Source organism: Anguilla anguilla, chromosome 8 (genome assembly GCF_013347855.1).
Source record: "Anguilla anguilla isolate fAngAng1 chromosome 8, fAngAng1.pri, whole genome shotgun sequence".
NCBI classification, from domain to species: Eukaryota; Metazoa; Chordata; class Actinopteri; order Anguilliformes; family Anguillidae; genus Anguilla; species Anguilla anguilla.
In genome coordinates, this window is record NC_049208.1 from 51,911,063 (window position 1) to 52,199,420 (window position 288,358).

Genomic DNA, 288,358 nt, shown 5'->3' on the forward strand with positions numbered 1-288,358 from the left:
CAGAAGTCTTTTACTGTATGGACAGGGGATAAAGATGCATCATGTGTGGTACTGGTGATAGGTGGTTGATGGGTAGGAGTTCTGGGATTGTTGTGACCAATGGGCATTGTGTGAAATCCCCAAAAATTGTTTTCAGTATGGACAGGGGCCAAAGATGCATCATGTGTGGTACTGGTGATAGCGGCTGTTTTGGTGGTAGGTGGTCGTTTGGTAGGAGTTCTGGGATTGTCGGGACCAATGGGCATTGTGTGAAATCCCCAGAAAAGATCCCCTGTTGAAGGTTTTTCAAAATCCGTAGTGATTGGAGTAGAAAAAGACATTAAGCTAGAGGTTACAAAATTCGTAGAAGCCATCGTCATTGTGGCATCGAGAGTGGTTATTTTAACAGGTTTTGTAACATCACTTCTAGACAGATCAGTAGTGGAGGTTCTGGATATGGCAGCAGCTTTGGTACTGGAGGCAATAGTATGGGTGATCCTGGAGTCTGATGTTGTTGCATCTATTATGGTCGTCAGGAGAGAAATTGTTGCAGTTGTTGATGATCTTGTTTTAGTGGGAACAACAGTTGTTGTTGCAGTTGTTGTCATTGTGGCAGCAGCTGTTGTAATGGGTCCAGAAGTAGTTTCTGCCAACGCAGTATTGGGTACAGCAGTTGTTGTTGCAGATGTTGTAGAAATGGGGACAGCAGTTGTTGTTGGAGATGTTGTAGAAGTGGCGACAGCAGTTGTTGTTGCAGATGTTGTAGAAGTGGGGACAGCAGTTGTTGTTGCAGATGTTGTAGAAGTGGGAACAGCAGTTGTTGTTGCAGATGTTGTAGAAGTGGGGACAGCAGTTGTTGTTGCAGATTAATGTTTCTAAGGAGGAACTGGTGACATCAGCAGTTTTGGCTGTATTTGGCCTAATGGTAGGCGTGCTGGGACTGTAGTGGCCAGTTGGCATGGTTTAAAAACCCCAGAAGATGTCTTCTGTTTTGTCACTGATTAATGTTTCTAAGGAGGAACTGGTGACATCAGCAGATTTGGCTGTATTTGGCCTAATGGTAGGCATGCTGGGACTGTAGTGGCCAGTTGGCATGGTTTTAAAACCCCAGAAGATGTCCTCTGTTTTGTCACTGATGATTGTTTCTAAGGAGGAACTGGTGACATCAGCAGTTTTGGCTGTATTTGGCCTAATGGTAGGCGTGCTGGGACTGTAGTGGCCAGTTGGCATGGTTTTAAAACCCCAGAAGATGTCCTCTGTTTTGTCACTGATTAATGTTTCTACGGAGGAACTGGTGACATCAGCAGTTTTGGCTGTATTTGGCCTAATGGTAGGCGTGCTGGGACTGTAGTGGCCAGTTGGCATGGTTTTAAAACCCCAGAAGATGTCCTCTGTTTTGTCACTAATTAATGTTTCTACGGAGGAACTGGTGACATCAGCAGTTTTGGCTGTATTTGGCCTAATGGTAGGTGTGCTGGGACTGTAGTGGCCAGTTGGCATGGTTTTAAAACCCCAGAAGATGTCCTCTGTTTTGTCATTGATTAATGTTTCTAAGGAGGAACTGGTGACATCAGCAGTTTTGGCTGTATTTGGCCTAATGGTAGGCGTGCTGGGACTGTAGTGGCCAGTTGGCATGGTGTTAAAACCCCAGAAGATGTCCTCTGTTTTGTCACTGTTTAATGTTTCTAAGGAGGAACTGGTGACATCAGCAGTTTTGGCTGTATTTGGCCTAATGGTAGGCGTGCTGGGACTGTAGTGGCCAGTTGGCATGGTTTTAAAACCCCAGAAGATGTCCTCTGTTTTGTCACTGATTAATGTTTCTACGGAGGAACTGGTGACATCAGCAGTTTTGGCTGTATTTGGCCTAATGGTAGGTGTGCTGGGACTGTAGTGGCCAGTTGGCATGGTTTTAAAACCCCAGAAGATGTCCTCTGTTTTGTCATTGATTAATGTTTCTAAGGAGGAACTGGTGACATCAGCAGTTTTGGCTGTATTTGGCCTAATGGTAGGCGTGCTGGGACTGTAGTGGCCAGTTGGCATGGTGTTAAAACCCCAGAAGATGTCCTCTGTTTTGTCACTGATTAATGTTTCTAAGGAGGAACTGGTGACATCAGGAGATGTTGCAGATGTTGTAGAAGTGGGGACAGCAGTTGTTGTTACAGATGTTGTAGAAGTGGGGGAAGAATTTGTTGTTGCAGAAGTGGGGACAGCGGTTGTTGTTGCAGATGTTGTAGAAGGGGTGACGGAAGTTGTTGTTGCAGATGTGGTAGAAGTGGGGACAGCAGTTCTTGTTACAGATGTTGTAGAGGTGGGGACAACAATTGTTGTTGCACGTGTTGTAGAAGTGGGGACAGCAGTTGTTGTTGCACGTGTTGTAGAAGTGGGGACAGCAGTTGTTGTTGCAGATGTTGTAGAAGTGGGGATAGCAGTTGTTGTTGCACGTGTTGTAGAAGTGGGGACAGCAGTTGTTGTTGCAGATGTTGTAGAAGCGGGGACGAAAGTTGTTGTTGCAGATGTTGTAGAAGTGGGGACAGCAGTTGTTGTTGCAGATGTTGTAGAAATGGGGACAACAGTTGTTGTTGCACGTGTTGTAGAAGTGGGGACAACAGTTGTTGTTGCAGATGTTGTAGAAGTGGGGACAACAGTTGTTGTTGCACGTGTTGTAGAGGTGGGGACAACAGTTGTTGTTGCAGATGTTGTAGAAGTGGGGACAGCAGTTGTTGTTGCAGATGTGGTAGAGGTGGGGACAGAAATTGTTACAGATGTTGTAGAGGTGGGGACAGCAGTTGTTGTTGCAGATGTTGTAGAAGTGGGGACAGCAGTTGTTGTTGCAGATGTGGTAGAGGTGGGGACAGAAATTGTTACAGATGTTGTAGAGGTGGGGACAGCAGTTGTTGTTGCAGATGTTGTAGAAGTGGGGACAGCAGTTGTTGTTGCACGTGTTGTAGAAGTGGGGATGGAAGTTGTTGTTGCAGATGTTGTAGAAGTGGGGACAACAGTTGTTGTTGCACGTGTTGTAGAAGTGGGGACGGAAGTTGGTGTTGCAGATGTTGTAGAAGTGGGGACAACAGTTGTTGCAGATGTTGTAGAAGTGGGAACAGCAGTTGTTGTTGCAGATGTTGTAGAAGTGGGAACAACAGTTGTTGCAGATGTTGTAGAAGTGGGGACAACAGTTGTTGTTGCACATGTTGTAGACCTGGGGACAGAAGTTGTTGTTGCAGATGTTGTGGAAGTGGGGACAGCGGTTGTTGTTGCAGATGTTGTAGAAGTGGGGACAGAAGTTGTTGGTGCAGATGTGGTAGAAGTGGGGACAACAGTTGTTGTTGCAATTGTTGTAGAAGTGGGGACAGCAGTTGTTGTTGCAGATGTTGTAGAAGTGGGGACAACAGTTGTTGCAGATGTTGTAGAAGTGGGGACAACAGTTGTTGTTGGTGATGTTGTAGAAGTGGGGACAGAAGTTGTTGTTGCAGATGTTGTAGAAGTGGGGACAACAGTTGTTGCAGATGTTGTAGAAGTGGGAACAGCAGTTGTTGCAGATGTTGTAGAAGTGGGGACAACAGTTGTTGTTGGTGATGTTGTAGAAGTGGGGACAATAGTTGTTGTGGCAGATGTTGTAGAAGTGGGGACAACAGTTTTTGTTGCACGTGTTGTAGAAGTGGGGACAGAAGTTGTTGTTGCAGATGTTGTAGAAGTGGGGACAACAGTTGTTGTTGCAGATATTGTAGAAGTGGGGACAACAGTTGTTGTTGCAGATGTTGTAGAAGTGGGGACAACAGTTGTTGTTGCAGATGTTGTAGAAGTGGGGACGGCAGTTGTTGTTGCAGATGTTGTAGAAGTGAGGACAACAGTTGTTGTTGCACGTGTTGTAGAAGTTGGGACAGCAGTTGTTGCTGCAGATGTTGAAGAAGTGGGGACAGAAGATGTTACAGATGTTGTAGAAGTGGGGACAGCAGTTGTTGTTGCACGTGTTGTAGAAGTGGGGACAGCAGTTGTTGTTAAAGATGTTGTAGAAGTGGGGACAGCAGTTGTTGTTGCAGATGTTGTAGAAGTGGGGACAACAGTTGTTGTTGCAGGTGTTGTAGAAGTGGGGACAAAAGTTGTTGTTGCAGATGTTGTAGAAGTGGGAACAACAGTTGTTGCAGATGTTGTAGAAGTGGGAACAGCAGTTGTTGTTGCAGATGTTGTAGAAGTGGGAACAACAGTTGTTGCAGATGTTGTAGAAGTGGGAACAGCAGTTGTTGTTGCAGATGTTGTAGAAGTGGGAACAACAGTTTTTGCAGATGTTGTAGAAGTGGGGACAGCCGTTGTTGTTGCAGATGTTGTAGAAGTGGGGACGGAAGTTGTTGTTGCAGATGTTGTAGAAGTGAGGACGGAAGTTGTTGTTGCAGATGTTGTAGAAGTGGGGACAACAGTTGTTGCAGATGTTGTAGAAGTGGGGACGGAAGTTGTTGTTGCAGATGTTGTAGAAGTAGGGACAACAGTTGTGGTTGCACGTGTTGTAGAAGTGGGAACAGCAGTTGTTGTTGCAGATGTTGTAGAAGTGGGGACAACAGTTGTTGCAGATGTTGTAGAAGTGGGAACAGCAGTTGTTGTTGCAGATGTTGTAGAAGTGGGAACAACAGTTGTTGCAGATGTTGTAGAAGTGGGGAGAGCAGTTGTTGTTGCAGATGTTGTAGAAGTGGGGACGGAAGTTGTTGTTGCAGATGTTGTAGAAGTGGGGACAGCAGTTGTTGTTGCAGATGTTGTAGAAGTGGGGACAACAGTTGTTGTTGCACGTGTTGTAGAAGTGGGGACAACAGTTGTTGTTGCAGATGTTGTAGAAGTGGGGACAACAGTTGTTGTTGCACGTGTTGTAGAAGCGGGGACGAAAGTTGTTGTTGCAGATGTTGTAGAAGTGGGGACAGCAGTTGTTGTTGCGGATGTTGTAGAAGTGGGGACAACAGTTGTTGCAGATGTTGTAGAAGTGGGAACAGCAGATGTTATTGCAGATGTTGTAGAAGTGGGGACGGAAGTAGTTGTTGCAGATGTTGTAGAAGTGGGGACGGAAGTTGTTGTTGCAGATGTTGTAGAAGTGGGGACAACAGTTCTTGTTGCAGATGTTGTAGAAGTGGGGACGGAAGTTGTTGTTGCAGATGTTGTAGAAGTGGGGATGGAAGTTGTTGTTGCAGATGTTGTAGAAGTGGGGACAACAGTTGTTGTTGCAGATGTTGTAGAAGTGGGGACAACAGTTGTTGTTGCAGATGTTGTAGAAGTGGGGACAACAGTTGTTGTTGCAGATGTTGTAGAAGTGGGGACGAAAGTTGTTGTTGCAGATGTTGTAGAAGTGGGGACAGCAGTTGTTGTTGCGGATGTTGTAGAAGTGGGGACAACAGTTGTTGCAGATGTTGTAGAAGTGGGAACAGCAGTTGTTGTTGCAGATGTTGTAGAAGTGGGGACGGAAGTTGTTGTTGCAGATGTTGTAGAAGTGGGGATGGAAGTTGTTGTTGCGGATGTTGTAGAAGTGGGGACAACAGTTGTTGCAGATGTTGTAGAAGTGGGAACAGCAGTTGTTGTTGCAGATGTTGTAGAAGTGGGGACGGAAGTTGTTGTTGCAGATGTTGTAGAAGTGGGGATGGAAGTTGTTGTTGCAGATGTTGTAGAAGTGGGGACAACAGTTGTTGTTGCAGATGTTGTAGAAGTGGGGACAACAGTTGTTGTTGCAGATGTTGTAGAAGTGGGGACAACAGTTGTTGTTGCAGATGTTGTAGAAGTGGGGACGGCAGTTGTTGTTGCAGATGTTGTAGAAGTGAGGACAACAGTTGTTGTTGCACGTGTTGTAGAAGTTGGGACAGCTGTTGTTGCTGCAGATGTTGAAGAAGTGGGGACAGAAGATGTTACAGATGTTGTAGAAGTGGGGACAGCAGTTGTTGTTGCACGTGTTGTAGAAGTGGGGACAGCAGTTGTTGTTAAAGATGTTGTAGAAGTGGGGACAGCAGTTGTTGTTGCAGATGTTGTAGAAGTGGGGACAACAGTTGTTGTTGCAGGTGTTGTAGAAGTGGGGACGAAAGTTGTTGTTGCAGATGTTGTAGAAGTGGGAACAACAGTTGTTGCAGATGTTGTAGAAGTGGGAACAGCAGTTGTTGTTGCAGATGTTGTAGAAGTGGGAACAACAGTTTTTGCAGATGTTGTAGAAGTGGGGACAGCCGTTGTTGTTGCAGATGTTGTAGAAGTGGGGACGGAAGTTGTTGTTGCAGATGTTGTAGAAGTGAGGACGGAAGTTGTTGTTGCAGATGTTGTAGAAGTGGGGACAACAGTTGTTGCAGATGTTGTAGAAGTGGGGACGGAAGTTGTTGTTACAGATGTTGTAGAGGTGGGGAGAGCAGTTGTTGTTGCAGATGTTGTAGAAGTGGGGACGGAAGTTGTTGTTGCAGATGTTGTAGAAGTGGGGACAGCAGTTGTTGTTGCACGTGTTGTAGAAGTGGTAACAGCAGTTGTTGTTGCAGATGTTGTAGAAGTGGGGACAACAGTTGTTGTTGCACGTGTTGTAGAAGTGGGGACAGCAGTTGTTGTTGCAGATGTTGTAGAGGTGGGGACAACAGTTGTTGTTGCACGTGTTGTAGAAGTGGGGACAACAGTTGTTGTTGCACGTGTTGTAGAAGTGGGGACAGCAGTTGTTGTTGCAGATGTTGTAGAAGTGGGGACGGAAGTTGTTGTTGCAGATGTTGTAGAAGTGGGGACAGCAGTTGTTGCAGATGTTGTAGAAGTGGGGACAGCAGTTGTTGTTGCAGATGTGGTAGAAGTGGGGACAGAAATTGTTACAGATGTTGTAGAGGTGGGGAGAGCAGTTGTTGTTGCAGATGATGTAGAAGTGGGGACGGAAGTTGTTGTTGCAGATGTTGTAGAAGTGGGGACAGCAGTTGTTGTTGCACGTGTTGTAGAAGTGGTAACAGCAGTTGTTGTTGCAGATGTTGTAGAAGTGGGGACAACAGTTGTTGTTGCACGTGTTGTAGAAGTGGGGACAGCAGTTGTTGTTGCAGATGTTGTAGAGGTGGGGACAACAGTTGTTGTTGCACGTGTTGTAGAAGTGGGGACAACAGTTGTTGTTGCACGTGTTGTAGAAGTGGGTACAGCAGTTGTTGTTGCAGATGTTGTAGAAGTGGGGACAGAAGATGTTGTTGCAGATGTTGTAGAAGTGGGGACAGAAGATGTTGTTGCAGATGTTGTAGAAGTGGGGACAGCAGTTGTTGTTGCAGATGTGGTAGAAGTGGGGACAACAGTTGTTGTTGCACGTGTTGTAGAAGTGGGGACAGGCGTGCTGGGACTGTAGTGGCCAGTTGGCATGGTGTTAAAACCCCAGAAGATGTCCTCTGTTTTGTCACTGATTAATGTTTCTAAGGAGGAACTGGTGACATCAGCAGTTTTGGCTGTATTTGGCCTAATGGTAGGCGTGCTGGGACTGTAGTGGCCAGTTGGCATGGTGTTAAAACCCCAGTTGGCAGTCACTATGTTTGTAAGACCATTATTTTCTCTTCTCCTTCTGACAGAATGGTGCAAATTATGGTTTCCAGGCACACAGGATACTTTATAAACACATATTTCCCCAGAAGAATTATGATACATCAGCTTTGGGATACGGCAGCCATACTGCAAGGAGAAAAAAAATCAATAAAGCTGCAAGCAGGCATTATAAAGTCAAGCAATTTTGAAATATATAAGGTTTGACTATAGCCACACCAGATGCACTGAATACTAAGCAAGAAAACTACTGTTAAACTTTCTTTCCAGCATTTAGGGAAAAGCATCTATTGCTTGGCCAGGATGTATGCATTACACATAAAATGCCCCCATTCTCTGATGTTTAACAATTGACTATATATAAGGGCTTGTGCATAAAGGTTTTCTTTTTGTTGGTTTTTTTTTTTTTTTTTGTAGGGCTAGTTATCCGCAAAGTTTGGAGGAGGGGGGGGGGGGCAGAGGAAAAATGTCAAGTGACTTTTGAAAACCACTTGTCACAGTGACTGATGAGCCAAATGTTGATGGCAAGCCCTGGTTATGATGGATAATTGTTACCTCATTGATTAGTTTTTTTGTGTGTGCTTTTCTGCACTTTAGCCTTTGTGCGATTGCTTCAGCAAACTTGTTTGTTGTTTTGCAGGAGCGCAATTTAATTATTTGGCTGCAAAATTTTACATTTCTTTCTGCATTTTTCAGGATTTAAAATCCAGAATCCAGCATCATGCAGCCTTTGCATAAACACAATGCACTTAACCTTAATGGGCACTAAGATAGTTATTGTGGTGGTCATACACAGAAGGATCTCTCAGATGGCATTTCCCTTGAAGGCCACTGAAAGTTCCCTTTTTAAAGACAGCCTCTACACATACTGATTTACAGTCTACACAAGTCCAAACAAGGACGTTTCAACACTTGGTTTTGTCCTATCTTGAATTACTCTGGGTGTAAGTGCCCAAAGACTTTGCAATGTACACAACCAAGCACATTTTGTTTTGTTAGTTGATAATTGTTCACGGGTAGGTGCCTTACCTCCTTGTGACTGCCAGTACATTTGGCTAGCAGGACGATAAGTGCCTTGTGTTCAGTAGACAAATATCTGCAAGACTTGGGGGCACCTTTCACTGGTATGAAGCCATCTGATCCAGAAGTGGAAGATATAAAATATAATTAATACATTTCAAGAAATGTAGCAGTTAAGGCAATGTAGTAGAAAAAAGAATCTCATTCTCAATGCCATATTACATTATGAAAATTGTTTTTTATTTTACACTATACAATACAAATTACATAAAATAAACTACTGGCCAGCATTGAGTGCTGTTGCATAAGTGGCATAACATTAAAATGCATCCATAATTAAATGACATATGATACTCACAGCTCCTACACAGTGATCATAAAGATGTACAATTTTAGAAAAATGACTTTATTTAAAATGCATATACTAGCAACTGCAATCACATTGCCATGCTATGAAAACCCATACTGAAAACAGGAGCTCAAAAAGTGCAGGAAGATACTTTGAATAAATCATAAAGACATACAAACTTGCAACCTTTACTTGCAAAGCTTCTAATAAGCCATTAGAAGCTTTGAAAGTGAGAGAGACGATCTATATCTGAAGCAGATACAGTGGTCTATTGTTCAGATTCGGAATTCTCTATCAGTGTTGATCAATGGAAAAAGTTTTGACATACAATCGTGAATATCTCAAAAACATATTTGAGCCATTGACACAAAAAGCAGAAGCAATTCGGCGAACCTGCTAGCCACACTTTTTGTGTCTTGCTAAAAAACTGTAGGAGGAGAAGCATACATAACATAACATAATGACAAGAATAGGCCATTCAGCCCGACAATGCTTGCCATTTTACTACCACTGAAGTGTAGTTACACCATTACACCATTCAAGGTGATGCACCCTACAATTGAGTATAGGTTTCAAATCAATAGGCCAAATTTGGAATTAGTCACAATGATTTGCATTACTGCGCGAAGGGGTTAAAGTAGTCCACGGTTAGCGGAAGGTCCACTTTCAGGCTACTGTCCATGGAAAATAAATCGCAAATTCACAACACTTGACTAGTACGGGCATGTGTTGGGTAGCAATGCGAGCACTACGAAGTGACACATTAGGGCACCTAACAAAGCGAGTGACCCACAAAGTGAGCACTTACAAGCAAGGCAAAACCGTACCAAGCAAAACAACACTGTCACTAAATCACAAAGCTAGTGCCATAGACTCGGCGTAAAGTAAGCAGCAAAGTAACCTTGTCGTGAATCACAAGGCTGGTGCTATGCAGCCCCCATCATAGCAAAGTAGCAACAAAACAAAAAAATAGCTGTTCTATCCTGGATGAGCCCCAAATCTGTTATGACACAAATATCCGCCAGTGTTGGAATAACAAAGGGGTTGATACCAGCCAGACTGGCAAACGGGAGTTACGGTACCTATCCTAAAGATGCAAGGCACTGTTTCGTCATGTACCCAGGCACAGCTTGCAGCCAGTGCGTGGGTCCAGAAACAACGCCACAGTGGAAACGGCCCCCTCTTCAAAAGTCCAACAATGAGTACTTAGACAAATGTTTCAAAAGAGGAGTCGGGCCAATCACTGACTACCTGCTGCAACCTGCTCTCTTTCTCTGAAATTTGCTAGAGCTAAACAATGCGTTGATGATTGGCGACCTAGCAAGTATGTTGTGGGAAATGACGTACAAAGCAGACTCATCAGAATCATCAGAATAACAGAATGACAGACATCGATGAAGATTCGCTATTTATAATGCCGCGATCTTTGAATTCCGCTGGTTCGTGACGGGCATCGGTGTCCCCAGTTACAGGCATCTTCCAGCCCACTTGGTCGGCGATGGTCAACGGCGTCGGTAAAGGCTAAACGGAAGACTCTGCATTTGGAGGCCTTGGAATGATTTTATTGTCTGAGTGAGTACTTCTGAGGAGGACAGTGAAAACAGCTTTGAATGAAAGACTTGATCCCATTTTATATCAGCAAGCATCTCAATGCATTCCAAAAATATTATTGTTATTACTCAGTACTCTCGTAAATAAGGTGTAGGCATTCTGAATAATAAAAATATTTTGAGAACATTGAAAATATTTTGACTGATGTTGATTGGGGTGAGGTATTTGACAAAAAACGTCAATCAACTGACCTCAATGGATTAGTAAACTAGATATTTACATTCTACAGTCTTCTAGACCTTTCAGGTCGCAAGGAGAGGAAGGTGAAGAGAAGGAAAAGGAGATGGAGAGGGAGCGAAAGGGTGACAGGCAGTGGAAAAGCCAGCTACTTTTAAGCATATTTATTTCACAAGCATATAGTATACACTATATATAATTTTACACCTCTAAAGACCCATATCATTTGGTTACAAAGTGTCTCCAAATGACACAGCTCAGAGAATGTAGAATGCTTAGTTTTGATGGTATTGTCATGTCATCAGATTTGAACCAGTATTAGTCCAGTGTTATAGTTGTGGCGGCATTGTGTTTCTATGCCCACCAAACCACGAGCATCTGTATGCACTCAAATAAAAATAAAAAAAGTGAGAAAAACCTCCACTGTGTTTAAACATATGTTACTTTGTTTCAGTAATATCTGTAGAAATTCTGTAATTAGAGTTAATCTCATTCTGAAAACCAACTCCCAAGGGTTACCTTTCAGAAAAGACCAAGATTATGCCTGTAGTCAAAAGGTTACAGGAATAGTAACCATTTTATTTTGGGTACATTTTGGGCTGCTTAAGGGGTTAATACATAATAATACATTAGACCCTTTCTTACCTCCAATGTGTTTCCTTGTCCGAAAATCCCAAGCAGATCTGTGTATTACTCCATGCAGAGAAGCCTTTCCAGCTGCTAAGATGTTGGTATCAGAAGAGAGGGGGGTACTCTCAGCTCCCCTCCATTTAGGGAGACCCACCCAATGTTCACTCACACCTTCAGGGGTTACAAGCCCCGAATTACCTGTCAGGTGTCCCACATGCACAGCACTTTCATGACTGGTATCAAACCCACCATGCTTCTCCTCAGAATATCCCGTAGGGCAAGCTGCTACGTGAAGAAGCCAGACATTTTCTGACAATTCATCGATGTGGAAGTTGCCATGTTTGCAAATGGCGCGGGCTTGTGTCAGTTCCATCCAAATACACGCAAGCAATCCGAGTAATTTTAAAGACTCTTCTTTTTGTCTCCGCACCATATTTACAGAGGCAGAAAAAGATCAATCATCCACCCGGTTCAGAGTCAAGAGCAACTGTTCCACTTGCATGCATATATATAGGGATAAAAGAATGTGAAATTCCCAATCATCATTATCCTGGACATAAACAAACTGATAACTTGGCGCTGTGCGGTCCGCTGCCATACGGCATGAAACAGTGCGTTTCTGGGATCAGGAAGCAAACTGTGGTCATGGCAATCCCTCAAGTTATCAGAATTCTGATTAAGACAGTTCAGTTATCAGCTGTTTAATATTTCCCCACATGACACAAGGTCCACGTGTTAGATGAGTCCGCTTTCAACAATGAGAGAGAACTTCTTCACTAGACAGACGTTACACATGTGATGTGATTTTAGAAGTGTAACACAAAAGCAAAAATCAGGAAATACACAAATTGTATTTTATCATTTCAAAAGGCAAAACAGAATATTTAAAGCTGATTATTAACATTATTATTAGTAGTAGTAGTAGTTGCACCATGGGTGTGTAGGACCCCTATTGTTTTTCCAAGGATTCTTCTTCTTCTTCTTCTTCATGCATGACACCCATGCAATTGACAGTCCAGATAGTGCTACAGTGCCACCTGAAAACTTGCAACATTGAAAAACTCAAAGTCCACCATATTTGATTTTCTGCCATTTTACATTTTTAGAAAAACAAACTTTTTGGTACTCTTGCTACAATGTTCATCTGAGTCTTCCCAGATTCTGCCCACATGACCTGCAGCACATCCCTGCATTATGATTTTTCCAAAGATGGTCGCGGAACAACAATTTAAATTTTATCGAAACCTGGCTCGTCACAGTTAAATTATGTGCGCAGCCCCAAAGTTATGTTGATGATACTACTGGGGATGATATAAATCCATATTTGTTGACATATACAGGCATGCAGTGTATACCTTACTCCAATGCTCCTGTTACCCAATACGCGCGCATAGGCCTATATTATCTTACAAGAGCATGTAATAGGGCATAGAGTCTTTTCTGAACATCCTGCTCTGCTCAAAAGGACACAGAAGAAGCATGTTATTCATAGGGCAAATTCAACATCTGCACAACGGAGTCACCCCTGAACAGCTATCTTCTTTTTCCAGACCAACCCTGCAACCTCTGCCAGTCCCATTTGCAGCCATTGTATATTCTGGAGGTTTTCTACATAGTTTTCACTTTTTTCTTAATTAAAATGTAAGAATAATAAACATACAAACAAAAACATTTTAAAAATTATAAAAAATATTGCTATAAAGAGTAATATTTTGTTCAACTTGATCTGTCTTTTCACACAGAAAAAAGATGTTGCTATTTGTATACTAACATTGTATATGTCTGTCTACTGATAAAGCCTACATCATTTGCAGCTCTGGTTGAAGGTCTATGGTTTTGTAATCAAAACATCGTCGCTTTCTAAACTTGATACTAAAATCCCACTCTTGGCCTTTACCTTGACATGGTGAGTGGGCTTATACAAATAAAAATATATATTAATAAAAATATATATGAGAGAAGAAAGGGTGTCTAGTTTGAGAATTGGACAATATTAATGGTAAGTGCATTAACATGTTTGTATGCACAAGTGTTAATTCCACAGAAAATAAAATGTTGCACTTTCAGAGTGAATCAGAATCAGAGTTTGTAATTAACACATGGTCCAGAGCATCAGCACTTGCCAAAAATAGAAGAAAAGTGATGTCACACTGTGATAAACCCATTCTCGATCGCTTTTCCCTTAAGTAGCCTAAACAACTGAGAAAATGTTGCTAGCCACGCTTGTCCAGCCAATAAGTTAATTTTTTTCAGCTAATGTTTTGCTTTTTCCAGTGTAACTATTCACCTAATACAGAAACATAATGTTGCTTTATTGCCTTCAAGGTTAATGTGGTTACAGAACTTTATGTGCCGTCAGATCCTCTTGGTCAAAGCTGTGGCGACTGTGGACACCCCTGATTGCCATTGACTTGTGCACATGACCTGCTTCCCCACAAGTACTGACTGCAAGCAGCTGCTGGTGAAGAAATGCAGAGCAATCAAAATATGTTGAACTGGCTGTGCATTGTACTCAAAATTCGTGAACTCAGCCATACTGAGAAGCATTTCATCCTCTGCTGATGACTACAATAGCTTGGTTTAAGGGACCTAGAAGGAACTCTTGCCTTTTTAAATTTAAATTTCCTTAAAGTGTTTTTTTTTTTTTGAAACTGCCAAATTATTCAAGGGAACACTTAAGAGGAAATGAATACTTAAGAGAGATACTTATGCAACTCGTTTAAAGTTAAGGGAATGTTAAGGGACAAGCTAAGGGGAGATTTCCCTTGCTAAGCTGATTTATGCAATCCCCCATAGGCCCTTGCATAAGATTATACCAGATTATACCTTAGCATGATCTAAATATTTTTTGTTTGTTTGTTTTGTGTTAAAACAATATGTCAATGTGCATCAACATCATATTGAACAATGTTGCCCGTATTCACAGTAAAAAAAAAAGAATGCCTGGATTGATCTCTGCGAAATGTAACTTTTGTAACACCTGAGTGTAAAGAGGCTGAAAATAGTTCAAATAACCATAAATGATCACAGAGGGGTGTAGCCAATACACATCCTCTTAATATCTGACGTCAATAACTAAATCACACATCAGGTCAGACATAAATCTGTATTGAAAAAAAAACAAAACGTCAGGATTGTATGGGTGTGGTCGGGGCGTGCCAGTGTAGCTGTTACCGGTCTAGGGAGATGGGGATTGGGGGTGACTGGAAATGACAAAAAAACAGGACACAGTTTGTGTGTGAATTATTCTTAAATTTTCTTTTTCTTAAATGCATTTTCTTTTCACAGGTACAAACGGTATTTCAATATCCTGTTCAACCAACATGTTCTGTTCACAGGTACAAAAGGTATATAAAAGTATGTCGATATTCTGTATAACTAATATTTTCTTTTCCAAATCACATTCCAATGCAAATACATGTTTCCCATGTAAGTAACTGTAGACTTAAGTAAATAAATTTAATACATACAGTCCTGTGTTTCTATGTCATTTTGCATATGCACTCGTATACAAAATTTCAGTTCAATACTAGTTAGCCATTGTAGCTATAAGCTTCCATAACTGAATACATGACACCTTTTTGAAACAGGAGTCGCTATTTTGACATAACTAATGCATAACTAATGCATAACACCATTGCAGTTAAATGCTGGTTAGCCTTTGCAGCTACCGTTCTCCATAACTAAATACATGGCACCTTTTTAACATGAGTCGCCATTTTAACAACTAAACGCATACCACGTTCTAAACATGGGGCAGCTATGTTAATGCGAGAAGAGGGTCACTTTCAAGATACATCTCTACAGACTATACATGGACTAACTGACTGCCACCACTATGTGGATCATTTCACTTAAAATCCCCTATTTCATGCCACTCATGTTACAGGTAGCTCCATTCCAGCACTTCTTGTACTTTGTATTATCGTCCTGATGTTGTAGCTTGTATTGCCCCCTAGTTTGACTTAGCATAGGTTAGGTCAGATTAATGTTCACTGTGTGAACTGGAATTTGTGTTCTTGGCTATGAATAACTGTACATAATGAGTATTGTACCCTATCAAACCTGTGTTTTGTAGTTGTTCCAATGACCTTTGGTATGCACTTATTGTACATTGCTTTGGATAAAAGTGTCTGCTAAATAAAAGTAATGTTGTGGATTGGCTGGTTTGCCCACAAATGTGCCCAAAGAGTAGTATTTTGATTAACCTTCGATTAACCTTTCTTGAATCCAAATAACTGCAAAGCGTTGATACAATATGTTCCATGGAAAACTCATTTGAGTGTGATCCAAGTGAACTGTTTTCAAAAGAACTGCACACACACACACTGGGAGAAGAACGTTTTTTACCTAATATCACGAGAGTCAACCCTGACACTGTAAGCGTATCAATGCATAACCACAAGGCGGAACTCACTGTCTCAGTAGAATAAGTAACAACAATGATAAGATTTACGGCATAGGATTCACTGACTGCCCTACAAATACCACTGTTACTGGCAACTCAGGAAGAGATTGTGATTGGTACAATGATGCCCCACTAGCTCTGGACAGTACAGTACATACTTTGTCTGTGGAGGAACGGCTCGCCCTCTCCTTCCTATAGGTTGGACAGGGACATGGTGCCCGGCTTATGCGGTTACTAACACATAGTTTGCCTTTAAATCAACTCGCTGACAAAAGGTCAGCCTCGGAAACAAGCAGTTTGTGAAACCTTAATGCCAACTTGTGGCAGGATGGAGTGTAGCACAGTGGGTAGGGAACTGGGCTTGTAACCGAAAGGTCGCCGGTTCGATTCCTGGGTAGGGCACTGCCGTTGTACCCTTGAGCAAGGTACTTAACCGGAATTGCTTCAGTATATATCCAGCTGTATAAATGGATACAATGTAAAATGCTATGTAAAAGTTGTGTAAGTCGCTCTGGATAAGAGCGTCTGCTAAATGCCTGTAATGTAATGTAATGTGGTGTTAATTATAGGCCACAAATGAAATATACATAATATTGTCTCGATCTTTCGAAACAATGGATGATCAGACACTCGAATCAATACAAGCGTGGTCGGTTGCAATGAGAAAAGTCGTGATGCTGAACAGAATGTCCTTAGATTATCTGTCGGCAGCCGAGGGACAGACATTCATGTTGCTTGGAGCTCAGTGTTGTATTTTACATTACATTACATTACATTATAGGCATTTAGCAGACGCTCTTATCCAGAGCGACTTACACAACTTTTACTTAGCACTTTACATTGTATCCATTTATACAGCTGGATATATACTGAAGCAATGCAGGTTAAGTACCTTGCTCAAGGGTACAACGGCAGTGTCCTTACCCGGGAATCGAACCGGCGACCTTTCGGTTACAAGCGCAGTTCCTTACACACTGCGCCACACTCCGTATTTTTATACCCGATGGCGCTGAAAGAGTCACCCAAAATTTGTCTGACACCATTCACGACCAAAATAAGAAATTGCACGGGATATTTGTCTCTGGCTTAGACGCAACATTTTCAGAATTGTTTTGAAGTCTTTGAAACATGAATAAATCAATCATTCAGATATTGATGGTATTTTTCATGATAATTGTCATATCTATAATACCTGATAAATTGTTATGTGCTTGCTCCAAGAAATCGCTTGTGACTATGACCACCAAAAGATATATACATACTGTATGCTGTTTAGAAGGATTTTGTCTTCAGAGACCCCCCCAGTTTCAAGAGTGTCTGCACGGCACTGTCCTTAAAAGGCACAAAGGGGCTGGTGAAGAAAATTATATAAGAAATCAGAAATAATTTTAATTAATGACCTTAATTATCATTTTATTAGATCCAATGAATTATGAATAAAATACAGTACATGATTAGTTGATTAATTCATTAATGATTAAGCTGAAATATGTGCATTATGCATGTTTTCATTGCACTGTTTAGTTATTATTTATATATAAATGTATTTACTGTAGTCTACTGTAGTAGGCCTGTGATTAGTTTTAGAAGTGTCTCAGTAATCTGTGACCCTGAACCATCTCTGCACTCTCTCTATGTGATAAACCTTTTATAATGAATTTTAACAATCTGTGATTTTATGACGATTTACGTCTTCCTGTATAGCTGTAAGCAGCCCTGTAATTTGCATATCCAAATAGTGGTTGTGTGAAATCAGGCAGAGCCTCAGGTATAACCCAAAATGTGACAGGGATTTTTACATACAGGTGCCCATTCTTGAAGCACAATATTTACTAAATGTACCACAACAACAACTGATAATAATAATAATAATAATAATAACAATAACAATAACAATAACAACAACAATAATAATAATAATAATAATAATAATAATTATAATTATAATAATAATAATAATTAGCCAACCATTTATCAAAGCTTACAAAGAGATTTCACAACAAAGTGTGAAGTGATGCAGCTCATGCCTTTCACTAACTGCAAGTTGTCTTTTGCCTTCACATGCAGGACCGCACACACACACACACACACACACACAAACACACACACCACACACACACACACACACACACACACACACACACACACACACACACACACACATACACACATACACACGCACACACACGCACACACACACACACACACACACACACACACACACACATGCGAGCAGGCAGTGCTCTCTACAATAACTCATTTGACTGGGCTGTGCTTAGTCTGACCTCAAACCTGGGACCTGTCCAGTATGGTAATAACCCGCCAGGAGTTAATCCCACTGGCACAACTCACGGGGTCCATAAAGGCACACAAGTCTCCTTTTTTTCCGTATCAGGATGGCTTTCCTCTCCACTGGCTTGCTTTATCCACTCTCTGGCGGACAGTCACAACTAGTAGATGGAGTTTCACAATCCCAATCCGGCACCAATGCAGTTCATTCTGTGATGCACACTCAGAAACAATTATTCACTAGTTTTGGCACTGTGCCCACTGTGCCCTAAGCAATGCTTGGAAAATGTATTGTTTGGTTTCAGTAAATATAATAGAAAACATTTTTTATGGTCTTAACTTTATAATTCTTTTGTCAAAATTTCACATTCACAAATACAAATTGAATCATTCTAAACCACTACATTCGAAATTCACTATATTTGAAATTAAAGCCAAAAAATACATCAAACAATGTATTCCTCCAAAAGCTAAAAGACTATTAAGACGATGAATTTGTGCATTGAAAATGCATTGAATCTTTTTTAATACATTTGTCTATATTCTCTCCTGGCTGTTTTTCTTCTGTATAATATTGGTTATTGTAACTTCGAACGCCTCTGTACTTGATATTTGCTGAATAAGGAAAACCCATTGACCGGAAAGCCAAAAAGAAAGAAAAGACATGTGATTAGGCATGTGACCAAGGACGCAACTGAGCATGCTTGTTGAGCCCAACATTTACACTTCCTGGTTCGACGTGCTCCCCGTAGGTTTTTATTGGCGTACCTGTCTACAAATTCCATACTCCTGAAATCCGCTATGCAGTTTCGTATACAGCCATAATTGGCGCAATTATAGGGCGAATTTTTTTATGTTCACGTTCTTTCTCACCCGTTAGCGCCCTCTCGATAGTGTAATAATGCGAAATAGCGAAATGGCTTCAAAGATGTTTTCGGGCTTCTGAGTAACTTATGGAAATATTCCTACAGTTCAAGTGAAACATTAATTGCATCACGTTATTACAATTTGAGGGTAATTAATTTGTCTGCACTTTGTCTTTTATGGGGTTGTAGTTAATTATTAAATCTTGGTATTTCGTAATCTGCTTGTAGACTGTAAAGTTTGCCATTTATCTCCGTCAATGGACTTTACAGACTTGCTGACTTCATCATGGGCGGAGACGAGTTCCAAGCTCACTTGAAGGAAAGATTACTTTCTGTTGGTCTTTAACTGGCACGTTAACTTTGCTTTGTGACAGAGGTAACCTGGCGAAGTGATCGAGATGTCGTACCTTCCAGCTTTGTTTAAGTATTTGGACGAACACCAGGAGACCTACGTTGAGGTAATGAATTGAAATGCAAAGTGAAGGAACGAGGCTTGTTTTAATTGTTTCAGGTTTCCCATTAATATATATTGCACAGTCATTCCTTTTTTATTAAGTCTGCGACTTTATGCACTTTGAGCGTAATTAGCCTAACTATTTAGGAAGGTGTCATCAATGAACTACTGAAATGTAGAACATGTTATACGTGGGTAATTCCATAGTAATGTAAATCTGAGCATGAAAATATTGAGTTACTTATTAATCAAACTTCTTTCCCATTTACCTTTGAGTAGTACAGTAACTAATTTTGTGCAGATTTGACCATCGTACCTACATTACATAGTATGACGCAAAGTCATAATTAAGGCTTTTTCGTTGGCCACCTATAGTGAGTTTTGGAAGTAGACTTGATTTTCTATTCACACCAACCCACCGGTGTTGTTTTTTTTATTTATTATTATTTATGAGAAGTGGATACAGAAATATGATTTCAATTTAAATGTGGTTTTTAGTTTTAAATTATTCAATCTTTGAAAGCATGGAACTTATTTAGTGCCGCAGTTCACATAACAGAACGCTGCAACAGTGAAAAGTCAACACATAAATTAACACACAACCACAACAATTAATAAATGACAACATGTGATCGTGAAAGATCACAAATTTAACTAAATACCTCACCAAATTACCGTGTTTTTCCTTAGGCGGCTACCTTAGCACTTATCTACCTTCTATTGCAATTTTATTGTTTGGCAAAGACCAACATAACACTGTCCTAGGTTATGCATTCTTTAGCTTTTTAAATTCCATTTAATTAATTTTTCCAAGGCCATGAATAACTACAAAATGAGTATTGTACCTTATCGAACCTGTGTGTTGTAGTTGTTCCAATGAACTTAATTTTCCTCACTTTGGATAAGAGTGTCTGCCAAATGACTGGAATGTAATTTTGTGGATAGGCCGGTTTGCCCGCAAACGTGCCCAAAATTATTTTTAAGTTGTTCAAGCCCAAAGGGCGGAATCCATTTAGCCTTCCGCCGGGCTTATTACTTTTTCCTCTGATCTTTATTACTTTCATCTGCTGATTCAACTACTTGGTAGCCGAAGGGAACTGTAACCGTTTACAGAAATGAGGAACATGGTTGCAACATTTTAGTAATTTATTTGTAATGATAGCCTAATTTAAACCAAAGAAACTAGAACAGTAGTCTTCAAGCTCTGTCCTGAAATATCAGCTTAATTTAATGAAAATCCTCTAGACTAAAATTAATTGGCCTTTGGGGGGTACTGTTATGTGATGCTTACCCTTTAAACAAATACACTTAATTTTGTGCCCGCAGGAAGCCAATGAATTTGCATGTGGGTGTTGCTTTTTACAGGTCCCAAATGGTTTGACATGAAGTGATGAAAATTGATGTGCCTGTTGATAACTCCATCTTGAGGACAATCATTAATTGGCCCGATTTACACATTGAGTGGCACTATAGAGCTCAATTGAATTGAATTTTTAAAATTTAATGTGGACATTTGCGATTTGTATATGGGCTGCTTTTACTTCAACTTGAGTGAATTTTCTTAAATGTACATTACATTACATTTATTTGGCAGAAGCTTTTATCCAAAGCGACGTACAAAAGTGCATACCAAAGGTCATTGGAACAACTACAAAACACAGGTACGATAAGGTACAATACTCAATTTTTTACAGTTATTTATAGCCAAGAACACAAAGTCCAGTTCACACAGTGAACATTTCTCTGACCTAACCTGTGCTATTTTAAATTAAAATACTAGAGCAAAGAATAATCTGCCATCATCTGCATATACTGCTCCTAAATCTTGGTGTCAGGACAAGTGATGGACTCTTCAGTTGGAGAAAATGGCTGAGAAATTGGACCATAATTAACTTAATCAAACACAGGCTTACATTTGCTGAAATTCAGCTATTAAGTGTCGCATGTAGGCTATTTATGTTTCTTTGCAGTTTTTCCAATTCTACGATAAGTTTAGTACAACTGATGTTAGCTTCGACGTTAATACTGTAGTATAGTTCAGTATGCGAAAGTGAAAAGTGAAGAGTAAAGTGTTTGTAGTTTGTGTCCTAAATATTTTTGATAATGTGGGAGCATGTAGCTCATGTCTTGTACGGAAGGCTAGCTCAGGTTTTGTGCTTGGCTTCTGGGTGATTATTCCACTTTTACAACTAGTTTCCAGCCCAGAACACTGCAGTTAGCCATTTAATTTGTAATTTTAACTTTAATATTTATTCAGGAAGTTGGTTAATTATTCTTTCAAGCATGTTCGTGAAATGCGCAGCAGCTATTTGCTAAAACAGTACCACCGGAGGAATGTTTCTATCTTATCCAGAGCGACTTACATTGTATCCAGTTATACAGATGGATATATACTGAAGCAATGCAGGTTAAGTACCTCGCTCAAAGGTACAATGGCGGTGTCCTCCCGGGGATTCGAACCGATGACCTTTAGGTTACAAGACCAACTCCTTAGCCATTATACTACACTGCCACCCGTTCACAGGAACGTTGTGTTTATGCCTCTGGCGGCCTGGTCTTCCCACAGCGTTTGGCGCAATGGGTCGCTGTGCAGAGTGTCTCGGCTTGGCCGGAGAAGAGAGGGGAGATCAAGAAGATGATGGAAATGGCCGCCAAGGACATCGAGAAACTGGGAGGGACGGTGGAGCTAGTGGACATCGGCAAACAAAAGGTGAGATTGCAGGTGGCACCATTTAGGAGTGTTTTATTTCACTCTTCCCTTCAACCAGGGGACGGTAATGGTGTCCCAGATTCAAAATGGTTCCTATGTTTATATGACCGCAATTCAACACCAATAACTGAGATTTCATTACATTATTCTGACTATACACCATAAAAAATTTTTGTTGGTAGAAATTACTACCCATCATATGCAATATACTATAGTTGGTAAAGCGTAATTCAGCATATTAACGTTGATGATCCCTATTATTTATTGAAAAGGCTAGCGTACTGATGGTAGCCTTTGACCGGAGATGTCCCAAAAAAAAAGTAAATTTCAGCTTCCTTTTTTCAGCAACTGCCCCTCCCCAGCCACGTCACCCACCCTAACCCCCCCCCCCCCCCCCCCCTTAACTCTTACCCTAAAACATTTTTTGGGGAAGTTCTGATCAAGTGACTGGCTTAAGAAGTCTTGAGTTCATCGTTCCCACTGCTTCCTGTTTTATTGGCTGTGTCCTATTTTCTCCTTTTTTTTTCACTTTTTGGTTTTAGCTTCCAAGTGGAGAAGAAATCCCACTGCCGCCGATTGTCCTGGGACAACTCGGTTCGGACCCGAGAAAAAAAACCGTGTGCATCTACGGGCACCTGGATGTACAGCCAGCCGCCGTCGAGGATGGTTGGGATTCCGAGCCCTTCACCCTGGTGGAGAAGGACGGTAATTACAATTTGCGTACAAATATCGGTGTCGCTGTGGTCATCGAACTTGGATAAAGTGGATTGAAGGATTGTTTTAGATTGTTTTGATTTTTTTTTTCCACATAATTCTTTTTTGGACATTGACCATAACGCTTGAAATTGAACAACACACAGTGGCTTTTGTAGTCAAAGAAAGAAAAAGAAAATAAAATAATGACTGCAATAAGAAAGAAAAAACAAAAAGAAAATGACACACAAAGCACCACCTGTGACAAAATATATTTTATGTAACCTACGACTGTCTTCTAGATTAGACAAAAAATTTTAGATCCCGTGATCTCACCACTACATCCTCTTATACCCACATACACCTATAATATTATAGGGGTAGATGTAAAACAAATTTGTACTATGATTTGTATATCAAATCCCCTCTTGTATATACCGTTATGCATGCATGTGGACTTAAAAAAAAATAAAGCAAGGAATCAAGGGTACAGCCATTTATACAATTCATTTAATAAAATGAATCAGAAAAAGAAAAGGAAAAAGTAAATTAATATGTAACAAATATATATATATATATATATATATATATATATATATATAAATATATATAATATAGCTGCTGGCAGCAATTTGGGTGGTTCAAGCCTTGTCATTTTAAATGAAATTTATATTTACATGTCAGTGAATGAGGTCCTTCGGTTTGCATGTATTTTTTGACTAACGACTTGAGCCCTTCAGTGCCGTTCACGCTCGCCATTTTGAAAGTTGTCTGCTTTTCGTTTCGGCTGGTCTGTCGCAGGGAAGATGTACGGACGAGGCTCCACTGATGACAAGGGTCCGGTGCTCGCCTGGTTCAACTGCATCGAGGCTTTTCAGAAGATAAACCAGGTACCAGGCATAAAACTAATAAGGTTGTAACGGGGACTCACACAAGAAATGATAATCTTTGTATTTCTGTTTTGTTACTTGGAATGTTATGATCGACCCCCCAAGTAGCCTTGGGCCTTTTTTTTTTTTTTTTTTTTTTTTACTGATTTGACTCCACAAAAATTGTGTCCAAATATTTAAGGACTGCACTATATATATAATATATATAGATATGCTATTTTATGTTGGCTTTTCCTTTAAGGTTGACATAGAAGGAAATTTGACGGTCTACAGTAAGCATTGTACAGTGTCATTTTCTGCAAGGGCAATGTAACCTATCAGAAACAAACCAAGGCATTTGCTCACCAATTCCCAGCGGACTGACCTAAAAGGAAGAACTTCTCTTTCATCACAGTTTCAAATTTCATTACAAATGTGGTCTGAGCAGTGATGGTTACATACCGAATGAACACCAGATTAAGTAAACCTGGAATAAAATGACAACATCCAATAAATATACTGATGAATGTAATACAAATTATTTTTGATCAACTCTAGTATTTATAAAGTTGTGTTTGAACCAGGGAACAAATCAGATGAACAGACTCCCAAGTTGTTGCGTTTCTCCGAAAGGATGGTCGCTAGTGCAGTGACGAGCCCCACAAACAGGAACCGAATGCTGACCGTGTGGTCTGACCACGCTAGCGCAACAGGAGCTGGATGAGGCGGTGCATAATTAGCCTAATGTCGCCCAAGTAAAGATGCTTTCAGGTTCCAGGTTATTCCCTAACTCACTGTGGAAAAACTCTGCCTGCACCAACTGCACTAGAAGTGTACTCCCCCTGGCACAATGACAGCGCAACTCGGTTAGAGAACAGCATTGTGGGGAAAAAATAATGTGTTTCAGCTTAGCAGTTATTCATAATGTCTTCATAATATATAATACTTAAGAGTGCGTCTTTAAAAAGAGGATTCATATTGAGGGTCGTTCTTTGGAAGGTTGACACCTTGTTTTGTCCTGTCTACATTTTGAAACAGGAACTGCCAATCAACATTAAGTTCTGCTTCGAGGGAATGGAAGAGTCTGGCTCGGAGGGGCTGGATGACCTGGTGTTTGCCAGGAAAGACTCCTTCTTCAAGGGCGTGGATTATGTCTGCATTTCGGACAACTATTGGCTGGGAAAGACCAAACCCTGCATCACATACGGCCTCAGAGGCATCTGCTACTTCTTCATTGAGGCAAGGTCCCCTTTTTAGCTGCAACCGCAGCTCTATAGCTCTGTCTGTCGGTCGGTCGGTCGGTTGGTCGGTTGGTTGGTCGGTTGGTCCACAAAACTGTCCCACCCCGTTGCGGCCGCAGTTTTCACCCCAGGAAATTTGGCATGGAGGTTGGTCATGACCGAAGGTAGAGCTGAGTAACTTTCAGGCCGATTGACCAAGAGGGGGCGTGGCGATGGGCGTGGCCTATCACAAAAAGGCGCAAAAGACTCCCGAATGGATTCACAGATTTGCACAAGAATTAGTGGAAAGGTTGGTCATGAGCCAAAGAAGAGGTCACGTGTTTGTGTGAGTGTGTGTGCGTGGATGCATGCACACACGGATGCATGCGCGTGTGCGGTCGCAGCTATTGCGGATTCACGCTTGTTACTCACTCCTTTTGAGCGAACGTTTAAATGCCCTCCATTCTTCATCAAGTACGCAAATGTTTTTTTTTTTTTTTGTGATCCTGCCTATGACTTTTATTCGTTTTTGACGTGGACCGTGTCACATTGTCCGCAGATGGAGTGCTCCGAGAAAGACCTCCACTCTGGCGTGTTCGGGGGCTCGGTGCATGAAGCAATGACTGACCTCATTGCACTGATGGGTAAGTCGCAGAGCTGCGGAGGGCAGACCTGTTGCACGTCCTCCGAGAGATGTTGCTTCAGGTGAACTTGTGTTGAATTTATATTTTACGTTTATACTTACGGAGTGTGTCCTGTTTTTGGAGTACAACGCAAACGTCAGGAGTAATTTTCTCATTCTTGTGAGTGCTGTCAAGCGTGGATGTGTGTCCAGATAGACAAGATGGCACTCTTAAATTGTAGACATGTTACTCTCGAAAATGTTTGTAATGTAATCTTGTGTTGTGTGTGTTGTACTCCGGGGTTTCTGTATGGGGAAAAGCTCAAAAAAATATACGCCCATGGGCATTCATTCTCTCGGTCAGACATTGCCAAAAACCATTGTCAGAACCAATTATCTATACGTATGCAGGGTTTTTTTTAAAAATCAATCCTTGTGTCAAAAAGAAGGTCTTGTCTTTTAAAAGCGAAACGTGGATGTATGCTGTGATTTAGGTGTTTCCCCTTGCCTCAAGCTCCCATAATTCATTGCAAAGCCCATTACCGCTGAATTCCGTGAGATCAGATGGTGGTGAAGCGTGTGTGAATTTGGGCGGTTGTTTTGAACTTTTCTGCGCAGGGTCGCTGGTGGATAAAAAAGGCAGAATCCAGGTCCCGGGGATGTACGATGCCGTGGCCCCCGTGACTGAGGAGGAGCTGAAGCTCTATGAGAAGATCGACTTCGACATGGAGGAGTACTGCCGGGACGTGGGGGCCAGCAAACTGCTCCACCCCAGCAAGGTGCGGCTTGAATGACATTCGCATTGCATTTATTCAGCTGACGCTTTTATCCAAAGTGACGTACGAAAAAACTGTATCATGGTCATTGGAACGACTACAAAACACAGGTTTGGCAAGGTGCGGTACTCATTTCCGTACGGCTATTCATAGCCAAGAACACAGTTCAGTTCACGCAGTGAACATTATTCTGACCTAACGTACGCCAGGTCAAACTAGGGGGAAGAAGAAGCTACAGTACTAGGGCCAAAATACAAATTACTATAAGTGCTGGAATGGAGGTACAAGTAACATGAGTGGCATGAAAGGGGGGATTTTAAGTGAAATGATTCGCAGAGTGGTGGCAGTTAGTCCAGGTGTAGCCTGAAGAGATGAGTCTTCAGACCACGGCGGAAGATGGGCAGTGAGGTTTGCCTTTTCGTCCGTCCTTCTTTCTTCTCTGATGGTCCGTCCGTTGAGTTCACTTCAGGATGGAGATATTGGGAAGTATTTCGTGTAATTGAGCACTTCTGATGGAGACCCGCACAGTGTCTAGAGAAAGTTTTCTGCCCTCATTGATTATTTTTTGTGTTGTTGTTAATTTATTACAAAGTGCTGAAACCCTACTGTATTTATGTTAGGATTATTGTTATATTAATAATTGTAATTGTTATATTATTATTATTTTTTATTTATTTTTTTTTAAATTATTATTATAATAAAGATTGTCAAAGTCTTTGCTGTGTGATGACAACCAGCAGATTGTGCAAATAAAATCCAGTAATAAAGTTATACAATGAATAAGGTAAAGAAAAAGTGATGAGCTTGTACACATACATGTAATGGGCACAGCAAGCACCTGTGCCAAGTTGTGAGGCTACAGCCCTTGTCTTGCGACAATATAATTCCGTCCCTCAAAATAAACATTTACCCCTCTTCCTATAGGAACAAATCCTGATGCACCGCTGGAGGTACCCGTCTCTTTCTCTCCATGGCATCGAGGGGGCCTTCTCAGAAGGGGGGGCCAAAACAGTCATCCCCCGCAAAGTTATCGGCAAGTTCTCCATCCGCCTGGTGCCGGACATGGACCCCAAGGTCGTGGAGAAGTTGGTATGGCTTACCAGTAGACTGTGTAATTTGAGATGGTCCATGTAGATGGTCCAGCCTTATAAGCAAGAATATTTATTTAAGTTCAAAGTTTTCTCGTCTGCTGTACCCATAGTATTGCAACTGCTTCTCTGCCAAAATGATACTACATGATTCTTCCACTGAGTGGGTATCGCTGGTCCTTCTAAATTTCTTTATAAGGGAGATTTGATTGAGCTCTTGGTTATGGCTTATCTTTTGATTTAATATATAAATAATTAATTGCGGATAATTGCGGATAGGCCTATTTGTGTGAAAAGAAAAAGGGTCAGGTAGAGGGATTTCTCAGCTTCTGTTCATCAGTAAACGTCAAGGATACTAATGATGTCAGATCATTTCGATAAATGATAGGATTCATTTTAGGGCTGAGGACAATTACATTAAACAGTAATTTTACTAATGGAGCTGGTTACACAAATATTAGTTCACTAATTTTATTTGCAGCATAGCAGCTGGTACCATATTGTTTCAGTACTACGGTTTTCTTAATTTCTTTATTTTATTTTATAGTTCCTATAGTGGAAGGATGGCATGGTCCATCTATTTATATAGCTATCTATCTATCTATCTATCTATCTATCTATCCACTTTGGAGTTTTCTCACCTATACTTAATAGAAATTTGTCATCTTAATGTAAAGCTTGAATGAAGACATTCAGTCCTTTTGTGAGATTGAATGGGTTGGGGGAAATGTATAAAAATACAAGTTCAACACCTATGTGATATATTCATTGTATATGTTCTAATCAGGATTTCTTTGAGGTGTATTTAAGTGATAACTTATCATGGGGGACATGTACTGGAGATTAAATGAGTTACAATTAAATTATCGCCCAATGCATGCTGGGATAGGCTCCAGCACCCCCCGCGACCCTGCTCAGGATAAACGGGTATAGATAATGGATGGATGGATGGATGGATGGACTCTTAAATTATAATTTGAGTAAGTACAATATGTGGGAGAGTGCAATTCAGTGTTTTACATACCATCGGAGTACAGCAGGCAGGAGAACCTATTTGATAAAACCAAATGGTCAAGTTTTATGTGTACATTTTTTTCTGCATTTTGTCATTTCTGTTTTCTTTTCTCGTCTCTTCCCCCCCCTCTGTAAGGTGATAAGCCACCTGCAGGGTAAATTTTCTGAGCGGGAGAGCCCCAATAAGCTGAAGGTCTACATGGGCCATGGGGCGAAGGCTTGGGTGTCCGACTTCAACCACCCCCATTACATGGCTGGGAGAAAGGCCATGAAGACAGGTAGGGCTGTTTGTATGCACCGATCTGCCGACAGTCACGCACAGGCTGCCCTCCGTTTAAATCCGTGGGAGGGACCTTGCGCCGCATCCCGAACTTGAAGTACTTGAAGCGCTTTTCACCACGCCCGGATACTGAGATGCGTGTGAGATAAGGCACATTCCTCGCTTGCCCAGTCGCTAACTGACGTTAACTGAAATGGGCGGTCCGTGCCGAGATGAAGTGCGTGTAATCGCTCGTCCCAACCCGTGCGCGTAGATGGGAAATGTGAGTTAGCCTGGAGTTCCCATTCCATTGCCGTTTCTTTTATCAAAACTTTATTTAAAAACTTTTTTTTTTTTTTAAACATAATTCTGTTTTACAAGGCATGGGCAATTACTGTAACGATTTAAAGGGATACATTTTCCCGAATCTTGAATGGAAAAACAATGCCACTTTTGACATTTAATTCAGCAAAAGCACTGCAAAATGCTGATCATATGCTAAAGCTAACTGCAGTGCTAAATGTAAGTTAACTTATGCTAACCCAGAACCATAACAGAAGTTGTGAGGTTCCTGCAGCTAACGTCCATATGAGAACAAAATCATGCTATAACTATTGTTAAGTGATTGCATGTGAAAGGAATGCTGGGGTGGTAACAGTAGGGAGGAAGTGGAGATGCGGTCATGCCAAGCTGTTGCTCATGCTAACCCACGCGCATTCCAAGAGACCAACGTATGCATTGAACTCATTTTATAAGCACCCATGTTCCATCGTGATTGCACAGCCTGGGCTATAAGTAGAATTGTAGGCTGGGCTATAAGTCAAGCTATTAAACAGTATATTTAGAGCTGAGATTGCATATTTTTCTGTATTTTTTCTGTATTGTTCTCCGCTTTTCTCATTTTCATTAGCTGCTGAGATTACATGGCAGCACAAAGTTTTGAATGGTTATGCTACTTGCACATTGCCCCCCCCCCCCCCCCCCCCCGCGCCCCCCCGGTCAACCACCGGCTTTGGGCTACCATTGTCCACGTTTCATGTCTGTAAGTCTAAGTCATGGAAATTGTCCTTGAAAAGTCCTGGAAAATGATTTCCTAAAATGAGTGGGAACCCCTGTTTTTGTTTACCCTGACTGTGGCCAGTGTTCGGAGTGGAGCCGGACCTGACCCGGGAGGGAGGGAGCATCCCAGTCACCCTGACCTTCCAGGAGGCCACTGGCCGCAACGTCATGCTGCTGCCCTTGGGTTCCTGTGACGACGGCGCGCACTCGCAGAACGAGAAGCTGAACAGGTGCACACCACACTTTTCACCGTTATTGCGTGTCCTCTTGGACCAGCAGCACAGGCTCCCGCTCAATAGCTACGCCAAATCCCCACGATGCTGAAAGTGTAATGGACTGCATTTATATAGCGCCTTTATCCAAAGCGCTTTACAATTGATGCCTCTCATTCACCCATTCGCACACACACTCACACACCGACGGTGAAAGGCTGCCATGCAAGGTGGCAATCAGCTCGTTGGGAGCAACTAGGGGTTAGGTGTCTTGCTCAGGGACACTTTGACACGCCCAGGGCGGGGACCGAACCGGCAACCCTCCGACAGCCAGACAAACGCTCCTACCTCCTGAACTATGTGTGGCTGAAAACTTCAACGGTTTCTACTTCAACAGAAAAAAAAAACTCTGGTCTCTTAAATATTAGAAACAGGCTGAGCTGTAACATACCTTCTTAACTCAGTTGTGTTCCGGTCAAATTCAGCTGATTTACACCTCCATGTGGCCATATATGGGTTGATGAATTTTTTTCCATACCAGGAATCTGAACAATGGTCTCGCACTTGACCGTTGTGAAGTTGAGGCACGGAACGTTGCAAAGTCAGAGACAGACAAAGTATGATCTCCATCTGTTCGACCATACCAGTTTGCCCCCACCTGACAATCGAGGGTGTTTCAGGCCTGGCTGAAAGGATTATGACTGGTTAGCACTTAAGTAAGACAAAGGAGGGAGGAATGAGTTTGTTCCTCCTCCATGTGCTCGAGAGGCTAATTTCAACCCTGCAGCAGTAGCCTATACTGGCCTACGCACAGAGCATTAGGTGTATTTCCGCCTCAGACCGAATCCTGACCATACCGAGTTCTGAACACGTTTCGGCAATGGACATCTGCTGAGAAGACAAATGCGGCCACCTCCCTTTTCTCAGCCATAGTCCCCTCTCCAGAAATTATTTAGCTGAAGTGTAAAAAGAAATGCATTACAATTTTTTTTTGGAGTTATATTGAAAATGAGTAAGTCTCACATTTTGGAAAATATGTCTGATCTTTTTTTCAGGTCTAACTACATCCAGGGAACAAAGATGCTGGGGGCTTACTTCCATGAAGTTTCTCAGCTAGAGTAAAGCCATCGTGCATGGATGGACTCCTATGCACACCTGAGGAGATGGCGTCAAAGTGTAGCTGACTGCTTTTTGATGCATATTAAATTCAACAGACCTCTGTTCTCATTCCTCTGAGTTTTTAGACCAAGTTCTGTGAAATCATCTAGTCATGTCTGAAAAATTGTGTGTCCTGTCTTTGATGTAGGAATACTGCCATATACAGAGCAGGTACAAACTGATCAGGAGTTTCCCAGTCTTCTTCCAGGCAGTCCATGTTGAATGTCCATTCTCATTCTTTTTCAATGTTGAGCCAGATGCAAAGGGATTCAAACTACCAATATTGATTAAAAAGGAAATTGTAACACCATTGCAGTGTATTTTTTTCAATGCGCTTCTTTCTGTTAGTTGTCAGATAGTTGTGATTCACCTTAAATGGGAATGACCCCTGTGCAGACCTGGGTTAAATTACGTATTTGTTTTGGATTCAAATACTTTTCAACACTTTGCCGATCTTGTCTGGTGTATTGTAACCAATGAAATACTCTCAAAAAAATTGCAAACCCCGCCTTCTGGTCATAATTGGCAGGCTGAATTACACCAGGCAAGATCAATAGACACAGAAAAGCATTTAAATCCAAAACAAAAATACGGATATGACCCAGATCTGCCCCTGTGCATACATACTGATAACTGCTTGAAGTAGTGTGTTTGTTGAATTGATGAATTGTTCTTTTTTTACCAATACGCTACGCTATGTGAAACACACAAAATGGAAGGCATTACTTCCATGTGAAAGAATTGGTTGAACTGGCTGAATCACTCTCAAACCAAAGGCAGTGTGTTTGCTCAGCTGCTTGTTGTAGTAGCAGAACTTTTAAGTAGTATAATGTGCGCACATTCTTGTTTCTTTTCAGATGTGGTACACAAGTTTTACCGCACTCCTGTTCACTTTTGCGAAGCTATTGAATTTTTTCTTAAGATAAATTCACCAAAATTAAGTCAAATTTTCCATATCTGATAGTTGTTTTTTGGCCAGTAGGGGGCCTCTAATGTGAGGTGTCGGTGTTATTGACCATTTTGGAGCATAGAACAGTTTCACACGCATGGTGGTGACCGAAAACAAGTACACTGATTAGAACAGCCACATCCCTGAAACGGAGAAAAAATATCTTGTCCCGATGGCAATCGAAGGAGAAATGGGGAAAACAGGGCCTTCCTTTTTATCGAATATCATCGTCAAGTACCCCCCTTTGAAGCTAAGTGCAGATATATTTTGTGGCTCCTAGCCATTAAAAGAACAGACTGGCCTGATGGTATTTTTTATTACGAATTTAAGCATTCGTAGGTAGCATTAATAAGCAGTACCTTTTGTCTCCAGGCTGGGGGCAGTTCAGCCAGCCTGTGATAAATAAAAAATGTCAGCGGTCCTTCTCTCCAGCACAGATTTATTCTGTCTGTGGCTTTTACGCACAATGCAAAATCTTGTTCTCATGATTGTTGGGACGTCTTAAATCTATGATACATACAGCTAATTAATTGGTTGGCCTATTCTGAGTCATTTTTTGTTTGCTTCTCAGTTAATCTGTTAAATGGGGCAGCAGTGTTGTATAATGGGTAAGGCACTGGTCTTGTAACCTAAAGGTTGTAGGTTAAATTCCCAGGTAGGACACTGCTACCATTCCCTTGAGTAAGGTACTTGACCTGCATTGCTTAAGTATATATCCAGCTGTATAAATGGATGTAATGTAAATGTTATGTAAAAACTTGTGTAAGTCGCTCTGGATAAGACCATCTGCTAAAAATGCCTGTAATGTAGTGTTAATAGATGAATGGGTGTCAACGATCAATTGAAATAATTGCACAAAATTTGCATCCACAGTTGAGAAGCTATTGAATAGTTTTTATTTTTTTAAATTCATTAAATAGATGTGGAATTTCCAAACCTAAAAGCTGTAGTATGGTCTCAGTAGGATCCTTGGACTGTGGAGTAAGTTTAAGAGTTTTTATTCACGCTTATCGGAAGTTTTGACATTTTGAATCTTAGAAATTTCTTGTCGCTGTATTTTTTAGACGGTCCCTAAACACTAAACGCGCTGAAGGATTCTCATAGATATCTTTCTCATTTACAGAAAGTAGTATAGTGGCGAAAAAAGGTTGTTGACTGCCTGTCTTAAGATGTTAGTGCCATTATTATACGTTTCGTTCGTCAGCTAATGAAACCGGAAAACCTAATATCCCAACAGGCCACTTCATTTACTTATGTGAGCTTATTAGTCTGTCATGGCTGACATTTAATCGACCACGTCCAAACACATGCTAATTTGTGAATGCCACATTAAGCAAATGTATGTTTTATAGCAGTGGTTCTCAACTCGGGCCAGAAAGGGCCGGTGTGGGTGCAGGCTTTTGTTCCAACCAAGCAGTTACACACCTAATTCTAGTAATCAACCTTTGGAGTCTTTACTAAGGTCCTTGATTAGTAGAATCAGGTGTGTAACTGCTTGGTTGGAACAGAAGCCTGCACCCACACCGGCCCTTTCTGGCCCGAGTTCAGAACCACTATTTTATAGTCTTTGCGCGAAGATCAGGTCGGAGCAGTCTCTCTTCAGTTGACCTGTGCTGCATAATTAGTCGTGTCTATTGTAGTTCACCCAAAGTCGCATACATAAAGTCGAGCAGGTCTGGAAAACACCTGCCGTCATATGAACTGACTCCCGTGGTCGGGTTTGATGAGCACAGGGGCGGAAGACGCCAATTTTACACGTGGGAATTAATTAGTGCAACCCCTGCAATAACATGATTGGGCGATTTTAGGCTATATATATTTTACTGCCACAGTTGCGCATGCTGTTTCTCCTGAAAGAAACGTATATATAAGTTTGTTTGTTTTTTTTTTTTGTTTTTTTGGTGAGGGAGGAGAAGAAAAGTATACTGCCTTCATGTCGTTGCACGCAAAACTTCTGTTGGTCTTATTAGCCTGGTTAAACAGTAATGTTGCTCCAATGCGGTTAAGTAGAAACTCTCGGCATAATGGAACCGCAAGTAATAAATTGCGGCATTTGTCAGACCATTCTATGCACGATTCCCGTTCAACTTTTAATGGTGATCTTGATCAACTTCGAAGTGATGCGACCCTAGAGCGGGGAGAGCAGTACACTGGTCGGCATGTTAACAAGCTGAAGGAGAGTGCGAAATCTACAAGCCTAGGGATGGTGCACAGGGATGGTGAACTAGGACAAATTGACTCGTTGGATCTCTCCCTTGCCTGCAATGATGCGCAAACAAAGCTGTCTCTGTCTGACGGACCACAGAGTAAAGGCAAGTACCTTTCTGATCTGTTAATTGCACAGGTGAGTTCCGACTAAGTTAATGGAAACTCGCTTGCTATGAAGGACAACTGGCAAGAATTCATTGTTTAAATGGGCTGTTTGTCTTGATGTACAACTTCTAGGGTCTCGAGGCTTTCTATCGCTGGATGTTCTGGAGTCCTGTGGTTATGCTGCATCTAAAGGACTGAAGAACGCCACTGTAGTTGTCAAAGACTGTGACGTTACACTTGCGGTAAGCCATCTTTCAGGAGGTTAAGGTAACATGTATTTATTTTTTTTTATAAACCGATTTGGAAGTTGGAACTCAGCTGGGTAAGAAGTTCAAGACTGCCGGCTGCATTGTTTATTGTAGAATCCATGTGTGTGCTGCAACCTGTTGTGTTTTGCCATGTGCCCCTACCCCCCCTTATAAATTCCAGAATGGGTATTGCTCTACAAGGATGAAATATGAGACCATCGATGGACAGCTTGCTGATGTCACTTTACCCTGCACTGCACGTTCTCATCGCTCGCTCCCTAATCATCATCATCATCATCATCCCTCCGATGACCTATTCAGCTCTGACCAAGTACAGTCGGATAGTCCGAGCCCTACCCAAGAGTTCAAGTGTAACGTTCCTAGTCAAACCGGTAGGTGGACGTGCTGGGTGGCTGCAGCAGTTGAAACTAAGCTTGTAACTTGGGTTGCTGGTGATTCCAAGTGGGGTCCTACCCTGTAGCAAAGCTTAACCTGTTGCTGCTGAATGGATTGCATCAAAAATCTGCTTTCAAGTGTCAATTTCAACATTAAATCTTCACTGCATCCCTGAAACAATTTCCCCTCCTTCAATAGGACTCGTCACTCCACGATGCAGGATTGACCAAAATCAAAGGATACAATGTGGTGCCAGTGGGATATCTTCATCGGAGTGCTATGATAAAGGCTGCTGTTTTGATTATGACGATAATTTGTGCCTATACCCTCTGAATGGTAAGTGCCTGCCCTTCTCTCACACCCCCCCCCCCTTTCCAGTGTGCATCTCCCTGTTGATTGTTGATTCTTGGACCAATCTGTCTCTTCTCCAGAGTGCACCGCCGATAGACACTTTGTCTTTGTGGTTCTTGGCAATCTCAGTGACTTTTCCCTGGACCTCACAAAGCTCAAGACTTCTGGGGCTTCTGATTGCCTGCCGAGAATCATCACTGCAGATTTTGCAGTGTTTTTCTTCCCCACCACTGATTGTGGAGCTCGCACATATGTACGTATCTGCTGGCGTTTCAGGACTTCAAGTTGGCCACTGGTGCTGGCCTCTGAGTAGCCTGTCACTGTCCTTACAGTTTGCTAGTGTTCTCTGTCCACTAGCAAGGGATTTTGCATGAATTGGATTAACAAGTCATGACTGAAATTACATCGCATTGATTTGGGTGAAACCATGACTAAACCAAATTTTTTTAAACTGGCATGTATTAAGTACAGATTTGTATGACACTTCCATTTTTCTTAATTAGAAATTCTGTCTTCTAGTCTATTCTTGCATCTAGTACTGAAACTAAAATTAAGTGCAGGTGTTATCATTTTTGATGGTACTAGAAACTGACAAATGGCTATTTTGGTTGGTTTGTTGGCTTTTTTTGGTTTCTCTAGGATTCCAAAGTAATTTTGCCTGGTCACCAAGTTCAGATATTGGACTCTTGGCCAGTTTTGATATGAAACACTTGCCTGAACTTCAGATGGGTTAATGTGAGGTTCTGTGCCATTGGGGCACCTTTGACACTGGCTGATTACAGTAAATGCTGCATTTGTGCTTTGAATGCAATGGAAATGACTGAATTCACTGATTTGGTGTAATCAAAGCTAAGCTGATGTGGCTCATTTCCACAGGATATAGGGGAGTCTACCATCTCTTCTGTGGAAGTATTGACTTCCCTTTCTCACATACCTGCGATTTCTGGTAACATCTCAAGAGACCTGCAATTCAGGTAGCTCTTCACAAACGCTGGGGATTCTTTCCCTGCTACCACCCCAGATCCTGAATGTAATGGACCAAACCAACTTATTACGTTTGTATTCAAGTAGAGTCTTCCTTTCTTTCAACAGGCTGATGGTGGAATGCCGCTATGCCAAAAGCCAACTGCTTGACTTGTCCAGCAGTGTCACCGCTGGCTTCATGGTGAAGAGTCCCACTCTGTTTCCAATGGTCCAGTCTGAGGGGATATTCAGTGTGGAACTTAGAATTTCAAAAGGTATGCCCATTTTATTTATTTTAATTTCAGACAATTATCTACAACTAATTGTATTGCACTTTCTTCCCCCCCCCCCCCCCCCCCCCCCCCCCCCAATTCAATGTTTCCAGATGCTGCCTATAGCCACTTCTATCCTTCGTATCATCCACCCCTGCGTGTTTTACTGGGAAAGTCTGTGTACCTGGAAATTCGTTTGAAGTCCCCCAAACCTGTAGTAACACTGCTGGTGCATTACTGCATAGCCTATCCCAAGTCGGCTACAAAGGCATTGGTTCTGTTGCACGATGGGTAAGGACAGATTGGTGTGGTAAATGTATGTCTGGAGGGGAGAGAAATGGGCTTTACAAGCAAATATCTTTCCAGATGTCCCAACCCCGTAGACAACGGTGGTGTCCTCATTATTGGCCTGCCAGGAAACAAACATGAGCGTCGATTTGAGGTCAAGGCATTCCAATTCATGGTTGCCCCAGATGAATACCTTGATGAACAGGTGAGTGAACTTGATGCATGACTTCCTTGGTGGGAAGGCACATGTGTTAAAGGGTGCTGACATTCTAAATAAGTCTACCTTTTGAGATTGACATTCTATTGTGTTGGACTAGGGTTTGAATTCAATGAATGAACCTCAACAGACATCTTGTATAGGTGTCCAGTTTGAATAACTGGCTAATGAAAGTACTGAACTCGATTGGCCTCTAGATCTACTTCCTGTGCTCCACGGAGTTGTGTTTCCACACGGGAAGTACTTGTGAAGAAGGCTGTTTCGTATTTGGTGAGTACCATTTTAAGGCTCCGTCCAACTGGGTTTTTAAAAAAATAAAAAAAATAATTTTTTAAATCCTTTAATTTTATTTTGCCCCCTCCCAGCACCCTGAAGGCTTAATGGGTGCACATGTCAAGATTCCTTGTTTCTGCTGGATTCCTCTTGTAGCAAGAATGCTAATAAACAATTTAATAAACCTTCTCTTGTCTACTTAGTATCCACTGAATTAAGTGTGCATTTTCAGCGTTACTGTGTTGCCATTAACTTGTTCTGATAGCAAGAAATTGGAGGTTAAGATGACCTAGCAGGCAACATGGAGGCTAATTTGTGGGTAAGTGGCAGCATGGCATGCTATACATTAACACTGAATATATTGGAACTACTGAAGTTAGTGTCTTGGCTAAAATACTTTAGCTCTGGTTTTTAATCTCAGGCCTGGGTGATTACTGTATTGGTTTTCATTCCAGCTATTGTTGCCATTCCATAATTTTTGCGCCTGCTTTGTTGCCTGGATTATTTAGTCTTAAATGCCGTTGTCCAATTGCTACACATGCCATGAATAAGTCCCATTCTGCCTGTCAGTGTTTAATCGCACTAGTTCATAGGGTGCTTCGGCTTCCATAGCTGCAGTCTGTTCTGTCCCTACACTGTACACGCAAATAAATGTTATGGCTCCTAACTAAGACATGTGTGCAGTACATTACACTGCCTATTGCCTTGCATGGCAATTACATAAGGGATAAAACTAACCAGTCCAAATTTTAAACATTGCGTCGAATCAATATAGACTGAACACCACTGCACATTTCTTCCCCCCCCCGCCCCCAAAACTTTAAACAATACAGGTTTGGCTAATTCTCTTCCTTGCAGTACAGCACAGTGGGACTGATTCTTCAAAGCATGTGCAGATATTTTGATTATATAACTGATAATTTGACTGCCTTATTAGTAGGGGTGTAGTTGTTGGTTTAACAGTCTACTGACTTTTAGCTTCTGGGAAATGTCTGTATGCCATTGTCCAATGTCAAGTATCTATTGGTCACAACTATTAGCAATAGTTTTGCTGATCAATTTGTAAGGTCAGCTAGCTAAAGAAGAGAACAAAGGGGTCCTAGCTGCATTAAACTTAGCAGGATGCTGTGTAAACCTTAAACACAAAGTGGATCTCAGGAGAACTGATGGACCAGAACAGAAGGGGAGACTAGTTGCAGCGCGGGAGCTGAAATTGATAACTGACATACTGGTCACCAATCAACACCCTGAGCCGACCAGAGGAGGATGGGTTTCCCCCTTGAGCCTGGTTCCTTCCGAGGTTTCTTCCCATCTGCCACAGAGTTTTTCCTTGCCACTGTTGCCTTGGGCTTGTTCCTGTGGGGGTTTAGGCCAGGGTTGTCTGTAAAACATATTGTGACAACTGCTGTAAAATGTGCTATACAAATAAAATTTGATTTGATTGAAGGAGATTGAATTTTGTAACTGAGGGGCTCATTGGAGGCCTGTCATGAGTACAAAGTGCTTTTCAAGGAGATTTGTTGCCTTTCTGATGGTGCCAGCCTGTCAGTTTAAATTGGGTCACTGTGCTTTTTGTCACAGGAATCGTTTTTAAAAATATATAGCCGTGCTAAAAGGCAAACCTCACTGTCTGCAATTGGCTTTTTATCAAAATAATATTGATATTGAACGACTGTGTAAATATCAATAACACATGTCAGACCAATATCTGCATTGTGTATTTTCCCCTCTGCTCTTGTGTTTAAAAAAAAAAAAAAAAAAAAAAAATGCAGAATGCTGTTAACACGACTTCTGCATCTGATATTAACCTATGGACCGCAAACACGTGATCATGTGAATAAAATTAAACGGAAAATACTGAATCAATCTTTCGTTTAAAAAAAATCACTAAGCAATGCACGCCTGTAAACTCTGGCAATTCAATCACAGCAGTCTAGATCCAGGACTGGCTACAATGTATGTCTATGCATGCCTCTCATTACCTACATTTATATGCATTAGTTATCAGTTATTCATATCACTTTTCTGATACTTTGTAACACAAAAGTCTGATCACAAGGTGTTCAGATGGTAAGATGAGAAAACACAGGGCCAATTTACTTGAAATAATTTGGGAAACGTTGGTTGGCAGCATTGCTATGGAATAAAGCATGTTTAATTTGTGAGCTTAGAGCCAATATTGTTTCTTGTAACTTTGCTTAATTTTGATATCGGTACTTCTAGTGGCAGGCAGATTTGCAAGTCTTAATTTGCTTTGTTCGTGTTTTTGTTCAGATTTTGTTTACTCGACCAGCGGAGGGCAGTAAAACGAATCGTAGCTTCTAAAAATACGGAAATCGCACAAGAAGAAGAAGCAGACCCGGAAGCAGAGCCCAAGCCATTGGTACACGCTCTTTGGCACAAACCCGATTGGTTGTTAGCCAGTTAACGCAAAGAAACTTCGGGTATGTCCAGCGTTGCTCATAGTATACCTCCCTGCTGAGGGAATGCATATTATACATGTCTTTCATTCATACCCCGCTGGGTGACGTCACCCCAGAGCACAGGATTGCGAACTGCTCTGTGCCGCTGGCAACAAAATGCTGGAAGGCTGAAGAACTTTTACCCAGGACGGTAAGTTAGAGGGTCAGTGAGCAGCTGGGGTGCAAGAGACATTGCTCACTAGGAAGGGATAATTGACAAGGAGGATCAGGGAAACAGTATTTATCATGGAATTGTTCAGTAATTGTGCTTACAGCGAACGTTGCGCTTACGAAAATAACACACGAGTATTTACTTGGTGCAGTGAAGGTTTGTTGGGGAAAAAAAAATATTTTCTGATGGCATGCCTAATATAGCATAGGGCAGGCTACTAATGTATTCGTTTACTTAACTTCCGTATGTGGCTATTGTAAATCTGCACTTGCGAGTCTGCAATCAAAACCGTATAACTGTAATAGCTATAGACTGCAAGCAACAATTTCTATTAAAACAAAACAATAAAATTACGAGTTGTTTAAGCTTTCATGTATATAAAAAATAAAAACACGACCACGAAACATATTGAAACTTGCCTTTGGTAAAGCAGGTTTGTAATGCAATTACTCATGCCCTGTTATACATACATAATCATTTTGTTGTTTCCTGAAAAAAAATGAAATTATTACATTTAATATAGACCTTAAAAACGTTTCTGTTTTTTCTACAGGTTTGAAGATCTTGCTTGCACGGGATGGCCTGTATATCAGCAATGCTCCGCTTTACCAGAGGATCATTTCTAATGAATCAGCAGGGCCCTCTTCAGTTGGTCGCTCGTTTTCCCACATTGCACAGCTCAGCCCGCAACAATAGGCCATTCGTTTCGGGAACAGCTTCCAACGATGAGAGTGGCAATTCGGGAACGGAGAACACGTCCCTGGTGGAGAATCTCGCCACGATGGGGGTGGATGTAAAAATGGTGCGACAACGGCAGCCGGGCGTTTTGAGGAAGGCCATTACCAACGAGCGGGGCCTCGCCCACTTCCTGCAGAGCAAGGGGGCGAGCCGCGAGATCGTGGCCGGGATCATTTCCCGGTACCCGCGTTCCATCACGCGCTCCGGGCCGCACCTCGAGGAGAGGTGGGAGCTGTGGAAGAGCATCTTCAAGAGCAACGGCGAGATCGTGAACATCCTGGAGCGCTCCCCCGAGTCCTTCTTCCGCTCCAGCGACAACAACAATCTGGAGAAGAACATCGTCTTCCTGGGCTCCCTGGGCCTCAAGTCCAAGGACTTGCACCGGCTGCTGACCACCGCGCCGCGCACGTTCTCCAACAGCGTGGAGCTGAACCGGCAGATGGTCGAGCTCCTGCGCGACGTGTGCACCAGCTTGGGTGGAGATCAGCCGGAGCAGTTCGTGAAGACCGTGATCTCTCGAAACCTGTACATCCTGATACGCAGTACCAAACGCATCAAGGCTAACGTTGTTTTCTTGCAGGAAACCCTGGGGCTAAGCGACGCAAAGCTTCTGGACCTGTTGCAGGGGCACGGTGCTGAGATATTGGACCTCTCAAATGAGTACCTCAAGAGGAACTTCAAAAATGCGGAGGAAAAACTAGCTTTGCTCGGCTGCGACAAAAGCGACGTTAAAAAACTGATCATCAGCTACGCTCCAGTTCTTTTTATCTCTCCTGACAACCTGAAGAATAAACTAGACTGCCTGGTTGAAGGAGGGGTGCACATCGCACAGATACTAGAGAGGCCGAAGGTCTTGGACTTCAGTGTTGAGAACATGAAGAGACGTTTGGCTGACCTTCAGCGGATTGACTATGACTTCAGGAAGAATGGGATTGGCATTCTGGACACCAGTCGAAAACGATTTGATGCAAAGTTAGAGCGCCTGTCTGTTTTTCAAGAGTAAATTATGTGAACATTGTGCCTTTATGAAATAAAAACATTTCTGCACTATAATCAGGCCGTTTTGATATTTGATGTGTCATTGTGTGACACCGATTTGCTTTCATGGTGTAACATCAACTTGAAGACACAATTTAGATCCAAGCTTCTTTCTCAAAACATAATGTCATTTAAACTATGTCGAAGGGGAATTCCACCGCAAAACAACATTAACCTCATTTAACACACCAAGGCATAACTGAGAGAGATTTGTGGTATCTGCGATTCCGACTGTAAATGGTGTTCACTTGCTAGCCAGCGCAGTGGACTTGCTTGCTCCTCTTTGCTCTCTGTTACCCTTTCTTGAGGAGGCTCTACTGTCCTTGCATTGAAGTGGGGATCATGGACTGAAGCCTGTCCATAGAATGGATATCAGGAGGAACACACTGGCAGGGTAACATTGGTGGTCAGCAGCATCGATCACCGAAAATGTCAGTCAAGCTCATCGCTGGACGCATCAAAGCTAGCAAAATAAAATAAAAATAAGCATGTGTACTATTGTTAATTATATCAATAACTAGCAGTTTTTGTTCCACATTTCAATCAAACATCCTCAAGTTGGCTACCGGTGATATGTGTTGGCAATATGCTATGATGTCACAGCACCAGATTACTTCCACTATGCCATACATTCAGACATTATATCGTCACATCTAGGTTGCCGTTGACATATTTCTGCCAGTAACAAGTTATATATTTATTACTGGCAGTAATAAACATTAATTACATTGAGTGCATTTTGTGCCTTCGGCAGTAGGTTAACTGCACAATAAATTGATAAATACTTCAGAATTTCACCCAGTGACTAAGTGTATTGTATATTGCCATCATTAAATGCACTGTACAATAAACTGCATTGACCTTAACCCGGCATTCCTTTTTGACTTACAACTGCTGAAAACATTTAAATCCATGCTTGTGGTAGAATAACAGTGCAAATTTAGGCAATTGTCCCAAACATTGTAGTGTAACTACACCTCAAGTGGCTAAAAACCCAACATCGAAAATATTTCATTAACACTGGCAACTGAGAACTGGTAATACTACAAATTGATTTCTCCTGACCCGCCCACCTTCTAACTTTATTCCACTAAATTTAATGGAAAGTCTTTGGATGTCTTTGGAAATTGAAATTGTTCAGCAACATTATTCCCACGATAGATGATTGCCATTTGACACTTTGATGTGACACACATGCTTTTAATGACAACCTTCTCTTCAGATGGTACGATGACAAAACACTGGGCCAAGTTACTTGAAATAATGTAGGAAACATTGGATAGCAGCATTGGTTTGGAATACAGAATGTTTCATTTGTAGGTTTATTTATTGTAACTTTGTGTAATTTTGATACCAACACTTTTAATGGCAGGACTAGATTTTGCAATTGTTAATGGCTTCTGGTGCTTTGTATGTGCGAGTAACTTGGCTTTTTTTTACGTTGAAAACGTGTTTTTCTTCAGATTCCATTATATTGAAAGTAAGACTGGTTTTATCGGTGGGACTTTTATTTTGAAATTTTCAGACCGTCGCAAAAGTGTCGCCTGCTTCACACTGCGTGGACCGCAGATACAAGACGATTTTACAGTTAACGCTGAACACGTGCAGGCCGTGAACACGGGAGATCAAACAGGTAGTACAGTTTAAGGTACTTTTTTCAGCCGAAATTGGAGTGCGAATGCAACGCTACTTACATTTGCAGTTGCTTTACTGCGGGTCATTTGCAGGATTAGGTTGTACAATTATCTGCAGAATTAGCTATATGTCTGTAAATCATTTTGTAGTTCCGTATTTTCAGCTGGCTGACATGTTATCTTGATTTCAGTCAGACGACTGGAGAATATCCTTTTTGTTAATCAATATGTACGTGACAGCTGCTTTACGCAGCCTTTACACCTTGGCCTGTACTAGGCTACTACTATACCAGAAATTAGGCAACGTAATGTTAGCTTTTGAGCTTTCTAGCTAACTAGCAAGCTAAATTTCCCGGGATTACGGCAAATTGAAGCTTTCTTTACACAGTTAATTTTCTTATTTGACGTTAGTGGCCAACTGTTTTAGGTTAAACCCAATATTTAGGAATATTTCTCTTCGTTAAATTGATGAAATGAGCCGAAATTTTTGACGTAAAAATGGCTGCCGCCGTAATAGTTAATCTTTCTGTTTGGATGGTTCCGTTAGCGGACCAATTTAATGCCTTCATTTCGAAAGAAGAATGTTAAAACAATTGCTAAATGCGTGGTCATTCATATTTAGCCAACTAGTCAGAAAAGCTCGCCCTCAGCCAACTTAAGCCGTGAAGCACCAGGAAGCCGGCTTGTGCTGCGCATGTGTGCGTTGCGAGCAAAACGTTGGAGCTCTACTGAAAAGTAGACTGTAAAAATGTTCGTTTTTTGGGGGGCAAATCTTCAATAAATAAATAATTAGGATATATTTTTGCTCCATGTAAAGGATCTGATGCACCAAGGCGTAGAAATAGCACTTGTTCAAACTGCTTTGCAACAAACATCCCATTGGCCCAAATCGATTATGTGCATACTTGTTTGTGTCTATCAATTAACTCCGTGGATACGTTCTAAAGCTCCATTTTTCCCTCCCTAACTGAAGTATGTAGCCTACGGTGGTCAGTGGGTAACTGGCTTTAGTGTTTGTTTAAATAAAGTTCTATAAATAAATTTTCTATTGTACAATTAGGCTATTAATGATAAGCAATTTTCATCCTAAGTGTATCAGTGAGATTTTCCTGCTTTATTGCAGACATATATATGGGATACATAAAAAGATACTGAAAAGATTGAGTGCAATTCCTTCATGGTGGAGGAGTCCAAGTCTAAACCTTTGAGTAGTGTAAAGCGCATGTGACTTCTCTTTGTGAAAGTAAAAGAAAAAAAAACAATTGTTTGTTTTGCATTTCAGAAGCCATGACCGAGGAAAATGGCACCAGTGGGGCTGTTAAAAACACAGAAACAACTGACTATGAGAAAGGAACAGCCGCGGTCAAGCCACAGTATGTTCATATATTCACACTGGGAGGACAGCTTCTTGTTTTCGTGTTGTCTTCATTTTGCTTCTTGAAATGACGCTTTGTGTTTCGTAGATATCTCGCAACTAAGGAGAAATTCCACGAGATGCTGGACTCCGGACAGCAAGGCTCGGATGACGTTGGTCAGTCCGAAGGAAGCATGGAGCCCGTCCAAAAGAAGATGAAACTGGAGGATGTGGCAGAGCGGGAGGAGAGACCCACCAGAAAGAAAGAAAGAGGGCAGTTCAAGAGCAGGCCTCATATGAAGCCGCACGCTTACTGTGAAAGTAAACTCTGTCCCTCGATAGTGCAGGTACTACCGTGTTAAGGATTTGTTATGACTGTTTGGAAAAAAGCAAAAAAACCTTTTATAAAAGATAGTTTAGTTTCTGTTACCAAGCATCATGCTGCTGTGCTATATCAGTTATAAAATATCATGTGAATCATAATGGCCTGACCGTTTCTGTGTCTACCAGTCAAGATGGAGGCCAAAATTTGGCTTGAGTGAAAAGTCAACACTATGTCTCTGTGTGAAAATGACAGGTTGTGCTGACGCAGATGCTGTAGATGGTGCTGTTTTAGCCTGTCAGTGTCCGTATTATCTTTATCTTTCATGATGCAGTCTGTTCCACTGTAAATCGGACAATAATTGTCATGTTCTGTCTACATACAGTAGCTTAAAAACAAATATGTACCACTGATTACAAATATTTGCTCAAATATGTACTTATTTTCTGGCTAATTATGATGGTACCTGTTTGATGCAGCAACTATAAAGAGGTGTGTTTTTACACTGGGGAATGTAAACTTCTGGTATTATCGCTGCTATGTTTGGAATGAAAGGGAATTCATGTCTGGATAAAGAAATCTGCTAGCCGAATAGAGAGGTGCATGTTTATAGTGTTTAGTTTTAATGTAATTAAAATGAATTTCAGAACATAAATTAGTTTGTAGATGTCATTTAAACTGTTGTTTAAAACCTGTTTCCCTTTCTTGCACCAAGGAGCGTGAGACCAAGTGTTTTTATGGAGAGAAATGCAGATTTCTCCACGACGTTTCTCAGTATATGGAATTAAAGCCTGCGGATATTGGGGAACACTGTTACCTGTTTGACAGATTCGGAAAATGCCGTTATGGTGTGGCGTGCAGATACGCCAAAGCACATACCAGCGACGATTTTAAGAACTTGGTAAACGACGATTTGTGGAATGCCAATAAGGAGAAAGTGACGGTGAAGAACAACCTGGACAAAGATCTCCAGAGGAAGCTACGCAAGAGGCAGGTTTGTTTCAAAGCCTCTGAGGAGTACCTGAGGACGATCGCCAAAGCGACCGGTCAGGTCGGCGCCTCAAAAGCAGCCACCGAGAAAAAACTACAAGACCCATGCTGCACCGCAGAGAACGCCCCGGCTGAGCCCATCGCTGTGGCAGAGAAGACGGGAGGGGAGGAGCCAATGGGCACCGCTGGAGATGAAACCTCGTCTGTGACGCCCTCGCTTCCGAATTGCCTTGGAAAGCCAGAGCAGTGTTCGGAGAAGGCCACGCCCGTTAAGACCAGCGGTGCTTTGACCGATGTCGACGTCGTAAAACTTCGCCCCTGTGAAAAGAAGCGAGTGAGTGTTTCTGTGTGGCTTCGCACAAGTAAGGGAGGGAAGTGAGCTCCAGCCGAACAATGTTGCTTCCATTCATTTTGCACAAGCACAAGGCTGGGATGCTCAGATAGATCAGCCCGGGGGGGGGGGGGGGGGGGGGGGGGGGGCACTTGGAAACGGTTAGGCGGCCTGAGACCAGTCGATACAATTACGCCATCGTGCTAATCACACTGGGTTTTCTTTTTTTTTTTAATTTGTGGTCGCCGACAATCAAACAACCAGCCACTGACAACAGCGAAATGTTTTTTGTGGTCTCTTATTAAAGTAGTCGAAGAAGCTTCTGACAGCTTGAGCATAAATTATATTGATTATAATACAGTATTATCTTTAATTGTAATTGTAAAAAAAAAAAAAAAAATTGAACGTGTTTAAACTTGAAATGTTTGTTTTTCAGGTGAATTTCAAAGATAAGTTGTACCTTGCACCCTTAACAACGGTAAGTACTTTTTAAAGCTTTTTCCTCTGAATTTGATTTTGGTCTTCGTTTAAATTTTATGCTTTCCTGCAGACCTGGGTCAAATACGTATTTGTTTTTAGATTCAAATACTTTTCTGTGCTCCATTGATCTTGCCTGGTGTAATTGAGCCTGCCAATATGACCAGAAGGCAGGGTTTGCACTTTTTTGAGAGAGGATTTAATTGTTTTCAATACACCAGACAATATCAGTAGAGTGTTAGAAAAGTATTTGAATCCAAAACAAATGCTATTTGTTTTTAGATTCAAATACTTTTCTGTGCTCCATTGATCTTGCCTGGTGTAATTGAGCCTGCCAATATGACCAGAAGGCGGGGTTTGCACTTTTTTGAGAGAGTATTTCATTGGTTCCAATACGCCAGACAAGATCAACAGAGCACAGAAAAGTAGTGGAATCCAAAACGAACAGGTATTTGACCCAGGCCTGGGTTTTTCCCCGTCCCGTCTGCCTGCAGTGTGGAAACCTGCCGTTCCGTCGCATATGCAAGCGCTTCGGGGCGGACGTCACCTGCGGGGAAATGGCCATGTGCACCAACCTGCTGCAGGGCCAGACCTCCGAGTGGGCCCTGCTGAAACGGCACGAGAGCGAGGACCTCTTCGGCGTGCAGGTCAGGAAGAAGAAAAATAAATAAAATAAAAATAAAAAACGAAAACACCGCGCCGGTTTCGGTTTAGGAGGCTTTTTAAAGCCTGTGACCGTGGTTTACTTGTACGGCCGCTGGCTCCATAGGAGATGGACTACGCTACACAGCGGCAGCGTAGTGTAATGGCTAAGGAGTTGGTCTTGTAACCTAAAGGTCGCAGGTTTGATTCCCCGGTAGGACATTGTACCCTTGAGCGAAGTACTTAACCTGCATTGCTCCAGTATATATCCAGCTGTATAATTGGATACAATGTAAGTTGCTCTGGATATGGGTGTCTGCTAAATACCTGTAAACTAAACCTGTAAACTAAGATAGTTGCTTCTGGGTATTAAGCAGTTAAATGCGACTAATGGGTTTTAGTGTCCAACAGAGAACTGCTAAGTCATTATTTGATTGGAAACTACTTCCAGATAAAAATAACATGATTTGGGAGGCATGTAATAGCATGTGATGTGGTGATGAACGTTTTTTTGAAGGAAATGAATCTGATTTGTGTTTCAGCTTGAAGGTTGTTTCCCAGACACCATGACTAAGTGTGCAGAACTGCTCAACAGAAACATTGAAGTTGACTTTGTGGATATCAACTCTGGCTGTCCCATTGACCTTGTCTACAAGAAGGTATGAACCTCACGTGCATTAGTCTCAAATCCCCTTACGCAGTAAATGCTGTACTGTTTTGGTTTTGGCAGTTCAAAATCATATTGACTTCGGGTCTAAATATCTTTTTAACAAGGGCGGTGGTTGTGGGCTGATGTCTCGCACAAAGAAGTTTGAACAGATCATCAGAGGAATGAACTCGGTGAGTGAAACTAGACGTCTGCTCGTTTTCACTAGCAGTCCTCAGTAACTAGTAGGTTTTGCTAAGGATAACAAGACCAGGTCAAAACCTAGGATATGGCTGGACCTCTCCGGACGACCAATGGTGTAACTTCATAACTCGGCCGACCAATGGTGTAACTTCATCACTCACTCAGTCACTCAGTCACAGACATTCGCGTTTGTAGGGCTGGCCCTGCTATTTCGGTCCAGCCAAAAATCAGCATAGGGTAGCAATTTATTATGTTTTTTCCCCTCCCCAAATAACCTTTAATCCATGACTTAATTTCTCTCCCAATTTAGAATCCCCAATCACATTCACAAACCTGCACTCTCCTCGAAAAAGCACCAGCTGTCACTTTTTTTCCGGCTGCAGTCAACCGGCTGCACTCTTTGAAAACCTACATATTAGCTGTAGCGCCCCCTAATGGCAAGAGGATCTTTTTCAAAACTCTTCTCTGATTTGATTCATTTTTGGGTGTTCACATTTTTTTAATTCACGTTTAAAAATTTTACCGGATTATCTGACCTTGAATGTCTCCATTTCCCCTCTGCTTCCATTACACAGGAGAATGAGCTATTTTCCTAAAAGACAACCCAGAATTTAAAAGGTTGAATAGACTCCAGCGTAGAATTAATATTACAAGTAGAATCATTTGTTCAGAGTGACGAGTCATTTGTTCAAAGTTTTTCTTTTTACTCTTCTCACAGGTGCTGGATGTCCCTTTAACTGTCAAAATTCGAACCGGCGTTCAAGACAAAGTGAATATTGCACACAAACTCATCCCGGAGATGAAGAATTGGGGCGTGTCCCTGATCACAGTAAGTCCGTGTCCCGTTTTTCTGTGTTGCTGCCCGCGGTGTGTTTTATTTTTTGGGTGAAAAGAATCGTCTTCCTGCAGCTTCATGGGAGATCTCGAGAGCAGCGCTACACGAAGTTAGCGGACTGGGACTACATCAACACCTGTTCCAAACTGGCCAGTCCCGTCCCACTTTTTGGTAAATACAGAAACCTTTTGCTTTCCCTTTGTGTGCTTTAAAAAAAAAAAAAAAGCTTTATTCGTATTTATGCGATGTAGAATCTCAAACAGACATGCTCAGTGGCTTGAGTCCCTTCTCAACAGGAAATGGGGATATTCTTTCTTACGAGGATGCAATGCAAGCCAGAGAGACGGGGGTATCTGGAATCATGTTAGCAAGGTAATGTTAACTGGTCTGCTTTTGCAAAAGCACAAACTATTGTTCCTCTGTAGCATATTCTCACGTTTATTTCACCTTTCCTTACTTGAATGCACAAACTGCAATTTTTCTACAGTAGGGTTTTGCAACTGGGATACCGTCTATGAAGTCTGACATATTATCAGTAGTAGTAAAGTTTCTTCTTTCTGCGATTCTCAATCTGATGTGTGATTTTGCATCGTCACTGTCCCTTAACATCCCGCACGTGGTTTCTTCCTTCCCACCCAGAGGTGCTCTGATAAAGCCGTGGATTTTCACTGAGATTAAAGAAAACAGGCACTGGGACATTTCCTCTGGTGAACGCCTGGACGTCCTCAAAGATTTCACACACTTCGGCTTGGAACACTGGGGGTCCGATACCCAGGGCATAGAGAAGATCAGAGTGTTCCTGCTGGAATGGTTGTCCTTCATGTGCAGGTAAGGGTATGAAGGGAGCTATAACCTGCAATGCAGTACAAGCCAAAAGACCAAAAGAGCATGCCGTGTTCGTTTTCAGCAATACATAGGAATAAATATTTGTGATAAAATGTACAGAATTTCTCACAGGTTTCTTAGTTTGCATAACAACGTATAACAGTACATGTGACAGAAACAAATCTAAAATAACATTTTGGGCAAAGATTGAAGGATTGAATGATAAATTGGCTGCTGGGTGGCTCATTCGGATAAGGCACCACGCTGCGGTGCACGGATGAGCCCCACTTTCTTTGAATTGACTAACCGACCGTGCCGGTGCTGACTGGCCTATAGCTCTAGCGGGCGACGTTCTGCTGGCGATTGTGTCCGCCAGGGTGACACGGGAGGGTTCTGTCAGCAAGAGGTCCGCAATTCATCCCTATCTGGCAACCTCCGCTGGTCGATTGGGCGCCCGTGAACCGCGTCTTAAAGCTGCATGTGCAAAGTCTTCCTCTGACTCCGCTCTGTGCGAGCTTGGCTGCAGTCTGCGGCGTAAAAAGAAGCAGACGTGTGCGATACCATGTGTTTTGGAGGAGAACGTGCGGGGCCGCAGTCGAGGGACACTGGCCATTCCAAATTAGGGTGGGAATTGGGCATGCTCAATCCTACGCTGGGTTCAAAATATATATTTAAAAAATAAAAAAACAAGTACGAAACCGTCCAGACCCACGGCACACCTGTACTAACTATATAGCTAGCTAGCTATGGCATGTCCTCACCTCTGTAACGTTATTGGTTGTCCTTCGTGTGTCCATACATCTGTATCGGTGGTTGTAGCTGTGTGTCCTTAGCTCCTACTCATGCGTGCAGGATAGCATCCGTATGTGCCAACTAGGCTAACTAAAGTTGGCGGTCCGTACGTGCTAACTAGGTTAACTAAAGTAGGTGAAACGCGAACATGTTAGGGTTAGCTAAAGTAACGTTAGGCGATAAAGCTGTGCTTAAAAATGTGGTGCCGTATGAGTCCTACTAAACGAAGCACCACCTGCGCATGTGTCCCACAAAACCCGCCCCTCAAAAGTCGTCCATGAGTGAGTGAGTGAGTGAGTGACCACAATTTTCCATGCGTGGCCCATGGCGCCAGTTCCTGCCTGTGCGCTGTGGGACAAAACCAGTACTTAAAAGTCCTGAGCACTAATGGCGACCTCTTCTCCCTTATTCAGGTATGTCCCCGTTGGACTGCTGGAGCGTGTTCCGCAGAAGATTAACGAGCGCCCCCCTTATTACATGGGGAGGGACTACCTGGAGTCTCTGATGGCGAGCCAGCATGTGGGCGACTGGATCAGAATTAGGTGAGACGTCCTGGGAACTTGGGGGGGGAGCAAAGAACATTCCTAAAGAATTGAATGTCCCTTTCAGGATGCACGAATCGTCCATTTCATTGCAGTGTTTGTGGTTGGGCTGCCGGGTGGGTCATTCGGTTAAGGCGCTGGGCTGTGGGGCATGGACGAGCCCCGTGGCCTCAGATCGAACCCGAACCGTACCGGTGCTGACTTTGGCACGGTAGCTCCTCAGGGCGACACGCAATTGGCAGTTGCGTTGCCCGGGTTGTGGAAGGTTTTGGTCTTTATGAGGTCTCCGTTTTAATCACTGATAGATTGGGGCACCTGTGGACTGAATGTTGAAAGTACCTAAAAAAAAAAAAGGGTCTTCCTCTGATTTCTCTGACTCAGTGGGAGATTAGCTGTAGTCTAGGCTTCATGAATGTGTCTGCAGTTATTTTTTTTTAATTTGACATTTTTTTAAAGATTGTTTTGTTAAAAAATTGGAAGCGTATTGGATAATAGCTTGAAGATGAAGTATGATGACGTATTTTATATACCAACCTGTAATTGTCAGTAATTTCTCTTTTTTTCCCCCCCTCATACAGTGAAATGCTGCTTGGACCGGTTCCTCAAAATTTTAGTTTTCTGCCAAAACACAAAGCTAATGCCTACAAATGAATAGTTACGTATGCCAAGGAAAAGCAATGCTGCTGAAGTGTATTTACTTCAAATTCCTTATTGTATTTTTGGGTTAATTTTCATTGAAATTTCTGGAAAATAAAGTATTTTGAAGTACTTGTGGAACTAGCCAAACCGGTTAATTGTTACTCAAAATGATTTTAATGATTGATGATTAAAATGATTTGAAGTGTTTCACAATTATTAAATTAAGTGAGTTTACAAAAGCTGCTGTTTGTTTAATTATAGATTTGCTGCAATTAAGTCACAAACATTTTTTTGTCTTTTCCTTTGTAGTGATTATGTAATTATACAGCAGATTACCTAATCCATATTTAGATGGGCCACCTAAATAAAAAAAACACTCAAACTTTGACAATTTGCTGAATGCCTGAGAAATGTATTTACGTTTATTAATATGGCTGTGAGAAATTCTCCCTGTGGGCTTCAAAACAAGATTAATCACCAAAGAAAGCAAAATAGAGCGGCAGCTTTTCAGTTCCCCGCTTTTAGCTGGCCAGATTTTGACCTGACCAGCTCCTCCCACTTTACAGTGGCGGATTACTTTTTCTTGTGTTGTGAGCTTGAACAAAGATAAAAAAAATAAAGTGAAACAAAAATCATAGCAGCACTCTCGTGGTGAGCTCCCGGTCTCGGCCCCCGAGCCGTGGAGAGCAGCACACCTTTAAGCGCACCTGGGCTGATTAGCTAACCTAACCCAGGTGCGTGCGCTCTCTCCACCGGCCGGCACAGCCGAGGCCAATCCGCTTCTTCAGCGGACTGAATGCTACAGGGGGTTTTAAAGCACTTTGCGACTTTAAATGCAAACTCTTTGCATGTAAAATTAGGGTTTCTGTTTATTTTTCTTAATATTACTTTTTTATTATCCTTTTTCTGGTTGTAGAGTATGCCTGATTTTATCACAAACTGTCATTGCATTTTTAACACAGATATTAAATTTGATTGATTGATTGATTGATTTATTTATTTTTTAACCAATGAGTCTTTGAGCAGAAAGTGTTCTATGACTTTCCTCTTAGCTTGAGAGCCATCAAGGTTTTCAAGGTTTCCTGCAGAAATAACCACAACAAACACAGCCCTTGAAAACATTAATTTCTCTACCTCCTGACCTCATGTCAACCGACAGAATTCCAATTAATGCTGCAGGCCCACCAAGAATACATCTCCCCATCCACGATTTCCTAATTGGGTATGGCATGAAACTCATTGCACTGAGCTCAATTCTTGACTGAGGTATCGGTGTGTTCCTGGATGACTTCTTTTCTCATACATTTTTAACAAGCGCAGGAGTATCTTAATTATTTAAATGGGAGGCGCTTGCACTAATGAATGTGGAAAAAGTGCATTTCTTTCATATGCTGCTACTAATTTGACTCAAAATAAGGGAGAGTACTTTTCGAAGGGGTAACAGAAATCGTATTTGGTAGACTCGGACAAAACTAAATACCCATGCAGAGCTGTAGATTCACTGCCTTTTGTAGACTAAAGGCATTTATTTTCAATTACAGTGAGATGGTGAACAGGAGTGATATCTAGCATTTCGCATCTGTAAAAAATTGAAGTACATTTTGAAAGGAAATACATTTGCCTATTGAAACGTCTTGTGACAACAAATGGCATCTACATTTTAAATAAAATATGAAGGATCGTGTTTGAATGGGTAACACTACTCCGATTACCTGACATCCTGTTGCTTGTCTTTAGCAATCATTTTGCTAAAGACAAGACAAGAAGACCAAAGCTCTATCAGTTATGGCCTGAAGGATTTGAATTGTGGTGAATGGATAAGAATTGTGTCAAAACTTAACCCTGGAATCTGTAAATTAATATTATATTTTTAGGCATTTGTTTTGCATTAATGAGGACCAAAAAAACACACACTTAAAGATGTTTCCTATGAAACGATTGGTGTCATGAATAAACAAATCTATCCTAACAAATGTTTACAAACTCCTTGGGCGCTTTAAAGATGTTCACTCTTACCCGTAGACCGCAGTTCTTTGGTTACTGTGGCTGGACATAATACCCCTTTAAGATAAATTATTCACAGTCAACATTTTCAGGTGGCCTGGAAGTCTGATGCGGGTTCCACGCAGAAGAGAGAAGGACAGGCAGATAGATTCTGTCCTGGTTTTGATATAAATAAGCATGTCGAAAAGGCAATGGGTAGAATTCAAGATATGCCAGACTATAAGCTGCTCGACTCCCGTAACCCGAAGTCACAGGCCTCCTTCTCCGGCTGGTATGTAAAACATCCCTGGCTCTCAGACTTCATCCGGTTATTTTAGCACTGCTTCCTGAACAAATTAAGTTCATATTTCTTTTTTTTTTTTTTGACACTTTCTAAAAATGTATTAGCGGTATATGGTTGCTACATTATAAAATACAAAGGCATTTCCACAAATAACATTTTCATATTTATTTCAGTTTGTGCAATTGTGTTAAAAACCACTTTTTGTTCCAGTGGTTCAGAACTTCATTCCTTTTTTTAATTAGTTATTTCTTATATTAATTTATGTATGACACTGGGGTTTCAAACTGAGGTTAGAATTTAAATAAATGTGAGACAATTAAGCTGAAGTATAGTTACTTTCAAATTGTGCCAATATAATGATTATGTTATTTAAATGAATGGTCCTAATTATGAAAAATAGCATTACATTTCCTTATTCATTATAATTACGGTTTGATTGATTCAATATTTTGCATAATTTAAACATGTATAATCAATTTGTACAGACGCAGAACAAATCATTGTGGAAATGTATAATTATATTTAATGTTATAAATAATGAAACAACAAATAATAACCCTCAACGTTTGGGACAAAGATATTTTTTCTAGTTGACTGAAGCGCAACTTTTGCCTGGGCTGTGTGTGTGTCTGAGTCCATGTTTGGTACTCATTTTTCAGCTGTTCCGTCCTATTGTACATTTCACGTATTTGGATCTCTCTACTCTCAATCCAGCAGATCATTTCGATAAAACTTTATCCATGTTCTTTAATCAACTGTGCCCCTAACTCAACGCAGCAGTATTCGCTGCTATGTCCATTCCCATGTGCTCAAATCGGGAGCAGGCTACAGATAAGTACTGAGAACGGTACAGTATAGAGGAATGCCAACCTCCCCATATCGTTTTGCATGGTTCAGGCGGATTTATTTATTTATATATTTTTTTACAATAAAGTATGATCCTTGACCTGTCATGCTCCGTAAGTGCACTCCAGCGCAAATTCGTTCCACGAATTTTTCTCCTTTAGGAAAATTGCTAGCCACTGGCGAGTGCCACATCATGAATAATGCATGTTATATGAACTGCGTTTGGCATCAAGCCTTTTCAGGGATTCACTTACGCCTTCAACATGTAACTGGCATTATCTGAAACAAATGGCGTTACATTTAAAAAATAAAAAATAAAATCTGCCTCAATGTGTAGGCTACAGCAACAGCTGCACCTTTCGATGCTATTTGCGACCGAGCTGTAATTTACGGCATCCAGGAACACGGATCAGCAAAAAAAATTACTTCAAGTTCGGATGTAATTGGTTTTTCTTGCAGGACAAATAAAATGGGCAATGTTTATTGTATGTGGAATCAGTTGTCTCGGAGAGACAAATTCGGCAAGTTACGACGTGAAGCAGGTTTATTTATTTGCTTACATTTAGCTACATGAATGTTGCTTAAACAAACATCTAAAGACTCTAAACAGAAATAACCATTTCATCTTACATTATTTCAGTATGTGAATATGCATGACTGAATGTATTCAACCAAAACAATAACTCCGATAATATGAAGTAACATATTATCTGAAGCAACATATCCATTTCACCGATCTACAGATATGTTTCTGAATGCTCTCATGTGAGATGCAAAGAAGTGGAAATAGAATGTAGCCTGTTACAGTATACTTACAGTGGGCCTATGTGAGGTGAATTAGTGCTCTGTCTAAACATAGATATTGCACACATTTGTATTCAGGAATCAAACATCTGGAAAAAAAAACGTTTTCGACTTAAAAAATGGCAAGTTATACACACAAAGCACTGTCAATAAGTCATCAATTCAAACTTGAAAAAACTAGGCGGGCTATGAAAAGTATTTATATCAAAATTAGGCCAAGTTACAAGGAACAATGTTGGCAATATAATATGAAGATATTATAAAATTATTTAGGAAACATTAGGTAGCATTGGTTTGGTGTACAGTTCATTTCATTTGTGTTAGTTAAGAGTCATTTTTTTTATTGTAACTTGGCATAATTTTGATATCAATACTTTTCATGGGAGGCCTAGATTTTGCAAGTTTTATTTAATGACTTATAGACAGTGCTTTGCATGTCTGAGTAACTTGGCATTCTTATATGTTGAAAATGTGTTTTTCTTCAGATATAATTTCTTTTTGTATTGTGTTTATTGTGAGTAAGTGATACTAGTAATGCATATACATAAATATGTGCATGCAAACACACATACATTCCAACATATAATGAAAATTGAGACCACCTTTTTCATAAGTGTTCATAATCACCGATTCTTTATAAAATATGCCTTTTTTCCTCAAATGAAATTAAAAAGCAAATAATCAACTTTCTTACACACATTTTTTTTTTTTTTTTTTTTTTACTGCTAGGGATAGTGCTGTACAAGTCTTGAGATTACTTCTGCTTTTGTAAGAAGTACTCTAACCTCCAAAGATAAATTTATCTGTAGCTACTTTATCCGTTTTTTATTTTTTATTTATGTTTTTTTTAATCGTCTTTATTTTTTTTAAACAAAAAACATTTCCCAAATAAGTTACTTCCATGAAAAAAGACGGTATACCACAGACTTCTAGAGCACCCAAATCGCTCTTGCTGACGTTCGGACAGAGCCCGGAGACTTTATAGAATTTTTTTGATCATTAGGAGCCATAGGAATTTGCTACAGGGTTTGCTGACGCCTTCCTGACGTCATCACTACCAGTCCTGTTTACGTGGATAATATGGCGCCCGAGAGGTGGCTTTTTAAGGATTAACATGTCCACGTACGTGGACAGCAATCTGGGTAGAATGGGAGAACAAATTTTATACATGTCATACAGAGGTATTACAGAAGTGTATTAAGCATACACTGAACCTTCGCGTGACGCCTTTCTTGTTCTTCCTTTGGGCGTAGGAACAACGACAATGGAAGACCAAGAGAGACAGAAGAAACTGGAGGCCGGTAAAGCAAAGGTAGCTTTCATTAGAGTTTTTAATTTTCCATATTCTCAGGGCTGTAAAAAAAATATGTCATTGAGTTGTTTTGTAGAAGTTGTTTTGTACGTCACTTCCACCCACGAATGACAGCTGAACAGATCAGCTGCTCCGTAGCACGAGCGGCTGTGTCCCTGATGTTGGAAGAGTTGTTATTGAAACACGCGTTGCGTTTTAGCCCTTGGTTTTGTCCAGTAGCTAGCCAGCCAGGCAGCTAGCTATGTATTGACAGCCGTTTGTTTGAACATCTCTTTCTTTATCAAAGTAAAAAAAAAAGAGCATTTTTTTATCTCAATTTGAAAAAAAAATGTTGGAATGCTGTGGGACGGGATTACCAGGACCCGCCCTGAGCAGCTTGGTTACTAGTGCTTTTTACTGTCATTGCTCTTATATCTGCTCAGTATTTGCATTTTTGTTAATTACCTACAAAAATACAAATTTGGTCAAACTGCCCAAGGACGCCCAGCAAAGTTTAGATGCTTTGAAAATGTAGCCTATATCTACATAGCCAACAGAGCTGTTGGTCTCTTTAAATCTAAACTACATACATGAGAATAATAATTAGATTTACAGAATGTAAACTGCCTTTATTTCTGTAATCAGCCTGAATTTGCGATGAATTTGTTTACGGCTAAGTTTGACTTCACATTTGAAAGGGGCACTCTTAAATGCACTAGTGTGACTGCATCAGTATGACTGCAGCCTGCTTGACTCTAACACGGTGGAAGACGGTCATCTGAGAGCTATGGTGTAAAAATAGTACGGATGTGCTGACTTCACCAAAGAGCAGGACATTCATATGCCTGAGGAGGATGGGAAGCAGATCAGGCTCATTGTGTATGTTATTCAAATTAAAACGGGACAGTCATTCATTTAATAGAACTCCACGTATACTGGTGCATTTCCCTCAGTGCTTTGCCAAGCTTATGCCCTGGAATAATGAACAATACCAGGATTTGACGTCACCATATTTACCATAGTTAAATGAGTGTAGTATGGCTCTGTTTGTTCTATAAATACTTTTTTTTTTGCTTGTTTTTTGAGTCATAGCAGTGTAGTGGGCAGCGCTGTCGTCTCACAGCAAGAAGGTCCTGGGTTCGAATTCGGCCTGGGCCTTTCTGTGTGGAGTATGACATTAAAACACTATTTGGAGAAATTCAGATAGTGTTTTTCAATATCAAACCATTGTTTGACAGCCGTAATGAACAGCAGCTAGGCCCCAGTTCACAGATATCAGGTGTATCATAAAGTTTTTTTTACACTTTCCCAAACCCCCCATCCCTCAGTTTTGGAAACAAACTTAGCAGGGCTGCCATGTTAAAACTGCCAAGTGTACATTAAAATAAAGTTCAGTGGTGTGTCGGGTTGGCAGTGTAATATAATGGTGTGACTGGTCGGCAGTGTTGTATAACGGGTAAGGAACTGGTCTTGTGACCTAAAGGTCACAGTCTTGATTCCTGGGCGGGAATCAAACTGCCTCTGTACCCTTGAACTCCAGCTGTATGAATGGATGAATGGTAAATGCTATGTAAAAAGTTGCATAAGTCGCTCTGGATAGGAGCGTCTGCTAAATACCTATAGTGTAATGCAATGTGTCAGGTAAATGGGCTGCATTTATATAGCGCTTTTATATATATTCATATATCCAAAGCGCCAGTCAGCTTGTTGGGAGCAATTAGGGGTTAGGTGTCTTGCTCAGGGACACTTCAACACTCCCAGGGCGGGGGTTCGAGCCGGCTACCCTCCGACTGCCAGACAAGCGCTCTTACCTCCTGAGCTATGACGCCCGCCTCGGTGTGCAGTAGCAGGGTCCTGCAGTGGTCAGGTGTGCAGTACTGTGGTGCTCAGTGTCCAGTGCATTTGGGGGAGATGCAGCTGAAGTGAATCTACAAATGGAGATTCTAATTCCGAGCGGTTGTGAAGTTTCGGTGGGGGGCACGTGGATGTCACGTGGCCCATCGGAGCAGAATTTTCTGATCGTTTCAGAAAGCTATTCATGCAGGGCTGTGGCCTGTGTTGGTGAGGCTAGCGTTAGCTAACTGTACTGACAGCATATATATGTAATTATTATAATCACTTTGAGATGTTACAATACAATATAAGGATAATTACAATTATGTACATTATTACAAATATCGCTTTTTCTTGATTTGTATTTCCTTCTGGGGGTGGGGGAGCGGGGGGATTGGAAAAACCCAATAAAGTTATTAAAAGAAAGACAGGAACATGTCAAATTTTATTGCAGATCTAACTTTGATTTTATTTTATTTTTTAAACTACTGAGTACCAATAAATCTGTGTTTTTTTTTAAAAAAAGTAGAATTATATATATATATATAATATATATATATAGATTTTTTAAAAGAATAATTGTATTAGTATAAAGGTATAGTTTTCCCAAATGTTTGATCATAAAATATAGCTTATCTGTGCTTACTTTTAGGAGCACTCGCACCCACACGTTTAAAAATTAAGGGACACACAATTTTATGGGCACTCAGTCAAGTGCAATTTTTTGGGCACTTTAATATTAACACATCATTGTGATAACTTTATGCAGATATATACACAATGAATTACTGATAAATACGTATGTATTGTTTGTATTATTTCTCCTCTCTGTCATAGACACATATTTTTAAAACCTATTTCTACTTGAAACCTGTTTCCAGTTCAATATTTCAGTGATCTTGACTGGTGATACCAAAAAAGCAACAACACACAATAAACACAGATGTTATAAACTAAATATCTTTATTGGTGAAGCCGTTCAGTGCAGTGATGGGGACACTGCTGTCGGAGGCACATCCTTCAATTGAGACACTTAACTGCGGTCCTGTCTCACTGTGGACATTAAAGATCCCCCAACACTTTTTGCAAAAGGTTCCCTGGTGTCCTGGCTAAATTCCCAACCTGGCTGTCTCAACCTGCCAACTAATCATTCCCCAGTTTCATTGGCTAAAATCATCCTATTCCTTGCCACCTCAGCTGGTGTGTGGTGAGTGTTCTAATGCAAAGTAGCATCACCCAGATGGGTGTTACACATTATTTATTTATGTATTTATTTATTTTTGAAGTGTGAATTATCCAGGCTACGATAAAGACCGGGTGAAACGTGTTTTTCCAGCTTGCTGAATACCGACAGAGGAAAGCAGATGGACAGAAGAAAAGCAAGAAGAAGAGGAGAACGGCGGAGGCCCAGGGCACAGGCACAGGCACGCGGGACGAGGAGGAGCGCGACCAACCGTCGGGCCAGGAGAGGACACGGAGCGGAGCCGACTCCCCTGCCACTGAGTTCACCATCAGCAGGAAGCTGCGCAGTGGAGAAACGGTCAAGCATGACCAGACCTTCACCATAGAGGTACGGAAGGCTGGTCAAACATGACCAGACCTTCACCATAGAGGTACGGAAGGCTGGTCAAACATGACCAGACCTTCACCATAGAGGTACGGAAGGCCGGTCAAACATGACCAGACCTTTACCATAGAGGTACGGTAGGCCATCAAACATGACCAGACCTTCACCATAGAGGTAAGGTAGGCCAGTCAAAAATGACCAGACCTTCACCATAGAGGTACAGAAGGCCAGTCAAACCTGACCAGACCTAAATATAGAGGTACAGGATACGGTCAACCGTGATCAGTATTGCACTATAGGTGTATGAAAAACCTGTCCCTTAGTAAGGCAGGAATATTCTGTGTTTAGTATTTTATCAGTAGTGTAGACTGCTGACCTTGGAATCTTCCCCTAACAGTGTGTGCTTTGACTGCTTGCATGGCTAGACCTGCGTGTTTGATAGATTTACCATGTGACCGCTTGCACGCTTGCACCAATAATTGCACACTTTCACCAATTCGTTCCAAAATTACATCCAAAAATTATATGTTGCTCACAATTAATCCATCTGACGGGCAGACAGATTGCCAGTTACTCCTGCTTGACAACTTATGACTCTGAAATATTTGATTAGATAATTATACAATTATCTTATATGTACAATCTTGAAGAAATGGTGGGAGTCCCATAACTTGCGCATTAGGTTTTGTGGTGATAGCACAAACTGTTATACAGAATTGTGACAAATATTGTCATAGGTCACACTAGTGATGCAAATTCCATGCAATTCTTTTAACTGATCTTTGGCGCCATTTATCGATTTATAATGATTAACTGATAAGCTTAACATCTACTATATGGCCTAGAATCATTCAAAATATGCCTACCAGTTAATGAGTTGTATATATCAGAGACGTTTTATTAAGACATGCTCAAACAATCATGAAAACATGATTTGAATTGTGTATTAAAGGGGAACTGCGCCCCAAAAATATGTCTTTTTTTCAAGTTCATTGGTCAGTGGTGACTGATGTTTATCCTGTCGGGGCAGTTTATATATCATGTTTATTATCTTGGTCGAATAAAGCTATGTAGCAAATTTAGTGCATATTGGTTAAAAGTGCCAGAGGGGGGAAAACTTTTTTCCAAAAATTCAAAATAGTGGAAAATCTATCTGGGGTACTTTAATGGTTTATTTAGCAAATTTTGGAAATTCAGGAAATAGGCGCCCCCCTCTCTCTCTCACATATTTGTAATGCAGCTGTGTTCTGCATGGATTACTGTTTCTTGTTCTCCAGAATAATAGCAGCTTCCTTCTACATGCTTATTAATCAAGAAGAGAGTACTGTATAACTAGTTTTCTGTTACGTTTCACTGATTGAAACATTAAATAAAAAATTTAAACGTATGGCTTCGATCATGCATGTATGTCTGTGACTATTCATTTCTTAGAAACACGGGATCAGCAGGTAAGCAATGCACTTTTGTTTTCTAAAAGCGTGTGCAAACTAATTAAACAGGACAAAGCAAGTGTTAGAAATAGAAAGTAATAAATTATTGAGAATTATGCAGTTGCCATTGGCTACATTAATGAATTTCAAAAAAAGAAGATGAAAGCTCTTATTAATCCACCCCGACTGCCAGGACATTGTGTGGACAATGTGTGGATGGACACAATAACGGCTTGATTTTCAGTAAAAATATGAACAAATCACCTAAATGGCATTGCAGAATGAATTGAATGTCGGCAATGTGTTACTTTTACTATTAACATTACCAAAAGTACGTCTCCCCTTTTTATCCACTGCTGGGGAGTGTCTGATGTGCCTGTTGCACTCCCTGTGTTCTGTGCTTGGTGTTGCGTCCGGTTGCCAGCACCCCGTCTCCAAATGAGCTGCGAATTCAGATTGGCTCGTCTGATTATTCACATCGAGGTGCCAACATATTCCAGTAAGGCAGACTGGGAAGCCTTCCATGACCAGTTTGAACTGTTAGCTAGTGCGGTGGGCCGGGTTGGATAAAAATCAAGCTTTGTTGTTAGCATCACGCCAGAAAGACAATGCGTTAGCTTGCAGGCTACTTCCTAGCTCTGATGAAAGAAGTGACTATGGGGCATCGGTCGGGGTTCTTCGTAGGCGGTTTTGACAGTGTGCAAAGTCCGGTCTCCTGTGATTCAAACTGCCCAGCAGGCCCGGACAGCCGCGTGAGCCCCACGACTGTTGTAATGTAATGCAATGGCGCCCCCTGCTGGTATCTACAATTTTCACTCAAACAGCAAGTTTTCCCCCACTGGGCTCCATTCATGTTTGACAGCAAAAATAAAATACTTCCACTCAGATTACTGATGTTAACGCCATGCATTATATTAGGAAGAAAAATCACTTATTATTTTTTCAGAGGTAAAATATTTTTTCCCTACCACAGAGGCAAATATATGCATTTTTAAAATGTATTATTTATTTTAGCCAACGTCTGCACTATTTCCTCGTTGTACCTGTGATTTAGGGACACAACTGAGCATGTCAAAGTTAAGGACAATTGCTGATTGTAGACAGGCTAGTCCATTCCTTGGCTTGGCTTATTCTTTCACCTTGGTCACTGTCTAGCGTTGAAAGTCTTTGACATCTTTGTGAAATGACACCCGATTTATGCATAAATAAATGACTCTCGTTAATTCCTGCAAAATGAAACCGTCAAAGTATTTGACTTAAAGTTTGAATTCAGTACTATCACTGTAAGTTTGTTCCTAGAAGACACACAATAGAAGCACATTTTCAACCCTAATAGAAAAAAATGGCTCTAAAAATAATTATGCATGTGAATAATTAACAAATTAACATTTTCTGTTTTAGCCTGAAAGTGAGGTGTCCACTACAGCAGAAGACTGTACATCTGAGGTATGGCTTCTGGCCAGTGTGAATCGTGCTATTTTTTTCTACAGTTTATGGTACTGTGTCGTGACTTCATTTGTAAGACCCTGGCTAAAAAAATCCAGTTAAAATTTTGCATAACAGTGACATTGATATGTCGATTGATAACAAAATGTAATCAATATTGGGGTATTTTTAAGGAGAATTCGGGGGGAAAAAACTGGTTTATTTTCTTCCTAGGGTTTAAAGCAGTGGTCTTCAACCCTGGTCCTGGAGAGCTACAGGGTCTGCTGGTTTTCATAGTGACTCTGCACTTCATGAATCAATTAGAGCAGGTGATTACACAGTTAACTCAACTCACCCGGTGTCTTGGGTCTCAATCGGGTGCTGATTTTAAGGTGAAAACAAAAACCAGCAGACCCTGTAGCTCTCCAGGACCAGGGTTGGAGACCACTGGCTTAAAGGGATCCAAAGGGGTTTTCTTCATGTGGAATGCCAATTCTGTGTCTGGCTCTGGCCTTCTGGCGAAATGTTCGAACTGTTTCCTGGGACTACTGATGAGAGTACCATGTGACTTAGCATGCTTTTTGTCGGACACTGCTGTTAAAATGCTACATCTATCTATATGTATGTCTATCTTCCTGTCTGCCTGGAACAGGCAACCCATTCACAGTAAACTTGAACTTGAACTCTGCTACTGGGATAAACCTGTTAATTGCACACAGTTTTCTCAGGGAGTTGTGGAATTTATTTTCTATGAAGAATTGACTTGGGTGCCAACGTGCTGTGTGAAAACTTGACTTAATAAAACGCAACAAGTGGCGTGAAGTGAAGCGGTCAGCAAGGCCATCCCAGGCGTGATTTACGACGATAACAGCATTTCGTATTGAAAGTAAATGAAATAGCCGCGAGCACACACACAGAATTCCGAGACTGCAGGGGAGTATTATAAGGATTGTATCTGGGTGAGGGTCTTTGTTATTGTTCCCGCACAGTGTATGCACTCCTGGCCTGTTTAATGTCTGCCGTTGTGGGCTCCAGGCCTGAGGAATTTCTCATTTGAAGACGAATGTCTGCACCCCCGCTATTTTAATGGTAACCGCAGTGCTCCCTGTTGGGAAAAGAGCTACTTGACATTTTCAGAGTTGTAAATTATGCTAAATTGTTCTGGCTTGGAGTTAGATGAGGGTGGCGGGGGGTGGGGGGGTATGGGGGCGGGGGAGTGGGGGGGGGGGAGTGGGCCGAGTTGAGGTCCGTGACATCGTACAGCGAAACCGTCACGGGCAATGCCTTCTGGGATGCGGCGAGCTTTACGTGTGCTCGTACGCGTTCTGCCGTTAGCTGCAACGTAAGGGGCGTCTAATTGTGTCCGACTCGCGCAGGAGGAGGACCTGGGTGTCCCCGGGCCTGGCTCCAATGGGGACGAAGCCGCGGGCTGGCGAGCCCGGCTGCGGACGATGGAGGACGAGCTGGCGGCGAGGCAGCGGGCGACGGAGGAGGTGACCAAGGAGCTGGAGGAGCTCAGGGCCGCCTTCGGCGCAGAGGTACCCTCCGTGCTGCGTCGCTTCGGTTCGTGAGAAATCGCGCGTCCCCGGACGTCTCCGTATAGTTAGTTAAGAATTGCCGTCATTGATGCCATTTCGAAAACTAGAATACGACACTGAGTGTTTTTAATATTCAAGTATGTTAATTCTGTTCTGACGGAACGTTTATGCAATACAGATCTTAAATTGTTGAGCTGTTGATGATTTAAGAAAAGTAAATGCATCTGACGGTAAATGTTGATAAAGGCGGTAAATGCAGCGTATAGACATTATTTGCTGGACGATGTGGGACAAGTAAGGATGAATTAAAAATGTGTTTCTTTTCTGAATCCAGTGGTTCCAACAATCAATGCCCTTAATGGCAGCACAGTCTGAATACTGAACACCAGCGGTATTGCGTGCTAGAACCCCTCAACTAACCTACGTATAAAATACATTTTATTTGATTTAATTTAATAATCATTATTGAAAATGAGAATTATCGATTAAATCACAGAATTATTCGATAGGTCAGTCAACAGTAAACCGGTGACGTCATACCTACCCCGGCGGCCATGTTGTTCACACCGATAGCCACGGCAGTTGGGAGCCGGGGGGGAAAAGAGACCTCAGTGCCTCCCCCCCCCGCCCCCGTCCCCGAAAGCACTGAAAGTTGAAGTTTGGGGGGGTTTCACTAAAAGGATAATGAATTAATCCAAAATAATAATACATGACTTTGGGTTTGGTTTTTTTTCCCCCAAAGTCGACAGTCACTTTCTGTCGTAAACTTAAAAATCGCTTAAGTTTACGACAGGCGTCTGAGATATTAAGTGACTTTGAGGCGATGCTACATGATACTACAATTCCCATGAGCACTGGGTGCGCACTGTATTCATCCCACTGACCCATTCGGTGTGCTCTCTCCTGTCTTGCCTCCTCAGTTGAGGTGGGAGTGTAATTGATGAGAACTCAGCCCAATTAAAACCATTGCCAAAACATGGTGCAGCGTACTTACTGTGTCTACTCTTTGCGGCTTTAAATTTCTGTTTAGTGACACTTTGTGCTTGTGGAGAGCGCAGATTCTGATAATTCAGCTGTGATCCTCAGCTGCAGAACTTTGAGGCGGCCATAAACCAGCGCGACGGCATCATCACACAGCTCACCACCAACCTGCAGCAGGCTCGCAAGGAGAAGGACGACATCATGAGGGAGTTCCAGGAAATGACGGATCGAAGTCAGAAACTGCAGATCCAGTTCCAGCAGGTATTCAACGGATATTGCATCTTCAAATATGACGCGTAATTCCATTTCAGATGTTTTAAGTAAAAGTAGGAGGTTAACAGGTTGAAAAAGCAGGGAAATCAGAGAATGTCATAGCACTCTTTCGATATTTTGTATGGATTTGGACACAAAATTCCCTCGTTATCCTAGAATTTCTTGAGATTTTCCATCAAGAAACTTCCTACGGAAGAAGGCTATTTGAAGCATGTTTGAGACTTTTGGTTGCAAAGTCATCTTTGGGGAACGTGCATTTTGGAGTGTTTACTTCCTACAAGTGCTGCCGTTAAAGGTATAGCTCTCTGTCTGGAGTGTATTAGTTTTGGGATATGCTTTGTGTGTAATGATTTTTATTTTTTAGACTCCCGGCTAGTTACAGCCAACCAGGGGTTTGTCTTATAAAGAAATTACCTCCCGCTTGTATAGTGATATTATGTTTCCAAAGGCTGTACATATGCGGCCTAAAACTTTGTATCAGTAACAGACTCTTAAAATACTACAAATATGGCTGCTTGTGACCTTTCATGTAATCAGTAGCATACATGAAATGCTTCCAGGGAAAAACATCACCACTGTTGTCTATTGGACCTTGCAGCTTCCGTGTGATTGGTAAAAACAGGATCACATGGAAGCTGTATGACCTCTCAGCTGTTGAACCAACAGGTAACAGTGGTGATGTTTTTCCCCCCGGAAGCGTTTCGCGTATGCTAAAAGTGGTAAGAAATCTATGTGTACAGTTCACGTCTATAAATAATGTCTCAACTTTGGTTGGGTCTGATGATGTCCAGATCTCATATGAAATATTTTCCAACCTGATTTCAGTCGCTGTACTGTATGTCGTACAGCTGCAGCGAAAAGCGAAGTTTGGTTTGGTTGATCTCCTCCGTGTTTTTTTGTCGTTTCGCAGCTGCAAGCGGGTGAGAACCTGCGGAACAGCAGCCACAGCAGTACCGCGGCGGACCTCCTCCAGGCCCGGGTGCAGATCACCAGCATCCAGCAGCAGGTCGAGCAGAGGGAGACCCAGGTGAAGGTCTGCTCGGAGAAGATGGAGGAGCTGCAGCTGCAAATCGGTCAGCTTCAGGATAGACTCGGCCAATCTGAAACGGTAAAATAAACTGTGTATATATATATATGCTGGTTTTGCTGTGTTTTTTATTCTGTGGGTAGAGGGAGGTTTTCAATGTTTTTTTTTACATTTTGTCGCATTGTGACATTGTGAGATCATGAGAACATTACGCTCTTAAATATTTATGATTTCTAATAGTGTTACCTAGTTTTTTCTGAATCTGATATTCACAGCCTACTTCAAAGCAAATTGTATGTTTAAAAAAAAAATGCATTTCCACTTTTACACCCTGCCTGCATGCGTGTGTGTGCATGTTTTCAAATATTCAGTGCATAAACACTCATTAGTGCAGTAGCCTATCTCCCTGTGTGCAATAATGGTCAAATATTCAAATATTCATTAAATGAATATCATTTGGCCTTCAAAACAAGTTGGTGAGGGATCAGGACAGATCAGGATTTGGTAAACCAAAACATTAAATGTCCAAAATCAAGTCACTTTGAAGAGCTATTGGGTTCAATGAAGGAGATGGGGAAAAAAACTAGTTACTCCACCCACTGCACCTAACCGAATCTGTTTTAATTAAACATACATTTGCTTTTGTTGTTTTTTTACAGTTGGGAAGAACGCAAGAAGAACATTTTTTGCAAACGTTAAACGAAAAGGATACACTGATCGCAGAACAGAAGAGGATTATAGCTGACCGCGAAAGCTTGCTGACAACGGTGAAGAACGATCTGGAGGAGTCGCAGAAGTCCCTGAACGACCTCAGAGTGCAGGCAGCCGAGAGAAGCCGAGAGCTGGAGAGCTGTCAGGGTGAGTTGTCCAGCTCGAAGCAGAGGGAGCGCATGTCGTCCAGCGAAATACGGCAGCTGATGGCCACCGTGGAGGACCTGCAGAAACGCAGCCACAAAGACGGCCGGTCGGAAAGCGACGTGGCACAGAAGTTCGAGGCGGACGCGGAGAGGAAGATGGATCAGCTGAGAGCCGAGCTGGACGAGATGTACGGGCAGCAGATCGTCCAGATGAAGCAGGAGATGCAGACGCAGCACTCGACGGAGGTGCGCAGGCTGAGGGAGCGGGACAGGCTGGAGCTGGAGGCGCTGCGGGCTCAGTGCTCGGCGAACGCGGAGCAGATGGACGCGCTGAGCCTGAGGATCGCCGAGCTCCAGCGGGACGCGGAAGCGGCGGAGGCGCTGCAGGAGAAGGCGCGGCGCGAGCTGTCGTGCGCGTCCGAGGAGAAGCTGAAGCTGCTGGGCCGGATCGAGGACCTGAGGCATGAGCTCCGCTCTGTCAGGAAGGCGGAACGGGTCTCCCAGACCGGGACCGGCCAGGAGGGGAAGAACGGGGAGGTCCAGAGGCTACAGGCCACCATCGGTCACCTGGAGGCCCAGCTGGCGGCCGTTCAGGAGGCCAACAGGGACCTGGAGTCCAAGCACGAGTCGGAAGTCACCAACTACAAGATCAAGCTGGAGATGCTGGAGCGGGAAAAGGACGCGGTGCTGGGCAGGATGGCGGAGTCCCAGGAGGCCGAGCTGGAGCGGCTGAGGACGCAGATGCTCTTCAGCCACGAGGAGGAGCTCGCCAAACTGAGGGAGGACCTGCGGAAGGAGGGCGCGCTGCACCTGGAGAACCTCCGGGACGAGATGGCCCTCAAGCAGGAGCGCGCCGTCCGTGACCTTCAGAAGGGTCTCCAGGAGCAGCTCCGGGCGACGAGGTGCGAGAAGGAGAGTTTGGCCGCCGAGAAGGTGGCGCTGTTGAATAAAATCAACGTGCTGGAGGAACGTCTGAATCGGTCTTCGGAGAGCGCTAGCGCCAAGGAGCTAGCCGCGCGGCTGGAGGAACATCAGGCAGAGATGGAGGGGATTAGACAAGAAGAAAAGGACAAGGGTGCGGATTTATTGAGAAAGACTGAAGTGGTCATGAGGATGGACGAGGAGAGACAGAAAGCTTGGAAGCCTCAGTCAGGAAACATCAGTCTTAAAGAAAGCAGTGAAGCCGTCAAAGAAGAAAGAGAGAGAACGCTTGAACAAAACCAACGTTCAAGGACACAGGGGAAGGCCCTGGCTGTAGAAAATGAGCAATTGTACGAGCGACAGATAGAGAAAGGTGAAATTCAAAAACGGCACAGCACGTTCTCTTTCACTGAGAAAAACTTCGAGGCGGATTATGAGGAGCTGAAGGAAGAATATGCCTGCCTCCTTAAGGTGAAGGGAGAACTGGAAGCAGAGATTCTCAGGGTGACAGCGGACTACGAGGTGAAACTGAGCGACCTGCAGTCGCAAATTCGGAAGCTGCAGGAGTGCGAAGCTCAGCCCCGCGGTCTGCAGAGAGACAATGGCGAGGCGGACAAAATGGAGGATTTCACCGACGGCAGTAAATCAATGGAAGAAAACGCAGGCGGGCTCACCGAGGCACTGCAGCGGGGCGAGAGCGGGCCGTCTCCGCGGCGATCCGAGCCGCCGGCGCTGAGAGGCGACGAGGCAGAGCAGGCGACGGGGGACGCGCGGCGGGCCAGCGCGGAGAGAGACGGGCGGCGGGATGTCGCCATGGGAACGCCGAGCGCGGGGCTGCCTGCGGTCCTGGCCCGCGGCGGCGGCTCCTGCTCTAGCCGGGATCGTCACCGGCGGCGGAGCGAGCCGTCAGGGGCGGGGGCGGGGGAGGGGGCGCCCTCCCCCTCCCCCTCCCCCTCCCCGCCGATCGTCGCCGGGGGAGACGGCGTCGCCCGGGCGCTCGAAGAGCGGCCGCCGCGCGATCTGTCTGGCGAGGCTCGCGGGGGGAGGCGGTCCGCGGGGCCGTCCGTCTCGGGTCCGCGCGCGGGGGGGGGGCGCCCCGGCGGGAGAGGCTCCTCGCGGGGACCCCGGGCGGAGCGAAGCGGATTCGGCCGCGGCGCAGCGGGAAGCCCAGGCTCAGAGGGAGGAGAGGCTGAGGATGCTGCGTACGCCGCAGCGCGGGGAGAGGAGCGCGACGCCGCGGCAGGCTGCCGCTCTCGGACAGGTAGGCAGCCTTTCCGTCTCTACAGCCCTTTGTGCCGACAGCTGCTGCGGTCCCTTATAAAACAAAATCACTGCTGCGGAATAAATTAACTTGCCTTTTCTTCTCCCTGGAGACTCAAACCCGCTTTGTATTCTGTGAGCCCGGGCTATACAGTCTGTTTGACAAACTGAAAATTCTCAGAGATGTTCAGAGAGGTAATTGTACGATAATCGTTTTTTTAATTTTATTTTTTACCTCTCTAAGTGAGGCATTTGAGCATGTTATGATTTCAGCTGCTGGTAGGCTACAGTGTTATTAACCCCGTCCTGTAGCGGGTTGATGTCTCCTGGCCGATGGGAAATGGATTTTAGATGCCGAACTTATGCTTGTGATCGCGAGGACAATTTGTCTTGTGTCTGCGAGTCTATTGAAGGCACTTAATATGAGAAAAGAGGGGAAAAAAAAAAACATTGCAGCGATTGAGAGCATCTATTCAGCATGCACCTTAAGTACCAGGCTTTGGTTATTAGAAGCCGTTTGAACATTTATTTTTTACCGGGTACTTCAGCTGGTAATATGAACGGTTGCTCTTTTTTGAATCCCCGGACTTACTGAGCTTCTGGAAAAAAAATTATAAGAAAAATAAGGCATTTAAGGGGAGAAGCCATTTTGTCATAACCACTTGTGTGGTGTGGTTCGCACTTGAATACGGCCTTGTATCGTCAGACGAGACATCTACTCAGTTGAGTTGTGATTCTAATGATGCCTACCGTCTTTGATTTTACAGTATAATACAATCCGCCTTTGAGACGTCATTATTTGACCTAAGTGGTTTAATCAGGGGTGTCTGGTGGTGTTCGAAAAGGGGGCTGGTGTCGATATAGGTTTTTGTTCCATGTCCAGCACAAAGACAATTGATTCTACCTGTCAAGAAGTTGATTGAAGACCGTGATTGGTTCATTAGAATCACATGATGTAGTGCTGGGCCGAAACAAAGATCTGCACCCACATCAGCCCCATTTTGGAAAAGATTGGCCTCTCCTGGTCTTAATGTAGTTTAACACTGCCTCTACCTTAGGCTAGGCAAATATGCTAGATCTTGGGGATGGCTGATCCAGTAACACAACACAAGCATAGAGAAGAACATGTAAATACCATTTTTACAGTAAGGAAAGTTTGCAATTCTTCTGTTGAAAGCTCTACGTACAAAAAAGACAACTCATTTTGTTCCATGTTTTATAAAATGCAAATGTTTCAATCACGGTTGATCTCTTAGCAAAAGGATACTGAGGAGTATTGGTTTTCGTATCGCATGAAAGGGTTTAACAAAGTTCTCTATGAAAGGTTTTTTCTGATTGGATTGTGTCAGTAGGATAAGGGGGCGTGAGGTGGAAGTAGTTGAAAGTAGACCTTGGTGACACTGTGTCTGTAGTCTGGACAGTGGCTGACTTGCAGCTCACATATAAGATAAGATAGACTTCATTGCCCCGAAGGAAATTTGTTTTAGACACATTTGGTGCTTGCTGTACGAAGACGGTATACATAATAACACACAATAAGTACAGCACGATTGCACATTGCCCATTATAAATGCATTTAAGACAGGTACCTACAATACATACAACGCATACATACATTATATGAATTCCCTGTGCAGTCGCTGGTTGGATTCTTTGCAAAAAGGCTCTTTCTCTTTCATGATCCCATCTCTATCTGTACCTGTCTGTGCAGCTTGCTCCCTGTCCGACTGATTAAAAGTGGAAAAATACATGCATGAGGAGACAAAATGTGTGCACCAGTATCAGGATATATTTCAAACTGTTTGGCTGGACCGCAACAGCGGGGCCAGCCCTAACAAAATGTCTGTGACCGAATGACTGAGTGACTGACTGAGTGAGCGATACAGCTACACCATTGGTTGGCCGAGTTATGAAGTTACACCATTGGTCGGCCGGATCACGTGTGTTAGGTCCTGCCGTATACTAGGTTTTAACCTGGTCTTGTTAAAAAAAAACAAACAAAAAAAAGGTTGATTTTGGTTGGCGCAGGAGGAGTTTCAGCTGCAGTTCGAGGCCCTGCGCATCAGCCTCTCGCAGATCTGCGCCGCACAGCTGGAGCTGCAGAAGGAGGGCCTCCAGGTGGAGCGGGAGGCCTGCCTGCGCAGGCAGGAGCAGCAGCTGCGCGAGGAGCACCTCCGGGAGCTGCAGGACCTGAGGGGGCCGCATTCAGGTGAGAGAGATGAAACGGGGGACAGAGAGAGAGAGAGAGAGCTGCGTCACGGCTGTTTTTTGATCCATAGTTCATGCTGGCGTCGCCTGGCCTGCACTGGTCTGAACTGGTCTGAACTGGTCTGAACTGGTCTGAACTGGTCTGAACTGGTCTGAACTGATCTGCACTGATCTGCACTGGTCTGAACTGATCTGCACTGGTCTAAACTGATATGCACTGATATGCACTGATATGCACTGATCTGCACTGATCTGCACTAGTCTGCACTGGTCTGCACTGGTCTGAACTGATCTGCACTGATCTGCACTGATCTGCACTGGTCTGCACTGGTCTGTACTGATCTGCATTGGTCTGAACTGGTCTGTACTGGTCTGTACCCTGTGTTCCCGTTTGAAGGTCACACACGAATGGACGGCTCTGCATTCATTATTTATTTATTTATTATTTTTTTATTTTATTTTGCGCGCTGTCTCCTGCCTTGCTACTCTGTAAAGTGTCTTTGTGACAGTTCTCTGTAAAAAGCGCTATACAAATAAAATTGAATTAAATTTTCCAGTAGCACATTCAGCTGATGATCACAGTAGTACTGATGACTGATGAATTAATTTTTTCCTGTTAATACTCACTGATTGCGTTTGTTTTACACATTTTGCGTCGTCTGTGGTCTGTACACTTTTTAAAAAATTTATCGCCCCATACCTTCCTACCGCTAAAATGTAGGATCCATGTTTTTCCAGGTGAAAATAAAGGCGATTTATTTATTATATCATGCAGTCAAGAGCTGGGTTAAGTTAACACTGGGTTAACATTTCTGCGTAAGTAATAAAGCAGTCAGTATTATTGTAGAAGCATTTGGCTAGTCTACACTTGACTGTAACATTAAAGCTAGCTGGTACGCTAACTAGCAAGACTTATCTAGTAAGAAGTTGTGGTTAGCTAGCTAACTAAATAATTATTATATTTGACAAGCTAGCCGTCTAACTGGCTAGCTACAACTAGCCAGCTCACTGAACAGTATCAGTTGTACTGAAGCCAGCTAACTATGTTTTCCAGAAAGTATGAACATTCGGTGACTCTCAACTGTAACATAATAAGTAATCATAGTAGCGATGAAATGAGTACTCCTATCTGACTGAATCTTCCTGAACCTTAGAAATATATCTTAATGTGACCTTTTGGTCAGTAGTTTTCAGTTTAGATTTTGGTAGAAGTGGTAGTCATTGACTTGGATTATTGGTTATTAAAGTATAAAGTATAGAAGTATAAATTTACTGTTACTTTATAAGTTATCTGTGTGAAAAGTGCAATCATATGCTATGCGTTTTTTGACAGTGACTTGATGTGCGTTTATATATCTTTTATTTGATGATTTATGAGATTTATGAATTTTTGGCGTTTTTTTATACTTAACACACCAAAATTCAGTTATAATTTTATTATGCAAATATGTTAGACTTTCTGACAATATAATTAAACATTGGAAAAATATATTTCAGTCATGTTTCACTGTGGCGGTAAACCTTGGATTTTTTAAACATCTTTTTAAAACACGTTTTCTCCCCAATTTAGTCGTTACACCACTTCCCCGTGTGTATGGTCCTGGTCGATGCACTATCCTCTGTTGGTCTGGGGAGGGTGTAGACTACCACATGCCTCCTCCGATACATGTGGAGTCGCCAGCCGCTTCTTTTCACCTGACAGCGAGGAGTTTCACTGGGAGAGCGTAACGCTTGCGGAGGTTCACGCTACCTCCCCCAGATCCTCTCCCCGCTGAACAGGCGCCCCGACCAACCAGTAGGAGTTGCTAATGCAACGACCAGGACTCATACCCTCACCGGCTTCCCACCCGCAAACACTGCAAACTGTGTTCGTAGGAACGTCTGACCAAGCCGGCAGTACCGCTGCCGGGGATCGAACCCGGTGGTAGGCGAGTGCTTTTACCTCTACACTACCCAGACGGCGCTGACCTTTCCTCATTAACCCTATTCCTTTGTGTGCCGGCCTGTCCTGGCGGGTCCTCCAGGTCCGGGGGAAGGTGCTCGGCCCCCAGAGGAGACGGCCAGCCTGGAGGCTCACTTCCAGGAGCAGCGGACCCGTCTGGAGGAGCGGCACAGCCGGGAGATCGAGCGGCTGCGGGCTTCCCTCCAGCAGGAGGCCCGGCATACCGAGGAGCGGCACGCGGCTGAGCTGGTCCTGCTGAAGCAGAGGCTGCTCGACCTCACCGCCTCTCCAGCCCTGCCCAGGTATGGGAGTCTCCCCAGCGGCGGGCCCCAGAGGCCGACCGTACAGACAGACCACGCCCGGAGCGGCCTGCGCACGGTAGAGAACTAACACAAATCATACCCCGAGTTTCAGTTCGCAGCGACATCCCCCGGTACAAACTGCGGTCAAAATGTTCCCATGAATGTTTGGTCACACTTTACTCAAAATAATGAACTTGAGTGATCATTATAAATATGGTAGTGCGAAGTTAAGAGAGTGAGGTTTTACTACCTCTTGATTCACTGAAATATTAATTTTTTATGCCTCCGCGACGGCACAGCCGTGGCCGGAGGCATTATGTTTTTGGATTGTCCGTCCTTCTGTCCGTTCCAATATCTCAGGAACGCCATGAGGGAATTTCTTCAAGTTTGGCACGAACATCCACTTGGACTCAAGGATGAACTGATTAGATTTTGGTGGTCAAAGGGCAAGGTCACTGTGACCTCACAAAACACGTTTTTGGCCATAACTCAAGAGTTCATACACTAATTATGACAAAGTTTCACACAAATGTCTAATAGCAAAATAGAGTATGGACGTATAGTAGATGCGAAAAATCAGTGCTCTTTCTTTAGATCAAATTTGTGGTTTTAAGAAGCAGTGCTAACGCCACACCCCTTGGAAGACTTGCTTTGCAAACGTTGCAAGCGGCTGTAAGGCTGCTCTTGGATTTCGCTTTGTAGGAGTTCCACACAGCGGACATCGTAGCGGATAGCAACTCGTTTCATGAACAGAAAGCCTCATTCGCTTGTTCACGGCAGTGAATCAGAGGTTTTTCCTGGCTCAAAATAGGGCCTAGATGGTTACTTTGTGTGACAGGGACTCCAGAGGCTTTACTGCCTCCATCAACTTGACACGTCATCTCCCTGTGTATCTTCAAGGGACCAGCACAGTGCATTGAGATGTAGGCGATAAAAAAATTTGGACAATTTCAATATTAATTGAAAAGTTACATATTGTAAGTGTATTATTATCATTATGTCTCAGGAACTGTTTAAGCCATCTGATCTGCCCTAGGCTTTTGAAACTTCCTAGACCTCCTCAAAGAAGAACAGGCCAAATGCTGGCTCCTGAACAGGATCACCAAGTGGATAGAGATGTCCTTGTAACTGTCTATTCTGTCTAAATATTTTTGCTGTTCACTGATTTGTTACGTACATAGAGTGGGTTATTAATGTGTTTTAAAAAGTTTGATTTGTTTTCACATCATCAAATTGGCACTAAATGTTTATTCCAGGTGTTGATTCACAAATGCAAATATGGGACACGGGGGAGATTTAAAGTTGCTAAATGTTTCTCTGCATGATGCGGAAACTAGGAAAAACATTGTATTTTATATCCTTTTCATTTTTTGTTTTTCAGCTTTTCAAGAGAATCACAGTTCACTGTACCCAACGAGGAGGAAAGTGAGGAATATAAGGTTTGCTTTTATTTTATGCATTTTATAAATAGAAAACAGTCTTTTCACAGCAGTGCATGTTGTTTATTCTTTTTTCTTTTTTTTTTAAAAAACGTCTCGCTTATTTAAATGAAGTGACTCAATGAGCTCTCTCGGTGCGGTTGAATCCAGGTCATGGCTAGAACTTTGCCCCCCGGGTCCGTGCGTTGACGCGGAGACGAAGAGACCGCGTTAGAATGGATTTAATGATGGAGGGGAAAGGAGGCTAGATTACGTAATACGAGTGCGGTCGTGGCGTTAAACTGCATGAAAGGCCGATTCTCTCCGCGTGAGTGAACTGGTAGCTTTTAGCATGCTCGTGGCACAAGCCTCCATCTTGGAGCGTGGGATGACTGTGTTTTGCGTCCGGTCGCCCTTGGCGCTGGGGGAGAGGAAAGCGAAGAGTAGATCCCACAAATTTGTGCCTTTTTCATCGCGTGGAAAATAATAAGGTGGATTTACCTGTGGGTCGGTCCTAGGAAGAGGCAGAGAGAGTGGGATTCGTTTTCTTGTTGAGAGCCAGTTGCTGATAGGCGGTGAAAAAACGCCGAACTGTTTTCCCCCAGCACCGTGCGGAGCTGGAGAGACTCGCGGACGAGCACGGTGGGGGGGCGCAAGCAGTAGAGCCGGAGGCCTCCCCCGCTACCGGGCACCACCCCGGGGGCATCAACGGAGGAGTGTGGTCCATGGAAGGCCACGAGGCAGCACAGCTGATCCAGACCCTGGAGAGACAGCACCAGGAGAGGGTGGAAGAGGAAATCGCAAAGGTATGCTTCTCTGAAATTTCCGATAGCTTGTGGTACGTGCCTTGAAGTGTTTCTGTGAACCCTTCTTCCTGATCACCCGTTAAACCCTAAAATGTTTTTTTTTTTTCCATCTGTTAACATTCTAACATTTATTATTTATTAACATTTTAATATTGTATATATAAAAAAACTTTATAAATATGAACAAAGTGCTTTATGTCCATTATTGTGTTTTTAATATAGTGTAATATTTGTAGTCTTTTGCAGAAGTATTTAGGATACAGTGACATAAACAAGAATATGCACTTAGCGCCTAGATAGTATACTTAGGCGATTGTTTTGTGAATGAACAACCTAGAAGTATGTTGTAATATGTTTCCTTTGAAGAACTTTCACCGGTCTTATTAACATGCACTTTTCAGGTGATAGTGCAGATGTCCATTGAGTTTGCACAACAGACCGAACAGGCGAGGATCGCCAAGGAAGCGAGGGAGACCGCGACCACGACGCAGACCCGCCGTGATGAGTTCGGGGGAGCGGACGAGCCGACGCCCGGGGTCGGGGGGCCCGGGGGGCCCGGGGGAGGGGCGGCGCAGACTGGGCGGGGCTTTGCGGCAGAACGAGACGGGCGGGAGGGCGAACTTGAGCGGCCTGCGGAGGTCCTTTCCCCGCGTCCGAACAAAGCCCCCCCGGGCGGCCAGGGCCTGTCCTGCGAAGGGAACGAGGGTGCCGGGCTCGTGCTTTCACCCAAGCCGCCGAGGGTAACCAGGCAACACGCTGAGGTGAGCACTGAGCGGCGTGCCGTGTGCAGAGCTCTTCAAAAAAACTGCCCACGTTGCACAACGACTGAGAATTGGGCCGTTCTTACCCAATGCATCATTGCAGAGACGTTTTTTTTTCAGGATGTTGTTTTGCCACAAAGGTAACCTTTAATGGAGCAGTAAAAAGTCCATAATTAATTGCAGTACTCAAAGTGCAACGCGACAAAATTCAGTGCATATAGATACATTTTTTATTAAATACTTGAAACAATAATAAAAAAAATGAAAAAAGTGTTTACTCAAGTTCCCTTTCTCTAATATTACATTCTGCAATTCAAGCAATGCAGCAGGTCAGAGCCCGAACAAGTACACTGACACAGATTAACTGTAGCTGAACAAGGAGTTCTGTCCACAGATTAAGCATCAATGGATGCTTATGATTGGGATTTCCAGGCTGCTCTCTACTAGATTAGAGGATTAATAGCTTATGTCTTTACCGTACCTTCCAAAAAGTGCGTCTTATTTCCCCTGTTGTCATTTACCGGTATTTCTGTTGCCGTGGCACCGTTAAGAAAAATAGCAATGTTTCCGTTTGCCCAATGTGCCTTTCTTGTCTTATTCAAATGTATTTGTTTTCCAGTGAGGTTGAGCTGTTATTCGCTAAACTTTTTGTTGCGTTGAGGCCATGGTGTTCAGTGAGTTTCGAACAGAATGTCAGGACTTCCGTCTCTTTTTTTCTCTCTGTTGTCTTAGTTACAGAATGAAGAAGCGGACAAGAGGCCACGAGGGGGAGGAGTCAGCTCCCGAAGCCTGCCTCCAGACATAAGCCAGTCAGACGTTTCTCCTGATGTTATTACGAATGAAAGGTTTGTGTGGTGATGAGGGTCTTTCAGTCTTTTTTTTTCACCAGAGATGAATATAAGTTAACTGAGTATCGCACACTGTAGCATGTGCATGTTGCATCTTGTCTTCAAAAAGGTATTCAGCTTACTTTATTGTCTCTCATATCGTATATATATGCGCACAAGTCATGCTTTTAATAGCCAGTGAATTTTGTAGTGCGTAGTTGTTATATGTAGACTTAATCAATTACTACCCAAATATACTGTGTCTCAGTTTGTGACTCAGAAGTTTCAGGTTCAAACCCCTGGTGGGGCAGGTTCTGTAGTACGCCTGAGCATGGGCTGGAACCTGTGTCTCATAATAGACATCCAGATGTGCAAGCGTGTACTGGAGTCTAATTGTAGTTTTACTCCGATTTTTATTCCAATTGAATATGACATATGAATGACATTACTATACACATCACATTGTGTATAATTGCACTGCATTACAGGCATTTAGCAGAATTTAGCTCTTATTCAGAGCAACGTAATTACCTTACATCAGCGACAGATTGAGTACCTTGCTCTAAGGTTCAACGACAGTGAACCTCCCCTACCTGGGAATTCGACCTGTGACCTTTAAGTTAGAAGACCAGGTCCCTACCCATTATACTGCACTGCCGCCTACAGTATAATGAAAGGAACCTCCACTGGGTAAAAACATAAATCAGAATGGTAGACTAAGTACTTATCTCATTTGTATTCTGGATGTGTTTAAAACATTTTTGTTATATGCATTTTTAAAAAATAGCGTGCTTGGAATTTTGACTCACGCTGCAAGATCTCTCTCTCTTTGTTCTCTGATTCTTGGGCTGTGGCATTAATAGAGGCTGATTTACATTAATGCTTCACTTTGGCCTTTGTATAAAGCACAGGGTGTGTCCTAGGTAGTGTCATACACTACAAAACATCATGCTGAAGAAAGGAATGGCTCTTGAATGCTCTGAATACAATCACATGTTCTGTTCTCTGCAGCTTTTTGAAAGGCTTTCCTCCCACAACTGGCTGGTCTTGGTATTATGGGGCTTTTTTTTTTTGTTTTACACAGTCGCTGGAATGATTTGAAACAAGCATTCACCTGAAAAGCAAATCAATGACAGCGCAAACCGCTCTCCTCGATACAAAGAACAGTCAACAGCCCTTCAAAAAGGGAGACTTTGGAGCCAGAGAACCAGGCGTCCAGTGGTGCGATTTTCAGTTATATTCATAAACAAAGGCTTTTAAAGTGCCTTCAACAGGATGCGCCACCTTGCAGCCCTTTGCTTGAATAATTTAAATTATTAGATAATGGATGGGCCCTGCTCCAGGATAAGCGGGTATAGATAATGGATGGACCCTGCTCAGGATAAGCGGGTATAGATAATGGATGGACCCTGCTCAGGATAAGCGGGTATAGATAATGGATGGGCCCTGCTCCAGGATAAGCGGGTATAGATAATGGATGGGCCCTGCTCAGGATAAGCAGGTATAGATAATGGATGGACCCTGCTCCAGGATAAGCGGGTATAGATAATGGATGGACCCTGCTCAGGATAAGCGGGTATAGATGATGGATGGACCCTGCTCAGGATAAGCGGGTATAGATAATGGATGGACCCTGCTGCAGGATAAGCGGGTATAGATAATGGATGGGCCCTGCTCCAGGATAAGCGGGTATAGATAATGGATGGACCCTGCTCAGGATAAGCGGGTATAGATGATGGATGGACCCTGCTCAGGATAAGCGGGTATAGATAATGGATGGACCCTGCTCAGGATAAGCGGGTATAGATGATGGATGGACCCTGCTCAGGATAAGCGGGTATAGATAATGGATGGACCCTGCTGCAGGATAAGCGGGTATAGATAATGGATGGGCCCTGCTCCAGGATAAGCGGGTATAGATAATGGATGGACCCTGCTCAGGATAAGCGGGTATAGATAATGGATGGGCCCTGCTCCAGGATAAGCGGGTATAGATAATGGATGGACCCTGCTCAGGATAAGCGGGTATAGATAATGGATGGACCCTGCTCAGGATAAGCGGGTATAGATAATGGATGGGCCCTGCTCAGGATAAGCGGGTATAGATAATGGATGGACCCTGCTCAGGATAAGCGGGTATAGATAATGGATGGGCCCTGCTCCAGGATAAGCGGGTATAGATAATGGATGGACCCTGCTCCAGGATAAGCGGGTATAGATAATGGATGGACCCTGCTCAGGATAAGCGGGTATAGATAATGGATGGGCCCTGCTCCAGGATAAGCGGGTATAGATAATGGATGGACCCTGCTCCAGGATAAGCGGGTATAGATAATGGGTTATCGTCTGCTCTGACCCCGCAGGAACCTGCTCCGCCGGGCCAACCGAAACCTGCGCCAGGTGTTGAGCGACGTTCTGAAGACCACGGCCGCCACCGAGGAAACCATCGGCCACTACATGGAGGGCCTCCTGGACGCCTCCGCAGGGAAGCAGCCTGCGCCGCGAGCTGGCGGGCAGAGGGCCTCAGCTGGTGCCTTTCAGGACTACAGCTCCCATAATGCCGGGGCTGGTGGAGGTGGAGGTGGGTGTGGTCTAATGTTTACTGCAATCCTCATGCCTCGCTTCGTATCGTAGAAAGTGTGGAAACGAGGCAAGGTTTTTTTTTTTCCTCAAGCCAGGTTAAGACTGCTCTCAGATGTATAGTTCCTCAATAGAAGGATTGTAGCATTAATGGTAACCAAAATATCAGTATCCTGTCCATAGTGCCAAATTTTTTTTTGTGGTAAATGTCACAAGTAATACAGCTTCTGTGAGGAAACCGGTCATACAAGGCTTATGAGTCCTCCCACACAAAGGTTTGTCTTTGAAGAATGTATGTTACAGTAAAGATAACCACGTGCTGTATTTTCTATTACAGTGTATTTCTTGACAGTGTATTGTGCTCTCCCCTATCTAGGCACACATTACTGTCTTTTAAATAACCATGAAACAATTACAACATGACTTGTTGTTCAAAAGGCCAGGTTTTTGTTGATCTTGGCACACACTTACAGCTATCAAAATGGCAATATGCCAACAATTCACCTGACCACACCTCTTAAGATCTTAGGACCAAACCACCCACATGAAAATTCATTTGCTATTCTAACAGCATGGATGCTGGACGTGAAAATGACAACTGCATCGGTCTAAAACCAGCAAGAATGCTTGCGTTTGGGTTATCGCCGCTTTGTGCCTAGTGTAAGATGGTTATGTATCATATCCAAGTTGTTCTTGGAAAATACTGCATACGCTAGATAAAAAATGTAAGTATCATGTCATTGTCCTATAAGCATGCAGTTAAATTTTTTTTTGGGGGGGGGGGGGGGGGGGGGGATTATTAAGAAATTGTTTTTTTTTCTGTTTGCCAGTGATCCAGACAGAAAGAAGTAGCTCCATATGAGCAATATGTTTTTTTTATATTCTCACAGTCTTTTCTTTAATTCAAAATTATTATCATCACCACTGCAGTCTCTGACGTGACCTTGTGATAGAATGCTTAACTGCTGTAAACAGCAAACTGTGTGCGTGTTACTGATGGTTGCTCTGTCCTTTGTTGTTGTTTGCAGATGCGCTGCCTGGTGGTTGCCATGGCAGCCAGGCCGAGGTGGGAGACGATGACGCGAGCGCGTGGTCGGGGGGGACGGAGAGCGACGAGGGGCTGTCGAGCCTGCCGACGGGGGCGGAGCCTCGGCTCGAGAACGAGGAGTACCTCATGAACATCAGCTCCCGCCTCCAGGCCGCCGTGGAGAAACTCCTGGTGGCCATCACTGAAACCACCAATCAGGTGAAGCACCTTCGTTTTCGTGCTGCAGTGCGGTCTTGTTTGGACAAAAGTCGGCATGTGCATGTACGGGTGTTTTTTTCCCCCCTCTCTGCTCACTACAGCTGTGTCATCTGACATTCAGCTTCGTGTCGGAGATGAACTGCAAAAATGCCTCCAGCCGAATACCAGACTGGAGTAACTCGCATTGGGCAAGCTCATTCATATCGGGTCTTTTAGCAGCCGTGGATTTAAATTAGAGCATCGTCGCTTTCCCGCGGCGTTTCAGTCATTCCAGGGCCAGCCGCTTCAGATCCGGCCGGAATTAAACATGGCTGCCAACAAAATGGCGGGTCATTGTCACGGGCGCTGGCGCACACCTGCCAGCCCTCGCTGTGAGCTGATTGCTAATGAACCTCGATGGGTCAGCGGTTAAATAAACGGTTGAAGTGCGCGCGGTGTGACGTGTGGCGGGGGTACAGGCGGCGCTGGCGGTTCAGCTGTGTTGGGGCTCGAGGTCGGGGGGGGGGGGGGCGCTCGTGACCCTCTCACGGATCCCTTCATAAAAGTATCCCATTCATCCAAGGGCTCTTGAAATTGAGACGCTCAGTAAACATCAGAAAGAACATATGTTGATCTGCTCAGCGCCATCTGTTTCGTGTGTTGTTCCGTTAAATAATTCGCGGTCATTTCTTTGGTAGGTTGCTAGTGTTATTTTCTTATATGCAGAGAAAATTGTGTCATGTGATAGCCTGATACAGAATGAATGTTAGCTAGCTTTGGAGGTGAAATTTATTTATTTATTTTTTATTTTTTAGGCTTTTTCAGCTTTATTTGGATAGAACAGTGTAGAGAGACAGGAAGAATTAGGAGGAAAGAGATGGGGAGACTAGGGTCGGTGGTCGGACTCGAACCGCCGACGTCGCGGCTCGCAGTGAGCATGTGGAAAGCGCTCTATGGGCTACGCCACTGGAGGCCCCCGGAGGTGAAATTTTGGTTGCGTTAGGCCTAGGTCCAACTAAGGGTATCTAAGTGCCTTATAAACACAAAAAGTGAAGAGAAAATGGGCCAGCAAAGAAAGGTAGCTAAGTTGCCAGAGTTGGATGGATTTTTACAAAAGCATTTGCCAAACCCACGACACGACCATGTCCAAACGTCTGTCTGGTCGCTACGGTGGGGATATACACTACACGGCTAAATGTATGCGGACACCTGACATCCGATGTCTAATCCAAAATCATGGGCATTAAAATGGAGTTGGTCCACCCTTTGCTGCTATAACAACTTCCAATCTTCTGGGAAGGCTTTATACTAGTTGGTGCATTGCATTGCTTCCATTGAGCCAGTAGAGCATTAGTGAGGTCAGGCACTGATTGGGCGATTAGGCCAGGCTCGCAGTCGCCTTTCCAGCTGTTCCTCTAAGGTGTTGGATGGGGTTGAGGTCAGGGCTCTGTGCAGGCCACTCAAGTTCTTCCACACTGTTCTTGAATAACCATTTCTATTATGGTCCTCGCTGTGTGCCCGGGGGCATTGTCATGCTCTAACAGGAAAGGACCTTCCCCAAACCGTTGTGGAAGCACAAAATCATCTAGAATGTTCTTTTGGTCACATTTGTGTGTCGTCAACCTTCCCTGCTCAACTTCTGTCATACAGGATGTGTTTTAAAACTGAGATCGGTCAAGTCTGCTTGTGGCATTAAAGGTTAAAATTTATTTGCACACACTTTATATATTTATTGAGACGTTCATTCATTCATTTATATAATGCTATTCAGGCTATATTTGTATATACATGTTTTTTTTTTTTGAAGAAAATCAGTGTGGTGTGGTGTTTGAACATCAAAAAAAAATATATCTTCCAAAACGGCTAGCTGTGAAGGTGATTAGAAGTACGCTGGGACACGTTCTGTAGGCACAGCACAGAATAACCCTGTCTCGTATAGTTCAGCTCAGGCTGAACAGGAGAGAGCCCGTCTGTGATTATATGAGATGGGCAAAAACCTGTCTGTACACCCTCCCAACTCATTTAATCTCCAATGACGTGGAATAGAAATCCAGTCAGACCAGCTCCTGTGAGAAGTGTGTGTGTCTGTGTGTGTGTGTGTGTGTGTGCGTGTGCGCGCATGCGTGCACTAGCAGCCCTACCTGCCGCCTCTAGCTCTAGGCTACAGGCCACGCCTTCTCCTGTTCCTGCAGGTCCACATCCTGTACGGAGTCTGTTCAGGAAGTGCTGTTTAGCCCTGCCTGCCTGTGCTGCTGTTTTTCAAAAACGCGGCTCTGCTGAAGGAAGGAGGACCCCCCCCTCCCCGATCCTCCCTGTGGTATATCCGATGCTGACGCGTGTTGTGTGAAGTAATTAATGGGGCTGTGAGTTCTCCCGGAGACCTGTTGCCGTGGAGTCATGGAATTGTTTGTCAGGTTGCTGGAGCAGTGGAGAGTGCTGACTGGCGGCCAGAGGCATACTGCTCCGTCTTTATCACAGGACTTTGGAATGCGCGTTTACCGCAGGTGCATGATGTGAGGGAGAGCACCTGTCTAGTTAGCCGAACTCACGCGTTTATGGCAGCGGTTTTCACTTGGAATGGGCATTCTTCCTGATTTGGACCAGCTGCGGTTCCTGTGTCACATGAGTTGGCGTTGTGTACTCAAGGATTTTCCCGGCAGTTCCGTGGAGACTGTTGCTTAGCTCCTACTACGTTGGCCTTTTTTTTGCACTGTGCTAGACCGTGGGCACTTTCACATAAGGTATCCGCAATGCCACCGTCCTCAGCCAAGGGTTCAACCCCGTAGCCCCGGAGACGAGGACCGCCCGCGATGGATTCCTACCGAACTCACTGTAAATCTGATATCCTGGAGAAGATGTGGCTGGCAGGAGAAGATCAGGACGTCTACGAAGTGGAGACTCGCGTGCCCTTGCCGAGGCCCTTTCCTTTGCCCTCGCCCTCCAATTTAAATGAGAAAAATGCGGTCGTGATACAGACTCATATCTCCCACATTAATCACAAGAAGAATGGCCACTTGCTCAAGGTTGTCTCGAAAATCTCCTTGCCTACACCGCCATACACAGTAAGTGCTTTCTGAGCTCTGTTTATCGTGACCGTGATGACGATAGGATGAGTGGTGATTTGATATATGGCTAGATTGAATGGTTGACGGTTGAAATAGTGTTACTGCCATTCCTGCTGTAGGTGTGATAGGGAAATATTGCTCCGTAAATGTCTAATTCTGTTTGAGAGTTTTGTTTTATTGTGGCGTGTTCTGGCCATACCAACCGAAGCTGAAAAAAAAAAAAGAAGCATTCTGGTCAAATGATCAGAAGCTTCTAAGATTTGTTCTGAAAATTTTTACTATGAGATTATATTTAATCTTAGTGTGGCTTTGGTCCGACTGTTTATCGTTTTAGGCAATGCAGTGTAGAATGTTTTTCCGGCAATGCAAATGTGATGACCACTTTACCGTATTTTATTTTGAGTGAGGTAGGTTACAGAAAAAATGTTTGTTGGCAACTTCAAGATTGAGTCATTTCACGAGTAAAGGATTAGGCTGCTGGGCCTGTTCTCCAGAATCTCTTAATTTTTAATGTACACATTCCTTACCTATCTGTAAAGACTAAAACCGAAGCTAGAGTTTCAAATATGAAATAGCCATTGAGAAATGAATGAGCATTCATCGCCCAAAATTGGTGCCTTTTACTGAGGCATCATTTTCAGGTGTCTGTATCTCAGGGACAAATAGGGGTGATAATTGTATTTCTTTTGCAGGCTCACCAGGGCAACCAAAATAAGTTATTCATATTTAGTTGTTTTGTTCGTGTGTGTATGTCATGCACATAAAAATAAATCATCTATGCAAAATAATGGTTATTTATGTATACTGGTGATGCATCTTCAACTGAAGGCAATCACATGTAGGCCTATTTTTTTCAGCCTCATTCCTTCATAGTTTCATGGTAATATGTACACGGCTAATTTGTGGAAATGGATATAAAATGCTGCAGTATAGTAAAAGGACAAGATGGGGCTGGACATTCAGGGAGTTTGCAGAAGAGAAGTCATCTTCGGCAGCGTTTGTCTGCATGTCTGTGGTGTGTTGACTGAAAGTTGGTTGACGTTTCACAAACATATAAGCCATAGGAAATATAATCTTGAACACTGAGGTTCTGTTCCATCCCAAAATCATTTATATATTAAAACATTTTATTTAAAAATGTTACTTTAAAAAGGACAGTAGTTTTGCAACAGTGTGGTTTTTCTGTGAGAACGCTGAACCAGAAGAGGGAGAACTGGTGGCCAAAGACTATGTTACATTCGAGTAGACATTACAACAGTATAAAAACTAAACTTATCACTTTAACATGAAGGAGTTGTAAGGGTTATCCCATACTGCTCTGTAGACCCCTAAATTTCCTCTCACTGCTCACCACCCAAAATGAAAACGTTTTTTTTTTTAAATCCCCCACACAGATGATAAGTCGTCCCACTCTGAACATACACGGCCTTTATAAGGCAGAAGCTAAAAGGGAAGCCACCAGTGCCACCCGTGACGTGTCAGTCCACCTCACTGAGCTATCGCCATTTGGTTGTAAATTTGGTTTCTGTTGACATTCCAGGATAAGAGAAGCTTTGTTCCCAGTCCCCATCAGCACCCTCAAATGCCACCCTGGGTTTATAACTACCCTGGACAGCTGTTGTGTCTGTTAATGACATGTTGTTTTGTCCGTGTGTGTGTGTGTGTGTGTGTACGTGTGTGTGTATGTTGTGCACAAATGTACCTGTGTTTCTACCTGCGTTTCTGGGAAAAGCTAGGAAAATGTGTCTCCTCTTGAGGACGAATACAGCTCTGATCCTGGGCTACTCAGCTCCAGGCCCTGCGGGCTGCAATGTCTGCTGGTGTTTGGTTGCCCACACCACCTAATTTCAATAATGAGCGTATTTCCTGAACAAAGGAGGGTGAATCGTGAGTAAAATCAGATGGCGTAGCGCTCAGTTGGAGAAAATACCTGCAAGGACCGTTGCCCACTGGACCTGGAGCTAGGTCGCACTGCTGTGATGTAACTGCTAACCTAACGTAATCTAATCTAAACAGTTGTTTGATTTAAGGGAAAGGGAACGTGTGGAAAATGAAGTGCACGATCTGAGATAAAGGAGCAAGCGGTGCGACAGTGTTTGCCTGCTTCACTCCACAGAGGCAGATTTGAGGTCGGAGGTCAACTCTCGGGGGGGTTTAAACAGCGAGGCTGTTTAGCGTCCACGTATCCGATGTTCATGTCCCTGAGGTGGGGATGTCAGAAACAGACACAAGGGAGGCTGCTGGGAGATGCCCACCACACCCTGGTCCTGAGAGAGAGAGGGGGGGGGGAGGGAGGGGGGAGGGGGGGAGAGAGAGAGAGGGGGGGGGGGGAGAGAGAGAGAGAGGGGGAGGAGAGAGAGAGAGAGAGAGAGAGAGAGAGAGAGGGGAGGAGAGAGAGAGAGAGAGGGGGGAGAGAGAGAGGGGGGGGGAGAGACAGAGAGAGAGAGAGAGAGATGGAGGGGGATGGGGAGAGGGAGTGGCAGTGTGTGGGAAAAAAAGAAATTTCTCAGATTGTGAAACTGAAATTGAAGACGTTTGGAGAAAAGAAATCCCATTACAGGGCCTGAGTGGTGTTGTGTCAAACATGTGGCAGGGCACAAAGTTACTCTGGCAGTGAATGCCGAGGTGCTCACATCACTGTTCGGCACAGTGATTGTGCACCTTGATATATAGGTTCCAATTTAGTATTCGATCACACATTAGGATAATTATGGATGCTGGCATAATTATCTGTCCTTAAAGTTGCCTGGCATGATTATCTATGTATTTGTGGAGAAACTCATCTGTAGCAATTTCATAACTGCACCATGCAGTGAGGAAAAATTGAATTAAGCGTGAACAATTAAAACAGGCGAACGGTAATTTCACTGTGCTTTGTTGGAGTCAAACATTAGGCCATCACACAGAGTGAGAACAGCAAAATTATTGTATTTCTTATTCTTTTCCTTATGCCTTATTTTTTCAAATAAGCCGAACAGGCTAAAAAATTAGTTCAGCCTTCCTGAACTCTTTATTGGTATGTTTGGGATCATTGTCTTGCTGTAGGATGTAGTACGCTCTAATGAGTTTGGAGGCATTTACTGGAACTTGTGTTAATTTGCTTCCTTAGTGCCGGTATAACATAGCTTTCATTATCTAGTTTTGATTGCCTTTGGAGTCTTTCTTGGGCATTAGTCAACAGGAGGACCAGAGTTGTGCCAATGTCAAGGAAGCCATTTTGAGGCTGAGAAATAATTTTAAAAGATTGTCACAGACATAGGCCAAACCTTAGGCTAACCTAAACGAACTATACCACAGTATAAACAAATTTAAAAACGGTAAATATAGCTGCAACTGGTAAACATTTACATTCTGAACAGACAAAAAGTCTATCCATCTCTTGTCAGTAGAGGACTGAAGTACCTGCAAGAAAACATGGCAAGACAAACTAGCTTGAATATTGTGCATGTACAAAAGTATGTGCACACGCCTTCCAATTAGTGGTTTTGGCTATTTTAGCCACACCCATTGCTAACGGGTGCGTAAAATCAAGCATACAGCCAGGAGCAGTAGGCCGCACAAACTCACAGAACGGGATTGCTGAGTGCTGAGGCATGTAGCGCGTAAAAAAATCGTCTGCCCACGATTGCTAAACTCCACTACAGAGCTCCAAAATGCCTGGGAAAAAGGGGTCACGTGCACTCTTCATCAAGAGCTTCATGAAATGGGTTTCCGTCCATCCACAAGCCCAAGACCACCGTGCGCAATGCCAAGCGTGGGCTGGAGTGGTGTGAAGCACACCGCCATTGGACTCCGGAGCAGTGGCTACGCGTTCTCCGGAGTGATTCATTTCTGGCAATCTCACAGACGAGTTTGGCGGAAGGCAAATACCCAACCGCACCGACCCGAATAGTGCCGAACGTGAAGTTTGTTGGAGAAGGAATAATAGTGCGGTTGTTTTTGATGGTTTGGGTTAGGCCCCTTAATTCCAGTGAATGGAAATCTTAGTGAAGCGGTGTACAATGACATTCTAGAGAACTGTGCGCTTCAAACTTTGTGGCAGCAGCTTGAGGAAGGCCCTTTCCTGGTTCAGCATGCCTGTGCCCCTGTGCACAAAGCAAGGTCCATAAAGAAATGGTTTGCCGAGTTCGGTGGGGAAGTACTTGACTGGCCAGCACAGAGCCCTGGACTTTACCCCATCAAACACCTTTGGGATGAATTGGAATGCCGACTGGACTTACGCCCAACATCAATGCCCGACCTCACTATTGATCTTGTGGCTGAATAGAAGTGAATCTCTGCACCCATGTACCAAAATCTACTGGAAAGCCTCCCCGGAAGAGTGGAGGCTGTTACTGCAGCAAATGGGTGGGCCAACTCCATATGTTGATGCGTTTGCAATGAGATGTTCAACAAGAACATAAGGGGGTGATGCTCAGGTGTCTACATACTTTTGGAAATGTAGTGTATGTCTCACTTCTTGGGGGACTGAGTTTATTGACTATTTTATTTTGTGTTATTTCCTGTATTTGTTTCTTACTGTGCTACATCAATGAAGTAACGTCTTATTAAATATTGTCGTTTTGAGATTTAATCACAAATCGGACGTTCTGGATATACAGGGCAGGCAGAGTGAGTAAATTTCTCCTCCGTCTCTCCTTAAGCTGGAGCATGCGCAGGTCACTCAGACGGAGCTGATGCGGGAGTCGTTCAGGCACAACGAGGAGATGGTCGAGCTCCTGAGGAGGCAGGAGGAGCTGCAGGAGAGCCTGAACGAGGAGGCCCAGGCTCGCCAGCGGCTCGCTCTGGAGCTCCACAGGGCAGAAGGTGCGTGGAACGGCGACCGCTCTTTCGGGAGGGGCAGGCCGTAGCTTGTGCTCTGCCCTTTGGCCTACTTGGAATATGTGATACGGCAGCCAGCCTCCTCTAATGCCAATGCTGCGTTTCACCTAGCTAGTTCTTTCCAAGCTCTAGGGTGTAGCCATGCTTCATACCAACCAAAACAATGAGATGTTAGAGGTTTAAGTATAATCTCTCGAGCTAACTCTAATGCCAATGCTGTGTTTCAGCTAGCTAGTTCTTTCCACGCTCTAGGGTGTAGCCATGCTTCATACTAACCCAAACAATGAGATGTTAGAGGTTTAATTATAATCTCTTGAGCTAACTCTAATGCCAATGCTGTGTTTCAGCTAGCTAGTTCTTTCCATGCTGTAGGGTGTAGCCATGCTTCATACCAACCCTAACAATGAGATGTTAGAGGTTTCCCTATAATCTCTTGAGCTAACTCTAATGCTAATGCTGTGCTTCAGCTAGCTAGTTCTTTCCATGCTGTAGGGTGTAGCCATGCTGCATACCAACCAAAACAATGAGATGTTAGAGGTTTTCCTATAGTCTCTCGAGCTAACTCTAATGCTAATGCTGTGCTTCAGCTAGCTAGTTCTTTCCATGCTGTAGGATGTAGCCATGCTTCATACCAACCTAAGAAATTAGATGTTTGTGGGTTTCCATATATTCTCATTGTTTGCGTTGGTAAGAGGCATAGCTACATCCTAGAACTTGGTAAGGACTGTAAGTAGTGATTTGATTGGTCAGATCAGATGGCCAGTTACATTTGAGCAAATGCATTCCTGACTGAAGGCTAGTTCTGGGTTTTCGGCAGTAATGTTGTGGCTGAAAAAAAAATCTCCAGTGCTGACAGGTGCAGTAGCCAAGAATTAATTTTGGGAGTGGTTCGAAATTCTATGCTGAATTGATGAACTTCAGGAGGAACATATAAGAGGATGGGAGAATGACTGTCTAACGATAATTTCATAATAATACAAACAGTAGACTGTGACTTGATTGTACAGTAGCTTAGTTGGTAATGTCAATGAGAATGGTGAATTATTCACTGTCTCCATCTTTGATAATTCATGCTCTGTGGGCACATAAATATTTTAAGATAGAGATAATTCGCATAATTCGCTTCCCAAGCAACTTCAAAGTTGATGTGGCAATAAAGCATTGAATTGAGTGTAACTTCAACTGCTTTTTGATCTGTTGCAAAAGAAGGACTTGATTGTCTTGTTCTGTTTACCCTTCACTATACACATTGCCTCCTTTTTGTTTGATATGATTACTAATGATGGTGTTTGCTTACTGTTATGGTGTTTGAGTGTCCTACATCGGATGAATTTAGCCAGCGCCTAAGTATCTGTGAGGTGAATGGCCCTTCTGAATGTTTTGCAATCTAAAAATATAGTTCCTAATTTTGTAATTGTTTTTTATCCAAGAGGTATGTGAAGCAGTTGCATGCAAATGTGGAAATAGATATTGCCTGGCACCTTGTGTTTTGTGTGTACGTGTCACTGTGTGTGTTGTATTGCACACACGTGCAAATATGGATATACTGTAGATATTGCCTGGCACATTGTGTTTCGTGTGTATGTGTCACCGTGTATGTTGTATTACACACACATCCAAATATGGATACAGATATTGTGTTTCGTGTGTATGTGTCACCGTGTATGTTGTATTACACACACATCCAAATATGGATACAGATATTGCCTGGCACCTTGTGCTTTGTGTGTATGTGTCACCGTGTATGTTGTATTACACACACATCCAAATATGGATACAGATATTGCGTGGCACCTTGTGTTTCTTGTGTATGTGTCACCGTGTATGTTGTATTACACACACATCCAAATATGGATACAGATGGTGCATGGCACCTTGAGTTTTGCGTGTATGTGTCACTGTGTGTGTTGTATTGCACACACATCCAAATATGGATACAGATATTGCGTGGCACCTTGTGTTTCGTGTGTATGCGTCACCGTGCATGTTGTATTTGTGCACCCGTCTTGGTGCCCCGCAGGTGTGATCGATGGGTACTCGGGGGAGAGGGCGGTGTTGGAGCGGAAGCTTGGCGAGAAGCAGGAGCTGCTGCTGCACCTGGAGCAGCAGCTGCAGGTGACCGGCAGCCGCCTGCAGGAGCTGGAGCAGGAGCGGCGGCAGGTGCACCGGGAGAAGGAGCTGCTGGCGCGGCAGCAGAGCGCCATGAGAGACGGCACCGGGTCCCGCGAGCTGCGTAGGTATCCCAGCATTCCCCCCTGTGTTCCGCGACCGACGCCGTGGAAACGCTGCGGTTTCACTTCCAGGTGTCACAGGAAGCCGATTACTTTCGTTAAGTTAATTCAGTTGAACGTTCATTTTGCACTCCATTTTTTTTAAAAACTGTTCACATCACTGAAGTACTCCTCTCTGGATTGTCAGTGAAAATCTATCTGCAAATATCAGTATTTTGCTCCATGGAGATCCCATTCTTGGGTACATGGCCTAATTCTTCTGTGCATTGAATTTAACGTGTTAGGAAAAATTCTTACACAGCAAAGCCCACTATATATCCCAGCTACTGAGATGGTGAGTACGTGTATGAATGGGGTTGAATCGAGGGATTTGTTTTTTTGGGAATGTTTAGCAGGAACTCTCCAAACTTTAAAAAAAAAAAAACATCATCCTTTGTCATGTAACACGTAACACGAGTCGTGTAACAAGATATTTCCCAGTGTGCATCTCTCTCTGCTTCCTTCCGTCTCCGAGACTCTGTGTAACGAGAGCATGTTCCATTTCTCTGCTTTCTCACTCTTCCAGGGCTAGTTGAAGCTGCAGTCGTTGCAGCACCTGAAGCAGGTGTGTTCACTTTGAGCATGGCCGCGTTATTTCACGTGAATATTGTTTCTGATCAGGTGGCATACACGCGCAGCGGGTTCGAAGTCCAGCATTGTTCAAAGCTTGCTTGCCATGGGTTTACTCACTCAACTAACCACTGCATACGCCTTCTAATTTGTTTGTTTACGTGTTCCAGTAATATATTTTTTTTTGGTTGTGCATTCATTTATTTTGTAGCATGGTAAAATGCATATTAAACATAGTACATAAAGCTTTCCTAATAGGCAATCATCTCTACTTGTAGTTTATTCCAGAATAACATTTGCTGTCATCAGTTTTGATTTCTCTCCTATGCAGATTTCTAATTTTCATCTTTTTGATTTCCTATTTCCATGGCAGTTAAGATGATTGCTCAGTTAGAGTATTTCTGTTGCCTGCTTTCTGACACGGAGACTGTGTTGGTTCATCTGTTTGTTGCCAAAGTCATCTTTGCCCCTTTTTTTCCATTAATATTTAAGTGGGTCTGAATCTCCTTCCTGGTTTGCACTGTGAGCCTGTGGTTCGGTGACTATAAGGCAGGGGTGCCCAGTATGGCGATCGCAGAGGCCAAGCATTCCATTACTTCAAATCCTGGAAATAGTTAAACTGCACACACACAGTAGGCTACTGGAAAATGTAGTTAAGCTAGTAGTTAAGCAATACAATATAATGTTGGATAGTGGTAACACACAATATTATTAAGTAGGCTCAAAAAAGAAAACATTGGATTTATTTGGTTAAAAATTGTTTTAAAATAATAAAATTATGGACTGTGGTTGCATGCAATTATGCAACTTGATCAGCCTACTTAATAATATTGCATGCAACCACTGTCCAACGATGTATTTTTTTTTTTAGTTTAGATACGAGATGGAGAAAAGCCATGTCCAGTTAGCTATTTATCTATGCTAGTTTAGTTGGCAAGCTACGGCCTTGTTCGCGTGTCACTGAGTAATGACTCCCTGGTCCGACATTAGTTCCAAGGGGATACCCCCCCTCCCCCCCCCCCATTGGAGAAGTAGATGGCAAGCCAAATAAGTATGGGCACCCCTGCTATAACCCTGATGAAAATTCCAGCTGAGACCATCTGGGACTCTTAAGCTGGTTTAAGATGGTTTAAGCTGTGTATTTGACACCTCTAGCTGGTCATAGCTTGTCTGTGGCTGGTCGAAGCCGGTCTCTAGCTGGTAGAGTACGCTGGTGATCGAGTTGACTGTATAGGTTGGTCAACTGGTGAGCAGCTGGTGACCAGCTAGAAGTTTTGAAAACACAGCTTAAACCAGCTTAAACCAGTTTAGGCCGGTTTAAGGTGGAATTTTCAGCAGTTAAGGTATGCGGCACAGGCAGTGGGAGTGGGTTCATTTCAGTTATCTTTTAGGATGGAGAAATGAAGTGTTGTTGTGGCTGCCTTTTAGTAAAACTCACAAATGCAAAACTTTTTAGAAAAAACTATTTTTTACAACATTGTTCAGCAGTTTGAAGGTGCAGTATGTAAGTTTTGAGAAACAAGCTAGATTCCATCCAAAGCCCCGCCCTCCAAACACTTCAAATAGAAGATGCCTGAAATCTGACTACTGGAGAGGGGACAGGAGTAAAGTAGGGACAATGCAACACATCATGCCTCATTCGCAGGTAGAAAATAAAACGCTTAACGTCATCGTAATGAACGTAAACAACGAACATGGAATGTAGTTTTGATTTACAACAGTCAATAAATGCAGACACTAGTGTTTTTGATTGTATGAGACCCAGATGAAGTTACGGCTGAAAGGTCGGTCAAATAAATATTGCTAAACGCATCTGGAACTGGAGTGTACAATTAGTTTTTTCTTTTTTTTTCTTCCCCCCCACTTGAACAGCATAGGTAGTTATAAACGTAGCTAGCTAACTACAGATTAGCTGTAAGATAACATCTAACGTACAGCATAGCTATAATGTAAACAGTGTGCTTAAATGCATCAGCTAACTTACTGACATTTTGTAGCTACGTAGGCTACACTGTTCTGGGCGATGAAACATTCCCGTAGAAATAGAACAAGCAAGGTAATTACCTGTCCGGCAGAAATACTACAAGCTCAGCATCACTTTTGAAGCCCTTCAGGTGGGCGAGCTCTCGCCATTCCTGGAAAGCCCAACCGACCTTTACTCAAGCCTTATCTCTCGCTCGGTCCCCAGTTTCACAATGACTGTCTTTCTTTTTAAAAAAATTTAAAAAATCAAAGATTAAAAAAACTACAGTGATTGCAGTGAAAGGCAGAACTGGTAATTTTGGCAGATTTTTCTAGCTAGCTATAACACCATCTCTGCTCTGCTCTGCTCTGCTCTTAGCTGCGTAGCCTGCTCTGACAGCGCTACATGATTGGCAGGCAGATAGCTGTCCTGATTGGTTGTTGAGATTCAGGCGCTGTGATATTTAGAGTGGCTGATTTCAGAACCTGGGGCAGTCAGAGAGACCGGATTTTTTTTTTCTTAGCGGTTATAATATATTTATATCTTTTGGAATGTGAAGGCAATTTAGCCAAAAATGAACAAAAGTGTTCTAAAGAAAACTTCTATACTGCACCTTTAATGTCCAATGTTACTTTTGCTTACTAATTTTTGCAGTTACTGTCTATTATTTTAATAATAGCTAATGTATGTGAAAGGCCTTTTGAATGGCTTATCACAGCTGTGCCTTCACTGCGCACATGATGCATCTACTGTATTGGCACAGTAAATGTAGGTTAAAATTGAACTGTTTTAAAGTTCAGGTGGCTTTTGGCCTTTCGTGTCTCTGCAGCCAACAACCGCTTCTTTCAGCATCCCTTTTTAATCAGTCGAATACACTTTAACGTGTGTGAGACTGACGCTGGTGGAGGGTGAGAGAGACCCTGCTGTGACCCGGAGGTGGAGTAATGACGGTTTTTCAAAAACCGCCTTGCAGACCTCCTGGAGGAGACCGAAAAGCTGATGAAGGAGAAGGTCGAGGTGCAGCTGCAGGCCGAGAAGGACAGCGGCGACCTCCTCAAGCGGCTGAAGTGTCTGGAGGCCGAGGTGGAGGAGCGCGCGAGCAGGGAGGTGGAGCTGGAGGAGGCGCACAGAGTCGAGCGCAGCGACCTGAGGCAGCAGATCCAGGCCCTGGAGAAGCAGGTGGAGAAGAACCGCAGGTTCCTGGACGTAAGGGCTCCCCTTCCCTCAGTCTGTGCTCAGTACGCACAGCGGGTGAAGCTCGTGCAGCCAGGCCTATACTGGTTTCATTGAGGAGTCAAAAATGGTGTGGCAGCTGTTACTATTTAAACATAATAACTTTGTCATTTGTTACGTAATAACAGTTAACGTAATAACTTTTGTCAGGTAATGCAGATAACGTAAGCAAACATTTCCTTCTTGCAAGAACTGGCCGCCAAATGAAGTAACATTATCAATAACAGATACCAAGTTATTTTGGGACAGCAGTGTAGACGCATAGCTCTACTGAATTTGTGCCTTTTGCTGCCCGTATTTCTGTGTAGTGATCGTTTTACCGAGACACTGAGAGGGACCTAAGCAGTCATGCCTTGTTCCGTTGAACGCGGTTGAATGTTTTTTTTTTGCGGTGGAATTACCCCTTTAAGGTTTACGGTCGCTGACTACTGCCACTGCGATTCCTTGGAGTAAAATGTCGTCTAACTGTCACTGATTAACAGGAGCAAGCTGTCGATCGGGAGCACGAAAGAGACGTCTTTCAGCAGGAGATCACGAAGCTAGAACAACAACTGAAGAATGCACAAAAGCAGCAGCCTAGCACTGACCAATATAACAAAGAGGTACTGTGCTTCTCTCCAAGCTATCCTATTGTTGGGCTGGGCCCATCTGACATGTTTTTTTTTTTTTCTTCCCATTATTGTTTTCTCACAAAGGAAGTACCAATCATATTACGAGCTGGTCACAGTGAAGACTCTGTGACTTTTTTTTTTTTCAAGGCGGGAGTTCTGGTGTGGTCTGAACAATGCCAAGGTAGCTGTGCAAACAGAATACGATCCTAAACCAGTCGGACTGGAACTGAAGCATCCTGCTCATTAAAAGAAACATCCTCCTTAATTTGCAGTCGCAACAAGTGAAATATAAAATGCGCAGTCGAAATCCAGAACGGTGTAGCTGAGAGGTAAAGAACAAGACCAGGTCAAAACCTAGTATATGGCTGGACGTAACACACGTGATCCCGCCGACCAATGGTGTAACTTCATAACTCGGCCGACCAATGGTGTAACTTCATCACTCGGCCAACCAATGGTGTTACTTCATCACTCACTCAGTCAGTCAGTCACAGACATTCACGTTGTGTACGTTCCGAGTTCTGGACAGCACGCGTTGTGATTCAGAGCATCCCAGAGGGGGTCTGTTCGCTCCTTGTCATGTGACAAGAACAACGTATCAAACGGCCCGCCTCTCGGATGTTTCGAATCGGTGTGTGTCGTCCGCCTTCCTGAGGAGATTTGAATTCCCTGTGCAGTCAAATCATTTTTCATAGTTAGTAGGATCCACTTAATTGCATAACGGATCAGCGCATAATTAGGGTAATTTGGGTATTTGCATTGAATTGCCAAATCCAGAACCATTTCCCATTCATTCCCATTCAGATTTTGGATATTTGCATGGAATTATGTGCAGTTACATCGTATAATAATTGGAGTGGCAGGTAAGCCGTCTGCCAAGTTACCCCTTCTCTGGGCATGCCCCATACCTTTAGAGCACTGGGAGTTTGGCATTTTTACAGGGTTTCCCACAGAAATAACCACCATGATCGCAGACTCTCAGCCATGAAGAACATTACCTTCTGTAGCTTTTGACTCCTTGTAAACACACAGAATTTAGATACAATTCCACACGTCTGCACATGAAAGCCCCAAACTTGGGTGTTTTTTTGCGTTTTTCCTGCTGATTTTGTCGTCACCAATGCTCCAGTCCCACAATCAGCAATTCTCCCCATTGGGCATTTCGCTACATCTGCCAATGACAACATCTGATGAAAGTAGCCAATTGAGCAAACTATGATTCACATTGCAGTCCACCAATCCCCTCGTAGATGACAGATGTGTGCTGCCATTAGTTATGTAGTATGGTAAATGGACTTCATTTATATAGCGCTTTTATCCAAAGCGCTTTACAAATGATGCCTCTCATTCACCCATTCACACAAACACTCGCACAAGGCTGCCATGCAAGATACCAATCAGCTCATTGGGAGCAATTAGGGGTCAGGTGTCTTGCTCAGGGACACTTCGACACACCCAGGGCGGGGGATCGAACCAGCAACCCTCCGACTGCCGGACAAACGCTCCTACCTCCTGAGCTATGTCATATGCGGCATGCTGTGTGGGTGATGGCTGCAGTTTAAGTCGACCCTTTGGTGCGCGTGTGCTAGGTGGACCGGCTGACCGCCCAGCTGCAGGAGAAGTCCGACAGGTGCAGCGAGCTCCTGCTGCGCTCTGAGCAGCTGCAGAGGGAGGTCCAGGACGGCGGCGAGGAAGTCGAGAGGCTGGAGACGCGCGTGCGGGAGCTGGAGCAGGCCCTGCTCGTCGGCACGGAGACGCCGCAGGTGAGCCAATCGCAGCTTTTCTGCTGAGCAATCAGGCAGGCAGTGGGGTGTGAGTTTAAGTGTAGTCTCAGGGGGGATTATGGGAAATGCCCCATGCAGTGGGGTGTGAGATTAACTGTAGTCTCAGGGGGATTATGGGAAATGACCCAGGCAGTGGGGTGTGAGTTTAACTGTAGTATTGGGGATTATGGGAAATGACCCAGGCAGTGGGTGTGAGTTTAACTGTAGTATTGGGGATTATGGGAAATGACCCAGGCAGTGGGTGTGAGTTTAACTGTAGTCTCAGGGGGATTATGGGAAATGACCCAGGCAGTGGGGTGTGAGTTTAACTGTAGTCTCAGGGGGGATTATGGGAAATGACCCAGGCAGTGGGTTATCATTATGACAGTGGAGGACTCTGCGATGTGCGACATTTCAGGTGGAGCAGAAGAGTCCGAATCCACCTGAAAAGGGAACACTGGACACTACCCTGGAGGTGGAGCTGCAAACTGAAAGAGAGGCTCTGGACAGAAAGGAGAAGGAGGTACTTTTATTTTTAATTTATAACATTTGAAGAAGAAGAAGGAGAAGAAAGCTTTATTTGTCACGTGCAAATACACTACATGTACATACAGTGAAATTCGTCCTCTGCATTTGACATCCATCCTAGTTACTTAGGAGCAGTGGGCAGCCACAGTGCAGCGCCCGGGGACCAACTCCAGTTCCGAGGCCAGTGCCTTGGCCAGTTTGCTAACTGTTAGCTGTGGAGAGACGTAGTATAACAAAGTCCTGTGGAGCGGGGAGTAATAATCAACAAAATAAGGCTGCGAATGAATAAATTATGTGTATTATGCCGAATGGATTTGTTTTCACGGTCATTGCTGGCCCTGATAAAATTATGGGTAGTTTTCCTTCCATCTAGCATTTTGTGCACTGAGAAAATTTACTGCTTATCACATGTTGATTTGTGAATCATTCAGCATGTGTAAATTAGGACAGGATTTTTTGCCTTATTATATTAAGAATGCTCGTAAGTGAAGTAGGTTACAGTATACCAGTGTGTCCTGGTCTCTGTGGTGAGTCATCAAAATGGCTCTCAAGGTACAATGTACTGTTGTGTCTGGCTCTCAGATCAGTAACCTGGAGGAGCAGCTGGAGCAGTTCCGGGAGGAGCTGGAGAATAAGAGCGAGGAGGCGCAGCAGCTCCACATGCAGCTGGAGATACAGAAGAAGGAGCTGAGCTCCCAGCAGGAGGACCTGCAGCACAGGGGCGACCTGCTGAAGGTACAGTACGCCTCTCCTTGCTCTTCGCCCCAATCCCCAGCTGCACCCGTCACCCCCCCCAATATTAAAACCTAGGATTTTTTGGGGTAACTGAAATGTCACTGTATTCGTCTTGGTGTGTATTTCAGGTACTGGAGGATAAGAGCGAGCTGGTGAGAGAGCTGGAGTCCCAGGTGGAGTGCATGAGGGCCGAGCAGGAGCGCCTGAAGAAGAACCGCGAGGTGGAGACCGACCAGCTGAACGCCGTCATCGAGAAGCTGCAGCAGGAGCTGTCCACGATCGAGCGCCAGACGCCCGACGAGGGCCCGCGGGACGCGGACCGCGCGAGCGCCCGGGCGAGAGAGGAAGTCCGCCTCGCCGGGGGCGACGACGGCGGCGACGAGCCGAAGAAGCGCGAGGCGGAGCGGGCGGCTCGGGAGTTGGCCGCGCTGCGGGCCAGCCACGGCTCCTTGCTGGAGCAGTACGAGCGCCTGCGGGAGGAGACGTCCGGCGACAACAGGCTGCCGGAGCTGGAGGAGGCCCTGCGGGCGAAGACGGCCGCCTGCCTGGTCATGCAGGCTCAGGTCCAGGCCTTGGAGGAGAGCGCCGGCTGCAGGGTGGGCAGCCTGGGCGCGCGGATCGCGGAGCTGGAGGCCTGCGTGGGGGAGAGGGACGCGGAGCTGGAGCGGTGCGGGCTGCGGGTGCAGCAGAGCCAGGCGGAGGCGGCCGCCCTCCGCCGCCGGGTCTCCGAGCTGGAGGACAAGCTGAGGGAGAAGGTGGCCGCCGCGCTGGTCAGCCGAGCCGAGCTGGGGGCCGTACGGGAGCACGCGAAGGCGCGGGGGGCCGGAGGGCCGCGGGGCGAGGCGTCGGAGGAGCGGGAGGAGCGGGCGCGGGGCGGCCGGCGGAGGGACGGGGGCGCGCCCCCCGCCCCGGGCGCCCAAACGGGCGAAAACCCGCTGCCCGCGAAAGTGGCGCTTTGGACGGAGAAGCTGCGGGAGCTGGAGGAAGGTCTGCGCGGCATGCAGGAGGACCAGGAGCTCCAGAAGCATCTGCTGTCCAGCTCCGGGGAGGAGGTGGCGGAGTACGAGGAGAGGCTGGCCGTGCTCATGGATCTCCTCAGCCGGATCACTGCGAGGCCAGGGAGCCAGAGGCCACCGCCGCCAATTAGCGTACGTGCATCGACTCTTACCGGCAGCCAGCAAGGAGCGGCTACTTTCATGCCTGTCCTTTCACCTCTCGCACTGCAAGTGTCGTGGCTGTATTAATCTGTTTTGTTGTGAATTTTATTATTTTTGTTACTGGTGAATTGTTTTTCGCCGCTCTGAATTTGACCCTGCATCATCCTCGATCAGACCTGGGTCAAATACGTATTTGTTTTGACTTTTTCTGTGCTCTGTTGATCTTGCCTGGTGTAATTGAGTCAGGCAATATGACCGGAAGGCGGGGGCTGCGCTTTTTGAGAGTATTTAATTGGTTCCAATACACAAGACAAGATCAGCAAAGCGTAGAAAAGTATTCGAATCCAAAACAAATACGTATTTGACCCAGGTCTGTCCTCGATTAATTATGACTGCGGATGTATAAGAAATTCTGTTTTGCAGTCCTCCAGCTAAACCGCATAGTCATTGCACTGGAAGACTTTGCTGTTTAAAAAGCTACCACTGGCACCGTGTACAGCAGAGTAGTGTTTCAGTAGCCTTCTTTAAACCGCCAAGGTTATACACTGAGCTGGCAAGTAGCGTTATTATTCTTGCACAAAATGTTTTTTCCTCCTTTTTACCCAGACATCAGAGACAGCTATTGGAGAGGACCCTGCTGCTGCGTCAGACCTGCTACAGGAAGTCACACAGGAAGCTGCTGCCACTAAAGAGGAGCTCAACAGCTACAGGGAAAGAAGCGACAAGCTACAGGAGGAGCTACAGGTACTTTTAAGAAGTCCTTCCAAGACTTCATTGATGGGGAAGTAATCCCTTCCACACAACGCAAACACACATAACAATGTGCACACCAATATTTTGCACACCGTCCCATAATGACCAAAATTCAGGCCTTTGAAAACATTTTTTTTTTTAAATCTAATTCCAGTCACTGAATTTATCCATAATGTGTAACTTATCTTCAAATTTCATTAATTCGGACAACAAAAACTTTCCACCTACCTTAAATACTTTCAGCATTATACCTCCTGCCAAAATTGGATTTGAGGGAATGGTATTCTTCCAATAATATTAAATAATCATCTTTGTGATTTACGGAAAGCCAGTTGCCGGTTACATCCCTGCAAAACATTTTAATGAAATGAACTCTCTCATTTCTGTTAACATCGATCAGATGTAAATGATGAACTCTCGTCTGATGATTCACTGATGCAGAATGTGTATCCCTTGTTTAGGAGAGAGAAATGACTATAGCACAGCTTAAAGAAGAGCTCCATACGGTAAGTGCTACAGAGATTTATAAAATGAGTGCTGACAATCTGATTTGCATGCCACACGTTTCAGAACCAAATCGTCTTTTTTTACGTTAAGGAGTGCTGATTACGCAGAGACACCCTTTTCTAAGTCGATTGGTCGTGGGACGGAGCTTTTATACGTTTCGGTCCGATAGCCTGAACGTAACTAGCCCCGGACCAGGTTAGCCTTGCGGCGTGAGTTACCATGGCGACACACCCCGATTCAAAGTGGGTCATCTTCGTCATGCGGCAAACCCAGGTTCAGCAAGCTAGCTGATATTGAAGTTAGCTCGCTAACCCTGTGGTCTACGCCCCTCTCGTTGAAGTAAACCTGGGGAGTGCACTGCATAAAGAACTATAAAAATTCTGATGGTGCAAGGTCTCTGGAGTTCAACTGGCTGTTTGGCTGTCGGCACGCCTGTGTCTACCGGAAAACGGTCTTCGAAATGTTTCGGAAACTATTGCTGCTTTCGCTCCCAGGCATCGATGAGAGCACCCAGCGGTGAAGAAGATCCTGCCGTCTTGTCCAAACTGCTACAGGAAGTCAAACGGGAAGCTGCTGCCACTAAAGAGGAGCTCAACAGCAACAGGGAAAGAAGTGACAAGCTACAGGAGGAGCTACAGGTACTTTTAAGAAGTCCTTCCAAGACTTCATTGATGGGGAAGTAATCCCTTCCACACAACGCAAACACACATAACAATGTGCACAACAATATTTTGCACACCGTCCCATAATGACCAAAATTCAGGCCTTTGAAAAAAATTAATGAATAATCTAATTCCAGTCACTGAATTTACTCATGGTTATGTCAATGGTGTAAGAGCGAATGTGTAGTTCATTGAAATTATTGAACTGAATTATTAATAAATAAGTAAATAAACAAGTAAATAAGAAACTAAATTCTAAATATTTGTTGCAATTTTATCCTGCATTCCCTTGCCTGTTTTTCGAAACAGTGAATGTGTGCGAAGCTTTCCGTGATTGGTTGGATTGGAAATGTTTGTTGAAATAAGCCACTGCAACTATAGTGCAGAATTCTGTGCAAGATGTTTTAGTCGATCATCTCACCAGTACTTTTGCAGACTTATGTAATTCACCAGTAGATCTTTCTTTGTTGATTAACTTTATCCATCATGTGTAACTTATCTTCAGATTTCATTAATTTAGACAACAGAATCTTTCCACCTACCTGACATACTTCCAGCATCATACCTCCTGCCAAAACTAGATTTGAGGGAATAGTATTCTGCCAATAAACGTTAAATAATAATCTTTAAATGATTTACGGAAAGCCAGTTGCCGGTTACATCCCTGCAAACCATTTTAATGAAATGAAATCTCACATTTCTGTTAACATCGATCGGATGTAAATGTTGAACTCTCGTTTGATGATTCACTGATGCAGAATGTGTATCCCTTGTTTAGGAGAGAGAAGTGACTATAGTACAGCTTAAAGAAGAACTCCATACGGTAAGTGCTACAGAGATTTATAAAATGAGTGCTGACAACCTGATTTGCATGCCACACGTTTCAGAACCAAATCGTCTTTTTTTTACGTGCACGAGCGCTGATTACGCAGAGACACCCTTTTCCAAGTCGATTGGTCGTGGGACGGCGCTTTTATACGTTTCGGTCCGATAGCCTAAACGTAACTAGCCCCGGACCAGGTTAGCCTTGTGGCGTGAGTTACCATGGCAACACGCCCCGATTCAAAGTGGGTCATCTTCGTCATGCGGGAAACCCAGGGTGAGCAAGCTAGCTGATATTGAAGTTAGCTTGCTAACCCTGTGATCTACGCCCCTCTCGTTGAAGTAAACCTGGGGAGTGCACTGCATAAAGAACTATAAATTCTGATTGTGCAAGCTCTCTGGAGTTCAACTGGCTATTTGGCTGTCGGCACGCCTGTGTCTACCGGAAAACGATCTTCGAAATGTTTCGGAAACTATTGCTGTTTTCGCTCCCAGGCATCGATGAGAGGACCCAGCGGTGAAGAAGATCCTGCCGTCTTGTCCAAACTGCTACAGGAGGTCCAACGGGAAGCTGCTGCCACTAAAGAGGAGCTCAACAGCAACAGGGAAAGAAGTGACAAGCTACAGGAGGAGCTACAGGTACTTTTAAGAAGTCCTTCCAAGACTTCATTGATGGGGAAGTAATCCCTTCCACACAACGCAAACACACATAACAATGTGCACACCAATATTTTGCACACCGTCCCATAATGACCAAAATTCAGGCCTTTGAAAAAAAAAAAAATAATAATAATAATCTAATTCCAGTCACTGAATTTACTCATGGTTATGTCAATGGTGTAAGAGCGAATGTGTAGTTCATTGAAATTATTGAACTGAATTATTAATAAATAAGTAAATAAACAAGTAAATAAGAAACTAAATTCTAAATTTTTGTTGCAATTTTATCCTGCATTCCCTTGCCTGTTTTTCGAAACAGTGAATGTGTGCGAAGCTTTCCGTGATTGGTTGGATTGGAAATGTTTGTTGAAATAAGCCACTGCAACTATAGTGCAGAATTCTGTGCAAGATGTTTTAGTCGATCATCTCACCAGTACTTTTGCAGACTTATATAATTCACCAGTAGATCCTTCTTTGTTGTTTAACTTTATCCATCATGTGTAACTTATCTTCAGATTTCATTAATTTAGACAACAGAATCTTTCCACCTACCTGAAATACTTCCAGCATCATACCTCCTGCCAAAACTAGATTTGAGGGAATGGTATTCTGCCAATAAACATTAAATAATAATCTTTAAATGATTTACGGAAAGCCAGTTGCCGGTTACATCCCTGAAAACCATTTTAATGAAATGAAATCTCACATTTCTGTTAACATCGATCGGATGTGAATAATGAACTCTCGTCTGATGATTCACTGATGCAGAATGTGTATCCCTTGTTTAGGAGAGGGAAATGACTATAGCACAGCTTAAAGAAGAGCTCCATACGGTAAGTGCTACAGAGATTTATAAAATGAGTGCTGACAATCTGATTTGCATGCCACACGTTTCAGAACCAAATCGTCTTTTTTACGTTAAGCAGTGCTGATTACGCAGAGACACCCTTTTCCAAGTCGATTGGTCGTGGGACGGCGCTTTTATACGTTTCGGTCCGATAGCCTAAACGTAACTAGCCCCGGACCAGGTTAGCCTTGCGGCGTGAGTTACCATGGCGATACGCCCCGATTTAAAGTGGGTCATCTTCGTCATGCGGCAAACCCAGTGTGAGCAAGCTAGCTGATATTGAAGTTAGCTTGCTAACCCTGTGATCTACGCCCCTCTCGTTGAAGTAAACCTGGGGAGTGCACTGCATAAAGAACTATAAAAATTCTGATTGTGCAAGCTCTCTGGAGTTCAACTGGCTATTTGGCTGTCGGCACGCCTGTGTCTACCGGAAAACGGTCTTTGAAATGTTTCGGAAACTATTGCTGCTTTCGCTCCCAGGCATCGATGAGAGGACCCAGCGCCGAAGAAGATCCTGCCGCCTTGTCCAAACTGCTACAGGAGGTCCAACGGGAAGCTGCTGCCACTAAAGAGGAGCTCAACAGCCACAGGGAAAGAAGCGACAAGCTACAGGACGAGCTGCAGGTCAGGGACATATCCATAGCCCAGCTACAAGACGAGCTCAGGCAGATTAAGGAGGCTTTCGCGAAATCGGAGGAGGAGCTCAAAAAGAAAAGCGGAAAGCATTCCGCGAGTAAACAGGATCGTTCAGAGAAGGCGAGAGGGTCGTCGGCCAAAGAGAGGAACGACCTCACCCGAAAAAATTCAGCCCCGATGGACCGGGCTGCCGGTGGGAGCGGGACCCCCAAGACCCCCCGTGCTCCCCGCGCTGACGCGGCGGTGCAGACCGGTCCGGTCCGTCTCGGCTCCGCCGCGGTCGCCGGGGAGGTGTCGGACGCGATCGGCGAGTACGCGGAGAAGATCGAGCAGATGCGCGAGCTGCACGCGGCCGAGATCATGGACATGGAGGCCCGGCACATCGCCGAGAGCGAGGGCCTGAGGGGAGAGGCGGGGGCGCTGCGGGAGGAGTGCCGAACCCTCAAGGCCGCCATCGAGGACCTCCGCCATTCAGAGGTCAGTCTGCTGTGCATTTTTTTCTTTCTTTATTTTTGTTCTTCTTCTCTTAAAAAAAAAAAAAAAAACTTAATAAAACAAAATAATCTGATTCACATTCACAGGTGAGGGCGTCTTTGTGACGGTGTCTTTATAAAAATAAAAAAAAGTGCTATACAAATGGAAAATAAATTATTTGAATTGAATGGGAGCAAACTTTGCTCTCCTTTATCAGGTTCCAGGTGTCACGGCGAAATATTCCAAAAAATAAATGTAAAAAAAAAATAATAAAAAACTTACAGCCGCTAAAATTTGATTATTATTCTACTTTTACAGGCTGCTTCACCTCAACTGGAGCACCTTCCAGCCTCACAGTTCAGAGATGGATCCATGAGTGGTAAATTGTTATTGATTTAAACGCAAGGTAGTACGAGTCCTTCAGTGCATGTGGATGAACTGCGATCGATCAAAGGCAGCTCTCTCAGCTTGAGGTTGCGTGGCTCGTTGCCATGGTGACATGCTCTCGATATCCCCCCCCCCCCCCCCACAGACAGCGGCTCAGACTGGAGCCAGCACACAGGTCATGACCCCCCCGTTCTGCAGCAGGAGTTCCGAACCACGCCGGAAGGAGCCAGAAGGGACAATGAGACTGATGTACTTCCTGACAGAATTAAGGTTAGCCAAACGTATTTTATTGAATAATAATCCCACGGATTTTTTTTTTTTTTTTTTTTAATCCCACAGATTGCCTTTTAAAACGTATTTTTATATGAATACTGGTTACTGTATTTTCATAACTAAGGCAGCAGTGTAGCGTAATGGCTAAGGAACTGGTCTTGTAACCTAAAGGTCGCAGGTTCGATTCCTGGGTAGGACACTGCTGCCGTACCCTTGAGCAAGGGACTTAACCTGCATTGCTTCAGCATATATCCAGTTGTATAAATGGATGCAGTGTAAATGCTGTGCCTGTAATGTAATGTAATATCACACTGTGTGACGAGGATTTTAAACGCCGCGTGCACAGATAACATCATCAGATGGCGCTTTCATGTTTTTTAAAGCGACAGTCACTGTTCGTGTAAGGACTGTATAAATGGATGCAATGTAAATGCTACTGTTTGTAAAAGTTGTGTGAGTCGCTCTGGATAAGAGAGCGTCTGCTAAATGCCTGTAATGTCATAGCGAACGCAAATGTTTACGTGTGTGTGTACGTGTGTGTACGTGTGTGTACGTGTGCGTGTGTGCGCGTGTGTGTGTGTGTGTGCGTGTGTGCGTGTGTGCGTGTGTGTGTGTGTGTGCGTGCAGAGTTTGCTGAGAGAGGTGCACCAGGAGGGCATGCAGGTGCTTTCTCTCTCGGAGCTCCCAGGGCCAGAGGCAGAGGCAGAGGCAGAGGGCGGGCGAGGGGAGGCAGCTGCAGCCCAGCTGAAGCAGCAAGGCTGGCTGAGGGAGAGGGCGTCGCTGCTAGCCTCGGTGGAGAGCCTGAAGGCCCTCATATCCACAATGCAGATCCACGGAGAGAGCCAGGTATTGTCTCCCCCCACCCCCCACCCCCCCCCATAGGGCTGGGCGATATGGGGCTTCATTTCATCTTTTTTTTCTTTAATCGTGCCTGCTGTGGTAGCAGATATCCGAACATCAGAGGCCACAATAAAAGGCTTCCAGGAAAATAAATATCGTATGCTGTACATCTGCTGTTGATGTGACATCCACTCAGCAGCTAGGCCTTGCAGCTTTCATGTGACTGACAAAATCACGTGATCGTCAAAAGGAGATAAAGATTATAATTACACTTAAAGAAAACATTTGATAATCATCGATTGTGGATTTTTGCACAGACCTACTTACCCGGTAATCCTTAATTAATTTTTAAGTGCAGCCAAATGCCGAAGAGGCCAAGACATTTCATCACATCAAAATATTCAACTCGCCTTAACTTTGCACCACCAATTCCTAATCGTATTGCTGCAATGTGCAATTTTTGATATTTATTTGATGAAAAAGAGTACGGTACCGTTGACATTGCTAATCCACATACCGTTGCATGAATTCTGACCCGTATGCCGAAAAATGAGGTATACTGCCCAGTCCAACCCCAGTCCCCAAAATATTTCTCTAAAACAGCTGCCAACCCTGCTCCTGGAGATCTCCCGTCCTGTAGATTTTCACTCCAACCCTAACAAAGCGCAATTCGTTCAACAGCCAGAGATCTTGTTGAGCTCTACTAATTAGTAGAGGCGGGTGTGCCAAATCAGGGTTGAAATGAAAAGCAACAGGAACGGTAGATCTCCTGGAACAGGGTTGGCTGCCACTGCTCCAAAGCTTTGTGTGAGTCTCTTAATTGCGTGAGTGCCGTAGCCCAGTCTGAGTTTCAGTCTGTAATCAAGCACGTCCGTTTTTTCCACACCCCTCCCTTCCTTACCCCGCCGCTTGAACTTTTGACGGACGTGGGGCAGGCTCGAGACCCCTCGGGCGGGGCCGGCGAAGACTGGCGGGCGGAGCTCCTGGAGGCCGTGCGGCGGGCGTTCGCGGCGGAGCGCGGCGCGCTGACGAGCTCCGCCCACTCCCGCCTGGAGCGGCTGGACACCAGCGACGCCGTCGTCTGCCTCAACCAGCTGGAGCGTGAGCTTGCTGAACAGGTACCGGCGTCCACTGCCGTCACATGTCCAGTAATGTTGAATGCCAGTATATACATATAATTGCAATTCTTATATATATATGTGAGCATGTAAGATACAGTGGGTCTGTGTGTTAATACAATAATATGGTGGGTTTGTACACTGACAGGAGGCTCTGCAGAGGGAAGCTATGGGGATCCTTCAGAGTGCAGACAGAACCAGTCTGCTAATGGAGGTCAGGCAGCTCAAGGCCCAACTGCAGCACCTCCAGCAGGACCCCAGGGTCACAGGTACTGTCCCATCCATCTGCATTACATTACATTACAGGCATTTAGCAGACGTTCTTATCCAGAGCAACGTACACAACTTTTACACAGCATTTACATCGCATCCATTTATACAGCTTGATACATACTGAAGCAATGCAGGTATTACATTACATTACAGGCATTTAGCAGATGTTCTTATCCAGAGCAACGTACAACAAGGTGTATAACCAAAACCAGGAACAAGTGTGTTGGAAACCCTAGAGGGAAGTACAGTTCCAAGTGCAGGGAGCGACCGCGTAGTTTATCTTGGACCCTGTAGGTTAATCTGATTAACACAACAAAAACAGCAACAAAGCAGTCTATGCAATTAAAACAAGCAATAGTTGAGTAGGCACAAGTACAATAACTAAGTCAACTAAGATAAACAGCTTACCTAGCTACAGCCCTATGATTACATGATTACAGGTAATGCAAGTACCTTACTTAAGGGTCGTACTCAAGTGTACCTTACTCAAGTGTCCTAGTGGGGAATTGAACCTGAGACCTTCAGGTTACAAGACCAACTCCTCATTATCCTTACCCCGAATGCCTGGAAGCTGGTGTGTGACTGATTACGAAGCAAACGTAGTTGGTTTACGCATCTCCACTTAGGTGTGGCTGATCAGCGGCCCGTTTTGGAGAAGCTGGCCGGGGACCATGATGCCCTGCACCCCGAGAGGATGTTGCTGGATGAGCTGAAGGCGGAGCTGGCCCAAACCAGACTGGAGCTGGAGAGCACGCTGAAGGCTCAGCACAAGCACCTGACGGCGCTCGACACCCTGAGGCAAGGAGTCGTTCTCTCGCGCTCGCGCTCGCGCGTGCTGTCGGCAAGGGGGGGGGGGGGGCGCCCCGGGGGGGAGGCGCTTCGCATACGGTATGACTCGTCCGGGCCGTAGGGATCGTAGTAATCTCCACCTTCTGGATTGCAGGACCGAAGTTACCGAGAAGGCTGCCGAAGTGGACCACCTTAACAAAAAACTGATAAATGAACAACGGAAGTCCAGGGAGCTTCAGTGGGCTTTTGAAAAAGAAAAATGTAAATCGGAGAAAAAGGACCAGAACGAAAGAGAAGATCTGGAGGTAAGAGTACCTTACGGTCATTACGTTACAATCACTTGGCGGGCGGTCTCATCAAGAGCAACAAACGGCAGTGGGCATTACAGATGGAGGCATTAGGAGTTTTCAGTGTTTGTCAAAGTGTAGCCAGCGGTAGACTGTTTGTATGAAAACCCTCTTATAGTTTAGCAATGGAGAAAGTGTTTAAAATGCAGTGGCTATTAATTTTGTCTTAACTGGGCAGATTATTTTTAATGTGTCAACGTCTGTGGTGCCATAGTGTTGGTATATATGGACTGTTGTCAGTGTCAGTGAAGTGCAGAAAGTTCAAAGAAGAGCAACCAAATTGATTCCTGGTACGAAAGATAAAAGCTATGAGGAAAGACTTAAGATGCTTAACCTCTTCAAGCTTAGGAAAAGGAGACTCATGGGAGATTCTATTGAGGCTTTTAAATTCATAAAGGGGATCAACAAAGTGAACTACATGAGATTCTTCAGGTTGAGTTCTGTTAGTAGAATGAGGGGACATAAATGGAAATTAACAAAAGGTAAATTCCATACAGACATTGGGAACAAAATGCAGAGAATAGTCAATGTGTGGAATAGCCTGCCAGGTCACGTAGTAGATACGTACTTGATACGGTGTTAGATACGATGGAGTCTGAAGGTAATCAGAGCACTCATTTAGTCAGGAAATTGTTGAGCATTGTTGGGCTGAATGGCCTGTTCTTGTATTGTTATTTTTAGTGATGTTAAGTTATGTCATGTCATGTTATGTTTAGCTATGTTGTGTTATGTCATGTTATGTTTAGTTGTGTTATGTTATGTCATGTTATGTTTAGTTGTGTTATGTCATGTTATGTTATGTTTATTTATGTCATGTCATGTCATGTTGTTTTGTTATGTTTTGTTATGTTATGTTATATCATGTTATGTTTAGTTATGTTATGTTATGCTATGTTATGCTATGTTATGTTATGTTGTGTCATGTTATGTTATGTTTAGTTATGTTATATCATGTTATGTTTAGTTATGTTATGCTATGTTATGTTATGTTATGTCAGTGTTGACTGATGTCGATCATTGGCTCATCATACCTGCAGGACGTTAGGCTGCTGCTGAAGGAGCAGCAGACGAAGGTGGCCCAGCTGACTGAGGCCGTAGAGAAGGAGAGGAGGACGTCGGACCAGCTCAAGCAGCAGGCGGACCGCGGCCACGCCCAGCAGCAGTCCCTGCTGTCCCGCGAGCAGAGCCGCGTGTCGGAGCTCCAGGTGCAGCTGGAGTCGGCGCAGGCCAGGGCCCAGGAGCTGGGGAGCGCCCTGGAGCGGGAGAGGGAGCTTCGCGGCCAGCCGAAACAGCAACAGCAGCAGCCGGGGAGTCCGCAGCACGCAGTCCAGGCAGAGGAAGTGCAGGGCGAGGCGGCGGAGGAGGCGGTCGTGGAGTCTCTGCGGTCGCAGCTGGACGACAAGCACGCGCAGGTGGTGCGGCTGCTGGGCGAGGCGGAAGGCCTCAGGCTGGAGGCCATACAGGCCAGGCTGGAGCGCGACGAGGAGGGCCGGCTCGCGCGGCTCGCCCAGGAGGCCCTGCGGGAGGCGCAGGAGCAGCTGCGGCAGCTGCGGGCGCAGGCGCAGGAGCTGCGGGCGCAGGCGGACGGGACCGAGCAGCAGGCGCTGCGGCTGCGGCGGGAGAGAGACGAACTGCAGGACCTGGTGTCCCGGCTTCAGGGCTTCGCCGAAACGCGGCAGCCCGACACTCAGGCGGTGCGTCGCATTTCCTCCCGTTCCATCACCTTTTACCCCCCCCCCCCAACCACAGGCGCGTAGATTTCAGGGGGGACGCAGGGGATACGTCCCCCTCAATATTTAGAACACGTGCATTTGTCCCCGTGAATTTAGTGTTTTCCTTTACATAAATAAAGACATGTCCACCATGAATTGATGCAGAAAAAGGCACAAATTGGTGCACAAAAATTCACCGGAAATGAGGTGTTTGACGCTCAAAATTTCCTGGGGGAGGACCCCCAGAACCCCTTATGCTTAATGTGTCGCCCCCAATTTTCAAACGAAACCTACGCCACTGCTCCCAACGGTCATTTCTATTATTGGGGGGTCATTGTTGGGTTAATTTTTAGAGAAATAGCTACCTAATATTTCGATGTACTGTCTGAAGCAGTGAATGAAACGCTCTGTGTTTTGCCACCTCAGGACCTGTGTCGAGCAGAGGACGAGTCCGGCAGCCGCACACAAGACTGGGTATCGCTGGAGAAGGTGCCGGAAGCGGACTCCAGCTTCATTTCTCTACATGAAATAACCGCAGCGACTGCAAACCCGAAACTTATGGACAAGATCATCAACCAGCTGCAGCACATTGCTGCTAAGATAAACGCCATGACAAGTAATACTACAGGAAGGTAAACCCACACAATATGATTCATTCTCTCACTGTCCACTGCTATGCGGGTACATTTCAGGAAGCATATTTATCGAAGTAAAAAACTGCTTTCAGTACTAAATTAAACTGCTATATTGGATTTTTCTTTTCACTTTTAAAATTTCTTCCTCTGTGGTGTGTACATTTTTAAGGTTTTCTTGCATGTGAGCTAAATTTTTATGTTTTGTCATCATTTGAAAACTAGATCGATGCGATATCTACCCAATTAACCAATTAATGTCGCAGGGTGCAGAAATTGGTAGCAACTACACAAAAATTCATCTCAGACTGTGGACAAAGAGTGAATACATTTTTAGAGTAGTCATTCATGGACACATGATTACAAGAAATATTATGAAAAATAATAACCAGCAGTTAGTGTGATTCAATGATGAGGAAGTTGGTGATTGGGTCTTTCCTTATTGTCCTGGTCTCTGTCCTCTAGTCTCCTGCTTAGTATTATATATAGTATCATATAGCGACTTTGTCCTTGCTCAGCATTCCCAGTTCCCCCAATAAGGGCACCATTTGCTCCAGGTATTTGTAATTATGTGGTTTCCCTGACAAAGGTTTTCCTGCTGGTGCGCACGTTCACACAACTACCCCAGTGCCAAGAAAGAAGCCATGCGTAGTGTGCCTCCAGTGTCCCGGTGTGTGTTTGCAGGGTGACCCTTGAGGAGGCGGACGGTGAGGGCCTGCGGAACAGTGTGCGGGGCGTGGTATCCCTGCTGCAGCAGGTGCAAGCGCTGTCTCCTGCCCAACAGGTAAGCGCAGCTCGCATCAGACGGGGCTGGCAAATCTCTATTACAGTAGCGAGCGTTAGCCTCTTTAATTTTTATGGCAGTAGCTCAGGGAATGGTAAAATGGACTGCATTTATATAGCGCTTTTATCCAAAGCGCTTTACAATTGATAAAAGTGACAGTCACTGTTTGTGTAAGGACTGTATAAATGGATGCAATGTAAAAGCTGCGTATAAGACACCTCTGTAGAAGAGCATCTGCTAAATGCCTGTAATGTAATATAATGTAATCTGTGAATGATGTGGATTAGGAGGCTGGGAATTAATCGTTGTCTGATCCCGAGCGTAAGTGAAGTTGTTTTCGCTGTTGCGTGTGTGTGTGTGTGCGTGTGTGTATGTGTGTGTGTGTGTGTGTGTGTGTGTGCGTGTGTGCGTGTGTGTTTGTGTGTGTGTGTGTGTGTGCGTGTGCGTGTGTGTGTGTGTGTGTGCGTGCGCCCAGAGCACGGCCCCGCCCGCCGGCGGCTCCTCGAATTCGCTGACGGAGCGGCTCCTGAGGCAGAACGCCGAGCTGACGGGCTTCGTCAGCCGCCTGACGGAGGAGAAGAACGACCTGCGCAACTCGCTGGTCAGACTGGAGAAGGAGCTGAGGCTCGGCCGCCCGTGGGGCCCGCCGCCGGCCAACGTGAGCGCAGCGCCGCCCGCGCCGCCCTTTTCTCGTCCTTTCCGGTCCTTTCCGGTCCTTTACCGGTCCTTTCCGTCGCACGCTCTGCGGAATGTTTTAAGTTCCGTTTATTCCGCCGTACTTTTAGAAAAATAGATGCGGGCACGTCTTCGGTTTTAAAGTAGGTTGTTTAATGTAGTAAAGGAACACAGTTCTGCACTAACACTGTCTAAAGCCCTGAACACAGTTCCACACTAACACTGTCCAAAACCCTGACACCGTCCTACACTAACACTGTCCAAAGCCCTGAACACAGTTCTACACTAACACTGTCTAAAGCCCTGAACACAGTTCCACACTAACACTGCCCAAAGCCCTCAACACAGTTCTACCATAACACTGTCCAAAGCCTTGAACACAGCTCCACACTAACAGTGTCCAAAGCCCTGAACACAGCTCCACACTAACACTTTCCAAAGCCCTGAACACAGTTCCACACTAACTGTCCAAAGCCCTCAACACAGTTCTGCCCTAACACTGCCCAAAGCCCTCAACACAGTTCAACACCAACACTGTCCTAAGCCCTGAGCACAGTTCAACACCAGCACTGTCCTAAGGAACTGGTGGGTCTGTTAATAAAACTAAATTCTTATGTCCAGTAAAACGAGCATTTCTGGACACTTTGACGTGTGCGTTTATTCATCAGTAGAGCGAAAAGCAGTTGAGCTTGGGGATGCTGTACTTTCACTTACACCTTGTCTTTTGTGGCATTGCAAGTACTGTCCCTGGCTTGCGAGTAAGCTGCAGATTGTCTTTCGTGTCCTTCCAGAACATTCCTCGGTCGCTAACGTCAAACCGTAGTCGCCGCGTCCTCAAACTACGTTCTCCACGGCGTGACTTCGGACGTAGCCGAAACGTGGGCTCAGGCCGTTTTTTTCGTATTCCGGGGCGATAATCGGGACGATTGTTCGGGCCGTCCGTTCCTCTGCAGGCTCGCCACGGAGGGGCCGGTCGCGCGGACGGCGTGGAGTCGCTGCTGGCGTCGGCGCGCGAGGGCTGGGAGAGCGAGCGGACGCAGCTGGAGAAGCGTCTGCGCCTGGCGGAGGCGGAGGCGACGCGCCTGAGGGGAAAGATCCGCAGCGATGCACTCTGGGACTTCGCCGACTCCGACGCCGATGGTGCGGCACTCAAGGTAGGAGCCTGTCCCAGCGTGCATTGGGGCGAGAGGCAGGAACACACCCTGGACAGGCCGGCAATCTATCGCAGGGCACACACACCATTCACTCACACACACACTCACACCTATGGGCAATTTAGAGTCTCCAGTCGGCCTACCTGCATGTCTTTGGACTGCGGGAGGAAACCGGAGTACCCGGAGGAAACCTACGCGGACACAGGGAGAACATGCAACACACAGAAAGGCCCCAAGCCAAGATTCGAACCCACAGACTTCTTGCTGTGAGGCGACAGTGCTACCCACTGCACCACCGTGCCGCCCAGTGTTTTTTTAATATATATATAATTGAATAATACTCACAGCATTTGAACAGCTCAATGTAAAATTACCCTGATTGAAAATTGAAAAGCATGACTTTGGCAGTGGCCATTTTTAAAGCACTAAACTGACCAGCCTGGTAGAAGACAGTCTGGCCTGAGAAAGTAAAAGACAATGGGTGTGAATTAATAGAAAAAACACTTGGACTTGGTCCAAAAGGCAAATTAATTAAGAGTGATAGATTCTGTTGTGATTGATAGCTCACCTGTATAATAAAGCTTAATTAGAATACACATAGCAGCCTACATATAATCGGTTGAAAATGAATGTTCCTTTGTGCTACCTAGGCCTATAAAAATTGTTCTAAATCATGTAAATTGTTTGCTATCTTTTATTAAAAGTCTTTTGGAATGTTTTTTTTCCTCGAAAATGGTATTGAATGTAGATATTTTTCAAGGTAAACATTATTGCATCGTGACAACCACTAGTGCCATCTGCGCTAGTTTTTCAGTCTGGTGTGCCTGTGTTGTACAATAAAGCAGATGGAATTTTTTTTAAATGCTAAGGGGTGGATCAGTCTCATAACTGATTCACCGATTGGTTTCTTAGTTGTCACAAACGTTTATTCGCGCCTCTGATTGGATGCCGCCCCGCTGTTTTCGCTCTGTCAGAGGATCTATGTGAAGTACCTGCGGGCGGAGAGCTTTCGGAAGGCACTCGTTTACCAGAAGAAGTACCTGCTGCTGTTGCTGGGCAGTTTCCAGGACTGCGAGGCGGCGACGCTCTCCTTGATCGCCCGGATGGGCGGCCGGTCGTCCCAGAGCCTGGACGCGGCCAATCAGCGGCCGAGAGGGTTCACCCGCTTCAGGTCCGCGGCGCGAGTCGTCATCGCCCTCTTCAGGTAAAGCGGGGAACGGCGAGCGAGTCTGCCGGAATTCAGGCGGCACGAGCCAGACAGGAAGTGCACCGGGGTTAGCATCAAAAAACATATTAGCAGCCCGCCGGGCCAGCCAGACGCGATTGAGTTGCTGTCCGTATGACATCGTCTTCAGTCCTGTATTCCATGGTGCCAACACAGTCTCAAGAACTTTGCTTCAAGTGTCGAACAGAAGTGTATCCGGGCACTGTTAAATTAATGATCCCGTGTGGACTAAAAAACTGTTGCAGAGTTGGTTTGAGTAATTCATAGCCGAGGCTAAATATTCTAAACTCTGAGAGGGTTGTCGTATCTGGGTTAATGCTGGGTGCCCTGATGTACCAAATAGAGAGATATATGCAGGGGGCGACATAGCTCAGGAGGTAAGAGCGGTTGTCTGGCAGTCGGAGGGTTGCCAGTTCGATCCCCCACCCTGGGCATGTCGAAGTGTCCTAACCCCTAATTGCTCGGGTGAATGAGAGGCATCAATTGTAAAGCGCTTTGGATAAAAGCGCTATATAAATGCAGCCTATTTACCATTTACCAGTGGAACCTTAGAAGTTGATCCTGAGTTATGAATTAATGTAATACACTACACTACATATTTGATCATCGATGCAGTTGTCAAGCTTTTTATCACTGACGTAGAAAAAAGGAAAGCATTGAACAGAATGAATTACACTTTCCATAATTTTAATAAAAAATTGGAAATACTATCAAATTATTATTATTATTATTATTATTATACTATTAGACGCAAGGCATGATTAGCACTTTTGCTAATGAATATAATTTAGAGAAATCAGGCCAGTGGAAGAAAATTGTGTTGCTGGTAGCCCGAGAGCAATCACAGAACTGTGCACGCAAGTGTGTAGTGAACTGTTACATTTGCCATACTATCATAGATGACCGTTATATTTTTCAGAACACAAAGTGTACTTATCATTGGTATTAATGTGAGCGTGATGACTGCTGTTTCACAGAATGAGGTACCTTGTGAAACGATGGTACAAGACCACGGAGGCCGGCTCCATCTCCTCGACTGTCCACAGAAACGGCCAGGGCCAGATAACAGGTGAGAACGGTAATGCGTTTCTGTCTGGGCAGGTTGTTCCAGCTGAAGGCATCTAATGGCATGAAAGGGAGCCTCCTCGCTATTGGTTAATCATCTAATATGTATTATTCTGCTACGTGCAACTGAGCTCTAATTTAAGACATGAAGGCACAATTGTGGATTGGCCACAATAAATCTTTAATCAGATGTAATTGGTTTTCTGTGGAGAGCAAATAAAATGTTCAAAAAAATCGAAAGCAAACCAGAGTAGAAAGCAAACCACTGCACAATGTGCACCTCTTACCTTGAGATCTGGAGAGAATACAGGACTGTCCGTTCACTGTAACTTGGCCACACAAACTGCTGAATGCTTGTTTCGTATATTTTGTCCTCATAAAGAAGACGGTATCGCAAAATGTCGAATAAGGTCTACTACCGTATATGACTGTAGTACAGTCAAGGTTTCGAGTCGATCTGAGTTTTGCTCTGTAGGTTTTAGTCAAAGCTGCAGCAACCCCTGAAAACCTTTGTGATTTTCAACAAGATCATCTTTCACTTGGAACTGCTGTCATGAACTTCATATCAACGTTTATGTCTCTCACTGCAGATCAGATTTGCCTCAATAAACCACAAAACCTACTATATTGAATTTCTGCTATTTTTATATTGGTTGCAGAAATTTGTAACATCATTATTTCCAAATTACAGCCTTTTGCCTGGACTCTTGTATCGCTGCTTGCAGCTACTATTAGGGGGTCCAAGCAGTGAAGCTACTGGGGCCCTATTGTTTTTGTTCTGTTTTTTTATAACTCTTATTATAAACTATTTGACCAATCAGACTGAAATTTTGAGTCCTACGTCTCTGTTAAAGACCCCACCAGTGTTTCCAACGACCAAAAGATATCTTTAAATAATCATCCAAAAAAAATGTTGAACTATATGGCTGCCATTTGCAGATTAACAGATCATGGGCAATGGCCATTTTTACTAAAACAGATGCAACTCAGAAACGCTTTGTCCAGTCATCACGAAACATGATTGACGTGTGATTGACTGAGAGGCAGCATTCTATTGGTGCATCCAACTCCTCTATTGCTTTGACCAATAATGTTGAATCTTTGCATTATTTACATTGGATGTACAATGGTAAAGTCATATCTAAAAAATATATGGCTGCCATCAGCCAGTCAGTTGTCTGTGGGCTGGTGACAGGCTTACAGTAGCAATGGGTGATCATCATTGGGCTGGTGACAGGCTTAGCAATGGGTCAACATCATGAAACTTGTATGTATGTTGACTCTAAGCCGGGGAATACCACGTCATGTTTTGGGACAGAGATCGAAAATTTTTTGCACCATTCATCCAATATGTGTCCTTATAGCTTAAAAACTTGTAATTGCTGTATTGTGCTTGGACCCCTTTAATTAACAATTTGTAGTTATTATTATTATTATTATTATTCCTTTCTGTCTGATGTCATTTTTGGCCGTTCTCTCTCAATATCAGCAAACGAAGGGCGAAGAGAGTCGCCGTATCTGCGTCCGGGGAGCGTGGACGGGTACGGAGAGCTCCGGGGATCCAGCCGCGGGCAGACGGGCAGAGACTCCGCCAGGTAAGCTGTCCCAGCACAGCGCCGGTAATTACACCTCGTCCCGCTCTCACAGGCGGGGTGCTTTCAAACACCCGCTCGATCCTGTGATGAGTCCCCTAACCCTGCTCTAGGGGCAACATAGGTCAGGAGGTAGGAGCGGTTGTCTGGCAGTCGGGGGGTTGCCGGTTCGATCCCCCGCCCTGGGCGTGTCTAAGTGTCCCTGAGCGAGACACCTAACCCCTAATTGCTCCCAATGAGTTGGTTGGTACATTGCATGGCAGCCTTTCGCCGTTGGTGCCATGCGATGTAGCGCTTGGATAAAAAAGCACTTTGGATAAAAGTGCTATATGAATGCAGTCCATTTACCATTTGCTCTCACCTGCTCACTCAGGATCAGGCACCTTAACACCTGCTCACTCAGGATCAGGAACCCTAACACCTGCTCACTCAGGATCAGTAACCCTAACACCTGCTCACTCAGGATCAGTAACCCAAACACCTGCTCACTCATAATCAGGAACCCTAACACCTGCTCACTCAGGATCAGTAACCCTAACACCTGCTCACTCAGGATCAGTAACCTTAACACCAGCTCACTCAGGATCAGGAACCCTAACACCGGCTCACTCAGGATCAGGAACCTTCCCTCAGGAAAGCGCTTGGCTCACTGCGGTTGTCTTTTATTTCCGCATGCGTAGGTTTAACACGGTTCCCACAGAAACGGGCAGCCTGGTCTGCTCTCATCTCCAGAACTACGACCCTGACAGGGCCCTGAGCGACTACATCTCCAGGCTTGAGGCACTGCAGAGGAGGCTGGGAAGCGTGCAGTCAGGTAACATTGCGTACGCCTGTCCAATATAATCCTAGTAAGAACAGTGTTGACTAGTGTGATACCCTCTTTTTTAAGAAGTAACCAATATTTAATAACCAATCATATGAACTCTGTGAAGGAGTTTCTTGTAGGTATATTAAGGTTTCTGAAGATGTGACTTTGTTTCGAGACTAGCTGTCAATCAACCAAAAAGATCACATTGTATTATGTATTACTGTATCGCTAGAATCAGGTAACAGCAGGGCCACACATTACATGCAAACCAAATTGCTGTACCGGCCATTTATTTAAAGCACGGCGCAGTTAATGAAATATGCAGTTATATTAATTATATATTATATTAATTAATCTCATATATTAATTCATAACCTCTTCTCACAGGGTCTTGTTCCTATGCTCAGCTGCACTTTGGAATACGAAGATAAGACTTGCTTATGTGTAAAGAGGCTTGAAGCCTCAGATACTTTTTCATTTTGCAGAGCTGCGGTGTTTGTATGACTATCATGTGTATATTTCTGGGACCAAAATAATTGTGTAATAATTGGCTTTCTTGCCAGCATATGAAACGGCTTCTGTGTAAATGAGTCTGCTTATCGGTTGTTCATAATTATAATCACAATCTAAATGTATATTTGTGGAATGCTAATTTAAAGTGATTAATTTATACTGTGTGTTGTGTAAGTGGAAGAAAGAATAGAATGTTTTTGTTTTTTGTTTTTTTTTGGTGTGAAGGCTGCTGCAGGGTATACTACACTGTGTTTTATTTGACTGCTACTACAGACAGACCACAGAAGACATTTGTAGACATATTTTTGTAAAGGTACGAGCTTTGGATTTTATGGGCATTTTTTCAAATTTAAAATAAAGATTAATATAACATTTCAATGCTTTTGTGTCTCGGGAGTTATGTTTGGTTTCGTTCTTGGGATGAGTGTCAACGCACTTTGAATGAAAATGTTGCTTTATGTTAAGGGAATAATTCGATTAGACAGAGTAAGGTAAGATTGTAATCTTATTAAAAGATGATCGCATCTCTTTAAGTGACCAATCGTACGTTTCAATATAACATACCTGCCCCAGGATACTGTTTGTGTGAGTTATTCTCCCAGGCATGTCCCTCTGGTACCCCATCTTGACCCTCCACAGCATATCTATTTTAATTGGGATGAAAGCCACCGTTTCATGGATGGCAGGTGCCTCGAGATGGACACAGGACAGTAGTGGAGCTTTCCACTGCGATCGGGGGCAGATTTTGGGAACCACGGGCCCCCTGGGGTACGCTCATCGTAAAGGCTCCCCGCACCACCCAACTCGCACATATGCCACCGCCATAGTCTGTGCTGAACACATTACAGGCATTTAGCAGACGCGCGTATCCAGAGCGACTTACACAACTTTTTGCATACGGTAGCATTCACATCGCATCCATTTATGCAGCTGGATATATACTGACGCAATGCAGGTTAGGTGCCTTGCTCAAGGGTGCAACGGCACCTAGTGTCCTTCCTGGGAATCGAACCCGCGACGTTTAGGTTACAAGACCAGCTCCTTACCCATTATACTACACTGCTGCCCTACACAACACCCGTCATCACAGACTGAGCCACTTGTAAGCTGCAGAATTAAAGGGAACAAAAAAATAATAACAAGCTACCATTTTAAATATTGCGACATTAATAGATCCATTGGCCTACACAAACGGTAAGAGCAAAGTTATAGAAAACGGAAACGTTTAATGAGCGAACGGTGATGAATGGATGAACGATGCCTTCACCTGCGGCTTGAAAAAACATTAGGAATCCTCATGTAGTGGTAAGCATCAGGGTGTGATGATTTTAATGGATTCCACCAGTCACCCAGTACAGTACAGCACTGTGCTTCACACAAATTTTAATTCAATTCAATTTTATTTGTATAGCGCTTTTTAAAAATTTTTACAGAGAACTGTCGCAATGACACATTACAGAGCAAAAAAAGCAAATACATAGGGTAAAAAAAAACTCACAGTGGGATAAAATCCTCAAACGGTAGAGAGAAAAAACTCTCAAATGGGAAGAAATTTCAAGAGGAACCTGGCTATAGAGGGGGAGCCCATCCTCCACTGGCCAGCCTGGTGTAAAGTAACAGAGCTGACCATGCCCCCGCCAATTTTTAATGCAAAATCAAACCAATCAAACAAAATTCATTAACTCTTTATGTACCGGTTTACCAGAAAGGTAGATAGTCATCTTGAAGTAGCAAAACTAAGACATCAAACCAAGGGAAATAATGTCCTACGGAGAACTCCAAACTGGATTTAGCATGTTTGAAAACACCTAACCCCAACTGAACTGTGCAGCAATAAAGTAGAATAAGGCAAGTAAAGCAGAAGTTACAGAGAATTGAGATACGTCACGAGATAGATAAAATGTTAAATACACATATACATGGAATTCTTAAAAAGAAATAAAAATACTGAAATACACAACTGATATACACAACTGAGATAGAAACCTCAAAATAAAATAAGTAAAACAGGGTCATTATGAAATTGTTCAATGAGTTACAGTAGAAGGGTGTGTAGAAAGATCTTCATGTACAGTGTAATCGTTTTTTTTTTCGGTCTTCAGTTTCATTAAGTTAAAAATAATTTTCAAATTTGCAAGCTCTATTCAGCCTTCCAACTCTCGAACAGATCCAATTCAATTCAACCCTCCAAAAGCTTTTAAATGTCCAAGGTAACGATAACGACATTAGTCTAACTTACATAGTAGACAGACAGTAGTCTGACTAGCAGTTAAAATATAAATACAGTAGCTTTGATGACTTTTACATTTGCTAAGGTGTGAAAATAATAATAATAGTAATAATAATAATAATAATAATAATAATAAAGTACGCAGTCAGCATGACAGAATTTCCAAGTTCCACAGATTGTTGCTGTTCTGAGCAGAAGCCTCCTGCCCTCAGGAATAGCCAATCAGAAGCAAGTGACAGCAGATATCTGTGAACATATTTTTCCTAAATGCCTGGATTTTCACAAACTGAAAGCTTTGGAGATTCAAAAGCTTCTGGAGATTTGAAAATTTTTTGTGAGTCGGATTTGAAATTGTGTAATTTTTCAGAGTTGAAAGGTTGAATAGAGCTTTGCAAGTTTCAAATTTAACATTTAACTGAACTGAAACTGAAAACTGAAAAACGTATTAGAATGGGTTCCATTCAAGTTCAGGTTTTTGAAATTCAGATTCAAATCACAGCATTCATTTTTAAAACTTACAAATTCAAATTATGAAATGCAAATTCTATGTAAACAACCATTTCAAAACGATATGTACAATTTCAAATTATGAAATACGATTTCAGATTTACCAAAATTCAAATTCGGTTGTTTTACATCATATTCCTGTTTAATCGTGTCACTGTGGATTACCATTTTCCATCCCAAAAAAAACTGATACAGAATATCAGAAGGTTTCAATTATCCAAAAAGAAAAATGGTCTAGCAACAAAATAAAAAAACATAATAGAACAAGGCAATATATTTGACTTACAATTACATTATACATATGCATACTTGTCCAAGTGTCGGTCATTCGGTGTTATTTGTCCGCCCAACTTCATTAGGAGCTTCACAACCAGACCAGCCTGCAGACAAACACAATGACAAAAGGCCATTTCGTTTTTTTTTTATCCGTTTTTAAAAAAAAATGTAATCCTCCGATACACCTGAAACACGCACAAAATCCAAGGTCTGCTTCATGTTTCATGTTATCAGGGGGGGACAAAATACATTTTGTATACTGGATAGGCATGTTTGTAACCACTTCACTAGTAAACCTCCTCCACAGTGTTTTTCTCTTCACAACTGAAATGCAATTAAGGAACACGGTCTGATCTTTGCTCTTTAGAAGTCGGTGGATGCAACGCTTCGCATTCGGGCCTTCCCCATTGGCTTAGACACCACACATTTTAACGGGTGGTTAACGGCTTTGCCACATTACTGAAAACGATTGAACGTTCACCTGCTTGGTGTGCACGATGAAGTTGATTTTGTTTTCTGGGCTGTGGGTGTGGAAGTACTGGTCCGCCTGACCCAGCTGCCACATGAAGGTCCCGTACTTCAGGCTTATGAGTAGCATCTGATGAGAGACACAAAAACAGCTTGTACGATTCAGGGGGCACCGTGCACATAAAATAACTTCCGGGGCACACGATAATAAATGAGATTAACATTAATACGACACTGATTGCCTTACATTCGATGTCTCATTAATGCTAATGTTCCACACTTTTTTGATACATCAGCTACAAGTCGTTAAAGGAGGTAAAACAAAGGTTTGGCTCGGGTTCATTGATTAAATGCAAAACAGACTTCACTGAGGCCAGCGATGGTTTGCGTGACTTGAAACTGACGTGGTCCCAAGACTCAGTGAGACTTAGGGCTGGGGTTCCTTTGACTCAGCGAGGCTGATTTTGTGGATTGCGTGATTCGGGTGAAGCTAATGCCAGTTTGTTTACTTGACTCGGAAAGGCTATCGCCTCATCGGTGAGGGACGGCGCGGTCGGCGCACACCTTGGTCTCCATGTTCATCAGGTGCAGGCCCTTGGCGTTGACCGCGACGTAGACGTGGATGACCTTGTGGTTGCTGGAGCTGGCCTTGGTGAAGACCTGGCCGGTGAAGAAGGCGGCGCCGTAGGTGGGGATGTCCCAGCAGTTCAGGAGGAACAGGCGCTGGAGGTGGTGCATCTCCTTGCTCACCCCCTCACTCGTGCTGAGGTTCTGGGGGGGGGACGGGGAGCAGAGGCGGGTCTTAGGGCTGGCGAAAAAAATGCTATTCTCCGGGGGGCCTCTAGTGGCGCAGTCCGCAGAGCGTTAACCACGTGCTCAATTCGAGCCACGACGTCGGCGGTTCGAGTCCGACCGCCACCGACCTTTGTCGCACGTCTCTCCCTCTCTCTCTCTCTCTCTCTCCTCCTAATTAATGTCTCTCTACACTGTCCTATCCAAATAAAGCTGAAAAAGCCCCCCCCCCACCCCCCAAAAAAAAATATATATATATTTTTAAATGCCATTCTCACCGTGCAAAGCATGCTTTATTTATCAGTACGCCATACTGAACAGTGAAAGTCAAGCTTGTCTATGACTGATTTGATCGACAGCACAGATTCAGAGTTAAAAAGCCTGGCAGCACGTAAAAAAGAATAATAAAAAAATAACCTTGTATTCATGAAGAATCCTGTTCGTCCAATGGTGTGCTTTGCTCTTTACCTTGGATATTGGAACGATGGATTTCAGATTTTCCTCACTGGAAAACAGAAAAAAGAAACATCTGAAGTTGTAGAGCAAACAAGGAGATAGTTCACGTTACCCACGTTATACAATCGTTGACCACGTTTAAGGCTTTCGTCTTGTGCCACGGACGTAGACAAGCAGCGATATTCCCGCGAGTGACGTCGCTCTCACTGACTTGAGAAACCCCTGCTTGTGTTTCTTGCTCTCGTAGTTTCCGTAGATGATCTGCAGCAGCAGGCCGGCCAGCGTGATGAGCTTGCTGTCGGGCGAGGGGTAAAACCCCTTCAGCAGGCAGTGCCGAGCCTCGTCGAACAGGATGAGGATGGACAGCGGGTCTTCAACCTGCCGCGGAAACGTTCAGTCGTGACGTAGTCCCCATTCCAGGGATCCACAAACACCAACCCCACAAAATAATTTTCTCAGGGGAATGCTGAAAGTTATCCGGGAACAAGTACAAAAATACTAAATTAGGCGGTGCTGCTGTGCTGCATTTCAGTGAGCGTGTAGCGTTTAGGATCAGACCTTCTTCTCCACGTCCAGAGGGAGGCAGACGTCCCTGCGCAGGAAGAGCTGGGGCGTCTCGCGCTGGGGGTCCAGCACGGTGAGGTCCGAGACGATCTCCGTCCAAATGCGCAGGTGCTGCAGGGGCTTGTGGTACGGCTTCAGCTGCAGGTCTGAAGAAAACGCAGGGCACATTAGCCACGGAGAGCACAGAGACCGCACAGAGACCGCACACAGCCGAGATGATCACAGAGTCCGCACACAGCTGAGGGGAACACAGAGACCACAAAGAGACCGCAAACACGGGTTTACACACAGAGGTCACGGGTTTACACACAGAGGTCACAGGTTTACACACAGAGGTCACAGGTTTACACACAGAGGTCGTGGGTTTACACACAGAGGTCGTGGGTTTACACACAGAGGTCACGGGTTTACACACAGAGGTCACGGGTTTACACACAGAGGTCACGGGTTTACACACAGAGGTCATGGGTTTACAAACAGAGGTCGCGGGTTTACACACAGAGGTCACGGGTTTACACACAGAGGTCGCGGGTTTACACACAGAAGTCGCGGGTTCACACACAGAGGTCACGGGTTTACACACAGAGGTCACGGGTTCACACACAGAGGTCACGGGTTTACACACAGAGGTCGTGGGTTTACACACAGAGGTCGCGGGTTTACAGCAGAAGGAGAGCTGCGGGGGAAACCACCCTTACTTAGGTTCTCGGAGCAGATCCAGATGGTGAAGTACTGCTGGGTCTCCTGAGACAGCCGCATGCCCTCCATGATCTGCCGGACCGACGTGTTGTTCCCGTGCTTCAGCTCCACCGAGCGGTACGACCCGTCCATGCGATAGATCCGCACCTTCTCATACTGCCCAACAGAGATCAACGAAATAAGGATTCAAACAAAACCTGCTCGGAACCCACGGATTACGTGAAACTAAACTTAAGCGCCGACAAGCTGCCAGCTACCAGTGTGTCCAGCATCGATTCCAAATGCTATCTGCAAAGCCAGCAACGATCATTAGGGTACTGTGATAAAGAAGGACGCCTGTTTCCGGCTGGACTACAAATCCATCCATCGGGACACAAGTTTGTTATTTTGCTTTGTATTTTTCCTTTATTATTTTTGACAGTACTCTGGGTGGAGATGTGACCATTATTCTGACTTTTGGTTTCAGACTATTGGCTAACTGTCCGAAGTTCAAAGCCTCCCCAAGCCCAGTACCCTTCGAAGACCGGCCAGCTTTCAGTTAGATTTGGGTAAGCAGAGAGGAACCGGAGTTACTGGTCAGGTTGCAGTACGCTTCCCTTGCCCATTTCATTCATCATTTACTCTGTAACAATCTGACCCTAGATCGGGTTGTAACATCAATCATCGTCAATCATCAAAAACTAACACAAAGGTTTTACTTGGTTGATATTTCCACAGCAAGATTACATAATTGTTTTATGAACACAAAACATTTTGTTAATAGTAACAAAAAGTCAAAATTTCTCAATAATTGGTGTGACCACCATTTGCTTAATGACAACTTGTATACTGTTCGGCAGTGATGCAGAGCTAATGCGTTAACGGACTCTGATCGTGTTGGAAGCTGGACTAGGAAGAGGATGATGAAGGATGCGCTCACGGGCTTGTTATTGGCTTGCTGGAGCAGTTTCGCTGCCTCCTCCCATTCGTTCTGCTTGTTCTCCTCGCAGACTTGCAACGGGGATCTTTTCTGCTGATCTTCAATGTGCTGCAAGTTAGAGGCATACACAAAGAATGATTCCTGTGCACGCCGTTCTGTGCAGTGGCTGTAATATAAAGCACTAGACTAGACAAATGTAATTAGTTTACAGACCTACAATGGAAAAAAAAACACTAATCCTGAATTACAATCTAACTAAAAAAAGAAAACTTTTTTTACAGTGTATTATCAAACAGAAAAAAGAAATTATAAAAAAGAAAATGTCTATTAATGAGAATCAGTGTCCTAACAACAGGCTACCAAGCTATTCATTCCAACAATGGGGGGAAAAAAACACTGACCCTGAATTAAAATTTAACTAATTAAAACTTTTTACAGTGTATTATCAAACAGAAAAAAGAACAAACAAAAAAAGGAAAGTATATTAATGACAATCAGTGTCCTAAAAACAGGCTACCAAGCTACCATGTTTTCATTAACACTAGAGAAGCCAGGTATGCAGCCAGAACCTTACCCTGTCTATTTCGGGGTATGCAGCCAGAATCTTACCCTGTCTATTTTGGGGTATGCAGCCAGAACCTTACCCTGTCTATTTTGGGGTATGCAGCCAGAACCTTACCCTGTCTATTTCGGGGTATGCAGCCAGAATCTTACCCTGTCTATTTTGGGGTATGCAGCCAGAACCTTACCCTGTCTATTTTGGGGTATGCAGCCAGAACCTTACCCTGTCTATTTCGGGGTATGCAGCCAGAACCTTACCCTGTCTATTTTGGGGTATGCAGCCAGAACCTTACCCTGTCTATTTTGGGGTATGCAGCCAGAACCTTACCCCGTCTATTTCGGGGTATGCAGCCAGAATCTTACCCTGTCTATTTTGGGGTATGCAGCCAGAACCTTACCCTGTCTATTTCGGGGTATGCAGCCAGAACCTTACCCTGTCTATTTTGGGGTATGCAGCCAGAATCTTACCCTGTATATTTCGGGGTATGCAGCCAGAACCTTACCCTGTCTATTTTGGGGTATGCAGGCAGAACCTTACCCTGTCTATTTCGGGGTATGCAGCCAGAATCTTACCCTGTCTATTTTGGGGTATGCAGCCAGAACCTTACCCTGTCTATTTTGGGGTATGCAGGCAGAACCTTACCCCGTCTATTTCGGGGTATGCAGCCAGAACCTTACCCTGTCTATTTTGGGGTATGCAGGCAGAACCTTACCCTGTCTATTTCGGGGTATGCAGCCAGAACCTTACCCTGTCTATTTCGGGGTATGCAGCCAGAACCTTACCCTGTCTATTTCGGGGTGCTGCAGAAGGAGCTGGACAATCTCAGAGTGGCCCCCACCAGCCGCAAAGTGCAGGGGCGAGCTCAGCTGCCCGTTCAGCAGGTTGGGGTTGCAGTTCCCCTTCTCCAGCAACATCTTGGTGGCCTCCACCTTACCGTACCTAAAAGGTGTATGCAGCACGTGGACGAAAAAAAAAAAAAAAACACCAATGTTGTCATACAGACTTTTCATATTTTCGTATCTTCGTGCAATACAGAACATGAGGAAATGCAATACCAGTCCTGACAGGTAGATTTATGTTCCATGTTTGTCCCCCCCCCCAAAACTGCACACTGCACACTGACAGGATACACATCTGAACAGAGACCTGTAGTCAACCCTACCAAGTATGATTTATGAAACTAATGAGCTTGACCTTGATATTGAAGTTGTGAGGAAAAAGTCGGCCACGCCCCAGCAAATGGCCCCAATGAAATAGAACCCATGTACCAACCAGCACGCATAGTGAATGGGGGCCCAGTGGTCACTGTCCAGCTGTTTGACGGAGAAGCCGCTGTCCAGCAGTTTGGAAAGCAGGTCCGTGTCGCCTTCACACGCACTCCGGTGCAGCGGGAAATCGTCCACCCACTGCCGTTCCCTAAAGAGGAGACAGACCAGCACACAAAAACGCACATTCACAGCACGGAAATAACGTCACAACCTAACACTGTACACAATGTCCTAACGTTTTAACAGGAATGGCGGCAGTGTAGTATAATGGCTAAGGAGTTGGTCTTGTAACCTAAAGGTCGCAGGTTCGATTCCCCGGTAGGACACTGCCGTTGTACCCTTGAGCAAAGGTACTTAACCTGCACTGCTTCAGTATGTATCCAGCTGTATAACTGGATACAACGTAAGTCGCTCTGGATAAGAACGTCTGCTAAATGCCTGTAATGCAATGTCATGGAATGGGCAAGGAAATACAAAATAAGATGCACTCTGTAACACTCTCTCACTCTGTAACATTGTATTGGGAAGCCTCTCTCGCACTTTAACACTGCACTCCCAAGAAGTCTAAAGAGGACTCTCGCTGTGTTTAAAAACTCATTGTGTCACTCGTAGCCACACCTGTGCTGTGTTACTGCTCAGAACAGCTTCCCTCACTCCCAGTTTAAAATTCCGGGAAGTTCTGCCTGTCGTGTGACGCTTTTCAGGGGAGACTCTGCCGCTTGGTAAACGCGCTGTGCAGGAGGTCATTAGCCTACTCGACAACGCTCGCGTGCGGGACAGGCTCTTCCATCGCGCGACCCTCGGCCTTACTTGTCGTCTGCCACGTTGCTCACGCTGTGCTGCCACTTCTCCCTCTTTGGAATCTGTATTTTGGAGTAGTCCGGAGCGCCCAGGCCGAAGTAGGGGTTAATGATGACCTTATCCACCTAGAAGGGGAAGGAGAGGCGCGTTTGGTTTCGTTCACGGAGGCCGGTGGAAAAAGTGAACCGCACGAAAACGATAAATGTTGTGGTAGCTCACATATTTTGAAAGCCCCCAGGGGCAACGGGAATTCTGCATAATAAAATGAGGCGTGTCCTGCACACTCTCCGGCCACTGATTTTATCCACTTTCAAATCTACTGCGGCACATCTGGGCCACTAGGGTAAGCTTAAAGGCAAAGTTCGCTTTCCGGAGCTCGGCGATATCGGTGACGTGATTTGTGTGTGCAACGAGGGATGTTTACAGAAGATTCTCAGGGCTCCCGGGGCTGGTCACAATGGCTGGTGTAGATGCACTGGATTGTTTGTTGGGTGGGCCAGCAGGGGGCAATCTTCCCTCTGGTACAAATAAACCCCAATGCCCCAGTGCAGTGACGGGGACACTGTGCTGTAGGAGATGCCGTCTTTCGGATGAGACGTTAAACCGAGGTCCTGACTCTCTGTGGTCATTAAAGATCCCATGACACTATTCGCAAAGAGTAGGGGGTTCCCCGGTGTCCTGGCCAAATCCCAGATCTGGCTCTCGCAAGAACTTGCCACTAAAAAAAAAAAATCATCCCCAGACTTAATTGGCTAAATAAATGTTCTCTCCCTCTCCACCTTCGCTAATGTGTGGTGAGCGTTCTGGCGCAGATTGGCTGCCGTGCATCACCCAGGTGGGTGCTACACATTGGTGGTGGGTGAGGTGAGTTCCCCTTCACTGTAAAGCACTTTGAGCATATGGAAAAGTGCTATATAAATGTAATTAATAATAATAATAATAATGAAGCAAGAAAGCACTTCAAGTAACTCCTAAGGAGGTTATACAGATATACATTATGCCTTCATATGTTTTACATGTGTATATATCCCACATATCCAACAACATGTGAATTTTATTCTTCAATAAATTAGATTTAATCTTATTTTTGGTTGAAACCATTTCCTATGGTGCCAGGATTTTGCTGCACTCAAAGAAATATTGCTTTCTAATATCAGCATAATTTCATGTGGAGAGAAGCAGATTACTGCACAAGAGGACCACAAAACAATTTTGGCAAATTTCAGCTGTATTTAAAATGACCTGACATATAAATATTTATATTTATTTGTAGCAAATGGGGAGTGAATGTATGTGAAGACATGCAGCAAACCCTCACAATCACAGTCCCCACTGGCCATAACTCCTTAAGACTGGCAGCAGGGAATTTCACCAGATGTGCGTTCAAGACAGCAAGCGTTAGCTAATGTTCGCAAACACATTCAAACTTTCCTCTGTTCGCCACGAACGTTAGCTAACAGTCTGAAAAAGTAGTGTGCCGCGAACAAAACTGCCTGCTGACAGGAAAGACACAAAACACAAAGGCTGCCCATTTCATCATGAAACGTGAGAGAAAAGTATTTAAAATGTCCCTCACTGCAGATAAACTCTCCACGCCAATTGAAAACATACCCTAATACGGTGTTTCTCAACTCTGGTCTCAACCCCAGATGTCTCCCTGCTCCAACGCACCTGATTCAAATGAATGGGTCGTTATCAGGCTTCTGCAGAGCTTGATGGCGACCCATTCATTTGAACCAGGTGTGTTGGGGCAGGGAGACATCTGAAGCATGCAGGGCAGTGGGTCCCCAGGACCAGGGTTGAGAAACACCGCCCTAAAACCGAATCGACACCAGAAGTCCCAAAAAGTAAACTCTCCCCTGAACAAAACAGGCACTAACAGGGCAGTTAGTGACCTGCGGCGAAAAAAGGGCCCCTCACTCGGTTTGTGTACTGCAGATCGGAGCCATAGAGAGGGTTCTGGATGCACATGTCCGCCTTCTCCAGGGACATCATCTTGCTCTTGATCTCGAGGGCCGTGTAGCCCACGTGGAGCGTCACGTCGTGCTGCTTGCTTTCCGTGCCGTAAGCCGGGTTGCCGACGTCCATCTTCACCCTGTCTGCTGGGGGGGGGTCTGAACAGGGCGGGGATGGCGTGAGGAACCATGTGCTGCTCTGCCAGCCACCTGAGAAGGACGAAAAAGCACAACACCACTTCTCAATAGTCGCACATGGAAGCCATTTTAAATCAAAGGCCAGGGTCTGAAGCTTACTTACATCGTGATGGCTTCGTTCACAAGACGCTGGTTATGTGAAAATTCCACGTGTATCTAAAATTACAATGGGCGGTAGAGCCTCCTCTCATAGAGCACCTGTCTTATGGAACAATCTCCCTTTGTATGTGCAGGCTTCCGACACTCTCTCTGTCTTTAAGTGTATGCTTAAAACGTACCTCTTAAGTCAGTCCTATAGTTGGCAGTAGTTAGCCATTCCTGTAGTCCCATAATTTTGTTAAATGGTCAAGTACTGTACAATCACGGAGCCTATGAAATTAAACACGGACGCCTGGGCTCGGTAGGGAGCTTAGCGTTAAGTGCCAAGCTCGCATCAATGGAGTGGACACGGTAGTTAGCTCAGCCTCAAGTGTCAAGCTGGCCCTATGGAGTTGACACACTAGGTAACTTAGCATCAAGTGTCAAGCTGGCCCTACAGAGTTGACACACTTGTTAGCTTAGCATCAAGTGTCAAGCTGGCCCTACGGAGTTGACACACTAGGTAACTTAGCATCAAGTGTCAAGCTGGCCCTACAGAGTTGACACACTTGTTAGCTTAGCATCAAGTGTCAAGCTGGCCCTGCGGAGTTGACACACTAGGTAACTTAGCATCAAGTGTCAAGCTGGCCCTACAGAGTTGACACACTTGTTAGCTTAGCATCAAGTGTCAAGCTGGCCTTAAACTTATCTTCTCTGTTTCTCTTTCCATGGGGCTCTCGCCCCTTATCTTGCCCTGAGTTCAAAGACAGCTCCAGCCTGTTTCCTCGGCCTGAATTCACGGGATCACTTCCAGTCCTGTCCTTCGCTCCATGGTCATGGACTGCTTCAGCCCTGTTCCTCCCCTGCCCATGCCTTGATGCGGTCTGGAGCTCCAAATCCATCATCCGGCTCCTCTAAACTGCACTATTCTGAACTATACCACTTGATCTTCTATTATTCCTGTTAGCTTTCACCTCAGCTGTAACCTGCTTAACCCATTTTATTTTCCGTCTGCTACTTAACACCAGGCTGGCCAGTGGAGGATGGGCTCCCCCTCTATAGCCGGGTTACTCTCAATATTATCCCCATTGGGGAGTTTTTTCTTGCTGCCGTTTGAGGGTTTTCTCCCCACTGGGAGTTTTTTTTTTTTTTACCTTATGTACTTGCAATTTGGGGGTTCAGGCCTGGTGTTTGCACTTTTTGCTCTGTCTCCTGCCTTGCTACTCTGTAAAGTGTCTTTGTGACAGTTCTCTGTAAAAAGCGCTATACAAATAAAACTGAATTGAATTGAATTGAATTGAATTGAATTGAAGCATACTTGTCCAAGGCTAGAAGCATCTTGGATGTCATGGACGAGAAGTGGGTGCTGGTCTCATTGCACACACGCATGATATCTTGAAGACAATAGAAACTTGGAGCCCCAGGACTGCATATGGGCTTACTGTTGTCTGCGATTAGAGAAGAAACACAATGTAAGCGTATGACGGGCCAGAGCATTCTGATTTTAAACAACGGTGCATTACAAACAGTGATAATTGTAGTTGACAGCTGTTAACAAATCAATCATCCCTTCATCAATTCTTAAAAATAAAAACATTACAAAACGTAAGTTTAAATATAATAACACTGTTGACAGGACAAGGAAAAAGTGAGGAACTTTACCTCAATATTTCTCTTATAATTTGAGTGCAAAATCAAGTTGATGAACAATAATGGTATTTTTTCAGACATGTGGTGTTTTTGGCTGGACCGCAACAGCGGGGCCAGCCCTACAAACGTGAATGTCTGTGACTGAGTGAGTGATGAAGTTACACCATTGGTCGGTCGGATCACGTGTGTTAGGTTCACCCATATACTAGGTTTTGACCTGGTCTTGTTTATACACACACACATAAATTATATTATATATATATATATATATATATATAGAAAGAGAGAGAGAGAGAGAGAGCCTACTCAGTGATTTCACATTACACCATACCATCAATGAATAAAAAGATGTGAGGCATGGTCCCACCTTTGACATTGATTGGCACAATAAATAAAGAGGCTTCTTTTCCCGCACTTTCCCCATCGAGAGGGAATTTCTTCATGTGCACCACACGCTTTCCTGAAAAGAAATAACTGCCATCATACGCAGTTTGTAGAACACACAGCATTTCCAGTTTTGAAATAAAAATGCCCTGGATCACTCGGACTTTCCAGAAAAAAATTCCCAAAAAAACGTTTCAATGCAGCGTTGGGTTTAAAATGGATGACTGAAATCACATAGGCTACACAGACAGGCGACAAATTAAAAGAACAGCTCAAATAAAAGAGTGGAGAAACGTACAGATGCTTCCACACCGGTGTACTGCATGACACAATTAAGCAGTTAAAGCAGTTTAAAATTTGACTTGTGCCGGTAAACCATACAGTTGGTTTACTGGCACAAGTCAACACAGCAATACAATATTTGTAGTAGCACGTAAATAAATGTTTCAAAACACATAAAACACAGAATACTCTAGCATAATGTTTTGAATGTAGTAACATATCCACTCCAGTGCATGGACCAGTGTATTTAGCCTACCTATGAAACCCTGGTTGTTGGATATAGGTTTGGTTGTTTCATCAACATATTCCAGAATAGACCTGGAAATGTCACTGTCTGCTTGGATTTTGGTCCCCAACAGAACCTTCTTCCTTCTCTTCTCCTTTCCTTCTAGAGGGACTTCTATCAAAAGTATCTGTAGAGACAAAAATCATACAGAGTTCCTGTGAAGTTAATGCTGTGTGAATACTCAACACAGCCCAATGGCCTTTTTCATTCTACGAATGTACACTATGTGACCAAAAGTATCTGGACATCCCTTGGTCTGGGGCTGTTTCTCATGGTTTGTGCTAAGACCTTTAGTTCCAGTGAAGGCAACTCTAATGCTACAGCATATAACCACATTCTAGGCCCTTTCCTGTTTCAGCATGACAATGTCCCCGGGCACACAGCGAGGTCCATATAGAAATGTTTTTGTCGAGAGCGGTGTCAGAGAACTGGCCTGCACAGAGCCCTGACCTCAACCCCATCCAACACCTTGGGGATCAATTGAAAAGCCAACTGCGAGCCAGGCCTAATCGCCCAATCATGTGCCCAATCTCACTAATGTTCTTCTGGCTGAATGGAAAGAAAAATCCCTGCAGCAATGCCCCAACATCTAGTCTAAAGCCTTTCCAGAAGAGTGGAGGTTATCATAGAAGCAAAGGGTGGACCACCGCCATAGTAATGCCCATAATATTTAATGAGATGTTGGCCTAAGATATCACCACCAATTAATCAGGAAACTCTTGAAAGATATTAGATAATTAGTTAAAATAGGAATGAAATTTGAGTAATTTGGTACACTTTCTTGATTTGTTTTTCAAACAACAGAACTAAACTGAAAATGGAACCGGGCTGGAAAGAAATACAATAAATAATGTGGAATGCGGAATAAATAGGAATCCACAGGCCTAAAACCATGATTCTACAGAGAAATAAATTATTTTTAATACAGAACATAAAGGTGCTTACTTCATAAGCTTTAGCTTTGTATTCTTTGCAGTTCAGGCTGACTATATTCTTCGGGCGAATGACAACGATAAACACATCCTCAGCGTTATGCTTGTCACCCATCGTTTGCTTCAGCTCGCATCAAGCATCCCAAAGAAGCATGTCTTTTTCTTTTTCAGTGTCATCAGACCTGGAACATTAGAAAGAAAATATCAGGATGTTAAAAGCAACACCATAACAAGAGCAAAAACAATAATAACGACAACAACAACAACAACAACAACAATAATAATAATAATAATAATAATAATAATAATTATAATAATTATAATAATAATAATAATAATAATAATAATAATAATAAATATTTTAGCAGCATCAGTAACAGTTGGCAAACTCAATTAATCTATGATGATGATGGAGGACACCTGCCATTTTGCTAGCTTGCTAATGCAGTAGCAAGATTGTTGGTTAGCTCTATTGTGCAATGCAGCCATAATAATACAGACCTTTAGCAGATGCTCTTATCCAGAGCTACTTACACAACTTTTATATAGCATCCATCTATACAGCTGGTTATATGCAATGCAGGTTAAGTACGTTGCTCAACAGCAGTGTCCTACTTGGGAATCGAACCAATGACCTTTAGATTGCGAGGCCAGTTCTTTACCCATTAAACCACACTTCCGCCTTAATATCTAATAATACCTAATGCAAGAAGCATGCTTGTTGTTAGCTACTTTATTAGCCTGGCCAAATTAGCTACTTCAAACAATTTATGAGTTTTCGTGACTGAAATGCAACCCATCATTCAGTATTGTAAAAAATCTACTTCATTGGGCCTGTTGCATCAGTGGAAATGGTAATAGTCACTGGATCGTTTTTTTCCAATGAAATTCCGTGCACTGTGTCGAGGAAGATTGGTTATAGACAACAAATTGTAGACAAAATGTGTACCTTCCCAAAACTTCTGGACATTATTTTTCACATAATTTAACATAATACAGAAATTAACGGGCATGTAAACGTGTGCAACTGATGCATTTAAGTTAGAATAAAATGTATTGGTTTCAAATATTTAAGGACGAAAATGTTTAACTTTCGCTAGCTAGCTATCGATACGAAGTCTACAGCCAACTCAGCTGAAAAGTAACGGTAACGATCGATAACTCGGAGCGGTCACGCCCAGGAAACGAATTTTACACAAATGATTATGTCCTGTTACCGGCTAGCTATAATCTCAAAAGAAAAACGATTTACACGACTAAAAAATCCAAAACGATTTACAATCCGATGTTCAGAGCAATGTTATAAATAATAAGTTATAGAATGTTATGGAATAAGTTACTGCTTTCGTGCTGCGACCTAAACTCTTAGCCAACTTTCACTAAGTTAGCCATTGTTGACTAGATAACGTTAAAAGAACACTTGCCTGAATATATTTTTCCAAAATGAAAATTAAACCAGTCAATCCACTACGCGTGTATTGCAAGAGTGAGAAGAACCACCAAACCAAAACATCAGTTTGTGTTTCCTGATTAACATGTCCCCGTCGTTACAGGGAAGTCTACAGTAGGACCGTAACTTCCGGTAACCACCAGAGTGAGGAATTTCACAATAAAAGTAAAAACTTTGGCTTTCATAGTTTTCATCTTGTAGTACTGACACAAAAATGCATCTTCACATGTAATCCTGCAGTCATAACATTATTTGGTTATTGAACATATTTACAAGTCTTCATGAATAAATATAATCAACCAAAGAATTTCTACTTTTATAACTCAAAATCAGTTTTTTGGTGAAAAACACCCAGTTTTTCAGTCATTGAAAAAGGTTTCAACCCTGAACTTGTTATTTTAGGCCTATTATTCCATTTTTTCCAAGAAAGTTAGTCTACAGAAGACTTTGATTTTGGTTTATCTTTTATTTCGGGCAAAAGAGGTCACAGCTTTAAATTAAAATGCTGGACTTTTTCTTATGCTTCTAGGCGTATTTTGACATGTATGGTCTAACCTGGAAAATTAATCTTTTTTTTGGTCTTCCCATTGTATTTTTGTAAATTAATATGTTGAGTAAACTTTTGGCATTTCTGATTTTTGCCTGGTGGCCAAAACACACTAGTAGCAAACTTATCACGCAGTTACACACCAGCAGCACACTTACCACACAGTTACATACCAGCAGCACAGTTCACTACCACAGAGTTCTTTCACCCCCACCCCCTCCCCTCAGGACAGACCCCACAATGTTCTCTTACCCCCCCCTCAGTACTGACCCCACAGTCCCCCCCTTCCCCCTCAGTTCCGACCCCACAAACTCCCCCCCATCTCAGTACCGACCCCTCCCCCTTTGTGAGCTCTGGAGAAGGTGGCACTGAAGCCTCAGCCTCCACTTCAGATCTCAATAACCTCTCCCCCTGAGCGCCCTCCGCTGGCTGCAATTTTAATAAATAGAATTATTTTATATTCAGATATGTAAATTGCATATTCAAATTTATACCGGTGATCTTTTACATAGATAGTGTACGTGTATTCATATTTGATATAAAAGGTTTATGATAGTGCATTCATTAATATGCTATAACAGGTTTAAGGTTGTGCATTCATTAATATGCTATAACATGTTTATGACAGTATATGCATTAATATGCTATAACGGCTTCATGACTGTGCATTTATTAATATGCTATAACACATTTCTGACTGTACATTCATTAATGTGCTATAACATGTTTATGACAGTACATTCATTAATATGCTATAACAGCTTCATGACTGTGCATTTATTAATATGCTATAACACATTTCTGACTGTACATTCATTAATATGCTATAACAGGTTTATGACTGTGCATTTATTAATATGCTATAACACATTTCTGACTGTACATTCATTAATATGCTATAACATGTTTATGACAGTACATTCATTAATATGCTATAACAGCTTCATGACTGTGCATTTATTAATATGCTATAACACATTTCTGACTGTACATTCAATAATGTGCTATAACAGGTTTATGACTGTGCATTTATTAATATGCTATAACGTTTAAGACTGTGCATTCATTAATATGCTATAACATGTTTATGACAGTACATTCATTAATATGCTATAACAGGTTTATGACTGCATTTATTAATATGCTATAACACATTTCTGACTGTACATTCATATATGACAGTGTATTCATACACATGCCATAACACACTGTATTATTGGGTTAATTGTTTATATTTTGGCGCAGGTGTGCAGAACCAAAGCGAGGTCGAATACTGCTTGGCTCAGAAGCCTCAGAGCTCTGGTGGCACTGACGCCTCAGCCTTCGCTTTCGGTCTCAACGGCTAACTTCCCTCCCCCCCCCCCCCCCAGATACGTAAGATACGTAAATTGCATTTTCATATTTATACAGGTGATCTTTTATATAGAGAGATTTTCAAAGGTAATACAATATTATACTTTTACAATAATAACAATAATTGTTGTTGCTGTTATGGAATATTGTCTGCAAAAACAACAAAATGCTTGCATTACTTGAAAATGTCTTATTAAACAGTATCACTTCTCCTTTTCTTTGAACTTTTTCTTCTCATTTTAGTCTGTTGTTTTTAGCCATTTTAGCCATAGTCACATGTTTGTGATCTCACACCTTAAAGGGTTAAATATGCCATCCTTAGTCAAACCAAATCCTTTCACTGCGTGCACTTAGATTCTCTCACTCTTTGTTCTGTGTTCAGTTGCGTGAAGACCATAGCCTGTGTGCAATAAATATTTGTCCTTAACTGACTTGCAAGTAAGCACAAGTTTAATCATTTTTGTTTATTCAGTTTTGCATCATTAAAACTAACTCCCCAAATGGAGTTTATGAAAAAAATTACTACTTTTATTTGGTAGGACAAGAAGCTAAGGATTAATGTTGATTGATTCACAGCTACGGAGCAATTTGCACGTTTGCGTTTATGATGTCACAATAGCGCTTGAAACGTTCCATGAGACACCTGGTAATGGTTCATTCTGGGGGGTGAAATGCTGGCTCGGCTGCATATCTCACTCACTGAATCGTTCATGTCATGTGAGATTGCGGTTTTCCCCGTTTGCTTGACCTGACTCATCTCACTGTGATTTCTGCACTGACGAATCGCATCTGACTTTTATAAACCTTGCGGGTAACGGCTTAGCTTAGGGGGTGCTGGTGAGTGGTCAGAGGCCTTTTTTCCCTGCTGTCCGAATCCCTTCCTTCCCTGGGCGACGCCCCGGCCCACCGTGGCAACGCCCTGCTGAGCGGTCGCCCGCGACAGGCAGGGGCACAGCCCGGATTCGAACCCGGGCCGCATGCATGCTCCTGCACGGCACAGCGACAAAAAAAAAGACACAGAACGTTTGCTAATCTCATTCAGCCTGCAGAGCTGACGACACTTCCCTTCTGTCAAACTTCTCTCTAAGAACCACACGAGCACGTCAACCCCCCCCCGCCCCCGCCCCCGCCCCCCCATTAGGAAACAGGCGCCACATGCGGCCCCTCAGAGATCGCCGGAGGAGAAGTTTCTGCGCCGCAGAGATAGACGGCCACCGTCGCCAAGCGCTCTAAAAAATGAGGGCCGCCAACTCCGCTAGAGCTTTCTTATTTTTACAAATTATTCTCTCCTCGTTTGCGAAGACCCCGACGGGTGAGTGCCTGTTTTTCGTTTCACGCGTCTGAAATTGCACAACCAGAGGATTCGTTACGAGCATTGTTATTCAGATAATAGAACAGTTATTTTTATCTCTATTTCGCGTTGACTTTTTTTTCAACATGAACAGACTGGAAAACCGTTTTTAGCACATATACAGTTCTTGTTTTTATATATATATATTTTGTTTAGCCTTATTTAACCAAGATAGACTCACGGAGGTGGAAAATATGTTTTTCATGAGTTGCCTGTGCAAGACAGGCAGAAAAAAATACACCACACAAAATTACAGACACACAACATACATCAAAATACAGCATACAGCACGCTGAATTAAATTCATAATCATGGACATGGCACCAAATTGAGTGCTATGTGGCTATGTGACTGCCTCTAGATCCTTACTCATAGATTTAAAGATGCCCAAAGAGACCAGATCAGAAAGTTTCAAATTGTATTGTAAATATATTCCAGGTGAAGCAAGCAGAATACGTGAATGACCTTTAACCCTACTCTGTACGGACGTTGGGGACAGACAACAATAATAAACCGTGAGAACGAAGACAGTGACCTCCAGCACACCTAGAAAGGATCATACAAGCGGCCTTATGTCATACTGAATGTACACATAGAGCCTGCTGAAGGTGCCCTTTGCCTCAAGGTTATTGTGGTTTCCCTCCAGTCAACAGTCAGTTGTGGCCTGGAAACAAGGTGTGGGGAACTGTTGAGCCAGTCAGTGACTTGAAAGCAAAGTGCTGAAGCATTTTTCAAAAAAAAAAAAAAGAAAGAAACAGCAGACTCAGTACCAGAGTTTAAAGTGGGAAATCTCCAAGATTAGGATTATAGCATAGCTGAACCTCAAAGTTTGTGTGGGTGGGTTAGAGTGTGGATTAACCCCAGTGTGGGTGATGGTGGGTCACAGTGTGGATTAACCCCAGTGTGAGTGAGGGAGGGTTAGAGTGTGGATTAACTCCAGTGTGGGTGAGGGAGGGTTAGTGTGGATTAACTCCAGTGTGGGTGAGGGAGGGTAAGAGTGTGGATTAACCCCAGTGTGGGTGAGGGATAGTTAGAGTGTGGATCAACCCCAGTGTGGGTGAGGGATAGTTAGAGTGTGGATCAACCCCAGTGTGGGTGAGGGAGGGTTAGAGTGTGGATTAACCCCAGTGTGGGTGAGGGATAGTTAGAGTGTGGATCAACCCCAGTGTGGGTGAGGGATAGTTAGAGTGTGGATCAACCCCAGTGTGGGTGAGGGAGGGTTAGAGTGTGGATTAACCCCAGTGTGGGAGTGAGAGGGTTAGAGCGTGGATTAACCCCAGTGTGGGTGATGGTGGGTCACAATGTGGATTAACCCCAGTGTGAGAGTGAGAGGGTTAGAGTGTGGATTAACCCCAGTGTGGGAGTGGGAGGGTTAGAATGTGGATTAACCCCAGTGTGGGTGAGGGAGGGTAAGAGTGTGGATTAACCCCAGTGTGGGTGCATCCTAGTTGGGAAATGTCATGTCTTTTTCAGATAAAGAGGAAGTTTCAGTCATACAGGAAGTGGGTTGGCATATGGGATAACTCAGACTAAAAGGTCATGGGGGATGGAAGGGAAGGGGGGGGGGGGCATTTCCTCTCATGCCCTTCATAAGTGCGATGGCAGAATGAACCATCATGAAAATAAAAACTGGCACAGCTAGTAAGAGCTGTCAGTCCCACACTGGCATGAACCAATCATTGAGCTGATTGTAGCCCCACCACCCAGTACAGGGTTAGTGATACACCAGGGCTTAACTCCGTATGGTATAACACCACAAGTTAGTGATCAGAATGTTCTCAGCTGAACATTCTAATGCTGATGTAACAATCACTGCTGGCGATTGAAAGCAGTGGAGCTCTAGAACACCGACTTGGAATTTTGAAAAATAAAAAAAACATTCTAAAAAAGCACTAAGAAAGGTGAAGGAAGTCAGCTCAGGAGGGATGAATATTTGGAAGGTGTTTGTGGGAAAGCCTTCAGTAGCAAGGGAGAGGAGCAGAGAAACAATAGTTTGACCTTTTATTTATCATAATTTCATAGTTAAAATAACCCCATGCGTTCAACCTTTCATACATTTGTTTTGTAAATGGAATATTCACATTTTCAGTTCATACTGTTCATCATTCATGGTTAATGTGGCATTAAGTCTAAGTCAGTCCTGCTCCTGTAATGGCCTGTTGTGCACTGATGCTCAGAATCTGCCACCACATCTTTCAATCTCTCAATTGATATTGATACCTGATATTGGAAATCCAATGATAAGATATTGTGCCATCCTGCTGGGGTGAAACAGTCAAACCTGCCCTTCATTTCACCCTTCAAATTAAATATTATCCTTTATGTAGAAAAATAATGGACGAAGAAATATATGTTCAAGCTGATTATAAAATCTGCAGTTATAAAATACATTAGAACTGCTTAATTATGCAGTTATAAACTACTTATAGGATGGTATAATGATAGCCTGTTTAGTACAAATACTACAAATTATTTCTTCATTTTTGTTTTATATTGATTTTACATATTACATTTTATGCCAAAAAGAGAGATTGTTGCGAGATGTTGCCTTTATCAATTCAGCGTTTCCATAGTTTGTGCAAGTACCTTATCTGACCCAGATCTGCATGTTATCCTCCTCCCCCTTGCTACTGCGAATAAAAATTTAAAAATAAACCTTATCTCTAGATCCTGTAAAATTTTAAATCACCCCTGTTTATCACTGAGAATTTTCAGGGAGCCATTTTACTCATGTGACCACGTAGTCGTGCAAAAAGAAGAATTTTATTCTGAATTTTGGTCAAAATGGATGTTCTGCGCTTCAGCTGTCAGTGATAGGTGGGACTTGAACGCATCGAAAAGTATTTCCCGTAAAACACCTGACTGAGCCCTGCATGTTCTCGTCCTCCCTTGCTCCCCGACACCCGCACTCCCCCCACACTCCTCCCCACTCTCATTTTCTCCCCCCCCCCCCCCCCCCCCCCCCCCCCCCCCAGTGAGGCTTTCCATTCCCGAGGGTCATTACATGATCCTGATCTGCCCTGGCCACGAGCCCACAGACTCCGCCCCCCCGGAGTGGAGAGACGGGGACGGACGGGTCCTGGCCACCAAGCAGGGGCACACGGCAGCCAGCGCTAAAGCGGGCAGGTACAGCCTCCTGACGGACGGCTCCCTCTTCGTCAGAGACCTCCAGCCGGGGGATTCCGGAGAGTTCCGCTGCGGCGACCAGGTGGCGGCCGATGTGGAGGTCCTGACAGGTGAGAGGGCCAGGTGTGTGCAAGCTGCAGCCGGGGCGTTAGGAACCACCAGTCATCGTACATCCTCACATCGGTACCGCACCACACACACCCGGGATCTCAAAACCCAGTCCAGAAGGGTCCGCAGCAGCCGGGATTACGTGCTTCCCGTCGATCAGTGGCCAATTAAGGCCTTGGGGGGGAAAAAAAACAAAAACAAAAACGAGGAGTGGTCAGGCTCTTGAAGCCAGTCGATAGCTTTAGTTAAGCGATGGAGTGTTAGTTACTCCGACTGACACGTCAGTGGAGTCTCACTTAAATGTGAGTGATGGTCCGTCATTTTAAATCACAGGCGAGTCTTGGTCATCCACTTGAATTGTTATTAGTGCAATCTGAGTTACGCACGACAGTTTTGCTGCAGTGACTGCCAGTCGCCTCAGTCACATTTCATTCACCTGTCAGTCGCCTCAGTCACATTTCACTCTCCTGTCAGTCACCTGTCGGTCGTGTGTCTCGATCCTCAGGTGAAGAGTACGCGGTCAGCGCCGGCAGAACCGTGCTGCTCCCCTGCAAAGTCACCGACAAACAGAAACAGAAGTGGACGTTCCGGAAGAGCAAGCGTTCGGAACGCCGGACCGTCTTTGTCAGGTTTCGGAACGGAACGCTGAGGAAGGAGGCCGAAGACCCGCGGAACCGCCTCTCGCACACGAAGGATAACTCGCTCCACATATCCGACCTCCGGCCCAGCGACGCGGGGGAATACTGGTGCAACGGCAAAAAGGCGGCCGTTTTAACCGTGAGGACAGGTGAGCCCTTCTTGCCGAAGTTTGGGGGTCACTGTTCCACATCATACCCCCTTTCGGCCAGCAGCCCTCCTTTTTTTTTTAACCGTTTAAGGTGTGAGATCACAAACCTGTGGTTAGAATGCTCTCAACCGAACATTCTGATTGATGCCACAATCGCTACTGGTGATTGCAAGCACTGGAGTTCTGGAACACTGACGTGGAATTTTGAAAAAAAAAAACATTCCGAATGGCCTTCTCTCCGAAGGGTTAATCTAGTCACAGCACGAATCTGCACATTCTTCCATACCACAGCGACAATAGACTCACCAGATACGCCATTGCATTCGTCCTAGAAAATGAACTAAGGCGCTTCACAAAGTGAACTAATGCAGCGATAGATGTTCCCTACTGTGATACAGCACTAGACACTGTTGTTACCAGTCGCGTCTTCCTGGGTCTGAAGAATCTGTCTGAACCTGAATCTTTCTACGCTCGTGTTCACAAGCAAGCTGTGTAACTGTTCCTGGCTCGCTGCTGTCTTTCCTGTTCCTCAGAGAATCCAGATTACACAAATCGAACTGCATTTACAACTGAGGAGACTGACACAGGTATTTATGTAAGCCATGATGTACAACACATCTCTCTCTCTTTCTCTCTCTCTCTCTCTCCCTCCCTCACAATACAATAAATCGAAAGTAACAATGGATAATTCTATCAGCGGAACCCATGCATACGTATCAATTTGCTAAAATTTGTTTTTTCAGAGACAGACGTGCCTGAAAATGACGATTCGGACCATGACAGCGGTGAGACTTCTTTGCCCGTTGGCATCTACCACTGAATCCCAGGTTGCCTTCTTACTAAAGGTCATTTAACCGAGTACTCTCCAAGCAGAATTTTGGTTTGGTTCATTCCAGAACAGTGGGAAGTTTCTAGGGACATGCAATGGTCCTACAAAAACTGATAACAGAACTAGAATTCCCAGGAGTTCCGGAATTTTCAAAGAGGACTTGCAAGCCTTGTAAGCTGTAAAAGCACTGTACATTTTTATTGTGCATTAGAATCTTACTGGCCATTTTTGTTTGCCCCCCCCCCCCCCCCACCAGTATCGACGGCTGTCCTCATTGGCTTGGGCGTCCTCATTCTTCTGGCCGGCTTGTTGATCTTTCTGGTGATGAACAGGAAGAGGAACAGGAAAGGTACGGTATGATGACACACTTGAGGACGTAAACATTCCACACAACATTTCCACAGCGTCAGTCCAGCTTCAGTCGGGGTCCTGGGGTAGGGAAACTCAGGGTGCCTCAACCGACCCCAATAGATTAGCCACACCTTACCCTCATAGTCACAGTCTTAAGTGTCTGAATCTCATTCTCGCTGATGATGCTGGGGGAAAAATATGAATATATAGATATAATTCAGTGCTCTTCAGGGCCTCTTCACTGCCACTGAAAGCTGTTATCAAAAAGAATGAATGTTGTATTATATTTCATTGTTTTCTTATTCCTTAGTGCAGGAATAAGAAGTGCAGGTTTGGTATCGTTTGGAAACACAGAAGCAGTTTCAAATTTTATCTCATCTGAAGCCTTCAACGCTCAGGTCCTCACTTTGTTTAGTGGACTAAGGATTTGTAATTTCTGGAATGTCGTATTTAATCCGGCTCAGGAGACAGACGGGGAATCGACCAGCTTGACTCCATGGGACCGGCTGATGGGGGTAAATTCTCACACACACACCATAATTCCACTGATAGGAAGGAATATGTTGTATACACTGTGGAGTATTGCAATGGCTAAAATTCTGAGAACGGTCTGTTGAAATAGTCCTGTCCTTGCGTCAGTAGTGAAGGGGTTGGGCTTTTCGCATAGAGCACATTGTAACACAATTATTATCTAATTATTATTAATTATTGTTAATGTAACACAGGCCTAGCTAAACTAATGTAACACAGGCCTGAACATGCTAATGTAACACAGACTTGGCTATGCCAATGTTACACAGACCTGAATATGCTAATGTAACACAGGCTTGGCAATGCTAATGTAACACAGGCATAGCTAAACTAATGTAACACAGGTCTGGCTATGCTAATGTCACACAGGTCTGGCTATGTTAATGTCACAGGTCTGGCTATGCTAATATAACACATGTTTGGCTATGCTAATATAACACATGTTTGGCTAAGCTAATGTAACAGAGGCCTGGCTATGCTAATGTAACACTAGCTTGGCTATGCTAATGCAACACAGGCCTGGCTATGCTAATGTAACACTGGCTTGGCTATGCTAATGCAACTCAGGCCTGGCTATGCTAATGTAATACTGGCTTGGCTATGCTAATGTAACACGGGCCTGGCTATGCTAATATGACGTAGGTTTGGCTCACACGCTGCCCCTGTCGTGGAGATTTATATTAAAGTTCAGAGTAGTACAAAAGAATACAGAATCTTGTGAATTACATGGCAGGCACTGAGATTATACCCAAACACGTACGAGCCTGTTAAAGCCAAATTGCTTCTATTAAATAAATATGTTAAAATGTTTGAATGTATATTTGATTAACTGGTTATGCAGCAACTAGGTTTCATCTGAGATATTTACAAAATGCATGATAAAATAAATTATGTACAAAGATTTAAAAAGTTTAAAAGTCAGTGTTCTTCCCTCATGTAGCCAGACATCCTGTTACCATGGCTACTGAAGAACCACAGAACAAAACACAGGTGAGTACAGGTCACCTGCTGGGTATTTTACGCTGCGAAGAACTTACTTTGTGAAGAAAACCCTCTTGAAATGTGAATAGAATTTAAAAAATCCACCTGTTGCCTAATAATGTATTTGTTACCACATACACTTTAAATGCACCTCTTACAGATATACATTTGTGAAGAGTAATTATTGGCCATCATTAGTAGTGTTGAATTATCTGTATCGACAATACACGCAGTCTTGATTCATTTTCATGAAACTGCAAATTGAGTCATTATGAATATGAAATTGTGATGGCGGAGCAATTGTTCAGTGTTCCTCTGTGTTTCCAGGGAGACCCCACGATCGAAGCAGGCGACATTCATTACGCCTCTCTGGGCCGTCAGAACTGGAGAGAGAGGCCGCACACTCAGGGCGAGAGACACCATGTGATCTACTCCACTGTGGCTGGAGGGCCAGTTTAGTCAGAGGAGGACAGCACTACGTCCTCACAAAACAAAAACAACATCCTAACAAAACGATAACAACGTCCTCAATGCACTGGAGTAAACTATTCCTCTGACTGCACTGGTCATGTAATGGAGTATTTCAAAGTAATGTAACATTTTAGATGATGGTAGAATTGTATAACTCTTATTCAGAATTTTCAGTGAAGCATGTTACTTAAGTGTTTCAAAATAAGCATTTGACCTAAGACTATTTCATTTTCATACAATCTTAAGTAAGCGCCACCTGTAAGATGTACGAATTGTGGAGGTGAAGTTCGGCTCATTATACTATTTATAAAATCAAAGGTCTTAAATGTCATATAGAATGAAAAGCAGTACTGGATCTACATAGCTGTAATGACATTAAATACATGACCTTAATTGAAATATTCCTGTTTTGTTTCTGCATTTTACATGGATATTAATGTATTAGCTGTCCATCAATTTATTGAAATGTTTTCAAGTCAATGCTATTTGATCACCCAAACATTTCAGCTTAATCCAATTGTTTGCACCTTTTACACATTGTAAATACATTTGTAATTAAGGACAATAATATTGCCATTATAAATAACACATTCATGAGATAGTTCAGTTTGATTTCTCCTGGAGGAACAGTTTCATTATGTTTCCTTCTGTGAAAAAATGCATGCATTATTACAGGCACATTATTAATCTTATTGTCATTATGCCCTCAAGCGACCACTAGAGGGCGCCCACTACCGTTTCCGAGTTTTCCTGTCTCATTGTGTTCTCTGATTGGTTCTCGTTATTGCAGTGTATTATGTATGGGCTTTTGGTTGTTGCACGTGTATAGCGTAGTTCTGTTCAGGTGTAAGACATAGCATTTCATTCAAGATGCACTAGTCATGGAGGTGAAGCTGTGCTCATTATGCAGTTCAAAGGTTAGAAATATAATACAGAATAAAAAGCAATATTCGATCTACAGTGTAATTACATTGGTTTGTAGCCAGAGGAACACACTTTAATTGAAATATTCCTGTTTTGTTCGTGTATAATCATGAATATTAATGTATTAGCTGTCCATCAATTATACAATCTTTCAGTACAATCCAATGTTGAATCTTTCACGTATTGGTAACACTTTTCATTCAGACAACTCACAATTTTAATTTAGAAATATATGTTGAGATTTTATGTTGGTGCAACTCCAGGCTCTGCCTCTTATCACTCTGTTTACAGAAGCCAGACAAAATGATAACAGGGAGTGACCCCGGGGATCATATGAGAGGCAGAGCCCACAGGTGGATGCTGGGGTGGTGGTGGGAGCGCTAAAACCTTTCTGAAAAAAACAAATACAGAGGTAAGCAGAGCGAGCCAAGCATGGACAGCAGCAGCAGCAGCAGCAGGGATAGCACATTAGCAGCAGCAGCAGGGATAGCACATTAGCAGCAGCAGCAGGGATAGCACATTAGCAGCAGCAGCAGAGATAGCACATTAGCAGCAGCAGCATGGCTGAATGAGCAAAGGCATATACAGGTACGGTTGGCGATTTAAATAGCCCTCCCATCAAGGTGTAAGCATCATTGTGGTACAGCTCGGATTAAAGTATACTTTAAATCCAAAGGTGGCTTATTTCCAGCAGCCTTCCACATGTTCTTACATTCTACTGAAGATGCGAGGAAAGGAGGCGAGGAAAGGATGCAAGGATAGATTAAATAATAAGTTATTACAAAGAGCCCCAGGTTGTGTTCTTACATTCTACCACACTACCTCCCTCTTCTTCACACACTCTTACTCCCCACACCACAACGTACAGCTCCCCCTGCTGTTTAGAAGCTGTAATGCGGACAAAACAGTCATGTGACCTGTCAGTGATTTGGCACTTACCGAGTTCTGTCCCAACTAGCTCCACAAGATTTGCATTATTTGCATTATGCAATAATATTGCCATTATTAATAACAAGATATCCAATACAAAAAAAAAAAAATGTGCCATGTTTCTGTTTGATTTCTGGTGGAGCAACAGTTTTTGCCTGAAAAAATGTATGCAAAATTACAAGCATATCATTAATCTTAATTTATCTTGTGTTAGACATTTATGTTAAACCTTCTGCATTGACCTGATACACATGACCATAACTTTATGAAAGAAAAACAGCAAAGGAGAGGAAAGACCAGGTGATGGATCAGTTGAAAGGGAGGAGTCAGTAGCTGCGTTCATACTTGACTTCTTCACCTGAATGCTTCAGTGCTGTTTGTGTACTCAACATGCTTTTGTAAACAGCAAAGGGAATGTGGTTTATCTGGAATTTACACAGTCATATACTGACTTTGCATTAGCCTGAATTCTTTTAGGCTGCAGGTGCTGAGTTCCTCCACAGCGCCAAATCACAGCACTGAATGCAAACATACTTTTCACAGGAACCACAAAACTGTTTGGCCTTTTGAAAAACCAGTTATAGTGCGTCATCACACATTTAACATTGCTATCTGTTATTAACTTGGTACCTCCCCATTGAAAAATCCAACTGACATAAGTGAGACAAAACACCCATCAACTGATCTTTGAGAGGAATGTGTTTACTGCATTTTTTCCACAGGAACAAATAATGAAATGATGAGATATAGATGAGTCCTAACCACCCCCACCCCTTTTCTTTAGAAAGGCAAAAATAGCGAAAGCAAAACTTACATGACAGGATTAAACACAAATAGAATTACACATGATTTACAGAAACCTGGTCTGCCATAAAGGATAACTTAGAATATTCTGACAAGAACCACATTATTTCACAGAGGCACGTAGTGAACTGATGAGAGCTAGACAAGGAGTCCTAACCTCCCCAACCGTCCCTCTCCCTTTCCCCACCATGGCCCCTTAATATATATTTTTTAGCACCTGTATCCTCCTAGTGGACAGGCAACACTAGGGGGATGTATTTGTCAAAACATTTGTTAGGGAAAGGGTTCAAATCAAGTACAATTACAAATATGGTATATCTTTTATTTACATCTCTAAGCACAATAATATTGCCAATATTAATCACAAAATAACCAATGCCAAAAGAAATTTGTGCCATATTTCTGTTTGATTTCTCCTGGAGTAAGTTTTTGTCATGTGAAAAAAAATGTATTCATAATTACAGGTATATTAGTCTTATTTTATCTTAAACAATATTAAACATTTGTGTTAAAACCCTCTCTGTTGACCTGCAACACATGGCCATTACTTAATGAAAGGAAACAGCAAAGGAGAAGAAAAACAGGTGATGGATCAGCTGAAAGCGTCACTGCGGTTTGTGCAGTTTTGTGGTTCACAGGAACCACAAAACTGTTTGGCCTTTTGAAAAACCAGATACAATGCGTCATCACACATTTAACATAGCGATCTCTTATTAACTTGGTACCTTCCCTTTGAAAAATCCAACTGACATAAGTGAGAAGAAACACGCCCATCAACTGGCCTTTAGAGGAAAACTCCCCTTTCCACGCCCCGTAAACCCATGGATAACTTGAGACCCATAGTTTGCGCCGCTCGCTTACAGGCAAGACAATGCAAATATTTGACTAACGTTAGGTTCACTTAAATTAGAGTGCATTTTAAGGACTATTAGATTATTTCTGGTTATATTCATTTAGCTAGCTAGCTAATGTTAGCTAGCTAGGTAGTTTGCTTTCATAAGGCAATGTTATCGATAACGTTAGCTAGCTAGTTTGCTTTTATGAGGACGTTACAGTTGTGCTTTTATCTTAACTTGGCTAGCTAGATAGCAAAAATTATAATTGGATATAAGTCAACGTCCTTACCTTAGCTATCTATCGATACTTGATATACTACTAAGCTAGCTAGCTTGTGAAAATGCAATCTCCCAACAAGAGCGCATATCATGGGGGTAGCTATGGTAACGGGGCACGGCCTGTCAATCATAGCTAACTGACAGTTCTCATTACCACGCCCAGACGGTTCGGGTGAACTTTTGTAGTGGGAAATTTAGGCTTAGATAAATACGTTTTAAAGTACATTGAAATGACTGATTAATAAAAAAAATGATGCACATTTGTTTTGCTGTTGCCTAAAGACAACTGGGAAGTGTCACGTTCAACCACCATGTTACTCCTTTAAAATCATTTAACTTCTTAGACAGCACAACACTCTCACAAAACAAGACAAACTTACTTGAGTATGCTATTCCTCAGACTGCACTGGACATGTGACTGAGTGTTCAAAATGATTTAGCTTTAGATGATGGTAGAATTGTGTAACACTCCTGTAGGTTCTTGATATTTCTCAGTGAAGCACGCTCCTCCCTGGCAGCATCAGGGATCCGCGGCACAGTCCTTGACTGGATTGAGTCCTACCTCTCTGACCGCTCCTTCCAGGTTGCCTGGGCGGGTAAGGTATCACCACCCCGTCCCCTCACTACCGGAGTTCCCCAGGGCTCAGTCCTTGGTCCCCTTCTCTTCTCCATGTACACCAGATCCCTTGGCCCTGTAATCTCTGCCCATGGCCTGTCCTATCATTCCTATGCCGACGACACGCAACTCTTTCTCTCCTTCTCCCCATCGGACACACAGGTCCCTGCCCGCATCTCCGCCCACCTGAGGGACATACAGAGCTGGATGGACAATCACCACCTGAAGCTCAACCCGGGAAAGACGGAGCTAATCTTTATTCCTGCTCTATCCTCTCCCCTCCTCGACTTTTCCATTTCCTTAGGGGACACCGTAGTGACATCATCACCCTGCGCCAAGAATCTCGGAGTGATAATGGACAACAGGCTGTCCCTCTCCAACAACATTGCAGCAGTAACCCGGGCATGCAGATTTTTCCTATATAACATCCGCAGAATCCGCCCCTTTCTCACCACCTACTCAACCCAGCTCCTGGTCCAAGCAATGGTTCTATCCCGCCTGGACTACTGCAACTCTCTTCTGGCTGGACTACCAGCATCTGCCACCAGACCCCTGCAGCTCATCCAGAATGCTGCGGCTCGTCTGGTCTTCAACCTCCCCAGACACTCCCACGTAACTCCCCTGCTCACTACCCTCCACTGGCTGCCTGTTATAGCTCGCATCAAATTCAAAACATTGGTTCTAGCATACCAGGCAGTCAAGGGATCAGCCCCAGCATACCTTCACAAGATTTTCAAACCCTACATGCCAGCCAGATCCCTCCGTTCTGCTACCTCAGGACGCCTAGCACCTCCCCCTCTTCGCACCTGCACTTCCAGAACACGTCTCCTGTCTGTTCTGGCCCCACGATGGTGGAATGACCTCCCTGTGGAGGTCAGAACAGCTGAGACTGTGAACAATTTCAAACGACGACTGAAGACCCACCTCTTCAGGCTGCACCTCTCCCCATCCCTCCCTTCCCCCCCGTAAATGACTAAACTTAGGGGTGTAACTAGGCAGCTGTTTAATAGGTGACTTAGTTGATGCGCCAGTCTTAACGACTACTTGTATTTTTATTTATTTTTATTTTTCCATAGATTGCGTTGTTGCCGTTCTCGTTGTTAGTGTTAATCAGTTTAACCACCAGGGTCCAAGTTGAACTATGCGGTTGTTCCCTGTACTTGGACCGGTACTTCTCTCTAGGGGTTTCGTCATACTTGTTCCTGGTTATGGTTATACACTTTGTTGTACGTCGCTCTGGATAAGTCATGTAATGACTTTTTAGAAGCTTCTGGTTGACCAATTGTCATAATTAGGAGTTAATTAGAAGTTAATTGGCACCTGTGGCTGTATTTAAGGACCTACCTTTAGAGCCACTGCCTTTTTGCCCTTGATACCATGAGAAAATCCAAGCAACTCAGCCAAGACCTCAGGGAAAAAAATAGTGGACCTTCACATGTCCAGTTCCTCCTTATAAGCAATTTCCAAACTGCTGAAGGTAACGCGAGCATCTGCACAAATTAACTCCCAGGGCTGAACGAACTTTCGTCCGAAAGGTTCAACAATTTTTTCACAGAAACAAATAGAGAAATGATGACAGTTACACGAGTCCCCCCCCCCCCCCCCCCCCATTAAATAAAGCCCAAAATAGTAAAGCAAAACTGAAACAGAAGAAAACTGGAAATCCAACTCACATGATAGGATTCAATACAAGTAGAATTGCACATGAATTACAGAAACCTGGTCTGCCATGAACTATAGCTTAGAACTAACACCTATATCCTCCTAGCAGACAAGGGGTACTAGGGGATGATTATATCTGTCAAAACATTTGCTAGGGGACATACCTGGACATGACTGGACAGTTACAACAAATAAAAGCAAAGCTGAAACAAAAAATTCTAGGAACCCAAAAGGGCTCAAATCAAGTACAATTACAAATGGATTACAGGAACATTGTGTATCATACAGTAAACAATTACTTTTAAAATACTGAAAACTGTAATGGTATATCTTTTATTTACATCTCTAAGTACAATAATATTGCCAATATTAATCACAAAATAACCAATGCCAAAACAAATGTCATATTTCTGTTTGATTTCTCCTGGAGTAAGTTTTTGTCATGTGAAAAAAAAATGTATTCATAATTACAGGTATATTAGTCTTATTTTATCTTAAACAATATTAAACATTTGTGTTAAAACTCTCTCTGTTGACCTGCAACACATGGCCATTACTTAATGAAAGGAAACAGCAAAGGAGAAGAAAAACAGGTGATGGATCAGCTGAAAGCGTCACTGCGGTTTGTGCAGTTTTGTGGTTCACAGGAACCACAAAACTGTTTGGCCTGAAAAACCAGATACAATGCGTCATCACACATTTAACATAGCGATCTCTTATTAACTTGGTACCTCCCCATTGAAAAATCCAACTGACATAAGTGAGAAGAAACACACCCATCAACTGACCTTTTAGAGGAAAGCTGAAACAGAAAAATACTAGGAACCCAAAAGGTTTCAAATCAAGTACAATTACAAATGGATTACAGGAACATTGTGTATCATACAGTAAACAATTACTTTTAAAATACTGAAAACTGTAATGGTATATCTTTTATTTACATCTCTAGTATTACGAAGTACAATAATATTGCCAATATTAATCACAAAATAACCAATGCCAAAACAAATTCATGCCATGTTTCTGTTTGATTTCTCCTGGAGTAAGAGTTTTTGTCTCATGTGAAAAAGCGCATCTAAAATTACAAGCATATCATTAATCTTATTTTCGCTTGTGTTAAACATTAGTGTGAAAACCCTCTGCATTGACCTGTGACACATGGCCATTACTTTATGAAAGGGCAACAGCAAAGGAGAGGAAAGAACAGGTGATGGATCAGTCGGCTCCAACTGCGGTTTGTGTACATGACATGCCATTGTAAACACAAAAGGGAATATGATTTATCTGTAATTTACACGGTCATATGAAGAACGGCTGCAGTTACCGACGCTTCTCTCCTCCGGAATTCACCAAAAAAGTGTTTCCTCCTCCCTTATGCTATTGGCCAGAGCTGTATATCATGATCAACGTGTTTTCATCGGTGGGAAGAATGGCTGTTTCATGTACAAAGCAGTACTTCAGAGAATTGAGATTTGGGGTTTATGTCTATTTGGCCATTTTGCACAGGAAAACTAGAAAGTCAAAGTCAAGTAACGCTAAAATAATTTTCTAAAAGTCAGCAAACCAACTTGCATGAGTGCACAAAATAACTAAAAAGCACTCCTATTAAAATAAACTAATGTTTACAATGGTATGTCTTGACATTACTAGAGATGTAAATAAAAATATGTGACAGTGGTTTCTGGGGCGTGGGGATGACAGTGACTCTCAATGAAACTGAGAGCAACACAGACACAGATCTTCACATTGAGATTAAAAGCCAGTTTGTCAGCGACCGGTTGGTACCAGTTCCTGAGGTCACGTCTGCCAATAAAAACACACAGATTTCAGAAAATTCCATTCACTCTCATGGCCTTTTACAAAGAAACACAACTCATCTGATTTAAAATTGCGGCCAAAATAGAAAAACAACAGCAGGCTGATACAGTATCATTCAGGACTCACATGGGTATCTCTGTTTGGAATATATGGTCTGCATCAGGGGTGTCCAATCTTATCAGAAAAGTGCCAGTCTCGGTGTAGGTTTCTGTTTTAGCCCAACCCTACAACACTTGATTCAACTGATTTATTTATCATGCTCTTCAATCTAGACCTTGATGAGTAGAACCACGCTGTCTAATGCTCAGGTGAAACAAAAAACTGAAGTGAGAGGCCTCGCACGCAAGGGGAGAGACATCATGTGATCTACTCCACTGTGGCCTGAGGACCAGGTTAGGCTCCAGGTACAGGAGGACAACAAAACACCCTCAACACACTGGAGTAAACTATTCCTGAGACTGCACTGGTCATGTAGCTGAATGTTTAAAATCATTTAACTTCTTAGACAGCACAACGCCCTCACAAAATAAGACAAACTTAATGGAGTATGCTATTCCTCAGACTGCACTGGACATGTGACTGAGTGTTCAAAATGATTTAGCTTTAGATGATGGTAGAATTGTGTAACACTCCTGTAGCTTCTTGATATTTCTCAGTGAAGCACGCTCCTACCAGTGTTTCATAATAAGCATCTGACTGGAATGAAGAAGAAAGAACAGGTGATGGATCAATTGAATACATAGTTGAGGCCAAAGGTTTGCATTCACCTAGACTAAAGATATTCAAACTCAGTTTTTCACAACTCCGCACATTTCATGTTACCATACATATATTTTGGACAGTCCATCACGGCATTTACTTTGTTCACAACAGAGGTCATTTTAAAACAATCAATTAGAGACAGATTTATTTCAGCTTTAATTCACTATATCAGAATTCCAGTGGATCAAAAGTTTACATACACCAAGTTGTCTGTCTCGTTAAACAGTCTGGAAGATTCCAGAAATTGATGTAATGACTTTTTAGAAGCTTCTGGTTGACCAATTGTCATAATTAGGAGTTAATTAGAAGTTAATTGGCACCTGTGGCTGTATTTAAGGACCTACCTTTAGAGCCACTGCCTTTTTGCCCTTGATACCATGAGAAAATCCAAGCAACTCAGCCAAGACCTCAGGGAAAAAAATAGTGGACCTTCACATGTCCAGTTCCTCCTTATAAGCAATTTCCAAACTGCTGAAGGTAACGCGAGCATCTGCACAAATTAACTCCCAGGGCTGAACGAACTTTCGTCCGAAAGGTTCAACAATTTTTTCACAGAAACAAATAGAGAAATGATGACAGTTACACGAGTCCCCCCCCCCCCCCCCCCCCCCCATTAAATAAAGCCCAAAATAGTAAAGCAAAACTGAAACAGAAGAAAACTGGAAATCCAACTCACATGATAGGATTCAATACAAGTAGAATTGCACATGAATTACAGAAACCTGGTCTGCCATGAACTATAGCTTAGAACTAACACCTATATCCTCCTAGCAGACAAGGGGTACTAGGGGATGATTATATCTGTCAAAACATTTGCTAGGGGACATACCTGGACATGACTGGACAGTTACAACAAATAAAAGCAAAGCTGAAACAAAAAATTCTAGGAACCCAAAAGGGCTCAAATCAAGTACAATTACAAATGGATTACAGGAACATTGTGTATCATACAGTAAACAATTACTTTTAAAATACTGAAAACTGTAATGGTATATCTTTTATTTACATCTCTAAGTACAATAATATTGCCAATATTAATCACAAAATAACCAATGCCAAAACAAATGTCATATTTCTGTTTGATTTCTCCTGGAGTAAGTTTTTGTCATGTGAAAAAAAAATGTATTCATAATTACAGGTATATTAGTCTTATTTTATCTTAAACAATATTAAACATTTGTGTTAAAACTCTCTCTGTTGACCTGCAACACATGGCCATTACTTAATGAAAGGAAACAGCAAAGGAGAAGAAAAACAGGTGATGGATCAGCTGAAAGCGTCACTGCGGTTTGTGCAGTTTTGTGGTTCACAGGAACCACAAAACTGTTTGGCCTGAAAAACCAGATACAATGCGTCATCACACATTTAACATAGCGATCTCTTATTAACTTGGTACCTCCCCATTGAAAAATCCAACTGACATAAGTGAGAAGAAACACACCCATCAACTGACCTTTTAGAGGAAAGCTGAAACAGAAAAATACTAGGAACCCAAAAGGTTTCAAATCAAGTACAATTACAAATGGATTACAGGAACATTGTGTATCATACAGTAAACAATTACTTTTAAAATACTGAAAACTGTAATGGTATATCTTTTATTTACATCTCTAGTATTACGAAGTACAATAATATTGCCAATATTAATCACAAAATAACCAATGCCAAAACAAATTCATGCCATGTTTCTGTTTGATTTCTCCTGGAGTAAGAGTTTTTGTCTCATGTGAAAAAGCGCATCTAAAATTACAAGCATATCATTAATCTTATTTTCGCTTGTGTTAAACATTAGTGTGAAAACCCTCTGCATTGACCTGTGACACATGGCCATTACTTTATGAAAGGGCAACAGCAAAGGAGAGGAAAGAACAGGTGATGGATCAGTCGGCTCCAACTGCGGTTTGTGTACATGACATGCCATTGTAAACACAAAAGGGAATATGATTTATCTGTAATTTACACGGTCATATGAAGAACGGCTGCAGTTACCGACGCTTCTCTCCTCCGGAATTCACCAAAAAAGTGTTTCCTCCTCCCTTATGCTATTGGCCAGAGCTGTATATCATGATCAACGTGTTTTCATCGGTGGGAAGAATGGCTGTTTCATGTACAAAGCAGTACTTCAGAGAATTGAGATTTGGGGTTTATGTCTATTTGGCCATTTTGCATAGGAAAACTAGAAAGTCAAAGTCAAGTAACGCTAAAATAATTTTCTAAAAGTCAGCAAACCAACTTGCATGAGTGCACAAAATAACTAAAAAGCACTCCTATTAAAATAAACTAATGTTTACAATGGTATGTCTTGACATTACTAGAGATGTAAATAAAAATATGTGACAGTGGTTTCTGGGGCGTGGGGATGACAGTGACTCTCAATGAAACTGAGAGCAACACAGACACAGATCTTCACATTGAGATTAAAAGCCAGTTTGTCAGCGACCGGTTGGTACCAGTTCCTGAGGTCACGTCTGCCAATAAAAACACACAGATTTCAGAAAATTCCATTCACTCTCATGGCCTTTTACAAAGAAACACAACTCATCTGATTTAAAATTGCGGCCAAAATAGAAAAACAACAGCAGGCTGATACAGTATCATTCAGGACTCACATGGGTATCTCTGTTTGGAATATATGGTCTGCATCAGGGGTGTCCAATCTTATCAGAAAAGTGCCAGTCTCGGTGTAGGTTTCTGTTTTAGCCCAACCCTACAACACTTGATTCAACTGATTTATTTATCATGCTCTTCAATCTAGACCTTGATGAGTAGAACCACGCTGTCTAATGCTCAGGTGAAACAAAAAAACTGAAGTGAGAGGCCTCGCACGCAAGGGGAGAGACATCATGTCATCTACTCCACTGTGGCCTGAGGACCAGGTTAGGCTCCAGGTACAGGAGGACAACAAAACACCCTCCACACACTGGAGTAAACTATTCCTGAGACTGCACTGGTCATGTAGCTGAATGTTTAAAATCATTTAACTTCTTAGACAGCACAACGCCCTCACAAAATAAGACAAACTTAATGGAGTATGCTATTCCTCAGACTGCACTGGACATGTGACTGAGTGTTCAAAATGATTTAGCTTTAGATGATGGTAGAATTGTGTAACACTCCTGTAGCTTCTTGATATTTCTCAGTGAAGCACGCTCCTACCAGTGTTTCATAATAAGCATCTGACTGGAATGAAGAAGAAAGAACAGGTGATGGATCAATTGAATACATAGTTGAGGCCAAAGGTTTGCATTCACCTAGACTAAAGATATTCAAACTCAGTTTTTCACAACTCTGCACATTTCATGTTACCATACATATATTTTGGACAGTCCATCACGGCATTTACTTTGTTCACAACAGAGGTCATTTTAAAACAATCAATTAGAGACAGATTTATTTCAGCTTTAATTCACTATATCAGAATTCCAGTGGATCAAAAGTTTACATACACCAAGTTGTCTGTCTCGTTAAACAGTCTGGAAGATTCCAGAAATTGATGTAATGACTTTTTAGAAGCTTCTGGTTGACCAATTGTCATAATTAGGAGTTAATTAGAAGTTAATTGGCACCTGTGGCTGTATTTAAGGACCTACCTTTAGAGCCACTGCCTTTTTGCCCTTGATACCATGAGAAAATCCAAGCAACTCAGCCAAGACCTCAGGGGAAAAAATAGTGGACCTTCACATGTCCAGTTCCTCCTTATAAGCAATTTCCAAACTGCTGAAGGTAACGCGAGCATCTGCACAAATTAACTCCCAGGGCTGAACGAACTTTCGTCCGAAAGGTTCAACAATTTTTTCACAGAAACAAATAGAGAAATGATGACAGTTACACGAGTCCCCCCCCCCCCCCCCATTAAATAAAGCCCAAAATAGTAAAGCAAAACTGAAACAGAAGAAAACTGGAAATCCAACTCACATGATAGGATTCAATACAAGTAGAATTGCACATGAATTACAGAAACCTGGTCTGCCATGAACTATAGCTTAGAACTAACACCTATATCCTCCTAGCAGACAAGGGGTACTAGGGGATGATTATATCTGTCAAAACATTTGCTAGGGGACATACCTGGACATGACTGGACAGTTACAACAAATAAAAGCAAAGCTGAAACAAAAAATTCTAGGAACCCAAAAGGGCTCAAATCAAGTACAATTACAAATGGATTACAGGAACATTGTGTATCATACAGTAAACAATTACTTTTAAAATACTGAAAACTGTAATGGTATATCTTTTATTTACATCTCTAAGTACAATAATATTGCCAATATTAATCACAAAATAACCAATGCCAAAACAAATGTCATATTTCTGTTTGATTTCTCCTGGAGTAAGTTTTTGTCATGTGAAAAAAAAATGTATTCATAATTACAGGTATATTAGTCTTATTTTATCTTAAACAATATTAAACATTTGTGTTAAAACTCTCTCTGTTGACCTGCAACACATGGCCATTACTTAATGAAAGGAAACAGCAAAGGAGAAGAAAACAGGTGATGGATCAGCTGAAAGCGTCACTGCGGTTTGTGCAGTTTTGTGGTTCACAGGAACCACAAAACTGTTTGGCCTGAAAAACCAGATACAATGCGTCATCACACATTTAACATAGCGATCTCTTATTAACTTGGTACCTCCCCATTGAAAAATCCAACTGACATAAGTGAGAAGAAACACACCCATCAACTGACCTTTTAGAGGAAAGCTGAAACAGAAAAATACTAGGAACCCAAAAGGTTTCAAATCAAGTACAATTACAAATGGATTACAGGAACATTGTGTATCATACAGTAAACAATTACTTTTAAAATACTGAAAACTGTAATGGTATATCTTTTATTTACATCTCTAGTATTACGAAGTACAATAATATTGCCAATATTAATCACAAAATAACCAATGCCAAAACAAATTCATGCCATGTTTCTGTTTGATTTCTCCTGGAGTAAGAGTTTTTGTCTCATGTGAAAAAGCGCATCTAAAATTACAAGCATATCATTAATCTTATTTTCGCTTGTGTTAAACATTAGTGTGAAAACCCTCTGCATTGACCTGTGACACATGGCCATTACTTTATGAAAGGGCAACAGCAAAGGAGAAGAAAGAACAGGTGATGGATCAGTCGGCTCCAACTGCGGTTTGTGTACATGACATGCCATTGTAAACACAAAAGGGAATATGATTTATCTGTAATTTACACGGTCATATGAAGAACGGCTGCAGTTACCGACGCTTCTCTCCTCCGGAATTCACCAAAAAAGTGTTTCCTCCTCCCTTATGCTATTGGCCAGAGCTGTATATCATGATCAACGTGTTTTCATCGGTGGGAAGAATGGCTGTTTCATGTACAAAGCAGTACTTCAGAGAATTGAGATTTGGGGTTTATGTCTATTTGGCCATTTTGCACAGGAAAACTAGAAAGTCAAAGTCAAGTAACGCTAAAATAATTTTCTAAAAGTCAGCAAACCAACTTGCATGAGTGCACAAAATAACTAAAAAGCACTCCTATTAAAATAAACTAATGTTTACAATGGTATGTCTTGACATTACTAGAGATGTAAATAAAAATATGTGACAGTGGTTTCTGGGACGTGGATGCGTGAATGTTTAAAGGAGTACCATGGTGATTTTCACACTTTCTCGGTTTTATGTGCTATTTGCACCAGAGGCATTGAAAAAACACAATGAGTAAAGTATTACATATGTCCGTTCTGTATTTTTGGAGAAATATGTGTTTTAAATTTATCGTTCTATTTTCAACCGGTTGAGAAAGTTGTCAACTTGGTGCGTCGCGAACACAGTAACCACTCCCCTTTCCACGCCCCGTAAACCCACGGATAACTTGAGACACATAGTTTGCGCCGCTCGCTTACAGGCAAGACAATGCAAATATTTGACTAACGTTTAGAGTGCATTTTAAGGACTATTAGATTATTTCTGGTTATATTCATTTAGCTAGCTAGCTAACGTTAGCTAGCTAGGTAGTTTGCTTTCATAAGGCAATGTTATCGATAACGTTAGCTAGCTAGTTTGCTTTTATGAGGACGTTACAGTTGTGCTTTTATCTTAACTTGGCTAGCTAGATAGCAAAAATTAAAATTGGATATAAGTCAACGTCCTTACCTTAACTATCTATCGATACTTGATATACTACTAAGCTAGCTAGCTTGTGAAAATGCAATCTCCCAACAAGAGCGCGTATCATGGGGGTAGCTATGGTAACGGGGCACGGTCTGTCAATCATCGCTAACTGACAGTTCTCATTACCACGCCCAGACGGTTCGGGTGAACTTTTCTAGTGGGAAATTTAGGCTTAGAAAAATACGTTTTAAAGTACATTGAAATGACTGATTAATAAAAAAATTATGCACATTTGTTTTGTTGTTGCCTAAAGACAACTGGGAAGTGTCACGTTCAACCACCATGTTACTCCTTTAAAATCATTTAACTTCTTAGACAGCACAACACTCTCACAAAACAAGACAAACTTACTTGAGTATGCTATTCCTCAGACTGCACTGGACATGTGACTGAGTGTTCAAAATGATTTAGCTTTAGATGATGGTAGAATTGTGTAACAGTCCTGTAGGTTCTTGATATTTCTCAGTGAAGCACTCTCCTACCGGTGTTTCATAATAAGCATCTGACTGGAATGGAGAAGAAAGAACAGGTGATGGATCAATTGAATACATAGTTGAGGCCAAAGGTTTACATTCACCTAGACTAAAGATATTCAAACTCAGTTTTTCACAACTCTGCACATTTCATGTTACCATACATATATTTTGGACAGTCCATTGCGGCATTTACTTTGTTCACAACAGAGGTCATTTTAAAACAATCGATTAGAGACAAATTTATTTCAGCTTTAATTCACTATATCAGAATTCCAGTGGATCAAAAGTTTACATACACCAAGTTGTCTGTCTCTTTAAACAGTCTGGAAGATTTCAGAAATTGATGTAATGACTTTTTAGAAGCTTCTGGTTGACTAATTGTCATAATAAGGAATTAATTAGAAGTTAATTGGCACCTGTGGCTGTATTTAAGGACCTACCTTTAGAGCCACTGCCTTTTTGCCCTTGATACCATGGGAAAATCCAAGCAACTCAGCCAAGACCTCAGGGAAAAATATAGTGGACCTTCACATGTCCAGTTCCTCCTTTGAAGCAATTTCCAAACTGCTGAAGGTAACGCGAGCATCTGTACAAATTAACTCCCAGGGCTGAACGAACTTTGGTCTGAAAGGTTCAACTGAACCACAAGACAACAACAAAGGAATTGGTGAAGGAGTTAAAGGCATCAGGAACATCCACCATGAAAGGCTGTCATGCAAGGAAGAAGCCCCTACTCCAAGACCGACATAAAAAAGCCAGGATAAATTTTGCAGGTGATCACCAGGACGAAGATCTAGCCTTTTAGAGGAGTGTTCTCTGGTCAGATGAAACAAGACCAGGTTAAAATCTAGTATGATCCGTGATCCAGCCGACCAATGGTTTAACTTCACTCACTCAGTCACTCACAGACATTCGCGTTTGTAGGGCTGGCCCCGCTGGTGCGGTCCAGCCAACAAAAACTGATAGAGGGTTCTGGGGTGTGGGGATGGCTGGTCAGAGGAGGACAACACAACATCCTCAACACACTAGAGTAAACTATTCCACAGACTGCACTGGTCAACTTTTTTACATTATAAAATCAAATTACATTACATTACATTACATTCATTTGGCAGACGCTTTTATCCAAAGCGACGTACAAAAGTGCATTTTCATGATCGTAGACAACTGCTGAACACGGGTTCAGTAAGGTACAATTACTTATTTTGTACAGCTATTTCTAGCCGAGAACAATGAACACTATCCTGGTCTAACATCTGCAAAGCCAACTAGGCAGAAGAATAAGCTACAGTAGTAGGACAAATACAAATTACCAAGAAGTGCAGGGATGGGGCAACATGTAACAAGTGACAGGAAAAAGGGTATTTTTTATTTATTTATTTATTTTTTATTTATACAGCGTGGTGGTGGTTAGTCTAGGTATAGTCTGAAGAGATGAGTCTTCAGGCCACGGCGGAAGATGGATAGTGAGGGGGAGGTTCGGAGAGGGACGGGGAGTTCGTTCCACCACTGGGGAGCTAGGGTGGAGAAGCTCTGTGATCCCTTTGGGCGGGTGGGAGGGGTTACAAGACGCCCTGCTGCCACAGAGCAGAGTGGTCGAGCAGGCACATAGAATTGAGTCATGTCCTGCAAGTAGATGGGGGCTGTCCTGTTGGCGGCAGTGTAGGCAAGGGTCAGGGCTTTGAACCGGATCCTGGCAGCGACTGGTAGCCAGTGAAGTGATCGCAGCAGAGGAGTGACATGGGAGAATTTGGGGAGGTTGTAGATGAGTCTGGCAGTGGCATTCTGAATCATCTGTAGTGGCTGTATGGCACAAGCTGGCAGGTTTGCAAGGAGAGAGTTGCAGTAATCAAGGTGAGAGGTCACCGTAGCCTGGACGAGCAGCTGGGTGGAGTGCGTCGTCAGGTATGGTCGAATCCTCCAAATGGACCCCCCCTCCTTCCCCCATCCCTCCGCTGTGCTATCTCTGCTGCTGGTCCTATAAGAGTCCACTCAAAGTAATCTAAGGATGTGTCAAGCCCAAAATTAAAAAACCAAAAGACAGCAGAATATTTCAAAAGACCAGAGATTAAATATAGAAAACCACACTTGGATGCAAAACTCAGATGCTGACATCTGACAAACTGACTTCTTGCCAAATTTCCCAAACAAAAATGAACAGACTTCTAACAAAAGCCACATTTTATCTAGTGAAAGAGAGGAAGGGGGAGAAGATGGACACCCCCTCTGACATATACATGCACACGCAGACCCACACTCACACACGGACACACATTCACACCTCCAATGGCCACCCCCCAGTTCCTGCTCTGTGTCCTATCTCCACGTATGCTGGCTGAGAGCTTTGAAGCTTCCTATGGCTGAGAACAGCCAAATGGTGAAATAGATGTCTGACACTGTTATTGCCATAGGTACTGAAACATGAAGAAAGTGGTTACTTAATTCAGTTTCATTGTGCTGATTGCCAGGACAATTACAAGGCTGTTCACAGCCCACTCTATTTAATGAATCCAAACCCCAACTGAAAGGTAAAGTGACAAGGTTTCAGAAGGGTTGCACAAAAACATGTAGGTTAGGCTGATTGGGAGAGTCTAAGGATAATTGGCCATGGAAATAATTTCATGAGTGAATTGTGTGTGCCCTGCAATTGACTGACATCCTGTACAAGGTGTATTCCTGCCTCTCAACCATATGCACGCTGGGATTGGCTCTGGCCCTCCTATGATCCTGGCCAGGAATCAGCATCTTAGATAATGGATGGACGCAAACAAAAAAATTTTGTCTTTTGTTCCGAGGTCTAATACTTCTTTTTATTATACATTTATATTGTTTCAAAACTGTGTTTTTATCAGTTATATAATGAGCTAAATTCTAAAATACACCATGGTCTCAACTCATATATGAATTTTTTTTTTTAACTTCAGCTCTCAAATAATAAAGGAAACCAGTTCCATTTTGCTTTTTGCTTAACTGAAATCTCTTTTTGGTGTGTGTGTTATGTTTCTGTTCCACTTCACTTTTTAGTTGATTATCTGTTTTTCTCCTGCACAATCTTTGTTTCGGTTTGTAGTATGGGCGTGGTTTCCTCTAACTCTCTCTCCCCTCAGCTGATCAATCACCTCTTTCTGGCCGCATTCTCATGCACTGGCTAATCACTCATTTCATTCGCCTGTTCCCTGCATTTTCACGCTCTGTTCAGTTATCTCTCATTTCACTCACCTGGTTCACACGGTTTATATTCTGTTTCCCTGCTCTTCCGTGCTGGATTATGCCTCTGTTTTCAGTGCATTTCCAGTGGTTTTCTCTTGCTAGTTTGTCTCGTGTTTGATCTTGCCTGTTTCCCCGACCACTGATTTTTGCCTGCAATCTTGCTTTGCTGATTTCCTGTTTTGACCTTCGCCTGTTTCTCGACTTAGATTTTGCCGTCTGTTTTTGTACTTTTGCCCCGGTGGATTTTCTGGTTTTGATCTTATGCACAAACTGACTACGAGACCTTTGCATTAAACATCTCCTCCGGGAGTTTCGCCACTTCGCTGTCCGAGTCTGCACTTGGGTCCACGCAACTTCGACCCGTGACAGTGTGTTTGTTACGTGAACATCTTTTCTTCCTTCATTTTGTTTTAAATCTTTAATTTTACATGTTTTCACTGTTATACACTCTTATGTATGTTTCCTGATTACTGGTTAGAGTGTAACATGAGCCTGTAACAAAGCTTCCACATGCAAGGTCACTTAGCCAGGCAACAGGCAAACAGGAAGCCACAGACATTAAAACCTGACTGATCACCACAACTCCAGCCAATCAGCTTCTACCTGCAAGAAAGTCTGAGGCAGGTGGGAGGAGGCTCTAAGAAAAGGCTGATTTACAGAATGTCAAAAAAGGATTGTCCAGTGTAGACAGCAACATTTGTTCACATGTTTTATTTACAAATTGCAATAGATTGTTTTTTCAGGTACCAAAATGGTGAAAAGATACCAAATTTTTACAAGCATTGTGTGTCTTGCATTCGAGTGAAGCCATAATCTGCATAAATCCAATGTTGAAGATAAACAATTTTTTAAAAAGAATCTTGACAAATATATATTTATTCTTACTTGGATGTCAACATTGACTGAACTTTAAAGGTTAATAGATACGATAAAAAGAATTTCACTGGAAAAAATATTCAGATTCTATAATACAAATGATTGATTGTAGATCTGTTGAATTTGTCATTGTCACTTGCCAGCATGACACCCCTGAGGGGGAGAAGCGGCAGTTCCAGGAAACACCGTTGGTTGCCGCATGAAGAGAGAGGCACACACAGAACACGCAATAAAATTTACGAACATCTTCACCCTTCCCCCTCACAGGTTCCGGGCAAAAACAATAAACTAAAACAAGCTAAAATAACAAAAGACAAAAGAAAGTAAAACAGAGCGACTGCTTTCCAGCGGACCCACTCTTCTTACTTTTCAGTGGTGGTTTGCTTTCATTTTGTGCTCTGCCAAACACATATACAAAACTAAGCGAAGAAACAAAATAAAGAAATGCACTCTTAGTATGTGCTCCCAGTCTCGGCCCCGAACTGTGGAGAGCAGCACACCTTTAAGCTCCTGGGCTGATTAGTTAGTGCAACCCAGGTGCGTGCGCTCTCCACAGTGGCGTAGCCGAGACCAATCTGCTTCTTCAGTGGACTGAATGCCACAGTCATCTTCATCCACAACATCAACATATCACCATAACATCTTTTCAACATGCTAGATGAACAACAGATATATGCAGCAGTAAGCCAACAGTTTAAAGATTTGACTTTTGACTAAAGTTATCAGTATTTTCATTTTCAGGTTTTTAACAACAAAAAATTGCACTGAAATTATTGTTTTAAAATTACTTTTTCATTTAGAATTTAATGCAGTATCAGCTTTTGTGTCTTTTTTATAAAGACAGCTCAGATTAGCTGTGTTTTTCCACCTCTCTTAGTAAAAGGCCATAAGGGCGAATGGAATTTTTGGAAATCTTTTCCTCTTCATCGGTAGATGTGCCCTCAGGAATTGGTACCAACCAATAATCCTGAGGTTTTTTTTCTCTGTTTTTTGGATTGATTCTGTTCTGTAGAATCACATGGTAAGTCTTCTTTGTGGTTTCTGAAAAAAATTTCTTTGAATATCCCAAAGCAACATCCACCTTTGGTGTTGAATAAATTCCCCTTCCAAAAAGCGCTCTTGGTCCTGCTGTGTAGTGGCTCGTAATGATGCCCTCGGCTCCCCCAAATGAGGTGCCGTGGTAGGACACTGGCCAGGCACTGTCTTCCTTTTCCAACCAGCCGTCTCCATCTTCATATTTACCCAGGACCCTCAGAGCATAGCGCTTCCACCCATAGGGCCTGCTGTACTGCTCACCGCCTCGTTCATACGCTGCTGTATCCTTGATGTGGGTGAAGTCGTAGTCGTATGGCGGGTCAAAAAAGTCTTCATCAATCAAAAACTCTGTGTGTATAGCTCCACCCTTAATGTGAGCCCTAACAAGGCGTAATGGCAGGTTGCTTGTTTCCTTTGAAAGGAAAGCCACCAGAGAGGTTTTGGAGATAATATCCTGAGGCTGCAGCAGTGTCTGCTCTGCTCCTGCTAGCTTATTTTCCTGAGAGTCTTTGTGAAATTTCACTGGACATCCCAGAATGGCTGAGAGTGCCTCGAGTCTCAGCTCTCTATCTGACATGATGCTGAGGTTCTGGTGCGAACAGGGTGAAAAGACGCTTGTTTCTCAAAGGGCTGTTGGTGCAGTTGTAGTCCCTGACAATCTCACATCCGACAATCAGAGCTTAGAGTATTTATACTGTTTCTGTTCCTTTCAGTTTCATTGTGAGTCACTGTCATCCCCACGTGCTATAAGACATATTTTTTAAATCTGTATTCCTGACAGGTTTACTGAGTTTGAGAAGTTGCATTTTATATTACTCAGAATCCTCCGTTTTTATTTTCATCTAATATAAAGACATAACAATTTAAACACTTACACCATATACAGTTTTCAGTATTTTGTAGCTAATTTTATACTGTATGATAAAGTTCCTGTGATCCATGTGTCATTATACTTGTTTTGAATCCTGTTGGGTTGGGTTTCCAGTATTGTCCTGTTGCTTTTATATGTTGGAACGGTCTAGTCATGCATCAAATCAAATCAATTTTATTTGAATAGAGCTTTTATTAGAGAACTGTCACAAAGAGTATCTGAAAAACAGCAAAAAAAACCTGAACCCCCAAATAGCAAGCATGTGAGGGGAGAAAAACCCTCTAATTTTATTTCCCCCAAGAAATGTTTAGAAAAATATAGTCATCCCCCTAGTGCCTCTTTTATACAGGTGTTATTCTTTTTTTTTTTTAAAGGGAGGCGGTTAGGACTCTCATTGGCTCACTGTCTATATGGCTTTTTCACCATTTTCTAAGTTATACTTTATGGCATTCCAAGTTCCTGTAATTCAGGTGTTAATTCTACTTGTTTTGAATCCTGTCATGTGAGTTTCCAGCATTCTTCTGTTTCAATTTTGCTTTTCTGTTTTTGTCTTTTTAAAAGGGGGGTGGGTTTGGACTCCTCCTAAAAGTAAAAAAAAAAAAAAAACTTCAGGAAGTCAATTCACACAGACAGGGCACAAAGTAATTAAAAGAACTCCCCTAGGAAAGGAAACTGACCTGTCATACAGCATGACTTGGTTATGAAATGCTGCAAATTGTGTATTTTGTTACACAAGTGTGTGATATCAGGCGCCATCAACTAACCATGAAGAAGAATGCGTTTGCTGTATATTTTCCCACAGAGACAGACAGTGAACTGGTGAGAGATAAATTAGGAGTCCGAACCACCCCATTTTTAAAAAAAGGCAAAAACAGAAAAGCAGAACAAGAATGCTGGGAGCCCAACTCACATGACAGAAAAACACTTTTTTAAACTTTTTATTTTATTTTACTTTTAGCTTTGTTTACTTTATTATAATCTCTTAACTTTGCTTGACTTCAGTTTTATAGTTTTCAAGTACAGTTTTATGTCACAGACAGACACCCCAAATCCCAGCACTTGAACAGATGTTCTGCTCTGCACATTAAAAGCCGTTCTTCCTGCCAAAGAAAGCCCCTTTACTGTAATATGAAGCTCTAGTCAATACCAATAGAAGAGGAGGAAACACTTGGTTTTTCAGGTGAATTCCCAGCTACTGACTCCTCCCTTTCGACTGATCCATCACCTGTTCTTACTTAGCTTTGCTGTTGCCCTTTCATGAAGTAATACCATTTGTCACAGGTCAATGCAGAGGGTTTTAGGACAAATGTTTAACATGAGATAAAATAAGATTAATGATATGGTTGTAATTTTGCATATGTTTTTTCACGTAAGACAAAAACTCTTACTCCAGGAGAAATCAAACTGAATCAATCTCAGGGTCAATCCCTGTTATCATCTTGGCTGGTTTATGCAAACAGGAAGTGATAAGAGGCAGAGCCTTGATGCCAAATTTGCATCAACATAAAATCTCACTACATATTTCTAAATTCTAATTGGGAGTTGTCTGACTGAAATGTATTAACAATGTGTGAAAGATGCGACATTGGATTGTACTGAACGGTTGTAAAATGAATTTACATTGACTTTGTTTATTTCAAAAAATGATGGACAGCTTAAACATTAATATTCAAGATTAATACACAAACAAATACAGGAATATTTCAATTAAAGTCACAATTGAAATATTACACACATGTAATTGCAGCAGTGTAGGTCTAATACTGCTTTTTATTCTATTTCAGACATTTATATAATGTGGATAATGTGGATAGCTTCACCTCCGTGATTAGTGGATCTTCTATTAAATACTGAGCAGCTGAGCAGAACTACGCTAACAGGACATACAATTGCGGCAACCAAAAACCACTCATGCAGTAATGAGAACTAATCAGGTCGAGTGAAATGAGACAGGAACACGAGGAAAGGGTAATGTGCGCCCTCTAGTGGCCGCTTGATGGCATCATGACAATAAGATTAATAATGTCCCTGTAACAATGCATGCATTTTTTCAGAAAAGCAAAAAAAAAATCAAACTGGAACATGGTATGAATGCGTTATTTAAAATGGCATTATTTGTTCCCTTAATTACAAATGTATTTATGTGTAAAAGGTGCAAAAAATGTGATTAACGCTGAAATGTTTGGGTGATCATATAGCATTGACCTGAATACATTTTAATAATTTGATGGACAGCTAATATATTCATATTCATGTCAAATACAGAAACAAAAACAAGAATATTTCAATTAAGGCCGGCATTCCTCTGGCTACAAAGCAATGTCATTACAGATTTGACATTTCTTTTTTTATGAAGGATTTCTGTTGTTTCCAGTTCCAGTTGTAGATAAACCGCGCTCTGTGTCTGTGGGCTGTGCCAATCAAGTTTTTACTTCAATTTGTTACACCTATAATTTTAAGGTTTGAATGTGCATGTAAGGATGTGTTCAATAATCTGTGGAAGGTTCATTTGCCATCCAGCACTAATGCACAGCATCTATCTGGGTGATGCATGGCAATAAACTGCATGCGAGACTAGCACAATCATAATCATATTTCATAATCAACATTATCAATGAACTCCTGAAAGTGTTGTGGGATCCTCTCTAGCTATCATTAAAAAAGGATTCCACTTGTATCTCTGAAGCAACTATTATACTATTTATCAGACTCTGGGCAGAACACCTGTCCACCAGAGGGCACACACTCCATTCACTCTCACACACACACCTAGGGGCAATATAGACTCTCCAGTTGACCTAACCTGCATGTTTTTGTACTGTGGGAGGAAACTGGAGGAAACCCACTTGGATACAGGGAGAAGATACACATTTTAATTACATATGTTCTGCACTAGCTGAGTTGTGTGATATGCAACATTAGTTATCTGTTTTTTTTTTTTTGTTTCAGGAACTGAATTTGCACTACAGCAGTCTTCACCTTCCCAGCAAACCCCAGCCATCTTGGCAAAGAGACCCTTTCAGGTGACATCATCTATGCAGCTTTACAGCCTCCGACCAATCAGAACTCCTGAGGCATCTAGATGATGTCACAAGGCTGCCTCAGGTGCTGTCCTTCACTGATAAAAAGTTCCTGTTGAATCTGTCTGTTCTGAATATGTGTGTGTGTGCGTGCACATCTGTGCACACCATAGTATTTTACACTTTACAATGCATCACACACATGTGACTGTAGTTACGCAGCTGCAGTATATTTTTTGCAAATAATTGTCTTGAATTTTTCACTCAAACCTAAGGAGACATTTCTTTCTGACAAACCATTTTTTAGTTTGTCGATATCCAATACACTGACTACAATAGCTTGAAGCTTTTTGGGATCGTAAAATATATTTGAAACCTGTCTCTTTAATGTTATGTGATATCAAATTATATGACATTTAACATTTTTCTTATTCATTAAAAGTGTCCTTGTATGCTGCTGGATTGACAGGTCTGGCTTGGAACTCATAAGAAATTGCAATGTCCTTTGTTATATATTTAGTGTTTTCTCATCATTTTATAAGGACTGTTCAGGAGGAGTGTGCTTTCAGGATGTGTGGGTTTTGTTGATGAATAGTTCTTCTCTTCCAAATATAAACAGAACAGAACACAGATCAGTGCTGTGCTGATTAGTACAAATAACAATTTATTATATTTGAGGCACTTGTTCAGTACAGCATGACCGTCAATGTGGGAGACAATGAAACAATGAGTTCAGTGCTTTGTGTAGGAGCACTGAAATAACGTGTCAGAATGAGAGGAGAGTTACATCTGAAATGAAGATGGGAAGAGCTTCAGAAAGGATGGAATCAGTGAGATTTTACAAAAGGAACATGATCAAGATGGAACCCAACACAGGGTTAGGGTTTAGTGGAATTCAGTGGGTGTGGAAAAGTATTCACATGTCAAGCAAGTTCTGCAGTGCATATCACTCAGACAGTCCTGTAAAAGCAAACTGAACAGGAAGTAGTTGGAAATTAAGTAAATGATTGATTATATTCACTATATTAATTGAACAAATAATGGTCTTTGTCACTAGTTAAAGCAGAGCATATATGTATTCTTCCCCCTCCCACCAAAGCAGTTTAAGTTTAAAGGCTTTTTTTACCGAAACAGATACGCTGAGGGATCTGGGCCTGTGCACATCTTCATTTCTGATCAGGATTATAGGACCTGGGGAAATACTAATCTACAAAGCACCCCATAGTACATTAAAAGGATCAGTATGTCAGATTTTCAGTTTCAGTTTAAAGATGAGATGGATTCAGTCAACCAACCAATTGGTTGTTATGGGAACAGTAATTAAATTTAATTCCACACTCTTTCTATGATTTTAAATTTAAAAAGAATTTCTGATTAGCCCTCATAGTCTTGTAAATGGAGGAAAACTGGATTGTAAATGGAGGAGAACCTTATTTCAAACAAAGTAAAGTTATATTTACATTCAATAAAGGTTGACAGGATAAGACACTGGAAACAGGAAAGTAGTTATTCATCCCAAGTACAGTTCCTGCAGGATTGTTTCTCAAAATGATTTGTCCTGCTTTATTTAAGTGGAGTACAGGGCTTTATGTATTATGCAAATCTAAAACTACACCACATATAAAATACAAATGTCTATTCAAGGATATATGTTTAAATGATAAAACATACCAGTTAGGAAATAAAGTTAGTAAATAAAGAAAACCAGTCAAGAATTTCACCAGTCAAGCACACAGTTATGTTTTTCCCCTGTCATAGTTGCTTTCTGGCTTTAATTAGTGGGCTTGCTTCCGGCAAGCCCACTCTTGCTAGCTTTCATTTATTTATTTATTATTATTATCTGCACTAGTCCTACAATTTTTGCACTACATTCAAAGTTTTTACACCAAAATGACTGGCTAGTTCCAGACATTGTTGCTTGTATTCAGATTTTTGAAATATTCTAAACTTTTTGAAATATTCAACTTTTTTTTGGTTACGCCATAGAGGGTCACTCATGGATGTTTAGTGAAACGCTTTAGTAGGACGCATGCACAGGTGGTCACTCACGGCACAAGATTTTTAAGCACAGCTTTATCACCTAACATTACTTTAGCTAACCCTAACACTAACATGTTAGCATTTCGCCTACTTTAGTTAACCTAGTTAGCGTGTACAGATGCTATCCTGCACGCATGAGTAGGAGCTAATGACACACAGCTACAACCACCGATACAGATGTATGGACACACGGACGCTACAACCACCGATACAGATGTATGGACACACAACGGACAACAAATAACATTACAGATGTGAGGACATGCCATAGCTAGCTAGCTATGTAGTTAGCCAAGTTTTACTCATGACACTTTTAGGATATGACTAATCCCTGGAACATAATCTTTACTTGCTGATCCCCGGCTGTGTATGTAACACTACAGTGCGCCGTGGGTCTGGACGGTTTCTTGCTTCTTCTGAGCTTTGGGCCCTCATTGAAATGCAATGAGGCTTGAATGCAGTGCCAGTTGGAATTTGAAGCAAGCCCACACAATTCCTTCAGGAATTGTAACCTTTCTAGTTATCATTACTTCTCTGAACACCTCAACTTTTGTTCTGTTGAGCCTGGGAGTGTCTCTTCAGTAGTTTCTATGGAGATGACAGGTTCCACCACAAGAGGTAGAGATAATTAAAGTGTGAATCCTGACTGAATACACCTTAGATGGTTTATTTTGGTAGCTGTTGTCTGTAGTAGCATCAGAGGATTTCCTTGGTAAATACACTCGTGTTCAGGTTTGTGCATAACATAATTTTAACCATACTACATGTACAAGAAAAGCATTCAAGCACACAGCTACACATGTCTTCCCCACATCTGTTTGTCTCTTCATGCAGTGTTTCCCAGAATCTTCTGCAGCGTTTCCACTTTCTCTGTGTCATTGTACTCCTTCAGCATTTCAATCAGCCTGGGAATTTTTTGACGAGTAGAAGTTGAATCGAACTTCAGAGCAAGGTCTCTGAGCTGGAGAATGCACTGAAAACAACTTTCCATGAGATTTGTTTTCCGAGCCTCTGCATGCTTCAACTCCTTTTCACACTTGGACATCTCTTTCTCCGCTGCAGATATTTTGCCTTCAGCTTCTTTATTCAGGTCCTCACTAATTCCAGTTCTTTCTTCATTTTGTTCCACAAATATTTCTTCATTGATGTTGTGGACCTCATAGCTGCATTTTTTGGGACAGGCTGAACAGTTGCTGCTGTTGGACTGCAGAACCGAAGGATGGGGGCATAATGCCACACACACAGGGCAGAAAAGTATGCTTTTGCCAATTCTGATCTTCTTTCTGACATTTTTTTTATCCTCAAAGTTGTTATTTTTCTCCAAGTCTTGCCTGTGCTCTTCCAGAGTTTTCTGAACATCCTCAAATGCCTTGTGCTTCTCCTCCACAACCCTGATCTGACTCTCCAATCTCAAGAAAAAATCTTCCAAGCACTGATGTTGCTTCAAGACATTTTTAATCTCCCCCAAGCTTTGCGGTTCCATTTTATCCAAAGTTTCGAAAAACTCTCTGAAGCTCTCTGTTCCATTATCCCAGGCTGTTTTATATGTCTCTTCGTATTTCTTAGCAAACTTCTGAGGAGGAAGGTTGTTGAACAGGAAGTGAACAGGTTCATTATTTTCATCTTTGAGGAAAGGTGCACCAGACTCAGAAACTAGCTTAAGAGCTGGAGGTGGCATCCAGTCTGAGAAGGTGATGAGAATCATGAAGTTTTTCTCCATGTTCTTCCCGAAGACAGACAGAATGGCATCAAAGATGTATTTCTGGCTAGGACTTAGGCGATATTGAGATGCCTTCACCACGAGGCAAACTGCATCTATTTGTTGAACATCACTTAAAGATTCCAAAAATGTGTACAGATTCTGAGCTATTTGTTTATCTTTATCCAGACTTCTTGTGTCTCCATATCCTGGCATATCAATGACTGTGAGGGAAAAAGGAACAGACAGTTCCTCCAGCCCAAAAATTTCATAGGCAGTAATCACAGTGGCTTGAGATTCAGTTTGAGGTCTTTTGCTTTCATCTGGAATGATTTCAAACCTGATCTTGTCTTCCCACTTTACACCCAGCATGTAGTTGACCATCATATTGATGAGCGAAGACTTCCCTGTTCCTGTTTCTCCCACCATCATGATTGTCCTGTTCCTTTTGAGGTCCTTTCTTATAAACGTGTATGTCCTGGCTGTTCCATCTTTATTCAGTGCTATCTTGGCTGTGTTCAGCAGGTATGTTTGCTTCGGTTCTGTTGCAATCTGTACACTGTTCTTAATTACATCTGGCCACTTAGATGTAACTTCTCCTCTCGTTGTAGAGTAACTAAAAGATTAAGAGAAATAAAACAACTTGTGTTTTTATTTTGTTCTTTATAACAATTACCACACACACACACACACACACACTCGTCCAGCACATTGAGACAGATACAGTATAATATTATAGTTGAAGAGAAGATTATTTAAAAAATTTGTCAGCCTTACTCAATAGTCCTCATGATTCATGAATAGATGGGCAGGTAGTTATTCAGTTTGCACAGAGTACAATTAGTATATCATTTGATGCACATAATTAAAACACTCCTTTGCCATAGATTTGCGCCAACATTCCCACAAACAAATAATTCAGACCAGAGACAAAAATGCAATCTGTGCAACAAATCTGCAATACTCCAAAATATCAACTGTACAAAAATGTCCAGTGGGCTTTATGTTGAGTACATATCTAGGCACCTATGAAAGGATACGGGTGAATTCAGAACCTTGTAAAGACCCCAAAACACACCTTAGGCTGTGTTCGAAACCGCATACTATCCTTACTTATCATCCTAACTGTGACATAAAATTAGAATTTAGTGCACTGCATACTGACTGACTCACACGGCATAGTACGTTTTGTGTACATAAAAAGTTCCTGGATGTGTACTACGGCTGCGTTACAAACTCCAAGCTACCTGTACTTAGCATACTTACTGGTTAGTAAAATAAGTATATAGCGTGTTCTCACTGCATAGCATGTTCCATTTGAGTAGGCGAAAGGTGCCAGATGTATACTGGATTAGCAAGCATTTTGGAGTATGCAATCCCTCTTACTCAATGTTCAAGAGACCCATAATACATTGTGGCTGAAAGTCCATCATATGGGCAACCAATCATATGCTGTGATTTAAGGAAGTCTTTCTGAAGAAACAACTATTGCAGCAGCTGCCCCATAATTATTATTATTATTTTTTTGTATTATGTAAAAAAAAATTGCCTATTTTTTCGTTCGAGGCTGTGATCGGGCGGATTTACCTTTCTCACATCTGCAAAGTTGATTAAATGGTAAATGGACCGCATTTATATAGCGCTTTTATCCAAAGCGCTTTACAATTGATGCCTTGCATTCACCAGAGCAATTAGGGGTTAGGTGTCATGCTCAGGGACACTTCGACATACCCAGGGTGGGGGATTGAACGGGCAACCCTCCGACTGCCACTCTTACCCCCTGAGCTATGTCGCCCCTATTATGATTATGTTGTAGATCGATACCATGGGACCAGGAATTACCAGCCTCAGTGAAGTTCATAAACTTCAGGGGTTACTTGAGGTATTGCAGTTTATTAATGGTAATTACTTCAGGCACTTGATTAATTTAGCTCCCTCATTTTAGCCTGACTACATATTTAATAGAAATATATTTTCGTGTTTTTTTTTCCCGTTTTGAAGAACCAGTCACACAAACACACACACACACAAACACACACACCAACAAACTCAGAAATACAATGTAGGCTTAAGCTCTAGAGAAGACTGAATTAAAGAATAAAACTCCGTTCGAATGGTGCATATAATTGATGTTGGTGTGAATATCATAATAAAAATCCTGTTCGGAGGTTTTGTGTTATTCTATTGTGTATACTCTGTTCTCATTGGACAAATCTGTACAGTTTGTTACCAGTCATAATAAAAATCCTGTTCGGAGGTTTTGTGTTATTCTATTGTGTATACTCTGTTCTCATTGGACAAATCTGTACAGTTTGCTACCAGTCAATAAACATCATCTAAAAGGAACCTATCAACTTTTGAATATCTAAAAGCTACTGTACAACAATATTACCTTTACCACCTCTACAGTATGTGTACTGTAGAAACTGCAGTCACATATTACCTTGTGTGAGATTGTGCCATCCCAGAGTTTGCAGTTACCAGTCCTCTTTGAATCACAGAAAGAAAACAATGACAGAATTTTTGAAAAGTCGTGAAAACTCAGTCAGGAAACTGGCATGCATGTGCATGAGGGGAACTGTCCCTGCACCTGAAAAAGAGACCAAAAAAAAAAAAAGCAGTCATTTAGTTTGACAAGCTAAACCCCACTGATCCAGAATTGAAATCAGAAGTTAGCTTCCATTGCTCATGTTGCAGGTCCCTCACACACACACCCTCTGCCTCTCCTGCGTAAGGAAGCAAGGTGAGGAAACAAGGAACACTGAAGTGTTCTGATGTACAAATGTAGTCTCTCAGAAACCTGTGTACTAAACGTGGATTCAGTCCTAGGGAGATAAACTTCTACAAAAACCACCCAGCTACAAATGTATGCAGATTACAAACTGAAGGTAAATTTGCTTGTTTTGATGTTATCTTCCCTGACATTGTGAAGCAGACAATCTGGTAAAGAAGAATTGCAAATAAATGAAGAGAAATCGGACAAAGCCATGTTCTCACCTTTATCTCTCAGATCATCTACAGCCCCAAAAAGTGCATCTTCCTGAGCCTCTTAACCTTTATAGACTAAGCACGATTGGATGTATTTTTATACTGGTCTTAAGAAATGTGTTCTAATTGGCCATAATCTCCTATGTTTTTTAACCAATTGACTATCGTTTTAAAGAATAAATTAATAACACTCACATCCTCACATGTTCTTTGGATAAGAGGCTTTAGGGGCATGATCATGTTTTGTCAAAAACACTTTTATTTCGAGTCACAGCAAGGAGAAAAACAACATGGACACAAACAGGAGAGCAAAATAAAGGCAGGATCCAGAGGAGGATCTGGAAAATCCCCAGCAGTGCAAATGCAGCCTAGAGACAGTGCGACAGGACCAGGGAAGGGAGGCAGACATTGTCTCATGATGGTAAAATAAAACACAAACAACAACGCCAGCTTGAGGTGAATTTAAAGAAACTGCAACTGGGTTACAAAACTTGCACTTTTTATCTTCGTGTAAGTAATGAGTCCAGGGTACTTGTGGTTCTATTTTAACTTTGTCTTAAGCTTAATTTCAATGGATTTCAATAACATGATGGACATGGACAGATAACACATTTGTTATGTTTAATCCACAAACAAAACATGTAAAGCCCTCATTTACGTATACAAACCAATATCATTACAGCTATCTAGGTACAATGCTGCTTTTTATTTTCCTTCACATTTCAAAACAATGATTTTATCAGTTACAGACTGAGCAGAGCCACACAGGCAATCATTAAAATGGAGGGGGGGGGGGGGGATTCTAAAAGATACCAGGACATGCACTCAAATAGGCATGAGAAGAAAACAGACAAACAAAAAACCTCAACTCTCATATTGTTCATATTGCAGGTCCCCCACACACACCCTCTGCCTCTCCTGCGTAAGGAAGCAAGGAGAGGAAACAAAGAACACTGAAGTGTTCTGATGTACAAATGTAGTCTCTCTGAAACCCGTGTACTAAACGCAAGTTCAGTCCTCAGGAGATAAACTCCTTCAAAATACCATCCAGCTACGAATGTATGCAAATGACAAACTCCCAAGTGAGTATAAATAAGCTTGTTTTGAAGTTAACCACTGACATCTTGAAGCAAACGATCGGTAAAACAGCCTAAAACTCCAGAATGCATCAAGAATGAAGAGAAACCACACAAAGCCGCTCTCTCACCTGAGTTTGCCGGATCGTCTGCAGACCCAGGAGGTGTGTCTTGCTGTGACTCTTAACTCATATAGCCTGAGCAGGGCGGGATGTCCTTCTGCCCCCGGGTAAAGAAATGTGTTCTAATTGGCCATAATCGGATATGCTGATGCTTTTTGGTAACCAATTGCCTACCATTTTAAAGAGAGAAAAAAAATGACAAAACCCCTGCATCCCCTCTTTCCCATTGGAGAAGAGGCAGAAGGGGAATGATCATATTTATTCTGTCAGAAACACTTTCACTTTCATTTTGAGTCATAGCTAGCCAGAGCAAAAACCATGAACCCACAAAAAGAGAGCAAAAGAAAATCAGGAGCCATCAAAAGCATTGCATCGTGGCAGAGTGCACTGCACAGTGAATAAGTATTATGCCAGCTGTGCCTGATGTTTAAAAAACTCAGTTTTCTGCTTTTTGTAACTGATTTACATGGTACAACAGGACAGTTTCCTTTAGTTCATGGTTCTTGTAGTTCTATTTTAGCTTTGCCTTCAGATTAAATTTAAGGGGATTCAGTAAGTTAATGGAAATAGACAGATAATACTTAAATATTTATGTTTACTGCACAAACAAAAAACCTCATGCCCTATGGTCCTCTTGATACAAACCAATATCATTACAGCAGGTGTAGGTTCGTAGGTTCAATATTTTGTAATATACATCACTTTTCAAAACTATGATTTTATCTGTTATAAAATGAGCAGAGCCAATTAAGAATTCACTGGGTGGTTGGGGGTGGCTGTTGATTTTAAAGGACATGTTGTCCAGTTATACAGGGAGATTAGGAGAAAACTAAACACATCCACTCTCAAATTAAATAATGAAGAGAGAGCACCCCCTTTTCATTTCTGTTTAACTGAAATCTCTTTTCGGTGTTTGTTTGCTGTGAACTCCCCTTTGGGCACGTCGCTGGTGACGAGCATTAGGCCGAGAGATCGGAGGCAGGTGTTTCCCCAGTGACACGTTTCCCCAGCTTCAGCTCCTTGGGGAGGGCTCCACCTGCTGGATGACGGTGGTACGGCACCCAGGAGAGGCCCTCGCGTGCAGCGCTACGGAAAATTTCACCCGCGCCCAAATACGGCCGCACTGCAGCCTGCAGTAGGAACCTTCCCGAAATGTTTGTTTTGTACTATTTACACCAGCACTGTAAACCAGGTCCTCGGTGTGAAACTATTGATTCCAAAGCCAATACTTTGACTACTGCGCTTCTAGATTTTCAAATATTATACTGAACTTGCTTGCTGTCTTCACAAGGATAACATTGACATTATCAAATCACACTATTACTTTTCCTCTACACGTTAATTTAGTGTTCTTGGGTACTAGAATGTAGCACAGATGTTCTCACTGCTGAACTAATGAAGAGATTAATTCAAATGCTCATGCTCTAATTTAATGCTAACCCATCAAAGTATCCTGTGTTCCCATGTTCTATTTTAGACCACCTGTCACAATAAACACAGCCTTTATAAAATGAAAGACAGGTCAGCATAGTTTCATGGCAGTAGAAAACCGGTGTCTATTGAGACTCTATGAACCTAAGTGGCTTCTTGCAGTGTATTATCATAGTGTTTGTATTTAAGATTCACAATATTTATAAATGCTTAGCCTTATTTCTAATAGAATTTTTTTTTAATGTTGACCTGTTGAAATGTTACACTGAGTCAGGAAATTGAACATGGAGTGAACTTCAGATGATGCAAAAAGATTTTACAAGATTTTTCTTTTAATGCATACAGCTTTAAATGGTTGGCTGCAGAATGTCTTAACGAGTTACTTATTCTTTACTCTCCTCCAAGATTAATTTGTTCACAGGGTGATGGCTATATGAAAATTCCAAGTATATCTAAAATTTTAATGGGCAGCAGAACCTTACAGATTTCCTGTCTCAAAACATACCTTGTGGGTGTGGCTTCTCACTAAAAAGTACTAAATTATTATTTGAATTCAAAATCAGATCGTCACGAAACTGGATGTATATCTTCGGCCTGATTTGGTTCCACTCGGTCAACAGGTAGCCCTGTACTAGCATGCAAAAGATGGTGCAAATCGACCGATAGGGAGCGCTACATTAATTCATAAGGCAATTGAATCCAAATGTATTTGCCCTTTTCACATATGCGCCTTGTGTCCCCTATCTTTTCTGGAAACGTGAGAAAATGGTACATGTCAGACTGAACTTCTCTGGCACTCAGGAATATGTGAATATCAGAAGAAAAACATGTTTGCCCTTTTAAGACATTTCAGGGCGTTCGTACACTGCCTCCGTCATGTTTCACGATACTATAACTGCATCATTGTGACCATCATTGACCCCCTTGCCGCGTCGCGGTAACCAATCTGATTTGATATAATGATCCGTCAAGTAAACTGACCCTATTTTTTTCTAATTTTAGTTCCACATTCTATCGTTCCACAATGGAGGACCTAACTCGTAATTTCCGCATCGGGTTTCCCAACTTAATAAAATCTCCTACAGAGACATTGATAAGAGGATCGCAGCGTGGAGAAAAGTCTCTGAAATAGTCGGTGGCTCTGCAATGTAGTTATCGCCGTTAGCTACTATCACTGTCCAGTCTGAATAAAAATAATTTTTGCAGTAATCTAGAGCTGAAAAATGTTAATAAGCTGCCTAGCTAGGCTAACTAATGTGCTATAGTGAGTAACAACAAACAATAACAAACAAAAAAATCTTCCTAATGTATTAGTTGCAAGTTGTTCGTTTCTACCAGCCACCTAGCTAGCTGACCAGATGTAACTCTGAAGGCATTATCTGGCTAATTAGCCAGACAATGTTTTTGTTGTTGGTTGTTACTCACTAGCTAGATATTAAACAGCCTAGCTAGGCAGTTGACTAAAAATTCAGATCTACGTTACTGCAAAAATGATTTTTATTCAGACAGGACAATGAATATGAAACACGATATTAAACCCGGTCAACATTTAACGAACACAACTGTCTGTCAAAAATAGGTGACGCCCACAAACAGCCGACTGTGGGGACGCGGCGCGGCCACAGGCGGCCGTCGCCGCGTATAGTGTAGCTTCAGCATCAGGCCTGGCTATGCTAATGTAACACAGGTCTGGCAGTTTTCTGTGGTGTATTTTCAAATTTACCCCACCCCCTCCGCAAAATAAGACAGCGAAACAAGTTTGCCTTTTCCCCAGGTTCCAGTTATTTATTTATTTATTTATTTATTTATTTTTACAAAACGAAAAGGCTTGTATTTTTTTTGCTGCTTATAAAATATCTGGGAGGTAACTAGGGACACACCCCCAGTAATATAAGGATGAAATATAAATCAGAGCATGTATACCTAGCATTTTAGAGCATATTTCTGTGTATAAACAGGCCACCGTGACGCGCGACAAGCCGAAAAAATAGAACAGAAGCGAAAAACTACGCTTCAGTTCGCTTGTGTGGCGCGAGCTTCGCAGCCGTTACGCGACGCGTTCGCATCTGGTGGAGACGACGTCGCCCGCTGCCGTTGTAATAACAGTACTTCAACTACGCTTCAGTTACGCGCGTAATACGCGCGTAGTGCGCTCGCGGTCGATACGCGTGCGGTGGGTGCCCGGCTTTACGCGACGCTTACGCGACGCGTGCGGTGGGTGCCCGGCGTACAATCGGCTGTTTGTGGGCGTGTCACCTATATTTGACCGACAGTTGTGTTCGTTAAATGTTGACCGGGTTTAATATCGTGTTTCATATTCATTGTCATGTCTGCATAAAAATCATTTTTGCAGTAACCTAGATCTGAAAGATGTTAGTCAGCTGCCTAGCCAGGCTGTTTAATGTCTACAACCAACAACAAAAACACTGTCTGGCTAATTAGCCAGATAATTCCTTCAAAGTTATATCTGGTTAGCTAGCTAGGTGGCTGGTAGAAACGAACAACTTGCAACTAATACATTAGGAAGATTTTGTTGTTTGTTATTGTTTGTTGTTACTCACTATTCGCTTATATCACGCCGTCGCCATTTTGAAATTTCCCTGTGCGAAAACGAGGCTATGGTGGGAAGTGTTCTAGGAGCGGTGCTTACATGAAGCAGAAAAGCGATTTGAGTCGGTGATGCTACTATGGCATATTGTTGTGTACCACGCTGTAAGTCGTATCAAAGACGAGAATGTGATCAAGACTGGTCTTTCCATCGATTTCCGAGTAACCCGGACACCCGTCGCCAGTGGATTGCCAAGATAAGGAGATGTTGGACCTTATTTTCAGGTAATGTAACGAGCTAGCTAAGCTAGCGTCTAAGTTAGCTAACTTATCGTTAGCTTACCCTGATAATAACCTCCAAAAGTTCGTGAGATTAAATTACACGTCAACACTCACCTTAACACATCTCTCATCTCAGATCACAGACAATACAAGAGTGTGCTCCAAACACTTTTCCAAGGACTGCATATTAAGATCGCTTACCGGTTTGAACAAACTGAAAAACGGGAGTGTGCCGTCTTTGTTTATTATCTTTTTCATGCTGATACGGAAATTATTTGGCTAATGTCAGATGACAGTTACCTCTGGAAGCGTTGAATTGTCCTTCTGGTCTTGGGCTGACACCATGTAAACAAAGACGGCACACTCCCGTTTTTCAGTTTGTTCAAACCGGTAAGCGATCTTAATATGCAGTCCTTTGAAAAGTGTTTGGAGCACACTCTTGTGTTGTCTGTGATCTGAGATGAGAGATGTGTTAAGCTGAGTGTTGACGTGTAAATTAATCTTACGAACTTTTGGAGGTTATTATCAGGGTAAGCTAACGATAAGTTAGCTAACTTAGACGCTAGCTTAGCTAGCTCGTTACATTACCTGAAAATAAGGTCCAACATCTCTCCTTATCTTGGCAATCCACTGGCGACGGGTGTCCGGGTTACTCGGAAATCGATGGAAAGACAAGTCTTGATCACATTCTCGTCTTTGATACGACTTACAGCGTGGTACACAACAATATGCCATAGTAGCATCACCGACTCAAATCGCTTTTCTGCTTCATGTAAGCACCGCTCCTAGAACACTTCCCACCATAGCCTCGTTTTCGCACAGGAAATTTTCAAAATGGCGACGGCGTGATATAAGCGAATAGCTAGACATTAGACAGCCTAGCTAGGCAGCTTATTAATATTTTTCAGAGCTAGGTTACTGCAAAAATGATTTTTATTCAGACTGGACAGTGAAATACATCAACAAAAAAACTGTTAAATTGAGATTTTTAAAAAACACCAAGGAATAAAAGGATGTCTACCCACATCAAAACGAGGTTCAGTTTAAATAAGAACAAATGAAAAGGGGTTACTCTTTTTTTGTAACCCAGCTGCAGTTTCTTTAAATTCACGTAAAGCTGGCGTTGTTGTTTGTGTTTCATCATACCGTCATGAGACAATGTCTGCCTCCCTTCCCTGGTCCTGTCGCACTGTCTCTAGGCTGCATTTGCACTGCTGGGGATTTTCCAGATCCTCCTCTGGGTCTCGCTTTAATTCTGCTCTCCTGTTTGTGTCCATGTTGTTTTTCTCCTAGCTGACTCAAAATATAAGTGGAAGTGTTTTTGACAAAGTATCATCATTCCCCTAAAGCCTCTTATCCAATGAATGTGTGAGGATGTGAGTGTTATTCGTTTATTTTTTTAAATGATAGACAATTGGTTGCAGGCTGCAGTTTGGCCATATTGGGCGCGGGTGAAATTTTCCGTAGTGCTGCACGCGAGGGCCTCTCCTGAGTGCTGTACCACTGTCCTCCAGTAGGTGGAGCCCTCCCCAAGGAGCTGAAGCTGGGGAAAGGTGTCACTGGGGAAACACCTGCCTCCAATCTCTGTCTAATGGTCGTCACCAGCAGCGTGCCCAAAGGGGAGTTCACACCAATCGCACACCGAAAAGAGATTTCAGTTAAACAGAAATGAAAAGCGGGTGATCTGATTCCTTTTTTAATTTGCGAGCGGAGGTATTTACTTTTCTCCTACCATCCTTATAGAACTGGACAACTTGAGTTTTATAATCAACAGAATTATTTTCTTTTGCTCCTTTTTGTGAGTTCATGTTGTTTTTATTCTAGCTGTTACTCAAAGTGAAAGTGAAATTGTTTCTGAAAGAGTGAATATGATCATGCCCCTTCTACCTTTTAAGGGAAGGAGAGGACGCAGGGGTTCATTAAAATGGGAGGCAATTGGTTAACAAAACACATTAGCATGTGCGATTATGGCCAATTAGAACACATTTCCTAACACCAGGGCAGAAAGACATGCCTCCCTGCTTAGAATATAAAAGTTAAGAGGCTCCGGAAGACACACCTTTCGGGAGTGCAGATGATCTGACAAACACAGGTGAGAGAGCAGCTTTGTATGCTTTATCTTCATTCTGTAGTTTTAAGCTGTTGAATTCTCATTGGTAATTATACTTCACTTGATCTATGTTTCTGATTGGGTGCATCACAATGTCAGTGAAGTTAACTTCAAAACAAGCTTATTTATACTCAATCTGTAATTTGCATACATTTGTAGCTGGGTGGTTTTTGAGGTGGTTGATCTCCTTAGGACTGAACACACGTTTAGTATACAGGTTGCCGAGAGACTACATTTGTACACCCAAACACTTCCATTTTCTTTGCCTGTTTGCCTTGTCTCCTTTTGTCAGATAGGAAGATGGTGAGTGGATTTCTTCCTGAAAAATGTACAACATAGGGAAAGGATGCTACCTTCTTTGAATGTACATCAGTGGGTTTTATCTTGTCAAAATAAATGAATATGTCTTGATCTTTTTCAGAGAAAGTTCCTCTCGTGCACATGAATGTGTGTTTCCTGGTTGAGAAACATTCTGGAGTGTTTTCTTTCTGTGCTTACAAGAGGACTGGTATCTTAGAACTCAACAATGGCACAATCTCACACAAGGTAAAGATATCTAACTGCACTTTATATGGGATACATATGGTTTGTATGCAACAGTTACTGTAACATTGGTATTTTAGAGTACTGCAGATGGATAATCTGTTGCATAGATTATATTTTTGTCTCTGGTCTGAATCATCTGTTTGAGGGTGTGTGTTGGCACAAATCTATGGCAAAGGAGTATTTTAATTATGTGCACTGAATTATTTATTAATTGGATTCATAAGGCTGACAGATTTTTTAAAATAATGTTTTCTTCAGTGATCAGATTATCCTGTATCTGACTGAATGTTCGACAAATGTGTGTGTGTGTGGCAACTGTAAATAACAAAGTGAAAACACACAAGTTCTTTTGTTTCACTTAATATTTTAGTTACTCTACAACAAGAGAAGAAGCTGCACCTATATGGTCAGATGTAATTAAGAACAGCAAACAGATTGCAACAGAACCCAAACAGACATACCTGCTGAACACAGTCAAGATCGATCTGAATGAAGCTGAAACATTCAGGAGATACACATTTGGAAGAAAGGACCCCAAAAAACGGAACAGGACAATCCTGTTGGTGGGAGAAACAGGATCAGGGAAGTCTGCGCTCATCAATATGATGGTCAACTACATGCTGGGGGTAGAGTGGGAAGACAACATCATGTTTAAAATAATTTCAGATGAAGGCACAAGACGCCAGACTCAATCTCAGACCATTGCGATTACTGCCTATGAGATTTATGGGCTGGAGGAACTGTCTGTTCCTTTTTCACTCACAGTCATTGATACACCAGGATTTGGAGACACAGAAGGGCTTGAGAATGATCAAAGAGTTTCTCAGTATTTTTACAAGTTACTTACTTCCACAAGGGGCATTCAACAAATAGATGCAGCTTGCCTTGTGGTGAAGGCAACTGAAAATCGCCTCAGTCTCAGCCAGAAGTACATCTTCGATGCCATCCTGTCCCTCTTTGGGAAGAACATGGAGAAAAACATCCTGACTCTCATCACCTTCTCTGACTGGATGCCACCTTCAGAAGCTCTTGAGGCAGTTGCCGAGTCTGGCGTACCTTTCCCCAAAGATGAAAATGATGAACCTCTTCACTTCCTGTTCAACAACCTTTCTCTTAAAAATTATAAGAAGAAATCTGAAAACGCATATAAATCGCACTGGGATAACGGAAAAGAGAGCATGAGGGAGTTCTTCCAGACTTTGGATCGAATGGAAACTCAAAGCATGAGGATGACTGAAAATGTCTTGGAGGAACGCCGGAGACTGGAAGCTTGTATCCAGAGCGTTGAGAGTCAGATCAAGGTCGTGGAGATGAAGCTCAAGGCACTTGGGGAAGTTAAGAAAACTCTGAAAGAGCACAAAGAGGACATGAGGAAAAATACCAACTTTCAGTTTAAATACAAAACTGTTGTCATGAAGAAGGTCCCAGCTGCTGAAGCTGCACTCCTCTGTCCGAAGTGTGAGGTAACCTGCCACACTCCATGTACGTGGGCACCTGACCTGTGGTTGTGTCATGTAATGGACTGGAATTGGAACTGTACGGCCTGTCCTGGAAAATGCAGCTACAAGGTCCATGAAAAAGGACACACAGCATATAAGCCAGAATACGAAGAAAAAACAGGAACTTATGAGGACCAGAAAAAAACGTCTGAAGGGACGACAGCCGCACAAGAGAAAGTAATACGTGAGTCCATATGTGAGCAAGAGTTAAGGAATGCAGAAGCTGAGAAAACCAGCCTCATTGAAAGGTGTTTCCAGTGCATTCTCCAGCTTAGAGAGCTTGCTCTGAAGTTTGAGTCTGATTCTACTCGTCAGAGTATTCTCAGGCTGATAGAAGTGCTGAAGAGGGACAACGAGGCAGAGAAAGCGGAAACACTGCAGGATATTCTGGAAAACACTGTGCAAAGAGATTAACAGACGTGGAGAAGATGTGTGTTCAGTTGCGCGCTCTTCTGCTTTCCATGTAGATGTTGTAGGGCCAAAATTATTATAGAGCAAACAGTCACGCTTATTTACCAAGGACTTCCCCTGTTGTCCCTACTGTGAAACAGGCATTAGCAACAGTAGACAACAGCTACCAAAATAAACTGTCAAAGGTGTATTCAGTCAGGATTGTAACTTTACCTCTAGTGGCAGAACCTGTCCATTTCTACATAGAAACTAATGAAAAGACTCTTAGGCTCAACATAACAATGTGACTGGAATTTTTTATTTTTGAATTGTCTTGAAGTGGATCTTTATTTACTAGCTGGTATGTTTTATCATTTGAACAAATATCCACAAATAGAAGTTTGTATTTAGTGTGTAGTGTAGTTTTGTATTTGTGAAACGCATGTAGTGTCAAGTAAGAATCTAGTGAAAACTGTAGCTGGGAGTGAGAACGTCCGGGGAAGTACTTTACTGTTCCAGTATCTTGAGTACTGTCAACTATCTCTTGTACTGTCAGCCTTCATTGCAGGTAGATAGAACTTTTTTTTAACTGTGTTTGACATCCAGTTCTCCTGTTTACTGCTTTAAGGTCGGTTCAGATCAAAACGATGAGTGCAGATCAGACAGGAGTTTTTAAAAAATAAGAGAGAGTCGGCACTGAATTCATCTCATCTTTAAACTTGGGACTGAAGATCTGACATACTGAAAACCTCATGAACTGCAGAAAACTGGATGGTATAAGACAAATGGCATCTATTCTGCACACATTATAAAACAGAATTGCACAGGCCCAGATTATTCAGAGTATATGTGTATAGGTAAAAACAAGCCTTTAGACTTTAACTGCTCTGGTGGGAGGGGGAAATCATCTTTAGCTAGTGACAAAGACCATTATTTGTTCAATGAATAAAGTTATGAATATGACCATTTACTTTTTTTCCCCCTGCTATTTACTGTTTGAATCTGTTTTATATGGACTGTCTAGTTATATGTATATGTATACATATGAAGTTATATGTATTGCAGAACTTGTTTAACATGTGTATACCTTTCTATTTATCTGCACCACAAATAACAACAGCACAAAAGGACCATGCTTGCATTCATGGGATTACATCTGCAACTGAAAGATGTAATGTTCTTCTCATTCTGACTGATGTTCCAGTTAGTTTGGGGCTCCTACAAGAAGCACTGAACTTCACCATCTGCTGTAACTACTAAATTCACTGTGGGGTAATGTTTCGTGTTCTGTGAAGCCCATTAGGTTGTGAAGATCTTTGCATGAAATAAGAGGTTCAGATAAGATTTGTGTGCGTTTGCTTTATTTGATTGTACTGATGTGTTCTTTATCCTGAAGCAATTTCATTGTTTCATTGTCTCCCACATTAATGGTCATGCCATACTAACATTGTGTCTTAAATATCCAACCTGCTTCCTCAGATATAATAAATTGCTGTAATTTGAACTAATCAGCATCGCAATGATCTTGTTCTTTTTTCTTCTTTTTTTTTTTGTCGATATTTGCAAGGGGAAAACTGTTAATCAACAAAACTCACACATCCTGTAACCACACTCCTCCTGCACAGTCCTTATAAAATGGAGAAAAAACACTAAATATATAACTAAGGACACCACGATTTATTATGATTTCCAAGCCAGAACTGTCGATCCAGCAGCATATAGGCATGTTTTTTACGAATTAGATCAAAGAATGAAGGAAAGAAATCAATATATTAAATGTTACATTATTCGCTATAACATGACATTAAAGAAGCAAAGTTGCAAATATATTTTATAATGCCAAAAAGCTTCAAAGTATTGCAATTTATGTGGATATCACCAAGCTTATAAATGGCTTCACAGAAAGAAAGGTTTCTTTAGAATTGAGTGAAAAAGTCAAGACATTAATTTTTAAACAATATATCTGTGCAATAGAAGTCATAAATTCACCTCTCCTGAGGTTAAGGAATTTCAGGGGGACGCTTGTGCTTACAGGCAAGTCCAAAGAGACTAGTAACATTGCAGTCTTCGGCCTTGATCGTATGACACGTCCCGTTAGAAAACCCTGGTGCTCCTAAAATAGTCACATTTGCTTATATGTTCTCTCATCACAAGCCTGGCACAAGCAAGGGCTTTACGTGCCATACCACTTAAGAAAGCAGGGCAAACAATTGGAAACTGTGCTTATATATCTGTTATAATTGATATTTATAAAATAGAACAAAATTACCCTGACGGTGGCTTGTGATCATCGGCAAACTCGTCAACATTGGTCTGGTTGGCTGTGAAGGAGTAGCCCTTCACCAGTTCAGGTGTTGGTTAATTGATTGTATTTAATTGTTAATTGATTTAATTTGTTAATTAATTTGTAATTGAAACCCAGGTGCAACTGATTGGCTCAGCCTATTTAAGAGACTGTCAGTGGAGGCAGGGAGAGGGAAGGTGAGCCACTACTATCATTTGTACTGCTGGTGCTTTTAAAATAAATTATTAGTATTTTTCAAGTCTTATTTTCTCAGTTGTTTTTAAGCTTTTTTAGATTGGCAAAGACAGTGTCCCCAAGCTTCGAGGTTCAACACTCTGCCCTGGGGACCTCTTTCTAAGACAAACCAAAGAGCCCATCTGACAGTGACAGTCCTATTTACCTGTAAAAAAAAATTAATTAAAAAAATCTAAGCAAAACATTATTTTAAGTCTTAAGTCTTATTTTAAGCTCAGCCCAGGTGCTTAAAGGTGTGCTGGGAGCTCACACCGAGAGCAAAGCTGTGATTTCGTTTTGTTGTGTTCGAGGAGAAAAGAAAAAGCAAGTAATCCTCTGCTGGGGTGTTGGAGTAGCTGGAGCCGGCTGGGAAGGTGGGCCAGATACGGGCGGCGCACAGGAAAGTGGTCGCTCTGTTTTACTTTATTTTGTCTTCGTTATTTTAGCTTGTTGTTTTAGTTTATTGTTTTTGAGGGAAAGGATGGCATCAAAGATGTACTTCTGGCTGTAAGTGAGGCGATTTTCAGTTGCCTTCACCACAAGGCAAACTGCATCTAATTGTTGAGTGCTGCTTAAATAATTCAATAACTTGTAACTTGTACAGATTCTCAGCAATTCTCTTCTCTTTCTCAAGCACACCTGTGTCTCCATATCCTGGTGTATCAATGACTGTGAGGGAAAAAGGAACAGACAGCTCCTCCAGTCCAAAAATCTCATATGCAATAATCAGACTGGTTTTTGGTTTTTTGCCTTCATCTGGAATGATTTCAAACCTGATCTTATCTTCCCACTTTACACCCAGCATGTAGTTGACCATCATATTGATGAGCACAGACCTCCCTGTTCCTGTTTCTCCTACCATCAGGATTGTCCTGTTCCTTTTGGTGGGGTCCTTTCTTCCAAAAGTCCATCTTCATTCAGTGCTCTCTTGACTGTGTTCAGCAGGTATGTTCTTATGGGTTCTGTTGCAATCTGTTTGCTGTTCTTAATTACACCTGACCACTTAGATGTAGCTTCATCTCTTGTTGTAGAGCAACTAAAAGATAGAAAGTTTTTCTTTTTTTCTAAAGAACCATTTTGTTATTCATAGTTATTACCACACACACACACACACACACACAAACAGTCACACACACATACACGCACGTGCACACACATACACACACGCATACACACGCACACACAGACACAAACTTGCACACACACACACACACAGACACACACATGCATGCACGTATGCACATGCACACAGGTAAACACACATACACAGGCACACACAGACACACTTGCACACACACATACACACACACTTATCATGTACAGTATCATATATTACAATTGAAGAAAAAAACATTTTAAAAATGTCAACCTAAGTGAATATTCTTTATGAATCCAGTTTAAAAAGTGAAGACAGCTATTCAGTGTACACAGAGTACAATAATAAATAATTCAGTGCACATAATTAATACACTCCTTTGGCAGAGATTTGTGAGAACACACCCTCAAACAAATGATTCAAACCAGAGACAAAAAGGAAGTCTGCGTGGCAGATCTGTCATCTGCAATGCACCGAAATACCAATATTACAGTAACCAGCTGTTGCAAACCAATAGTATGTGTACCATAGAAACTGCATTGTTACCTTCCATGAGATTGTGCCATTCTCAGGTTCTCAGGTACCAGTCCTCTTGTAAACACAGAAAGAAAACACATACAGTGTCTTTGGCAACCAGGAAACACACATGCACAAGAAGGACCGTCTCTGCACCTGAGAAAGGTAAAGATATACATTTATTTTGACAAGATAAACCCCATTGATGCACATTCAAAGCAGAAAGTAGTTTCCTTTGCTTATGCGGAAAATCTTTCGGACACTCACCTTCTTCTTGTCCTACAAAAGGAAGCAGAGCAAGCAGGTGGTGGGGGGTGGGGGGGTTGGAGGGTGGGGTGAGGGGGGACTGTTGATTCAAAAACACAACTTGTCCAGTTATATAGGCATGGTAGGAGAAAAACTAAACAAATACCTCTGCTCTCAAATTAGAAAAGGAAAACTGAACGCTCTCTTTTCATTTCTGTTTAACTGAAATCTCTTTTCGGTGTGCGTTTGGTGTGAACATCCCTTTGTGCACGTCGCTGGTGACGACCATAAGGCCAAGAGATCGGAAGCAAGTATTTCCCCAGTGACACCTTTCCCTAGCGTTAGCTCCTTGAGGAGGGCTCTACCTGCTGCAGGTAGGTGGTATGGCACCACGGAGAGGCCCCTCACGTGCATCACCCCAGAAAAGTCCAGCTGTGCCCAATACGGCCACACTGCAGCAGGAACGTTCCCGAAATGTTTGTTTTGTTTTGCACTTTTTACACCAGCACTGTAAACCAGGTCCTCGGTGTGAGACCAAACCAAACCAAACCAAACCAAAACTATGACTGCTGCTATACCAGATCTTGAAATATCAAATATCATAGTGAACTTGCTTGTTGGCTTCACAAGGACAATGACATTATCAAATCACGCTATTACTTTTCACTACAAGTTAATTTAGTGTTCTTGTGTATTAGAATCTTGCCCAGATGTTCTCACCAATGAAGAGATTAATTCAAATGCTCATGCTCTAATTTAATGCTAATCCATCAAAGTATCCTGTGTTCCCATGTTCTGTTTTAGACCACCTGTCAAAATAAACATCTCTATTGAGACTCTGGGAACCTAAGTGACTTCTTGCAGTGTATTCTCATAGTTTGTGTATTTAAGATACACAATAGTTACAAATGCTGAGCCTTATTTCTAATAGAAAAGAAAAAAATGTTGACCTGATACACTGAGTCAGGAAAGTGAACATGGTAGGAACTTCAGATGATACAAAAAAATTTCACACAATTTTTCTTTTAATGTATAAAGCTTTATATGGTTGGCTGCAGAATATCTTAAGGAGTTACTTATTCTTTACTCTCCTCCAAGATTAATTTGTTCACAGAGTGATGGCTATATGAAAATTCCAAGTATATCTAAAATTTGAATGGGCAGCAGAACCAGAGTTCCTGTCTCAAAACATACCTTGTGGGTGTGGCTTCTCACTAAAAAGTACTAAAATATTATTTGAATTCAAAATCAGATCGTCACGAAACTGGATGTATATCTTCGGCATGATTTGGCTCCACTCGGTCAACAGGTAGCCCTGTACTAGCATGCAAAAGATGGTGCAAATCGACCGACAGGGAGTGCTACATTAATTCATAAGGCAATTGAATCCAAATGTATTTGCCTTTTTCACATATACGCCTTGTGTCCCCTATCTTTTCTGGCAACGTGAGAAAATGGTACATGTCAGACTGAACTTCTCTGGCACTCAGGAATATGTGAATATCAGAAGAAAAACATGTTTGCCCTTTTAAGACATTTCAGGGCATTCGTACACTGCCTCCGTCATGTTTCATGGTACTATAACTGCATCATTGTGACTTTAAAACTATTTTAGAAAAAGGCACTATTTTCTGTATTAAACATGGTATTTACTAACAAGCTGGCCTGGCTATGCTAATATAACACAGGTCGGGCTATGCTAATGTAACTCAGGCCTGGCTATGCTAATGAAACACAGGTCTGGCTATGCTAATGTAACTCAGGCCTGGCTGTGCTAATGTAACACAGATTTGGCTATGCTAATATAACACAGATTTGTTAATCTTTATGTAACTCAGGCCTGGCTATGCTAATGTAACACAGGTCTGGCTATGCTAATATAACACAGATTTGGCTATCTTAATGTAACTCAGGCCTGGCTATGCTAATGTAGCACAGGTCTGGCTATGCTAATATAACACAGATTTGGCTATCTTAATGTAACTCAGGCCTGGCTATGCTAATGTAGCACAGGTCTGGCTATGCTAATATAACACAGGTTTGGCTCACACACAGCAACTTTTAAGGAGATTCATATAAAAGATCAGAGTAGTAAAAAAACACAGAATCTTGTTAATTGCAGGACAGGCACTGTATTATACCCAAACACATACAAGCCTTTAAAGCCAAATTGCTTGTATTAAAAAATATATTAAAATGTTTGAATGTATATTTAATTAACTGGTTGTGCATCAGAGTTTCATCTGAGCTATTTAATACATGGATGATAAAACAAATTAAGTACAAGCATTTAAAAAGAGTTAAAAAAAAAAAAACTAAAAGTCAGTGTTCTTCCCTCAAGTAGCCAGACATCCTGTTACCATGGCTACTGAAGAACCACAGAACAAAACACAGGTGAGTACAGCTCACCTGCTGGGAAGTTTACGCTGCAAAAAAATAACTTTGAGAAGAAAAACCTCTGGAAATGTGAATAGAATTTCAAAAATTCACCTGTTGCCTAATAATGTATTTGTTACCACATACACTTTAAATGCACCTCTTACAGATATACATTTGTGAAGAGTAATTACTGGCTATCATTAGTCGTGTTGAATTAACTGTATCGACAATATACGCAGTCTTGATTCATTTTTATGCAACTGCAAATTGAGTCATATGAATATGAAATTATGATGGCAGAGCAATTGTTCAGTGTTCCTCTGTGTTTCCAGGGAGACCCCACGATCGAAGCAGGCGACATTCATTACGCTTCTCTGGGCCGTCAGAACTGGAGAGAGAGGCCGCACACTCAGGGCGAGAGACACCATGTGATCTACTCCACTGTGGCTGGAGGGCCAGTTTAGTCAGAGGAGGACAGCACTACGTCCTCCCAAAACAAAAACAACCTCCTCACAAAACAATAACAACGTCCTCAATGCACTGGAGTAAACTATTCCTCAGACTGCACTGGTCATGTAATGGAGTATTTCAAAGTAATGTAACTTTTTAGATGATGGTAGAATTGTATAACTCTTATTCAGAATTTTCAGTGAAGCATGTTACTTAAGTGTTTCAAAATAAGCATTTGACCTAGGACTATTTCATTTGCATACAATCTTAAGTAAGTGTCACCTGTAAGATGTACGAATTGTGGAGGTGAAGTTCGGCTCATTATACTATTTATAAAATCAAAGGTCTTAAATGTCATATAGAATGAAAAGCAGTACTGGATCTACATAGCTGTAATGACATTAAATACATGACCTTAATTGAAATATTCTTGTTTTCTTTCTGTATTTTACATGGATATTAATGTATTAGCTGTCCATCAAATTATTGAAATGTTTTCAAGTCAATGCTATTTGATCACCCAAACATTTCAGCTTAATCCAATTGTTTGTACCTTTTACACATTGTAAATACATTTGTAATTAAGGACAATAATATTGCCATTATAAATAACACATTCATGAGATAGTTCAGTTTGATTTCTCCTGGAGGAACAGTTTCATTATGTTTCCTTCTGTGAAAAGAATGCATGCATTATTACAGGCACATTATTAATCTTATTGTCATGATGCCCTCAAGCGACCACTAGAGGGCGCCCACTACCGTTTCCGAGTTGTCCTGTCTCATTGTGTCCTCCTCTGATTAGTTCTCGTTATTGCATTGTATTATGTATGGGCTTTTGGTTGTTGCACGTGTATAGCGTAGTTCTGTTCAGGTGTAAGACAAAGCATTTCATTCAAGATGCACTAATCATGGAGGTGAAGCTGTGCTCATTATGCAGTTCAAAGGTTAGAAATATAATACAGACTAAAAAGCAATATTCAATCTACAGTGTAATTACATTGGTTTGTAGCCAGAGGAACACACTTTAATTGAAATATTCCTGTTTTGTTTGTGTATAATCATGAATATTAATGTATTAGCTGTCCATCAATTATACAATCTTTCAGTACAATCCATGTTGCATTCTTTCACGCATTGGCAATACATTTCATTCAGACAACTCACAATTTTAATTTAGAAATATGTATTGAGATTTTATGTTGGTGAAACTCCAGGCTCTGCCTCTTATCACTCTGTTTACAGAAGCCAGACAAAATGATAACAGGGAGTGACCCCGGGGATCATATGAGAGGCAGAGTCCACAGGTGGATGCTGGGGTGGTGGTGGGAGCGCTAAAACCTTTCTGAAAAAAACAAATACAGAGGTAAGCAGAGCGAGCCAAGCATGGACAGCAGCAGCAGCAGCAGCAGGGATAGCACATTAGCAGCAGCAGCAGGGATAGCACATTAGCAGCAGCAGCAGGGATAGCACATTAGCAGCAGCAGCAGGGATAGCACATTAGCAGCAGCAGCAGAGATAGCACATTAGCAGCAGCAGCAGGGATAGCACATTAGCAGCAGCAGCAGGGATAGCACATTAGCAGCAGCAGCAGAGATAGCACATTAGCAGCAGCAGCATGGCTGAATGAGCAAAGGCATATACAGGTACGGTTGGCGATTTAAATAGCCCTCCCATCAAGGTGTAAGCATCATTGCGGTATAGCTCGGATTAAAGTATACTTTAAATCCAAAGGTGGCTTATTTCCAGCAGCCTTCCACATGTTCTTACATTCTACTGAAGATGCGAGGAAAGGAGGCGAGGAAAGGATGCAAGGATAGATTAAATAATAAGTTATTACAAAGAGCCCCAGGTTGTGTTCTTACATTCTACCACACTACCTCCTTCTTCTTCACACACTCTTACTCCCCACACCACAACGTACAGCTCTCCCTGCTGTTTAGAAGCTGTAATGCAGACAAAACAGTCATGTGAACAGTCGAGTTCTGTCCAAACTAGCTCCACAAGATTTGCATTATTTGCATTACGCAAAGATATCCAAAAAAAATGTGTGCCATGTTTCTGTTTGATTTCTGGTGGAGCAACAGTTTTTGCCTTATGTGAAAAAATGTATGGAAAATTACAAGCATATCATTAATCTTATTTTATCTTGTGTTAAACATTTATGTTAAACCTTCTGCATTGACCTGAGACACATGACCATAACTTTATGAAAGGAAAACAGCAAAGGAGAGGAAAGACCAGGTGATGGATCAGTTGAAAGGGAGGAGTCAGTAGCTGCGTTCATACTTGACTTCTTCACCTGAATGCTTCAGTGCTGTTTGTGTACTCAACATGCTTTTGTAAACAGCAAAGGGAATGTGGTTTATCTGGAATTTACACAGTCATATACTGACTTTGCATTAGCCTGAATTCTTTTAGGCTGCAGGTGCTGAGTTCCTCCACAGCGCCAATTCACAGCACTGAATGCAAAAATACTTTTCACAGGAACAACAAAACTGTTTGGCCTTTTGAAAAACTAGTTACAGTGCATCATCACACATTTAACATTGCTATCTGTTATTAACTTGGTACCTCCCCATTGAAAAATCCAACTGACATAAGTGAGATGAAACACACCCATCAACTGACCTTTTAGAGGAATGTGTTTACTGCATTTTTTCCACAGGAACAAATAATGAAATGAGATATAGATGAGTCCTAACCACCCTCACCCCTTTTTTTTAAAAAGGCAAAAATAGCGAAAGCAAAACTGAAACAGAAGAGAATTGGGAATCCAACTTGCATGACAGGATTAAACACAAGTAGAATTACAAATGATTTACAGAAACCTGGTCTGCTATAAAGGATAACTTAGAATATTCTTACAAGAACCACATTATTTCACAGAGGCACGTAGTGGAAGGACGGAGTGTAGCACAGTGGGTAAGGAACTGGACTTGTAACCGAAAGGTCGCAGGTTTGATTCCCGGGTAGGACACTGCCGTTGTACCCTTGAGCAAGGTACTTAACCGAAATTGCTTCAGTATATATCCAGCTGTATAAATGGATAAATGGATACAATGTAAAATGAATGCTATGTAAAAAAAGTTGTGTAAGTCGCTCTGGATAAGAGCGTCTGCTAAATGCCTGTAATGTAATGTAATGTAATGTAGTGAACTGATGAGAGTTAGACAAGGAGTCCTAACCTCCCCAACCGTCCCTCTCCCTTTCCCTACCATGCCCCCTTAATATATTTTTTAGCACCTGTATCCTCCTAGTGGACAGGCAACACTAGGGGTATGATTGTATTTGTCAAAACATTTGTTAGGGGAAATAACTGGGCATGACTGGACTGTTACAACAAATAAAAGCAAAGCTGAAACAGAAAAATACTAGGAACCCAAAAGGGTTCAAATCAAGTACAATTACAAATGGATTACAGGAACATTGTGTATCATACAGTAAACAATTACTTTTAGAAAACTGTAATGGTATATCTTTTATTTACATCTCAATAATATTGCCAATATTGCCAATATTAATCCCAAAATAACCAATGCCAAACAAATTTGTGCCATATTTCGGGTTGATTTCTCCTGGAGTAAGTTTTTGTCATGTGAAAAAAAAAATGTATTCATAATTACAGGTATATTAGTCTTATTTTATCTTAAACAATATTAAACATTTGTGTTAAAACCCTCTCTGTTGACCTGCAACACATGGCCATTACTTAATGAAAGGAAACAGCAAAGGAGAAGAAAAACAGGTGATGGATCAGCTGAAAGGGAGGAGTCAGCAGCTGAAAGCGTCACTGCGGTTTGTGCAGTTTTGTGGTTCACAGGAACTATAACTTAGAACTTAGAACTAGCACCTATATCCTCCTAGCAGACAAGGGGCACTAGGGGTTGATTATATCTGTCAAAACATTTGCTAGGGTATATACCTGGACATGACTGGACAGTTACAACGAATAAAAGCAAAGCTGAAACAGAAAAATACTAGGAACCCAAAAGGGTTCAAATCAAGTACAATTACAAATGGATTACAGGAGTATTGTGTATCATACAGTAAACAATTACTTTTAAAATACTGAAAACTGTCAAATGCCAAAACAAATTCATGCCATGTTTCTGTTTGATTTCTCCTGGAGTAAGAGTTTTTGTCTCATGTGAAAAAGCGCATCTAAAATTACAAGCATATAATTAATCTTATTTTCGCTTGTTAAACATTTGTGTGAAAACCCTGCGACACATGGCCATTACTTTATGAAAGGGCGACAGCAAAGGAGAAGAAAGAACAGGTGATGGATCAGTCGGCTCCAACTGCGGTTTGTGTACATGATATTGCCATTGTAAACACAAAAGGGAAGATTGGCTGGTTCATGCACAAAGCAGTACTTCAGAGAATTGGGATTCACAGTTTCGGTCTATTTGGCCATTTTGTACAGGAAAACTAAAAAGTCAAAGTCAAGTAACATTAAAGAACTTTATAATAGTCAGAAAATCAACTTGCATGAGACAGAGCACAAAATAACTTCTATTCCTGGATATTTGTTCAAATGATAAAACATACCAGCGAGCAAATAAAGATCCACTTCAAGACAATTCAAAAATAATAATTACAGTCAAAATTTTTCTGTTGAGCTTAAGAGTCTCTCTCTCTTCAGTAGTTTCTATGGCGATATGGACAGGTTCTGCCACTACAGGAAGAGATAGGTAAAGTTACAATCCTGATTGAATTCATCTTTGACAGTTTATTTTGGTAGCTGTTGTCTACTGTTGCTAATGCCTGTTTCACAGTAGGGACAACAGGGGAAGTCCTTGGTAAATAAGCGTAACTGTTTGCTCTATAATAATTTTGGCCCTACAACATCTACATGGAAAGCAGAAGAGCGTGCAGCTGAACACACATCTTCTCCACGTCTGTTAATCTCTTTGCACAGTGTTTTCCAGAATATCCTGTAGTGTTTCCGCTTTCTCTGCCTCGTTGTTCCTCTCCAGCACTTCTATCAGCCTGAGAATACTCTGACGAGTAGAATCAGAATCAAACTTCAGAGCAAGCTCTCCAAGCTGGAGAATGCACTGGAAACACCTTTCAATGAGGCTGGTTTTCTCAGCTTCTGCATTCCTCAACTCTTGCTCACGTGTGGACATCACTTCCTTTCCTGTGGCTATCATCGTTTCACAAGTTTTTTTCAGGCCCTCACGAGTTCCTGTTTTTTCTTTGTATTCTGGCTTATATACTCTGTGTCCTTTTTCATGGTCATTGTAGCTGCATTTTCCGGGACAGGCCGTACATTTCCCACTCCAGTCCATTACATGACACCACCACAGGTTAGGTGCCCACGTACATGGAGTGTGGCAGGTTACCTCACACTTCTGACAGAGGAGTGCAGCTTCAGCAGCTGGGACCTTCTTCATGACAACAGTTGTGTATTTATATTGAAAGTTATTATTTTTCCTCATGTCCTCTTTGTGCTCTTCCAGAGTTTTCTTAACTTCCTCAAGTGCCTTGAGCTTCATCTCCACGACCTTGATCTGACTCTCGAAGCTCTGGATACAAGCTTCCAGTCTCCGGCGTTCTCTCAAGACATTTTCAGTCATCCTCAAGCTTTGAGTTTCCATTCGATCCAAAGTCTGAAAGAACTCCCTCATGCTCTCAGTTCCGTTATCCCAGTGATGTTTGAATGATTTTTCATATTTATTCTGATAATCATTAAGAGGACAGTTGTTGAACAGGAAGTGAACAGGCTCATCAATTTCATCTTTGGGGAAAGGTACGCCAGACTCGATAACTGCCTCAAGAGCATTTGAAGGTGACGTCCAGTCAGAGAAGGTGATGAGAGTCATGATGTTTTTCTCCATGTTCTTTCCAAAGAGGGACAGGATGGAATCAAAGATTTTCTTCTGGAAAGGAGTGAGATGATATGCAGATGCCTTCACCACAAGGCAAACTGCATCTAGTTCAACGATGTCGAAAGATTCCAGTAATCTGTACAGATTCTGAGCAATTATATCATCTTTCACTGTAGTGTCTCCATATCCTGGTGTATCAATGACTGTGAGTGAAAAAGGAACAGACAGCTCCTCCAGTCCAAAAATCTCATAGACAGTAGTCAGACTGGTTTTTGGGTTTTTGCCTTCATCTGGAATGATTTCAAACCTGATCTTATCTTCCCACTCTACCCCCAGCATGTAGTTGACCATCATATTGATGAGCGCAGACTTCCCTGTTCCTGTTTCTCCTACCATCAGGATTGTCCTGTTCCTTTTGTTGGGGTCCTTTCTTCCAAAAGTGTATCTCCTGATGAGTCCATCTTTATTCAGTGCTCTCTTGACTGTGTTCAGCAGGTATGTTCTTATGGGTTCTGTTGCAATCTGTTTGCTGTTCTTAATTACATCTGACCACTTAGATGTAGCTTCTTCTCTTGTTGTAGAGCAACTAAAAGATAAGAAAGAAAAGAGAATTTTTTTTCCAAAGAACCATTTTGTTATTCATAGTAATTACCACACACACACACACCAACAGTCACACACACATACACACACGCGCACGTGCACACACATACACACACACGCACACACACGCATGCACACGCACACACACACACACAAACTTGCACACACACACACACACAGACACACACACGCATGCTCGTATGCACATGCACACAGGTAAACACACATACACAGGCACACAGGTAAACACACATACACAGGCACACACAGACACACTTGCACACACACATACACACACACTTATCATGTATCATATATTATAATTGAAGAAAAAATCATTTTAAAAATGTCAACCTAAGTGAATATGCTTTATGAATCCAGTTTAAAAAGTGAAGACAGCTATTCAGTGTACACAGAGTACAATAATAAATAATTCAGTGCACATAATTAATACACTCCTTTGGCAGAGATTTGTGAGAACTGTATACACACCCTCAAACAAATGATTCAGACCAGAGACAAAAAGGAAGCCTGCGTGGCAGATCTGTCATCTGCAATGCACTGAAATACCAATATTACAGTAACCAGCTGTTGCAAACCAACAGTATGTGTACCGTAGAAACTGCAGTCAATAACTGCATTGTTACCTTCCATGAGATTGTGCCATTCTCAGGCTCTCAGGTACCAGTCCTCTTGTAAACACAGAAAGAAAACAAATACAGTGTCTTTGGCAACCAGGAAACACACATGCACAAGAAGGACCGTCTCTGCACCTGAGAAAGGTAAAGATATACATTTAAGATAAACCCCACTGATGCACATTCAAAGCAGAAAGTAGTTTCCTTTGCTTATGCGGGAAATCTTTCGGACACTCACCTTCTTCTTGTCCTACAAAAGGAAGCAGAGCAAGCAATTCTTCAAATACCACCCGGCTACAAATGTATGCAAAGTACAAACTCACAACTGCAGGTAAATAAGCTTATTTTGAAGTTAAATAACGATCGGTAATACAGATCCAAAGATCCAAACAGCCTAAAACTCCAGAATGCATCAAGAATGAAGAGAAACCACACAAAGCCGCCCTCTCACCTGTGTTTTCCAGATCGTCTGCAGACATAGGAGGTGTGTCTTCTGGAGCCTCAACCTTTTTAGTCTAAGCAGGTAGGAATGTCTTTCTGCCCTGGTGTTGTGTTCTAATTGGCCATAATCACGCATGCTGATGTTTTTTTTAACCAATTACCTTCAGTTTTAAAGAATAAATTAGTAAACCCCTGCGTCCTCTCTTTCCCATTGGAAAAGAGGCAGAATGGGCATGATCATATTTATTATGTCAAAAACACTTTCACTTTTATTTTGTGTCACAGCTAGAATAAAAACAACATGAACCCGCAAAAATGAGCAAAAGAAAATTGAGATAAAGACAGGAGCTATCAGACTTATTCAATTGTGCAGAGTGAATATGGGACATACCAGCCGTACCTGATGTTTAAAAAACTACATTTCCAGCTTTTTTTTTTTTTCAAACAAAAAATTTAGGCCATATGGTCCTCTGAGAACAGACCATTGTTACAGTTATGTATGTTTAATATATATTTTTTAATATGCATCACTTTTGAAAACTATGATTTTGTCTGTTATAGAATGATTATAGTCACTTTAGGATTTAAGGATTCACCAAGAGGGGTGACGAGGGGGTGGTGGGGGGTGGGAGGTGGGGGGTGGGGGGGTTGGAGGGTGGGGTGAGGGGGGACTGTTGATTCAAAAACACAACTTGTCCAGTTATATAGGCATGGTAGGAGAAAAACTAAACAAATACCTCTGCTCTCAAATTAGAAAAGGAAAACTGAACACTCTCTTTTCATTTCCGTTTAACTGAAATCTCTTTTCGGTGTGCGTTTGGTGTGAACATCCCTTTGTGCACGTCGCTGGTGACGACCATAAGGCCAAGAGATCGGAAGCAAGTATTTCCCCAGTGACACGTTTCCCCAGCGCTAGCTCCTTGGGGAGGGCTCCACCTGCTGCAGGGAGGTGGTATGGCACCAAAGAGAGGCCCTCACGTGCATCACCCCAGAAAAGTCCAGCTGTGCCCAATACGACCACACTGCAGCCTGCAGCAGGAACGTTCCCAAAATGTTTGTTTTGTACTACAGTATACAACAGAAGTGAGTACACCCTGTGCAATATCACTTAAATGTCAAATGATTCAAAATTGTATCACCTCTCAATAATTGCATTATTTCTAAGTTGACAAGTAGAGTATTTCCTCTTATGAACAACCAAAAACAAATACTTTAGAAAGACTATATTGAAAATACAGGCCTCAAAGTAGAAACTCAATGCAACAAAAGTGAATACACCTGTGATCACTATCACACAAGTTAGAAAACCTGTGATCATTGAAACAAAATTGAGTACACCTGTGATTTCCAATTAGCCTAATTGCATGAACATGGTTATAAAATGACCTGTGAACACCAGAACTTTCTCAGTTTTGACCTATGGGCTGTGTCTATCTGCATGTCTGCATCATGGCTCCACATGGAAGAGAATTGCCAGAGGAATTGAAAAATCTGATTGTGAGACTTCACAAAGATGGAAAAGGATACAGGAAGATCGGTGACCAACTAAAAATCAGTCGAAACACAGCTGCAGCAGTAATCAGAGGTATAGAATGAGCCATAGTACTGTAATATCCTACGTTGCACTGAGTCTAGGAGCTCATGTGGATGACGCAATTCAAGGGCGTCAGAGTGTGGAATGGAAGTAAAAAAAATAAATGGTTGCACGAGTGTGCTGAATGTGACTAGTTTTGTTTATTTGGACAATTCACTGTCGAATAGAACAGAACATTACATGGTGTCAGAGAATTCGTTTTTTATCGACCTGACGACGGAAGATGGAAAACACAGGCGTTCCAACACCACGAATGGACTGGGACTCGTCCAATTTGCCCGACGCGTGGAGAAAGTTTCGTCAGCACGTGGAGCTGATGTTCTCCGGTCCACTGCATGCCAAAGCAGAGGAGGAGAAATGTAGCTACCTGCTACTTTGGATCGGGGAGAAAGGCAGAGACGTTTTTAACACGTGGACTCTCACTACCGACCAAAGGAAGGTACTGAAAACATATTACGATAGTTTTGAAGCTTATGTAACTCCGAAAGCAAACCCCATTTTTGCGCGTTATAAGTTTCACGAAAAAATACAAGGGGATAGCGAGAGTTTTGACCAGTTTGTGACTGAATTAAAACTACTGGTAAAAGACTGTAACTACCCAAACAGTGAAGAAATGATTCGTGATCGCATTGTATTTGCAACGAACTCCCCAAAAGTGCGTGAAAAATTGCTGTGTCACGGTCCAGAATTAACGCTCAATAAAGCCATTGACATTGCGCGTGCATACGAGCTATCACAGCAGCAGTTGAAAACAATGCTGCCCCCCGCTGCTAACGCAGATAGTCGGTTAGCTCACGCAGTCAGCAGAAAGCCATTCAGGGCAGACCAAGCACGCCGTGGGCGCAAGACGATGAGCTGGACCGATAGCAACAGCGCCAGTAGAAGCAAAGAATGTGGAGCATGCGGGAGAGAGCATAGTCGCACGGAGGAATGCCCAGCAAAGGGACGTCAGTGTAATAAATGCAAGAAACCGAACCATTTCGCAAGGGTGTGTAGGACACAAACGCAGCAGCGACACACAAAATACAACCCCAAGAAACTGCATGCCATCTCAGATAGCGCTGAGCAGCTACAGGATGAACCAGAACTGTACATTGACACTATCATTACAGAGCATGAAAACACAGATAGGGAACAGGCATATGTAGAGCTGGAAATAGGAAAGGAGAGGCACAAACTTAAATTTAAATTAGATACTGGTGCCCAGGCTAGTATAATACCAGCCCACACATTCCACAAGATATTTGGAAATGTAGTACTAACCCCCACATCCAGCAGGCTCTCAGCATATGGTGGGCACAGGATTCAAGCAAAGGGCTCATGTAGGCTAACATGCAGATACAGGCAGAAAGCAGTCATGGTAGGCTTTGACATAGTTTATGCAAATGCTCCCCCTGTCTTGGGTTTGCGAGCATGCCTAGATCTGAACCTAGTTAAAATGGTACATCTACTTGATGCACAGCCAATCACACACACAAGCATACTAGATGAGTTTGCTGATGTGTTCGAAGGCATTGGACTGTTTCCTGGAGAATGCAGCTTTCAGCTCAAACCCTTGGCAACACCAGTGGTGTGTCCGCCTCGCCGTATCCCATACGCTCTGCGCGACCGGCTCAAAGATGAGTTGGACAGCATGGAAAAAATGGAAATAATTCAAAAGGTTACAGAGCCAACCGAGTGGGTAAATGCTCTAGTGGTGCTGGAAAAGCCGAAAACAAAAAGGCTTAGGGTATGCCTAGACCCCCGCCCCCTAAATAAAGCCATCCAGAGACCCCATTATCCGCTCCCTACTTTGGACGATGTCACACCCAAATTGGCGGGAGCACAGTACTTCAGTGTACTAGATGCCAGGTCTGGATATTGGGCAATAAATCTCAGCCATGAATCATCCCTGTTAACCACGTTCAATTCAATATATGGCAGATATCGCTTCAAGCGACTCCCCTTTGGAATAATCTCGGCGCAGGATGAGTTTCAGAGGAGGGTGGATGAGGCCTATGAAGGGCTTCCGGGCGTCACCGCCATAGTAGATGACATCTTGGTGTTTGGCCGCACCAAAGAGGAGCATGACGCCAGCCTGCGTGCCATGTTGGACAGAACCAGGGAGAAGGGAATCAGGCTGAATAAGGACAAATGCATCATCTGCGTACCGGAGGTGAACTATTTTGGGCACACACTGACAAGAGAAGGCATCCGGCCTGACCCTAACAAGGTCAGAGCAATCAAAGAAATGGCTTCCCCGCGGAGCAAGGCAGAGTTAGAGACAATACTGGGCATGGTCACTTACCTTTCCAGGTTTGCCCCCAGGCTGTCAGAGACAACGGCTCCACTCCGACAACTGCTAAAGGAGAACAGTGAGTTTATATGGGACTCAAATCATGACATTGCCTTCCAGCGAGTGAAAGACCTCCTAACACAGGAACCCGGCCCGGTGCTTACCTACTTCGACCACACCAGAGACCTGAAGCTGCAGGTCGATGCCTCCAAATGCGGCTTAGGAGCAGTCCTGCTCCAGGAAGAGAAACCAGTCGCATACGCATCCAAAGCGCTGAATGGGACCGAAGAAAACTACGCGCAGATCGAAAAGGAACTGTACGCAGTTCTCTTCGGATGCAGGCGGTTTCACCAATACCTGTACGGACGACAGGTAATCGTCGAGTCAGATCATAAACCGCTAGAGTCCATCATGCGTAAGCCCCTGGCAGCTGCGCCGCCGCGACTACAACGCATGATACTACAGCTCCAGAGGTATGATATCACAATCACACACAAGCCAGGTAAGCAAATCCCTGTGGCAGATACATTGTCCAGAAAGCCAATTGAGTGTCATGACCGCTCAGTGAGTGAAGGCATGGACTATCAGATACACACTGTGATCAGCAATGCTCCAGTGAGCGACCACAAAATGGCAGAGATCAGAGTTGCCACAGCACAAGATGAACAGCTCTCAGTGTTGAGACAGGTTATCCAAGCAGGGTGGCCTGAATCAGTCAAAAAATGTCTACCCGCAGTTTCTGAGTACTGGAACCATAGGGATGAGATATCAGAGGCAGATGGCATCCTGCTAAAAGGGGAAAAAATAATTGTACCACACTCACTGAGGACTGAAATGCTTAAACGCATTCATACAGGGCATTTAGGGATGGAAAAGTGCAAGCAGCGCGCAAGAGATGTGCTTTTCTGGCCCGGGATGGGTAAGCAGATAGAGACGCTAGTAGGGTCCTGTAGCATCTGCCTTGAGCGACGCAGCTCCATCCCAAAAGAGCCAATGATGCCACATCCTATCCCGGAACGACCTTGGCAGGTAGTAGCCACTGACCTATTTCAATGGAACAGTACTGACTATATAGTTACCGTCGACTACTATAGCAGGTACTTTGAGGTAGAGAAAATCACCAGCCTCACATCCTCAACAGTAATCCAAAAGCTGAAAGCGATGTTTGCCAGATTTGGAATACCACAGACCTTGGTAAGTGACAATGGGCCTTGCTACAATTCACAGGAGTTCAAAGCTTTTGCTCATACATGGGACTTCGAACACATCACGAGCAGCCCCCTGTACCCGCAGAGCAACGGCTTAGCAGAAAAAACTGTTCAAACTGCCAAAAATCTCATGGATAAAGCACACGCCCAGAGGTCTGACGCATACCTCAGTTTATTGGAATACAGAAACACCCCAGTAGATGGCTTAAGGTCGCCAGCTCAACTGTTGATGAGTAGGCGCCTGCGCTCCGTCCTCCCAACCACTGAAAAGCAACTGCAGCCTGAACTTGCTTGTCGCAGCACTATTCGCAGTAGGAGAGAACTGTGCCAAAAGCGGCAGAAGCAGTATTACGACAGGAATACAAAAGCACTGCCTGCACTACCAGAGGGAACCACAGTTCGCTTCCAGCTTCCAACAGGGATGTGGAAACCCGCCACGATAGTCGAGCCAGCAGGTACCCAGAGATCCTACAACATCCTCACGGACGAAGGTCACACGCTTCGACGCAACAGGCGTCACATCCTGCAAACGTGCGAGGGTGACACAAGTCAGGAGATTCCATCGAACAACGAGCTGTTGGAGCCTCAAGTCACTGACTTTAAAACTTTGCAGCAGGACACTTCAGAGCACACAGGTTCCAAAGAGCCCCCACACTGTGCTACCACCAGATCAGGTCGCATAGTGAAACCAAGAGCTATATTAGACCTGTAAGCTTTGAAAAAAAAAAAAAAAAAAAAAAAAAACAGAAACAGTGTACTTTGTAATTGTTGTCTTGTTTCTTATGCAACACAGAAATGCACTGTGTAAACTGTTTTATTGAAATGTTGAGCTGTTTAATAATCCATGTTACAAGGATCAACATACTGTATGCTCTGGTTGAGTTTCATTAGAGCAATTCTGCTTTTATGCTTCAGAGTGCTAAGATTACACTGCATTGCTGTTAACTGAACACAGTTTACCAACCTTTACATTTACTTCAGTGGTATAGTGCTTATATACATTTGGTAAATAGAATGCCTCAAATAGATATTGTGATTTGTTATGGCAGCTATACCCATGTGCAGATTTTTTTTTTTAAAGAAGGGGGATGTAATATCCTACGTTGCACTGAGTCTAGGAGCTCATGTGGATGACGCAATTCAAGGGCGTCAGAGTGTGGAATGGAAGTAAAAAAAATAAATGGTTGCACGAGTGTGCTGAACGTGACTAGTTTTGTTTATTTGGACAATTCACTGTCGAATAGAACAGAACATTACAAGTACCACAGTGACCGTCCTCCTAAAATGACACCACGGACAGTGCGCTGCTTGCACAATCTAGGTCTGAAAAACAGACGGGAAAGTGCTTCAGACTTGGCACAGGGGTTATCAATGGAAATCGGAGTTTCTGTGACAGCTCAGACAGTGCGAAGGACGTTGCATAACGTCAACCTCTATGGACGGCGTCCAAGAAAAAAGCCCTTGCTTGCTCTTCGGCACAAAACTGCAAGATTAAACTTTGCTAAAGAACACGAAAAGCCTGATAAATATTGGGAGCACATTCTTTGGTCAGATGAGACCAAGATACATTTGTTTAGCTCAGATGGGGTCCAGCATGTTTGGCATGAACCTGGCCAGGACTACCACAGTGAATGCATAGTCCCGACAGTGAAGCACGGAGATGGGAGTGTGATGATATGGGGCTGTATGAGTGCAAAAGGTGTTGCGGAGATGACATTTATAGATGGCACCATGAATGCCAGTGGATACACCAAAATACTGGCTGACAAGATGACTCTGAGTCTCCTGAAGCTTGGCAGAAGAGGAATATTCCAACATGATAACGATCCAAAGCACACTGCCAAAATCACGCAAGAGTTTCTAAAGAAGAAAAAAGTGAAAACTATGACCTGGCCAAGTATGTCACCTGACTTGAATCCAATATAACACATTTGGGGTATTTTAAAGAGAAAAGTAGAGCAACACAACCCCTCCAGCAAAGAGCAGCTGAAAAAAATTGTCTCTGAAGAATGGCAGAACATCTCTCGAGAAATTTGTGCAACACTGGTATCCTCCATGCCGAGGAGGATTGAGTCTGTAATCAAAAATAAAGATGGACATACGAAGTATTGAAAAAATAAAAGATTTGAATCTCAGTGAAAGGTGTACTGACTTTTGTTGCATTGAGTTCTTACTGTGGGGCCTGTATTTTTAATATAGTAAATCTAAACTGTTAGTTTTTAATTTTACATAAGAGCAAATACCCTACTGTTCAACTTAGAAGTAATGCAATTACTGTAAGGGGATACAATTTTAAATCATTTGACATTTAAGTGATATTGCACAGGGGTGTACTCACTTCTGTTGTATACTGTATTTACACCAGCACTGTAAACCAGGTCTTCGGTGTGAGACTATTGATTCCAAAACAAAACCAAAACTGAGAGACACCATATGATCTACTCCACTGTGGCTGGAGGGCCAGTTTAGGCCATGGTCAGAGGAGGACGGCACAACATCCTCACAACACAATAACAATGTCCGCCTAAAGCCCCAAACTTAGGGGATTTTGCATGTTTTCTTCTTCTTCTTCTATTTTTTGCCTGATTACATCATTACAAATGCTCCAGGCCCACACAGAACACGTCTCTCCATTGGACAGTTAGGTACATCAGCCAATATAAAAACATTGCATACAGACACAAAACGGACATACTGTATATACAAGTGCACATGTTTAAAAGAACAAAACTTTGCAACTCTGTTATCTACTTCCCTTGTAGCTCACTGGGTAGCACGTTTGTCTTTCAACCTTTTTGGACGAGTGGCAGACCCGGATTCAAATCCTCCCTTCGGATTGATGCAAACCTCTAATTCGTTACACAGGCTTGATGGCTAACTAAAAATCTAACATTTAAACGATTGCTTTTGCATCTGTAAAATCTTTGCGGGAAACATATCTCTGTTTCTGAAATCCAAATGAAATGCACCCACACATTTGGCTGTTCCACTTTCGGCCTTTTCGTTACCTATCCTGCTAATGAGACGACAGACTGAGTATATAACGTTATAGTAGCCTATGGCCACTTCTGAAATTAAGCACTAAAATCTGCGTTGCCATTTGGTCCAGTAGGTAACATTATGCCGCTCATATAGAAACTAGCGTAAGATAATGACTTCTTCATGCCAGGAATATTGATTTTCTTTAAGTCAAAACAGCTCACATTCACCTGTACTGATAACTACTTTTTAACTAGGCTACTGTAGCTACCCTGCAATGCCACATTTCTAAATTAATGTTGGCTAACCCCATAGATCCTCTATCGACAAGCAAACAATTATTAAAAACACTTCCATTTAAAAATAGGGACAGCAGTAGTATAATGGCTGAGGAGTTGGTCTGGTAACCTAAAGGTTGCAGGTTTGATTCCCTGGTAGGACAGTGCCGTTCTACCCTTGAGTAAGATACTTAACCTGCATTGCTTCAGTATATATATCCAGCCATATAAATGGATGCAATGTAAGTCTGCTAAATGCCTGTAATGTAAAAATACGACATACACTTTCATTTATTTGTCATTCATGGTAAAGGAAAAATGATTGAATCCATATGTGTTTCTTTCAGAAAGTAGGCTATGTGTGTGCATGCATATATGTTTATGCATCTTTGTGATAGCCTACAATTATACATGAATTACTGTTCTCACACATAAAAAACACCATACAAAAAGAAATTATATCTGATTTAAAACGTTTTCAACATACAAAAATGCCAAGTTACTCACACATACAAAGCACTATCTATAAGTCATTAATTCAAACCGGCTAAATCTAGGCGTGGCATTAAAAGTATTGATATCAAAAAACAATTTTGGGTAGAAAAATTGGGTAGAATTTCTCTGGAATACAGCTTGTTTAATTTGTGTGAGGAAAGATAGCCAATACTGTTTCTGGTAACTTGGCATCATTTTGATATCAATATTTTTAATGGCAAGCCTAGTGTAACAGGTTCTGGTGTTCCTCTCTCCACAAACCACGTAGGTCGCAAGTCTCAGATGCACACAGGCTTTTATTGTGCATTCAGGAGAAGGAGAAGGGAATAAACAATATATAGCACCAATGTGCATCTCATTCCAGCCCCTGGTCTCACTGCAGGCAGAACAGATAAAGAGTTACTAATTACTGCAATGGCCTACATCTGTGGTCTCCGTCTTCGCCTGCAGATGGCGGCCTAACCACACCACCCCTCCAGTTTGAATTAATGAGATACAGACAATGCTTTGTATGTGTGAGAAACTTGGCATTTTTGTACATTGAAAACATTTTCTTATCAGATTAAAATTTAGCACCAAGAATGTCCTGCTCCTGCCACAAAAATACTTTTGTTATTATATCCTAGTAATATTAACGTGTGTTCTGTGGTTTCATGTTATCAGTTATATTTTTAGAAAGCAGAAAATTGCTGGTAATTTGTGTTACAAATGGATAATCAAGGTGATACCATTGTTTAGTCAAGATGGGCTGCATTGACTATACATTGCTGCAGGAAACCTTGTATGCAGTTGAATGCTGTATATAGTCAGTTCATAATTAGGATATGGTATAGTTATACGTGTACACATACTGTAGCTCATCATTAACAATGGTCACCAATAATGCTGCAAAGGGTCTGAAAATGTCTGGGTTCACTGTGACCAGACTGAGTGAAACAAAAACAGAATGAATGCAAATAAGCCCACTCCGGCCCAAATGCGGGCTGGTGCAGCTTTAGGGGTTAAATAAAAATAATGCTAGCAGCTGTATGTCTTGACATTACAAGAGATGTAACTAAAAATATGTGACAGAGGGTTCTGGGAAGTGGAGATGGCCGTGTCTTACAATGACACTGAAAGCAACATGGGCAATAGAAATAAAAGCACTGACCTTCTGATAAGAGATTAAAAGCCAGCTTGTCAGCGACAGACAAGTCATAGTTTATTTACCGGAGGGCCTATCTGCTGATAAAGAGATAAAAAGAGCTGATTTTTCAGAAAATTACATTCACCCTAAATGGCCTCCTGAGAGAGCTAAACAACACAGTTATACTGTGATGTGACCTCGTCAAACTCTAAACTCAAATCACCTGCAGTGATAATCCTTTTACCGGCAATGCGATGGATCCCCAGTTGTACGGTGGTACTTGCAGTGGCCATTGAAATAACCTCTGGTTTTTGTTTTTAACCATCTCCATGAAGACTACAGGATTGTGATCTATGAAAAAGTCCTTTCTCCATGGTAGAATATGCCTTCTGATGTGTATTCAACATTCTAGAAAAATATGCAACAGGTTTATCTGGTCGAAAATTCCTGCAGAAGTGCAACTCCCACATCCCAGACATCTGCAGCTAACTGACATCTCATATCAGTATTAATGTATTACCTGTCCATTTCCATCATGTTATTGAAATTATACAATTTAAGCTCAAGACAAAGCTGAAATAGAACTGCAGCTGCCAGGCGAATCATTTGGTTAAGTCGCTACTGCATTGATGAGCCCCACGGCCTCAGCTTGAATCTTGGCCACACCAGTGCCGACTGCAGGCGGTCACTACATTGGGCAACATGCACTTGCTGATTGAATTGCCCAGGGAATGGGAGGGCTCAGTCGGTTAGGGGGTTCGCATTTCATATCGCGCTGGTTGATCAGGGGCCCGTGGGCTGCATGTTAAAGGTCTTCCTCTGACTCCGCTCTGTGCAAACTCAGCCAACTTTAATGACACCGCGCGGGTTTTTCAGAGGAAAAACGTGGATGTGCACTGTCTCCCATATCAGCAGTGGGGTTCATGAATGAGCTGGGGGGTGGTTGCCAAATTAGGGTGGTAATAGGAATTTAACATGTACAGCCACACATTGGGCACCAAAAAGACTAAGAAAAAAATAAAATAAACTGTCCTGTAGTATTTTGTAAGTCCGATACAAAAAATAGAAAATTGTTAATTTTGTTAAATACAACTGGATGTAAACCAGTCACATTGTTTAAAATTAATCTCAAACTGAATTGTTTCAGCAAGCCCTACCATATTAGGATTCTATTGTCGTTGTTCACATACCATGGCCACAATGCAATTTTCAGCCAGATTATAGCAAGTAAAAAACTAGGAGAGCAGGAGAGCAGAGAAGTGAAGGAGTGCTTTTGGGTTCAGTCCGTTTCAGCTGACTGTTAGTCCGAGTATTTGGACTTGGCCTGTGGAAAAACACGTTTTACTGATTAACCTGGCCTGTTTCTTTGGTCATGTTCTTGGATTGATTAACTCTGGGGAACAGCTAAAGCTGTGATCTAATTCTGACAACTCACAGTCGAAAAACAGAAATAAAACTTGTGAGTTCCTTTACAAGCTGGTATTGTGGTTTGTGTTCCATCGTACAATCGTGCGATGTCAGCCTCCCTTCACGTGTCCTGTCACACTGTCTCTATGCTGCCTTTGCACTGCTGGGGATTCTCAGATCCTCTGGTGACATCTGCTTTTATTTTACTCTTTTGTGTGTTCATGTTGTTTTTCTTCTGTGACTTAAAATGAAAGTAAAAGTATTTTTTTCTGCTTTTAAGTTTTTTTTTTTTAACGGGTTTTCTCCATTTGACTTTGTTCTCATCCTGACCACCCCGATCAACAAAACAAAAATATATTTTATGTGTACCTTTACGAGCTGGTATTGCGGTTTGTTTAATTGCGACATGAGACATTCTGCCTCCCGTTGCTGGTCCTGTCCAGACCTGGGTCAAATACGTATATGTACTGGATTCAAATACTTTTCTACGCTTTACTGATCTTGTCTGGTGTATTGGAACCAATGAAATACTCTCAAAAAGTGCAAACCCTGACTTCTGGTCATATTGGCAAGCTCAGTTACAACAGGCAAGATCAATAGAGCACAGAAAGGTATTTGAATCCAAAACAAATACATATTTGACCCAGGCCTGGTCCTGTCACACCGTTTCTATGCTGCCATTGCATTGTGGGGAATTTTCAGAACCTCCGATGACTTATGCTTTCATTTTACTCTTTTTGTGTGTTCATCAGGGGCGGTTTTAGTGATTTGGAGGCCCCAGGCATGTTTCTTAGGTCATGTTCTTGGATTGATTAACTCTGGGGAACAGCTAAAGCTGTGATCTCATTCTGACAACTCACAGTCGAAAAACAGAAATAAATCTTGTGAGTTCCTTTACAAGCTGGTATTGTGGTTTGTGTTCCATCGTACCATCATGCGATGTCACCCTCCCACGTGTCCTTTGAAAACGTATATAAAACGAACTGGCATAACAGAATTGAGAGCATGAGGGAGTTCTTCCAGACTTTGGATCGAATGGAAACTCAAGGATGACTGAAAATGTCTTGAAGGACCATTCGAGACTGGAAGCTTGTATCCAGAGCTGTGAGAGTCAGATCGAGGTGGTGGAGATGAAGCTCAAGGCACTTGAGGAAGTTAAGAAAACTCTGGAAGAGCACAAAGAGGACATAAGGAAAAATAACTTTCAGTACAAATACACAACTGTAGTCATGAAGAAGGTCCCAGTTCAGGCAACGACACTGTGCTGCACCAATTGTAAGGTAAACTGCTATCATCTATGTACATGGGTAGCTGACCTAAGCTGGGGTCATGTAATGAAGAAAGAGAAATGTACGGTCTGTCCCGGAAAATGCAGCTATACGGTCCATGAAAAAGGATACACAATATATGCACCAGAATACGAAGAAAAAACAGGAACTTATGAGGACCTGAAAAAAGCTTATGAAGGGATGATAGCCACAAAGAGGAAGTGATGTCCACACGTGAGCAAGAGTTGAGGAATGCAGAAGCTGAGAAAACCAGCCTCATTGAAAGGTGTTTCCAGAGCATTCTCCAGCTTAGAGACCTTGCTCTGAAGTTCGATTCTGATTCTACTCGTCAGAGTATTCTCAGGCTGATAGAAGTGCTGAAGAGGAGCAACGAGGCAGAGAAGGCAGAAATGCTGCAGAAGATTCTAGAAAATACTGCATGAACAGACAAACAGTTGTGGGGAAGACGTGTTACAAGCTCTTCTGCATTTCGTGTACACGTTGTATGGTCAGAATTATGTTAGAGCTAGCCTGAATATTTATTAACCAAGAAATTCCCCTGTTGCCCCATACTATGAAACAGACACATGGGTAACAGCTACCAAAATAAACCACCAAAGGTGTATTCAGTCAGGATCGTAACTTTCTTTATCTCTACCTCTAGTGGTGGAAGCTGGTGTCACCATAGAAACTACTGAAGAGACACTCCCAGGCTCAACCTAACAACAGATGAGGTGTTGAGAAAAGTATACGCAATTTAAGCCAGAAAGCAACTCTATGACAAGGGGGGAAATATGACTGTATGCTTGACTGGTAAAATGGTTTTATTGTTTTGTATTTGATAAATGGTTTTATTGTTTTGTATTTGATTTCTTTTGATGTAGATCTTCATTTCCTAAGTGTTTTATCATATAGAATTCCATGGAGACCTCAGTAACTGAGCACATTCTAAAAAATCTTGGTAGTCCAAGACCAATGGCATTTTTTCAGAAAAAATTGTAAAACAGTCTTCCTGTTGATTTTATGATCTAAAATGGTTTGTTTAATGGTCTTTTGTCTTTTAATGTACTGTGGGGTGCTTTGTAGATTAGTATTTCCACAGGTCCTATAATCCTGATGAGTAATTAAGAAGTGAGTAGGGCCAGACCCCTTGGAGGATCTGTTGTATGGATTTTAAAAGCCTTTAAACTTAAACTGCTTTGGTGCGAGGAGGGAAAATATATATATATATTCTGCTTTTGTTTGTGAGAAATGCCATTATTTGTTCAATGAATATAGTGAATATAACCAATCATTTACTTTATTGTTCCAACTATTTCCTGTTCTGGAACTGGTAGATCCAAACTGAAAACAACTTTCATGGCAATGTGAAAGACTGAAATCCAAATGAAATACACCCACACATTTGGCTGTTCCACTTTTGGCCTTTTCGTTACCTATCCTGCTAATGAGACGACAGACTGAGTATATAACGTTATAGTAGCCTATGGCCACTTCTGAAATTAACCACTAAAATCTGCGTTGCCATTTGGTCCAGTAGGTAACATTATGCCGCTCATATAGAAACTAGCGTAAGATAATGACTTCTTCATGCCTGGAATATTGATTTTCTTTAAGTCAAAACAGTTCACATTCACCTGTACTGATAACTACTTTTTAACTAGGCTACTGTAGCTACCCTGCAATGCCACAGTTCTAAATTAATGTTGGCTAACCCCATAGATCCTCTATCGACAAGCAAACAATTATTAAAAACACTTCCATTTAAAAATAGGGACAGCAGTGGGCCGCAGTGTAGTATAATGGTGGAGGAGTTGGTCTGGTAACCTAAAGGTTGCAGGTTTGATTCCCTGGTAGGACAGTGCCGTTCAACCCTTGAGCAAGATACTTAACCTGCATTGCTTCAGTATATATATCCAGCCGTATAAATGGATGCAATGTATTTCTTTGGAATACAGCTTGTTTAATTTGTGTGAGGAAAGATAGCCAATACTGTTTCTGGTAACTTGGCATCATTTTGATATCAATATTTTTAATGGCAAGCCTAGTGTAACAGGTTCTGGTGTTCCTCTCTCCACAAACCACGTAGTTCGCAAGTCTCAGAAGCACACAGGCTTTTATTGTGCGTTCAGGAGAAGGAGAATGGAATAAACAATATATAGCACCAATGTGCATCTCATTCCAGCCCCTGGTCTCACTGCAGGCAGAACATGTAAAAAGTTACTAATTACTGCAATGGCCTACATCTGTGGTCTCCGTCTTCGCCTGCAGATGGCGGCCTAACCACACCACCCCTCCAGTTTGAATTAATTAGATACAGACAATGCTTTGTATGTGTGAGAAACTTGGCATTTTTGTACATTGAAAACATTTTCTTATCAGATTAAAATTTAGCACCAAGAATGTCCTGCTCCTGCCACAAAAATACTTTTGTTATTATATCCTAGTAATATTAACGTGTGTTCTGTGGTTTCATGTTATCAGTTATATTTTTAGAAAGCAGAAAATTGCTGGTAATTTGTGTTACAAATGGATAATCAAGGTGATACCATTGTTTAGTCAAGATGGGCTGCATTGACTATACATTGCTGCAGGAAACTTTGTATGCAGTTGAATGCTGTATATAGTCAGTTCATAATTAGGATATTGTATAGTTATACGTGTACACATACTGTAGCTCATCATTAACAATGATCACCAATAGTGCTGCAAAGGGTCTGAAAATGTCTGGGTGCACTGTGACCAGACTGAGTGAAACAAAAACAGAATGAATGCAAATAAACCCACTCCGGCTCAAATGCGGGCTGGTGCAGCTTTAGGGGTTAAATAAAAATAATGCTAGCAGCTGTATGTCTTGATATTACTGGAGATGTAACTAAAAATATGTGACAGAGGGTTCTGGGGAGTGGAGATGGCCGTGTCTTACAATGACACTGAAAGCAACATGGGCAATAGAAATAAAAGCACTGACCTTTTGATAAGAGATTAAAAGCCAGCTTGTCAGCGACAGACAAGTCATAGTTTATTTACCGGAGGGCCTATCTGCAGATAAAGAGATAAAAAGAGCTGATTTTTCAGAAAATTACATTCACTCTAAATGGCCTCCTGAGAGAGCTAAACAACACAGTTATACTGTGATGTGACCTCGTCAAACTCTAAACTCAAATCACCTGCAGTGATAATCCTTTTACCGGCAATGCGATGGATCCCCAGTTGTACGGTGGTACTTGCAGTGGCCATTGAAATAACCTCTGGTTTTTGTTTTTAACCATCTCCATGAAGACTACAGGATTGTGATCTATGAAAAAGTCCTTTCTCCATGGTAGAATATGCCTTCTGATGTGTATTCAACATTCTAGAAAAATATGCAACAGGTTTATCTGGTCGAAAATTCCTGCAGAAGTGCAACTCCCACATCCCAGACATCTGCAGCTAACTGACATCTCATATCAGTATTAATATATTACCTGTCCATTTCCATCATGTTATTGAAATTATACAATTTAAGCTCAAGACAAAGCTGAAATAGAACTGCAGCTGCCAGGCGAATCATTTGGTTAAGTCGCTACTGCATTGATGAGCCCCACGGCCTCAGCTTGAATCTTGGCCACACCAGTGCCGACTGCAGGCGGTCACTACATTGGGCAACATGCACTTGCTGATTGAATTGCCCAGGGAATGGGAGGGCTCAGTTGGTTAGAGTTCGCATTTCATATCGCGCTGGTTGATCGGGGGCCCTGTCTAAGTGCAAAATCAGTATCTTTAAGTGCAAAATTAAGCAAGGAGAAACGGGTGGAACGCAGCAGTGGACCTCCTCAATTGTTTTAGGGTTTTTAAACAACTTTATTGATTATGTAACATTTCACAATACATCAAAAAAGAGCATACACAATTAGATTACATAACATACATCTCTTTAGCAAACCCCGCCATCTCCTTCTGTGCTCCACCGAGTGGTCCTTACCCAATCAAACGCAAGGGCATGTTCCCAATTCTATTTCACGCAACCACTAGAATAGGTGCTATCCTAACTACTAATGATAATAACTAATAAAGAAAATAACCAAGAGGAGAAACTAATATGCAATATTAAATTAAAAAAATAAAATAAAATAAAAATAATAATAATAATAATAATAATAATAATAATATCTTTTTTTTCCTTAATCCCTTGTAAGCATATGTAAGGGCTTAACCACATTCACATTCTACACACCAAACTCTGAATGAAACAGAAGGCAACATCAAAAACACGGATAAAGATCTTCAGATATGAGATTAAAAGCCAGTTTGTCAGCGACCGGTTGGTCCCAGTACCTGAGGTCACGTCAGCCAATAATGACCCACAGATTTCAGAAAATTCCATTCACCCTTATGGACTTTTACTAAGAAACACATCTAATCTGATATAAAATTACTGCCAAAATAAACAACAACAGCAGGCTGATACAATATCATGCAGGACTGATGTGGGCATCTCTGTTTGGAATACATGTTCTGCATCGGGTGTCCAATATTATCAGAAAAGTGCCAGTCTGGGTGTAGGTTTCTGTTTTAGCCCAACCCTACAACACTTGATTCAACTGATTTATTTATCACGCTCTTCAATCTAGACCTTGATGAGTAGAACCATGCTGTCTAATGCTCAGGTGAAACAAAACACCCTCAACACACTGGAGTAAACTATTCCTGTGACTGCACTGGTCATGTAGCTGAATGTTTAAAATCATTTAACTTCTTAGACAGCACAACGTCCTCACAAAACAAGACAAACTTACTGGAGTATACTATTCCTCAGACTGCACTGGTCATGTGACTGAGTGTTCAAAATGATTTAGCTTTAGATGATGGTAGAATTGTGTAACACACCTGTAGGTTCTTGATATTTCTCAGTGAAGCACGCTCCTACCAGTGTTTCATAATAAGCATCTGACTGGAATGGAGAAGAAAGAACAGGTGATGGATCAATTGAATACATAGTTGAGGACAAGGGTTTACATTCACCTAGACTAAAGATATTCAAACTCAGTTTTTCACAGCTCTGCACATTTCATGTTACCATACATTTATTTTGGATAGTCCATTACGACATTTGAGGATTGAGGCGATTCTGAGACGCCTTCAGCACAAGGCAAGCTGCATCTACTTGTTGAATGCCCCTTATGGAATTAAATAACTTGTAGAGATTCAGAGAAACTCTTTGATCATTCTCAAGCCCACCTGTGTCTCCAAATCCAATATCACTGACTGTGAGTGAAAAAGGAACAGGCAGTTCCCCCAGCCGATAAATCTCATAGGCAGTAATCAGACTGGTTTGAGATACAGTTTGGGGTCTTGTGCCTTCATCTGGAATGATTTCAAACCTGATTTTGTCTTCCCACTTTACCCCCAGCATGTAGTTGACCATAATATTGATGAGTGAAGACTGTCCTGTTCCTGTTTCTCCCATGATTAGGATTGCCCATTTCCTTTTTTGGGAGTCCTTTTTTCCAAATGTGTATCTCCTGATGGTTCCATCTTCATTCAGATGTTCCTGGACTGTGTTCAGCAGGTATTTTCTGATGGGTTCAGTTGCAATCTGTACACTGTTCTTAATTACATTTGACCACTTAGATGTAGCTTCTTGTGTAGCCATAGAGCAACTAAAATAAGAGAAATAAAACAAGTTATGTGTTTTCAGTTTTTAATTCAGTGATTGCACACACACAAACACACGCCCGCCCGCACACACACACACACACACACACACATTTCTGATCATTTTGATGCCCTAGAGACCTACTACACCCCCCCCCCCCCAGCCAAAAGGAAATAATTAACTATAACAACATGTGAACATGCATCTTCCACCATGCTTCAGTTACAATGCTAACCACCTACAATAAATATCTTAAACACAAAACAGTTTTTTGTTAATTAATTCACTGAAATTATTCCACCTATTCAGTATACAGAGTACTATTAATAAATAAATGAATAAGGCCACATAATCAAAACATACCTTTGCCATAGATTTGTGCCATCACACACCCTCAAACAAATGATTCAGACCAGAGACAAATGTGCAATCTGTGCAACAAATCTGCCATCTGCAATATTCCAAAATTCAAATATTATAGTAACCAACTGTTGCATAAAAAAATGTATGTGTACCGTAGAAACTGCCATCAGATATTGTTACCTGGACAGATATTGTGCCATTCTCAGGTTGTCAGGTACCAGGCCTCTTGTAAGCACAGAAAGAAAACAAACACAGAATCTTTGCCAACCAGGAAACACAAATAAATGTGCACAAAATGAATTGTCTCAGCACCTGAAAAAAATAGATCAAGAAATATTAATTTATTTTGAGAAGATCTAAAAAAGCCAACTGATACACATTGAAAACAGACGGTAGCTTATTCTGCTGATGTGCAAGTCACACAGACAGGAAATCTAGTCATGGTCTTCTTCTCTGATGAAAGGAAGCAGGACAAGGAATCAATTTTAAAAATCCCGATGTACAAATGTAGTCTCGCGGAAACCTGTGTACTAAACGTGGGTTCAGCCTTTAGAATATCAGTTGGGACCGGCAGTTGAGATCAGTTGGGACCAGCTGGGACCAGAGAAGGTAGAGCAGCATCCTGCTAGAGCAGCATTAATTGCCTCCTCCACTTAACAAAATGAGTAGATCTACCCAACGTGATCCCACTGATGCTGGACAGTTGTCTACCAGTTGCAATCAATGGAAACATACAAATTAACATCAATAAGGCATAAACTCTTGTTAGCTCACTGATGCTAACTTGTTGGCTAGCTAGTTTGGAAGAAAAAAAGAGCGTTTCCTAAAATTGCATAGCAACCGCCTGGCAAAATCTTTTAAAATTTTAAAATTATTCTTGTTTTGAAATTGTTCATAAAAACAAAGACAGGTTTGTAATTATAATACATATATATATATATATATATATATATATATATATATATATATATATCCAGTGAGCACCATAATTCATTGGACAGTAACACATTTTTTGTTATTTTGGTTCTGTACTCTAGAACTTTGAGTTTGAAAGGACACAATGACAATGAGGTTGAAGTGCAGACTGTCAGCTTTAATTTGAGGGTATTTCAAAATGGAAGACAATTGGTGAACAAAACACATCAGCATATGCGATTATGGCCAATTAGAACACATTTCTTAACCCCAGGGCAGAAAGAAATCCCACCCTGCTCAGACTATATGAATTAATAGGCTCAGGAAGACACACCTTTTGGGACTGCAGGTGATCTGACAAACACAGGTGAGAGAGCAGCTTTGTATGATTGATATTCATTCTGTAGATTTAAGCTGTTGGATCCTCATTCATAATTATACTTCATCAGATCGATGTTACTGATTCGGTGCATTACAGTGTCAGTGAGGTTAACTTGAAAACAAACTCATTAACATTCAGTTGTGGATTTCCATTTTTAACACATTCTAGCTAACTGGTTTTTTAGGTGGTCGATCTACTAAGGACTGAACCCACGTTTAGAACACAAAGTTAAGTTCTCAGGTACCAGTCCTCTTGTAAGCCCCGAAAAAAAACAATCACAACATGTTTCCCCCACCAGGAAACACGCATGCATGTGCAGAGAAATCTTCTCTGTACCCGAAAAAGAAATCAAGAATGTTTTCATTTATTTTGAAAAGACAGTGGTAAAACCCCACCAATAAAAGTTTAAAGCACAAAGTAACTGTCTGCTTATGTGCAACTCTCAGATAGGAAGTACAGTCACCATCTTCTTCTCTGACAAAAGTAAGCAAGGCAAGACGGCAAAGAACACTGAAGTGTTCTGATGTACAAATGGAGTCTCTTAAATGTGGGTTCAGTCCTAAAGATATCAGCTATCTCAAAAATCACCCGGCTACAAATGTATGCAAAATAGAAATTCACAACTGAGTATAAATGAGGTTGTCTTGAAGTTAACTTCACTGACATTGTGAAGCATTCAATCAGTGACATAGATAGACATGAAGTATAATCATAAATGAGGCTCCAACAGCATAAAACTCCAGAATGAAGAGAAATCATACAAAGCCATGTTCTCACCTGTGTTTGTCAGTCCTAAGAGGTGTGTCTTCCTGAGCTTTTTAACTTTTATAGTCTAAGCAGGGTGGGATTTGTTTCCACCCTGGTGTAAAGAAATGTCTTCTAATTGGCCATAATCACACATGCTGATGTGTTTTTTTTAACCAACTGCAAATGATTTTAAATAATAAATTAATAGTACTGGCATTCTCTCACGCCTATTGAACGAAAGCCATAGGGGGCTGACTACATTCAGCCAAAAACACTTTCACTTTCATTTTGAGTCACAGCCAGTAGAGAAACAGCATGAACACACAAAAAGAAACACAGAAGTCACTGGAGGTAGAGCAAAGGCAGCATAGAGCTAGTGTAACAATATAATAACAATATAATGAAATAATTCAGTACGTTTGAGGTGAATTTTTTAAAAATGCGGCTGCACCTACAGCTTACAAAATGTACAATTCTGAAAATCTGAAAGCATCTGGGTATTATGTGTACTTAAGCATTGAGAGTAAAAGTAAATTGTGCTTTATCTAAAAAAACAGCAAAATAATTTTTTGTTTAAATATTTATATTACTTTTCCTTAAAGATACAGATTAAACTTAAATAAGCCAGCATCTTAAAAAAGATATTTTTTTCCTAATTGGAGCTATACCACAATGATGCTTACACCTTAATGAGAGAGCTATTTAAATCTCCAAACTTACCCGTTCAACTCATCCTGCTAACTCTGCTGCTGCTGTACTAACTTGCTGCTGCTACTGCTATGCTAACTCTTCTGCTACTGCTACTGCTGTGCTAACTCTGCTGCTGTGCTAACCCTGCTGCTGCTACTGCTGTGCTAACTCTGCTGCTGTGCTAACCCTGCTGCTGCTACTGCTGTGCTAACTCTGCTACTGCTGTGCTAACTCTGCTGCTGCGCTAACCCTGCTGCTGCTACTGCTGTGCTAACTCTGCTGCTACTGCTGTGCTAACTATGCTGCTACTGCTGTGCTAACTCTGCTGCTGTGCTAACTTGCTGCTACTGCTGTGCTAACTCTGCTGCTGTGCTAACTCTGCTGCTACTGCTGTGCTAACTCTGCTGCTGTGCTAACTCTGCTGCTGCGCTAACCCTGCTGCTGCTACTGCTGTGCTAACTCTGCTGCTACTGCTGTGCTAACTCTGCTGCTGTGCTAACCCTGCTGCTGCTACTGCTGTGCTAACTCTGCTGCTGCGCTAACCCTGCTGCTGCTACTGCTGTGCTAACTCTGCTGCTACTGCTGTGCTAACTATGCTGCTATGCTAATTCTGCTGCTGTGATAACTTGCTGCTGCTACTAAGTCTGCTGCTGCTATGCTAACCCTGCTGCTGTGCTAACTTGCTGCTGCTGTCCATGCTTGGCTTGCACTGCTTAGCTCTGTATTAACTCCTTTCAGAAAGGTTTTAGTGCTCCCATCATCACTCCAGCACGATCCCTTTGATTTTATAAATTGTATAATGTTAAATCAGTCAAATGCTTATTTTGAAACAAAATTAGAGGAACCCAGCACCTGCAGCTTAAAAGAATCCAGGCTAATGCATAGTAAGTGTATGCCCTGCAGCTTCCAGCCAGGTGGTTTACTAGCTTGGTGTGAGCATGCATCCCGGAAAACCTGGATATTAGAGGACTAGTTTCACAGTCATTGAGAACACATTTTTTTTTAATGGCATGCCTTGGAGTTGAAACTATCGAATCTGACATGCAATGCACATGAGTTATTACCAAATCATCGACATTATGACAGATTCTACTTATTCAAACTCAAGATCCCAATTCCAAAATAACGTCTCAAACTGAGGTATAGGTGGTAATTACCAAATTAACAAAAGGTAATTTTTCATTAAATCGCCTGCTTTTTTTACCTGCCCAGGGACTACAGATAAAATTGAGCTATCAAGCTAATTCTGGGGCAGTTACTAACTGTCCATTGTCCCTTTCAAATAAATTAATATGTTTATATATTGTTTCTGAAATACTGGAACCATCTAGAACTGGCAGTCATACCATGACTTAAATTTCACCCATTCTAATGTCTGGTTGAACAAAAACTAAACTTCTTCACCATGTCTGCATGCTTTATACTGTATATTGAGCTGCAGCCACATGGTTCAATGTTTTGGAGGAGCAGGCTATTTTGCATTAACGAGCAGATACACTGAATAAAGTGGCCTGTGTGTGTGTGTGTGTGTAAACATGCATTACCCAGATAGATACTGTTCATTAGTTGGATGGCAGATTAACCTTGTCAGGACTTCTGCCTGAGTTTCCGTTGCGTTTTCCTTTTTTTGTTTTTTGGTATGTATGCATGAGTTGTGTGTGGGTGCGCGCATGGTGTTTGCTTTTGTTTCAGATACCTTGAGTTCCTGGTTCCCACCCACGCTCCTCCCCCAGTTCCTGCCAGTCTGCCTCAGCTGATTATTCAATCAAGCCTCTGCCACTGTCTCCACCTGCAACTCATCGTTTACTCATGTCACTAGCTATTTATTCTCTGTTAGCTCGTTTAGTCTTTGCCAGATCGTGCCTTTGTTCTACTCAGTGCCGTTCAAGCCTTCTTCTATGTCTAGCTGTACTTCCTGGTTTTCGAATTTCCGACTATGAATTTAGCCTGCCTGCTCTGTTAAGTATTGCTTCTGGTTTTGGATTCATGCCTGTTTAACTGACCTGGTCTCAGATCCCTTTTTTGTACCTTTGCCTGTTTGGATTTTGGATTGTTTCGGATTATCGACCTTCGCCTGGATTGTGACACATGACTGTTTTGCTGGTTCTGTACTCTGTTGTGTGATAATAAATCGCCAAGTATTTCTCGGATTTTTCGGTTCTGCTTCTGAGTCCTACTGAACCTTCTGAACCTGACAAACCTTGCACATGCTATTGAACTATACACACTGATATCCTGACATGGTTTTGAAGGATGCAATTAAATATTTTAATGCAATAACTGTGGTTATGTGTATGATAATTATCATAATAATCACCATCATAATAATGATACATGTATTACAATTAAAATGCAATACATTAATTAGCAATACTCATCATCATGATCAATGTATAACAATTGATGAGGATGGTTATTATTGTTGTTATTATTATTACTATTATATTAATACTAATAATAATAATTTATTGTTATTATTATTATTATTATTATTATTATTATTAATAAGAATAATAAGAATAGTAATAATAAATTATTATATTAGTATTAATATAATAATAATAAAAATAATAATAATAACCATCCTCATCAATACATCAATTGTTATACATTGATCATAATATAGTAATAATTTTTCTATTATTCTAATTAGGGATGCACCGATGTGAAAATATCTGACTGATACCAGTTTTTGATAATTTGGGGGAACATCAGCTGATGCCGATGCTGATGTCAATACCCATAGATTGGTGGTTCTGCTTCCATAATTTTTTTTGTTTACATTACATTAATTTAGCAGAAGCTTTTATCCAAAGCGACGTACAAAAGTGCATATCATGGTCATTGGACAACTACAAAACACAGGTTCAATAAGGTACATTACTCATTTCGTAACAGCTATTTCTTGCCAAACTAGGGAGAAGAACAAGCTACAATATTAGGACAAATACAAATTACAAAAAGTGCTGGAATGGGGGTACATGTAACATGAGTGTCATGAAAGGGGTAATTCAAAGTGAAATGATTCACAGAGTGGTGGCAGTTAGTCCAGGTATAGTCTGAAGAGCTGAGTCTTCAGACCACGGTGGAAGATGGATTGTGAGGGAGAGGTTCTAAGAGGGACAGGGAGTTCCTTCCACCACTGGGGAGCTAGGGTGGAGAATCTCTATGATCCCTTTACTCAGGTGGGAGGGGGTACAGGGGGCCCTGCTGCTGCAGAGCGGAGTGGTCGAGCAGGCGTATAGAATGGAATCATATCCTGCAATTAGATGGGGGCTGTCCTGTTGGCTGCAGTGTAGGCGAGGGTCAGGACTTTGAGCTTGATCCTGGCAGCGACCGGTAGCCAGTGGAGTGACCGCAGCAGAGGAGTGACATGGGAGAATTTGGGAAGGTTGAAGATGAGTCGGGCAGTGGCATTTTGAATCATCTGTAGTGGCTGTATGGCACAAGCTGGCAGGCTTGCAAGGAGAGAGTTGCAGTAATCAAGGTGGGAGGTCACCATAGCCTGGACGAGCAGCTGGGTAGAGTGCGTTGTCAGGTATGGTCGAATCCTTCTGATGTTGTACAGAAGGAATCAGCAGGACCGTGATGTTGCCTTGATGTGCTCCTTGAGGTCCAGCTGGTCATCTAGGACCACCCCCAGGCTCTTTGCAGAGTGAGAGGCAGTCACTGTGGTGCCATCAATGCGATTGAGAGCTCACGTAGTAGGGAGGTCTTGTATGGGAAGAACAGCAGCTCAGTTTTGTTGAGGTTGAGCTTCAGGTGGTGGCTGGCCATCCAGGTAGAGATGTCAGCCAGACAGGAAGATATTTTATCATCAACCTGTGAGGCGGGGGGGGGGGGGGAGAAGAGGAGTTTCGAGTCGTCTACATAACAATGATAAGCCATGTGAATTAATAACTGAACCAAGAGATTTGGTGTATATGGAGAACAGCAGAGGACCGAGTGCAGATCTCTGCGGTACTCCCGTAACAAGGGTATGAGGATCAGAGGCAGACCCCATCCAGGTGATCTGGTAGGATGTGCAAGATAGGAAGGGAACCAAGACAGGGCGGTTCCAAAAATGCCCATCCCAGCCAAGGTGGAGAGGAGTATTTTGTGGTTGACCGTGTTGAATGCTGCAGACAGGTCAAGGAGGATCAGGACAGAGGAGAGGTGTGAGGCTCTTGCAGTGGCGAGTGCCTCCGTCACAGCTAGGAGCGCAGTCTCTGTTGAGTGCCCGGATCGGAAGCCAGACTGGTGAGGGTCTAGCAGGTTGTTCTGATGGAGGAAAGAGGTTGGTTGTTTAAGCACTGCTCGCTCAAGGGTTTTGGACAGAAAACGTAGAAGCGATACAGTTTAAAATCATGCCATTCTAATAAACACAATTTTAATTACACAACTTTAAATTAATGCAGCAATGTTAAACATTTATTTTTTTAATTTACGTTTCTTCACATTCACTCAACATAAAATGCATTCCTCCAACTGAAAGTGCATTCCTAAAATATCAGAGGTTACCATAGAATTTTTTTCAGGCCTGGTGGTACGCAACAAAAAAAACCCTAAACAGACATGCCATGCAGGGTGGCATATTGGCACGGTTAGATGTTGCAGCAGGTGGTCTGAAATGTATATTTGTGTTCAAATTTCTGTTTGCTCTTTATTCTCAAGAAAAACAAAGCGATCATAAGGAGGTGATAACTTAATATGCTGCATTTATTGCATAAAAATAAGCTGTGCAACCTATGCCACATTATAATTAAGACTCCACAATTGCATACAGAGCATGTTCAAATCTTTAACAATGTTACAAACTTCCGTGACAATAAAGATTTTTTTACAAGATTCAATAAAAATATTTGATCAAATTAATTCCCATCAGAAATTCGTTCCAGAGAGTTTTTAGGGTCATAAATTTCAGAAGCAGCATTGATATTGGAGGAAAAAACAGGGACACAACAGGCATTGCTTTGCACGTGTTACATCCCAGTGTATTATTTAGAATGCAATTATTATTCAGGGATGTTACTGTTTTGGGTTTTTGGCTGGGTATTGGTGGTTATTTGTATTCCCCTATACAGGTGGAGGTAAACATGCATCCTGTTGCCGGGTGACCTGACTTGGAGGATGCTGTTGCGAAGGACGCACCGACGACTGTCGCGGAGGAACCGTTTTGGAGGATGCGCGGTGACGAGGACGCCGGTGTCGTCGCTCGGAGCAGAGATGCGGCCGTAGCTGGGGACGCCCGGGGACCATTGCGGAGCAACGCTTAGGAAAGATGCGGGCCTATATAACAGCTGGACGCCGTCATCGCATCAAAGCCGTCTTTTCATCTGCTACTGAAAGCCACGCCTGACTTCGCTCTGCTCCGAGAGTTCTATCCAAACTTTAAGTTAACAAATAGGTTTAGATTAGTCGCCGTATCCGGCAGTTCAGTACCTGACCAGCAGAGGATGCTAAACATCACGGGATCCCTGCAGTTGGACTTGGTTGAGAGGACCGGCCTCACGGAGGACTTGGACCGCTGTACTGGCTGCCCGGTGAGGCTCTGATAAATAGCCCTTGTGTCACGGACATTTTAGTTAGACTGACACTGTTAGTTTAGGAATTACTTTAGGCTGTACATAATAAATAATCATTTTCTTTTTTAAAACCTCCGCGTGTTGGTTGCGTCTTCGTGTAGGTTAGTGGTTGTGGTGGTTAAATGTTACGATCAGTTCCACTCTCTTTGTTATTGCAACATTGTAGGGCTTTCAATTCGTAACAGCACGTTTACCAAGAATTTCTGCACCTTGCAGATTAATGTTAAGTCATCTAACCTCCAAAAAATATTACGACATCATGAACACAGCAGATAAACGTTAATATTTGTTTGTCCGTCACCCAAGTTTTTTTTTTAGTTTTAGTTTAGTTGGGTTTAGTTGATGCTCACGTTCGATTCTAGTACTTCAGCTCGCTGGGAAATCGTTACAGGGCGCGCAAACTCGTTGAAACTGATCAATCGCTGACAGCTAACATTGGTTAGCTAGCTATGCTACGACAGGCAAGTAGCTGATCCATCTAACGCAGCTAGCTAGTTGATTTTTAGGGGTCCGAGCAGCGAAGCTGATGGAACCCTATTGTATCTGTTAGGATTATTAGGGGTCCAAACAGCGAAGCTGGTGGAACCCTATTGTATCTGTTAGGATTATTAGGGGTCCCAGCAGCGAAGCTGGTGGAACCCTATTGTATCTGTTAGGATTATTATTAGGGGTCCAAGCAGCGAAGCTGGTAGAACCCTATTGTATCTGTTAGGATTATTATTATTAGGGGTCCAAGCAGCTTAGCTGGTGGAACCCTATTGTATCTGTTAGGATTATTATTATTAGGGGTCCAAGCAGTTTAGCTGGTGGAACCCTATTGTATCTGTTAGGATTATTATTATTAGGGGTCCAAGCAGCGAAGCTGGTGGAACCCTATTGTATCTGTTAGGATTATTATTAGGGGTCCAACCAGCGAAGCAGGTGGAACCCTATTGTATCTGTTAGGATTATTATTATTATTATTATTATTATTATTATTATTATTATTTTATTTTTATATTTTTCTCCGCTAAAAGTGTCTGAGGCTCAGCAACCATAAGTTGTAGACCAACCAAATTTGGTAAGTGGGTTCCTATGACCTCCCACTACTCAGGCACTACAAATCACCTATGTCGGCCAGATGGTGGCGCTATAACAAAGGGTCATGCATAAAAGGCCATAACCCCCACACCATAAGTCAGATCAACACAAAACTTCATCGACCTATGCATCTGAACATGCTCTACAACTTTGCTATTGGGACCACCTATGTCCGCCATATTGTTTGCCCGCCATTTTGACTTTTTAGTTGGGGCGTGGAAGCTTTCTCCACTAAAATGTCTGAGGCTCAGCAACCATAAGTTGTAGACCAACCAAATTTGGTAGGTGAGTTCCTATGGCCCCCCACTGCTCAGGCACTACAAATAACCCATGTCGGCCAGATGGTGGCGCTATAACAAAGGGTCATGTTTAAAAGGTCATAACTCCCACACCGTAAGTCAGATCAACACAAAACCTATGTCCGCCATATTGTTTGCCTGCCATTTGGACTTTTTATTATGTGGGGTGCAGAAGAGCTGTAGCTCCACATCTAAAGTGTTACAACATCTAGTAAACTTCTTTACGGCAAGCGGCTAGAAGACATCCATGGCGACGCAAGTAATCTGACACCGTAGGGTCGAGTTTCTATCAGTGAGGGGAGGGTCTGAACGTCGGGGAAGCAATGGAAGACAGTGCCAGCCAGAGTGCATGCTAGGCTACCAAAAGTTTGTTAGTAAAAGCTTTTTGAGAGGATGAATAATTACTTTTCTTGAGCATTGATCCATTTGAAGACAGTATCGGGTGAGTTTGTTTAGTCTTTGAATCTGTCATGCTGAGAAATAGTTAAACCATTTTATTGATAGTATTTGAGTTTCTGTGCAAACGCGCGAAAACACACTGGTATAATAAAACAATGACGGTAATACATATATAGTCCGCTTCGTTCCGTTGCTACCATAACACACTATCTTGTGTCTACAGCAGCAGTTTCTCGCTGCAATTACTAATATTGCTAATATTACTAATACTCTGCGCGCAGGTACCATGGATGGCGAGTTGGTATTTCGTTTTTTGCTACTAAAAGTTTGTTAGTAAAAGCTTTTTGAGAGGATGAATCATTACTTTTCTTTGGCATGGATCCATTTGAAGACAATATCGAGTGAGTTCGTTTAGTCTTTGAATCCGTCATTATGCTGAGAGAAATCGTATTCCGTAGATAAAAATAAACAAGATAACCCCGACATTAGCCCTAAAATATGCCTATAGAGCAAATTGAAAACGCTGCTCACTGAATAACGAAATAAACGAGACAAGGTTTTTAAAAAATAATACCATGTCATTCTACAGTCAATATCTGGGACTAAACATTGAATAAATATACAATCTTACCATTGGTTTTACGCGTAGAGATGTCCCTTTTGAGACTGAGTGGTCATATATTGTCTTGGACAATCTGTTTGTGAAATATATTTTGTGATGCCTATAGGTATATGATCATGAGGACAAAACCATTTAAAAATCACTACATAGGGGCGCACTTGTGCCAATGCATGGACCCCTCCCAACGCCGCTTGCGGCTTTAATTTTAAATAGAGTTGATATGCAATAATATTATCTTGGATTGACAGCGCAAATCAGAGACATACGGTGGCATTGCGGTTCCACAAGAAAATGTTAGGTTAAATATCATAAACTTACTTTCACTTTGAGATGCTCTAGAGAATAACAGCATAGAGGCTGGCTTATGTTTCAGAACCGCGCCCTGCAGACACTCCAAAGGACAAATGATTCTTTATTTCTAAATGTCATTTTTTGGCATTTCAAAAAATGAGTTTGTTGGCCTGGCAGCAATTATAGGGGAAATACTGAATGTGAAAAGCAAAGCACAATTATTTTATATCTGACAGGCGAATGAGAACCAGTTCTTGGATCACAAATAAGCAATAGACTTTTCCCTTTTGATTGACAGGACATTGGAGTTGACCATCGGTTGTTTTTAAAACGATTGGCCGATGGCTGATTGAGCAAATTGTTGGTTTATCGGCTGATGTAGATAGATGCATATTACAAAAAAGTATTGAACCTACATAGCTGTAATGATATTGGTTTGTATCAATAGGACTATATGGCATGAGGTTTTTTGTTTGTGCAGTAAACATAAATATTTAAGTACTATCTGTCTATTTCCATGAACTTACTGAATCCCATTGAATTTAATCTGAAGGCAAAGCTAAAATAGAACTACAAGAACCCTGGACTAAAGGACACTGGCCTGTTGTACCATGTAAATCAGTTACAAAAAGCAGAAAATTGAGTTTTTTAAACATCAGGTAGAGCTGATGCTCTGCCACGATGCAATTCTTTTGATGGCTCCTGCTTTTCTTTTGCTCTTTTTTGTGGGTTTGTGTTTTTCCTCTAGCTAGCTGTGACTCAAAATGAAAGTGAAAGTGTTTCTGACAGAATAAATATGATCATGCCCCTTCTGCCTCTTCTCCAATGGGAAAGAAAGAATGCAGGGGGTTATTAATTTATTCTTTAAAATGGTAAGCAATTGGCTAATAAATCATCAGCATATGCGATTATGGCCAATTAGAACACATTTCTACCCCGAGGCAGAAGGACATCCCGCCCTGCTCAGACTATATGAGTAAAGAGTCACAGCAAGACACTCCTCCTGGGTCTGCAAACGATCCGGCAAACACAGGTGAGAGAGCGGCTTTGTGTGGTTTCTCTTCATTCTTGATGCATTCTGGAGTATTTATGCTGTTTGGATCTTTGGATCTGTAGTACCGATCGTTTGCTTCAAGATGTCAGTGAAGTTAACTTCAAAACAAGCTTATTTATACTCACTTGGGAGTTTGTCATTTGCGTACATTCGTAGCCGGATGGTATTTGAAGAAGTTTATCTCCTGAGGACTGAACCCACGTTTAGTACACGGGTTTCCAAGAGGCTACATTTGTACTGTACATCAGAACACTTCTGTGTTCTTTGTTTCCTCTCCTCACTTCCTTACGCAGGAGAGGCAGAGGGTGTGTGTGGGGGACCTGCAATATGAACAAAGGTTACTCTTTTTTTTTTTGAGAGTTGAGGTATTTTTTGTTGTTTGTTTTCTTCTCATATACCTATATAAGTGCACGTCCTGCTGTCTTTTAGAATCCCCCCCTTCCCCCCCACTCCATTTTAATGATTGCCTGTGTGGCTCTGCTCAGAAATCATAGTTTTGAAATGTGAAGGAAAATAAAAAGCAGTATTGTACCTATATAGCTGTAATGATATTGGTTTGTACCCCGAGTACTTAAATGAGGGCTTGAAATGTTTTGTTTGTGGATTAAACATAACAAATGTGTTATCTGTCCATGTCCATCATGTTATTGAAATCCATTGCAATTAAGCTTTAGGCAAAGTTAAAATAGAACTACAAGTACCCTGGACTCATTACTTACAAGAAGATAAAAAGTGCAATTTTTTTTAAAATTCACCTCGCCTGGCATTGTGGGTTTTGTTTCATCATACCATCATGAGACAATGTCTGCCTCCCTTCCCTGGTCCTGTCGCACTGTCTCTAGGCTGCATTTGCACTGCTGGGGATTTTCCAGATCCTCCTCTGGGTCTCGCTTTAATTCTGCTCTCCTGTTTGTGTCCATGTTGTTTTTCTCCTAGCTTTGACTCAAAATAAAAGTGGAAGTGTTTTTGACAAAATACGATCATCCCCCTAGAGCCTCTTATCAAAGAATATGTGAGGATGTGAGTGTTATTAATTTATTCTTTAAAATCATAGTCAATTGGTTAACAAACAGGAGATTATGACCAATTAGAACACATTTCTTAAGACCGGTATAAAAATACATCCAATCGTGCTTTGTCTATAAAGGTTAAGAGGCTCAGGAAGATGCCCTTTTTGGGGCTGTAGATGATCTGAGAAACACAGGTGAGAACATGGCTTTGTCCGATTTCTCTTCATTTATTTGCAATTCTTCACCAGATTGTCTGCTTCACAATGTCAGTGAAGATAACATCAAGACAAGCAAATTTACCTTCAGTTTGTAATTTGCATACATTTGTAGCTGGGTGGTTTTTGAAGAAGTTTATCTCCTTAGGACTGAACCCACATGCAGTACACAGGTTTCCAAGAGACTACATTTTTACAAGAACACTTCAATTTTCTTTGTCAAAATAAATGAATATTTCTCTTTTTCAGGTGCAGAGACAGTCCCTCTTGTGCATATGCAAGCGTGTTTCCTGGCTGGCAAAGATTTGATGATTGTTTTTTTTTTCTTTGCTTACAAGAGAACTGGTACCTGAGAACTCAACAATGGCACAATATGACACAAGGTAAGAAGAGCTAACTGCAGCTTACATTGGGAACAAATGGTTTGCATGCAGCAGTTGGTCACTGTAATATTGGTATTTTGCACTGTCGCCTCATGGCAAAAAGGTACTCGGGTCACTAAAGCTTTTTCTTTGGGATAGTCTCCCCTAGGAGTATTGTTTTTCTTTTTGTTTATTTTTCCCCTGTCCCTTTGTCTCTCACGAGATTTAGTGGTCATTCCGCCCAGGTGGATATCTTAAAGAATCCCTGCTCAGTCGGGTTTGGTCTCCGAAATTCCCCACTCCCTCACACCTGGAGCCTATCACTCTCACTGACCCTGCCCAGGATAAGTGGGTATAGATAATGGATAGATGGAGTATTGCAGATGGCAGATTTGTTGCTGATTATATTTTTGTCTCTGGTCTAAATAATTTGTTTGAGGGTGTGTGATGGCACAGATCTATGGGGAAGTAGTATTTTAATTATGTGTCATAAATTATTTATTGTACTCTGAATTGCTGTCTGTGCTTTTTAAACTGGATTCATGAAGTATATTCACTAAGGCTGAAAATGTTTTTATAATAATAATTTCTTCAATTCTAAGATGCTACAGTGTCTATCTCAACATCCTGGACAAAGTGTTTGTGTGCGCGTGCGTGTGTGTGTATAAATTACAATAAATACCAAAATGAAAGCACATGTTCTTTTCTCTTATTATTTTAGTTACTCTAGGACAAGACAAGAAGCTACGTCAAACTTTTCAAATGTAATTAAGAACAGCAAACTGATTGTAACAAACCCCATACAAATAAACCTGCTGAACACAGTCCAGAAAGATCTGGATGAAGATGAAACGGTCAGGAGATACACATTTGGAAGAAAGGACCCCCAAAAAAGGAACAGGACAATCCTGATCGTAGGAGAAACAGGAACAGGAAAGTCTTCACTCATCAATATGATGGTCAACTACATGCTGGGTGTGAAGTGGGAAGACAAGATCAGGTTTCAAATCATTCCGGTTGGAGTTGACCAAACTAAATCTCAGACCACTGCGATTACTGTCTATGAGATTTATGGGCTGGAGGAACTGTCTGTTCCTTTTTCCCTCACAGTCATTGATACACCAGGATATGAAGACACAATAGGTCGGTATAAAGATAAAAACATTGCTCAGAATCTGTACACATTATTGAAATCTGTAAGTGGTGTTCAACACATAGATGCAGTTTGCCTTATGGTAAAGGCAACTGAAAATACCCTCAGTGACACCAAGAAGTACATCTTTGATGCCATCCTGTCCATCTTTGGGAAGAACATAGAGAAAAACCTCCTGACTCTCATCACCTTCTCACACTGGACTCCACCTCCAGCTCTTAATGCAGTTATGAACTCTGGCATACCTTTCCGCAGAGACGAAGGTGGTCAACCTGTTCACTTCCTGTTCGACAACCTTCCTCCTGAGAAGTTTGCTACGAAATACAAAGAAACATATAAAACAGCCTGGGATAATGGAGAAAAGAGCTTGAGGGAGTTCTTTCAGATTTTGGATCAAATGGAAACTCAAAACTTGAGGATGACTGAATATGTCTTGGGGGACCGTAGAAAACTGGAAGCTTGTATCCAGAGCTTGGATAACCAGATCGAGGTGAGGCACATGAAGCAGAAGGAACTTGAGGGCCACCAGAAAACTCTGGAAAAGCACAAAGAGGACATGAGGAAAAATAACAACTTTACATATAAATACAATGTAGTCGTCATGAAGAAGGTCAAAGTTAAGAGCAAAGCAACTTGCTGCACCGTGTGTGAGGTAAACTGCCACTATCCAGGGTGCTGGTGGGCAACTAACCTACGATGGTGTTCTGTGATGGAGAACAGAAAATGTACCGTCTGTCCCGGAAAATGCAGCTACGAGGTCCACAAAAAAGGCAATGAAATATATGAGGCAGTAAAAGAAGAAAAAACTGGAACTTATGAGGACCTGAAAAAAGATACTGAAGGCAAAATACTCTCAGCGGAGGAAGTGATGTCCACAATTCAGAAAGAAGTGATGGACAGTGAGGCTGAAATGAGCAAACTGATCGAGAGGTCTTATAAGTCCATTCTCCGGCTTAGAGAGCTTGCTCTGAAGTTTAAGTCAGATTCTACTCTTAAGTGTATTCGCAGGCTGATTGAAATTCTGAAGGAGAACAAAGACATGGAGAAGGCGGAAACACTGCAGAAGATGCTGGATATGTGAGGAGATTAACAGACACGGGGAAGACGTGTGCTAAGTTGCATGCGCTTCTGCCTTTCAGAGTTGTATGGTCAGAATTATATGGTTGAGCAAACAAAGTAAACAAAGGTATATTCAGTCAGGATTATAACTTTACTTATGTCTACCTCTAATGGTGGAACCTATTGTCTCCATAGAAACTGCTGAAGAGACACTCCCAGGCTCAGCAGAACAATATATGAGGTGTTCGGAGAAGTAATCACAATTAAATCCAGAAAGCAAGTGTTTGACAAGAAGGAAAATATGACAGTATGCTTGAGTGGTAAAATACTACAACTTGTTTTAGTTTTTTATATTGGATTGGTTTTGAGTTGATTTTTATTTACTAACTGGTGTGTTTTATTATTTAAAAAATTGCATCCATGAATAGCTTTTTTAGAAGTTGATTTAGTGTGTAATGTAGTTTTGGATTTGTGAAATACATGAAGCCCTGTACTCCATTAAATAAAACTGGACAAATAATTTCAAGAATCTTGCAAAAAATTGTACTTGGGAGGAAGAACTGCTGGGGTAGTACTTTACTGTTTCCAATCTCTTATACTGTCAGCCTTCATTGCAGGTAAATATAACTTTGTTTACTCTGTTTGAAATCCAGTTCTCCTCTGTTTATTTCTTTTAAGGCCAGTTCAGATCAAAACTATGAGGGCAGACCAGACAAGATTAATTTTTTAACATCATAGAAAGGGTGTGAAGTTAAATCAATTTACTGTTTCCATAGCAACCAGTTAATTGGTTGACCGATTCCATCTCATCTTCCAATTCAGGACTCAAGATTTGACTTGTAAACTTGTAACCTTCAGAGACCTCAAGTGGCCATCAGCACACATTCTAATAAAAAACTTGGTTGTCCAAGGCAAATGACATTTATTCTGAAAACATCATGAAACCCTATTGATTTTCTGATCTGAACTGGTTTGTGTAATGGTCTTTTGTTTTTTAATGCACTATGGAGTGCTTAATGTTTCCCCAGATCCCATAATCCTGATGTTGCATGGGTAATCAAGAATTGCGCAGACCCAGATCCCTAGGTGGAGCTGTGTATAGATTTAAAAAAGCCTTTTGACATGAACTGCTTTGGTGGGAGGGGGAAAATATAATATATGCTCTGCTTTAGCTAGTGATAAAAACCATTGTTTTCTCAATTAATATAGTTATGAATGTAACCAATCTTTTACTTAATCCCTTTTTTTAGCCATTTACTGTTTAATTTGCTTACATAGGACTGTACGTGATGTATATTGCTGAAATTGTGCAACATGAGAATACCTTTCTTCATATCTGGACAATGAATAACAGGACCAATGGACCACGGGGAGGTTGATGCAGCTGATGTTCTGGAACCAGAAGAATCAAACTGAAAACAACAGCCAATGAGGAGTATCAAAGTGAATCTAATTGTAAAATGTACAAGTGGAAACAAGGGGTTTGGGTGCCATCTTGGTCACCCTCCTTTGGTATAATCTCACTGATTCCATCCTTTCTGAAGCTCTTCCCATATTCACTGTAGATGTAACACCCCTCTCATTCTGACTGATGTTCCAGTTAGATCAGGGCTCCTACAAGAAGCACTGAACTTCACCTTGTGCTGAAAATGTCAAATGCACTATGGTGTAATGTTTTGCGTTTTGTGAAACCCATAAGTTTGTGAAGATCTATGCATGAAATAAAGGGTTCAGATAAGATTTGTGTGCATTTGCTTTATTTGACTGAGTGCTCATGTGTTCTTTATCCTGAAGCCATTGTGTAATATCCTCCCTCATTGATGGTCATGCCATACTGACCAGCGCCTTAAATATTCCTGCTTCCTCAAATATAATAAATAGTTGTTATTTGAACTAATCAGCACCCCAGAATCACATTTTTATTTACATCTCTAATAATGTCAAGACATACAATTGTGAACATTAGTTTCCTTTAAGAAATCATTTTTAGTTATTTTGTGCTCTGTCTTATGCGAGTTGGTTTGCTGACTTAAAAAAAAAAAAAATTAGCGTTACTTTACTTTGACCTTCTAGGTTTCCTGTGCAAAATGGCCAAATAGTCAGAAACTCCAAAACCCAATTCTTTGAAGAACTTATTTTCCCACTGAAGAAAACACCTTGCTGATAATATACGCAGTAGCCATTCTTCATATGAACTTGTAAACTCCAGGTAAATCACACTCCCTTCGGTGTTTACAATGGCATGCCGAATACACAAACAGTGACGTTTTCAGATTGAGCCTGGCTGCCAAGTATGAACCCAGCTACTGACTCCTCCCTTTCAACTGATCATCACCTGTTCCTTCCTCTCCTTTGCTGTAGTTTTTTTTTTTTTTCACATAAGACCAAAACTCTTCCTCCAGGAGAAATAATACCGTAATATTCGGGAAATGACCGTTATCATATGTTACCTCCTACAAATAAGACCGGAGTCTTGAGTAAAAGAGAAAAAACAGGTCCTTTTTATTTATACCGGTTTCATATGTTATGGAAGGAAATAGGGAAATACTAGCTTTATTTTTTCTAATTCATTAAAATGTTTTGCGGGCAATAACATACGACATTTAACATTTCCCCCGATTACTGGTAACAGACTACCAAGCTTGCTTGTGCTTTAGCCTACTCGGTTTGCTGCCGGCTTAGAGAAGGGAATATATATCTGTGAATCACACTTCAATAAGGCACACTGCAATTGGCATCAAAAATCACAATGCACACTTCACAGAGCCAAGTAGGAGAAAATAGTTAAAGCCAAACCAAACGCATTAGTTAGGCACCGCAACCCAGACGGAGCGTAAAGCAAACCAACAGCATGCAGATAGGCAAGCCCCTCAAATTAATGGCAGGCAAAGCACGAAGACAAGCTCAAGCACAGCTGGGTTAGCTGACCAAGCGAGAGCGGGGAGATCAGGTTTGACCTGAAAACAACAAACAGATAAACAAAAAAGAAATGCTCGAGCTAGCTAACCAGGTCCGCGCACTACTTATCAAAATAAGGCCATATACTATGAGCGGACGCATGCTCACTCGCGGTAGCTGGCTAGCTAATTTGCAACATACAAACTAACAAAACGGAAGGAAGGAACGGCGGTCTATTCAAGCATCCGCCGCTTACTCAAAATAAACCTTCAAGCAAAACAAACATACTGCTCAAACAACTACATGCACAGAAAGCATTTACACCTAAAACAAAAAGCTACCAATCAGTGGCGGCTGGTGATAAATTTTTTTTGGGGCGGCGCAGTTTTTGGGGGGACAAACAAACTGAAGCAGCACTTCATAGCTCAGCACAAAAATAATAAATAAACAAATCTAAAACAACACAACACACTGTAATGTTGCCTAAACACTGGCCAGTAGCACTACTTGAACACATTTTGCCCTCCTTAATAATATAAAATATGTAGGTAGAGATGACAAAATGCCCATTTCACCTACATCACCTAAAGTTACCAACAGGCAATAGCTCAATTTCTAAATATGGAACTACTAAAGTCATATTAACTGCCACTGTTACATTCTATGAAGTCATAAAAAGAGGAGGAAAACTCTATAAACTCCAAGGTAATTTATAGAGCCTTCCGCTGGACAAAATGTGAATACGTGAATGCTGAAGTTTGATGACACCACGTGTTCAAATTGGGGTGAGAATTGAATAAAAACAGACATACATTAGGCACCAAACCTGGCCTGTTTCTTTGGTCATGTTCTTGGATTGATTAACTGATTAACAGCTTAGCTGGGCAGTGTGTTGGTAAAATTCAAAGTAAAGATACGTGTGTCATATGTCTACATTTTGGCAAGTGTGTGTAAAAGAGCCATGCAGCAGAGACGTGCTACAGGATGTGCCGACCACAAATACCTGCCTGCTCTCTTGCAAAGTGAGACAGAGAAACGATTCTGAGAAGAACGGTCAAGGGACAAACAAGTCACTTCACACATCTGCCAAGATGTCATTTCTAAAATTAATATTACTGAAAATGCACATGTATCCTGTTTATCAGTATTTAATGACAGCCTGTTGCTGGTCATGCTATAAAAAAGGAAGACTCTGGGCTGAGTCTCAGAGCACTAGGTAAGAGTGTCTCTCAGGATAAGTTCATGTTTGCAAACATTAAAGCTTGAAAAGAATATTGTGTATAAGTCGTTTGACTCTCTCACCGCCGGTCGATGTAGATAGAATTTCCACCACACCAGCTTAAGAGGAGCTAAAAACCAGAGCAAGGTTCACAATTAGGATATTGTATAGTTATACATGTGCACATAAAATAGCTCATCATTAATAATGATCACCAATAGGGCTGCAAAGGGTCTGAAAATGTCTGGGTGCACTGTGACCAGACTGAGTGAAACAAAAACAGAATGAATGTAAATAAGCCCACTCCGGCCCAAATGCGGGCTGGTGCAGCTTTAGGGGTTACATAAAAATAATGCTAGCAACTGTATGTCTTGATATTACTGGAGATGTAAAACAAATATGTGACAGAGGGTTCTGGGAAGTGGAGATGGCCGTGACTTACAATGAAACTGAAAGCAACATGGGCAATTTTAATGACACCACGTTTTTCAGAGGAGAAACCTGGATGTGTACTGTCTCCCATATCAGCAGTAGTGTTCACGAATGAGCTGGGGGTGGTTGCAGATAATTGGGTATACCAAATTAGGGTGAGAATTGAATAAGAACAGACATACATTAGGCACCAAACCTGGCCTGTTTCTTTGGTCATGTTCTTGGATTGATTAACTGATTGACAGCTCAGCTGGCCAGTGTGTTGGTAAAATTCAAAGTAAAGATATGTGCGTCATATGTCTACATTTTGGCAAGTGTGTGTAAAAGAGCCATGCAGCAGAGACGTGCTACAGGATGTGCCGACCACAAATACCTGCCTGCTCTCTTGCAAAGTGAGACAGAGAAACGATTCTGAGAAGAACGGTCAAGGGAAAAACAAGCCACTTCACACATTACATTACATTACATTACAGGCATTTGGCAGACGCTCTTATCCAGAGCGACGTACAACAAAGTGTATAACCATAACCAGGAACAAGTATGACGAAACCCCTAGAGAGAAGTACCGGTCCAAGTGCAGGGAACAACCGCATAGTTCAACTTGGACCCTGAAGGTTAAACTGATTAACACTAAACAACGAGAACGGCAACAACGCAGTCTATGGAAAAAATACAAGCAGTAGTTAAGAGTTAATGCACCTAAGTCACCTACGAAACAGCTGCCTAGTTACAACCCTAAGCTTACAGTCATTTACAGGGGGGTAGGGAGGGATGGGGAGAGGTGCAGCCTGAAGAGGTGGGTCTTCAGTCGTCGTTTGAAATGGGTCAGTGTCTCAACTGTTCTGACCTCCACAGGGAGGTCATTCCACCATCGTGGGGCCAGAACAGACAGGAGACGTGTTCTGGAAGTGCAGGTGCGAAGAGGGGGAGGTGCTAGGCGTCCTGAGGTAGGACATCTGCCAAGATGTCATTTCTAAAATTAATAATACTGAAAATGCACATGTATCCTGTTTATCAGTATTTAATGACAGCCTGTCGCTGGTCATGCTATAAAAAAAGGAAGTCTCTGGGCTGAGTCTCAGAGCACTAGGTAAGAGTGTCTCTCAGGATAAGTTCATGTTTGCAAACATTAAAGCTTGAAAAGAATATTGTGTGTAAGTCGTTTGACACTCTCACCGCCGGTGGATGTAGATAAAATTTCCACCACACCAGCTTAAGAGGAGCTAACAAACAGAGCAAGGTTTTTGTTACGGGTTATCTTCATTCTACTTTGTTCTCATCCTGACCACCTGGTCGACAAAACACAAATATATTTCTTGCTCTGGTGAGGATTTTCCAGATCAGCCTCTGCATCCTGCTTTTATCCTGCTCATTTGTTTATGTTCATGTTGTTTTTCTACTAGCTGTGAATCAAAATAAAAGTGAAAGTTTGTTGACAGAACGAATATGACCATCTCCATAATGTCTCATTATTTAGTTAAGATCGGCTGCATTGACTGTACGTTGCTGCAGGAAGCCTTGTATGCAGTTGAATGCTGTATATAGTTAGTGCGTAATTAGGATATTGTATAGTTATACATGTGCACATACTATAGCTCATCATTAACAATGATCACCAATAGTGCTGCAAAGGGTCTGAAAATGTCTGGGTGCACTGTGACCAGACTGAGTGAAACAAAAACAGAATGAATGCAAATAAACCCACTCCGGCCCAAATGCGGGCTGGTGCAGCTTTAGGGGTTAAATAAAAATAATGCTACCATCTGTATGTCTTGATATTACTGGAGATGTAAAACAAATATGTGACAGAGGGTTCTGGGAAGTGGAGAGGGCCGTGACTTACAATGAAACTGAAAGCAACATGGGCTATTTTAATGACACCACGTTTTTCAGAAGAGGAACCGGGATGTGTACTGTCTCCCATATCAGCAGTGGTGTTCACGAATGAGCTGGGGGTGGTTGCAGATAATTGGGTATACCAAATTAGGGTGAGAATTGAATAAAAACAGCCATACATTAGGCACCAAACCTGGCCTGCTTCATTGGTCATGCTCTTGGATTGATTAACTGATTAACAGCTTAGCTGGCCAGTGTGTTGGTAAAATTCAAAGTAAAGATATTTGTGTCATATGTCTACATTTTGGCAAGTGTGTGTAAAAGAGCCATGCAGCAGAGACGTGCTACAGGATGTGCCGACCACAAATACCTGCCTGCTCTCTTGCAAAGTGAGACAGAGAAACGATTCTGAGAAGAACGGTCAAGGGACAAACAAGGCACTTCACACATCTGCCAAGATGTCATTTCTAAAATTACTATTACTGAAAATGCACATGTATCCTGTTTATCAGTATTTAATGACAGCCTGTCGCTGGTCATGCTATAAAAAAGCAAGTCTCTGGGCTGAGTCTCAGAGCACTAGGTAAGAGTGTCTCTCAGGATAAGTTCATGTTTGCAAACATTAAAGCTTGAAAAGAATATTGTGTGTAAGTCGTTTGACACTCTCACCGCCGGTGGATGTAGATAAAATTTCCACCACACCAGCTTAAGAGGAGCTAACAAACAGAGCAAGGTTTTTGTTACGGGTTATCTTCATTCTACTTTGTTCTCATCCTGACCACCTGGTCGACAAAACACAAATATATTTCTTGCTCTGGTGAGGATTTTCCAGATCAGCCTCTGCATCCTGCTTTTATCCTGCTCAGTTGTTTATGTTCATGTTGTTTTTCTACTAGCTGTGACTCAAAATAAAAGTGAAAGTTTGTTGACAGAACGAATATGACCATCTCCCTAATGTCTCATTATTTAGTTATGATCGGCTGCATTGACTATACGTTACTGAAGGAAGCCTTGGATGCAGTTGAATGCTGTATATAATTTGTTCATAATTAGGATATTGTATAGTTATACATGTGCACATACTGTAGCTCATCATTAACAATGATCACCAATAGGGCTGCAAAGGGTCTGAAAATGTCTGGGTGCACTGTGACCAGACTGAGTGAAACAAAAACAGAATTAATGTAAATAAGCCCACTCCGGCCCAAATGCGGGCTGGTGCAGCTTTAAGGGTTAAATAAAAATAATGCTAGCAACTGTATGTCTTGATATTACTGGAGATGTAACTAACAATATGTGACAGAGGGTTCTGGGAAGTGGAGATGGCCGTGACTTACAATGAAACTGAAAGCAACATGGGCTATTTTAATGACACCACGTGTTTCAGAAGAGGAACCTGGATGTGTACTGTCTCCCATATCAGCAGTGGTGTTCACGAATGAGCTGGGGGTGGTTGCAGATAATTGGGTATACCAAATTAGGGTGAGAATTGAATAAAAACAGCCATACATTAGGCACCAAACCTGGCCTGCTTCATTGGTCATGCTCTTGGATTGATTAACTGATTAACAGCTTAGCTGGCCAGTGTGTTGGTAAAATTCAAAGTAAAGATATGTGTGTCATATGTCTACATTTTGGCAAGTGTGTGTAAAAGAGCCATGCAGCAGAGACGTGCTACAGGATGTGCCGACCACAAATACCTGCCTGCTCTCTTGCAAAGTGAGACAGAGAAACGATTCTGAGAAGAACGGTCAAGGGACAAACAAGCCACTTCACACATCTGCCAAGATGTCATTTCTAAAATTACTATTACTGAAAATGCACATGTATCCTGTTTATCAGTATTTAATGACAGCCTGTCGCTGGTCATGCTATAAAAAAGCAAGTCTCTGGGCTGAGTCTCAGAGCACTAGGTAAGAGTGTCTCTCAGGATAAGTTCATGTTTGCAGAACGAATATGACCATCTCCCTAATGCCTCATATCCAATGGGCATGAGAGTACACTAACAAACACACATTCCTAACATACAGATAACAGCTATTGCAGGGCGGTACTACCATATACATTCACATACAATAATCAACAAATATACAAACGTGCAGGAAATATATACAATTTTCATTAACTACAAGTAAATGGTAATGGTAATGGACTGCATTTATATAGCGCTTTCCTCCTCCTCAAAACACCGGACTTGCCTGCCTGTCACCATTGAGTGGGGGGGACGTACCAAAGGGACCACCGCTCTCATCGACTCCGGGGCCGAGGAGAATTTCCTGGACGCTGGGGCCGCCGAGAGATGGGGGATTCCCTTGGAGAAGATGTCATGCCCCCTAGTGGCCAACTCGCTCAATGGTCAGAGGTTGGCGAACATCACTCACACCAGCGTTCCTCTCAAGGTTCGGCTCTCCGGTAACCATCAAGAAGAGCTTCGGCTCCACATCATTGAATCTCCCCACTCACCCATCATTCTCGGGCACCCCTGGCTTGAGAAGCACAACCCCACCTTGGAGAGGAACTCGCACAAGATTTTGGGCTGGAGCCCATTCTGTTTAGCATCTTGTCTGCGAGAGGCCCATTCTTCTGTTCCCGAGTCACCTCATCCCGAGAAGCCGACGGATCTGTCGGTGGTTCCTCCCGAGTACCTGGACCTAGAAGAGGTCTTCAGCAAATCCCGAGCCACCTCTCTGCCTCCTCACCGCCCCTACGACTGCGCCATTGACCTGAAGCCCGGCACCACACCCACCAGAGGTCGATTGTTCTCTCTGTCTCGGCCGGAGACGGAAGCTATGAACAAATACCTCCAGGAGTCCGTGACTGCCGGCATCATCCGTCCTTCATCCTCACCAGCGGGGGCCGGATTCTTCTTCGTGGGGAAGAAGGATGGCTCACTCCGGCCGTGCGTCGACTACCGAGCCCTCAATGACATTACGGTCAAGAACCGTTACCCACTTCCCCTCATGGCCTCCGCCTTTGAACTCCTGCAAGGAGCCACGATATTTACCAAGCTAGACCTGCGCAACGCCTATCACCTGGTGCGCATTCGAGAGGGCGACGAATGGAAGACAGCCTTCAACACTCCTACCGGACACTGGGAGTATTTGGTGATGCCCTTCGGGCTCACAAACGCACCAGCTATTTTCCAGACTCTGGTTAATGATGTTCTGAGGGACTGGATAAATAAGTTCGTTTTCGTATACCTGGATGATATCCTGATCTTTTCCAAGACTAAGGAGGAACATATCATCCAGGTCCGCAAGGTGCTCCAGAGACTGTTGGAGAACCGCTTATTCGTCAAGGCGGAGAAATGTGAATTTAGTTGTAACACCACTTCTTTCCTGGGATACATCATCTCCGCCGGCAGCATTCAGATGGACCCCCAGAAGATCCGGGCGGTTGTGGAATGGCCTCAGCCAGACTGTCGTCGGGAACTGCAACGTTTCCTGGGCTTAGCCAATTTTTACCGCCGTTTCATCCATAATTACAGTTCTCTGGCAGCCCCACTCACCGCCCTCACATCCATTAAGACCCGATTCCAGTGGAACGCCCAGGCTGAAACAGCCTTCCGAGCCCTCAAGAACCACTTCACCTCTGCACCCATCCTTGTTCATCCTGATTCTGCGGCGCAGTTCATCGTAGAGGTTGATGCCTCCAACATTGGGGTGGGAGCCGTTCTCTCTCAGCGTTCACCCAGGGACAATAAGATCCATCCCTGCGCCTACTTTTCTCACCGCCTGACACCCACGGAACAGAACTACGACATTGGGAACCGTGAGATGTTGGCGGTGAGGATGGCTTTGGGAGAATGGCGCCATTGGCTGGAGGGCTCTCAAACACCTTTTCTGGTGTGGACTGATCACAAGAACCTGGAGTACCTTCACACAGCCAAACGCCTCAACTCTCGCCAGGCCCGATGGGCACTATTCTTCTCCAGATTTGACTTTACCCTTGCTTACCGCCCCGGGTCGAAGAATACCAAGCCTGACGCCCTCTCCCGCCGGTTTGAACCACCCACCAAGGATCCTTCACCTGACACCATCCTCCCGCGGAGGTGTTTCATCAATGCCATTCACTTGGACATCGAGGAGATGGTTCGTAAGGCCCAGGAGAATGAGGCTGGTCCAAGTAATTGCCCAGCGGATCGTCTCTACGTTCCTGCCCAAGTTCGCTCTCAAGTTCTCCTTTGGGGCCACGCTTCGCAACTCTCATGCCACCCGGGGGCCACCAGAACCAGGACATTTATTCAGAGACGTTTTTGGTGGCCCTCCATGAAACAAGAGATCTTGGACTTTGTGGCTGCCTGCTTGGTCTGTGCCCAGAACAAACCCTCTCACCACCCACCCTCAGGTCTGTTACAACCCCTCCCCATCCCACACCGCCCCTGGTCTCACATAGCGTTAGATTTCATCACAGGCTTACCCCCATCCAACACTTTCACCACTATCCTCACCATAGTTGATAGGTTCTCTAAGGCTGTTCACTTCGTTCCCCTCACCAAGCTTCCCTCTGCTAAAGAAACCGCCAACTTACTCATTCATCACGTTAATACACGGCATCCCCACTAACATAGTTTCCGATAGAGGCCCCCAGTTCACTGCACGTTTCTGGAAAGCTTTCTGCTCACTGTTGGGTTCCTCCATTAGTCTTTCCTCAGGATTTCACCCCCAGACCAAGAACCCCTCCTCATGGTCTTATCAGCTACCCTGGGCAGAGTATGCCATAAACTCACACACCTCCTCTTCCAAACTTTCTCCATTCGAGTGCTGCCTAGGGTACCAGCCGCCTCTGTTCCCTAGTCAGGAGGAGGAGGTGGGGGTCCCCTCAGCTGAAGCCTTCATCCGGCGCTGCAGAAGGACATGGAAGACCGCTCGCCTCAACTTGCTTCGAGCCAGCGCCAGGATGAAGGTGACGGCCGATCGCCGCCGCTCTAAAGCCCCCTCCTACAGAGTTGGACAGCGTGTTTGGCTCACCACCAGAGACATTCCCCTACGTGTTGAGTCCCAGAAGTTAGCTCCTCGTTTTATTGGCCCCTTCCCTATTGTTAAAATCCTCAGCCCCACTGCTGTTATATTAAAGTTACCCTCCACCATGCGCAGAATTCACCCCACTTTTCATGTCTCCCGCTTAAAACCCGTTGTTACTCATCCCCTCTGCCCTGCCCCTGAGCCCCCCCCTCCCCCCCGACTCATTGATGGTGGTGATGCCTACACCGTGAACAAACTGTTGGATGTTCGTCGTCGGGGTCGCGGCCTTCAGTACCTGGTGGACTGGGAAGGCTACGGCCCCGAGGAAAGAAGCTGGATCCCCTCTTGCTTCATTTTGGATAAGCAGATTATTAAGGACTTTCATGTCAAACACCCTGTGCCACCGGTGAAAACGCCAAGAGGCGTTTCCTAGGGGGGGGGGTACTGTTGTAGTCTGTATTTCCGGTCACTTGTCTCCCCAGTACTGTCTCTGTGTCTGTGTTCCCTGAGCTGCTTCACTCCCCTGTACTTGTGTGATTTCACTATTCGGGTGGTTCCGGGTTTTCGTGGTTTCCCCCCTTCTTTCCAGTCTCGCTTTACTTACTTCCTGCCTATTTCTAGTTTTACTAATTTCTACTAATCCCTACTAACTTATAGATTGTAAAGTACTAACCTCACTAATATACTAACATGTGAATATTACTAATGGACTAACACACACTAGTTTTGGGTTTTTGATAGTTTAGATCACTATACTAATACATTAACCAGTCTCCCCTTTTCCATGCTGCGCTGTAGCTCCGCCCCTTTTCTTTCTAGCCTGCTCTAACGCTGAGTTCTGCAATTGCCTGCACCTGTCTCTTGCTCTGACTGCACCTCTCTCTCTCTGCACGTGTTTTACCTGCTTCACCCAGGCCGTCTATTATCATTGTTGTCTATGTGATTCCAGTCCGCGTTTTATCAGTCCCCTGTCATTGAATTAGTTTTCCTAATGTTCTTCACCTGGATGTTGTTTGTTACTCCTCCCTCACTCACTTAACCCCTCCTTGATTGTTACCTTCCCCAGTGTATAAATGTCAGTCTTTTCCACCAGCTCAGAGTCAGAACGTTGATCGTATTCATTGTGCCGATTATTTATAAGCCTTTGTCTATCGAGATTCCTGCGACACCCCTTTGCCCGACTTCGAGTTTGCCTGCCCCTTTTGGTTTTGTTTGCTTCTGGTTCGACCTTCGCTTTGCCTTGACTTCTCTTTTGCCTGTCCCTTTGTACCTTCGCCCTTCTGATCTCCTGGTTTTTGATTTTTTGCCTGTCTTTTCACTATTCTTTTGGAAACTCGATTCGGCACCGTCCTCTCTCTGATTACCTGGCTTCGAACCTCGGACTGATTAAAGACAACGTTTTTTAGATTTCCCTGGTCTGCGTGTGGGTCCTTACTCAGAACATAACAGAAGGAGTTAAAGGCATCAGGAACATCCACCATTACGAGAATCCTACATTGCCATGGCCTGAAAGGCTGTCATGCAAGGAAGAAGCCCCTACTCCAAGACCGGCATAAAAAAAGCCAGGATGTTTCATCCGACTAGAACTGTTCGGCCATAATGATCAGCACTATGCATGGAGAAAAAAGGGAGAGTTGGAACACCATCCCAACTCTGAAGCATGGGGGTGGCAGCATCATGTTGTGGGGGTGTTTTGCTGGAAAAAAAGATTGGTGCACTTCAGAAAATATGAGGATTATCTAGAAATACTGAAGCAACACCTCAAGACATCAGCTAGAAAGTTAGAACTTGGTTGCAACTGGGTCTTCCAGCAGGACAATGCTGTGAAAGTGAAAGTATTGAAGTGGCCATCACAAAGCCCTGACCTGAATCCCATAGAAAATTTGTAGACTGGAATGAAAAAGTGTGTCCAAGCAAGGAGGCCCACAAACCTGACTGAATTACACCAGTTCTGCCAGGAGGAATGGGCAAAAATTCCGGCAAAGTATTGTGAGAAGCTTATGAAAGGCTACCCCAAGCGTTTGATTCAAGGTAAGCAATTAAAAGGCAATTCCACAAAATACTAACGAAGTGCATGTAAACTTTTGACCCACTGAAAATCTGATATAGTACATAAAAGCTGAAATAAATCTGTCTCTTAGATATTATTTTGAAATTACCTCTTATGGAAATAAAGTAGATACCCTACTTGACTTGAAATGTGTGGAGTTGTGAAAAATTGAGTCTGAATGTCTTCAGCCTCGGTGTATGTAAAAATTTGGCCTCAACTGTACTTGGCAGCCAGGCTCCAACTGATGCTTCACTGCGGTTTGTGTACTTGACATGCCATTGTAAACAGGAAAAGGAATGTGATTTATCTGTAATATACACAGTCATGTGAAGAGCGGCTGCAGACTTACCGATCCCCCTCTTCTCCAGAATTCACCAGAAAAAATCAAGTGTTTCCTCATCCCATATTGCTATTGACCAGGGCTTCATATTATGATCAAGGTGTTTTCGTCGCTGGGAAGATTGGGTGGTTCATGCACAAAGCAGTACTTCAGAGAATTGGGATTCACAGTTTCGGTCTATTTGGCCATTGTGTACAGGAAAACTAAAAAGTCAAAGTCAAGTAACACTAAAGAACTTTATAATAGTCAGAAAATCAACTCGCATGAGACAGAGCACAAAATAACTTCTATTCGTGGATATTTGTTCAAATGATAAAACATACCAGCGAGTAAATAAAGATCCACTTCCAGACAATTCAAAAATAATAATTCCCGTCACATTGTTCTGTTGAGCTTAAGAGTCTCTCTCTCTCAATTCCATTAACCCAGTGCAATTTTAATGATTTTTCATATTTCTTCTGATAATTCTTAAGAGAAAGGTTGTTGAACAGGAAGTGAAGAGACTGATCATTTTCATCTTTGGGGAAAGGTACGCTAGACTCAGTAACTGCCTCAAGAGCTTCTGAAGGTGGCATCCAGTCTGAGAAGGTGATGAGAGTCATGAGGTTTTTCTCCATGTTCTTCCCAAAGAGGGACAGGATGGCATCAAAGATGTACTTCTGGCTGGGATTGAGGCGATTCTGAGATGCCTTCAGCACAAGGCAAGCTGCATCTATTTGTTGAATGCCCCTTATGGAATTAAATAACTTGTAGAGATTCAGAGAAACTCTTTGATCATTCTCAAGCCCACCTGTGTCTCCAAATCCAATATCACTGACTGTGAGTGAAAAAGGAACAGGCAGTTCCCCCAGCCGATAAATCTCATAGGCAGTAATCAGACTGGTTTGAGATACAGTTTGGGGTCTTGTGCCTTCATCTGGAATGATTTCAAACCTGATTTTGTCTTCCCACTTTACCCCCAGCATGTAGTTGACCATCATATTGATGAGTGAAGACTGTCCTGTTCCTGTTTCTCCCATGATTAGGATTGCCCATTTCCTTTTTTGGGAGTCCTTTTTTCCAAATGTGTATCTCCTGACGGTTCCATCTTCATTCAGATGTTCCTGGACTGTGTTCAGCAGGTATTTTCTTATGGGTTCAGTTGCAATCTGTACACTGTTCTTAATTACATTTGACCACTTAGATGCAGCTTCTTGTGTAGCCATAGAGCAACTAAAATAAGAGAAATAAAACAAGTTATGTGTTTTAAGTTTTTAATTCAGTGATTGCCACACACACACACACACGCCCGCCCGCGCACACACACACACACACAGGGCCATTTCTTATCATTTTGATGCCCTAGAGACCTACTACACCCCCCCCCCCCCCCCCCCCCCCACCCAAAAGGAAATAATTAACTATAACAACATGTGAACATGCATCTTCCACCATGCTTCAGTTACAATGCTAACTACCTACAATAAATATCTTAAACACAAAACAGTTTTTTGTTAATGAATTCACTGAAATTATGCCACCTATTCAGTATACAGAGTACTATTAATAAATAAATGAATAAGGCCACATAATCAAAACATACCTTTGCCATAGATTTGTGCCATCACACACCCTCAAACAAATGATTCAGACCAGAGACAAATGTACAATCTGTGCAACAAATCTGCCATCTGCAATATTCCAAAATTCAAATATTATAGTAACCAACTGTTGCATAAAAAATGTATGTGTACCGTAGAAACTGCCATCAGATATTGTTACCTGGACAGATATTGTGTCATTCTCAGGTTGTCAGGTACCAGGCCTCTTGTAAGCACAGAAAGAAAACAAACACAGAATCTTTGCCAACCAGGAAACACAAATGTGCACAAAATGAATTGTCTCAGCGCCTGAAAAAAATGGATCAAGAAATATTAATTTATTTTGAGAAGATCTGGGTAAAAAGCCAACTGATACACATTGAAAACAGACGGAGCTTATTCTGCTGTTGTGCAAGTCACTCAGACAGGAAATCTAGTCATGGTCTACTGCTGTGCTAACTCTGCTGCTGCGCTAACCCTGCTGCTGCTGCTGTGCTAACCCTGCTGCTGCTACTGCTGTGCTAACTCTGCTACTGCTACTGCTGTGCTAACTCTGCTGCTGCACTAACCCTGCTGCTGCTGCTGTGCTAACTCTGCTGCTGCTACTGCTGTGCTAACCCTGCTGCTGCTACTGCTGCGCTAACCCTGCTGCTGCTGCTGTGCTAACTCTGCTGCTGCTACTGCTGTGCTAACCCTGCTGCTGCTACTGCTGTGCTAGCTCTGCTGCTGCGCTAACCCTGCTGCTGCTACTGCTGTGCTAACCCTGCTGCTGCAACTGCTGTGCTAACTCTGCTGCTGCTACTGCTGTGCTAACTCTGCTGCTGCTGCTGTGCTAACCCTGCTGCTGGTACTGCTATGCTAACTCTGCTGCTGCAACTGCTGTGCTAACTCTGCTGCTGCTACTGCTGTGCTAACTCTGCTGCTGCTGCTGTGCTAACCCTGCTGCTGGTACTGCTGTGCTAACCCTGCTGCTGCTACTGCTGTGCTAACCCTGCTGCTGCTACTGGTGTGCTAACCCTGCTGCTGTGCTAACCCTGGTGCTGCTACTGCTGTGCTAACTCTGCTGCTGTGCTAACTTACTGCTGATGCTACTGCTGTGCTAACCCTGCTGCTGCTACTGGTGTGCTAACACTGCTGATGCTACTGCTGTGCTAACCCTGCTGCTGTACTAACCCTGGTGCTGCTACTGCTGTGCTAACTCTACTGCTGTGCTAACCCTGCTGCTGTTACTGCTGTGCTAGCTCTGCTGCTGCGCTAACCCTGCTGCTGCTACTGCTGTGCTAACTATGCTGCTATGCTAAGTCTGCTGCTGTGATAACTCTGCTGCTGCTACTAAGACTGAAGCCACACTATACGCGGCGACTGCCGCCTGTCGCCGCGCCGCGTCCCCACAATCGGCTGTTTGTGGGCGTGTTACCTATATTTGACAGACAGTTGTGTTCGTTAAATGTTGACCGGGTTTAATATCGTGTTTCATATTCATTGTCATGTCTGAATAAAAATCATTTTTGCAGTAACCTAGATCTGAAAGATGTTAGTCAGCTGTCTAGCTAGGCTGTTTAATGTCTACAACCAACAACAAAAACATTGTCTGGCTAATTAGCCAGATAATGCCTTCAAAGTTATATCTGGTTAGCTAGCTAGGTGGCTGGTAGAAACGAACAACTAGCAACTCATACATTACGAAGATTTTTTTTGTTTGTTACTGTTTGTTGTTACTCACTATGGCTAGACATTAGACAGCCTAGCTAGGCAGCTTATTAACATTTTTCAGAGCTAGGTTACTGCAAAAATGAATTTTATTCAGACTGGACAGTGATAGTAGCTAACGGCGATAACTACATTGCAGAGCCACCGACAATTTCAGAGACTTTTCTCCACGCTGCTTCCTCTTATCAATGTCTCTGTAGGAGATTTTATTAAGTTGGGAAGGCCGATACGGAAATTACGAGTTAGGTCCTCCATTGTGGAACAATAGCATGTGGAACTAAAATTAGAAAAAAATTGGGACAATTTACTTGACGGATCATTAGATCAAATCTGATTGGTTACCGCGACGCGGCGAGGGGGTCAAAGTTGAATTTTTGCCATCTCCCCCGCGGCTCGCCGCCTCTCGCGGTCCCAAAATGCCTTGCGGGGTCTGGCCGCCACCCCTCATTCAAAATGAATGGAGGCGGCTCTGCCGCGCGGCAGGGATGCGTATAGTGTGGCTTCACCATTGCTGCTGCTGTGCTAACCCAGCTGCTGGTTCTGCTGTGCTAACTCTGCTACTGCTGTGCTAACACAGCTGCTGCTGCTGTGCTAACCCTGTTGCTGCTACTGCTGTGCTAACCCTGTTGCTGCAACTGCTGTGCTAACTCTGCTGCTGCTACTTCTGTGCTAACTCTGCTGCTGTGCTAACCCAGCTGCTGGTTCTGCTGTGCTAACTCTGCTGCTGCGCTAACCCTGCTGCTCCTGCTGGGCTAACCCTGCTGCTGCTACTGCTGTGCTAACTCTGCTGCTGTGCTAACCCTGCTGCTGCTACTGCTGTGCTAACTCTGCTGTTGCGCTAACCCTGCTGCTGCTGCTGGGCTAACCCTGCTGCTGCTACTGCTGTGCTAACCCTGCTGCTGCTACTGCTGTGCTAACCCTGCTGCTGCTACTGCTGTGCTAACTCTGTTGCTGTGCTAACTTTCTGCTGCTACTGCTGTGCTAACTCTGCTACTGCTGTGCTAACCCTGCTGCTGCTACTGCTGTGCTAGCTCTGCTACTGTGCTAACCCTGCTGCTGCTACTGCTATGCTAGCTCTGCTACTGCGCTAGCCCTGCTGCTGCTACTGCTGTGCTAACTAGGCTGCTATGCTAAGTCTGCTGCTGTGATAACCCTGCTGCTGCTACTAAGTCTGCTACTGCTGTGCTAACCCTGCTGCTGCTGCTACTGCTGTGCTAACCCTGCTGCTGTGCTAACTTGCTGCTGCTGTCCATGCTTGGCTTGCACTGCTTAGCTCTGTATTAACTCCTTTCAGAAAGTTTTTAGCGCTCCCGTCATCACTCCAGCACGATCCCTTTGATTTTATAAATTGTATAATGTTAAATCAGTCAAATGCTTATTTTGAAACAAAATTAGAGGAACCCAGCACCTGCAGCTTAAAAGAATCCAGGCTAATGCATAGTAAGTGTATGCCCTGCAGCTTCCAGCCAGGTGGTTTACTAGCTTGGGGTGAGCATGCATCCCGGAAAACCTGGATATTAGAGGACTAGTTTCACAGTCATTGAGAACACATTTTTTTTGAATGGCATGCGTTGGAGTTGAAACTATCGAATCTCACATGTAATGCACATGAGTTATTACCAAATCATCGACATTATGACAGATTCTACTTATTCAAGCTCAAGATCCCAATTCCAAAATAACGTCTCAAACTGAGGTATAGGTGGTAATTACCAAATTAACAAAAGGTAATTTTTTGTCAAATCGCCTGCTTTTTTTTACCTGCCAAGGGACTACAGATGAAATTGAGCTATCAAGCTAATTCTGGGGCAGTTACTAACTGTCCATTGTCCCTTTCAAATAAATAAATACGTTTATATATTGTTTCTGAAATGCTGGAACCATCGAGAACTGGCAATCATACCATGACTTAAATTTCACCCATTCTAATGTCTGGTTGAACAAAAACTAAACTTCTTCACCATGTCTGAATGCTTTATACTGTATATTGAGCTGCAGCCACATGGTTCAATGTTTTGGAGGAGCAGGCTATTTTGCATTAACGAGCAGATACACCGAATAAAGTGGCCTGTGTGTGTGTGTGTGTGTGTGTGTGTGTGTAAACATGCATTACCCAGATAGATACTGTTCATTAGTTGGATGGCAGATTAACCTTGTCAGGACTTCTGCCTGAGTTTCCGTTGCGTTTTCCTTTTTTTGTTTTTTGGTATGTATGCATGAGTTGTGTGTGGGTGCACGCATGGTGTTTGCTTTTGTTTCAGATACCTTGAGTTCCTGGTTCCCACCCACGCTCCTCCCTCAGTTCCTGCCAGTCTGCCTCAGCCGATTATTCAATCAAGCCTCTGCCACTGTCTCCACCTGCAACTCATTGTTTACTCATTTCACTAGCTATTTATTCTCTGTTAGCTCGTTTAGTCTTTGCCAGATCGTGCCTTTGTTCTACTCAGTGCCATTCAAGCCTTCTTCTATGTCTAGCTGTACTTCCTGGTTTTCGAATTTCGCCTGCTTTCGCCGACTATGAATTTAGCCTGCCTGCTCTGTTAAGTATTGCTTCTGGTTTTGGATTCATGCCTGTTTAACTGACCTGGTCTCAGATCCCGTTTTTGTACCTTTGCCTGTTTGGATTTTGGATTGTATATGATTGTGTATGATGATTATCATAATAATAATCACCATCATAATAATGATACAAGTATTACAATTAAAATGCAATATATTAATTAGCAATACTCATCATCATGATCAATGTATAACAATTGATGAAGATGGTTATTATAATTGTTGTTATTATTACTATTATATTAATACTAATACAATAATAATAATAATAATTTATTATTATTATTGTTGTTATTGTTATTATTATTATTATTATTAATAATAATAATAATAATAATAAGAAGAAGAAGAAGAAGAAGAAGAAGAAGAAGAAGAAGAAGAAGAAGAAGAAGAAGAAGAAGAAGAAGAAGAAGAAGAAGAAGAAGAAGAAGAAGAAGAAGAAGAAGAAGAAGAAGAAGAAGAAGAAGAAGAAGAAGAAGAAGAAGAAGAAGAAGAAGAAGAAGAAGAAGAAGAAGAAGAGTACTAATAATAAATTATTATATTATTATTAATATAATAATAATAATAATAATAATAATAACAATAATAATAATAACCATCCTCATCAATACATCAGTTGTTATACATTGATCATAATATAGTAATAATAATTTTTCTATTATTCTAATTAGGGATGCACCGATGTGAAAATATCTGACTGATACCAGTTTTTGATTATTTGGGGGAACATCAGCTGATGCCGATGCTGATGTCAATACCCATAGTTTGGTGGTTCTGCTTCCATAATTTTTTTTGTTTACATTACATTAATTTAGCAGAAGCTTTTATCCAAAGCGACGTACAAAAGTGCATATCATGGTCATTGGACAACTACAAAACACATGTTCAATAAGGTACAATACTCATTTCTTTCATACAGCTATTTCTCGCCAAGAACACAGTTCAGTCCACGCAGTGAACACTATTCTGATCTAACTTATGCCAAGCCAAACTAGGGAGAAGAACAAGCTACAATATTAGGACAAATACAAATTACAAAAAGTGCTGGAATGGGGGTACATGTAACATGAGTGTCATGAAAGGGGGAATTCAAAGTGAAATGATTCACAGAGTGGTGGCAGTTAGTCCAGGTATAGTCTGAAGAGCTGAGTCAGACCACGGTGGAAGATGGGTTGTGAGGGAGAGGTTCGAAGAGGGACAGGGAGTTCATTCCACCACTGGGGAGCTAGGGTGGAGAAGCTCCGTGATCCCTTTACTCGGGAGAGAGGGGGTGCAAAGCACCCTGCTGCTGCAGAGCGGAGTGGTTGAGCAGGCGTATAGAATGGAATCATATCCTGCAATTAGATAGGGGCCGTCCTGTTGGCTGCAGTGTAGACGAGGGTCAGGACTTTGAACTTGATCCTGGCAGCGACCGGTAGCCAGTGGAGTGACCGCAGCAGAGGAGTGACATGGGAGAATTTGAGAAGGTTGAAGATGAGTCGGGCAGTGGCATTTTGAATCATCTGTAGTGGCTGTATGGCACAAGCTGGCAGGCTTGCAAGGAGAGAGTTGCAGTAATCAAGGTGGGAGGTCACCGTAGCCTGGACGAGGAGCTGGGTAGAGTGCGTTGTCAGGTATGGTCGAATCCTTCTGATGTTGTACAGAAGGAATCAGCAGGACCGTGATGTTGCCTTGATGTGCTCCTTGAGGTCCAGCTGGTCATCTAGGACCACCCCCAGGCTCTTTGCAGAGTGAGAGGCAGTCACTGTGGTGCCATCAATGCGATTGAGAGCTCACGTAGTAGGGAGGTCTTGTATGGGAAGAACAGCAGCTCAGTTTTGTTGAGGTTGAGCTTCAGGTGGTGGCTGGCCATCCAGGTAGAGATGTCAGCCAGACAGGAAGATATTTTATCATCAACCTGTGAGGCGGGGGGGGGGGGGAGAAGAGGAGTTTCGAGTCGTCTACATAACAATGATAAGCCATGTGAATTAATAACTGAACCAAGAGATTTGGTGTATATGGAGAACAGCAGAGGACCGAGTGCAGATCTCTGCGGTACTCCCGTAACAAGGGTATGAGGATCAGAGGCAGACCCCATCCAGGTGATCTGGTAGGATGTGCAAGATAGGAAGGGAACCAAGACAGGGCGGTTCCAAAAATGCCCATCCCAGCCAAGGTGGAGAGGAGTATTTTGTGGTTGACCGTGTTGAATGCTGCAGACAGGTCAAGGAGGATCAGGACAGAGGAGAGGTGTGAGGCTCTTGCAGTGGCGAGTGCCTCCGTCACAGCTAGGAGCGCAGTCTCTGTTGAGTGCCCGGATCGGAAGCCAGACTGGTGAGGGTCTAGCAGGTTGTTCTGATGGAGGAAAGAGGTTGGTTGTTTAAGCACTGCTCGCTCAAGGGTTTTGGACAGAAAACGTAGAAGCGATACAGTTTAAAATCATGCCATTCTAATAAACACAATTTTAATTACACAACTTTAAATTAATGCAGCAATGTTAAACATTTATTTTTTTAATTTACGTTTCTTCACATTCACTCAACATAAAATGCATTCCTCCAACTGAAAGTGCATTCCTAAAATATCAGAGGTTACCATAGAATTTTTTTCAGGCCTGGTGGTACGCAACAAAAAAAACCCTAAACAGACATGCCATGCAGGGTGGCATATTGGCACGGTTAGATGTTGCAGCAGGTGGTCTGAAATGTATATTTGTGTTCAAATTTCTGTTTGCTCTTTATTCTCAAGAAAAACAAAGCGATCATAAGGAGGTGATAACTTAATATGCTGCATTTATTGCATAAAAATAAGCTGTGCAACCTATGCCACATTATAATTAAGACTCCACAGAGCATGTTTAAATCTTTAACAATGTTACAAACTTCAGTGACAATAAAGATTTTTTTACAAAATTCAATAAAAATATTTGATCAAATTAATTCCCATCAGAAATTTGTTCCAGAGAGTTTTTAGGGTCATAAATTTCAGAAGCAGCATTGATATTGGAGGAAAAAACAGGGACACAACAGGCATTACTTTGCACGTGTTACATCCCAGTGTATTATTTAGAACGCAATTATTATTCAGGGATGTTACTGTTTTGGGTTTTTGGCTGGGTATTGCTGGTTATTTGTGTTCCCCTATACAGGTGGACGTAAACATGCATCCTGTTGCCGGGTGACCTGACTTGGAGGATGCTGTTGCAAAGGACGCACCAACCAAATTTGGTAGGTGGGTTCCTATGGCCCCCCACTACTCAGGCACTACAAATAACCCATGTCGGCCAGATGGTGGCGCTATAACAAAGGGTCATGTTTAAAAGGTCACAACTCCCACACCGTAAGTCAGATCAACACAAAACCTATGTCCGCCATATTGTTTGCCTGCCATTTAGATTTTTTATTAGGTGGGGTGCGGAAGAGCTGTAACTCCACATCTAAAGTGTTACGACATCTAGTAAACTTCTTTACGGCAAGCGGCTAGAAGACATCCATGGCGACACAAGTAATCCGACACCGTAGGGTCTAGTTTTTATCAGTGAGGGGAGGGTCTGAACGTCGGGGAAGGAATGGAAGACAGTGCCAGCCAGAGTGCATGCTAGGCTACCAAAAGTTTGTTAGCAAAAGCTTTTTGAGAGGATGAATAATTACTTTCCTTGAGCATGGATCCATTTGAAGACAGTATCGGGTGAGTTCGTTTAGTCTTTGAATCTGTCATGCTGAGAAATAGCTAAACCATTTTATTGATAGTATTTGAGTTTCTGTGCAAACGCGCGAAAACACGCTGGTATAATAAAACAATGACGGTAATACATATATAGTCCGCTTCGTTCCGTTGCTACCATAACACACTATCTTGTGTCTACAGCTGCAGTTTCTCGCTGCAATTGCTAATATTGAATATAAACAAAAGACGCAATTTATGCTGTACTTTATTTAATGTCTAAATAAATAATACGGTACTCTGAGCGCAGGTAGCAGGGGTGGTGAGTTGATATTTTGTTTTTTGCTACTAAAAGTTTGTTAGTAAAAGGTTTTTGAGAGGATTAATCATTACTTTTCTTTGGCATGGATCCATTTGAAGACAATATCGAGTGAGTTTGTTTAGTCTCTGAATCCGTCATGCTGAGAGAAATCGTATTTTGTAGCAACAAGATAAACCCGACATTAGCCCTAAAATATGCCTATACAGCAAATTGAAAACACTGCTCACTGAATAACGAAATAAACGAGACAAGGTTTTTAAAAAATAATACCATGTCATTCTACAGTCAATATCTGGGACTAAACATTGAATAAATATACAATCTTACCATTGGTTTTACGCGTAGAGATGTCCCTTTTGCGACTGAGTGGTCATATATTGTCTTGGATAATCCGTTTGTGAAATATACGCGCATTTGTGATGCCTATGGGTAGGCTACCTTCAAAAATAGCTGCGTAATTCCACACCTGTTGTTTACGGCTTTGTCGCCCTTTTTAGACCAATTTGGCTTGCTTGACAATTAATTTATTCAGTAGGTGAGAGCATAAGCTTTCTAGTGATGTATAACATGTCTGATGTTGCTTTTGGAATAGCGTTTCATAGGTCAGCGTATCCGAAAATTTTTCTTATCTGCCAATGTCTAAATCAATAATACGGTAGGTTACTCTGCGCGCAGCACGCAGGTCGCGAGTTGATATTTCGTCTTTTGTTTCGTTTTTTTCTCAATGTCGTATTTATTATTTGAAATGTGTATTTATGTGTTATTATTCTATCTGTCTGAGGCGCTCTGAAATGTGCATTCTGCTAAGATGAGCAATGGATTGGAATATGTGTCTGACGCCTATTTTAGCTGTGGCGCGGAAGCGCTGCAGCTCTACATACACGCCGGACCATCTAAATGCTGTTTTATACTTTTGCGTAGTCTGCATAGTTTCCGTTGTGTGCGGCACTCGCTGGGGGCCAGATCATTTATACATGTGCGGCATATTGCACAGGTTGCGCAGGCCACGTGATTAGATTTTGTTACTGACCGTTATAGTTCAAAAGACAACACCTTCATTCATATTTCCAAACCTACTAAATACTGCACCAATGACCACAAAAATGCTCAGCTAGATGTAACTTGTTGCAACGAAGACATTCACCTAACTTCTGCATCCTTTGTCTGCGCTTTTAGTCGCATATTTAACATTGCGGTTTTATGAATCAACTGTTATAACCTGTTAGCCAGAGCCGTATGCCAGTGACCTCATGTCAGCAGTCAACCAATCATCTTCTTTATGGCGTATGCAGGCACTGGTTACTATCTACGCGCTTTTAATTTCTTGAGGAGGTATGTGTCTTCAACGCGGCCGTGGTCTGCAACTGCACATGCTGCACATTGCACACAACTCCTACATAGACCACTTTTTACGTGTACTATGCAGAAGTATAAAACAGCCTTTAGTGTTATGAAATAGTAAAGGCCTTTACGCCTAGCGGCTAGGAGACATCCATGGCGATGCAGTAGATATGTTGGGTGAAGGTATATGATCATGAGGACAAAACCATTGAAAAATCACTACATAGGGGGCGCACTTGTGCCAATGCTTGGACCCCTCCCAACGCCGCTTGCGGCTTTAATTTTAAATAGAGTTGATGCAATAATATTATCTTGGATTGACAGCGCAAATCAGAGACATATGGTGGCATTGCGGTCCCACAAGAAAATGTTAGGTTAAATATCATAAACTTACTTTCACTTTGAGGTGCTCTAGAGAATAGCTTGGAGGCTGGCTTATGCTTTGGAACCGCGCCCTGCAGACACTCCAAAGCACAAATGATTCTTTATTTCTAAATGTCATTTTTTGGCAGCAATTATAGGGGAAATACTGAATGTGAAAAGCAAAGCACAATTATTTTATATCTGACAGGCGAATGAGAACCAGTTCTTGGATCACAAATAAGCAATAGACTTTTCCCTTTTGATTGACAGGACATTGGAGTTGACCATCGGTTGTTTTTAAAACGATTGGCCGACAGCTGATTGAGCTGATTGTTAGTTTATCGGCTGATATAGATAGATGCATATTACAAAAAAGTATTGAACCTACATAGCTGTAATGATATTGGTTTGTATCAAGAGGACCATATGGCCTAAGGTTTTTTGTTTGTGCAGTAAACATAAATAAGTACTATCTGTCTATTTCCATCAATGTACTGAATCCCATTGAATTTAATCTGAAGGCAAAGCTAAAATAGAACTACAAGAACCCTGGACTAAAGGACACTGGCCTGTTGTACCATGTAAATCAGTTACAAAAAGCAGAAAATTGAGTTTTTAAAACATCAGGCACAGCTGATGCTCTGCCACGATGCAATTCTTTTGATGGCTCCTGCTTTTCTTTTGTTTTCTTTTTTTGTGGGTTCATGTTTTTCCTCTAGCTAGCTGCGACTCAAAATGAAAGTGAAAGTGTTTCTGACAGAATAAATATGATCATGCCCCTTCTGCCTCTTCACCAAAGAAAGAAAGAATGCCGGGGGTTATTAATTTATACTTTAAAATGGTAAGCAATTGGTTAAAAAATCATCAGCATATGCGATTATGGCCAATTAGAACACATTTCTTTACCCCGAGGCAGAAGGACATCCCACCCTGCTCATACTATATGAGTTAAGAGTCACAGCAAGACACTCCTCCTGGGTCTGCAAACGATCCGGCAAACACAGGTGAGAGAGCGGCTTTGTGTGGTTTCTCTTCATTCTTGATGCATTCTGGAGTTTTAGGCTCCAGCTTTAGGCTTTAGGTTTGGATCTTTGGATCTGTAGTACCGATCGTTTGCTTCACAATGTCAGTGAAGTTAACTTCAAAACAAGCTTATTTATACTCCGTTGGGAGTTTGTCATTTGCATACATTCGTAGCCGGATGGTATTTTGAAGAAGTTTATCTCCTGAGGACTGAACCCGCGATTACACGGGTTTCCAAGAGACTACATTTGTACTGTACATCAGAACACTTCGGTGTTCTTTGTTTCCTCTCCTCACTTCCTTACGCAGGAGAGGCAGAGGGTGTGTGTGGGGGACCTGCAATATGAACAAAGGTTACACTTTTTTTTTTGAGAGTTGAGGTATTTTTTGTTGTTGTTTGTTTTCTTCTCATATACCTATATAAGTGCACGTCCTGCTGTCTTTTAGAATCCCCCCTTCCCCCCCACTCAATTTTAATGATTGCCTGTGTGGCTCTGCTCAGTCTGTAACTGATTAAATTGTTGTTTTAAAATGTGAAGGAAAATAAAAAGCAGTATTGTACCTATATAGCTGTAATGATATTGGTTTGTACCCCGAGTACTTAAATGAGGGCTTGAAATGTTTTGTTTGTGGATTGAACATAACAAATGTGTTATCTGTCCATGTCCATCATGTTATTGAAATCCATTGCAATTAAGCTTTAGGCAAAGTTAAAATAGAACTACAAGTACCCTGGACTCATTACTTACAAGAAGATAAAAAGTGCAAGGTTTGTTTAAATTCACCTCGCCTGGCATTGTGGGTTTTGTTTCTTCATACCATCATGAGACAATGTCTGCCTCCCTTCCCTGGTCCTGTCGCACTGTCTCTAGGCTGCATTTGCACTGCTGGGGATTTTCCAGATCCACCTCTGGGTCTCGCTTTAATTCTGCTCTCCTGTTTGTGTCCATGTTGTTTTTCTCCTACCTGTGACTCAAAATATAAGTGGAAGTGTTTTTGACAAAATATGATCATCCCCCTAGAGCCTCTTATCAAAGAATATGTGAGGATGTGAGCGTTATTCATTTATTCTTTAAAATTATAGTCAATTGGTTAACAAACAGGAGATTATGACCAATTAGAACACGTTTCTTAAGACCAGTATAAAAATACATCCAATTGTGCTTAGACTATAAAGGTTAAGAGGCTCAGGAAGATGCCCTTTTTGGGGCTGTAGATGATCTGAGAAACACAGGTGAGAACATGGCTTTGTCCGATTTCTCTTCATTTATTTGCAATTCTTCTTCACCAGATTGTCTGCTTCACAATGTCAGGGAAGATAACATCAAGACAAGCAAATTTACCTTCAGTTTGTAATTTGCATACATTTGTAGCTGGGTGGTTTTTGAAGAAGTTTATCTCCTTAGGACTGAACCCACATGCAGTACACAGGTTTCCAAGAGACTACATTTTTACAAGAACACTTCAATTTTCTATGTCAAAATAAATGAATGTTTCTCTTTTTCAGGTGCAGAGACAGTCCCTCTTGTGCACATGCAAGCGTGTTTCCTGGTTGGCAAAGATTCGATGATTGTTTTTTTTTTCTTTGCTTACAAGAGAACTGGTACCTGAGAACTCAACAATGGCACAATATGACACAAGGTAAGAAGAGCTAACTGCAGCTTACACTGGGAACAAATGGTTTGCATGCAGCAGTTGGTCACTGTAATATTAGTATTTTGCACTGTCTCCTCATGGCAAAAAGGTCCTGGGTTCAAATCTGGACTGGGCCTTTCTGTGTGGAGCTTGCATGTTCTCCCCGTGTCCGCGTGGCTTTCCTCTAGGTACTCCGGTTTCCTCCCACAGTCCAAAGACATGCGGGTAGGCTAATTGGAGACTCTAAATTGGCCAGAGGTATGAGTGTGTAAGTGAAGGGTGAGTGTGTGAGCCCTGCGATAGATTGGCGGCCTGTCCAGGCCTGCCTCTTGCCCAATGTAAGAGGGTCCTGGTGTCATGGTTTTGGGGTGTTTACACCATTTCTTTTCCAGCCTGTGTCATTCTTTCGTTTACTATGGCCATTAGGTTTTCCCTGCGCCTTTTCTTCAGTTATTACGGCCTTTTAGGTGTCTTCATTTCCTTGATTGTATTATACCCCTGCAAATATCTTTTTACGATTTGCACCTGGTGGCGTCTATTTAAACTCCTAGCAAACCGAATAGCTTTGCTTTAGTGTCACTTGCGTTACACGAAAGCCAGTAACTTTGTCTGTTTGGTAAGAGGTATAGTGTATTGTTCAGTACTAGATCAGTTCTTCTTCTGCATCCTTTGTTTTACCCGAAGAGTTACTGCGGAACTGAACTTAGAGGTTATTGGATTGTAGGCTCCAATAGGCTACAAAGCACTACTATCCTTTTTCTTTTCTACAACTCTCTAGTGGTTATTTTGGCAGTCCACTGTGCGAGGTCGGTTTACTTAAAGTTCTCACGTTCACCAATTTTTTCAGACTTGTTTTGGTTGTTATTTCACAATACTCCATAAGCCTTAGTTTCTTCACCCTGTACTCGGGTCACTAAAGCTTTTTCTTTGGGATAGTCTCCCTTGGAGTATTGTTTTTCTTTTTGTTTATTTTTCCCGTCACTTTGTCTCTCACGAGATTTAGTGGTTATTCCACCCAGGTGGATATCTTAAAGAATCCCTGCTCAGTCGCGTTTGGTCTCCGAAATTCCCCACTCCCTCACACCTGGAGCCTATCACTCTCACTGACCCTGCCCAGGATAAGTGGGTATAAATAATGGATAGATGGAGTATTGCAGATGGCAGATTTGTTGCTGATTATATTTTTGTCTCTGGTCTAAATAATTTGTTTGAGGGTGTGTGATGGCACAGATCTATGGGGGAGTAGTATTTTAATTATGTGTCATAAATTATTTATTGTACTCTGAATTGCTGTCTGTACTTTTTAAACTGGATTCATGAAGAATAATCACTAAGGCTGAAAATGTTTTTTATAATAATAATTTATTCAATTCTAAGATGCTACAGTGTCTATCTCAACATCCTGGGCAAAGTGTTTGTGTGTGCGTGTGTGTGTGTGTAGAAATTACAATAAATACCAAAATGAAAGCACATAAGTTGTTCTCTGTTACTCTAGGACAAGACAAGAAGCTACGTCAAAGTGGTCAAATGTAATTAAGAACAGCAAACTGATTGTAACAAACCCCATACAAATATACCTGCTGAACACAGTCCAGGAAGCTCTGAATGAAGATGAAACGGTCAGGAGATGCACATTTGGACAAAAGGACCCTCAAAAAAGGAACAGGACAATCTTGATGGTAGGAGAAACAGGAACAGGAAAGTCTTCACTCATCAATATGATGGTCAACTACATGCTGGGGGTAAATTGGGAAGACAAGATCAGGTTTGAAATCATTCCGGTTGAAGGTGAAAGTGACCAAACTGAATCTCAGACCACTGCGATTACTGCCTATGAGATTTATGGGCTGGAGGAACTGTCTGTTCCTTTTTCCCTCACAGTCATTGATACACCAGGATATGGAGACACAAGAGATAAAGATTTTAAAAACATTGCTCAGAATCTGTACACATTATTGAAATCTGTAAGTGGTGTTCAACAAATAGATGCAGCTTGCCTTGTGGTAAAGGCATCTGAAAATCGCCTCAGTCCTAGCCAGAAGTACATCTTTAATGCCATCCTGTCCGTCTTTGGGAAGAACATGGAGAAAAACCTCCTGACTCTCATCACCTTCTCAGACTGGATGCCACCTTCAGCTCTTAATGCAGTTATTAAGTCTGGCGTACCTTTCCGCAAAGACGAAGATGGTGAATCTGTTCACTTCCTGTTCAACAACACTCCTTTTCAGAAACCTGCTAAGAAATATGAAGGAATTTATAAAACAGCCTGGGATAATGGAGCAGAGAGCATGAGGGAGTTCTTTCAGACTTTGGATCAAATGGAAACTCAAAGCTTGAGGATGACTGAAAATGTCTTGTTGGAACATAGAAGACTGGAAACTTGTATCCAGAACTTGGATAAGCAGATCAAGTTGAGGCACATGAAGCAGAAGGCACTTGAGGACCAACAGAAAACTCTGGAAGAGCACAAAGAGGACATGAGGAAAAATAACAACTTTACATATAAATACAATGTAGTCGTCATGAAGAAGGTCGAAATTAAGAGCAAAGCAACTTGCTGCACCGTGTGTGAGGTAAACTGCCACTATCCAGGGTGCTGGTGGGTAACTAACCTACAATGGTGTTCTGTGATGGAGAACAACAAATGTACCGTCTGTCCCGGAAAATGCAGCTACACGGACCACAAAAAAGGCAATGAAATATATGAGGCAGTAAAAGAAGAAAAAACTGGAACTTATGAGGACCTGAAAAAAGATACTGAAGGCAAAATACTCTCAGCGGAGGAAGTGATGTCCAAACTTCAGCAAGAAGTGAAGGACAGTGAGGCTGAAATGAGCAAACTGATCGAGAGGTCTTATAAGTCCATTATCCAGCTTAGAAAGGATGCTCTGAAGTTTGATTCAGATTCTACTCTTAAGAGTATTCGCAGCCTGATTGAAATTCTGAAGGAGAACAAAGACATGGAGAAGGCGGAAACACTGCAGAAGATGCTGGAATGTGAGGAGATTAACAGACACGGGGAAGACGTGTGCTAAGTTGCATGCGCTTCTGCCTTTCAGAGTTGTATGGTCAGAATTATATGGTTGAGCAAACAAAGTAAACAAAGGTATATTCAGTCAGGATTATAACTTTACTTATGTCTACCTCTAATGGTGGAACCTATTGTCTCCATAGAAACTGCTGAAGAGACACTCCCAGGCTCAGCAGAACAATATATGAGGTGTTCGGAGAAGTAATCACAATTAAATCCAGAAAGCAAGTGTTTGACAAGAAGGAAAATATGACAGTATGCTTGAGTGGTAAAGTACTACAACTTGTTTTAGTTTTTTATATTGGATTGGTTTTGAGTTGATTTTTATTTACTAACTGGTGTGTTTTATTATTTAAAAAATTGCATCCATGAATAGCTTTTTTGGAAGTTGATTTAGTGTGTAATGTAGTTTTTGTAGGATTTGTGAAATACATGAAGCCCTGTACTCCATTAAATAAAACTGGATAAATAATTTCAAGAATCTTGCAAAAACTGTACTTGGGAGGAAGAACTGCTGGGGTAGTACTTTACTGTTTCCAATCTCTTATACTGTCAGCCTTCATTGCAGGTAAATATAACCTTGTTTACTTTGTTTGAAATCCAGTTCTCCTCTGTTTATTTCTTTTAAGGCCAGTTCAGATCAAAACTATAAGGGCAGATCAGACAAGATTAATTTTTTAACATCATAGAAAGGGTGTGAAGTTAAATCAATTTACTGTTTCCATAGCAACCAGTTAATTGGTTGACCAATTCCGTCTCATCTTCCAATTCAGGACTCAAGATTTGACTTGTAAACTTGTAACCTTCAGAGACCTCAAGTGGCCATCAGCACACATTCTAATGAAAAACTTGGTTGTCCAAGGCAAATGACATTTATTCTGAAAACATCCTGAAACCCTATTGATTTGCTGATCTGAACTGGTTTGTGTAATGGTCTTTTGTTTTTTAATGTACTATGGAGTGCTTAGTGTTTCCCCAGATCCCATAATCCTGATGTTGCATGGGTAATCAAGAATTGCGCAGGCCCAGATCCCTAGGTGGAGCTGTGTATAGATTTAAAAAAGCCTTTTGACATGAACTGCTTTGGTGGGAGGGGGAAAATATATATGCTCTGCTTTAGCTAGTGATAAAAACCATTATTTGTTCAATGAATATAGTTATGAATATAACCAATCTTTTACTTAATCCCTTTTTTTAGCCATTTACTGTTTAATTTGCTTACACAGGACTGTACGTGATGTATATTGCTGAAATTGTGTAACATGAGAACACCTTTCTTCATATCTGGACAATGAATAACAGGACCAATGGACCATGGGGAGGTTGATGCAGCTGATGTTCTGGAACCAGAAGAATCAAACTGAAAACAACAGCCAATGAGGAGTATCAAAGTGAATCTAATTGTAAAATGTACAAGTGGAAACAAGGGGTTTGGGTGCCATCTTGGTCACCCTCCTTTGGTATAATCTCACAGATTCCATCCTTTCTGAAGCTCTTCCCATCTTCACTGTAGATGTAACATCCCTCTCATTCTGACTGATGTTCCAGTTAGATCAGGGCTCCTACAAGAAGCACTGAACTTCACCTTGTGCTGAAAATGTCAAATGCACTATGGTGTAATGTTTTGCATTTTGTGAAACCCATAGGTTTGTGAAGATCTATGCATGAAATAAAGGGTTCAGATAAGATTTGTGTGCATTTGCTTTATTTGACTGAGTGCTCATGTGTTCTTTATCCTGAAGCCATTGTGTAATATCCTCCCACATTGATGGTCATGCCATACTGACCAGCACCTTAAATATTCCTGCTTCCTCAAATATAATAAATAGTTGTTATTTGAACTAATCAGCACCCCAGAATCACATATTTTTATTTACATCTCTAATAATGTCAAGACATACAATTGTGAACACTAGTTTCCTTTAATAGAAATCCTTTTTAGTTATTTTGTGCTCTGTCTTATGCGAGTTGGTTTGCTGACTTAAAAAAAAAAAAATTTGCGTTACTTTACTTTGACCTTCTAGGTTTCCTGTACAAAATGGCCAAACAGTCAGAAACTCCAAATCCCAATTCTTTGAAGAACTTCTTTTCCCACTGAAGAAAACACCTTGCTGATAATATACGCAGTAGCCATTCTTCATATGAACGTGTAAACTCCAGGTAAATCACACTCCCTTCGGTGTTTACAATGGCATGCCGAATACACAAACAGTGACGTTTTCAGATTGAGCCTGGCTGCCAAGTATGAACCCAGCTACTGACTCCTCCCTTTCAACTGATCCATCACCTGTTCCTTCCTCTCCTTTGCTGTAGTTTTTTTTTCTGTTTGTTTGTTTTGTTTTTTTTCCCACATAAGACCAAAACTCTTCCTCCAGGAGAAATAAAACCGTAATATTCGGGAAATGACCGTTATCATATGTTACCTCCTACAAATAAGACCGGAGTCTTGAGTAAAAGAGAAAAAACAGGTCCTTTTTATTTATACCGGTTTCATATGTTATGGAAGGAAATAGGGAAATACTAGCTTTATTTTTTCTAATTCATTAAAATGTTTTGCGGTCAATAACATACGACATTTAACATTTCCCCCGATTACTGGTAACAGACTACCAAGCTTGCTTGTGCTTTAGCCTACTCGGTTTGCTGCCGGCTTAGAGAAGGGAATATATATCTGTGAATCACACTTCAATAAGGCACACTGCAATTGGCATCAAAAATCACAATGCACACTTCACAGAGCCAAGTAGGAGAAAATAGTTAAAGCCAAACTGTGCAAAAGGCTCAGAGTATGGACAGTGAAGACCTAACCTGTTGCTAGGCAACGCCCTTTTGTTTACGGCTCGCGCTTGCCGCAGTTAAATTTTGTGCAAAGTTAGTCAGTTCAACTGTCATTTCTAGCGAGTTAAGTTTCCTTTGTGTGCGTCAATAAACGGCACTAAGTACATCTTTTTCTATCGTCAAGGATATTTAGTTTAGATTATTAGTGAATCCATTGTCTAATAGTAATTTGTATAGCAGAATGTTTAAGTTTTAGTAGCAGTATTCCTTAATATTTACCACATATTGGCGATTTATGCTAGGTACATTAGAGTGTTATTCCTCGCGACAGTGCATCTACATATGGTAGAATATTCCGTTGTGTTTAGTAAGCTACGTGATTAGCACCGTTTATTTCCTGTTAATGTACAGCTGATAATAAGTGTAGAAGTAGGCTAACTGTATTTCTTTTTCCTTATTTAGAACCACACATACACACATGCACACCCACCTGGTTTAAACCTAAGAGGAGAACAGAGATTGCCTGTGCCTGTGTATTTGCATTCCATTTATAATAAACCCCCAAAAGAATTTCCTGCCTCCGTGTCCTGACCAGACACCCCATATTGTTGACAAACTCCTAACCACCAAGAGCTTCATTACACAAACCAAACGCATTAGTTAGGCACCACAACCCAGACGGAGCGTAAAGCAAACCAACAGCATGCAGATAGGCAAGCCCCTCAAATTAATGGCAAGCAAAGCACGAAGACAAGCTCAAGCACAGCTGGGTTAGCTGACCAAGCGAGAGCGGGGAGATCAGGTTTGACGTGAAAACAACAAACAGATAAACAAAAAAGAAATGCTCGAGCTAGCTAACCAGCTCCGCGCACTACTTATCAAAATAAGGCCATATACTATGAGCGGACGCATGCTCACTCGCGGTAGCTGGCTAGCTAATTTGCAACATACAAACTAACAAAACGGAAGGAAGGAACGGCGGTCTATTCAAGCATCCGCCGCTTACTCAAAATAAACCTTCAAGCAAAACAAACATACTGCTCAAACAACTACATGCACAGAAAGCATTTACACCTAAAACAAAAAGCTACCAATCAGTGGCGGCTGGTGATAAATTTTTTTTGGGGGGACAAACAAACTGAAGCAGCACTTCATAGCTCAGCACAAAAATAATAAATAAACAAATCTAAAACAACACAACACACTGTAATGTTGCCTAAACACTGGCCAGTAGCACTACTTGAACACATTTTGCCCTCCTTAATAATATAAAATATGTAGGTAGAGATGACAAAATGCCCATTTCACCTACATCACCTAAAGTTACCAACAGGCAATAGCTCAATTTCTAAATATGGAACTACTAAAGTCATATTAACTGCCACTGTTACATTCTATGAAGTCATAAAAAGAGGAGGAAAACTCTATAAACTCCAAGGTAATTTATAGAGCCTTCCGCTGGACAAAATGTGAATACGTGAATGCTGAAGTTTGATGACACCACGTGTTCAAATTGGGGTGAGAATTGAATAAAAACAGACATACATTAGGCACCAAACCTGGCCTGTTTCTTTGGTCATGTTCTTGGATTGATTAACTGATTAACAGCTTAGCTGGGCAGTGTGTTGGTAAAATTCAAAGTAAAGATACGTGTGTCATATGTCTACATTTTGGCAAGTGTGTGTAAAAGAGCCATGCAGCAGAGACGTGCTACAGGATGTGCCGACCACAAATACCTGCCTGCTCTCTTGCAAAGTGAGACAGAGAAATGATTCTGAGAAGAACGGTCAAGGGACAAACAAGTCACTTCACACATCTGCCAAGATGTCATTTCTAAAATTAATATTACTGAAAATGCACATGTATCCTGTTTATCAGTATTTAATGACAGCCTGTTGCTGGTCATGCTATAAAAAAGGAAGACTCTGGGCTGAGTCTCAGAGCACTAGGTAAGAGTGTCTCTCAGGATAAGTTCATGTTTGCAAACATTAAAGCTTGAAAAGAATATTGTGTATAAGTCGTTTGACTCTCTCACCGCCGGTCGATGTAGATAGAATTTCCACCACACCAGCTTAAGAGGAGCTAAAAACCAGAGCAAGGTTCACAATTAGGATATTGTATAGTTATACATGTGCACATAAAATAGCTCATCATTAATAATGATCACCAATAGGGCTGCAAAGGGTCTGAAAATGTCTGGGTGCACTGTGACCAGACTGAGTGAAACAAAAACAGAATTAATGTAAATAAGCCCACTCCGGCCCAAATGCGGGCTGGTGCAGCTTTAGGGGTTAAATAAAAATAATGCTAGCAACTGTATGTCTTGATATTACTGGAGATGTAAAACAAATATGTGACAGAGGGTTCTGGGAAGTGGAGATGGCCGTGACTTACAATGAAACTGAAAGCAACATGGGCAATTTTAATGACACCACGTTTTTCAGAGGAGAAACCTGGATGTGTACTGTCTCCCATATCAGCAGTAGTGTTCACGAATGAGCTGGGGGTGGTTGCAGATAATTGGGTATACCAAATTAGGGTGAGAATTGAATAAGAACAGACATACATTAGGCACCAAACCTGGCCTGTTTCTTTGGTCATGTTCTTGGATTGATTAACTGATTGACAGCTCAGCTGGCCAGTGTGTTGGTAAAATTCAAAGTAAAGATATGTGCGTCATATGTCTACATTTTGGCAAGTGTGTGTAAAAGAGCCATGCAGCAGAGACGTGCTACAGGATGTGCCGACCACAAATACCTGCCTGCTCTCTTGCAAAGTGAGACAGAGAAACGATTCTGAGAATAACGGTCAAGGGACAAACAAGCCACTTCACAAATCTGCCAAGATGTCATTTCTAAAATTAATATTACTGAAAACGCACGTATCCTGTTTATCAGTATTTAATGACAGCCTGTCGCTGGTCATGCTATAAAAAAAGGAGTCTCAGAGCACTAGGTGAGTGTCTCTCAGGATAAGTTTATGTTTGCAAACATTAAAGCTTGAAAAGAATATTGTGTGTAAGTCAATGTAGATAGAATTTCCACCACATCAGCTTAAGAGGAGCTAAAAACCAGAGCATTTCTTCATTCTACTTTGTTCTCATCCTGACCACCCGGTCGACAAAACACAAATATTTTTTTCCTGTGCTGGGGATTTTCCAGATCTGCCTCTGGATCCTGCTTTTATCCCGCTCTTTTTTTGTGTTCATGTTTTTCTTCTAGCTGTGATTCAAAATAAAATTGAAAGCTTTTTGACAGAATGAACATGACCATCTCCCTAATGCCTCATATCCAATGGGCATGAGAGTACAATAACAAACACACATTCCTAACATACAGATAACAGCTATTGCAGGGCTGTACAACCATATACAGTCACATACAATAATCAACAAATATACAAACGTGCAGGAAATATATACAATTTCCATTAACTACAAGTATAAGCTGTCCCTCAGCTTAAACAAATGTCCAGGCACTTACTTTGGGCACGCAGGCACTCCTATCACACAGTCCTCTTATCTCCCAGATAAGAATCCCCTCTGTCCTCTCAGTATCCAGCCACTAACTGGGGTGGGGTTGAGACTGACCATAAACTATTGTGCGTGGTGCCCAATGCTGATTGGTGGGCCTACTGAGGTCGGTTACCGTGCAGTAAACCTCCCCAATCACCTTACTGTAGTGCCTGAGGGGGCAGGCCCAAAGGGTTAGCCTTTGCTTGACCCAAGGCAGGGGCGAGAAGTGGGCCCCCGGAAGCCATAAAACTAGTTCTGTTAAGTGATAACAGCCCTAATCTACTGGCTCCCAATCCCCGGTCCTGCTGGCCTTTTCTACAGAGATGATTGTATTTGTCAAAACATTTGTTAGGGGAAATAACTGGACATGACTGGACAGTTACAACAAATAAAAGCAAAGCAGAAACAGAAAAATTCTAGGAACCCAAAAGGGTTCAGATCATGTACAATTACAAATGGGTTACAGGAACATTGTGTATCATACAGTAAAAGATTACTTGTAAAATACTGAAAACTGTAATGGTATATCTTTTATTTACATCTCTAATAATACGAAGTACAATAATATTGCCAATATTAATCACAAAATAACCAATGCCAAAACAAATTAATGCCATGTTTCTGTTTGATTTCTCCTGGAGTAAGAGTTTTTGTCTCATGTGAAAAAGCGTATCTAAAATTACAAGCATATCATTAATCTTATTTTCGCTTGTGTTAAACATTTATGTGAAAACCCTCTGCATTGACCTGCGACACATGGCCATTACTTTATGAAAGGGCAACAGCAAAGGAGAGGAAAGAACAGGTGATGGATCAGTCGGCTCCAAATGCGATTTGTGTACTTGACATGCCATTGTAAACACAGAAGGGAATATGATTTATCTGTAATTTACACGGTCATATGAAGAACAGCTGCAGACTTACCGACCCCTCTCTCCTCTGGAATTCACCAAAAAAGTGTTTCCTCCTCCCTTATGCTATTGGCCAGAGCTTTATATCATGATCAACGTGTTTTCGTCGGTGGGAAGAATGGCTGTTTCATGTACAAAGCAGTACTTCAGAGAATTGAGATTTGGGGTTTATGTCTATTTGGCCATTTTGTACAGGAAAACTAGAAAGTCAAAGTCAAGTAACGCTAAAAGAATTTTTAAAAAGTCAGCAAACCAACTTGCATGAGACAGAGCACAAAATAACTAAAAAGCACTCCTATTAAAATAAACTAATGTTTACAATGGTATGTCTTGACATTACTAGAGATGTAAATAAAAATATGTGACAGAGGGTTCTGGAGCGTGGGGATGACAGTGACTCTCAATGAAACTGAGAGCAGCATCGACAACACAGACACAGATCTTCAGATATGAGATCAGCGACCGGTTGGTCCCAGTTCCCGAGGTCACATCAGCCAATAAAGACACACAGATTTCAGAAAATTCCATTCACCCTCATGGCCTTTTATTAAGAAACACAGCTAATCTGATATAAAATTGCTGCCAAAATAAAAAACAACAGCAGGCTGATACAGTATCATGCAAGACTTACGTGGGCCCCTCTGTTTTGAATATATGGGACATCAGGGATGTCCAATCTTATCAGAAAAGTGCCAGTCTCGGTGTAGGTTTCTGTTTTAGCCCAACCCTACAACACTTGATTCAACTGATTTATTTATCACGCTCTTCAATCTAGACCTTGATGAGTAGAACCATGCTGTCTAATGCTCAGGTGAAACAAAAAAACTGAAGTGAGAGGCCTCGCATGCAAGGGGAGAGACATCATGTGATCTACTCCACTGTGGCCTGAGGACCAGGTTAGGCTCCAGTCACAGGAGGACAACAAAACACCCTCAACACACCGGAGTAAACTATTCCTGAGACTGCACTGGTCATGTAGCTGAATGTTTAAAATCATTTAACTTCTTAGACAGCACAACGCTCTCAAAAAACACGACAAACTTACTGGAGTATACTATTCCTCAGACTGCACTGGTCATGTGACTGAGTGTTCAAAATGATTTAGCTTTAGATGATGGTAGAATTGTCTAACACTCCTGTAGGTTCTTGATATTTCTCAGTGAAGCACGCTCCTACCAGTGTTTCATAATAAGCATCTGACTGGAATGGAGAAGAAATAACAGATGATGGATCAATTGAATACATAGTTGAGGCCAAAGGTTTACATTCACCTAGACTAAAAATATTCAAACTCAGTTTTTCAACACTCTGCACATTTCATGTTACCATACATTTATTTTGGATCGTCCATTACGATATTTACTTTGTTCACATCAGAGGTCATTTTAAAACAATCGATTAGAGACAAATTTATTTCAGCTTTAATTCACTATATCAGAATTCCAGTAGATCAAAAGTTTCATACACCAAGTTATCTGTCTCTTTAAACAGTCTGGAAGATTCCAGAAATTGATGTAATGACTTTTTAGAAGCTTCTGGTTGACCAATTGTCATAATTAGGAGTTAATTGGGAGTTAATTGGCACCTGTGGCTGTATTTAAGGACCTACCTTTAGAGCCACTGCCTTTTTGCATCATGTTGTGGGGGTGTTTTGCTGGAAAAAAAGATTGGTGCACTTCAGAAAATATGAGGATTATCTAGAAATACTGAAGCAACACCTCAAGACATCAGCTAGAAAGTTAGAACTTGGTTGCAACTGGGTCTTCCAGCAGGACAATGCTGTGAAAGTGAAAGTATTGAAGTGGCCATCACAAAGCCCTGACCTGAATCCCATAGAAAATTTGTAGACTGGACTGAAAGTGTGTCCAAGCAAGGAGGCCCACAAACTTGACTGAATTACACCAGTTCTGCCAGGAGGAATGGGCAAAAATTCCGGCGAAGTATTGTGAGAAGCTTATGAAAGGCTACCCCAAGCGTTTGATTCAAGTTAAGCAATTAAAAGGCAATTCCACAAAATACTAACGAAGTGCATGTAAACTTTTGACCCACTGAAAATCTGATATAGTACATAAAAGCTGAAATAAATCTGTCTCTTAGCTATTATTTTGAAATGACCTCTTATGGAAATAAAGTAGATACCCTACTTGACTTGAAATGTGTGGAGTTGTGAAAAATTGAGTCTGAATGTCTTCAGCTTCGGTGTATGTAAAAATTTGGCCTCAACTGTACTTGGCAGCCAGGCTCCAACTGATGCTTCACTGCGGTTTGTGAAATTGACATGCCATTGTAAACAGGAAAAGGAATGTGATTTATCTGTAATATACACAGTCGTGTGAAGAGCGGCTGCAGACTAAAAAATCAAGTGTTTCCTCCTTCCATATTGCTATTGACCAGGGCTTCATATTATGATCAAGGTGTTTTCGTCGCTGGGAAGATTGGGTGGTTCATGCACAAAGCAGTACTTCAGAGAATTGGGATTCACAGTTTCGGTCTATTTGGCCATTTTGTACAGGAAAACTAAAAAGTCAAAGTCAAGTAACACTAAAGAACTTTATAATAGTCAGAAAATCAACTCGCATGAGACAGTGTCAGGGTTCTGTGTCTTCCCCCTGTGTTGTTTCTCTGTTGGGCCGCCAGATGGCGGTACCTTGGTTTTGTGTTCTGTTAATTGTTTTATTGGTTCTCATTATTCAATTATTAGTTGTGTTTTGTCTCGTGTTCCCCTCCCTCTCTGTGGCTTGATTGTTCATCGTGCCCTCCTGTGTCTCGTCTGTGTCTTTCTATTTAAGTCTCCCTCTCCCCGACTCAGGCGCTGGAATCTTTTGCTTTGCTTTGGTTTGTAACCTGGTTTGCTACCTGCTTGTTTTGTTCCTGTTTCTGCCCGTTTTTCCAGTTTACCTGTTGTTTGCCTGCCTGTGCCCTGCCTGCCCTGTTTTTCTTCGTTTTTGGGTTTTTGTATTTTTGTTTTTTTCCCTTGTGAAATTTTGAAGATTTTCGTGTTTGTGAGTTTTGCCCTGCGAGTCCCTTTGTTCCCTGTTTTTATTAAAGTTTTTGTTTTCCCATTTTTGGACTTCTGTTTTTACTCTGCGTTTGGGTCCATTCCCGCACCCACCCCTGACAGACAGAGCACAAAATAACTTCTATTCGTGGATATTTGTTCAAATGATAAAACATACCAGCGAGTAAATAAAGATCCACTTCAAGACAATTCAAAAATAATAATTCCCGTCACATTGTTCTGTTGAGCTTAAGAGTCTCTCTCTCTCAATTCCATTAACCCAGTGCAATTTTAATGATTTTTCATATTTCTTCTGATAATTCTTAAGAGAGAGGTTGTTGAACAGAAAGTGAAGAGACTGATCATTTTCATCTTTGGGGAAAGGTACGCTAGACTCAGTAACTGCCTCAAGAGCTTCTGAAGGTGGCATCCAGTCTGAGAAGGTGATGAGAGTCATGAGGTTTTTCTCCATGTTCTTCCCAAGGAGGGACAGGATGGCATCAAAGATGTACTTCTGGCTGGGGTTGAGGCGATTCTGAGATGTTTTCAGCACAAGGCAAGCTGCATCTATTTGTTGAATGCCCCTCATGGAATTAAATAACTTGTAGAGATTCAGAGAAACTCTTTGATCATTCTCAAGCCCACCTGTGTCTCCAAATCCAATATCACTGACTGTGAGTGAAAAAGGAACAGGCAGTTCCCCCAGCCGATAAATCTCATAGGCAGTAATCAGACTGGTTTGAGATACAGTTTGGGGTCTTGTGCCTTCATCTGGAATGATTTCAAACCTGATTTTGTCTTCCCACTTTACCCCCAGCATGTAGTTGACCATCATATTGATGAGTGAAGACTGTCCTGTTCCTGTTTCTCCCATGATTAGGATTGCCCATTTCCTTTTTTGGGAGTCCTTTTTTCCAAATGTGTATCTCCTGACGGTTCCATCTTCATTCAGATGTTCCTGGACTGTGTTCAGCAGGTATTTTCTTATGGGTTCAGTTGCAATCTGTACACTGTTCTTAATTACATTTGACCACTTAGATGCAGCTTCTTGTGTAGCCATAGAGCAACTAAAATAAGAGAAATAAAACAAGTTATGTGTTTTCAGTTTTTAATTCAGTGATTGCCACACACAAACACACACACACACACACACACAGGGCCATTTCTGATCATTTTGATGCCCTAGAGACCTACTACACCCCCCCCCCCCCCCCCCACCCACCCCCCACCCACCCAAAAGGAAATAAACTATAATAACATGTGAACATGCATCTTCCACCATGCTTCAATTACAATACTAACCACCTACAATAAATATCTTAAACACAAAACATGAATTGTTAATGAATTCACTGAAATTATTCCACCTATTCAGTATACAGAGTACTATTAATAAATAAATGAATAAGGCCACATAATCAAAACATACCTTTGCCATAGATTTGTGCCATCACACACCCTCAAACAAATGATTCAGACCAGAGACAAAAATGCAATCTGTGCAACAAATCTGCCATCTGCAATATTCCAAAATTCAAATATTATAGTAACCAACTGTTGCATAAAAAAATGTATGTGTACCGTAGAAACTGCCATCAGATATTGTTACCTGGACAGATATTGTGCCATTCTCAGGTTGTCAGGTACCAGGCCTCTTGTAAGCACAGAAAGAAAACAAACACAGAATCTTTGCCAACCAGGAAACACAAATAAATGTGCACTGAAAAAGTGCGCCTGAAAAAAATAGATCAAGAAATGTTAATTTATTTTGAGAAGATCTGGGTAAAAAGCCAACTGATACACATTGAAAACAGACGGTAGCTTATTCTGCTGATGTGCAAGTCACTCAGACAGGAAATCTAGTCATGGTCTTCTTCTCTGATGAAAGGAAGCAGGACAAGGAATCAATTTTAAAAATCCCGATGTACAAATGTAGTCTCACGGAAACCTGTGCACTAAACGTGGGTTCAGCCTTTAGAATATCAGTTGGGACCAGCAGTTGAGATCAGTTGGGACCAGCTTGGACCAGAGAAGGTAGAGCAGCATCCTGCTAGAGCAGCATTAATTGCCTCCTCCACTTAGCAAAATGAGTAGATCTACCCAACGTGATCCCACTGATGCTGGACAGTTTTCTACCAGTTGCAATCAATGGAAACATACAAATTAACATCAATAAGGCATAAACTCTTGTTAGCTCACTGATGCTAACTTGTTGGCTAGCTAGTTTGGAAGAAAAAAAGAGCGTTTCCTAAAATTGCATAGCAACCACCTGGCAAAATCTTTTAAAATTTGTTTTGAAATTGTTCATAAAAACAAAGACAGGTTTGTCATTATAATACATATATATGTATATATATATATATATATATATATATATATATATATATATATATATATATATATATATATATATATATATCCAGTGAGCACCATAATTCATTGGACAGTAACACATTTTTTGTTATTTTGGTTCTGTTCTCTAGAACTTTGAGTTTGAAAGGACACAATGACAATGAGGTTGAAGTGCAGACTGTCAGCTTTAATTTGAGAGTATTTCAAAACGGGAGACAATTGGTGAACAAAACACATCAGCATATGCGATTATGGCCAAATAGAACACATTTCTTAACCCCAGGGCAGAAAGAAATACTACCCTGCTCAGACTATATGAGTTAATAGGCTCAGGAAGACACACATTTAGGGACTGCAGGTTATCTGACAAACAGAGGTGAGAGAGCAGCTTTGTATGATTGATATTCATTCTGTAGATTTAAGCTGTTGGATCCTCATTCATAATTATACTTCATCAGATCGATGTTACTGATTGGGTGCATTACAGTGTCAGTGAGGTTAACTTGAAAACAAACTCATTAACATTCAGTTGTGGATTTCTATTTTTAACACATTCTAGCTAACTGGTTTTTGAGGTGGTCGATCTACTAAGGACTGAACCCACGTTTAGAACACAAAGTTAAGTTCTCAGGTACCAGTCCTCTTGTAAGCCCCGAAAAAAAACAATCACAACATGTTTCCCCCACCAGGAAACATGCATGCATGTGCAGAGAAATCTTCTCTGTACCCGAAAAAGAAATCAAGAATGTTTTCATTTATTTTGAAAAGACAGTGGTAAAACCCCACCAATAAAAGTTTAAAGCACAAAGTAACTGTCTGCTTATGTGCAACTCTCAGACAGGAAGTACAGTCACCATCTTCTTCTCTGACAAAAGGAAGCAAGGCAAGACGGCAAAGAACACTGAAGTGTTCTGATGTACAAATGGAGTCTCTTAAATGTGGGTTCAGTCCTAAAGATATCAGCTATCTCAAAAACCACCCGGCTACAAATGTATGCAAAATAGAAATTCACAACTGAGTATAAATGAGGTTGTCTTGAAGTTAACTTCACTGACATTGTGAAGCATTCAATCAGTGACATAGATAGACATGAAGTATAATCATAAATGAGGCTCCAACAGCATAAAACTCCAGAATGAAGAGAAATCATACAAAGCCATGTTCTCACCTGTGTTTGTCAGTCCTAAGAGGTGTGTCTTCCTGAGCTTTTTAACTTTTATAGTCTAAGCAGGGTGGGATTTGTTTCCACCCTGGTGTAAAGAAATGTCTTCTAATTGGCCATAATCACACATGCTGATGTGTTTTTTTTAACCAACTGCAAATGATTTTAAATAATAAATTAATAGTACTGGCATTCTCTCACGCCTATTGAACGAAAGCCATAGGGGGCTGACTACATTCAGCCAAAAACACTTTCACTTTCATTTTGAGTCACAGCCAGTAGAGAAACAGCATGAACACACAAAAAGAGTAAAATAAACACAGAAGTCACTGGAGGTAGAGCAAAGGCAGCATAGAGCGAGTGTAACAATATAATAACAATATAATGAAATAATTCAGTACGTTTGAGGTGAATTTTTTAAAAATGCGGCTGCACCTACAGCTTACAAAATGTACAATTCTGAAAATCTGAAAGCATCTGGGTATTATGTGTACTTAAGCATTGAGAGTAAAAGTAAATTGTGCTTTATCTAAAAAAACAGCTGCAAGAATTTTTTGTTTAAATATTTATATTACTTTTCCTTAAAAATACAGATTAAACTTAAAGAAGCCAGCATCAGTAAAGATATTTTTTTCCTAATTGGAGCTATACCACAATGATGCTTACACCTTAATGGGAGAGCTATTTAAATCTCCAACATTACCCGTTCAACTCATCCTACTAACTCTGCTGCTGCTGCTGCTGCTGCTGTACTAACTCTGCTGCTGCTACTGCTATGCTAACTCATCTGCTGCTGCTACTGCTGTGCTAACACAGCTGCTGCTGCTGTGCTAACCCTGTTGCTGCTACTGCTGTGCTAACCCTGTTGCTGCAACTGCTGTGCTAACTCTGCTGCTGCTACTTCTGTGCTAACTCTGCTGCTGTGCTAACCCAGCTGCTGGTTCTGCTGTGCTAACTCTGCTGCTGCGCTAACCCTGCTGCTCCTGCTGGGCTAACCCTGCTGCTGCTACTGCTGTGCTAACTCTGCTGCTGTGCTAACCCTGCTGCTGCTACTGCTGTGCTAACTCTGCTGTTGCGCTAACCCTGCTGCTGCTGCTGGGCTAACCCTGCTGCTGCTACTGCTGTGCTAACCCTGCTGCTGCTACTGCTGTGCTAACTTTCTGCTGCTACTGCTGTGCTAACTCTGCTACTGCTGTGCTAACCCTGCTGCTGCTACTGCTGTGCTAGCTCTGCTACTGTGCTAACCCTGCTGCTGCTACTGCTATGCTAGCTCTGCTACTGCGCTAGCCCTGCTGCTGCTACTGCTGTGCTAACTAGGCTGCTATGCTAAGTCTGCTGCTGTGATAACCCTGCTGCTGCTACTAAGTCTGCTGCTGCTGTGCTAACCCTGCTGCTGCTGCTACTGCTGTGCTAACCCTGCTGCTGCTGCTACTGCTGTGCTAACCCTGCTGCTGTGCTAACTTGCTGCTGCTGTCCATGCTTGGCTTGCACTGCTTAGCTCTGTATTAACTCCTCTCAGAAAGTAGTGCTCCCATCATCACTCCAGCACGATCCCTCTGATTTTATAAATTGTATAATGTTAAATCAGTCAAATGCTTATTTTGAAACAAAATTAGACGAACCCAGCACCTGCAGCTTAAAAGAATCCAGGCTAAGTGTATGCCCTGCAGCTTCCAGCCAGGTGGTTTACTAGCTTGGGGTGAGCATGCGTCCCGGAAAACCTGGATATTAGAGGACTAGTTTCACAGTCATTGAGAACACATTTTTTTTTAATGGCATGCCTTGGAGTTGAAACTATCGAATCTTACATGCAATGCACATGAGTTATTACCAAATCATCGACATTATGACAGATTCTACTTATTCAAGCTCAAGATCCCAATTCCAAAATAACGTCTCAAACTGAGGTATAGGTGGTAATTTTTCGTTAAATCGCCTGCATTTTTTTACCTGCCAAGGGACTACAGATGAAATTGAGCTATCAAGCTAATTCTGGGGCAGTTACTAACTGTCCATTGTCCCTTTCAAATAAATAAATATGTTTATATATTGTTTCTGAAATGCTGGAACCATCTTGAACTGGCAATCATACCATGACTTAAATTTCACCCATTCTAATGTCTGGTTGAACGAAAACTAAACTTCTTCACCATGTCTGCATGCTTTCTACTGTATATTGAGCTGCAGCCACATGATTCAATGTTTTGGAGGAGCAGGCTATTTTGCATTAACGAGCAGATACACCGAATAAAGTGGCCTGTGTGTGTGTGTGTGTGTGTGTGTGTAAACATGCATTACCCAGATAGATACTGTTCATTAGTTGGATGGCAGATTAACCTTGTCAGGACTTCTGCCTGAGTTTCCGTTGTGTTTTCCTTTTTTTTGTTTTTTGGTATGCATGAGTTGTGTGTGGGTGCGCGCATGGTGTTTGCTTTTGTTTCAGATACCTTGAGTTCCTGGTTCCCACCCACGCTCCTCCCCCAGTTCCTGCCAGTCTGCCTCAGCCGATTATTCAATCAAGCCTCTGCCACTGTCTCCACCTGCAACTCATCGTTTACTCATTTCACTAGCTATTTATTCTCTGTTAGCTCGTTTAGTCTTTGCCAGATCGTGCCTTTGTTCTACTCAGTGCCGTTCAAGCCTTTTTCTATGTCTAGCTGTACTTCCTGGTTTTCGAATTTCGCCTGCTTTCGCCGACTATGAATTTAGCCTGCCTGCTCTGTTAAGTATTGCTTCTGGTTTTGGATTCATGCCTGTTTAACTGACCTGGTCTCAGATCAGTTTTTGTACCTTTGTTTGGATTGTTTCGGATTATCGACCTTCGCCTGGATTGTGACATACAAGACTGTTTTGCTGGTTCTGTACTCTGTTGTGTGATAATAAATCGCCAAGTATTTCTCGGATTTTTCGGTTCTGCTTCTGAGTCCTAATGAACCTTCTGAACCTGACAAACCTTGCACATGCTATTGAACTATACACACTGATATCCTGACATGGTTTTGAAGGATGCAATTGACCACAGTTATTGCATTAAAATATTTATGTGTATGATGATTATCATAATAATAATCACCATCATAATAATGATACATGTATTACAATTAAAATGCAATATATTAATTAGCAATACTCATCATGATCAATGTATAACAATTGATGAGGATGGTTATTATTATTGTTATTATTATTACTATTATATTAATACCAATATAATATTAATAATAATGTATTATTATTATTATTATTATTATTATTATTAATAATAATAATAATAAGAATAATAGTAATAATAATAAATTATATTAGTATTAATATAATAATAATAACAATAATAATAATAACCATCCTCATCAATACATCAATTGTTATACATTGATCATAATATAATAATAGTAATAATAATTTTTCTATTATTCTAATTAGGGATGCACCGATGTGAAAATATCTGACTGATACCAGTTTTTGATTATTTGGGGGAACATCAGCTGATGCCGATGCTGATGTCAATACCCATAGTTTGGTGGTTCTGCTTCCATAATGTTTTTTGTTTACATTACATTAATTTAGCAGAAGCTTTTATCCAAAGCGACGTACAAAAGTGCATAGCATGGTCATTGGACAACTACAAAACACAGGTTCAATAAGGTACAATACTCCTTTCGTACAGCTATTTCTCACCAAACAAGGGAGAAGAACAAGCTACAATATTAGGACAAATACAAATTACAAAAAGTGCTGGAATGGGGGTACATGTAACATGAGTGTCATGAAAGGGGGAATTCAAAGTGAAATGATTCACAGAGTGGTGGCAGTTAGTCCAGGTATAGTCTGAAGAGCTGAGTCTTCAGACCACGGTGGAAGATGGGTTGTGAGGGAGAAGGTCGAAGAGGGACAGGGAGTTCATTCCACCACTGGGGAGCTAGGGTGGAGAAGCTCCGTGATTCCTTTACTCGGGAGAGAGGGGGTGCAAAGCACCCTGCTGCTGCAGAGCGGAGTGGTCGAGCAGGCGTATAGAATGGAATCATATCCTGCAATTAGATAGGGGGCGTCCTGTTGGCTGCAGTGTAGGCGAGGGTCAGGACTTTGAACTTGATCCTGGCAGCGACCGGTAGCCAGTGGAGTGACCGCAGTGGAGGAGTGACATGGGAGAATTTGGGAAGGTTGAAGATGAGTCGGGCAGTGGCATTTTGAAGTGTAGTGGCTGTATGGCACAAGCTGGCAGGCTTGCAAGGAGAGAGTAGCAGTAATCAAGGTGGGAGGTCACCGTAGCCTGGACGAGCAGCTGGGTAGAGTGCGTTGTCAGGTATGGTCGAATCCTTCTGATGTTGTACAGCAGGACCGTGATGTTGCCTTGATGTGCTCCTTGAGGTCCAGCTGGTCATCTAGGACCACCCCCAGGCTCTTTGCAGAGTGAGAGGCAGTCACTGTGGTGCCATCAATGTGACTGAGAGCTCACGTAGTAAGAACAGCAGCTCAGTTTTGTTGAGGTTGAGCTTCAGGTGGTGGCTGGCCATCCAGGTAGAGATGTCAGCCAGACAGGAAGATATTTTATCATCAACCTGTGAGGCAGAGGGGGGGGGGGGGCGGGAGAGAAGAGGAGTTGCGTGTCGTCTACATAACAATGATAGGAGAAGCCATGTGAACGAATAACTGAACCAAGAGATTTGGTGTATATGGAGAACAGCAGAGGACCCAGTGCAGATCCCTGCGGTACTCCCGTAACAAGGGCATGAGGATCAGAGGCAGACCCCATCCAGGTGATCTGGTAGGATGTGCAAGATAGGAAGGGAACCAAGACAGGGCGGTTCCAAAAATGCCCATCCCAGCCAAGGTGGAGAGGAGTATTTTGTGGTTGGCCGTGTTGAATGCTGCAGACAGGTCAAGGAGGATCAGGACAGAGGAGAGGTGTGAGGCTCTTGCAGTGGCGAGTGCCTCCGTCACAGCTAGGAGCGCAGTCTCTGTTGAGTGCCCGGATCGGAAGCCAGACTGGTGAGGGTCTAGCAGGTTGTTCTGATGGAGGAAAGAGGTTGGTTGTTTAAGCACTGCTCGCTCAAGGGTTTTGGACAGAAAACGTAGAAGCGATACAGTTTAAAATCATGCCATTCTAATAAACACAATTTTAATTACACAACTTTAAATTAATGCAGCAATGTTAAACATTTATTTTTTAATTTACGTTTCTTCACATTCACCCAACATGAAATGCATTCCTCCATCTGAAAGTGCATTCCTAACATATCAGAGGTTACCAGAGAATTTTTTTCAGGCCTGGTGGTACGCAACAAAAAAAACCCTAAATTACTTTGCACGTGTTACATCCCAGTGTATTATTTAGAATGCAATTATTATTCAGGGATGTTACTGTTTTGGGTTTTTGGCTGGGTATTGCTGGTTATTTGTGTTCCCCTATACAGGTGTGTAATGGACGTACCAGAGAAGGGCGCAGAGACAGAAGTAGCGGTGCAAAAGTTAGGGGTTTATTATTCCCAGCACAGGTTGACCACAAAAAATGTCTCAAACCAACAAGGGAAAAAAACCAACATGTAAAAAAAATAATAAGAAAAAAAAAAACAAAGGAAGTATGAAATGCTCAAATAACAAAATGTCTCTAGCTCTGCTCTTGCCTCTTAAAATACAGAGATCTAAAATACAGCAGATTAGCAATTATGGAACCTTTTAGCTTTAACAGACTCACACCATGGCACCCCAAAACAAGACAGACCAAAGGGCCCAAAATACTCATTTATATAATGGTGGCCAGCACCAAAATACAGAA

The 288,358-nt window shown here is 42.3% G+C and overlaps 12 protein-coding genes and 4 long non-coding RNA genes across 23 annotated transcripts; 12 read left to right on the plus strand and 4 right to left on the minus strand.

The window, feature by feature from the left end:
- Positions 1-18,646: 18,646 nt before the first annotated feature.
- On the plus strand, positions 18,647-31,267 carry LOC118234299 (cytosolic non-specific dipeptidase-like). Of its 2 annotated transcripts, none has more exons than XM_035430739.1 (12): positions 18,647-18,705; positions 19,198-19,281; positions 21,844-21,987; positions 22,530-22,692; positions 23,482-23,570; positions 24,588-24,788; positions 25,329-25,413; positions 26,010-26,170; positions 27,092-27,256; positions 28,406-28,547; positions 29,670-29,817; positions 30,855-31,267. In XM_035430739.1, exons 2-12 carry the CDS (start codon positions 19,222-19,224, stop codon positions 30,919-30,921), a joined length of 1,425 nt encoding a protein of 474 aa, XP_035286630.1. In that variant the 5' UTR covers positions 18,647-18,705; positions 19,198-19,221; the 3' UTR covers positions 30,922-31,267. The 2 variants fall into 2 exon arrangements, with proteins under 2 accessions (XP_035286630.1, XP_035286629.1); XM_035430738.1 differs by lacking the exon at positions 18,647-18,705 and adding an exon at positions 18,712-18,971.
- A 2,487-nt stretch (positions 31,268-33,754) lies between these two features.
- LOC118234290 (zona pellucida sperm-binding protein 4-like) lies at positions 33,755-37,416 on the plus strand. The gene is made up of 11 exons (XM_035430725.1): positions 33,755-34,218; positions 34,352-34,461; positions 34,649-34,859; positions 35,062-35,199; positions 35,295-35,467; positions 36,091-36,188; positions 36,307-36,452; positions 36,563-36,740; positions 36,816-36,942; positions 37,152-37,224; positions 37,320-37,416. Exons 1-11 carry the CDS (start codon positions 33,840-33,842, stop codon positions 37,325-37,327), a joined length of 1,641 nt encoding a protein of 546 aa, XP_035286616.1. The 5' UTR covers positions 33,755-33,839; the 3' UTR covers positions 37,328-37,416.
- A 2,093-nt stretch (positions 37,417-39,509) lies between these two features.
- On the plus strand, positions 39,510-41,652 carry LOC118234301 (transcription termination factor 1, mitochondrial). Of its 2 annotated transcripts, none has more exons than XM_035430742.1 (2): positions 39,510-39,840; positions 40,415-41,652. In XM_035430742.1, exon 2 carries the CDS (start codon positions 40,439-40,441, stop codon positions 41,600-41,602), a length of 1,164 nt encoding a protein of 387 aa, XP_035286633.1. In that variant the 5' UTR covers positions 39,510-39,840; positions 40,415-40,438; the 3' UTR covers positions 41,603-41,652. The 2 variants fall into 2 exon arrangements, with proteins under 2 accessions (XP_035286633.1, XP_035286634.1); XM_035430743.1 differs by having other exon boundaries at positions 39,510-39,671.
- Positions 41,653-43,143: 1,491 nt separating this feature from the next.
- Positions 43,144-52,258, plus strand: dus3l (dihydrouridine synthase 3-like (S. cerevisiae)). 2 transcript variants are annotated; one of them, XM_035430722.1, is made up of 14 exons: positions 43,144-43,270; positions 44,554-44,644; positions 44,735-44,972; positions 45,663-46,271; positions 46,705-46,746; positions 47,240-47,392; positions 47,930-48,046; positions 48,162-48,227; positions 48,956-49,066; positions 49,147-49,243; positions 49,369-49,444; positions 49,712-49,900; positions 51,103-51,231; positions 51,810-52,258. In XM_035430722.1, exons 2-14 carry the CDS (start codon positions 44,559-44,561, stop codon positions 51,880-51,882), a joined length of 1,986 nt encoding a protein of 661 aa, XP_035286613.1. In that variant the 5' UTR covers positions 43,144-43,270; positions 44,554-44,558; the 3' UTR covers positions 51,883-52,258. The 2 variants fall into 2 exon arrangements, with proteins under 2 accessions (XP_035286613.1, XP_035286614.1); XM_035430723.1 differs by having other exon boundaries at positions 43,169-43,285.
- Positions 52,259-57,060: 4,802 nt separating this feature from the next.
- Positions 57,061-120,923, plus strand: akap9 (A kinase (PRKA) anchor protein 9). The gene is given in 49 exon segments (XM_035430647.1): positions 57,061-57,119; positions 60,268-60,501; positions 63,330-63,374; positions 64,730-64,891; positions 65,978-66,133; positions 67,056-67,253; positions 67,832-69,757; positions 69,759-70,211; positions 72,239-72,419; positions 74,443-74,662; positions 76,044-76,101; positions 76,686-76,886; positions 77,288-77,647; positions 78,380-78,492; positions 80,838-81,055; positions 82,083-82,300; positions 89,988-90,150; positions 92,186-92,398; positions 92,962-93,000; positions 95,942-96,174; positions 96,684-96,803; positions 98,402-98,575; positions 98,994-99,098; positions 99,686-99,838; positions 99,967-100,986; positions 101,602-101,739; positions 102,210-102,254; positions 102,750-102,893; positions 103,696-103,740; positions 104,235-104,378; positions 105,188-105,232; positions 105,727-106,359; positions 106,675-106,735; positions 106,889-107,013; positions 107,644-107,862; positions 108,792-108,974; positions 109,123-109,243; positions 109,874-110,045; positions 110,191-110,341; positions 111,421-112,077; positions 112,522-112,727; positions 113,412-113,511; positions 113,987-114,169; positions 115,140-115,340; positions 116,315-116,544; positions 117,543-117,634; positions 119,120-119,225; positions 119,903-120,036; positions 120,418-120,923. Coding segments are annotated over 49 exon segments (11,190 nt in total). The 5' UTR covers positions 57,061-57,071; the 3' UTR covers positions 120,462-120,923.
- Positions 120,924-121,966: 1,043 nt separating this feature from the next.
- Positions 121,967-137,407, minus strand: krit1 (KRIT1 ankyrin repeat containing). The gene is given in 18 exon segments (XM_035430721.1): positions 121,967-123,660; positions 124,038-124,154; positions 124,589-124,795; positions 125,234-125,321; positions 125,484-125,650; positions 125,831-125,982; positions 126,535-126,691; positions 127,455-127,562; positions 128,799-128,955; positions 129,289-129,432; positions 130,095-130,210; positions 132,006-132,197; positions 132,199-132,250; positions 133,635-133,764; positions 134,334-134,426; positions 134,889-135,045; positions 135,864-136,032; positions 137,275-137,407. Coding segments are annotated over 17 exon segments (2,226 nt in total). The 5' UTR covers positions 135,966-136,032; positions 137,275-137,407; the 3' UTR covers positions 121,967-123,573.
- Positions 137,408-140,374: 2,967 nt separating this feature from the next.
- Positions 140,375-148,134, plus strand: LOC118234302 (CXADR-like membrane protein). Its single transcript, XM_035430744.1, has 9 exons — positions 140,375-140,512; positions 143,527-143,787; positions 144,291-144,572; positions 145,106-145,159; positions 145,316-145,357; positions 145,658-145,750; positions 146,217-146,267; positions 147,224-147,273; positions 147,592-148,134. Exons 1-9 carry the CDS (start codon positions 140,437-140,439, stop codon positions 147,721-147,723), a joined length of 1,041 nt encoding a protein of 346 aa, XP_035286635.1. The 5' UTR covers positions 140,375-140,436; the 3' UTR covers positions 147,724-148,134.
- Positions 148,135-174,274: 26,140 nt separating this feature from the next.
- LOC118234296 lies at positions 174,275-179,966 on the minus strand. The gene is made up of 3 exons (XM_035430735.1): positions 179,930-179,966; positions 178,178-178,324; positions 174,275-176,350 (listed from the first exon to the last, which is right to left on the minus strand). The coding sequence occupies exons 2-3, from the start codon at positions 178,195-178,197 to the stop codon at positions 174,862-174,864; spliced, it is 1,509 nt and encodes a 502-aa protein (XP_035286626.1). The 5' UTR covers positions 178,198-178,324; positions 179,930-179,966; the 3' UTR covers positions 174,275-174,861.
- Positions 179,967-185,869: 5,903 nt separating this feature from the next.
- LOC118234291 lies at positions 185,870-190,233 on the plus strand. 2 transcript variants are annotated; one of them, XM_035430726.1, is made up of 3 exons: positions 185,870-186,272; positions 186,712-186,836; positions 187,207-190,233. In XM_035430726.1, exons 2-3 carry the CDS (start codon positions 186,817-186,819, stop codon positions 188,747-188,749), a joined length of 1,563 nt encoding a protein of 520 aa, XP_035286617.1. In that variant the 5' UTR covers positions 185,870-186,272; positions 186,712-186,816; the 3' UTR covers positions 188,750-190,233. The 2 variants fall into 2 exon arrangements, with proteins under 2 accessions (XP_035286617.1, XP_035286618.1); XM_035430727.1 differs by lacking the exon at positions 185,870-186,272 and adding an exon at positions 186,545-186,593.
- A 2,674-nt stretch (positions 190,234-192,907) lies between these two features.
- LOC118234307 lies at positions 192,908-196,355 on the plus strand. 2 transcript variants are annotated; one of them, XR_004766646.1, is made up of 3 exons: positions 192,908-193,020; positions 195,446-195,495; positions 195,813-196,355. It is a non-coding gene; the product is annotated as an uncharacterized LOC118234307 (long non-coding RNA). The 2 variants fall into 2 exon arrangements; XR_004766645.1 differs by lacking the exon at positions 192,908-193,020 and having other exon boundaries at positions 195,400-195,495.
- Positions 196,356-199,574: 3,219 nt separating this feature from the next.
- LOC118234294 lies at positions 199,575-203,479 on the minus strand. 2 transcript variants are annotated; one of them, XM_035430732.1, is made up of 3 exons: positions 203,460-203,479; positions 203,018-203,143; positions 199,575-202,353 (listed from the first exon to the last, which is right to left on the minus strand). In XM_035430732.1, the coding sequence occupies exons 2-3, from the start codon at positions 203,035-203,037 to the stop codon at positions 200,838-200,840; spliced, it is 1,536 nt and encodes a 511-aa protein (XP_035286623.1). In that variant the 5' UTR covers positions 203,038-203,143; positions 203,460-203,479; the 3' UTR covers positions 199,575-200,837. The 2 variants fall into 2 exon arrangements, with proteins under 2 accessions (XP_035286623.1, XP_035286622.1); XM_035430731.1 differs by lacking the exon at positions 203,460-203,479 and adding an exon at positions 203,247-203,318.
- Positions 203,263-204,452, plus strand: LOC118234311. The gene is made up of 3 exons (XR_004766651.1): positions 203,263-203,339; positions 203,473-203,531; positions 204,313-204,452. It is a non-coding gene; the product is annotated as an uncharacterized LOC118234311 (long non-coding RNA).
- Positions 204,453-215,829: 11,377 nt separating this feature from the next.
- Positions 215,830-217,371, plus strand: LOC118234312. Its single transcript, XR_004766652.1, has 2 exons — positions 215,830-216,091; positions 216,744-217,371. It is a non-coding gene; the product is annotated as an uncharacterized LOC118234312 (long non-coding RNA).
- Positions 217,372-221,239: 3,868 nt separating this feature from the next.
- LOC118234310 lies at positions 221,240-222,390 on the minus strand. Its single transcript, XR_004766650.1, has 3 exons — positions 222,261-222,390; positions 222,081-222,168; positions 221,240-221,721 (listed from the first exon to the last, which is right to left on the minus strand). It is a non-coding gene; the product is annotated as an uncharacterized LOC118234310 (long non-coding RNA).
- Positions 222,391-234,052: 11,662 nt separating this feature from the next.
- Positions 234,053-239,662, plus strand: LOC118234295. 2 transcript variants are annotated; one of them, XM_035430734.1, is made up of 3 exons: positions 234,053-234,102; positions 235,598-235,731; positions 236,432-239,662. In XM_035430734.1, exons 2-3 carry the CDS (start codon positions 235,712-235,714, stop codon positions 237,942-237,944), a joined length of 1,533 nt encoding a protein of 510 aa, XP_035286625.1. In that variant the 5' UTR covers positions 234,053-234,102; positions 235,598-235,711; the 3' UTR covers positions 237,945-239,662. The 2 variants fall into 2 exon arrangements, with proteins under 2 accessions (XP_035286625.1, XP_035286624.1); XM_035430733.1 differs by lacking the exon at positions 234,053-234,102 and adding an exon at positions 234,884-235,143.
- A 27,850-nt stretch (positions 239,663-267,512) lies between these two features.
- Positions 267,513-270,555, plus strand: LOC118234239. The gene has a single exon (XM_035430648.1). The coding sequence runs from the start codon at positions 267,513-267,515 to the stop codon at positions 268,869-268,871; it is 1,359 nt and encodes a 452-aa protein (XP_035286539.1). The 3' UTR covers positions 268,872-270,555.
- The last annotated feature ends 17,803 nt before the right edge of the window (positions 270,556-288,358 follow it).

What these genes read in the sequence shown, in the direction of transcription:
- LOC118234299 (XM_035430739.1), top strand. Translation starts at nt 19,222, where the DNA reads ATGTCGTACCTTCCAGCTTTGTTTAAGTATTTGGACGAACACCAGGAG. An exon ending in TCTGCTACTTCTTCATTGAG is followed by an intron (nt 24,789 to 25,328) that starts GCAAGGTCCCCT and finishes CATTGTCCGCAG; the next exon opens with ATGGAGTGCTCCGAGAAAGA. An exon ending in AACTGCTCCACCCCAGCAAG is followed by an intron (nt 26,171 to 27,091) that starts GTGCGGCTTGAA and finishes CTCTTCCTATAG; the next exon opens with GAACAAATCCTGATGCACCG.
- LOC118234290 (XM_035430725.1), top strand. Translation starts at nt 33,840, where the DNA reads ATGTCGTTGCACGCAAAACTTCTGTTGGTCTTATTAGCCTGGTTAAAC. An exon ending in TAACGTTCCTAGTCAAACCG is followed by an intron (nt 34,860 to 35,061) that starts GTAGGTGGACGT and finishes CTCCTTCAATAG; the next exon opens with GACTCGTCACTCCACGATGC. An exon ending in TTGGTTCTGTTGCACGATGG is followed by an intron (nt 36,741 to 36,815) that starts GTAAGGACAGAT and finishes ATATCTTTCCAG; the next exon opens with ATGTCCCAACCCCGTAGACA.
- LOC118234301 (XM_035430742.1), top strand. Translation starts at nt 40,439, where the DNA reads ATGGCCTGTATATCAGCAATGCTCCGCTTTACCAGAGGATCATTTCTA.
- dus3l (XM_035430722.1), top strand. Translation starts at nt 44,559, where the DNA reads ATGACCGAGGAAAATGGCACCAGTGGGGCTGTTAAAAACACAGAAACA. An exon ending in TCTGTCCCTCGATAGTGCAG is followed by an intron (nt 44,973 to 45,662) that starts GTACTACCGTGT and finishes TCTTGCACCAAG; the next exon opens with GAGCGTGAGACCAAGTGTTT. An exon ending in GGCGACTGGATCAGAATTAG is followed by an intron (nt 51,232 to 51,809) that starts GTGAGACGTCCT and finishes CCCCTCATACAG; the next exon opens with TGAAATGCTGCTTGGACCGG.
- LOC118234302 (XM_035430744.1), top strand. Translation starts at nt 140,437, where the DNA reads ATGAGGGCCGCCAACTCCGCTAGAGCTTTCTTATTTTTACAAATTATT. An exon ending in GTTTGCGAAGACCCCGACGG is followed by an intron (nt 140,513 to 143,526) that starts GTGAGTGCCTGT and finishes CCCCCCCCCCAG; the next exon opens with TGAGGCTTTCCATTCCCGAG. An exon ending in CGATGTGGAGGTCCTGACAG is followed by an intron (nt 143,788 to 144,290) that starts GTGAGAGGGCCA and finishes CTCGATCCTCAG; the next exon opens with GTGAAGAGTACGCGGTCAGC.
- LOC118234296 (XM_035430735.1), bottom strand. Translation starts at nt 178,197, where the DNA reads ATGGCACAATCTCACACAAG. An exon ending in ATGGCACAATCTCACACAAG is followed by an intron (nt 176,351 to 178,177) that starts GTAATATGTGAC and finishes TTAATCTTTTAG; the next exon opens with TTACTCTACAACGAGAGGAG.
- LOC118234291 (XM_035430726.1), top strand. Translation starts at nt 186,817, where the DNA reads ATGGCACAATCTCACACAAG. An exon ending in ATGGCACAATCTCACACAAG is followed by an intron (nt 186,837 to 187,206) that starts GTAAAGATATCT and finishes TTAATATTTTAG; the next exon opens with TTACTCTACAACAAGAGAAG.
- LOC118234294 (XM_035430732.1), bottom strand. Translation starts at nt 203,037, where the DNA reads ATGGCACAATCTCATGGAAG. An exon ending in ATGGCACAATCTCATGGAAG is followed by an intron (nt 202,354 to 203,017) that starts GTAACAATGCAG and finishes CTTATCTTTTAG; the next exon opens with TTGCTCTACAACAAGAGAAG.
- LOC118234295 (XM_035430734.1), top strand. Translation starts at nt 235,712, where the DNA reads ATGGCACAATATGACACAAG. An exon ending in ATGGCACAATATGACACAAG is followed by an intron (nt 235,732 to 236,431) that starts GTAAGAAGAGCT and finishes TTATTATTTTAG; the next exon opens with TTACTCTAGGACAAGACAAG.
- LOC118234239 (XM_035430648.1), top strand. Translation starts at nt 267,513, where the DNA reads ATGGTAGGAGAAACAGGAACAGGAAAGTCTTCACTCATCAATATGATG.